The sequence below is a fragment of the Eretmochelys imbricata genome, chromosome 21, assembly GCF_965152235.1.
Source record: "Eretmochelys imbricata isolate rEreImb1 chromosome 21, rEreImb1.hap1, whole genome shotgun sequence".
Taxonomy (NCBI): Eukaryota; Metazoa; Chordata; order Testudines; family Cheloniidae; genus Eretmochelys; species Eretmochelys imbricata.
In genome coordinates, this window is record NC_135592.1 from 6,075,111 (window position 1) to 6,357,858 (window position 282,748).

General features: G+C 43.4%; 3 protein-coding genes across 6 annotated transcripts; 2 read left to right on the forward strand and 1 right to left on the reverse strand.

Moving 5' to 3' along the window:
- Nucleotides 1–3,912: 3,912 nt before the first annotated feature.
- Nucleotides 3,913–211,252, reverse strand: SRGAP2 (SLIT-ROBO Rho GTPase activating protein 2). 4 transcript variants are annotated; one of them, XM_077839100.1, is made up of 23 exons: nucleotides 211,207–211,252; nucleotides 207,138–207,668; nucleotides 125,318–125,510; nucleotides 105,058–105,220; nucleotides 81,684–81,746; nucleotides 70,324–70,539; nucleotides 69,354–69,482; nucleotides 64,088–64,312; nucleotides 61,130–61,231; nucleotides 58,782–58,979; nucleotides 48,592–48,676; nucleotides 45,887–45,914; nucleotides 43,278–43,308; nucleotides 38,996–39,056; nucleotides 36,257–36,334; nucleotides 34,111–34,245; nucleotides 32,487–32,592; nucleotides 28,439–28,663; nucleotides 24,166–24,245; nucleotides 18,641–18,821; nucleotides 17,034–17,180; nucleotides 13,204–13,531; nucleotides 3,913–9,883 (listed from the first exon to the last, which is right to left on the reverse strand). In XM_077839100.1, the coding sequence occupies exons 2-23, from the start codon at nucleotides 207,202–207,204 to the stop codon at nucleotides 9,500–9,502; spliced, it is 3,225 nt and encodes a 1,074-aa protein (XP_077695226.1). In that variant the 5' UTR covers nucleotides 207,205–207,668; nucleotides 211,207–211,252; the 3' UTR covers nucleotides 3,913–9,499. The 4 variants fall into 4 exon arrangements, with proteins under 4 accessions (XP_077695226.1, XP_077695229.1, XP_077695228.1 ...); XM_077839104.1 differs by lacking the exon at nucleotides 13,204–13,531 and having other exon boundaries at nucleotides 9,745–9,883; XM_077839103.1 differs by lacking the exons at nucleotides 105,058–105,220; nucleotides 125,318–125,510; nucleotides 207,138–207,668; nucleotides 211,207–211,252 and adding an exon at nucleotides 101,558–101,603.
- Nucleotides 211,253–211,554: 302 nt separating this feature from the next.
- Nucleotides 211,555–223,401, forward strand: FAM72A (family with sequence similarity 72 member A). The gene is made up of 5 exons (XM_077839450.1): nucleotides 211,555–211,608; nucleotides 212,085–212,302; nucleotides 218,301–218,378; nucleotides 219,757–219,881; nucleotides 220,918–223,401. The coding sequence occupies exons 2-5, from the start codon at nucleotides 212,151–212,153 to the stop codon at nucleotides 221,010–221,012; spliced, it is 450 nt and encodes a 149-aa protein (XP_077695576.1). The 5' UTR covers nucleotides 211,555–211,608; nucleotides 212,085–212,150; the 3' UTR covers nucleotides 221,013–223,401.
- Nucleotides 223,402–269,921: 46,520 nt separating this feature from the next.
- On the forward strand, nucleotides 269,922–275,258 carry AVPR1B (arginine vasopressin receptor 1B). The gene is made up of 2 exons (XM_077839354.1): nucleotides 269,922–270,831; nucleotides 274,951–275,258. The coding sequence occupies exons 1-2, from the start codon at nucleotides 269,922–269,924 to the stop codon at nucleotides 275,256–275,258; spliced, it is 1,218 nt and encodes a 405-aa protein (XP_077695480.1).
- The last annotated feature ends 7,490 nt before the right edge of the window (nucleotides 275,259–282,748 follow it).

The window sequence follows — 282,748 nt, forward strand, 5'->3', positions numbered from 1 at the left end:
AAACATGCAAATGTTAGCAGCCTGGGTGTCCATTAACAAATAAAATTCTTCCCTGTGCTTGAGCTCAAGGCCAGCAGAGCTAGGAAACAGCCCCTGGAGGGAGACAAGTTTGGAAAGACTTGTGATATCCAGGTTTGAAATTCACCAGCTTTTGGGAAACAAGAAATCTTGGAGGCTCTGAATCAACCTTTTCCACAGCGGATTCACTGCAGTTTACTCTGCATGTTGTTCTGATTTAGGCACTCAGATTCCATGCTGATGGTTAACCTCCAAAAACCTGTTAGAAGAACCTTGTACTGTTCTCTAGGAGCAGATATCAGACCTCTCAACATGTGATCCTATTCCCATAGTATTTGAATGCCCCCCAAACCTTAATTAAATGTAAAGTCAAAGCCCTGTGAGCTGTGGAAATAGGGATGGAGAGTTGAGGTACAGTCAGCTAGAATGACCTGCCCAAAGATCACACTGAATCCATTGTAGAGCTGGGAACTGAACCCAGAGCTTGCAATTCTAAGTCCGTCACCTTAACCACAAGAGCACTCTTCCTCTGTAGACTACCCTAAATGGGGCTCTGGTGAAACATTTGTCCTGAGAACCAAGAAGCTTCAGCACATTGGCTGACAATACATGAAAATACACTAGGACCCAACTTGGGGTGAGGTGCTGAGCACCTTTAGAGCCCAGTGGCCTGCAGGGGACCGGACTAGATGGCCTCTCGAGGTCCCTTCCAGTCCTACAATACCATCTTGCAAGATGAGGCCCTTGGTTTTGTTGGTTTTAGGCATGCCAAGGGCACTCAGCAGGGGGCGGAGCAATAGATTCTGGACAGGAAGTCAGTTTAGAACAGGGGTTCTCAAACTGGGGATCGTGACCCCCTCAGGGGGTTATGAGGTGATTATGTGGGGGGGGTTGCGAGCTGTCAGCCTTCACCCCCAAAGCCCACTTCACCTCCAGCATTTATAATAGTGTTAAATATAAAAAAAATGTGGTTTTCATTTATTGGGGGTGGGGAACGTCACACTCAGTGGCTTGCTGTATGAAAGGGGTCACCAATACAAAAGTTTGAGAATCACTGGTTTAGAAACAGGGAGGGCATGCCCAGAAGAGCCTAAGGCAATATTCAGACTTTTTACTCTTATTTCAAATGGAATCCATTAAAAAAAATAAAACCCACACAGTAGGAGTGTGAATACCTACAGGGCTATAAACATCATTAAGTATATAGCAATACAATCAATTGCTCGGGGTCTTTTCAGTCATGCTTTATATCGAAACAACCCACTGGGGTGTATATAGCCCTGCATAAACTTGTCTTAAAAATAAATAGTTTTACATTACAAAGAACCCACTTAGAAGAAAAGACAAAACACTCCCTTATGCTCCTTTCCCAGCCTCTCCCTGCTGTGAGTGTCCGGCTGGCCTTCTTGCCTCCTTCCAGGTATGTCAGTCAATAGGGGAAAAACACAGCCACAGGCAGAGCTTTTGAAAGCTGCCAGTGCTGGGCCAGGACACTGGACTATCACTACATACAGCAGACCTTTCGAGTGGGCCGGATCCAAAACCCAGTGAAGTCAATAGATTTCCTGGTGAAGTCAATGGAGTTGGCATCATGCTGCTACTGAAATGGATCAGAAAGCTCTGACTTGCTTCAGTGCAATTCAGTGACTTTCACTCTTTGCAGTCAAGCTTCCTCGTGCTTGCAGTGAAGTGTCACTCCACTGTGATTAGTTTCTACCATGTGGAACACCTTGGAATGCTGCAGTTGGGAGGGTGGGAAGAGAAGCTACCAACTCCTTGGGTGGGTCTATGGAGTTTGGGAAGGGGGCAGGAGGGGAACCTGGCTCCCAGTCTTAGCCACAGCTTCTCCCCTCACTGGGAGAGGAGCTAGCCCACTCTTGCAGCGAGAAGTGGAGCTGATCTTTCTACAATTGTTCCCACTGGAACGACGACCTTCTAGAGGAACCCAAGGCTGCTGGCACCTCCTGCACCTGCAGCTGATGAAAAGGGACTATGCTCCTAGGTGGAAGGAAGGTTCTTTGCTTAGATCCTCTATAAGTATCACACAACTCTCCCTGTAGGTCCAGATATTCAAATGCTCAGCACCCACACCAGCTCAATTCCCATTTAGGCAGCTAAACTAGGGAGAGATTTTCTCAAGGGCTCAGCACACAGTGGCTCTGAGTGTCATACCTCCAAGCGATTTTGTAAGTCTGACAAAGCAACTGAAATGCACCCCACATACTTGGCCATCTTGAAACATCTGGCCATTTATTCTTGGTGCCTAAATAGGAACCCAGATCTTTTGGAAATCTGGCCCATGGTGACATATTTCTTTTTAAAGGGAGCCGTGGTGGAGTTCAAGGTCGTATAGATCAAGATCAAGAACAGGCTGCAACTATATAGGTCCATAATGTGAGTAACTGGACAGAAAACAGGAACTGGGAGGTGGCTCTTAACAGGACACAGACGTCTCTTGGAAATGTACAGAACTGCAAAGCTGAGCACCTGTGGCACTTTGCCAGGAGCCTGAAGGTCATGCATTGTTTGCATGTTCATTTGCACCTTTTTTTTTTTTTTAATCAAAATTACTCTGCCCTGAAATATCTGCCTCTACCTGACAGATGAAAAGGAACAGCTCATTGGCATTCACCAGCAATTTTAAGGAGAAATCATGGTTCCATTAAAATCCCTGAGACCAGAATCTGGTGGTTAATCACTTCCGCCCTATCACATGGGAAAAAGGCATCCACAGACTACACCACTGGCTACTGCTGGTCTGCAATGCAAGAAACCACTGCCCCATACTGCACATATGAAAGCAGCAGGCCCTACGCACAAGCAGCATGGGAGATCTTACAAGAACAATAAAATGCCACTATGAGGATTGCTATGCAGACAGCAGAAATAGCAGCACTGTATTCCTACCCTCCCTGTGCCCTGCCCCCCGCAGTAATGTGCCCCACCCCCCATCCCCCGCAGTAATGTCTCCCAGGCATTTGCTCTCCTGTCCGTTCCTGTTGAGTGATTACACTGACAGCAGTATCACTGCAGGCTTCTTGTGGCACAAAGCATAATCCAGAGACATGCACACAGCATTCCCAACACTCCCAGAGACTTTCCTCTTCTAGACAGCCATCTGCCTCATGCAGAATGACTGCCACACACTTCAATTCCTTCCCAGTTGGCTGGACTAGGAACTGAATTACAGCTGCACATTGAGGACTGATGCCTGCAGTCAGTGGCCTGCTGAGCAGACTTATTGCTGCCCACGTTTGAGACGTGGTTCACACGCAGCCTGCCAGCGGACTAGATAGCAGCGGATTCGGTAGCTCCTCAACACATCGTGTTAAAGTGTAATTCAGACTCCACTCCAGAGAAGGATGTTCTCTACTAGTCCGTACGTAGGGAGGGGGGATTGGACAAGAGCGTGCTTATCTTGTGAGCATCTTATAATGGGTGCAAGGAAGAAAAGACCATGGGCTGGATTTTCCGATGCTTCCAGCTGCATTTGTGAGGCAATGTGAATGGACAGAGCACTGAACTGCGAATCAACAATTTTGGGTTCTGCAACCATTTCTGCTGATCACTTGGGGCAAGTCATTCCACCTGCCTGTGCTTTCATATTACCCAACTGCAAAAATGTGCACGGTGCTGCTTACTCACCCCGGTAGTAAGAGATCCATGGATGGGAAGAATTCCTACTGAAGCTTTGTGAACTTTCCTCAGCTACTTAATTTCGCCAGTCTTCTCTTACACTGATTTTGAATCTAACGAAAACTCCAAATCTTCCACAAGTCAGTACAGCGCTCCTGGCTAGCCCCACCGCCCCACCCCACATGGTCTCATCCTTGCCAGCAGCCCCTCTCTCTCCAACTTATACTCACACCCATCATTTATGGTCTGTAGGTCAGCTTTTCCACCATACCCAAAACATTTATTTCTCCAAAACTACTGCTAATAACGACGGATACATTGTTTCCTCCAGTACGGCTTTACCAATTCCAACACATGTACTCCCCTAATACTGTACAAGACTGTACCAAAAGGGGAAGAAGATGTACCTCCATATTGTACATAATTGTATATACAAAGTACAATTTTACACAGTTTTTTCAAAAGTAAATATGTACACCATATATATATTGGTGTAGAAGACATGAAACAATGGAAATTGCCTTAACAAGAACATTTCATCCCAACCCATTAAACAGCGGCTGTTAATAAAAAAACAAAGAACAATGCACTGTACAAACCCTACCCACCTTTGTGAGATTGAGATTTTTTTTAAAAAAGATTGCTGGATTGCAATCAAACTTTCTTACATACAGTAGAATCAAGACATCACTGGTATTGTTTAAATTTGTAAGAGACAGTTTCATCCATTGCCCTATTTTGGCTACGTTTCTCATAGCTGGTCTTTTAAAGAACCTGTTGCTTACAAGTATTGCTCCAGCAGTTTGGCATGTTCCGAGCCCAGTTCCAGGGAACTCAGTTTATGTAGATTATAGCACTCTGCCTCTAGAGAAAGGCTGGTGAAGTTCACTTATTACAGAGCTGCTAAAATAAAGGGTCCATCTAATTTCCATTGCAAACTGCTGAATGTTTACCCTGCACTGAGGCTTGGACTATCCAGTATTTGCACAGAAGGGACTCTTCCTCTTGTTAATCCATTTTTGGAAAACTGGAAATCCTTTTGCCCTGAACAATGTTACTGGAGGTACAGCATGAGAAACTCCAAATTTTCCAGTTTTAAAAACAGTTGTTTTGGCTCCCGCTAGATCAATTGAAATGCAATCTTAGATCGAAGCTTTGGAAAAAATCCATTCATCTCCTTCTTGGTATTTGTACGGGAACAGGCGGAGGTGAATGTTTGAAAAGCAGCTACTGCACACCCAGTAATTTGTGCGTTTCACAGCAGACTATTTATAATGGTTCCCTTGAGCCTTTGTGTGGGCACAAGAGGGTGGGTCAAGTATCATTTCCCAGTACAAGTGGTTGCACATAGAAAGAGATGATGTGGGAGAGAAAATACCTTGAGAGATGATCTGTCAGGCTGAAACCAAAGTGGAATTACACTCACCACCAAGTGCTTATTGCCTCCTCTTGCCCAGACATAGGAAGCATTCAGCACAGAATGAGCTTTAACTCCTAACGTTTAAGAATTGTTTCCTTTTGTGAAGTCCTGTCTCTTTTACTGGTTCACTAAAGACACCCATGAATTACCTGTCTCCTGGTAACTAATGATACATACATGGGATGTCCAGCCAATACCAGATGATTTCACAGAAAGGTTTTTTTAAAAAAACAAAACAAAACATTATGTTAAAACTAGTTTCCGTTCTGAACGCTCCCCGCAGCCTGTTTCTGGGTTTTTATTTTCATTTTAGTTTCACAGTTTTCCTAGCTGGTGGCACATGGCCCAAGGAGGACATATTTGTGTTTTGGAACAAGTCCCTATGGTGTCAGGGCTCGATCCTACAAAGTGCTGAGTCCATAAGACCCCAATCCAACAAATCAACAAGCACATTCTCAACTTCAAAGAGACTATTCACACGCTTAAAGTTAAGCGCATGCTTATTGGTTTCCTGGACTGGGGCCAGAGTGTTCATCATTTGCCGAGATCTATTGAACCAACTGTCTAAATAGATATTTATCCATCCCCAGCTACTTTATTAGAGCATTATACCCTCCTGGGGAAATAATCTACCTTAAAAAAGCCACAATATGTGTTTCACTAATTGACAGAGCCAGTTCAGTCGATCAGGTAGACACATATATACAGAATTTGTGACTTGTTTGCTCTAGGGAAGCATACTTCTGCTGAAAAATTCAAGCGAGCTCTCACACACCCACCCTTATGTCCCAAAGCCCACTCCATGTTCAATTAAGTGTTGAAGTTCTGACCAACACACACAAAAGAAACAGAGTGAAGACTAAAACTCCACCTTTAACCCATCTCTTTGTCCAATATTGCAGAGCTCTCCCTGATGTGGGGAATGTATCTTAGTGATAAAATTTACCCAATACCGAGGTATAACAAGATGCGGAGGCTCAAGGGATAGAATTTCCTGTCTGAACTGTCAAGTGTTATGATTTTGAGTTTGTCAGACTTTGTAATCTGAACACAGAAATGTGTAAGAACGCACTTACATTAAAAAAGACCATATGAGGTATTCTTCACAGGAAGCCTGAAGACACTCTACTTTTAAACAGGCATCAAAATATATTCAGGAGAATTCTTGCACTGTCACAGTGTACTGTAATTATCTAATGGTTTTCTTTGCAATCAAACATCCAGTACAGATAAAGTGAACATTTTTTGGTCATGTCTCATTGTTTTGACACAGACTAATTTTATAGAGCTCATGTTACCAGAGAGAGGCAGAAATTTAGCAATCATTAAAGCACATTGCTTAACACCCAACTGGGGATGGGAAAAATACCAGGTTGGTGCTGCGGAGACTACTGACCCATCACCTGAAACCGTGTTTTATTTTTAAAAGTTTTGCTTTGGATTATTCTAATCCATCATTTGATAAGTGACAGATTTATGTTCTTACAGAGTATTACCAAGCAGACATACATTATTCCAGTTATCAACGCTTCTTTTCTTTAAAGGGATATACCATTAATCTGACACACACACGTAACTGCATCTCTCTGAAGATCTAATATTTCTTCTGTGAAATAACATAGAAACCTCCCCACCCAACACACAGTGTCCTGTTTCTCCTCGCCATGTTGATCTCTTCAGTAGGATGCCCAGTGGACATGTTCCAGGCACGGTCTTTTCCAGTTTCCCCTCTCTCAACAAATGGTAGTCACGCTTTGTGGCAGACTCCTCCTGCCCCACAGAGTTCACAGCATGAAGCAGAAAAACCACTTATGACTTGTTTATGTGTTTCATGCTGGTTAGATAGGCCCAGACAACATGGAAGAGAAAAGATGCCCTTCAGACTGCCATGTTGCTAGGTGTACGTTTTCAGTGTAAGTCACGGTGCATACTGAAATTCCAGTTGATTTGCACAGGATATTGTTGATCATTATAAGTTCTTATTCCTCTTGTCAGTAGGATCTTCCCAGTGTTGTGGTTGTGAGAGATTGGCATAGTAATTCCATACGCAGACAATGGCTGTTCGAGTAACCTGAAGTTTGTTTGTTTTTTTTAAACCTTATTTCCACTCATTTTGCGAGCCTTGAAGACATGAGATCTTGTCCTAAGATGCCTTGTATGGCTGGATGTCATCCCTTGCTAACATGAATGCAATGCATAAAATAAACTAAAAAAATAAGGCATTGCAAAGAGTGAGTGAAAGTGAATTTACCAAGAGATCCTGTTCTGTTCATTCCCTGCATAGTGACATGCATTCCCTTTGGCCGGTCATGATCCCCCCAAAATAAAATATTTGCCACAAAGCTTTGTCTGAGTGAAAAATAAATCACTAGCTGCTTTTTAAAATTATTAGTTTCCAAAAAGAGACAGATTCGTTGGTGTTAGGAGTCCACCTGAACCTGAGAGCAAATGAGCTGGTCACAGAGTTGGGTTTCATTCCCTTTGATATGGACAGGTTAAGATCTGACAGAAGTAACACACACAGTGCAGTGTTTCCAAAAAGATAAGGGTTGTTAAAGGTTAATTAAGGAAATAAACAATTAAAATGGTCCCAACAAATCTTTTTCAGGGGTTTCTTTCTCCTGTAGTCCATGAACTTCTCATGTCTCCATAATTTAAGTCACAGAGAAAATCAGTCCTTTTTACACAAGCACTCATACAAAAAATTCTTCTCTTTCAAAGAGATTGAAAAACAGGGTCTATCCAAGTAACCTCCTTTAAAAGGAATTAGAAGTGGATGTTTAAGGCCAACTCGTTCTTAGAGATGCAACATAGCTTGTTTTTATTACAATGCTCGTTAAAAATCACAATCTGCATTAAACCACAAAGTTCAGGTGTGATTCAGGCCCACAAAAATCAAAGGACACTCAACTAGAGTGGGGAGAGTCACCTTCCTTATGTCGTTCTTGCTTGAGTAACTACGAGAACAGAAACGGTAGGACTAGTCAGACTCCAGCAATATTTGGGCATGATGGGCGAGGTAAGGATGGAAAGTCAGTTGCAAGATCCCTTGGTCTGGTGGGGCTGTGAGACCCATGACCTTAACACAGCATGTGCCTTTATGTCCCCCCCCGCCCTTTTTAATTCATTAAATATATGCTAGCATTCCGGAAAATATATTGCCATGTAAGTACAGAAGAGTCCATATAGCCTGCTAGCAGCTGAAGCAGTTACAGTCTGTCACACACATATATACTAAGAAGTCACTAATTTGTCAGCAGAATCGCTTGGAGACATGATGATTTATCGTAGAAATATGTATTCAAGCAATTTATGAGCTGGACAGTGTACTGCCAATCACCCATAGAGCATGTTCCCACCACTCTCCTTATGCCAAGGTCCTCCACAATAGTTCATAGTCATGAGAGCCATAGAACGAAGTGTTTACTAATCAAAAACAGGGCCAAGCTGCGAAGACTTTCAGAATCCAGCTTTAGGGATGTTCAGAACTGGGGTTTCGGTTTCAGCCCATCTCAACTTATGATCAGGTTAGGAAATGCCACTCTTGTGAGAGCACAGCAGCTGGTTTTCAGAAGGTAACTCGTTTTTACATTCCACCTTCCAAGTTCCCACTGAACAGCACACAGTGCATTATAGTCCAACGCCCTGAAAGTTTCATTTTAAAAGAACAAACCTGCTTTTAAATACGGGAGCACCAAAACAATTGCACGGTGGCCATACTCAGCAATTATATTTTTTTCCCTCCTAAAACTCAGAAATAGATTTGCTTTATTTAAATCTGCACCAACACACAACACGGAACTCATGTTCCAGAGCTGAGTATTTGTCATGACAACTTTCAGTCAAGGGGAGAGTCTGACATGGCTAAGAGCTAAGACTGCTGAAAGAGAAAGGATGTAATGGAAATCGAGACAGACCCTTCACAGCAGTGGCACCAGCTGGAAATGTAATAATGCACAAGAATCAGGCATGTCCAAGCTCCACATAACTAGTGGTACCAAAACATGCAGTAGACTAAAATCTATTGGATTGTTTCCCTGTGGTAATTGAATATATATAAGTCATTACACCAGTATCCAAAACACGGCACCACTGAGTACTTCTCTCAGTGGCCAAACACGAACAAGGCATCAACTATAAACTGAGAATCAATTCATCAGTCCTTTGTGTTGGCCTCACCACTTTCACAGTGACCTGATGTTCTATTTTCTGTCTGTATTTCATAAGCAAGGTACGCTGATGTGGTGTGCATGTGGCGAGGCTTAACTACCCACATCTTCGCTCCCAGGGAGCATTCCTGGCAGTCACAACTTACAAACTAACCTTCAGCAGAAGTCCGAAACTAGTTAAATAGGAATTTTCACGTCTTTAATATAGTCCCCTCATTTGAAACAACAGAATTATATCCACAGTGGGGCTTCTCGTTCAGACAGTACAGGACTTGTCAGTAGGCTGTTGAGATGCAGAAGCAGCAACACCGGGGCTCGTGGCATTTGTTTTGGGGAAAACTGCAGGCTTCGGCCTCGTGGCTGGAGGTTTAACCTGGGCGGCCATTTTGACGGACTTCCCCGGCCTGAAGGCACATGGGATGTCACCAGCAGAGCTGGCGCTCCGCTGGAATGCGGGTTCGGAGTCCTTAAGAATCTGAGTATGCAGAGGGCTGGAAGGTTCTGAGGTGGGTGCCACAACAGGGGAGGTTTTCAAAGGCTCCAGGGTGTCGAGGACAACATCTGGTGTGTGCTTTACGCTGCTTTGCCTTTCCAACTCCCGCAGTTCATTCAGAGCAGTGTTCATGGTAGCTTCTATGTCCTGCAAAGATTTAAAAAAGACTGAAATGATCGCAGGGGCTAGATACACATTAACAAGCACACAGTTCTGTAGGAGTCAATTGCAGAGACAGTTCATTTTTCTTCAGCTCCAGGCGTCAGCAAATCAGCAGCAGCTAAGGGTTAATAGACTTTAATTACCATAAAGCAAAACCAGTGTTAGACTGTTCATGCTAGGACTATTGACTGTGTATTTAGCTGCACGTATAGAAAACAGTTAGTGATATAACATTAACCAGCAGTAGGGAAACTAATCAAGTAATTTTTTTCAAGGCTAGTTTTATGCTTTATTATTCCTGAATTCTCTTATGTTTTCACTAGGCCATCAAAGACACACACAAAATCCCTCCTAGGCTGAACTACAGAGAAAAAAACCTGCAGTTTCAATTGATATGGATCTATTCTTGTCTTTCTTTTTTTGATAAACAGAAGGATAATCCTCCAATGGTACTGTGGAGAGTAACTCCTTGAAAGGATGAAATCATGCTTTTCACTGCTTCCTACATCTTTTAAGGGTGATAGCATCCTACGATGCTGGAGTTTGCATGGGTTACCTATCCATCTCATTGGATCTGCACATATGCAAGGGCTAGTATCCCCCATGAAGACATTGCACGGGACCTGTAAATCATACTGAGCTTTTAAAATCCATAAAAGATATTGGAGACATTTGTAAAATACAAGTTGTCAGCATTTCCTTTCCAGCTTACATAATAGTGTAGGTAGTAACCAGGAGGTATAGAGAACTTTGTGAGACCGATAAGTCAGTGGGTTTTAGTCTCAGCTATATTGAGACCTACAAGTTTGCTAAGACCTCAGCTATGGGTTGGAGTCCATTGAGTCTGTCCATGAACAGAATTCATGGGAGTGTAGAATGGTTTAGCTTTTCCAGGACTCAGTTTAGCTACAACTTTTTAGCTTCCTTGGTAGCTTTTTTAGGTGCAGGGGGAGGTAGATCAGTCAAGGAGTGGTAGAGAGAACCAGAGACGGTGGCTTGACACCTCCAACCATATACCAAGACCAAACAGGTTTAAGCAACACACAACTATGGAAGATATGTAAAAATGTAAGATTATTATTAGTGTCTGAACTGACATGATGTGGCATGAAAGGGAGCACTCAATGCAGCCAATTTTTAAAAACTTTTGTTTCCACTAGAGAATTATAAATTACTGGACTTGATATTGTGGCAAGAAGAGACTGAAGAGAAAAAAAGTGACAGTTTAATTGAAAGACAAAGATTGATTTGTGTCATCCAAACCTCACAAGAAAAAAAATGTCAAGACAATGAGATCTGTACATTACCATCTCACGGAACAGAGCAGGCCGAAGAACTACAAGGACAAAATATAGCCCTCTCACCCCCCCCGCCCCTCCCCCCAAAAAAACAAAAAAAACAAAAACCAGAGGATGTAATAGATATTCACTTGGATTCTGGGCAAAAGGCCCATGTTTACATTACAATAATCCAATATCAAGTATAAAATATCTACCACCACTGATTTGCCTGTAAAAAGGTGTTTTATTCATTTTCATCTACCCACGCCTTTTGGGGTGCTTTTGAAATCAAGTCACTTTTTGTTCCAGAAGACTGTAGAAACTGGCCTTCTTGTGTATCTCAGAGTTGACTTTGTAACCTGAAAGCCAAGTGTTCCTTAGCTTTAGATCGATCCACCACACACTGAAAACAGCTGGCAAGGGCAAGCATTTGTAGATATATCGACAGTTTGGAATAAGGGGCAAGGGGAGATCCTCCAGTGAGTAGGAGGAAGTCAGCTAGAGCCTGTAATACCTACCCATTTATCTGCATTGCTCTCACTCCTTGCAATCTAGGTTCTACTTCAAGCATCTGGGTGTTTTAGATTTGCTCTGTGATGTGTTCTGGCACTGGTCAGTTCTGGACAGTGCAAGCTGAGATTTCATTGTGAATTTCTGATTATTTTTTCTATTGACATAGGTCATTACTGTCCCAAAGATGCAAGAGATGGAGAGATTTTGTGCATAGAGATGAGGATTTTATGAGAAAAGTGCTCATGTCAAAGGTAAGATGGAGGGAGATACAAAATAGTAGGGGGGTTTAAAGATGAATAACAAAGCCCCTTTTCCCTCTATGCTGAGCAGAAAAACAGAACAGGGGAGATTTCCCTCTCCTTGTCATGTATGCTGACTTGGTCTCAAATACAGAACACCATCTCTGCAGGGTTAAGCAACAGCTGTGTATACACTGGTTAGACACCCGACCACATTCCTTAAACACCTGTCTAAAGAAATCAAAACTTCAAGACTATTTTATTTGAAGGTGGCTTTTTACCACACATTGAAACCTACAAGTACCAGAATACAGCACTATGAAAATAGAAGAATGGGGCAAGTCTGCTTTTATTTTGATTACACTACTACATATGCCTCTAACATCTAACCACAGTCCAACAAGCTTGTTCAACTGGTGAAAGGGTTTAAAATTGACACTGAATACCCTGCTTTTCTCATGTCCTGGAATTTGGTTTCTTTAGTATTTTGCTGACAGCTTTGGAATCAGACACACCCAAACCTTTGAAACTGTAGAATAATAAATGTGCAGAAGTTTCTATTTAGTAAAGGATTTATCCATTTATCTTTACTCATGTGAGCAGTCTCACGGACTTACCCGACATACGTTTACAGGATTAGATTCTAGACACGTAGAGGGTTAATATTTCATTAATCCAATGCAAAGGATACAAGCTGTAAAACTAAGCCACAATTCGAATTTGAAACATTTGATTGTAACAGGCAGCCAAAGAGACGGGTATCACAAATTCTTGCTTCCTTGCCCCACCAATTATAAATAAATATACCAATAAATATCCTACAACCCGTGTCTCAGCTGCAGAGACAGTAAGAAAAGCTGCAACACAAATAGATGATGGCTCAAAAATGCAGAAAGCCAAACTCTGAATTGTGCATATCTGCGACCTCCCCACTTCTTTGTACTGCCCACACGAGCCCAGTGCATCTGTTGTGCAGTAACCGCTATGAGAAATTTAGGGAAATAACTAGGTGGGTGGATACACACATTGCTTAGCAGAGGAGTGAGTGACAAGCACAGGGAATTCAGCATCTGTCTATGAACCCGTGAAGTGCTTACAAGTGCCAAGGGTTGGAACACACAATCCTCTCCCCAAGCCTGAAGGATAGAGGCACCACACTAAGGAGTGGTTTACTCAGGAGGAGTTGGGTAAGGTTTAAAATCATGACACGCTTCCCTTACAAATACAAAAGAGAAACTTCACTGAACCCTTTATGCCAAGCAATCCCCTTTACCTGCGCAATGACCTCAGGATCCATGGGCCGATGGTTATTGAAACTCTTTGACCTGCCTGCAGTCACAGTTTTACGGATCTGTGGGCTGTCTATCCTGTTCTTCAGAGATGAGTGCCGGCTGATAGAATTGAGGCTGCCATGGCCGCTGATGGAGCATTTATCTGGTACCTCCTTGGGGAGACTCTGGCTCATAATGGGCTGAGATGAGGGTCTAGAACTAGCTGTGGCTCCTGGGGAGGCTGGTTCCACCAGTGAACTAGCCAGTCCGTGGCTGTCGCTTTGACGGAACGCTCTTCTGATGCTGCCTGACTCTGGTCTCTTTCGTTGCCTTCCAACACAGAAGCAAAACAAGTCAGTACAAGCAGGTGTCGGGGATGGGCCATACCTCAATATAGATGTCCTGAGACAACACAGAGGACAATGGAAAGAGATCTAAAGGTGGCCTGGTTGTCACTATCACTCACACAAATCACTACTACAACACTTGTCATTAAAACAAAAGTGTGACTCAAATCCAACCCTTGGGGACATTTTGGTAGATAATGTTTGTGTTTTTGTGTGTTTACATATACATTGTTAGATGTTAACAATGTAATCAAACAGTTCCTGTCTATGCCGTATTCTGTTAATTCAGAGATCAGAAGGACCTCCAAACATTTAAATGAACTGTAAACATAGTGATATCACTGGATTCGTCTCTCTTTGAAATGTACAGCAAATCACCAGAAATGGGGGAAAAACAGGCAGTTGCTTTATGTTAATTCATGTAGCTAACTACCCATGATGATTAGGAAACAGGTCTACTTCAAAGTCTTCATGATTGCCTATTGTTCGCCTAAGGACTCCGACCTGTCAAGGGAAGGCCTGGAACTGTATAAAAACCCCTTGGGTCCTGATCCTTTTTATCTCAGATCTGCTTGATGCTTCATGCAGGGGAAGCCTAAATCCTAAGGCTGAGATCCCCAGACCTGCCTGGATCACCCTGAATATGAACATTGGACTATAACCTATGGACTATTTCTGAAAGAATTCTTTGCAACTACAAAGCTCATCATCTCTACTATGTATCTGATCTCAGAAACTGTACTCATGTCTGTATGTGTACTGACCTTTTAACCAATACTCACTCTCTTCTTTTTAAATAAATTTTAGTGTAGTTAATAAGGATTGGCTGTAAGCATGTATTTGGGTAAGATCTGGAATATTCATTAACCCGCGAGGTAATGTGTCCGATCCTTTGGGATTAGTAGAACTTTTTCATATGATTAAAATTTTCAGTAATCCTCTCCATATTTGACTTGGGTGTCTGGGTGGAGGCCTAAGGCTGGGTTACTTTAAGGGGACTGTTGTTGGCTTCTGGGTAACCGGTGAGGTATTACAGAAGCTGTTTTGTGCTGGTCTGGTAAATCTAATTATTGGAATATCCGTTAGCTTTGGGGATTGTCTGCCCCATCCTTTGCAGTTCACCCTAACTGAAGTAACTCCAGTGGGGCTCCTGCTCACACATGGTTATGAAACAAAGATTTTGCACTTTTAACTAAAATAATTCTGTGTCATCAGCTCGTTTGGCTGCCTGTTTTCATGATATTAGAACAGCAGAGCTAGTATTTTTGGCTGAGCTGCCGGGTAGAAAGTCTAATCCAACTCTGGGCCAGAGGCAAGACGACATTTACACCAAGTATAGCTGGTGACCTTTCAGTGTGCTAAGCTAATAATAGTCATTTCCGGTTTCTAGTAAATGTATCTTCTCTATACTGAACAAGACCATGGTGGCTTAATTATATAGCGCTCCAGGTGTGTAGGGTGCTGCGAAATAGGTTAACTGGTAAAAACAACTATCCCCACCCAGTAGCATGCAGTCTGAAAGAATAACTCCAAGCAAATGATGTATGGTCCTCGTAGCAGGAGTATGTGATGCAAGAGAGAGGAACCTTTAAAAGAGGATCAACTTATATATAGCACAGGCCCTGTGAGTAACTGCTAGAAAGTTCTAGTTCCAGCTGGATTTTGGCATCAGAAAAATAAATTCAGTGGGCGGCACAACCGCAACAGGGAAACCATCTGATCTATTTTGTCCAGATCTGCACAGATCAGAATATTCATTTCTAAAGAAAACACAATGTGAGTATTACGCTGCTAAATATCACACCTTCCCTGGTAAAAGGAAAACATGAACTCAATCTAACCAAGCCCTAGGAGCTCTCCTCTTTGGGGCAGCGTTCATGACAGATGGTGAGCCTCCAGAATGATCTGCTCATTATACAAATCCTTCCATAACTGGTACAGTTCTGTAGTTTAATGGCTCACTGAACATATAAAAATGTCAGCCCCTAAGCTGGTGCACAGTGATATAGCTTCAATGATATCAAGAGCGCTGGATTAACTCACATTAGTTGAGGATCTGGCCCATTATTTAATACCAACAGTGGCAAACTTAAAATTATTATTTTCTATCTTTGCCCTAGAGTCCCTGTTAGGCTAATTAAAGGTTAATATTTTCATTCAGTTCTAAAATGTTACAATCATCAGTACTAGTAGCTTTAAGGCACAGATTTATTGCAGAGAAAGACACTTCGGTAACACAGCATGCTATTTTATAATAACGGGAGAATCTGAAAGATTTGGGGGAGAACTTTGCCTTAAAAATAAATAAATATAAAAAGTGAGACACTTCATCTCATTCCAGTTTCATTTTTCAGATTTTCATCAACGCAGCCTCAGGCTACTTTCATCATTTTTCATTGAACAGGCAAAATTGGAAGTGAGGACAGCTGTTATTTCAGTAGCACTGTACATACATAGTAACTTCCTTTGGGTAAAAAGTGCGAGATAAATGAGATCATTATGGATGGCACGGAGGCGGTTGAACAGAGGATCTCTCTTTCATTTGTGTTTTGTAGCACCCAAAACTGTGCTCAATGTCTTACAAGGTACATTTTTCAAAAAAGACATGATCCCTGTCCTAAGGAGCAAATAATCTAAAATTTAAAGAAGAGGTACCAAATGATAAGAACAGACAATGGGGTTGGAATAGGAGAAAGGGGGTTACAAAACAAGTCAGGTGATGACGACTAAGATCTTCTGGGTAGGATGGGGCCATCCTCCTACTATGGAGAACAGTTCCCGTCTGGAGCTTTTCTGGTCTAACGCTTCACTTCTTGACTCCTTTTCCTGTTTACACGGTATTGGAAGTGCCCCTAATTCTTCATTTCTTTTATTCGAAGGCATAGGTTCATACGTCTTGAAGCTCTAATGCTTTTTCTCTCTTCAAACTTCTCTTGACAGAGTCTTTCCATTGTATCCTCAGTCTTCCATGTCCTTTCCCTGCCATGCTTCCTTTGCGGAGTCATTCTTCTCCTGTTTTCATCTCATGTGCGCTCTCCAGCCTGTTTATCTTTTTCCTAATTTCCTCCATGTATTATCTGTCTACCCTCTGCGTGCCTACTGATCTTCTCAGTATATTATTTTCTACTACCTTCATACTCTAGCATAAACAAATAATCAACAGCAATGCAAGAATATCATCTTTGTGGATCTGCTACATACACAAACATTTAAACAACTATTTTTTGTACGTACTATTGGATCTCAGATTTTCATCTTTTTAGGGCAGGGGATGATGTGGAACTGAGGTGGGGGAATAGGTGACCGTGGGCCAAGCTAGAGAAAGAGGGAGCTAGAAAGTGAGTGGTGGGGTACGGATAGGTCTAGGGAGGAGGAAACAGAGGAAGTAGTACCACTTATTCCTATGCCTCTCAAGACAGAAATGTCCTACAATGCTCAGCACCAAAATTTCTGTACCAAGTAGAAAAACGCAAGATTGCTCTTACTTGTTGATGTTTGCAAGATAAATATCAGCGACGTGACCCCCACTTGGACAATTGGCACCGGCTCTGGCTGTCACTTTTTCTTCTGGTGGCTCAGAATTGATTTCTATTTCAGACTTGGGGCTGGATCTTTCAGAGGAACCATCCTCACTAAGGAGGAGGAGGAGGGGAAGAAAATCACAAACACACAACCTTAAGTTTTCAGAAGGTTCTATTGTGCCCCCTCCACCCCCTCTTTATCATCACGACATTGTGAGGGAAAAGTTTTGTTTCAAATTATGAAGTCTATTTTTGTGCCTATCTTTGAGAGCCCAGCTGTGCATTGGGATTCCTTAGGCAGGCAATTACTACTTTTAGAGGACAAAGATGCTGAACCTACAAGCTCAGCGCAGGTGGAACCCAGCACATACATTGAGCCCCAGTGACTTCAATGGCATTGCTCCTGCATGGAGCAGCTTGTGGGATCAGGACTACATAATCCCAATACACTGCAGGCCTGAGCATCACAATGTAGATCACTGAGTTTGAAAATTTTTTCCTTGCTCAAATAAAATTTAACTGTACCCAAATCTTCCAGGCATTCAGCAACCCACCCTGGATCACTGTAGAGGTAACGTAAGTGTAGCCAATGATTTTAGTTTATTATCCCTTTATTGTGTGATGTTATGATCACTCAGTATGTTATATTACATATATCACTGTATGTTAGAGTTAATTTGTAGGATTATAAAAGTGTAAGATTGATCAGTGTTTAGAGGAACCAAGTATACTAAGTATTAGACATGAGTATGACGAGCTGAAACGCAAGAACCTGTAGGCTGAGGCCTGCAAGACTTTAGCTTAGCTATTTTAGGCCTTGGAGACAAGAGACGATGACATAAGCGACCGGAAAATAATCCAATCCACTAAGATTATCGGAAAAGAGGTACCAAGTGGTAATATGGTGTAAAATTACCCAGAAGATTAATATTAGATAATAAAAATACTGTGAAGGCTTGTCTCCAACATGTGTCTTAACCACAGGATACAGGTTGTGCGCCAATGCTAATGAGAACAAAGGGAACTTACACAGCCTACAGAAAATTGGGGTCCCTTAAGTATCCATGGGACACAAACCAATAAGAGAAAAGAGGGTTGACTCTTATGGACATGCACAGAATGTAGGTATTGACAAAAATCACATTATAAAAAGGGGATGCCCAGAACGGGAAAATTGAGCTCCCTAGGGGAGACTCCAGGAGGAGCCATCCCTCTACTGATAATCAAGCCATGAGAGACCCATCAGACACTAACCCTGTTGTTAAAGATGTGAGTATGACTATATTTGTAACTTGTGCATAGGTCTGTATAGAATTTCTATATGCTTGAGTAATCATAACTTTAATTGTAACTTTAACAACGCTTGTAAAATCGACTAAACCTTGTACTTGTGAATGTCTGTGTGGTCACTACCCTTGGTCTTTATGTGTTCCTAGAGACTAACTCAAAAACAAGTAGCAGAGATGACTTTCACTCTGTTAAGCTTGAAACTGTAGACACCAGAGCCAAACCCACGGCGGTGTAATACCGCATTACAGAATTCATGTTAAATAAAATAAAAGGCTACATACGTGTCTTGAACAACAATGTACTGATGAGGGATAAGGCCGTCGATGCCATTGTGCCGTCCCTCCCACCAATCATCTGAGGCTCGCTGATACAGGAGGAGAGAAGCCCCTTTTTTAAAGGACAGCTCTCGCGCAGTTCGGCCAATGTAGTCAAACTTTGCTATTGCTTCTATTGGCTCACACTCTAGGAGAGAGAAAGGAAAAGACTATTTAATGAACACTCAGTGTTGGACAAAGAGTCATGAGTTTAAATCCCTCCCTTAAATCTTTCAGCGATGGACATCAGCTACAGAGCAACAATTATGGGACATGACCAATGTTCGCTCTAATTTTTGACAGGCTGTGTGCGCAAAAAATTTCTTTCGTGCAAATTTTTGTTCTTCTGTGCAAATGTGTGTGTGCGCAGGTGTTTTGCCGTGTGCGCAGGGTTTAGGATGGGTGCGTGTGCGCACACGCGCACAGCTTAGAGGCAACAGTGGACATGACCATGTCACCTGGGATAAAGCGTCACCTCACAACAACGGAGAAGGGGGGGGCACAAGCATTCAGATTTTGGCATCCATCTCTTTAAGGCTACGTCTACAGTGGTGTGTAGACAGACCCCGCACACCTCCCTAGCCTGGATATAAATAGCACCGTAGATAGGAAGGCACTGCTTAAGCTCATAGAGCAGACATCCCAGAATCTCAGCGTACGTACCCTACATGGCTCTCTGCATGCTTTAGCAGTGCCTTCCCCATCTACACGGCTATTCTTAATCAAAAAGAAAAGGAGGACTTGTGGCACCTTAGAGACTAACCAATTTATTTGAGCATAAGCTTTTGTGAGCTACAGCTTTCTTTTTGTGAATACAGACTAACACGGCTGTTACTCTGAAACCTATTCTTAATCAGTGTACTGTCCCTGCTGCCTCTCCGGGCTGCCTCTCCCCACCAGAGCCTTTCCCGTGGTATGTAGCTACACATACGCTACATACAACCGCCAGACTGGACAGTGCCAACTGGTCAGGCGTTCTTGGATTGAGTTTATCACATCCACATTTTCCACCCTGAAATGTCTCACTGCATCAAAGAAAAACATGACCAGAAAAGAAAAATCCACAACTCAACTCTAAGATCACAAAAAACAAGAAGCTCTTGGGGCCAAAAGCAATCTAGAATAAATTTCCCCAATGGCAGCTCAAGAACCCTTCTGTGCTGGCAAGCAGGAGTTTTCATAAGCATTTAGGGAATAAAGACTTCTGGATTCAAGCTGCTTCAGAAGTAAGGCCTCTACTCAGAAGAATATTTCTGCTGCCTTGTGCGGCTTGCAGGGACCAGAAGACTACAGATCTTGGCACTGTGGGAGGCTGATCTGTTCAGAGCAACAGCTGGCCTGTCATGAAAGCTAATAAAAATATTAAATGCCTCCATGTTATAATGAGCTCACAAAAAGGCACTCCGCTCCAGAGCGCCACACACCACTGGATTCATCATGCACATTGTTTATCAAGCACAACCCAGGGCCCTCGGAGCTGTACAATACATGGAACAAGACAGCGCTTGCTTGGGGAGCCTACAATCTAAAATAGACAGTCTCATAACGCACAGTGACCACATAGCAACCTGTGGCACTTATACTATGGAGGGGAGGACAGTATAGGTGTCCAGAAAGTCAGCTTGATCCAACTCAAATTGTCTGGATCATTTTAAGATTTACAGTTCTGCTCTTGGCAAATTCTCTTTTGCAGCCAGGATACAAATTACAACTCTAGGCTGGAATCAGGTAACAGAGGGAGCTTGGCTCCCTAATGATCTACAACTTACAAGCATCTTTCAAGGAGCTGGGGGCCAGCTGCCTCATGATGGCAGTTTTGGCTTCTTTTTAAAGCACTACACTTCAGAGATCACATAACTCTTTTCCTGATCCTTCCAGAGCAACAGACCCTGTTCCTGGCGCAAGCCAAGGAAAGACGTGCCATTATTTTGTCTTTAGCCTGCCATTGAGATTAGGGGAGTCTTCTTCATGGCTGCCTTTGGCAGTGCAGTGGCCAGCCAGAGGACCAAAAAACCCCCCAAACAAATATCAAGAAGTAAGCCCTTTAAGTTATTCCTTGGGGAAAGCATGTGCACAGGAATTAGGCCATCGAGGGCTTCCCTGAGCAGGGTCAGCAGTGGCCTGGACATGATTCTCTGAGCAGCATAAATCCTGCAAGGTGAACAGGGGCTGTAGTACCATTGTCTGATCAGTCAACAGCAGAACAAAATTATTACCCACGCTAGAACTGTGATTAGTGTCTGTGGCTGCAGAGCATGGACAGACCGAGGGCTAAGACCAAGCTGGCACAACATTTGCAGGATTTAGCCTTGAATAATGGATTTTCCGAGTACAAAAACAGACGGCAGCGCTTCTACTAAATTATACACTTCAGACAGGTCTACGGACAGCCACAAAGGGTTCCAGTCATCCGACCACACCAGCCTGCAAGGTGTTTGCATCAGTGAAAAATAGCTCACTTGTTTTCAGCTTGGAAAACTTTTTTTTCCCCCCCAGTCCAGATTCCCTTGAGCATGTGGTTATCTGCTTCTGGCCCCCTTCCTTCCTCTTGCTTATTTGGTTCTTGGAACCAGTTCATTCATACCATTTAAAAACGTAAGGTTCATTTTTTTACATTTTATTACAAGCAAAGGGACCAGATTTTGTGTGTGTAAAAATTTCATCTTTGTTTCGTTAACAATTGTTTATTATTCCAAATGAGCAGTGCACTCTGATTTCTTACATTTCCGATTTGCCTTTTAGGACTCTGGATTGTAGCCAGACAAGTGATTTTAGACTCAGATTTCCAGAACTGCTGCCCTACTGGGCTCAAGCTCCAAGGAAAGAACTGGGAATAAAGATCAAATGACTAAGCCAAACACAACTACCACTCCTAGTCTCAAAGTCTGTGCCAGAGAGCAGCAGTTCACTGTCTCTCCACCAATTCATGACTTTGTGAACATGGAAATGCACTTGCACCCTCACCGTATCAATGACCGGCATGTGCCAGTCCCAGCCACCAAGTGTCTGATCACTCTTCCATCGCAATGAACGATAACAGAATGGCAGCTCCAGAAACCACAGCCTTGTTCTTAGATGCTGATTCCCTCCAACTCTCTGCACTATGATCCTGCTTCTGACCTTAGAGATCAGTGGTGAAGTATTTTCCAGGCTCACATGTTTGTCACTAGGCATCTACTAAACAGACCAGACCCCCATGGTATGAGTAGCATGCTGAAGCCAGCTAGGTGGTTGTGTGTTGCGAGTGGCTAGTTGAATGAGTGATGGATAAACTTCTGTCACCTCACATCCAGAAACTGACTCAACCACCAACCGAAGCGTGAAAGGACTTAGTTTGCAAACCCAGCCTACGCTACCAAGCATGCCTCAGATGACAGCCCCCTTGGTCGGGATTGCTTCTCAGCACCACTCCCAGAGCCGAGAAGCTGAGCTCTTTCATCCAAATCAAGTGGCTCTTCAATCTCTTCTCTCAGAGACTGATGGCCAAATTCAGAGAGGGTCTGAGCCCCACTAACCTTCGCTTGTCTTGTCTCAGGTGTTAACCCTGAAGGCACTATTTTGTGCGAAGCAGAGCAGGCCCATGCAGGTGGCTACAAAGAGATCCTGCTCTGCCAGCACCCCTCACCTGGTGCATCTCTGGCCACCCTCTGCCTGCTGGCCTGCCAAGACACCTCTCAAGAGCCTATCTTGGGGGTTTAACTCACCTCCCCGCTGCTACCAAAAGGCACCTTCATTTCCCTCCCAGCTAACAAAACCCTCCTGACCCCTCAGCAGTGACAAAGGCACAGTTCTCCTCCCTTCCAGGCGCCAAACTCCATATACTCGATACAGGTTGTGGGAAGCAGTTCCACGTCAACACTGATCTCACCTTGCATAATGCTTCTCAAGACCAAGCCCCAGTGGCTTTGGGATGGAGCCCAGCTCTAGCACACAACCCATCTCAAATCACCTTGCCCTTTTGCTACACAAACCATTCAACAATAGCATTCAAAAACCAGCCAAGAACATTCACCTATCAGAGCGTACGCAAATAGAATGATAGTCCTGGGTAAACAGGCCTCAGAGTCTGCCTTTCATTCGAGTGATGTCATTCCTTACTGGGTAGGTAAACAGAGGGAAAGGCTTTCCCAAGCTTTCCAAAGGGATTATGACTTTCCAGAGGAACAAGATATTTAAAAGGGACACGAGAGGCACATCATTTTACACCCATATTCTCTGTAATACCCCCAACAAGATGGATTAAAAATCTCTACTGTGTTTTTTCCCTGTTGAAGAACTAGTTTTCCTCCTTGACTGCCACATTTCTAACAGAGATGGCAGACAACATGGCACATCAGTCTTTACTTCCTTGTTAGTGTGCCAGCAACAGTAAGCCAATATGGAAGTGTCCAAGCTATGGGATAGGTTAGCCAGTTAACCACTGGTGCAGAGACAGCAGGGGGAGCACAGGAGAAGGAGCCAATGCTTCTGAGTAGGCTGCTAAAGAACAACTCAAGACGACATGCAATCAAATTGAAAAAAAAAATCACATTTTCATCTGAAGATGGTGCAGCTCCTCTAGTCACAAGCACTTCTCTAGGACAGTAACAACTGGCAGACATTATAACACAATGCATTTCTGGTTCTATTTGGTCAGTTGACTTTGGGCATTGATCACCATTCTGAGTCAGTTTTGCTGCTTCGGGCTGGCAGTTACACTTTGTTATGCACTGGTACTGACTACATACAAGGAGTTCATGTGCATGGTTTTCCCCAAGCCCTAAAAGAGCATTTTCGCCAACAGCGGTGAGAGACTGGAATCGATGAGTTTGGGGCTGTACTGGCTCTTCCTCCCGGGACTCTGCACAAGGCTGGGGAGCATCAGGAGATGGCTGGAAAGGTCAAGCAGAGGCTACTTCGTGGTGTGAGGCTCATAGTTCCTCAGGCCAAGAGAAGGGCAGTGGAGGAGAAGCCCAACAGAAACCAAGAATCAGCAGGGATTCCCTGTCCCTGAGACTGGCTTGCAGGGAGAACGTAGGAGAGGTTTTTTCTTGCTTGTTTTTAAAAAAGCAATTGGAACTTACGAACATGCGGCTGCCTGCCAAGGCCACTGAAAGGGAAGAAGCTTGGCAGACAGCACATGGAGAGGGGAGTGGGAGAGCAGGCACGGACATGTCGACTGTTTGGCTTTCTGCTTAGCTCATGCTTCCCAGCTCAAAGACCCATTTCAGCAACAGGAGAGCAGAAAAGCCTGTGCAGAGCATTTTGGAAGACAGAAGTCTATGCTTGCTGCTGCGGGAAGGCACCTTTGGAAAACAGGTTTTTTTTAAAGTAGTTTTGAAAGGTTCCTGATGAGAGCATGCCTTCCAATTTTTTGGTGGATGTTGCAAACAGCTTTTCTGATTCAATTCCTCAACAGATTATCAGCACTTTGAATTTCAACTGAAGACAGCATTCCCACTCCCAAACAAAAAAAACCCCAACCCCCTGGACAGCTAACATGCATCACGTACCATCATCGCTGGTATGATGCTCAGCTGCTATATCCTGAACTGAATCTTCTGTTGAGGCCGTTTCTCCATGAGGACTTTCACTACAGTGGGAGGAAACACATTCAATGCATTACACTTGAGGAAAGTCATTTTACTATCTACAGAAACAGTCACACTCAACAGAGTAGTTAAGCTCTAGAACAGGCTTCCAAGGGAGATTGTAGGATCCCCATCATTGGAGGTTTTTAAGAACAGGTTGAACGTGTTCTTAAAAACCATCTTTCAAGGATGACCTAGGTGTCTTTGGTCCTGCCTCAGTGCAGGGGGCTGGACTTGATGACTTTGCAAGGTCCCTTCCAGACTTACATTTCTGTCTCTATGAATACTAGGAGCTTCACGCAGTGGTACCAAACCTGGATTCCATTGTGCCAGGCACTCTTTAGAAGTAGACGCACTTACATGCATTGAAAACTAGGTTGTTGAAAAATCAAGCTGACTCTCTACTTCCATGAGCACCTGGAGTAGCTTTTTCAGTTCATGTACACCAGGGAAACCAGAGTTTAGATCTCATAACAGGGCCCTCAGAAGATTTTAGATGTTACATATGGAAAAGGCATAATAAAAGGCTAGTTCATCATCTTTGCCAGTAGAGGATTATTCTCTACACGATATTATCCATTGCTCTCATTAGTTACCCAAGTTACGGAACATCTTATTTGCCCTAGAGGAGATTATTCCACAATTTAATAGGATGCTTCAGATTTTTTTCTTCTGATCAATTTAAAATGTACTTGTCTTAATTTCACCAAATGACTGACTCCCATATCAGATTAACTGGCATAAGTCTATTTACAGATGCCTAAGCACCACTATCTAGTATATGAAATGAGACAGAGCTTGGCAAAGATCACACATGTAAGAAGTGGAAAACAAAGGGGAGAGGAGAGAGAATTCACGCACTCGCCCAAATGACCCTGCCGAGCTGAACTGCCAGTTAGCAATGACTTTCTTTCTTTGCTCTGTTAGTATACCACTAACAATTCCGCATGAGGAACACTCTCCCCTCCCCTATACAGGCATGTACTGTTGAAGGGAAAACCTGCTAGATCTAGAGCAGCGTTTCCCAAATTAGGGCCTCTGCTTGTTCAGGGAAAGCCCCTGGCGGGCTGGGCCGGTTTGTTTACCTGTGGCGGCCAGCACATCCCTCGGCCCACGCCACTTCCTGCAGCCCCCATTGGCCTGGAGCAGCGAACCGCGGCCAGTGGGAGCTGCGATCAGCAGAACCTGTTGACGCGGCAGGTAAACCGGCCCGGCCCGCCAGGGGCTTTCCCTGCACAAGCGGTGTCCCAAGTTTGGGAAACACTGGTCTAGAGCCTTAGCTTGCTCAAGCTGAAATGAAGCAAGAACTGGAGACCCTTTGTAGACAGGTTTATGGCCTCCATGAGCCAGACTGAGCGGACCTTAAATCATCTCAAAAGCAGTTTTTACATCTCTTCAGACGGTCAGAATTTGATCTGTCTTTTTGGCCCTGAAAAAGTTAGAGTAGGAGTTCACTGACGCCTCATACTCTCCTTTTAAGGATCTGTTGGCGAGATCTATCTCCCCATTTAAAAAAAAAGAAAGAAAAAGAAAAAGAGGAGCCTGAACAATCCCAGGGTCTCATTACACTCAATACACACAACAATCACTCTGCTTCCTAGCCCTCTTCAAAGACCATACCTCACGAGGCACTCGTTAACTTTCCCATCCTTTACTAGGCAGGATAAAGGCTCTGCAAAGTTTAATAAAAGAATCTAAAGCCAACAGAAAGCCCCAGGAGGGCTATAGTATTACAGGCTAAAGTTTCACCCAGATCGTGAAGTAATGTAGCATACAAATAGCTCTAATGATCTAAACACTGTGAAAAGAGAAGCAGGATCACATTTCTTCCCTCCCCCGTCATAGGACACTTCCAACCCAAAAAACCCCTGCCCCTGCTGTAAAGAGATCCTTTCTCTCGAACGATCACATGGGTGCTTGGATGCTGTAAGGAGGACTGCTATGCTGCTGGAGTGCTATGTGAATACTGAGGGAGTGTTGGCAATATATATTGCCAGAGGAGTGCAAGTCAAGTTGAGCATCTTTATAAACTGTTCTCCTCATCGATTCTAATGTTCTCATATAAGGTTCCTTGACTCTGACACACACCCCCCCGCCAATTAATTCTGTATATTACGAGGTTGTTCTCATGTGGGGTCAATCTGCTCAGACACACAGACATGTGATAGGTTTTTTAAAGGTGCCCATATCAAGGACCTAAATCTCAACTGCAAACCCAACATTGTGTCCCGCCCTGTCGGCTCCCAGCACAAGTCATTTCAATCCTTCCCAGCAGCTGCCGACTGAAAGTGACGGCCGCAAAGCAAGAGCATGGAAAGGAATGTGCACAGCGCACATCAAGGATGGCTCCTAGCCACGGGAGGCCTCTGCACTAGAGCATCATCATTTGTACGTTACTCGGTGAGGACAAGAGAAGGCAGTGGAGGTTGAGGCTGGGGAAGAGGCAGCGTTCAGGTGCAAATGCACTCAACTCCCTTTGTTTGATGAACAAGCTCAGCCAAGAGGGGATCCAATTTGCCATGTACAAGCTCTACAGCAGAAAGCCCTGTGGGCAATAACTAACAACCACTTAATACCACAGCTAAGACAAGGCTTGAATGGTAACCAGATGATTCTCTGATTAATTTTTTCAAGAATTTTAAATCACGCTGAACTCCACCTCTCCCTGGATTCCCCCGTAAGTAGGAAATGGGGGGGAGGATGCGGGGATGGAGACAGTTAGAAATAAAATAGAGACAAGCAAAGTAAATCAACATAAGTGATGGGAACCTGAAGGACATTTTCATGTATTTTTTAAGGCAGATGAGACTCTGCCTTCCCACCCCCAAAATGCAGTGACCGTCAGCATAGGAGGACATGATTTTGCATGGTCACTTTCTCAGCTGTGGATCCAATGGCATGTCTGAAGCCAGGCACCCTCACGTTTTCCAAAGCAAGTTCTAAGTGAAAAGAGCACTTGGAGCCAGATACTAGAGTAACACAAGTTACAAAACCCCTTCACCATGTACTGTATTTGCAGTAGGGATTGCCCCCTACACATCCCTGTCAAGTTCCATGTACACTTTAACACAATAAACACCACATACAATACATTAATTGTAATAATAATCACGTGCTAAACATTTAACTTTTTCATTCCTTATGACAGCTCCCATCCACCTAGGGGAAACCTCACACATGATGAAAATACAGGTCTCTGAAAGGATTTAAAAGTCAGTCCATACAGCTCAGCCAGCCAGTAAAACCAATGCAAGCCATGAAGAGTAAATCAATCAAAATGCCATTGCAATAGCCCTTTGTTAAAAACAGCCTCTCCACACATCTCATATCTGGTGGTCAGATGGTTGATGAGTTATCCTATCCTGTAATACGGTAGAAAAAAAGTCAACAAGCTCTGCCAATAGAGTGACTTGCTTCTTTTTTTAATATCAATACAAGAAAATCATTTGCCTTCCTGGGGCAAGGGCAGCGAGACAGTTAAACATTCTTCCTGTCAGCAGGAGGTGGGCGAGATCAATTCAACCACTAGGAAAGCAAACACCTCCCTTCCCCCTCCCTCCACAACCTTCCACCCCAGATGACAGGAGCCGCTCTGGCTCAATTGTTTCCAGATGCTGCCTTCTAACAGAATGCAGGGCCAGGCCTCCTGGGGTTTTGGTTGGATGGAAATGGTGATTTTGTATTTCACCCCCCCTCCCCCCCGATCGGTACTGTCCTGAAAACTAGCCCATGTTACAGCTTTCTAGGTTCAACTGCAATCAACCCTGTACCTCAAGCACTGTCACTTAGAACAGGCAGAAAAATGAGGAAAGAACGAACAATATAAGGGACAAACACAATCAAAATAGTGGCTGTGTGTCCTCCTCCAAGGGAGTATGATCATCACAGCTACAAGACTAACTGTGGTCATTTATTCTCCTTCAACAGAATGAAGCACAGGTTTGACATTTGGTTCACTGGCTATTTCCTACAGGGCCTATTTCATGTCAGTCGCTGGCTCCCTGACAGGACAAGAGCAATCTTGTTCTTTCCACCACCCCCCTTTTTTTTTTGAACTCCTTTAAGTTCTGGGACTGGTGTTGGACCCTGGAACTCAACAAAATGCAGTGTGTATGACTACAACACACAATTAGTTAATGAGAACATAACTAAGTGCTGGCCCCCCTCCTCTGCTCCCTAATGGCTCCTACTGTACCAGTAATCCTCAGTGCTTCCACCCCTGCTGTAGACTGGGCCTTCCAGTTCTCTCAGTCCTGGGAAGATGTTCTCGTGTTGGATGATGATGGTTTTGATCAGCTCATTGACATGAGCCTGGCAGGAGACCTGATCGTGGCCTTCAGGCACAGACATCAGTGTGGGCCCAAAGCAGATGGCCAAGTTGTAGGGATCCATCATGTTCTCTTCACTGAATTGAGATAAACTGCAAAAGACAGGGAGAAGAGGATTAGTATGAGCCAACAATACCGACACCTCCTGCTAGGGAACCAACATCTAAATCAAGGGGGCTAGCTTTGGGTGCTCTGCTCTTTAAGCCCCTTCTGCTGGGAACAGAACGTTTTGGGTCAATAAAAGAAAAATAAGGCTGATGTCATTTACTGGGGAGGGAGGAACTCCTCTAGATGCACCTCCGAGGATCTGACAACCTGATCTGACAGGGCTAGCATGAAGACAGATTCCTAGCTGAAATCTGTACTGAAAAAACAGAGAAAACTCTGCTGCTTGCTGATTTCTTTATTCAATTGCTAAGGCATTTTTCCATTTCCTTAACATCCCCCTCAATCAGCACACGCAGTATTGGGAAAGAAAGGAAATGTCAGACTGTTCCTCTTTTCAATAGCTATATTCTTCACGCAGATTGAATATCATTGCCAGGGATTTATTTACATGCGGTCGACTCTCTGCACCCCGCTCCCATAGCAGCTGCTGTGTTAACACCTTACATCCAGTCAGGAGGCCAAGGCAGGCCCGATTGAGCCACTGCTGCTCCACACATCACAGCAAGGGAGCTGGCAACCAAGGAGCCCTTCTGCTTCTTTCCATTTGCACCCTCCTTGAAACCGAGTTTTTTCCAAGCCCAAAGGCTCCCAATAGCACAAGAATAAGCCAATGCTCACTATGGAAGCAGCCACTAGGACTTTTAGTATTAGCTACAGGGAAGTATTGAAGCCCTTTGAAGTTGAAAAGCAAGGCCAGTTGGAGCTAAAAACCTGCAAGGGATGTAAAGGTTTGGGGACTGTGTTGCTTTGAAAGGCTTTGGGGAGCTGACTTCGCAAGCAGAAGCATATCCTGCTTTATGACTGCTGTTTATAATCTCACTGCAGCCCTGCATCCAGTTCCAGAGCAAAACCTGATCTCCTCTGCCGGACTCTGTGCTTGGTAGCGTGAGTTAGGTAGTGTATTCTCCAAACCAAACCCCCTCCCAAAGACCTTGTCAGCTGCTTTTCCTGGAGCCAATCTGTAGGATTTGCCAAGTGCAGCCGGAACACTGAGTGTGCACAGGAACACTTCCTGAACCTGAATAATTTTTAACCCCAAACCTGTAATTTAACCCTTTCAAGGCACCAGTTCATGGTTAAGCACCAAACACAGAGCTAAATTCCAAAACAAGCCCCTTGAAAGACCCTGTTTTCTAGTTCACTTCTTAAAATAATTAAAAGCTATTAAGGCTGGAAGGGAACATTCACTTCAATGACTCCAGAAGTGACATCTGTGGAATGAGCATCCCAAGGCGTAGAAGAATTTCACAGCACTATTGTGGAAAGTTTCTCCTCTTGCACTACAAAGTATCCCTTTCCCATGTCATAGCTTGGATGGAGGAAAAGATTTTGTGAATGTTTTTTGGTTTTCCGCAGTGCAATAACAATTTCTGCAATATATAGGATTGGATTCAACAAATGCCCTGGAACAGTTTAATAAGGGTCTTTCAACTCACTACCCAGTTTTACATAAGAGACTGGGCATCTCTCAGGAGCAGCTGATGTACTAGTGCCTCAAACACAGGTAACAGGACTCAAGTCTCTGAATTATTTAATGTAGATTGTCACATTAGCAGTAAAACCAAAATAATACTATCTTATTTTAATAACCTGCTTGCATCCAGAAGAAGTCTGAAGTGCTTTGCAAATTTACACATGCAGGAATCACTTCACCTCCCCATAGAAATGCAGCCACCTCTGAGACGGAACACATCAGCACAACTGCTCTGAGAAATCTTATTGCCCAAAGCTGTTTATAAGAGCGCACAGCATTTAGGACAGGAAGAAAAATACCATCTCAATGAAAATACATATTTAGCCATGATAGTTAGATGGGATGCAAGGTGAACAAACATTCCACTAAGCTTGTGTCAAGTGAAATGGGCTCCGTAATTATCGCAAGTGGAAACAGTTTCCCTAGAAAATATGATGACTTTACCATCAAACTGGGGCAGCCCTTCAATACTTAGCAGGAAGAGAGTAATCTACTGAAACAACATTTCCATCTCCTACTGCATATTGGGTTACTCTAGAATGTCTCCCATCCAAGTATGACCAGGCCTGGGCCTATTTAGTTTGTAGTACTGAGGATTTCACAACTTTAGGGAGTATGTCTGCAGGCTGAGGTTGCATTTACATCACTTTCAGTTTTGCTATGAAGTCAGCCTTGGGTTTTATTTAGAGTCCTTTGCTTTTCACGTTAGTTTTGGAAGTGCTGCTAATCCAATTCGGAGCCAACACAATTCAACAGGCTACAGTGATTTTTATTTCAGCTCCAGAAGTCAGTGGGAGTTGCATATGCATGTCTAAACAGAGTTTGGTCCTCTGAGTTTTAGGGCTATGCTTTATTTCATGAATAATGTCTGTTGCACTGTTGTGTAAGACTGGTCGTTCAATGGCCACAACATACTTATTAGTTAAAATCAATAAGATTTCTCAAAGCAGTTGTAGAAATATATTTCCCAAGTTCTATACAAACTAAACACACACTATTTCTCCAATGGGAACATGAATCCATTCCAGAAGCCGAATTTTTCTCCATTTTACTGGAGTCACAGTGAGGGCAGAAAGGGCTGCTTTGTCTAGCTAGTTTTAATGCCCTGTGGGAGACAAATGAGAGAAAGGGCAAGAGGTTCCATATCCCTCTAAGTTATTTATAGCTGAAACCTCAAATTGCAGTACAAGGCGTTAAACCCATCATGAGGAAAAGGATGAGACATCCATCCTCCAGGCTGCCAAAATGATGTGATTAAGATGACTGAGCTCTGCAGGGCTGTGCCTCAGAATTCAGCTCTGAAGTATGGAAGGTTGACTCTTCTTGTACTGTCATTGCCCTGATGCGATTGGTCAACCAGACAGGAATCTACAGAACAATGCCAACATATCATCACTGGGACAGTGCCTGGTTTTCGTATAACGTTTCAGGAAACTTTGGGGATTTCTGGAGGGAGGCTGCAAAATTTAGCACCAGATCCAAAAAACTTCTGGGGATGTTCTGATCCAGAATTTTTGTTCAGTCTGTTATAAAGGTGTCGGATGTGAAGTTCAGATTCAGTCTCTGCCAAAGTTTAGGAGTGTACGGATTTTGATTCAGGCCCAAATACTGTGTATATACCACAGAGAATTTAAACATCTCCTCCCAAATTCAGACTCTCTTTTTTGTACTTGCCCCAATGTGAACATGATGAAGGACAATAGCACTGGACCACCCATTTGACGTTATCAGCTTCCATACAGTATATATGCAGGGGTCAAGTACGTGTCTGGATGCAGCATTTCCTCCCCTTAGCATCCTCAAGAGGCCCAAGCATGCAAGGAGAATAAGGCTGGGTTCCCTCTGCCACCAGATGGGGAGTAAGGATCTTATGCATTCTGAGCCCACCTACCCCAACAAGGACAGAGTCTGCAGCAGTTCCAGTTCTTGCTAGCCTGGGACCCAGACCCTGTTCCTTCATGTTGCCCTTCCACTGGCTTACCAGGCTAACTCCAGTAATATGAATTTTCATTTCAAGAACTCTGTTGAGGTTGCTGAAATTTTTTCTAGTCACCATTTGCAATGCTGACAGGCCCAGCACAATAGATACAATAGATAAGTAAGCATGCTGAGAGGCAACAAACTGCTACCGGCAAAGAGACTGCCACTTGTATCCTAAACTGCTGCTCTGGATCAGAAACTGCAGAATGTCAAAGCTCCAGTCCTCTCATGCAATACATTTATACCAACCCCAGCATCGACTGCAGAGCTCTGGTGCTTTCAGGGATACTCACTGACTGAGGAATGCAAAGAGATATCTCATTACAATCAGAGTGGTTTTAGGCAAGCTCAGAAGGACCTTCCGGATGTGTAGTGCTCGTTCTTGTAAGTTATCCATTGCTGAAAGGAGGAAAGAGCACCATGCAGAGTTATTATATCACCATGGCCATACCTGAAGTCACTGAATCTAAACGTTTGCAGCACACGAGGAGGTTCCCTACACTAGGGTGTAAATTATTAAAGATAGGAGCCAAGACACAGTAGCATAGAATCTTGGGGAAGAAAGGGGCTATCTGCTTCCTGTAACGTGTATGATACGTTCTCCAGAAATGCCTTAAAGGAGGATGTAATGTATGCGTAACCTGTTCTGCAAAGCCCTTTATTGCAAAGATACATGGTACATGTAATCTATCTGCCAGTTCCCTGAGTGTGGGTGCACTGAGTGATGTCTGTTTCACTAGATCCAACACAATAGCTCATTCCAATTAGCTACAAAAGGTGGGTGTTGAACAAAAAGTGTTTGGTCTGACTCAGAAAATAGATTAGCATAGCTGAAGGGTGAGCTAAAAGCTCTGCGTGCAGCAGACGACAGAAAAAAAGTGGGCAGCATAAATCCTCAGCCCTGGAAGGATGAAGTTATTTGGGAGCAGATTTCTTTTCATCTGATATGAATTAAGCTTTGTAAAGTCATTTACTGTGAGAAGAAAACCATGAGTTGTTTCGGAAGCAGTTATCTTTGCTCCAGTTCAAAGGCTGCCGCTGATGGATATTCCACTGCCTGGACAATAGATTCATTCTTTCCTGCTGAATGATTTGGCAATAATGGGACCGTTTCAACTTGGTTTCCAACAAAAAAGAAAAAGCTTTGAAATAATCCAAGCTGTTTATACCAGGACTGTGATCGCTCTCACATTATACATTCGGTAGTGAGACTCCATAAGGAATCTTCCTTGTGGTTCAGAAGGGTTATTCAGATTGGTTAAAACACACAGCTGCTTCCCTTCTGGAAATACATGGCATGCGCCAGACAGATGTGCTGCATGTACATACAGAGCATCAACACTGGGGCTAGCAGGAAATCTCTCCTCGAACTGTGGGCTTCCAAGATGGCAGCTGCACGCACATTCTGAGTTGAGGCCTTTAAAGAAGCATTTTGTAAAAACTATTATTTTTAAAAAACTACTTATGAAGCTTTGGCTCTGAAGGTGCTGTGGCCACCATCTCGGAAGCGTGCTGCTCTGGTGCAGATCCTGAGGGATCCACTTCATTCTGTTCTCTGCTTCACTTTCCTAAACAGGCTCTGCTATGAGATTAAGGAGTCCTGCAAAGAGGGAATTGAACCGTCCTCCCTGGATGGTGGCTGGAGCACAGAGCCTAAGAGGGATTAGGAGAAATATTTTGGGAAGGGATGAAAATGGGATGCTCAAAAAACGTTCTCCAGGCTATGATGGAAAATAAAATCAACATTTTTGGTGTAATAAAAGTTTGCTCTTATTACCATAAATTTGATCGGTGGGGGGGGAGAATGGAGAGCAGAGGATGGAGAGACGGGGGCAGGGGGGTTGGTAAAGGGTCATCTGCATTTTTTTTTGCAGGTCTTCTATTTAAATGTAAAACATAATTCGTTCATCTACTTACTGACACAGGCAATCAGATCATGAAAGATTTCCTTTGGGAACAGAGGGTGCTCCAGCCCTCGGAAATAGAGTTTCAGAACTCCCGCTATTGAGTCCATATCATGGTCGTTTTGGTCTCCAGCCAATGGATCCTCCCCTAGTTACAACAAACAAACAACAATAATAATAATAAAAAAGGAGGTACGGAGGAAGAGTAAGAACTTTGGTAGACAGAGGTTCTGGCTGCTCTGCTAGAAGGACATGTCTCAGCCAGAAAGAAGGATCCATTTAATCCAAAGGTTACTCCCTATTCCCCCAAACACTGAGCAGGTAATGGGTGATTGGGAGGCTGTCCACTAAGAACAGCAATCAAGAAAGGTCCTTGGCAGCCATCCTCTGTGGCTAGAGGTGGCTGCATGCCCCCAGTCAGGCAAATAAAGGGGTTGGACTTTCTCATCTGAGCCCAACACATGGAGGAAGAGTCCCTGACCTACGACCACATTGGGGGTGGAATTACTCCTGGAGCTGTGGTAACTTTGGGAGCCTCTTCAGTCCAGGTGTTTTTGGTTGGAGGGAACAGACCCAGCATTTGCTTAACAGGGTTATAGACGATAGGAAGCACATGGCCACAAACTCCTAAGCAGCTCTGTGATTCCCTGTGGGGTTGTTTTGGGGCCTGCACAGCAGGCCAATGCTTGTGCCAATCGCTACCTTTACAAGTCTTAGAAGGAGACATGTTGTGCTGGATTGCTAAGAAAATAAAGTTTCTGGTGCAGTTAATTTGTGACTATCTATACTGTAGTTCGTCTGTTACAAAAAAGAAGACACACACTGACGGAGCTGTTCCCTACGGAAAACTCCCCATCAAATATAATTAGATTTTATGATTGGGCAAACCTCAAATCGAAGCTATATATATCCATTATGTGACTGAAATTACCAAAGCTTGCCTATTACTTTAATAACCACACAGGATAATAAATGGTCCACTATGAACCAGAGCATTATCTTTGATATTAACTGCTACCAAGGGTTCTGGATGAAGTAATAAACTGCACAGACATTATTGTTAACTTAGTCAGTTCTGTATATCATCCTCTTTAGAGAGAGACAAGCAAAATGAAGCTAAAACAAGTAGTGTCATTTATTTTGGGATGGTGATACTGGAATAACTGGCTGTTTCCCCTGAAATGCCTGGCATCTGTCCTTTAAGAAAGGTGGTCTTTCAGTCTGGTGTTGTAAGCCCTCAACCCCACCACACATGCATTTCCTTTGTTCTCCAAGGTATTTCATTCTCAGATAAAAGACAAATGCATTGTAGTCTCAACAACCTCATGGTTAGGCAGAAGATCTCTCTCCTCTCACTGATAGCAATTTGCTGTGCTCCCATATCTGGGATGTGGAGACGTGAACATGAAAACTTGCAAGCGTCACATGAATTGTAATATGAAATGTATGAGGAAGCAGGACCAGCCTTGTGATTTTTCAGAGTCCCAAGCAAGAAGGGGGCCACAAACTGTGAGGACTGACCTGAAAGCTAACTTCTCTCTGATCCCACTGTGGCAGGGAGACCGGGTCAGATGTGACTTGCTGTGTCAGAGGACCCCCAAGGAGTTGCTTGTGCATAAGGCCGATCGTATATGCAAGCTAAAAACCCAACAAAAGCGCTCCAAATAAGAGTGAAATGAAGCCTGAGTTGAAATGGACTCTTACTTGGTGGTGATTAGACTAAATGTAGTCATATTGCTTTACAAGAAATGTCAGGGGCAAGAGATCCCACCCCAGGTATGGAATAGAGTCTATTCACAAGGTGGAGGAAAACAGACTAGGTAGTTAAACCCAAGAAGGAAATGCTCTGCACCTCCGGAGATGTGTGCAGTCATTAAACAATCCGACACAACAGGTGCCAAAATTCTGAGTGATTATTATATGGCGATGTTGCAAGACATGAAGCATAACATATCAAGTGACTTTATATGTTCAAGCTTAGGGAGCACTGAAAAAAAAATTCTCTGCCTGGAGTCATTTATGAAATGTAGAACTGTAAAAAAAAAACAACAACAAAACCATACTACCTAGGGCACAATCAGTTGTGTCCAAAGCACTAAAGGTATTTTAGAATGGTAACACCTGTGGTGATTGTATGAGACAGAACACACCCTCCTTACCTCTCTCAAATGCATTTTTGATATCATTCACCTCAACTTGCGATCCAGACACTCTGAATATGCCTTCATGCTGCAGCCCTGTAAGGCAATAAGAGAAACCCACAATGACAATCAAAGATTTCAACTCAGTTCCACATCTAGCAAAGTAATATTGCAAAATCCATTTGAAAAGATGCGATTTTTATGGGAAAAAGTGTCAGCAAATGTCTGTTTCACCATAAATCACAAACCAACAAAAAATATTTCCTATGATAACTGAAGTTTACAAATAGGCAAAGTAAGAAAACGCTGCTTGAGAACTTAGTTTGTTTTAAGAATATTTACTTGAAATATTTTGGCATGTGATGTTGACAATTTGACTTCTAACAGTTTATAATGCTTTAACTTTTTGAATCTTAATGAGTACGGTCATTAAGACATCATCTGACCCCTACATAATTTCCTGTAATTGTGAAAATTCTGATACAACTTTTAAAAAATGCTTAAAGCTCATCGTTTTATGCAACTGCAAAAATTTTAAATTACACTTAAAAATAAACATTGATATCAGCTGTTGAAATTATTTAAAAAAACAAACATATGAAATTCTGCCCAGCCTAGGCACAATCAGGGTGGGATCCCACCCATCTAGAACATTACAACCATGCCAATAAGCAGGACAGGCCAAATTCATAGATACTAAGGTCAGAAGGGACCATTATGATCATCTAGTCTGACCTCCTGCACAACGCAGGCCACAGAATTTCACCCACCCATTCTCACACCCTTTGGAAAATTTCCTTCTGCAAAAATCTAAGAATACAAGGGATAAAAGAGAACTTAACTCCCCTTCCACATCAGGAAGAAAGTGAAAAATATTCACTTCCCTCCCTCACTAGAAGGAAGGAGCACAAAGTACTCTACAAGCTTAAACTCATATACAACCTACACATGGAAGCCACTCCTTGGGTAGAACACAGCAACTTCTTATTCTTTAACAGCAACATTAGAAAACACTTAGGACAAGAAGTGAAGAACTTATCCAATTGAAATTACAGAATATAACTACCACTAATGTGACTTGGTACTCTAGGGGAGTTTTCAGGGTATTCCAGTAGAGTAGTTAAGCATTAAAACTGATGGGGGCAAGTAGTCGATGGATTCCAATGGATTCCTATAAAATATCTTTGCTGGAACATGAAATATAAGCAGCAAACATTTAAAACCACTGTTCTAACTTCGAAAATAATTCCAGCACAAGGAAAGGGCTGTATCTGTTCACGCCTCTGAACAGGAGCAGCGAGTTTGACTTTTGCAAAGCTCTATGTATGTTTATGTCACTGTATATGTAACTAAAGCTATTTTGGATCATCTGTGGCCAGCTCTTCTTCTCATAGATTATGATACTATTTGAATCCCCAGGCAATGACACTCTTGTGTTATATGGCCCTTAATTATTCCTGGTATCATCAGCACACATCATATTGCACAGTAAAAATATATACCGAAATGCTGCAAACTGAGAATGAAAATGGAATCAATCCACTATCTACAGGGAAATCTTTATTCAAAAGCATCAATTCAGATGTAAGATGTAATAACCATGTTACAGAACTGAACTTTAATGGGTCAAGCAATCAATTCTTTATAATTCTCCTTTGACATGGATTTGTACGAGAGGAGCACGTCTCTAACCCCAAATTGTGCTTTCTTTAGCATACATTTTATTTAGTACTCCAACAGGGAAAAAGTGCGGAGAACCTATACAATAGTTTCCAATGTGCAATCGTGATTAAAACAAAAGGAAAGTACAATTGGACCTATTCTCTGGCTCTGTGTATTGGTTAGATGAAAACAAAGCCTATCACTATACAAGCTTATTGACTAGCAGTTCTTCATGCTATTATTAAATAATGTTTAATTAAAAACACACACAACTTAGAATAAAATGTATGGAAGAGGTTTATCTTAAAATGCTACATTTATCCTTTATCCAAGCAAATAAATCAGCACCTCAGCTCCCCTGAAGGGTCACGTGAATATTGTGGGCAAGAAGAACAGCTCAGAACTCCAGGCAGGGCGGAGTTGCAAGTAGGCAAGACAGATTTTTTTTTTTGGGGGGGGGGGGGGAGGACGTTATATGACAAGAAGAGAGATAAAGGCACAGGAACAACTTGAACACAAAGGCCTGGTAACGTTGCCCCAGTCAGAGGGAAAATCTTCCAACTTCATGTAAGACTGAAGACAAGAAGCTATGGGACCCACGTTGAATGAAACCTAAGGAAACTTGAACACTTCTGCAGTAGCAAAGCGACTCATGGCTGGGAAGGAAGGATACATGTAGGAGGCACTATTTAGTGCTTAGCATTCCCCACTTCAAGTGCCTGCAGCAGCCACTCTGTCTTCCTGTGCTTAGGACAGACAATAGTGCAGCACTACTGACTCTGAGTGGACAGTGGTGAGTTCTTAGTCACGCCTGCTGTAGGATTCCAATACACACGTTCTGCACCAGGCTACTGTAAACATTCACAAGAGACATCCGCACACTGAAGTGGCCATGTGCTTTATTTAAATTAGAGCTGGATGGACTCGGGTTATGAAATTTGGATGTGAACTTTCCTAGAGTTCGGGGCGGGATCCAAATATAGGTTTTCTGGTTCCTCTTTATGAGTTTAAAGACCCTTTAAAAAAAAGTCCTGCCTGACTTATTCTGTCAAGGGGCATTTGAAAAAATGATTAGTTTTTCATCAGTAAACTTACCATGTCTGCTAATGAATCGTATGCAGCTCTCCACCACAAGGGGAATGGCTTGGCTCGAGTCCTGAGCAACCAAGGGAGAAAATTAAAACAAATAGTCAAGCACAGAGCTGACCGAGAAATAAACACAACTCTGAAATCCACAAGCAAAACTTCATGGAGCAATACACCTTCTGCCAGGGATTGGGAAAAGAGCTGTCCACAGGGCCTGAAGCATAGTCTCTGACGAAGGTACTATTTGGTTTGTGAATTATCCTAGAGAAATAACATTGCCTTTTGCAGAGATGGAAACTGCCATCCCAAGCTATACAGGAATAAATAAAATAAAACCAAGGACCACCATTTCTGATCTGGACTCGGTGGAGAAGACAGTTATTGGGGTGCATTAACATCTTTAGGGCACAGCTCCATGCAATGCCTCTGGAAGCACCAATGGAGTGGCTTGCCAGCTTTGCCAAGCTCACTCTTTGAGAAGGCCAGTTGGTACTGCCGTAATGACTAACTCTGCACAACGCCTGTGCTCAACTGGTACACAAGGTGCCAGGGAAGGAACAGGAGAGTAAGGGCTAATCTACTATGCCCTCCCTTCATCCCGTGCAGCGCATGCTCACGCAAAGTTGTGGCCTTCTGGTCTCTCCACAGTCAGCCCTCATGGCTCTGTATTTGTGCATTTTTCGGATTGATTTCCATTTATCCCCAACATGACAAATTTTGGTTTTGCAGAACAAGCTCCTGACATTTTACTGCAAAAACATTTTAGCTGTCACATGCTGACTGACCTTTGGGCTAAGCACTGAGTACTGTAAAAATACAAGTTCACAATGACAGCTTGGAGTGCAGGCTGTTCTTTGGGCCAGGGCCAGAACACAGTAAATGACACTTTCTAGCTTGCCAGTTTCCACCATAAGCAATTCAATGATGAAGTTGTGTAATAGGCGAACAATTTATTGCACTTCTTTAGCCCCTTTCTTCAGAGGATCACAAAATACTTCGCCAACAATTAGACTTCAGCAATATCTGTGAGGGACTGTATTACTGTCCGCATTTTAGGAAAGAGTCAACTAAGGCACAGAGGTTAAGAGACTTAATTCAATTCTTTTTTAAAAAGGTTTAGTGATTTTCCTTTTAGTGGGCTGTAGAATTCCCTTAATTCATAGATTCCAAGACCAGAAGGGACCATTGTGATCATCTAGTCTGACCTCTTGTATAACCCAGGCCAGGGAACTTCCCCAAACTAATTCCCAGAGCAGATCTTTTAGAAAAACATCCAATGTAATTTTGCAATTAACAATTTTTCCTCCTCATTATCTGGATTGCACTAGCTTTCTGCACACTGTAAAAGGGGACCCACTTCACAATACAACAGTGCTTTGAAACACTATGGAAACCTGCAGCTTACTTGATGAATGACAAAGAGTTTACTAATAATCATCCAAATAGCACCACAGATTTTCACAGCTTATTTCAGAGAGGCACCAAATGAACTTTATAGAGAGAAACACATTCTCTGTCCTCAAAGAGATTACAGTTTTTGAACGATGTGCAATTTAAATTGGTAGGTCACACTCAAAAGAACTATTAGAGCCACACGCAAGTGATTGCACGTGGATTTGAGGCACAGAGACATTTGTTTTCCCAAACAGATTAGCTTTTTGTTTAAGTTTTGGAGTCACAGGGTCTAGTATGTCATCTCCAGTCAATTACACAATACATTGTGAGCCCTCAAACACGACTGTGAATGGCTCTCAACAGTCAGACATACAGCTATTTCACTTCCTGTTGAAAGAGTGTTACTAGCGTGTGAACAAAGCAACCATCTCCACAACAGAGTTGTTCAGGGTATGCAGAAGATTCAGCTCTGCATAGGAGAGCCTGCAAAACATGAAATGCAAGTTCTCTACATGTGCAGTTAGAGAATAAAGATTCAGATTTTCATTCAGTTTATATAGCTTTTATTCACAGCAGCTCTTTCCACAAACTCTGCTCTGGGCTCCAGCATCCAGAAAGAGCTAAGACTATACCTTTCATCTAACTGCGGCACAGCAGCCCACACACTAAATTATGATCAAGCCAAAAATCTTGAGATGCAACATGGAAAGTGGGTTTTCAAAAAGCAGCACACTGGATTTTAAACGTAGCTTATAACCACGGCTCAAAATATAGCAGGCGACATTTTGCCTACAATTTCCTAAATAGGAAAGAAAAATGTAAAATACAATCGGCCCTTCCCTTAAACTACGAACATACTAAGACACGCATGGTGCCGGCTATCCTGGTACACAAGGTCTTCTAACAGCAATTGCGACCTACTTTCTGGCTAATGAAAAGTGTCAGCCGACAGATTTTGTAAGCTGTAGCTCAAGAATGAAAAAGGGACCAAAGGAGGAGCAGATGAAATGATGTTTCAAGTCAATTCTTGTCTTTATTCGAGGTGAAATTTTTCCCCCAGCTCCTTCCTATCCCAGGATAACATGATCTAGTTCCATTGTTATTAAAATGGCATAGTTTAAAAGGCAATAAGTGATCCACTATGGACAGAAAAAACATCCTTAGAATTCCTTGGAGTCACTTTTATGAGGAAAGGTATGGCCAGAGTGCAGTTACAACTTTATTTAATAGAGATGTGAGTTAAAAAGAGAATAAAAAGCAGTACAAATAATGTGTGTCAGCAGGAAACCATGGACTATGAACCTTAGTGCAGCAGTCATGCTTATCCTTTACGTAGGCTGCGGCTACTAGCGAGTAATGATGTCACAGACACGCACGTCTGATAGTTCCACCCACAGAAGAGAGTGATACAAGCACACACACCTGTCATGGGTGAAGATAAACTAAAGTAGGATAAATACATTGCCCTATTCTGTCACAAGTTAACAGACAAATTACACTTTTCAACAAGAGTCTATCTCATATGAACCATATAGTTAACACACTTATTGCTCTTCAGAAAGACTACTGTGGGACAGAGTTTAACGATGCCACATGATGAATAGGAAGATGGTAACATGGCTCAAGAAGCAGCGGAGAGTCAAGCAGCTTGGGTTCTATTCCAAGCTCTTCCAGACACTATGTGGCATGGGGGAAAATCACTTACGGTCTGTGACTCAGTTTCCCCATCTGTAAAATGGGGATAATACTGTCCTATGTCCCACTGTGATAATCAACTCATTAATAAAAAGAAAAGGAGTACTTGTGGCACCTTAGAGACTAACCAATTTATTTGAGCATAAGCTTTCGTGAGCTACAGCTCACTTCATCTGATGCATACTGTGGAAAGTGTAGAATATCTTTTTATACACACAAAGCATGAAAAAATACCTCCCCCCACCCCACGCTCCTGCTGGTAATAATAGCTTATCTAAAGTGATCACTCTCCTTACAAGTCACCCCACGCTCCTGCTGGTAATAATAGCTTATCTAAAGTGATCACTCTCCTTACAATGTGTACTTGTAAGGAGAGTGATCACTTTAGATAAGCTATTATTACCAGCAGGAGCGTGGGGTGCGGGGAGGTATTTTTTCATGCTTTGTGTGTATAAAAAGATATTCTACACTTTCCACAGTATGCATCAGATGAAGTGAGCTGTAGCTCACGAAAGCTTATGCTCAAATAAATTGATTAGTCTCTAAGGTGCCACAAGTACTCCTTTTCTTTTTGCGAATACAGACTAACATGGCTGTTACTCTGAAACAACTCATTAATGTTTGCCAAATGCTTTGAGGCCCTCTGATGGAAGGCTCTATAGAAGGGCAAGTACTAGAACAACTGGAAGTTTTGAGCTGATTCAGTATCAGCCTTTAACCAAGATTGTTCAGTAATTGGGAACACCTGAGCTCCAAGTCCTTCCAATATCATTATTTATTGTTGGTTTAGTATGAACAATCCACTCACTGTACAAAACACAAAAAGATCAGTCCTGATTTCCAAGTTGCCATTAATTTTAATAGAAGATGTATGTCAAAACCCGACAGATGGCTTTGAATATCTCATCCAATGCCTGCCTAGAAGTTACAGCCTCAGAATATAGGACTGCATTGAACTTGTATGGAATTCTGGACACCAGATCTTTCTCAAAATATCAAAAAAACATAAAAATGAAGTTTGTGATTGCCCAAAAAGGTGCTGCAAAAGGTTATGGAAGATCCAGGTTTTTACCATTCCAGTTCTTGCATTCCCAGACATTCAAGAAGAACATACAAAAAATTCCTATGCAAGAGACAGACATAAAAATAACCCCCACATCCCCACACACAGAGCCGCATGCTTCAATGAGTTCTTTGTTACCTGCTTCCTTATAGTAGAGCTGCGTCTGCCACTGATCAGAAGCCCACAACGGATCATCGGTGGAAGATGGAGAGGAAAGAACACAGGCAAATGTCAAGGTGACCACTGACAACCAAAATACTTGCTTGAAGGGTATTTCAAAAACTGTACTCATTAGTCTTGGTGGGGAAAGGAGCCAGATATGGAAAACAATTTCAATCATCTACACTCTGTCAGTTCACAGCAACTTTGGAAAGACTAAGTAATTTAATATAAAAGCACTGTAATCCTGAAACTGGAACAGGGGAGCAGATTGCCTTGACAAGCCTGTACTTAACCTCTTCCTTCCAACCATATGGAAATTCAGTATATAAACCCCTTCACTCTAAATCAAGTTGGTTATAATTTTCAGAGAGCACCTCTCCAAAGTAGGTCCATTATACTGGATGATTTAAAGCAGGGGTCTCAAACTTGAATCACCAGGAGAGCCACAGGAGAACTTGTACATTGGCCCGAGGGCCACATCACTCCCCCCCCACCCCCGCTGCCCCCCACTCCACCCCCGCCCCCAGTGCAGGAGCGAGTGCAGGGTATGGCAGGGGGCTCAGGGCAGGGGGTTGGGAAGCAGGAGGGAGAGTGGGGTGTGGTAGGGGGTTGGGGTGCAGGCAGGGGGCTCAGGGCAGGGAGTTGGGGTGTGGGGTGCAGGGGGGGTTGGGGTTCCGGCCCGGTGCCGCTTACCTGGACCAGCTCCAGGGTGGCAGGGGCATGTGCCACGGTGGGCCAGGATAGGCTCCCTGCCTGCCCTGGCTCCGGCCCCGTGCCAGTCCGCTCTGGGAAGCGGTGGGCACCCTGTCCCTGTGGCCCTGGGGCGAAGGGGAGCAGAGAACTCCCTGAGCCGTTCTTGCCTGTGCGTACCTCCCCTGAAGCTCCCAGTGGCCTCACTTCCCCGTTCCCGGCCAATGGAAGCTTCAGGGAAGGTACCCACAGGCAAGGGCAGCTCAGGGAGTTCTCTGCTCCCACTCCCCCCCGGGGCTGCAGGGAAGCTGCGCGGGGCCCTCAGCACCACAATGGTGGCAAATCTGCAGGCTGGATGCAAAGCCCTGAGGGGCCGCATCCGGACTGGGGCTGTAGTTTGCCCACCCCTGGCCTGGAGGTAGGCTGGGGACGTGGTGCGCTGCGGAGGGAAAGGGGGGGCAGTGGTGCGCTGGGGAGGGAAAGGGGGGGGGCACGCAGCACAGGGAGCTTGGCAGGCTGCAGGGAAGAACCCCGTGGGCTGCATGTTTGAGTCCCCTGATTTAAAGCCACAGGGAGAGGGGGAGAAAAAAGTAAACTGGTTTCCCTCTGTGCTGTTAATATAAGTATATTAATGTGTTCTTCATAATAACCTCTGATAAAACATAAAAAATTGACACCAAATTAAACCTTTTCCAAACAACAAGATCACTATTACAAATGGCTTCATAATTACTGTTTATGCAGGCGGATAGTAGTGCCTGATCTGAAGGAGGTCTGAACCTGCTCTGCTAAAAGTCCTTCCTTTTATCTTATTTTTGGGGTTTAGAAATTCTTATGTTTCTGTAAAACTAAATCGGGGAGAAGGATAGAGGAAGCCTAATGGATCATTCAGCCCAGCTGCCTGCCAGGAGAGTTAACTGCTGAATTCTAAGTATGTCAATTTTATTGTGTTTAAGAATCACCATTATAGCGTTCATTTTGCAGAAATGATTTTTTATTTTTTTTTAATCAATGAGCTGTAGTGAGAGAAAGCAAGAGAACAGATTTCATCAGCTGTCACAAGCAGTGAGGTATATTTTAGACTATTGGTGACAATGATTCTGATATTTAAAGTTGTTCACAATGAATAATATTTTATTACAGATGTCAGACTCTAATTAGGACCTGTCAGCTCCGCTTCACTGTGAGGAATGGGGAAAATAGAGTAATGATTTCAGATCTGCAGTAATCACCCTCACTTTGTTAAGAAGCCAGCGCACTGCACAATCCCTGTGGCCAACACAGCCCCAAAAAAACATATTCAGAGACACAGATCTGTTACATTTCACAGAAAGCCCCATCAAAATCATTTCCCCCCACCCCTCATGATGAGAGGCTGAGTTTCATATATTTGGTGACTTCAGTGGCACCGTGATTGATACTTGGCCCCCCAGTTACAGCAAAATATTTATTCTTCATGGCCTCTCTCTCTGTGCTGCAATCCAATTCCATGTCAGGCCAGATGAGGTCAGCAGGGCAAGGAGAAGAAAACGCCTCTATGACCATTCTCTTCTCCCCCACCCTCCTATGAAGCAATCACAAGCACTTCAAGATGCTGCTTGGCTTCTTGTCTTCCGCCCCACCCCCGTGGATAAATCCTGAAGAGTCAAGGGCCCCATCTAGGTTAGAAAAACGAGGTGCGTTTAGCAATGTCGTGTAAGTGAACTCGAACACCATTTAGCCTCTAGAGCAGAAAGGCAACGGTGCTTAAAGATGTGTTGCTGAACAGGAAATTTGCAAACCCCACCTCATCTTCCTAATCTACACAGGTCCCGAGCTAGTGACCGACTCCTTTCGTCAGCTGTCTTTTTGGAAGAGGCTCTCTTTGAAACAATGTTTATTTTAGCCATACCTACCTGGCAAGGGAGCAATCAGTCCTCTGACCTGTTAGGGAGACAAATAAAGCAATATAAAGGCTTGCACCAGGGAACAGAAATGGGAAAACGCTTTTGATGGACATGCAGACCTTAATTTGGAAACGGGGGGAGGAGGGGAAGAGGGAGAACAACAACTTTAAGGAGCAACAATGTGGCTGCTTCCCCCAAGAACTGTTGCTATTAAGATCACTAGAGCCCGTCCCCGTTGGCAAGGCTCCTCGGTGGCTGACCAGGAAATGCAGAAACCAGCTTCAGCTGCCTGAGGACTCTTTCTTTGGAAAGCATTGATCTGAAAATTGGTTCCTGTGCACTCTAATTGTTGACTTCCACTGCCAAAAAAACTAGGCTTCTCAACCTCTCCCTCCTCCGCTCCCCCCAAGGGAGCTGGGGTGGGGGGGGAGAGGAGAGAGAGATTATACTTCATGAAACCACTTAGGAAGATTGAAAACATTCTCTGATTTGTTAGCCCACAGGCTCGAAGTGCTAGCATTTAGCTATTTCAGGAGGCAGAGCTTTAATGATATTTTCCGCAGTCATATTTGCTAAATTGTTCCATTAACTTTCATTCGGTTTGCAATTTGGGGACCAAGCTACCATGGCTGCTGATGAGACAGGCAGCATTTTAAAATAGCACAGTAAGGAAAAAAGGAGACACAGTATTTGGCAAGTACCTTTGATAACCCAACATTCCAGGCCAGACCATCAGGTGGTATAAATCAACATTACAGCTATGCTGATTTACACCAGCTAATGATTTGGCTCTCCTTTCCCCTCCAGGTTTTAATGCCTCCCTGATCCTGGATAGAAGAGAGCAAAGGAAAAGGGCTAATTGTTGATTGCTGAGAATCAATAGAACACTTTGTGATCAGCCACTGTCCCCTCCCTGCGTAAAAGCTCATTTAACCAAAATGGTGCATAATTTATAAACAGGTTATTCAGAACCAGAGTTCCCAACCATCTGTCCCACTGCCATCACGGAATACTCATACATATAAATTACACGGCTGAGGCAACATCAAGGGGCTCTTACGTTACAGTGACAAATGTGGACAGTCAGAGACAATTACTTGTCGAAAGGAAGACCTGCTGGTATTTTTATTACCGGAACTTGTCATCTTTAGATTAAGGTAATTTGCAAGAGGAGTGATAAAACGTAAGCTCAAGGAAAAAAGCAAAAGAAAATAGAAACATGTACTCCCCAGTGTCTGGAGAGATGCAGCTACATGTTGCATTTCAGTGGGCAAAACTTCCTGAAGAGTGGCTGACACAATGCGTGAAAAAGGTTTTAGTATACCCACTCCCAGTTAAGTGACATTTTATAAATGGGGCTGGATGCTGAGCACCCAACTCTGTTCATGCCATTGATTTCCTTGCTTTGGATTGGAGGCATAATGCACCTCAGTTTCCTTTGATCTCACAGATAAAAAACAACACACAAAAAACCTGCTGTTAAGTGGCTCTTTCTCACTGTCTGACATGCACCAGATCCCTTCACAAGCTCAGCTCCAAAGAAGTTCAAGCATTGCAAAGCAACCACAAACAGCAGGGGCCTCTAAATCTAGAGAGATACAACCAACACATTAAACATTCCTCTTGCTCCTGCCTTCCGCCCCTCAGCTTGAGATCAGTTCAAGGGGCAGGCAGGCTAAGAGGAAAGAGGTCATGGTATGCAGGGGTCAGCTATGAACCAGGAATGTGATTAGTCACAGGGGCAGGTTGGGTGTCATTTGGAGATGTTTAGAGACAGAGGAAAAATGCGCCAAGGAAACAGTGTTTCTGATTCCCCTTCCCCCTCTTCCTAGGACAGTTGTAGAGACAAGGGAATCTCAATATCCTTTCCTCACTTCCTGCAGGTTTGGGCTGATTAACATGAAGCTTTTTTGGGGAAGGAGAGAGACCGAGAACATATTTTTATCCTGAAAGCCAATACTTCACAACCTGCACACAGTTTAAATGCTCATCCAGAAGATGACTTGTGCACTATAAACTTTGTGGCCTTCAATTCAGACACCTAGCAAAGAGGAGCAGGCCCTGCTATCATGTAAACATAAGGTTCTATGAGTCAAGCCATTTCAGACTAGATATTGAGACTGCCAATCCATCCCCTCCACAAATGCTGGCAGGGGAGGTTTGCATGGAGACATGGATGCACTGCTTGAGGTGTGTGTTTGGCAGCAGCGATGGGTACATTCAATCTTGACTGCTGGTTCGTGCCAAGTAGATGCGGGGGCAACACATTCTGTCTGCACATTCCACGAGTAAAGGTCATGTTCTGCTGTATTAGTCTGGCTTGGATTGAACCTACAGAGGTGAAAAGCAGCTCATCTACCATGCAAGCAACCTTTCTACCACCCTAATGAGGCAATGCTTCTAAGATCAGCAGTAAACAGTAAATCACAAGGTTTACCTCTATTCAGATTATTAATGTAGGGGGGCCCTGAGTGGGCACATGCTTCATTTAAACAAATAGATGAGGCACATTAGTACCTCATTAAGCATTTGCCTTTCACAATTACTCAAGCACCCATATAGTGCTGCACCAAGCAAGCTGGAAAAATAAATTCATAAAACATGAATATGTCCACTTAGCTCTGGTAATCTAGGACAGTTACGCTCAGTCAGCTGACTAATTCGATAACTACGGATGACTGTCTAATGCAGTGACAAGCGGGTCCCAGACTCACTTTCTCCCAGCGTCTTCTGAAGAAGGTCATGCTTGGCCTGGAGCTTAGTGATCAGGTTCCTGCCTTCCAGGTACTCCTTCATTTTCTGTTAGGGTGAAAGAGAAAAACAAGACCATCAATGGGGTGTTTATTTCTCAGATGACAACCTTTGGTCTGCTGGACTCTGCATACAGTTGTGAACTACAGAGTTTTACTGAACTCTAGAGTGAGAAGGATGAAATAAATCTACAGATGTATATCAGAGTCTCAGCCCCTACCCCAGCAATCTGCCATCTCATTTCTCTTGCCCCAGTCTAGATATGGGCTGACTAGCAACTGAATGCTTGGCATTTCTGAGACATCTAGCTGGCTGTCTTACACCCTGCTCTCCAGACAGAGAGGGACCAAAATGCACTTTCATCACGTCACCGACAACTGAATGAATCTATTTTAACAAACTAAAAAGCTGCTACTGTGCTTATTCTCTCACTTAACCTCTCTCACCCCACTTTACTCCTCAGATACTGCATCTGCCTCTATTCTGGATACACAATAAGGAAAGGAAAAAAACCCAAAGATGACATTTGCTCTGCTCATCGAAAGCTAAAATATCACAGACTATTCTCTATTTGTTTCTCTTGAGCTAGTAAGGTTTCCCCAGCTCTTCAGAAGAGATTCATAAACTATTTCATCCCTTATTCTGGGAAACAATATATTTTTCTTCATTGCTAACATGCTGCAAGTGTACAGAGTGCTGTACAGAAGATCAGTGTCAAGTTTGCAGTTGGAACAGGTTAAGCATTTATAATCTTTTGCTCAAATATTAGTGATGAACGCAACCATCGTATAATACACTACAATGTTTCTAAACAACCAACATTTAAAAAAATGGAACCAATACAAAGTGAGGCTCAAGTGAAGCCAATGTCATAGGATGATGAATTATTCCAACTCTTGTCCTCATCTTACTTCATTTCTATCTACTGTCTTTCACTCTAGCTATGTAGTGTCAGCTTTAGATAAGCTCCTTGAAGTACACAGGGTGTCTTAAAGTGCTACGTGCTCTGTTGGTCTTGTGTGGGTCATAATAATGGGCACGCTATAAATATACTTAAAAGGGTGAGAAGAATCATGGAACAAGATACACTTAATAGTATCAAGGGAAAATAAAACTATTTAGGAGCCCGGAAGCACCAAGTTGTGGGTCTGATGACTGTTAGTTTCTAGAGACAAGTCAGTCACAAAGAAGATTGGCATTTGGGTTTTAATTAGTGGCCAAATATCAGGATGCTGCTCCTGAGTCTGAACAACTGGAGTCGGAATTTCATCAAAACTAAGTCTCTTGGGAGATTCGCAGCATTTATGGCTTTGTTGCGGGCTGGTACATCAACAGTTTTGGTCCTGGATGAAAGCAGGAAGCATGGAAGTGAATGGCAAAATAAATAAAAAATTTAAGTGAATCAAACATTTCAGAATCTTCAAAAGAACCTTGTATCAAAGTTTAGTGCTGACTGGAGATTTCCTCCCAGAATCTGTCCAAATCTATTCCAAGCATAGGCTGCTGCTTGCATTCTAATCATTTCTATAATCTATTCTACAGTCTATTTCTATAATGCTGCTTGCACTCTAATCATTTCTATAATCTATTCAGATCTAGACAATTTCACTCAAGTTTGACAGACATCCAGGTTGGGGCTTTGTCTCTGCGTACCTCATATGAAACAGCCAAATGGTATTGCATTTCATGCTCCAGGGAGTTGGGATGGGGAGAGAAGTCTGATTCTGAAAGGTGCTGAGCTCCCACAACTCTGACAGAAGTCAAGGAGAGCTGAATAGGCTCAAAACATTGCAAGATGTGGCCAACAATGGGTAAATCAAAAGTTTAAAGATCCACAAATAAACTTGCTTCCCCAGAGACTTAAGCTTCTTTCTGAAGTATGGACAAAGAGTAAGACTATGTCATTCTTGCTTTACTTATGCATTCACTATCTCCTGGCATCTTTTGACATCATTATAATGAATGCCCAATAGAATCTGGATTTTCATTGTTATTCAGGCCAAAAGCCAAATGCAGGAGTTTTCCTTTGTCCAATCATTTTATTATAGTATTAATTATGATTATTATTGTGAGGTGGGGCGAGGGGAGTTGGATCACAGGCTTTTTACATTTCAATTTACAGCAAGGAACTAAGCTGTATATTTGAAGAAAAAAATAGAGTGAATTCAAAATTTTCCACCAGGATTACTAGTTTGCTTCCCCCTCCCCTTATCCCACATCTTAAAGAACAACTGTACGTTTTGTTCTGTGAAGAGATACCAGATTGGCAGCCCTACATACTGAACTCCTGTTTTTCCATGGACCAAGTACACAAAGGACAACGGCAAGTCAACGTTTGTTCACACTGGCCTGTCAAGATGCCGTTCCCCTCAGGGAGGGACCACCTCTAGGTGAAAGGGCCATTCAGCCTCCATGACCCCTTTGCTTCTTGGGCGCTAGGCTGAGAGAGACAACAAGAGGGCTAATCCATTGTGCGGGGTGGTTTGCATGTCCACTAGGAGCTGAAATGAAAGCACCTAAGAGCCACAGATTTTTAACTACCATCTTTCCGGGTGAGAGCAGAACCAGTGACATGGCTGTGGTATATTCTCTCCCACTACCAATCCATTAAGCCAGCCATTCCCCCACAGCTGAAGTGACAGTTCTATTCCTTCCAGTTACGCAGAACACTGGAAATGTGTACAAATTTTTTGGCATGTGGACCACAAAGAAAAATCAACAAATCAAGCAGATGTTTTAATGCCATAATATAAAACTGAAGCGTGTAAGGAAGTTTCATCTTTGTTCTTGTGACACAGTGCTTCAGTTACTGTCTCATGGTTTATGAACCACCTTGATGGAACTGCACTATTATATTTCTTGGCTGCAACTCTTGGCATATTGACGAAGAATGTAAAAGGATGCCATTTGTGGGAAGGTACAGATAATATTCAAGAATCACTGACTCCTAATGGCAAAATTGATAAATATCCTCATTAGACACAATTCTGCTTTAACATGCAATTTTCTTCTCGTTATCCTATTTATTATTCAGCTAGGGATATTAAATACCAAGGTGGATAAGCAACACGGATGGTTATTTGCATGAAAATAGGATCTGTGTTTTTCTGAAGTTCTATCTGGTCTTCTGCTTATTCCCTACTTAACGCCAGGCTCTTAAACATCTGATATCAGCAGTCTTCATACCAGCTAATTATGATACTACCATCACGTTACATCATTAAATCAGCAGTACAAGTTCATGACTTTCTAATAGACAAACACTGTTTGCATGAGTATCTCCAGTTACCAAACACACACCGCACAAAACACTGGTCAAAGGGATTGAGAAACTCCTGAAAATCAACAATATAAGAAACCCTCTAACTAATGGATTTTAAGAAACATCTCCCTTGAGACATCAGCATAACTTGAAAAAAAAAGAGACTTAAAAATAATGAGAAATTGAAAACCAAAATGAAGATTCAGTCTGTCTGTAAAGTCAGTGCACCTCACCCTGAGATGAGGAAGAACAAGATGCCAAAGCATTCCTTGGCTAGGCTGTGCAGTGATCAGAGAAACCTTTTGTTGCAGTGGATGTATTGTTTCTTGACTTTAGCAAAGCTTTTGACACGGTCTCCCACAGTATTCTTGTCAGCAAGTTAAGGAAGTATGGGCTGGATGAATGCACTATAGGGTGGGTAGAAAGCTGGCTAGATTGTCGGGCTCAACGGGTAGTGATCAATGGCTCCATGTCTAGTTGGCAGCCGGTGTCAAGTGGAGTGCCCCAGGGGTCAGTCCTGGGGCCGGTTTTGTTCAATATCTTCATAAATGATCTGGAGGATGGTGTGGATTGCACTCTCAGCAAATTTGCGGACGATACTAAACTGGGAGGAGTGGTAGATACGCTGGAGGGCAGGGATAGGATACAGAAGGACCTAGACAAATTGGAGGATTGGGCCAAAAGAAATCTGATGAGGTTCAGTAAGGATAAGTGCAGGGTCCTGCACTTAGGACGGAAGAATCCAATGCACCGCTACAGACTAGGGACCGAATGGCTAGGCAGCAGTTCTGCGGAAAAGGACCTAGGGGTGACAGTGGACGAGAAGCTGGATATGAGTCAGCAGTGTGCCCTTGTTGCCAAGAAGGCCAATGGCATTTTGGGATGTATAAGTAGGGGCATAGCGAGCAGATCGAGGGACGTGATCGTCCCCCTCTATTCGACATTGGTGAGGCCTCATCTGGAGTACTGTGTCCAGTTTTGGGCCCCACACTACAAGAAGGATGTGGATAAATTGGAGAGAGTCCAGCGAAGGGCAACAAAAATGATTAGGGGTCTAGAACACATGACTTATGAGGAGAGGCTGAGGGAGCTGGGATTGTTTAGCCTGCAGAAGAGAAGAATGAGGGGGGATTTGATAGCTGCTTTCAACTACCTGAAAGGGGGTTCCAAAGAGGATGGCTCTAGACTGTTCTCAATGGTAGCAGATGACAGAACGAGGAGTAATGGTCTCAAGTTGCAGTGGGGGAGGTTTAGATTGGATATTAGGAAAAACTTTTTCACTAAGAGGGTGGTGAAACACTGGAATGCGTTGCCTAGGGAGGTGGTGGAATCTCCTTCCTTGGAAGTTTTTAAGGTCAGGCTTGACAAAGCCCTGGCTGGGATGATTTAACTGGGAATTGGTCCTGCTTCGAGCAGGGGGTTGGACTAGATGACCTTCAGGGGTCCCTTCCAACCCTGATATTCTATGATTCTATGACTGGTCATAGGTCAGTGGTTTACTTCCTGCTGTCAGTCAAGATCCCATTAAAACAAATAACCATTTGATAATGAGGTACAAGATTCCCCTCCTGGATCCCATTTGACCATGAATCCTTGGGCCTGAGGGGCTGCACATAGACTCTCAGACTTTAAGGCCAGAAGGGACTATCACAGTCTATGTATTTATACACACACCACATATATCTGAAGTACATGAAATGAGAGGAGATGGACATTTTAAGGTACAGAACAGACCCATGTGTATTTTGGTTCTCCCTCTCCTCTAACAGTGCTGCATCCACCATGGCTTTGTCCTAGTTCTCATTGCACTTGTAATAGATCCATAACCTCTGGCTAAGTTCCTGAAGTCCTCAAATGATGAGTTAAAGACTCAAGTTACAAAGAATCCACCATTTACACTAGTTTAAACCTCAAGTGACCCGTGCCCCATGCTGTGGAGAAGGCTAAAAAAAACCAGTCTCTCTGCCAATGTGCCCGGGGAGAAAATTCCTTCGTGACCCCAAATAAGGCAGTCAGTAGACCTAAGCATTTCGACAAGACCCAACAGCCCGACACCAGAGAAAGAATTCTCCGTAGTAACTCAGAGCCCTCCCCACCTAGTGTCCCATCATTGGCCACTGAGGATATTTGCTACTGCTTATTAGCATTAACCAACTGCAGGATGGAAGACCGGTTCACAGTTAACACCATGCATGATTTCAATGATTATGTATTAGAATTACATGAGAAAAATCCCCTCTCCCCTTCGGGGTGCTCCATTATGCTACAGAACCTTCTCCCAAAATACCATTTTTGTATGCCCTTATTGGAACGTCATATTCACTGGAGACATGCCACAGGGCAGCTCTGGCAGAAATCCAAGAGAGAGGAGGGGAAGGAAGGTGGACCACTCACAGGTAGCAACTGTATTGGATTTGTTTTTTAAATAGCCTTGCAATCTACTCAGAGAGCACCTACCCCAGACTGTTACCTGTGACAGGCCACAAGCTGAAAGACCAGCTTTAAAAACAGCCATACTATCTAAGGCATGCAATCAAAGCAGAGCTGAAGGTGGCCTGTACTTGATGGCTATTTCTGTAAAACCCAAGGTGCCCTGTATGCGACACTGGAGGTACCATCTCATGAAGGAAACAAAGCTCATCTCCTGGCCAGCTGAGGTCATGAAACTAACTTATGAGTAAACGAGGTGGGGTTTAGCTCCAGCCTCATGGCTAAAGCAGAATTTCAACAATGCTACCTGAAAATTTCCCCTTGCAATTTCACACATCACTATTGAGGATAGAAAGTGATGAATGTCACATACTACCCTAAATTTGCATGATGCAATTCTGAACTGCCAAGTTTTATTTCAGAAGTGGCCACACTTCCGAGGAGAGAAAAGAGATTCCTGTCTATAGAGCTTATCAAACACTCAGGGTTCCAGACAAATACCATTATGCGTTTCTCTGACCTTTTTTCTGGTCTCTCAGGCTGTGAGGGGTCTCTGTGAGTTACATTAGGAACACTAAAAAGAAAAGGAGTACTTCTGGCACCTTAAGAACACTGAGCCCAATGCAAAGTTCATCCTATTGCTGCTACAAGGAAAACAATGGTTCCTACTGACTACTGGTATTTCATATCCTCTTCATACTACAATAAATCCAACCTTCCGGAGCCTGCCACCTCCCAGGAGGACACACAAAGTAAAAAGGACGTCCATTTAAAATCAAAACTGCAGGTTTTTCTTGATGAATAATGAAGATCCAGCAGCATTCTGTTTCAAACTTAATACAAACACCAAAAACAAACACCACTAAAGTATTTCTGAATGCCACATTATTTAATTTCTGGCCTGGATTTAATCTAAGTACAATCAGACACAAGAGGACAAAGACAGACGGGCAGTCAATACAATTTCCATATTGCAAAGACCTCAGAAAGGAGGATATGATAACTAGTGACGGTATATGCATTGCAATGGCTGTCTGCCCCACATCCACGCACCTTTAATACCCTCCCCCAACCTGAACCCGTTTAAATTCCTCCAGCAGGAAGCAGCTGTCAGGTGAAATGCATAATAGAGCGAAGTGTCAACTAGAGTACATCTTCCTTTCGAGACTATATGGAAATAGTTTCTGTCCCATATCCTTGCTCCATCTCAAATCTGGGCAGAGCCGTGTTATTTTTTTATTTTTATTTTTTAAAAACAACATCAAAGTGGATGCAATCAGGACAATGAGCGATGTTCCCAGAATGCAATGAGTAAATCAGAGCACCTCACCACTGTGCTAATGGTAGTGATTAAAAGGGAAAGAGTTGTACATTGACAGAAGCAGCATGACATTTCCGTAAAATTAATTATCGATGAAATTATAAATACTCATGTCATGAGATTTGTCAAATTTTATTAAATTCATTTCTGTAGAGCACTTCGAAGAGAGCAAGCGTTGTAGTGTTGCTTAATATTATTTTTAAAACTATTTTAACTATAAAGCCAAAATTATTCCCCATTTTACAGATGGGAATGCCAAGTCATTCTCCTTCCTTCCTTCCTATCCTTTGCAAACTAAATTTAAACTCGTTTTTCTGAATGCAATCCCTCTTACATATTGGACCTACCACCACAGTATATGAATGCTGAAAAGTTCAAAAGCAAACAGCATGGTATGTAAATACTGATTTGGAACCAAGGGTTATGTTGATACTTAAAGTTGTTTCTTGTTATCTTCCAATGAGCTTCTGTGCATGTGTGTGTGTGTGTGTATGTTTACGTGCGTGTGCACACAGACAGACACACAGTGTATGTGTATATATCACATTTGATCTGCAATACAGAAGCGTATGAAATGAGAGGAGATGGTGTCTTTCCTTTACACGGGTCTGTTCTGTACCTTAAAAGGTCTGTGTATTTTGGTTCTCTCTCTCTCTCCTAACAATACTGCATTTACCATGGCTTTGTCCTAGTTCTCATTAATGCTCATCAGCTCATTTCTATGTATAAGGAAACAACTCATCTTTACAGATTCAAAGTCTGGAATTCTTAAGGATATTTATAAGTCGGTCTGATAAAAAAACACAATAATAAAGTATCTCATTTGACTGTTTACAGGGTCCTTCATACATCAGCCTCATTCAGTTCCGAGTTATTTTATCATGGTTGCATATGACATGATAAATAGCACCTTCATTTCTCGGAGACAGCTCTACAATCCTTGTGGGACAACACTGGTCTGGCTACATGGGAGCAGGATATTAACTCTGAGAAATGGAAAAGTCCCGTGTACAGATAAAATCATAGTAAACTAACCCTATGTGCAAGTGCATATTTGCACATACAGCATCTGCTCTCTCTAGAGGGAATACCTGAAATTCAATTTAAGATACAATTTTTCTCGTCCCATAATCACAAGCAGGCTAGTCAATTGCTTCTTAATTGTATCAATTCACCTGCCCACTTTTTGCCAACTTCCAGTTTCATTTTAGAAGAATACTTTTAAATTTAATGCATTATTTTTAAGCATTTTGAGTGCTTGTCTGAGGGATGATAGGTTTATCGGAGAGTTTACTACCAGACAAGACCTGACAAAAACCAGCCTGTCAGCCAATGTAATTTGCACAGAACTTTGCAGTTTTAATAAGCAACACCATTCTCATAAGAGGACTAGGAAAGCTTTAAATATAGCAATTGGCTCTCAAAAGGGGTCAGAGTAATGAATTTTACAAGGTTGGTTTTCATCTGCTTTTTGGAAGAATAGATTTTGACAATATTAAATGATGCAGCAGCTCAACATACGTGATCACAACTCAGGGGAAAAAAAACATGCTGGTCTGAAACGTAGTAAATCTAGAAGGAACTTGGAATTTTTACTCTGAGTGACCTACGTTTTCCCTCAAGACCAAATCTGTGAACATACTTGGGTAGATTCCCTTCACAATTTTAAGCTCTGTCCCTTCAGCTCCACTGTAGGCAGATATGAGAGAGAGACCAGATTTTACCCACCTGGACATATTATAATCCAAACGCTAAATTCTGTTCAGTAGACAAAGTACTTAGATTTAAAAAAAAAAAAAAAGAAAGACATTAAAAACAAATTGTGAAATTTTGCTTTTAAACTAACAAACCCAGCCCTGGCTGCAACAAGAATAAACCAGGAACTTTTTGGAAGACCAACATTAAAAACAGGGATGTACTCCAATTTTCCCTTCTCATGACTCTACAGTAGATCGTTTTATTAGGAACAGTGCCAAGTCCCTGATTATGGATCTAATGCCCTGATCCTGCAACTGCAGCATGCAGGCCTTCCATGACCCTGTGGGCCTCCATTGGGTGCTCTCTGTCCACCTGCTACTGGACTGGAGCCTACAGTACATTGGTTCCCAAACTGGGGGGCATGAAGAAATTCCAAGGGGGGCACGAGGCTGCCCGGCCCTTGAGCTCCCGGCCGGGGGAGGCTCGTCCCCAACCCCTCCCCTTCCTGTCCACCCTCCCCCGCAGCCACGCCGCCACACAAGCAGCACACCTTGTGCCCACCCACCTCCCAGGCTTTCCAATAAGCCAGTCCTGCCGCTCTGAGAGGCCTGGTAAGGGGGCGGGGAGCGGAGGAGTTGGATAAGGGGCAGGAGGTCCCCGGGCGGGTGGCAGTAAGGGGACAGGGAGCGGTTGGATGGGGCAGAGGTTCGGGGGGGGAGGACCATCAGGAGATGGGGTGGGGGTTGGATAGGCGTGGGAGTCCCAGGGGGCCTGTCAGGGGGTGGAGGGGTGGATAGGTGTCGGGGCACTCAGGAGACGAGGAGCGGGGGGGGCTGGATAGGGGGTGGAGGGTCCTGAGAGGGGGTGGTCAGAAGACAAGGGGGGGGATTGGATTATTGTAAAGGAGAGGTGGGGGGCATGAGGGTTTCTCGAAAATTAAAAAGGGGGCATGATGCTGAAAAGTTTGGGAACCACTGCTACAGTATGATGCTGGCATTGAGTAAAGAGTACAGCTGAGCCACAGTGGCATTTTCTGTATTAGTACCCAGTAAAACAAAGTTATACTGGGGGAAGGCACAAGTATAGCTAAACTCGTTACGCTTGTGATATCAAATTTAAAAATTAAAATACTGTCCCTTTAAGTTCTTTCAAACTAAGACTAACCCAGGGCTCTCTGTTCCATTTTAATTTCCTCTATGACATGTAATCCTGGTAATTAGCAGATCTCTTAGTTTCAGGAAGAGCTATCAAACATTTCTAAGAAGTGGATTCAAATGGCTTCCTCTAAAAATTAAAGTTGTCCCTGGAGATTAAACAGGAAAACTCAGGAGAACAAGAACACAGTCATGGGTGTCTATAAGGGGGCAATGAATGCAGCAGCAGCTCAAATGTTCCTGATAGCTTCTTGTCATCGTGAACACCTTGCAAGTCAGATCCCTTACCGTGAAGTAGAACTGCTCGGTCTCCTGCTGATTGGCCCGTCTCTTGGCAATGCTTGGCTTGCTCATGAAAGTTTCAGAGACTGTGGATTTGACAGATTCCATGGAGTTGCTGTACTGGAAGCAGTCAGAGACATCAAAGTCCTCAATTGTGACTATGTCTTGGATTGTCTGCAGTGTGGCTTCCATAGTTTTCTTCACCTGCCTCAGCAAAAGGACAAAAAGGCGTTAAAATAAAAATAAATAAAAGATGAGAAGCAGCAGGTGAAAAAACAGGGGATTAGTGTCCCAGAACATTTTATTAATAAACTGTTATGACTGCCTTTGAGTCCTATGGGCCGTAACCACAGTACAAGCTCTGCTAATTAACAGAGCACAGTCCACGTAAACAACCGGCTAGCAGCAAAATAAATCTGCACTGCTGTATGCTGTACAAACCATGCAGTAAGGAAAGTATTATTCCAGTGTCCTAGAGCGGGGGAAAGAGGGGAATCTACCCAAATAGCAAAGTGACATGTTGGGAGGGAAATGGTGCAATGCTCATAATCATTTTATTCCCGACACTAAATCTACCGGGCTTCAAAACAAAAACACTGCATTAAAATAAGACCTCCCTGCAATTTGCTAAGTCTATTACTGAAGGTGTCTTCCTTGCTTGGGGCTATCAAGGGACCGCACAAACAGGATGATAAATTCCAGGGGGGTTAGAGGTGTGCACTGGATGCCTGGGGAGCCCCTCAGAATAATGCCATTCATTTAATCCTTTCAGGTCAAGAGACTGCGAAGGATACTAGACCTTGATGGGATGAACGCTTGGGGTTAGTAAGGGAGGGAAGGAGAAGGGAAGAGGCGGAGCATCTCTCTGTGCCGATACGATTTAAAGGCTGCTTTCCCCCTCTCTCCTTTTCCAAAGAGATCCACCTTATCTTCAAAAACCCAGTGTTTGATTCACCCCGCCTTGCACTTTGCACTGTCATCTACATCTGTGCACAGTGAGCAAACAGACCTCAGGCTGTGAAGGAGTAGGTGCCAACGTGTAGCCACCCATCTTGGCAAGAGCCAAATTGCTATTTACAACAGGTACCAAAACCCACCCTTCTGCACAGGCACAACAAATTTAACCAATTCACTGCAAACACCCCGCAGTAAGGACTGAAAGAATCTCACTCTGCCTCCGTTTTTTCATACAAACCCTTTTCCCATCTGCAGGCATTTAAGCATCATTGTCTGAAATAACCGACAATGGAAGGAGAAAAGATATACTTCATGTAGAGAATCCGACATTAAGGTATGTGACTTATTGATCACAAGCACTGCAACCTGATGTGTGTGTTCTTCCACAGTGAAATCATCTTAGTAACATTACTTAATCCCTGTCCACCCCTCGCCATCTGTACCCAAATGGAACAGGAGATGGACCTGAATATCAGAAAGTAATACCTGACTACAGTTTCTAGTTTTTTTAAGTAACTGAAAATAGTTATTTCAAGTATCAGCATTTCTCTTTCTTAAGAGGATAGTATCAATATTACACACAAAAATCTAATATCTGCCATGTAAACAATTTATTCTCTAGTATTTTATTGTTTAGATTGCAACCTTAAAATAATACAAATTAAAAAACCCACTAATGCATAAGTACAGATGTGCAATCGTATTTGTCCGTTTTTAATCTATGCACAGATTTGAAACACATTTGTAAAGGCTTCTGTGGCCAGACAAACAAACAAGGGATTGAGACTTGAAAAACAAAAACCAATGTGTCTATATTTGTAGAAAAGAGCTAAAACATTCTCCAGTATAGACTAGCATCTCTTTTGTTTCACAGGGGAGAAATATTCCAGTACCTGCCAGCAATTAGTAAAACTAGGCTGAATACAAAGCAACATGTTGAACAGTAGCTGTAAGTAATAAATTTGTAGTATTGGTTGGTTTTATAAACCATGAGAAGAAAGAACTGTATTAAATCAGATTCTATTGTTTATATGAGAGCTAAACACTCAAGTGAAACAAAAATTAGGACTTGCCTGAGGTTTATTATTTTTAAGACAAGAGAGATCATTGATCTTTGCTTCCTGAGAGGTGGCCACGCCTAGCGATTCAGATTGGGAAAAAGGATAACACTGGATTTGTCTAAGAAATTTCTGCCCCATGCAAAGCTGCTGGGAAGGAAAGTCAGGGGTACAGACTAAGACCCCGAAGCTTCCACATCTGCCCTCCTTCCACATCTTCCTACACAGGTCAGCGCAAACAGGCTTATTGAGATGGGGTATTCCCTTGTCCCTGGGCTGTGTGAAGATTCTAATACTGCAAAGGCTGCAAGCGTTTTTTTGGTCTGTTTGTTAGCTCACCTCTTCGTTTTCAATCTTGAGCGTAGATAATCTAGACTGCAGCTGCTGGCATCTCTGCACCAACTCACTCTGGACTGGCTGCTGGGCACACAGCTGTGACACCTGCAAAAAAGAAGCCCCCTTGATAGAGTCACAGTGCATTCAATACCCAAGAAAATCATAATTATTGTGTTAGGGTATTAAACAAACAAACCAATGACAGTGATAGTTTTAGTGCTTGAGAAGTCTCTGAACTTAAGCCAAAACAAATCAAAGCTAAGCCCCATGTTTTACTGAATTACAACCCCCTGCCCCTAAAGTCAAACAAAATAGAAGAGGAAAAAAAAGACAAGGAAGAATTGAGTAAGAGAAACAAGAGTCACTTTCAATGAGTTAATCCTGAAACATCTGACTTGCACTAGAGACCACAGGCAGAACAGAACCCAATGACTTCAATGTGATTTAATGACCTCAATGTGATTTATGTCATTTTATGGCAGGGAAACATTTGGTCTAACAAGTCAAGTACTTTGTGAAGGGAAAAAGCAAGCTTGGCTTGTCCACTTGGGCTATCTATTATTCCCCATGGCTACAGGAAGGATTACACCTGTTTGCTATGTGACAGCAAGGCAAGCACCTTTTTACATACTAAACACTGGGCTCTCAGTACTGGTGAGAATGCTCACGTTTCGCAGCACACAGTAGCTGTGCTCTGTGGTAAGAACAAACTGCCAATATCATGGCAGAAAGCTACAATCTGTTAAGGCTCAAGTTGCCAACCAAGCTACACACATGTATAAAAAGTAAATCTCATGCATACAAGAACCACCCCAACAATCCTAGGAGAGCAATACAAACCTTCCTACAGACATAACACAGACACAGTCAAGTCTTATGACTAGGGATATGTTGAGGGGGATGAAGATGTGGGACCGAGTTGGATGGGTGGGGAGCAGTCCTTTTTGCTATCCTAAAGACACTAATCTGTGTATGAGTATGGGATAAAAAGGCCACTTTCCAACTCAGGGTTTTCACATGTTCCCTGCTGTCCATTCCATCACTTAAGAAGAAAGACAGCCGTAAGCTGCGTCTGAATGTCTAGGAATGAAAGAGCACGCTGGCCATCAGGGAGCACCTCTCTAGCCTTTCCTCATGTTTGCTAGGATAATGTAGACATCCAGCCAACTGACCTAAGTCCCATTCAGATTTGTGAGCTGGCTTCAGTCTGGCTCCTAAACATGGCTCCCAGATACACAGACACAATGGATAAAGCTGTCAAGCAATACATTTTCGTTTCCAAAAATGAAAATCCTTTGACTACCTTGTGTCACCATAAAATGTGTGAAGCACCACAAACCACTTGTGCTCCAGGACTACACAGTCAAATGCCTCATAAAACTGCATATTAAATTGCTTGTCTTTCTGTTTTAATTCAGGCAGTGGCAGGGCTCTAGGAATCAGTTTAGATAGCAAAGGTTAATTTCTCCGAATACTGGCTTCTTTCTGCAGTGTAGATTTTCTTCCAGTTAGCTCCTCTAATAAAAAGAGGCTATATATAAATGTACAGTATTCCTCCACTGGAGTGTTAGCAAGCAAGAGCTCTGCAATTCAGTCTTAGGAATGGGGTGTCAGAGGGGAGAGAAAGTGATCGAGTTGATATTTCAAGTTGATCTCTCTGCCCTCTCTTGTTGCACCCTCCACAAATCTATGCAACTGGAAAGCACCAATTTACTCATCAGGGCTTGACTATGCTAGGCCGCAGCTCTAGGTGGACACAGGATGCTGGCATGGCACATGAAATGAGTGCCAACAAATGGAAGTGAAGTTTTATCATAGGGCAAGACTGGGGGTAAGGTGGATTCAGAAAGTGCTTCAAGTGATGTTCACTGGACAGAAGTTATTTAGGATGTCCCTATTACAAAACACAAGAGACAAGAACAGAAAGTACTGCTCCTTTTAAAAGAGTTAGCGCTTCTGACTTTTGCATAGGATGCTCTGGCACCACTCTCTCTAATACATGATAGCTGATCTGATGACTTTGGTGGGAGCTATATGCTGTGGCAGATTTAGGACTGATCTGAAAAAAACAAACCCCACAACCTAAAACAAACTCATTCACCTGGCGAGCAGAGGCTGGGTGATGTCTGGAGACAACATGCCTTGTTTGACCTATGCTGCCCGTATCTTTTAACCCATGCTACCTATCCACCAGATCAGCAAGGACTCTGACTCAGAACAGTGGTGTGTCTGTGCAAACAGCTGAGGGCAATGTGGCTGCAGAAGCAGAGCTAGGCTCTGTATGGGATGATTAAATCCTTCAGATGTTTCTTCAGTCTTCTAATTTGAGTGTCCTTGTCTCAGCAGTCTCCTTGACACGCTTGGTAAATTTTACCAAGTCTGGATACGCAGAAAATGCATGAATGGAAAGGGAACAATGGTGTTGCTCCATCTTTAGGACCACAGCTATTTGGGTGTTTTCATCTTCAGTTGGTTTCTTACTCAAAATGAGTCAATTGCAGTCTACAGAAATCTATGCCACAGCTTATATTTTCCTACTGCATCCCTTTTCCAAGGCCTCCCCCTCAACTCCCAGGTGGGAATCAAACAGGTGGCCTTTTTGAAAAGGCTGCCGTAAGTGCAGTCTATGGATAGCTGAAGAAGCTGCTTATGGAAGTCGCATTGTCCCCATCTCATCCTGTGTAGCAGTTTTCCCTCCCATCTACATATAGGACTCCACAGAGAGGTTGCAGTCCTTGTCACTTACCTACCTAGCCAACACTGTCCTGTAAAAATACAGTCTCAAGGCCATTCTTCCACACTTGAACTCCAGCCCAGTGACCCACCCACAGTACACATTCCTGAGCTCCAAACAGCAGGGAAGTTGTGGTTGACTATAGATCTAATCCTTTCAATGTAACTCAGCAGGATAGAGATTTCTGTGCATGTTTACAGAGCTGGAGCAGAGGCAGATAAACTGACCATGTCACCCATGTGGGGCTGAAACTCAAACTTCATGGGTGGGCAGAAGACGTTGTTGTACATCTCCATGAGGCGTTGCTTGTCACAGTTGGCATCCAAGTTCTCCACTGCATTCTCAATGGCATCCAGGCCCTCGTGCTTTGACTGTTCCAAGTTCAGCTCTGCAGACAGGAATGTCCTGAGAGCTCTGTTGAGGCTGGCATGGTATCCCAGGTCACAGCACTGCTGGAAAACAGACACCATGCCATGTGAATAAAAAGGCTAAAACTAAATGGTCCCTGGGTAGGGACAAGCATAGCAGATAGCAAATCATGGGTACTAAGTGGTACTCTTATGATGGACACTTATCTCACACCCAAAGCAGAGGTCTTGACCACTGATACACAATGGATCGTGAGATCTCTGAGAAAGAGGAGGGCTGTTAAACACAAGATAGTCAATAAATTCCAACTCGGGTATTACAAACTGCCTCCCTAACATCCCCCTACAGTTTCAACTGGATACATTAGCCCTCATCGACTCTCCTAAATTGTGATGGAGTGTCGCTGTGTGCTGTTAAGAAATGGAGGATTTCAATAGTGGATTCATATATATCCCTTACCTAGGTCACAGAGCCAAGTGGCTGCTACTGGAAGCAGTCTGAAATCCTTGGACAAAAGGCACTCTATGCAAGTATTCTAACCCTACTGAGCACTATTTTTCACATTGATCTTGGAGGAGCGATAGGCTGGTGTCAGCTGAGCATCCAGACAACTGATCAGGACACACATTACAACTGCTACTTTCAGGGGCTCATCTTAATATGCTTTCCACAGAGGTATTCCTAACAGTACCAGGAAGCCCAGTTTTCACAGATAGAGTATGTCCAAATTTTGCATTTAGCTGCTCAAATCAATACCTGGGCAAATAAGAGGGTAACACCACATCTAAGTGCCACCTGGCTCAGAGGACCAATTCGTCGCATTTCTGGCCATCATAAGCTTACCCTGGGTAACTATGAGACAAAGGCCAAATGACTTCTGCTGTGCTAGAAGGGGAACAGTGCCCCTCAAAATGCATGGCTGGGATGGTTTCATTGCTACGGTGAGACAAAGTGAACAAAAACTTCAGATTAAAAAAGTCATAGTCAAGCATTTACTGGATATTACTAACATTAGCATGACATCACTGAAAGCCAATCAGGCAGCCTCATCTGCACCCAGCTTCCACAGCCAACTCCTAATATTTCAAAAGGAAGAGACTCTCTTTCCATTACTTGATCAGAAAGCCTGAATTTTACAGATATCTAATAAATAGAGCTAGAGAAATGTCCATCTTCCAGGAACCGCAAGCGAGATTAAATATGCGAGGATAATATCCAAAAAGCAAGAGCCCATCTGCTTGATTGCTATGCTGCTCTGTAAGCAAAAAATCACAGCATCTCCTCCTCCTCCATCATTTGGGTCTCATCATTGTCCTATTGTAAGTAAATGCCTTCAAAAAGAGAAAAAGACACCCAGACCCTGCCCCTCCCCTGCTTTTTACAAGACTTCTGCCACAGAATGCTACTACATGCCCGGGTATTGTGCCAATGGACTGTAGCAGGTGTGGAGCTCTTGTAAAGGAACAGCAGTCGCTGGCTTAACTGGAGACAGAATTAAAGGACATTAAATTCAATCAGGAAGAACAAAAACCCCAAGAACGAAAACAAAAGCTGGTGGATGGAGAATTTGCACGTGCAGGGGAACACTCTCTGGTAAAGAGCCATTCAAGCTATTGCTGCTCTTCAGGCACATTAAAATTCCATGTCCCGTGCAGCAAAATTTGAGAGATGTCAGATTCAGTTGGACCAACAGTCCCATGAGGAGGATCTGCTCAGACTGTTTACAGAGACTGATGCTCATTTTGCTTAAAATGTGGGTCAATCTACCGCAGAACCTAGACACGCTGACAAGTTCATCTCCAGTGTTGGTGCCCGTTTTTCAAATTACACCGAGGTACATATGCATTTAAGAGGAGGGCTGAGCTTATGTCAAAAGGATTCATTCATGACATTGGAGAGTGAAATAAGGTTTAATATTTCATAGCCCACCTCCAGGAGAAACCAGGAAGATTAGATTAAGACAGCAACTTCTTTCAGCTTTTCTTTACAGAAGCTAGTGGCAGAGAACATTTTCAGCCCTCTCTGTCACTAACATTTTAAAGCGTCCAGCATATCATATTTATAAGTGTGTCAGTCTCACTGGCCTTTTCTGGGTTATATAAATGTTTGATGGAAGCATTCTCCAAGGAAATCAATTTTTTATAAGAATTTAATGATAGCTCATCCAAATTCATTTCTCAGCACAACAGCTGATTAACCCTTTGCCAGCAAGTAGCCTTTAAACAAACCCAGAATACAAAGTCGAGGAAAATAACTCTCAAGATCAGCTTCTCCATTAGTGTAATAATTTCATTAACATAAGGATCTGCCTCAGTCACCAGAGTCGGGAAACAGAATCACTGACCAATGTCTGGGACAACACACTCTTCTTAACTCACCACTATTTCCATTGAGGATATTGTAGGTGTTTCAGGGTTGGTTTTCAAATCCTGTGTGTATTTAAATTAGACCCTCAATTACACCTCAACAGGGCTTAAACCTACCAATGGCAAAGTGTCTTATTAACAGTTGCAGTTTACAAAAAGTCATTGTTAGACTGGGAGTACTTAGCTCTATTTCCAGCTTTGTCACTGATTCACTGCATGAACCATCAAGTCCCTTCACCTGTGTGACTGTTTCCCTCTCTGAAAAAATGGAGCTGATAGTGCTTAGCCAGTCCTTGTAATGCATTTGGGGGGATCTACAGATAAATGCTCTATACGCACTTAAGTATGCACTTTGCACAGTTAATCAAGCGGCTAAAGGGTTAACTATGTCACTGTGCATGAACATGGCCTGAGCTGTAGCCATGTGACCTACTATGTTTATCAAGGAATGGTAAAAAAATTAAGCACTGCTGAAACTTTTGTTCCTCCTGGCATCTGCGTATAGTCTGGAGACAGCTGTGCCAGCAGAGCAGCCAGAGCACTTTTAGTGAGACAAATCCTGCCGGCTAAACTCCTAGAAACTCCTTGGGATCTCCTTGGTGGTTAAAGAAGAGATAAGGATTTATCAAGGAAATGTAAGTGGGTTCTGTGTGATTTTTCAAGACACATACCTCATTGGAAGCATATTAAGAACTGGCAGTTTGTTGGCCGAGTGCTTTACAGAAATTTGTTATGAACTAGAACTGGAAGTTTCAAAAGCAATTTAAGAGAATTAGGTCTTCAAATCCCATTGGACTTCAATGGGAACTGGGTGTCCAACTCCCTTAACCTCCTTTAGAACATCTAGGCTGTAGAAGAAACACCCAGCAAGTAGTAATTTTCTATAAAGCCAAGAAGCTGTAATAAAATTCCAAGTCCATTTTTTTTTTCTAATGTGTCAGGTACAATCCTCTAAAAAGACAGGGGTTATAGCAGAAATGCTGGATGTCCCACAGATACAACAGCATTGCCATGATGCATCACACAGCGGGACAGCCCTCCTTTTAATAGTTACAGTTGCACCTCCAAATAAAACATTTTAAAAGGTCTTTGTATAGAGAGTCTTGATCTGCAGAGGAAAGAGCAGTAAGAATCTCAAATACTTGAACCTTGCAGCAGTGAGCATGGCTCATCTGACTTTACAACTGGCTGAATAATCACCAGTGGAGAGTGATCAGAGATGAGAAATTAATTCTCTTGTTCAAACCCCCACCTCATCCCCTGCACCCACCCACTTAGCTTCCTCCGAACAACTTCCCCCAGGGCTCAGCAAAGATGATTTTAACCTCAATTACAGCGAAATATTATGGTTGCCATCGAGAAATGGAACCAAGTGGGATCCAACAGCAATCAATGACTTGATGAGCAGAACTAATTCAATGCAGCTCATGCCGGGGGGTGGGGGTGGGGATGGGAGGAGCACTCACATGCTAGAGGAAAACATCACTCAACACTAGCTCTGAAAGATTGGGACCAGGTCTACACTACATAACTACATCACTCAGGGGTGTGAAAAATCCACACCCCTGAGCAAAGTAGTTAGATCAACCTAACCTTCCCCCGTATAGACAGCACTGACAGCTACCGCCTCACCACGAGGAAGATTAATTACACCGATGGGAGCAGCTCTCCCGTTGGTGTAAGAGCATCTTTGCTGCAGCTGCACCACTGTCGTGCCATACGGGAAGACAAGCCCTGGATCATCTCAGACTCCCGAAGTGGCTTTTGTGAGTTTCCAGCAAGCGTGAATGTTAAGGTAGAGATGATAAAAGTAGCTGTTATTTATTCAGTTTATACCTTTAATAAAACTAATTTAGCGCTGAGAGAAACACGCTAAATTGCCACTCCTGGAGACTGAGGTCTCCTATTGAGCGGCAGAACGTGTACCGCATAGGCAGTTGCAGGGTATGTACCCATACATGCTGCTTTACGATCATCTGCCCCAACCCTAAGCTTGACAGGACTCTTCTAGGGAAGAGGAGAGTTCTCTTTCCATAGACAATTTCATTCTTCACCCCTTTGCTGAGACTACCATTGAGCGAGGGGTGGGAATTAGCAGGACTATTGGCAACACATACACCTTGCCACTGGGAACTGGTCCAACACAAATCTGTAGACCTGGGTGGATTTGAATCAGCGGGAGGTCCTGGCTACAGGAGAATGGCTCCCTACATATCTCAGTGAACGTTCTATAAAGCGACACCATAAACTTGAAAGTTAGACAATTTCAAAAAAATGAGTTAAAAGCAGTTTTGGGAGCTACGTCTGCCTTTGAGTCCTTCTGCCAATTGTTTTATGGTTTTACAAACACATTTTCCTTTTTTAGAAAAACCTGTCTCTTTCAATTATAATCTTGGGGATTTGCTTAAAACAGTATGTATAAAATCTGAAACAGATGAAGCATTCCCTCTCTTTATAAAGATTCCTATACTCTGTGTCTACTGTACAAACTTCCCTTCTTTTTAACACTCCCTCTGCCAAGCAACTGTTGAAGAAAAGCCTCCCTAACCGCTTCACTACCGACTATTGTACCTGGTACATTTCCCCAGCGTACAGTGATCAGAGCCTGCTCTGCACTTCAGGCAGACAACATTGCAGGCCATCATTGCAGAGGGGCTACAAAGGATGCTAGCACAAAAGGGGTTAAAGAAGGAGATGCATACAGTGGGGTTAATGAGAACGACATTCAATACAGGCACCCAAGTCGCAGCACACTTACATCAATGAGATCAGACAGGTCGTGGATATAATACTTGAACACAGACGCATTGGTGGCTTCCAAAGCCAGCAGATACTCATTTCTCGCCTTAATGGCCTTCAGTTTATTTTCAGTATATTTTGCTTGACGCTGAAAAGAAATGGAAGAGTTGATTTAAAAAAAGAAAAGGAAAGAAAAAAAGTTCTTGGTGGCAGAACAAACTGTGCCCTCAGAACAATTACACCTCTCATCTCAATGCTCACTTTTCTTTGTTTGGGAACTAATTTCATCTAACAAGATTCCAAGGCTTAATTTAGATCAACACAGAGTGTTAATCAGACAACCCTGAATTTAGGGCTTTACCTGCAAACAACCCACAAACGAAGAGGGAGTGGAGGGGGTGAAGTCTTAGATGGTTTTACAAGGTTGTAAGGTGACGTAAAAAACAAGATGTCATTTCAGTCCACCTCCAGACCTGCAAGTCCTCTGGGCTACTTAATTTGATTGCTAGTGTATGTGGATCTGCTTAAGGAAAGAGCGAAGGATTAACATCACCCGCGTTTGCTTGTGTGCCTCCAGACACCATGGGCCAGACCCTCAGCTGCTGCAACATCCGCTGCTAATGATCTGGCCCCACATTTTACTACCCCATTGACATTGAAGAGAAAGCAATAATCTGCCCAATAGCAATTTTAAGGAAGATATTCCTTACCTTCTAGCCTCACCTCTCTCCAAGTGAAGAGGCTTGGGCTCTGCAGCATCTATGCATAATGAAGATAATTACAAAATATGGCTGCTGTGCTATCCAGCCAAGTTAATGACAATGCTAACCTTTGCATTTCCTAACACTGCATCCTTAACCCTGCATTGTAACATAGTGTTTTGAATTTAAGTATCGCTAACAGGAAACTTCTCAGCAGTCACTCTGGTCAATAACTACAAAGCTCTCCTCCTGACACCATTTATTTCCTCAGTGCCACTGCTCATTTACCTTCTCCTTCATTTTCTCAATTTTCTTGACTGAGCTCCGTCGGACATGTTTCTCTTCAAACCTAACGTTGGAAGTTGAGTCAGGGGAGCGTGGTGTCTGTTTGTCCTCTTGCTTCACCGACTTCCCAATCTGTTTCTCTTCCTGTTTTTCTGCCTCTTTCAGCTTGCTCTGAGCGCTGATGCTGTCAGCATTGTACATGTGGTAAGTCTTCATCACCTGCAAGAGACATCATTGAGCAGTCACATAGCAGCATGGCTTTGTATGCTCTGAGAAGGATGAGCTTGTTGTGCCCAAAGACAAACACACTAGATGCTCACAGATTTTACATACACCTTCTCAACATGGAATTTTACCTCTGTTTCAGCCTCCAATATACCTGCACTAATGAAACTGGAAAAAGAGCTGCACCAGTGCAAACCTTTGCCTATAGCTATCTACACCAGGTTTCTGCACACCAGTGGCTGGCCACTGACTGCTGAAACTGGGACAAATCCCCAGTATAGACTAGGCCCTAGGTGCTTAGAGAGTTTATTCACTGGGGGTGGGTGGGGAAATCAAACAGTGCTTTTATCTTTAAAACAAATGGATGTCATCCTACAGATCACAAACATTACTTCAAGATGGCCAAAGTACCCTTCAAAATAAAAGGCAAAAAGTAGAAGGTAAAAGTTCCTTACTGAAACTGGTTTCAAAACAGCTACCCATTATCGCTAAAAGAAATACGCTTCCTTGTCCGACAATCATGGCTCTATAGATCACAATATTTTATTTCATGCAAGCCACCACATTATATCTCAGAAAGAGTATTTTGTCAGTGAGCAGTTGATGGGTAATAGTTTCTGGTAGAAAGAAAACGCAAACTGGGCAAGTTGTAATGATGACAAAAACATCCTACCACAGAACAGGGACAAAGTATGTGTATGTATGAAACTGGGGTTCTCAGAGTATTTCTGCAGTCAAACTGGGTTATTATTCAGCTCTGATTTGGATTGCTTTTTCCATAATGTCTCACTAAGATCCTTTTAGTGGAAGCCAATGGACTAACCTGGGGTGGGACGACCACACAACCTATTTCCCTAAATTAGTTGCACAGTAAGTTCTGGTCATCCGCTTGGTTCTCGAAAGTTTTGAGCTATAGCCTCAAAACTAAATGAAATCGGTCACTGGGGATTCACAAATCTCATGCAGCCCTGTGTAAATCAGTGGCTTGCTCCCACTGGCCGTTGCCTGTCACTTCTCTGGATCAGCCGGAGATCCATATTTAATCCCAATTTGAGGTTTTTTTTTTTTAAAATACCAAAAAACTAATAAGGACCAGCTGATTCCCTTAACATAACTGAGGAGGGCTGTACCACATTGGATAATCATCATATACATGTATTTTCCTTGAAGTGTTCACTCCCATAGTGTTTGAGGCCCACAATCAGTACCTTTGTACTCTCTGCTGAGTGACAAACAGCACAACACTGCTTGCTGAGGTCCTTTTTGAGGGATCCAGTAGGAAAGGATGGTGCGAGAACACAATGGGCTCTAGGGAGAGATGCACTGTCAGGTTCAGAGGGGAAAGTGCTTTAAGTGAACAGCTGCATTTTAAGGAGAGTAGTGTAAAGAGAAACATTTGTATAAAATATTACTGATAAAAAGGTCATTCTAAACTCTAGCTACTCAAACTCAAATTCCAGGTTTTATACATTATTCCAAGTACATCTGAAGATGCAGAGGAGAGACACACAAGCCTCTGATTTGATGCTTTGCCAGTGCCACACTGGCATGTTATCATTTGGATAGTGGGATATGAATAGGCATCTTTGTAATGTAATTAGAGGCGCCTTTATTCATATTTCATACAGAAGCTCAATTGGCCTGGAGGCTTCTAGTCTTGGAAAATAATTTGTACTGATGTTCTTTAGCAATGACAAAAAGGAAGAACATGGTGCTACAGGCTTTTAGAGCACCTTAGTCTTTGTGGTCCTCTTGTAGTTAAAATTAGGATTATGCATCAATGGGACCTTCATCCCTCAAAAGGTTTCCAAGTGAGATACAAGGTCTGTGCACGTGAAGTCCTGATGGGCAAACCTCAGTCAGTTCAGATACATATCTGAAACCTCTTAGATCCACAACCTTAGCTTTTGCAAGTCTCCTAAGGAGAGTGTCTTTTGAGAGAGTTGGAACCTAGAAGTGCACAATGAATATGGAAACTAAGAAGATGGGGAGGAGACCACAACATATTTTAGTTTCAGAGAACACCGAGATCTAGTTTTGTGTAAACCAGGAGAAGAGAAGAAAAAGGACATGACATCTGAACTGATTTATCCATCCTCAATTAGGGTGAAAATAGGTACTGATAGTAATAGGCTGATAAGTGGCCAGTAAAGGTTATCCGAGTACAGCGCCCAATATTGCAGTCCTGACTTCAGCCCAATTCCCTTTGGAAGCCATTTGGTTTTAAGATGCAAACCATTATGCCCATTTCACCTTAGTCTGAACTTTAACAATTTCACTTTAAATGAGATGTAGGCTCTATCCTCACTCAAAGATCAGTGAAGCTTCTCAGTTACCGAGAGAAGTTAAACTTAAACACTGAAGAGCATGTGAACAGTGTCAGTATTAAGAAAGACCTTCTGAATAATTTACAGACAGACTTTCAACTACAACATATGCCTAGACTAGAAAGCAGGTATTTATAGCAGCTGTAAACTGCACAGAAGTTTGTTTTCCTCTATCACTGGAAAGGGAGCTGGCAGGGAGCAAGAAAAATTAATAAAAACCCAATTTTAATGAAATCCTGCTGACAATGCCTCGGTGCCTGCTCCATCTTTGGCAATGGGGTCAGTGCTGACTCACTATAGCCAGCTAGGGTCAACACCACAGCCAAAGAACAGATTAATATTACAGCAGGACCAGGACATAAAAATCAAGGGAACAAATTTAAATGAAATAGATTCCCGAAAGCATATGCCAGAGATTCACAGGGTTTTTTCCACTTCATGTTTGCATTGTGAATTTGCTTCATGGTATTGAAAATGAAGAATTTTTAAATTAAGCATCAATCGTCTTACTGACTAGTCTTAAAGGTAACAATATATTTACAAAACGTGTGAAAGATTCAGAAACTTTTAAGTGGGAAGTCAAAAGACTGGTAAAATATTTAGTTTAGCAAAATCTGCACCAGGAAATTAAAAAGCAGAATCAAGTAAATGGGGATCAATTGTCTCGGATAGTAAATTCCTAAGGCTGGTGTACAAGATCTTAGACTGAGGACGCAATTGCTACATCATCCACTTTCCCAACTCGTATGGCTGCTAATCTGCAGGTAACCAGACCGGGATGGCATGTATCAGGCAGACTGAAAGGACGTGAATTTTCAGAGCTCTGATTGCTGCAGATCAGCAGGATCTCTGAGCACAATATTGCTGGTGACAATCTGCTAACCCTGAAGTTACTTAATATTTCATCTGTAATAGGCAAGACCACTAATCTCACAGGATACAACCATAAACTACAGACTCAAATATTCAGGTGAGGCACTGGTTTCATATAGTAACTTAAGCCCCATATTTGTCAGTGCTGCACCTGAACTGTGACATTTGGCCACAAAATTAATGGGATAAACAGTGATATGGCTGAACTTAAAACTAGACTGAACATAAAACTCTCCTCATTTGCTCTGAGAGAGAATCAACTGGTCTCATTAGATGTTTTAAGTTTATATAAAACATTTCAGGCCTGATTAATTTAGCACCCACAAGTGCTGCTTATGTCAATGGACTCAAAGAATTCATTTGCACAAGGTTGCACGAAATCTGTGAATCCCAATGAATGATTCATTTAGTTTCGAGACTGTTGCTCATCACTTCTGCAAACTGGGCAGTTGATCAGAAACTTCCTTACAGCCAGTTTAGACAAGCTGTTTTTTCAAGGTTAGTCCACTGATTCTCATAAAAGTTACTTAATAAGGGCAGTTACACTAGAGAAAAGGCAATTGCAATAGAACTGAATACTACACCATTTTGAATGAATGATTTATAGAATCCTGTTCTCTCTCTCACTCCTCCCCCGCCCCCCCCAAGTATTTGCCATCTCTAATTTCCATGAATAGATGAAACCTAAAGGAAACGGGGCAGTGAGTTTGTTCTGATTTATTGAAATTGGCAGTGATTGCTGTCCAGTAGGCAGACAGTATCAAGAGTAGTTCATATGCAAAGGCATTTCTGGAAGTCCAAACTACAACTGCTCTCTCTTGCCCCATCAGTCAACATCCTAAACCAGATTCAGCCCTAGTACAAATGGGCACAACCTCACTTGAGTCAATAGAGCAGTATCAGATGTGCATCTGGAGCTAAGAAGTTAACCTTCTCGTTCACTCATTTTGCTAGCGGCATGTTATTTTGTGGCAGAAACAACAAGAAACTTGAATGGCTGGTAATTAAGTTTGATCCACTTAGAAAGAGAGCTACTTTATAATATGGTTGGGGTGGGGATTGCTCTTTGTAATTTGAAAAGAAGCTTCAGCAAAGAGATGATCTGAAATTTTAAAAAGAATGAATGAATTTCCCGTCTCTGCTAGGGCTGCAAAGGTTATTCATGCGCTAATAAAATGTTTATCATTGGGGTGCTTAGGGAAAACTGACAAAGGATTTTTCTAATGGTGAGTGCTTTAAGGTAACTTCCTTCAATACCTGGCTCAATGGACTTGTGAGAAACTGGCGTCCTGAACATGCATATACTGGAACGTAAGTTTCTTGGGTCATCATCTTATCATCTGAAGTGCTGTGTACACTTAGTGCAATTTAAGTTAATCAAAATACTTGGAGACAAGCGTCTGAAGACAGGTACGTCTTCTGCTGTAGGAGCCTTTACCCATACATAATATAGGAGAGAGAAAAACACAAATGAAGCCTAGATTGAGCCAGCAAATGAGAGGCGATTCCTATGGCCGGCAAACCAGACGACGTGACCTGATTTCATAATTTATAGAGCCACGTTTATTCTTAGCGTAACTCCGCTGCCATCAACAAGAAAAGCCTGCAAATATCCCTGCTGCACAAAGCAATGCTGGACATCTAACACCATTTAAGACTATGTCACGCAACCACTGTTAGAAAAATCTGCATGGAATGCCTACGAATTCTACCACACTGCTACTCAACCGTCATGGCTTGGAGTTGCCTTTAAGCAATATAAAATGTCTTCCCCAGGGTTAAACTTGCTGATTCAGTGATAGTAACTGCTCCCAACCAAGAGCAGGGGTGAGATAAACCAAAAACACTCACTCTACTGCATGGCAACGCAGAGCGAAACCACTAAGTTATCAGGCCAGTATAATATCAAAATTGCCATGCATCAGCAGCTGTGTTTCTGTGGCACAGTACTAAAAATGCCATTCTAACTGTTCCAGCACCAAGAGCTCTGGCATGTGCTGAATTCTCTTTTTTCTTCCCTTCCTTAATTCTACTGCTTTCTCAAAGATTAGCCCAAATATTTGGCTTTAACACTCCAATGCTGAACTCCTTCCTTTGGGGTTTTGCTGGTATATGTAATTTCAGAGAAACACCCCTCCCTACTGTAATGTTAGCTGTTAATACCCAAGCTCCACCCGAGGGTCAATGTGTTCTGACTTTCAAACACATTCCTGAAGGGTCTTTTCAGGAGAAGAGGGGTAAGGGAAAGAATTTACACCACAACGTTATCAGTAACCCAGATCATTAGGCAAAAAACCAAGGTGTTCCGTGCAACAACCCCTCAGAAAAAATGTTTGCAAGGCATGTTTCTAAAATAGAAGCAATTCACCAACAGATGATGAAAGGACAGATTTAATCAACAGCCAACATATTTCATTCAGCTGCACGAGAAGGAAAGCCCCAGAACAGCATGTGAGCTTTATGAACATATTTCTTCTCCTTCCCCAGGCAATGCCTCTTCCTTTGAGTTTGTGCTGGATACACTGCAGAACGGAAAGGACAGATGGTGGCTGTCTTCCTGGTGTCACTTATTTTTCTGGAACACAGGAGGACCACATGTACCTGGTGGCCCGTTCCACTGAATTTGCATGGCTTTTTTCTACACCAAGGTTATTTTTCTTCAAGTCAGCCACATACAATCACTGTGCCTGTCTGACACACGCACAAGATGCCCTGAAGTATTTAAGAGGGTATTTTGGGTTCTTTTAAATGTTGTGTTATCCCTCATTTTCCCTCCTTTTGAAATGCCTCTGCACATGGTAGCAGGCACAAATTAAGGCAGGAACTTTGGGAACTGGGACCAGCAATCAGAATGACCTCAATGCAGCACTGAATCATCGAGAAATGGCGAAACTGCTGGAAAAAGGACCTGGATGGACAAGTTAACAAATGGAGTTTGATGGGGGGGGGGGGGGGAAGAATGATGGAGAGGAGAGAAAGAGGACCAGCAAACCTCAGTCTGTAGCACAATGAAAACAATTTTCTTTAAGATACTGTTTCAATAGTACCTCAAACCCATCAGGGTGAAAATTATATAAAGATGGAATGGGGGAGAAATGCTGGAGAAATTGTGGTTAATGAGAAGATTTTATGTATATGGGGTGGAGAAGTCCAGTCATTGAAGAGTACTGGGATGTAATTTTAACCGAATATCACACATTATTGGATATTTGTTACCAAATGATCCTTAGGTAAAACCTCCTAGGGCTTCCGAGAGGAAACGGTCAGATGAGGGGGAAAAAAAGGTTAATCTCATCTGCTAGTAGCTGCTCTGATACTGATAACCTCTGTTTAACCCCAGATAAATGGTTAAAAAACGTGAGGTGGTTGTTACGGAAAAAGTGATTCACCACTTACATACCCAGCGAACGAGACGAAGGACAAATAGGTACTTATATAGTCGGTTATCCTCTATTTAATACTTCACTTACCTTTACCGGCAAAAACCCAGAACACCTGTCCATTCTTTTTCTGGACTATCAACATTTGACAGACACGGCTGATCTGTTAAATGTGTAATCAGAGAATTCACGAATTTTAATAAAACCACTAGAAATGACACGGCCTGGGTAGTGTGAAGATGCTACTCTGTAACCTGTTAGAGAGATCCAGTAATTACATTGCTGTATAATCAATGAATGCATCCGATGAAGTGAGCTGCAGCTCATGAAAGCTTATGCTCTAATAAATTGGTTAGTCTCTAAGGTGCCACAAGTCCTCCTTTTCTTTTTGCGGATACAGACGAACATGGCTGCTACACTGAAACCTGTCATTGCTGTATAATGTTTCTTTAAAGAAAAGCTCACTGTTGTGATAATTGTATTGTCTCTGATATTTACATGGCTAGGATTTGTAAACCTGCTATAACTTCCTAAATAAAGAGAGTTTAAAACAACAAAATGAAAAATGGGAAACTATCGAGGCAGAACGGGGCTCTCGATGGGAAATGTCAAGGTGTTAGGAAGAAAATGTCTGCACTGTGAGAGAAAAGCGAAGATTCTGGTATTGGGATGAAAATCTGTGATAAGACTTTCCAAAGTTGCCAGGGAGCCTCATTTAATACTTACCCCCCTATGATGGGGTGTCTATCCCATACAAAGCCTGCAGAGGTAAAAAGGGACAACTACCCCTGTGTCAGGCTGCACGTGGGAGAGTCAGGGCTTATACGGCCCAACACCTGATGAAGCCCAGCTTCGGGAGGAGCTGGGCTCGGCATGAAGGAAGAAAGTTGGTGGTAAGAGAAGGCTGAAGGGAAGAACTCTACTGTCACTCCCTAGAGAGGAGGGGAGTTGGTAATAGGTTAGGAGGAGTTCAGGGCAGGAGTAAGCCCTGAGATCCTGCCTTGGAATGCAGACTCTGGCAAGAACGCGACAGGGGATGAAACAGCTACAAGGAGCACAGGAAGCTCCAAGAGTAAAACAGAGGAGGGCCTGAAGGTAAGGAAGAGAGGCAGGAAAGAACCCGGGGAAACAGCAATAAGACTGGAGCTTGAGCAGACGATGGTTGCTGGGCATAGGATCCCTGGGCTGAGTAATGGAAGGACCCAGGTTCCCCTACTAGCAGCTGGGCAAGTGGCACAAACTGGGTAGCGGATCAGAAGACTGCTGGAGTGTCCAGTGGGACTTTGATTCCCCCAGAAGGGGAGGACTCCAGTGACTTGGCCGGATGGAACACCCCGAGTGATGAAGAGGGAGTAACCTGACTCCAGAGAGATACAGTACGAGACCCTGGGCCAAGAAACCCAAGGAGGGGGCGTCAGATTGGTTGGGAGCTAATCCCCAGGTTGGCCACAGCTTTGAGTTGTGAACTGTGTGACACCACCCCTGCCTAATAGCAGCCAGTACTTGACTGTACTGGGATGCCTCCAACCAAGCAAGGCCTAAGAGAAGAGCCATCCCATGCGGACTTTAAATGGATTCTCCCAAGGGCATTCCAATTTCAAAGTTAGTATTCATAAAAAAGGAAGACATTTGGAGTTTCTGAAAATGCTCCACTTCTTAGGATTGCTTCGGTTTTCCCCTGGACTCTTGGAGGAGTCTGGCTGTGAGCAGACATTGCACAGTATTATCAACTTTGACCACTATCCAGTTTTGGATTCCAACAAATTGAGTCATCTGAGTTTCACGTCCCAGAACAAATTATTTAACTGCTTCGCTCAAAGGACATTTCTGTGTTTAAATCCACAAATCTTATCTCCTTGCCCTGACTTTTTGCATTGAATCACACCAAATCCCAATTACAAACAACTATAGCTACCAAGGAGGGAACAATACCCATGGTCAGCTTTTAATGGCAAGATCACGGTCAGCACTGAAATACTTCGCCAGAACAGCAGTTACCCATCAGCCACCATCTGACCTGCATTGCTGGATGTTCTACCAGTAGTACTTTTATCCAGTATTTTTAAACCATCCCCAACCCTACAGTTTTCTCCTCAACTACTCTTTACTTGAAAAAGAATTCAATACTTGGATCCTGTGACAACAAGAAACACTCCGATTTCTACTTCTAGGACAAGATGAGCAGTACACTTGACCTTCTGTGGTAACATACGTTCAAAAAAGAGCCACAGCAGTGAGTCTCAGAGGCCCGGTCAGACTAGGGCTCGTGCTACAGTGCTAAATAGTGCAGTGTAGGTGTTTCCACTTGGGCTGGTGCTCTGAAACCCACCCCCACCCGGCTTTCAGATCCAAACTCCAGCCTGAGTGGGAATGTCTGCATTGCTATTTTTAGCACCGTAGTACAAGCCTGAGTCCATAGCCCTGAGCTCTGAGAGTCACTGCTGTGGCTTCCCCCCCAAAGCGTACAGAAGAACCTCAGAGTTACGAACACCTCGGGAATCAAAGTTGCTCGAAACTCTGAACAAAACGTTATGGTTGTTCTTTGAGAAGTTCACAACTGAACATTGACTTAATACAGCTTTGAAACTTTACTATGCGGAAGAAAAATGCTGGTTTTACCCATCCTAATTTCAATGAAACAAGCACAGAAACAGTTTCCTTACCTTGTCAAATCTTTTTTTCAAAAACTTTCCCCCATTATTGTTTTAGTAGTTTACATTTAACAGTACAGCACTGTATTTGCTTCCCCCCGCCCGCTTCTGGTCTCTGCTCCTGCCTGATTGCATACTTCCGGTTCCAAATGAGGTGTGTGGCTGACCCATCAGTTCGTAACTCTGAGGTTCTACTGTATATGTACCCTAACTGATGTACCACAACCTTTTGGCAGGGCTCAATTGTTATCCCAAGGCTAAGGAAAGGGCTGCCCTAATTTACAGCACTATAGGTTGGCAGAAGTCTGTGTGTTGGAGGTGGAGAAAGGGAACGGAGGTGGACACAGAACCAGATTTTGCAGACTGGTTCCACATCATCATGAATGCTAAAAAAATACAGGCAACACTTCCTGAAAGCTGAATATGGTGTTGGTTGGCAACAGAAGCAGCTTACCCACATGGCTCTGCCAAAACATCTCATTTGAAAACCTCAGCCTCCCTGCTGCGCCAGTCATAGTCCTCGCCTAAACGGATGCTGAGAAACAGCCCAAAGGCTGCATGTTGTGAAGTGGACAACTATTTCCTGGTCAAGAGGAATGGGTTAGTGGTACAGTGTCCACGTCATTGCAAAGCTTCTCCTCCAGCCTTTATCACCAAAGTGCAGATTTGGGGACATCACTGGAGTATGCTGGGATGAGAAGCATATTTTATAATAAATAATTACAGAAGGAAAGTATGTTAAGCAGCTGTGAGACAATGCTATGGTGAGGAAGGGGATGCCTGTTTATGGCCTTTTGAATTATGAGTTATCCTGCTTTTAATTTTTTATGCAGCAGCCAGAGAATAGGATGAGTGCTATATAAATATATGGTACACCCAAAATTAGGATCCCTATTCTCCTGGGCTAGCTAATTGTAGCACACAAAATGTGTGTTTTTTTAAAATTAATAGGGTAAAACATCTTAGGGTACTGAGAATTATCTAGTTTTCTGGGACGAAGGAAGTCAGACTTCGCTTACTGTCAAGGTTACTATGCTTTGTACTAGAGAAGTCAGATAACCTACAGTTGCATTTAGAGATTACCTGCATATTTTTGATACTTTTTTACGATACTATAAAAATATAGGAGAAAAATTTGTGGGGGAGGTTTTGTTAAAAATAAGTGCATAAAAATCTTGTGCATGGAGACACCTCATTCCAGGTACTCAAACAGAAGCAAAACATATTTACAACAGACTGTTTCGTCCTCAGGAAAAAAGGCTACAACTCAGCTGTCTCAGAGTTTCATCCCTGGAGAGGGGGTCCTGTACAGAGCTTTGTCTGAAACCAAATGCTGAGTCTAATAGTAATATTAGGCATATTCAGGAATTCAAATCCCCTTCCACCCCAACCCACGGCTGACAAACCTTGCTGAAATCAGGATCCAGAAAACAAACCAAATATGAAAATCTACAATAAATCCTCAAGTAGGGGGAAAGGTAGAGTTGCACGGTGAAGTCTGATCTGTCACATTAGGCACTACATCCCAGTTTGGAGAGAATGGGGCCAGTTGTGTTGGGTTTGCTGTAGAAATTAAAAGAGTGCAACCACAGTACTGAAACATGTGCACAGCCAAAAATGTATCTCAAAACATGACACTTTCCATAATTCCTGTGCAACATTCTTTGGCAACAACAGAACAGACAGAGATACAGCCTGAGGATAAAGATGGAATGAAAATAAAATTAATGTTACAGTATAGATTGGTGAACACACGAGGCTTCAAATCACTTAGATCATAAACATGCATCAGCCCTAGGGGGTTAGTCTCCTTTACAACAGCTTTAACAGCAGGAAGGCAGGCAGGCAGAAGCCAAACACTTCTTTCCTTATGCATGAAAAGAACTCATGAAGGAAGTCTGATTTACCGTGTATAGCTCATTCAGGACCTTCATCAAGTCTTCCTGGAGCTGCAATCCGACTTCTTTACTCTACAACAAACGAGAACCGGAGAGCCATTAGGGACAGTTGGAGAACATGAACATGCCACACACACTGTTAATAATCTAGACCCAGTTAGGCACCATTTAACCCCTCAGCTCAGACACAATTACAGTCAAATTACACAAACAGTTTTAATACCATGAAATGTCATGCATACAGTCAGGGAAACAACATGAAACAGAAAGAAGGGATGTTTTAGTTGAATGCTCATTTTTCAATGGCTCTCTCAGCTACCACAAAGCGAAGCCCCACTCGGAGAGACAAATAATGCCAGGCTGGGAACGCTTACGCTGTGTGGTGTCAATGAGCACTTCGGTGACTGCCAGAGGAGTCAACAGTCGGGCGTGTACCCCCTAAGTCTCCATAAAGACTCATGTCCAGTTAAAGACCAAGCGTGTTAACTTCTTAACAAAACCCAGCTCTATAAGCTGGGAAAGCAGCAGCCTATAGCTGTATCTGAAGTTCACAGTCCTGTGTGATAGCCCTTGCTCTCTCACACACACTTACTTCAGTGCCCTATTCTCCTCCTTGCTATCCTTAAAGTTCCATAGGTCACACAGTGCAGCATCAGTAGTTGGTGCCAATACCGAGAATGTCAATTATATACTAAATGGGGGAACTCAGAAGGGATTTGACAAGTATTTACAGGTCGGAGAGACACATCAAGGTGCCAAACCTCCTTTTAACTCACTGGCTGACTCTTTGAGACAATGGGTACCTGCACCTGGACACAAGGTGGAAATGGCTCTCTGGAAAGGGAGGATCTTGCGTGGGGGATGAGCATTCTTGGAGATGAACCCCAATTGGGGAGGGAGGGAAGGAGGTCTGTCTGTCTACATGCCTTTTGTGAATAAAACCAAACCTAGGAAAGTGGTTATGTTTTGACTGGCCACAGCTTGCAGCCACTGCATGCGGAAGCATGTACAAAGCCCACTTACTTAGACATTTATTTTTGAATGCAGTGGTAATGCCAAGATATAAAAAAGGAAACCCCACCCACTCTATCAACTCTGCAGTCAACTCCCCCAATTCCCACCTCAAATTATAAAGCCAGACATGGGATTTACTCTGGCAGACAACACCATCGGCTATTTTTAAACGGCAAGTACTACAATACAATTTTAACTGTATCAGCACACATCACTCCCTAGCAAGGGGCAGTTGGTACGAGTGAGGTGCTCCGTTGTAGCCCAGGCAATACAACTCACGAAAAATAAATGGAAGCTGCACCGAGGCCTGATTAGTTGTCAAGGTTCCAACTAGCCAGCAGCCAAGTGACAATTTAAAAAAGAGAGTTGGGTATTTTGATTCCTTGGCAGGTGACATCAGGCAGGTATTCCTGGCTTGTGCTTGGATGAAGCTGCCATACAGAAGTGCTGCACTGTCAAACTCTCGGCTGTAGCTAAACACTGGAATACAGGAACGAACAAAGAGCATGAGCATCTCAACTTCATTTAAAAGGGCATTTCATCCCCCTGCCTTCCAATTGTCAACCTTCACAACTCACCTAGGTAAGAGATCAAAGCTTACTCTTCACCCACTGCTACCGCCAAGGCAGCGACCAAATGCTTAGTGTTTGGTTACCTGGGTTTTTAAAGATAGTGTTGCAATTATATCAGAATCCAGGGTAACCGGGCAGGCTACGTGGCTACCAAAAATAGCCTATGCTATTGCGATCATTACAGAGTGGCAAATGTCCAGTTTTCAAATGGTGCCTACATACGATAGTAATTTTGCACGTTTGTGTGAGCAGACCTGTACACTTCAAAATCTTGCACTCAGCAGGCTGGAGCCTCGTCTCTGTATTATACGCTTTCAAATGAACCACCTACATATATTCACGTCACTAAAAGAGGATACGTGGGCACGTTAAGTCTTCTTGCACTAGACATTTGTGCACATGCTAACAGACTGCATCTGCTCCCTTTGAGTTCAAAGGAAACTTTCCCCTCAACTTCAATACAAACAGGATTGGAGTCTAAAACAGGTGGTCAAGAAGTGGCAATTTATTCCCGCTGCAACCCGAAAAGCTTGAATGAGAAACTGAGGCCTTTAGATATACCAAAAAGCACATTCGACAAGCGTATAGTCAGACTGCTTAAAATTTTCTGGATTCTCCGTGTGTTTATGCATGTACCCTCCCAACCCATACATCATCCCTGCCTCGTGCATCCACTGAAAAGCATATCTTCCTCTTCCCTCCACTCACTGGCTCTCCAATAGCCTGAGCAACTTTTTCTACAGCAAGAGCGTGCGAGAGCAACAGAAAGCTCTGTTATACAACTGGCTGGAATATTTGCACAAGCGTACACTTGACATAACTCAGCCCACGGCACTTGAAAGAATGAAGCCAGTACAACTACAATTCAGCCCAGACAGATGTTTCCTTTCTTGCTGCTGACGACTCGGAGAAGAAATGTCTCATCCATTATCCCTGTTTATTTGAACAGGCTGCTGAAGCAATTTTGACTTACTGCTTTAAGTCCAGCTCCCTGTGGAGTACAGGACTGTTTGATAACCAATGTGAAATTTTATGCTGTTTAAAATACAAGGGGCCTTCGGAAACTCCAAGTGACGCTGGCACAGAGGCAGTTAATCGTAACAGGCATCTGAGACCATCGTGCTTTCCAAAAAGGTACTGGAACTGTGACGTTCTGATCCAGAGTGCCCTTACATGCGGTTCTTAAAAAAACAAAACAAAACAAACCAAACATGTAGTCAACTGTCATTAGTCCCCACGCACCACAATATAAGAAAGCTGTGGATTTCAAGGGGGAAATTTCCTCCAATGAAAACCTAACCAGAGGACAATTTGCCATATGAAACCTAGTAACACCCTAGTAACACCCCTCTGATAAAGCAATTAATTCCTGGCAATCCTATGAACTGCATTCCAAAGAAGGGGGAGGAGTAAAGGCAAAGAACCAACAGAGCTGCCTTTGTATGTTATCAGACAAAATATCTCTTTTCTTTAAACTTAATGGAAAAGAATGAGTCATCATTCTAAACAGCTCAGGACACTGAAGGGAAGAAAATAATTTGCTGTGGGCAAAGTCTTTTTATTTTAATTTTTGACATTATCCTTCTATTTGTTGCCTGAAATGGTCTAGATTAGGAGCTTAACAGTAGCCCTGTTACTTATAACCCAGCCAAACCAAAAAGACTTTCCCAGCAGGATTTTAACCTGCAAAGGATCATCAGTAGTTGTTGTCCCTTTAGGCCACGCATCCTTTCAGGCTGCTGCGGTGGTCTCCTGGGGACCAGCGTTCTTGCAGAGCTGTGCTCCTCTAACATATCAGTATTAAAAGCAGCAGCAATCTCTGAAATGCAGTTTTAGCACTCCGAGCCTAATCCTTAACACTTTAATTCTTCCATCTGTAATGTAAAAGCTGTGATCATTCAGAGACACACGAGGGGAGCTAAGCCACACTGAACCCTTTCGCTTCCAAGGGTTTTAAAATGAAGCACATCCAGATCGTATTTTGTGGAGGCAGGAGTAAATGGAGTAAGAGGACAATGCCTCTATCTCTCCACTACCACCATACTCTCATTCAAAAGCCAGCCATGCCCACAGTACATGCAACTAATAATTGATTCTGCTTTTATTTTAATTAACAGGTGATTCAATCTATTTCAACATGTGGCAAGAGGTAATTTCATCCAGATTTTTTTCCCATTCACTAGGTTTTAAAGCAGCACCATTCATGTCTCTACAGATAAAATTGTACCAGCCTTTTTAATACAGAATCCAATTTTCTAGGGGGTTTATATCTCAGCTGCAGTTCGGCATACAAAAGTTGGAAGCCTCGGAGCAATTTTCACATTTCCCACCACCAGTTAAAGGAGCAGCCTGTTTGGCCATATTTAGGTTAGGGGATAGGGAGGAAGACACTCATGGCTTTACTTGCATTTTTACACAAAGGCCACGCTTCAAGGAGGACTTGAAATCGTTTTAAAAACCATCACTAGACTGTAAGCTCTCTCGAGCAGGGAGCTCATCTATAACTGCTTCTACACAGTGCTGTAATCTCTCTTTTATAGGACATTAAAATACAGAGCGTCTTTTTCCTATAACAGGTTTCAGAGTAGCAGCCGTCTGTAGTCGCAAAAAGAAAAGGAGGACTTGTGGCACCTTAGAGACTAACCAATTTATTTGAGCATAAGCTTTCGTGAGCTACAGTTCACTTCATTGGACAAAAGCTTATGCTCAAATAAATTTGGTAGTCTCTAAGGTGCCACAAGTACTCCTTTTCTTTTTTCCTATGAAAACGCCAAGAACATTAAGTTATGAAGGTTTGGAAATGCGTCACTCAACATTTCTTAGGGAGAACACACACAGTTCTCTCCCACCCCACCACCTTTAAAATAGGGTAGTAAAATGTTAAGTGTTATAAACAAAAACACACTGAGCACTGACCTCACACTTCCTTTCTTCTGAATGTTTCAACATGAACTGGACCTCCTCCCCCCAGACCTCCACTCAATGAGACTCCTACCCAGTTGCTACATTCACACAGTCTTGGGGATCAGAAACAGGGTTCTTAGGTTTACTAATTCCCTTATTCCTCTCCTTGAATGTACACGTCTGATAGCTTCATGAGTGGACTTCTCATGTTCCTTGCATGGGAGCTATTAGATTCAAGCTGTAACAGGTGTGGGTCTGTGGAACTTCATTACTGGTCTGACTGACCCTACATGCTCCACAAGATTCAACAAAAAAGTTTATCATATTCACAGAGGTCAAGCAGCTCACACAAGTTCAACATTTTTATAGTGAAAACTCCGAAGTTTACCCACTACCTTATTTTTAATTGCTCCCCTTCTCCCCCCACCCCCCGCACAAAAGTATACACTTACCTGGACCTCGATTTCGTGGTCAAAACATATAGCCCAAATTACTCGGACTGATACTGATTTACAGGCAAAGAGGGAGGAGAACATGTCGTCTAACGGTACATCATTCTGCTGTATCTTCTATTTTAACACTGCAAGGAGCATACAATGTTTCTGAAATTGGGCACATACTTGGTCACTGAGATCACACACAGATTATGTGCCAAGTTAAGGGAAGTTTTAGGTATTAAAAAAATGACGAAGTACTTGGACACAGTCTTTTGCTGTAGATACTACAGTGATTAATACCATATGAAAATCCTAGAGGGAGACTTTTTCTGAAAAAGAAGCAGGTTTAGGAGGCCATCTACTGTGTCAAACTTCTCCTCTTGCTTCAGATCTAACTATTATTATTATTTTGTTCCATTCCTTCATTTTGACATATGTAAACTTTTAAACGTTCTCACTATGACCCCTGTGACCTAATCTGTGTCTTGGCATATAATGTACTTACGTGAAAATAATTTACATTATTCACTTGTGAGTCTAATAAAAATATTCTTAAACCAAAACAAGCAGAGCCGTCTGAAAGCTGAGTTCAGATGGTTTGGATTTTCATGTGTTCCAGTCTCACCACACCAACCCCATCCCTGGGTGGCCAGATGGACTGCTAAGAAAATACACTTTCAGCTAGAGCCATGACAAAAGACAAGTATTCTACTTTAAGTGGTAGCCTTTAAAGTGAAAGGGGAAAAAAAGAAAGAAGGATCAATGATTTGCAGTCCCCAAGGCACTGTGCAATAATATTCCCCACATTCCTTCAAATCACTAGGAGCCAAGGAAAGCTAGAGATGCTGCCATCTCTGCAGCTACAGGCTCGTAAGGATTTTATGACTGCCTTCTTCTTAATGACAGGTTTCAGAGTAACAGCCGTGTTAGTCTGTATTTGCAAAAAGAAAAGGAGTACTTGTGGCACCTTAGAGACTAACCAATTTATTTGAGCATGAGCTTTCGTGAGCATATGCATCCGATGAAGTGAGCTGTAACTCACGAAAGCTCATGCTCAAATTGGTTAGTCTCTAAGGTGCCACAAGTCCTCCTTTTCTTCTTCTTAATGTTAAGGATTATTAGTGAAACCGAATGGCTGGTTCTGTTCTAAGTGCCCCAAACACTGATCTTTTCACACTGGAAGAGCTTTACCACCAGTGTGTTGGTTAAATTGCCTTAACTGGCCCAGCCATCTTCCTTTCACCCAATTCTTTTCTTATTGTTTATTTATTTATTTATTGAAGAAAACTGCTCATTCATTGGACGAATTGTTGAAGCAACTAATTAAGAAGAGGCAGAAGCCACCAAGGATATGTCTGGAGTACAGCTAGGAGTGAGGGTCAGGCAGACGGACTTGCACTAGCAGGGTTCAAGCTAGTGTGATAAATTAGCAATGTGGATCTTCCAGATCGGGCTGGAGCTCTGGCTCTCAAACAGAGGATCGGGGGGGCTTGAGAGCCCAAGCTCCACCTGAGCCGGAACATCCTGGGGATGCAAGTTCAGGGTGAAGGAGAAGAGGGTAGAAGAAACAGAAGAGCAAACAAAATTCTAGCCCTGCAAATGAGCTCTGAAGGAAGAAACAGCACACTTAACGGGATTGGAGCAAGTAGCATGGAAATGAAGATAAGAAAAATCAGTGTTGTGAAAACAAGAATCATTTCAGGAATTGTGCAATGTGGCAATCCCAATGTAATGCTATTCTCAGTACAATTTCCACTGCATAAGGCTGAGGGAATGGAGTTGAAAGAGTCGACCTAGAAGCTGGCCGTACTTGTGAAGCGGAGAGGGGAAAAACAATGTATTGCAGGAAATAGAGCAGTCACAGCACGGCAAGGACAAAAGGAAATGCCTCAGGCAATGGCAAAAATTGCTGAGTGAATGCTTTAAAAGAGGAGGGACCTGAAGCAGAGAGAGAACATTACTGGCATTCTAGGGTCTAGCCACTGGGAGTGCTTCTAGATCAGACACCACTGATCCAAACCTCACCACATTAACAGACTGATGACACCAGCTGAGAAGCTTTGCTAATTCAAGGCACCTCCTGAACATGATGCAGGGATATGGATGGAAAGACCGGTGAGAGGAGTTCTCAGTCTCTCCAGTTGTTGATATCTTCAGGCATCACCACTAAGCAGGCAGAAACCCGGTTATGAGATCCCCTTCCTCCGCCCAGCCCCGCCCCCAAAGAGAAAAGAAAAAAAAGGAAGAGCCAGGTGTTACAGAACATGGTATTGGCAATTCAGTATCAGGTGCTCTTCCTTCCCAGCACGGAGGCAGTGCTCCAGCGTAACGTTAGGGAGTGCTGTAGTACTGGAGGCGCCTTCTTTCAGATGAGACTTAGCGCTGACCACTTGTGGTTATTAAAAGATCCCATGGCACTCTTCAGAGGGACAGAGGCAGTTGTCAAACGTCCAACCTGGGTAATTAGAGGGAAAGTTTAGGGAGGCAGGATGCATTTCCAGTTGGCTAGCTTTTCACTTCCCATGTGCTATTAAACAGCTGCCATTTGCCTTCCCAGAGCTGGCGCCCTCTCAATGGTGGGTGAATTGATTGTTAGTTTTATAGGGTCTTGGGAGCCTTTGGGATGAGAGGCTGCGCATGCATGTACAGTACTAATATATGGTACAAAGTGCAGGGAATATACATATGCGCAAATATAAGCGTAGAGCTCACTGTGGAGAGAATCTCTGTGATGCTGAATATTAGCAGAGTGGGCAGAAACAAATCTCTTGTAACCAACAGAGGTAATGTTTACCTCAACAGTGAAGTCACGACAGGAGTCCAACAATAATGCACCTGGGCTGTATCTTGGTGGCCCAAAATGGACACAGTCAAGAATATGATTCACATATCTGAAGGGCAGAAGAGACCATAAAAGCATCTAGTCTGATCCTCCTATCAAACACTAGCGATAGAATTTCTCCCAGTTACCCCAATATTGAGCACATAACAGGAAACAGAGGCATGCCTTCGGCCTTGGATGTTTGAGTTCACAGGTTATGAGGTGATGCTGTTGCCATTGCTGATCAATGAACATTTACTTTCTTGATGGAAAGAAAGCAGACAGCTGAAGGAAGAAGGAATTTAACATCCAATTAGCCAAGGACAAAGCAATGCCTGCAGTAGAAAGCAAAGCATAAGAGAATTTCTAACACGATATCCCATTGTGCAGCAGACTTATGATCATCAGAGCCATCAAGCTGAAAATCCATACTTATACCTCAAAGAAAAGAGTCAGATGTGCAGGGGTCAAAAATATTTATGACTACCGTGTATGAGATGGGGATAGGACGGAAAGGTTTCAAGTTAAATCCATGTTTGCTTTATCCAGATGCTTGCCGTTTTAAAAGCCTGAAGTTGTAACCAATCTTATAGGAAGCCTTAACTAAAATTTAAGCAGAACTTAGAAACTCATTAGGATATTTAGGCCCAACTGTAATAATAGCTCCAACAAGAGTGCCCATGTCACCCTCTAATTAGCTTAGTGACATTTCAGGTAGATTCTGTGTTTTTCCACATTCAAATCTTAATTCAGAAGAAACAATGAGTTCTGTCTTCTTGACCTGGGAGGTCACCTATTTCAGTGAACTGCATTTACATTCTTCCTGGAAAAGGGCATTATATGAAAAGTACACCGAACACTCGGGGACTGGGGAAGTGGGAAGAAGGGGTGCCAAGCACAATGGGTTCAGCTGTATTGCTGTAAAGATATGCATTGCTGAGAGGATGTGAAGGAAAAAGGGACTGGGCACAAAAAAGCCACCCCCACACTTTGTATTTGAGAAATGATGACCAGCACCCACCAGAAAAAAAAATAATTTCAGCAAAATTAGAAGAGCGACTGTCATCAGCTTTCTTGACTTGCAACATAGGTATTTTCCTTTCAAGCTGCCCATCCCAAACATCCTTTTCAGTCCAGGACAAGTAAGCCAAGAGAGTTGCCACAAGTGCGCACGCACTCTCACACACACACGCGCATACACACAATCTTTTGTTACAAGGGGCTGTGTCTGAACCACGGGCAAACCTGTAGGGCGATGCCACATGTAACTGGAACATTAATTCTCAGAATGCTGCACCAGCTTCAACGCTCTTTGTTCCATCTCCTAGCCCCCATCTAATTTAATCAAGACATTTTTGGGATCTACATCATGCTTACTTGACCGTTCTGCATTCCACTGAACATTACAACCTGAGCTTCAAAATATTTAGGGTGGTGGTAAATAAGTGTTAAAGAAGACTGTCAACATTTTATGCCCTGAATGTAACATACCTTTTCAACATGGCTACAATCGGACAGCAAGACAGAGTCTCTTGGATTCAAAATAACCATCCTATGAAGTCCATGCTTTTGGGTTTATGTGGGTTTATGTGGAAGGTGCTCAGGTACAACAGTGATGGGTGGACATAAACACGAAGACAGATGATTCTACTCCACTGCCTGAAATCACAGCAGTCAGTGGCAGAGCTAAGACTAGAACCTGAGTCCGCAGTCTCTAAAACCTGGTCCTTAATTAAGGAGGAGAAAGATGGTCTCGTAAAGTGAAAAATAGACAAGGGTAGTATTAAAAAACTGCAGAAACCAAGCACTTAATTTCAGGAAAATACTTAAAAATGGAGAGTGAAAACTAAACCAAAAACAGCTTGGTGATAGCTTTTCAGTTATCATTAAGGCTAAGATTTTGTAATTGCTATTTTTAAGTAAAAGTCACAGACAAGTCATGGGCAATGAACAAAAGTTCACAGAAGCTGTGACCTGTGTGTGACTTTTGCTGCAGCAGCTCCATGATTTCCCCTGCCACCATGATGGCTGGGAGCTGTGGGGTTCCCACTTTGCCCATGGCCACTAGAAGCTGCAGGATGACCATATTTCCCCAAAGAGAAAATGGGACACCCCCAGCCGCTTGCCCAAGGCATCCTCCTCCCCCTTTCCCCATGCAAGGTCACCTGTCACTGGAATACTGAGGAGGGCCTCCTCAGGAGTCTGTTACTTGTCACTGGAACCTTGCAGCCCCCTGCGTTGCTGAAACCCTGCCAGGGACCCACTTGCTGCCAGCTCCAGAGTCCAGCAGCCCCCGGGACTGAAGCAGAGAATGTCATGAAGGTCTCTGGAAGTCACAGATTCTGTGGCATCCATGACCTCCGTGACATAAACATAGCCTTAGTTATCATTAAAGCTCCAGAAGTCTAACAGCAATGTTCTTGGACTTCCAAGACCTTGCCTAGACAAAGTTGTGAAGGTGGGATGTTAACTAACACTATTTAAAAAGTCTAATGCAGACAAGGCACGCCTGGTAAAAATTGTGCAGAAGTGCCTAGGTGACTTGGGCACTTTTCAATGCTTTACTCACTGCCTGTAACACATTATACTTGTCAAGTTAGAGCCTAGGCATGGGGGGGAGTAACCTGAGCCTAAGTTTTTAGGTTAGAGCTAAGAACTTACCAATGTACATTGCCAAAGAGCCACAGTAATACATCAGCAGCCCCCCATCAGCTCCCAGCGGCCTCCCACCCACCAGCAGCCCTGCCGATTAGCACCTCCCGATCAGCTCTTCTGTGGCATGCAGGCGGCTTGGGGGGTGGGAAGGGAGCGAGGGCACTGTAGGGTGAGGGGAAGGGGTGGCGTGTGGGCAGGGTCTGTGGCAGAGCCGGGGGTGGAGCAGTGGGCCCCCCCCGGCACATTGGAAAGTTGGTGTCTGTAGCTCCAGGCCCGGAGTTGGTGCCTGGACAAGGAGCCGCGTGTTAACTTCTGAAGATCCGCATGTGGCTCCGGAGCCCCAGGTTGGCCACCCCGGCCTAGGCTATTTTGTCACTTGTCATTTAGGGGTCTCTTTCTGACAGGTCTGCTCTTCGGAAATGCTGCATGTATTCGATCTATAGACTGCCTGTGCTTGTTTTATATAACTCCATTCGTCACCATTTTTATGTATGGTTTGTTTACTTATTATCGCATGGCCCCATATAACAAGATCTCCTAAGGTTTTTTCCTGCTGTTCCTGTTGTTGCATTAGTAACCTCTCTGGCTTAGAGCCTACAGAAAATCACGGACATCAAGCTTCTTGATAAAATATATGCCCCACATGATGGGGGTAACCAAACTAATGGTACATAACTTCACAGTGGTCCAATATAATTGCATCATTCGTGCAATAGTTCATTCTTTACCTACATAGGGTCCTTTACTGACGCAGGGGTCTCCACACGTGCGGCACTAGTGATTGATACATTCTTCATTTGACTGTTATGTTAGCAAGGAGGAATTTATCCTATTTGGTGAAAACAACAGGCTGTGAAAAAGCCATTCGCAACCGTAATGGGTTGCGGCAATGCCATATCATAACATCGCAACTTCCACTCTTTGGATCATAAACTTCGTTTCCCAATAGCTCCTATTTGCTCCTTTTTTGCTGTCTTCAGCAGTGGGCTATCGAGTCTCAGGCTTCGGGTCCCCAACCCCCAATAAATTAAACAATTTCATGGCTGAGATCACTTGCTCTTTGCCGAGATCACAAGCCTCGCCAGGAGCCTGTGAAGTCCTTTGAAATATTTGAAGTAATGTCCTGTAATCCTGTTTATGCAATCTCCTTGCAGCATACGATAGCTTTGGCCTACCTACTCTCCTCGATGTCCTTTCTCAAATTGCTATGAGAAATCTCTCTTGACGTGGCTGACTAGAGGCATCACAGCTGGATGACTGACCCGGAGGCTAAGAGATGCTGTCAGCTAGTCTCTAGCTGACCTGAATCCAAGCTGATGTACAAAGGTTAGATAACGAGAGGCATATTGTTATAGTAAGAGACAACACAGGCTTCATGTATGAATACAGGGAAAGAAAGAAAATGTCACATAGTCATAGACTCATTTTGCACTCACTGAAAAGGGCCGACTGCAGCACATTCACTGCCCCTGCCACAGACAGGAACGGCATTTGCAGCCTGAAACAGAGCTAACAGAAATATTTTAACTATAGCCTTGAGCTCTACAGTGCTTCACTCGGGGCAATGGACTCTGACCATGTCGTTATATTTTACTTGGTATGGAGCACGAACAGCATGTCAGTAATCACTCTGTTTAGAGAAAACATTTTAATCTCTCTTGCCCAGAAGTGAAGATGTACTGCTCACTTTGATAATGCCAACACATACAAATAATTTCCATCAGTGCCTCTCCTTCAATGCAGTTTCTTCCAAGAAAAATAAGTGGGGTAGGAAACTTGCCCCCCACGGGGGGCGGGGGGGAGGGAGGGAGGGATGTGAACGTGGAAGGAGATATTTAACTCCACTAATGAGAGATAAATGACTGTTCAGAACTGATGTCATTTCAGAACAGAACTTTGCCCTTGGAAATATGGGGAGAGGGTTAAACAATTCAATAATCACATACTGCTCCATCAGAAATTACTCTCATGGGTATGAACCGTTACAATTAGGACAGTAAGATTTCTCCACTACAGTTTGTCCTCTCTCATTTGACAAACATGGTTATTACCACACCACTTGTGTATTTATGGTAACAAAGCAACAGGATTTATTTTCCTGCCGGTTCCGTTCAGCAGTACCATTAGTAACAGAAGTAACGTGGAAGAGCGTAAGGCAGAAGGTGATTCCGTGGCATGTAGTAGTGAACATGCAATTGATATATTCCCCCCCCTCCACACACACCCCTGAGTGACAGTTTCACTATCTGTATCTATAAATAAAAGAGTTGGATTGAAGGGAGTGGAGACCTAGCTTCAGAAGGATTTGATGGTTTGCATATTAATCTTAAATTAAATAATAAATCAAGCCAAGTATCTGCAAATGCTAAATTTTAAAAATATTTATGATTTGTTTCCCAGTGGCTCCCACAAGATCTTAGGGACAAAACTGTAATGTATGTCAGGTCTTGGGCAAGTGCCCCTTTAAGAAAATTAATGGTGTAGTACTGCTTCACAGATTACCAGAATTCTGACCAATTCTCATTGTGGATTGTCATTTCACATCAAATACAGTGCACCACATGAACGAAGCCCCTTTCATGAGCAAATCACTCAAGCACTACAGGTAAAGTGAGTCCAAGACTCACTTATCAGGCTGTGTTTTCCCACACACTCTAGTGTTCCATACACTTCTTCCTCCGGCCTCCTGAATATGGGCCTGGAACTGGACTGAATGTCATTAGACAAGGAATCCCATATTCCCAAAACAAGATTTGCAGGAAGCCGGGACATCTAACAGTCTATAATTGGGGCTGGATTGCCTACTGGTATCTTGGTATAAGCCTAGCTGAAAGACTTAAACCACACAAGGATGGTGATAGTTAAATCCTGTGTGCATCTCAAATTGGTTTCCTGCATAATGGTGTGGGATGCAGCTGAACAATCTATTGATAGGGCCATTGTCTGCTATGATGAAGCTTTTCTAACAAGAATGGAAGTCAACTTAAAAGCAAAATCATAGCTGAAGTGTGGTCTCTTAAAAGCAATGCTGGATAAAGGAACAGAACAACAGGAGAGTACATAACACAAGTTCTGAAAATGTTATTCTAGAGAATAGTCCAGAGAATCCTGCAGGCAGAATTATTGCTAGGTGGTGTCAAACTAGAATAATGATCCAAGAGATTACAGTTGAAATTATTTGTACTGCAGTACATAGGAACCCCCAGTCATTTTTCAGGATCTCATTGTGGTCAGTGCTATACAAACAGAACAAGATGGTGGTACCCACCCCAAAGATCTTATGATCTACATGTAAGACCAGAAACCACAGGTGGATGCAGGTGGGGAAGCATAAGGAAACAATGAGAATATTGGTCAGAATGATAGACAGTGGTCTCAGTACACCAGCAGCCCAACTGTTAAGGTTTTTTCTAAGCATCATGGCAAATGAGTTAAGGAAATAATTGGAGGAAAATGACGTAGCCTTGCAGACGTTTACGGGGAGCTACTTGCAAGTGTGAGGGGCAGCACAGGAAAAAGCGAGTAAGGACTTGTTTGAAAATTTAAAATAAGAGGGCCATGAAGGATGCTATCATTGGCGGACGTCAATATCTCGATCACATATGAGAGGTGACAGTTACACTGGGGATCGGCTGTGAAGGACCTTGGAAATGAAGACAGGTTGCTCAAGTGTGATGCAGTGGAAAGGGCAGCAGTGATATTGTTGTATTTTATGCTTTCACTGTAAAATACTGGTGTATTATTTTAAAAGGGTAATTTGGCCTCTACATAAGCATCAGGAAATAAGATCATGGGAAGAGGCAGAGATTGTATCCTGCAAGCCTCTAGTGAAGGAAGTGGTTGCTGAAGAAGGCAGCAGACTAGATTAACTTGGCTTCCTCACTGAGATACATTCCCAACACTTATTTAACATTTTGCTTCCACCTCTGCTGATAACTTACCCGATCATCCATTTGAGTGTGAAGCAAATTATGGCACCAAGAAACAGCTACACAAACACTCAATAACTTGACGTTTTTGTTACAGAAAGGCAGTCAGCTGGAAGTACTCGAGAAAAATATGTCCAGAGACTGGATAAAAACTAAGACTTCTGTATTCTATAAAAAAGGGGTTTTCCTTAAACACAAGAGATGAGTTTGCTTCGAGGGAAGACACATCAAACAAGCAGCAGAGAACTAGGGATTAAAGAGACCAAACGGAAAAGGTTTCTTCTCAAAAGTGCATGTATAAATAATATCAAGGGACCCCACTAAAGAGAGTCATCAATGGGGGGAGAGAATCTGATAACCATACCAGAAATATAAAGCTTACACCATGCAGAGAAATCAAGGTTCCATGTAAAAACCAAGGGTCAGATAGGGGATAAAGAGAATGGGGCGGGGGAAGAGAACCAACTCAAATGGAAAAGAGCGTAAAATTCTTTTAAAAAGGCCATGCTCAACAAGGATAAGCATGGAGTAATCAAAGGAGTGCCTCCTACAAAGATCGAGGGAATCAAAGAGAGTCTGCACAAGAATGGAACCTAACATCAAAGCCATACATTCTCCCAAGACAGGCAGTGAAGATCAGAATGGAAATGCAGGCTTGCACAGACTCGCGTATCCAAGCCCTATGGTATCTAAACACAGGGCTACGTCGTTAATTATGGGAAGAATAGAAACAATTTAACTCGCTCCCTAGAGGCACCAATTTGTTGCTATTATGGCCAAATAGGATCTAGAATTTCCACTCGGTTTGGTTTATTCAGAGAATGGTCAGCTATTCTCTTATAGATCCTGTTATTTTTCTTATAAAAATTGCACATACAGCTTTGAGATGGATGCTACCACCCTTACTCAAGCAAGCAGCTCCAAGAAAGTTGGCGGGGGTGGGTGGGTGGGGGTGTGTGTCAGATTCCTACTAAAGTCAATGGGACTAAGTCACATGAATAATGGCTGCAGGGTCAGGCGCCTTTCTATTTACAACATAAAATTTTCCCTCAACACAAAATAGTCTCTGGCTGCATTTTTCAGCTTGTGGTCTTTTTCTTGCTTGCTCTCTCTTTTTTTTAAATATGGAGACATACCTATCTCATAGAACTGGAAGGGTCATCGACTCCAGGCCCCTGCCTTCACATCAGGACCAAGCACCGTCTCTTATTTTTGCCCCAGATCCCTAAATGGCCCCCTCAAGGATTCAACTCAAAACCTTGGGTTTAGCAAGCCAATGCTCAAACCACTGAGCTATAGTGTGGACTACAGGTTTGAGTTGCAGAGCACACTAACATGCTGCACTTCAACTGCCCTGTGTAGACCCTGCTACTGCAAACCATAAGGTAACCTGGTGCATCTTACCATAGGCTTGTTTAAAATGGGACCAAGTTAACAAACTATGTACCTTTTAAGCACCAGAGGGGTAGCCGTGTTAGCCTGGATCTGTAAAAGCGGCAAAGAGTCCTGTGGCACCTTATAGACTAACAGACGTATTGGAGCATAAGCTTTCATGGGTGAATACCCACTTCGTCGGATGCATGTCTTCACCCACGAAAGCCTATGCTCCAATACGTCTGCTAGTCTGTAAGGTACCACAGGACTCCTTGCCGCTATGTACCTTTTAGTTTACGCTAGCAGGGCCTACATGGGGCAGTTACAGCGCAACACTTCCGTACATGCCGCAACTCTCACCCAGCAGTCCACACAGCAGGACCATGCAGAGAAGCCCTACGATAAAAGGGCACTGAAGCAGGGCAATGTTCAGTGAATCTCTCCAAAATACACAGCAGAGGACCAAAATGCACCATGCGGACGTAGAACGGTATGGTTAAACCACTCAATGCATTACACATTTAAAAAGACAGACCCTCAGCTTTTCTAAGTTGGCGTCGCTCCATTGAAATCAATATTACACCAGCTGTGCATCTGGCCCTTATTGATTTCCTTACTGCAGGAAATCAAGAGCCCCTGAAAAATCTGAATTTGCTGAGCTACTTTTGTTTTCATGTATGCAGCATAGCTGTAGCTGTGTTGCTCCCAGGATATTAGAGATACAAAGTGGGTGAGGAAGTATTTTATTAGACCAACTTTTTCAGGTGAGAGAGAAGCTTTCAAGCTACACAGAGTGCTCTCACACACAAATTGTCCAATTTTGTTTTCCCGTCAATTAAAAAAAACGAAAACAAAGGAGAGATACTGAAGGTTTTCCCTTCCCTCTCCATTTCATCAACCTGTCAATTCAACAGTGGAATCCTCAATGAGCCTTTTCCACCAGGCTCTCTTCAGTCTTTCTTGCTACTCTCCACCCAAGCTGGGACTTTCGCAAACTCCCTACACCTGGCTATTTGCCCTGTCTTTCCCTTATTCTTTCTGCTATTCGCTCTCCAAGGTCTCATGCCTTGTGGAGGAAAAGCCCAAGTATCACTCAGCGGTCTCCATCATCGGACTGGCTGGGCTGCAAGTGTGGAGGCTAAGTATGGAAACCTGGAGCACTTTCAAGCTTGCTGCCCAAAAGAGGCTGCACTGGAGCGACCTGAGCAGAGTATATCTGGCCAACTCTTCCTCTAGAAGTGCTCCGATTTTACAATCTTTTTTCAAAGCAAGAGAAATTTTGCTTCCTTTGGTTTTTAAATCCTTTGCTTTCCTTGTTTTTTGCTGGTTGCATCCAAGTGTCCAAGACCACCACTGCACACAGACGCGACACTCTGGTACTCAGTGTTTAAACAAACAGGACTGGCAGTGAGAAACCCGAGCAATACATTGCATGTCTGACACCACTCGAATGTTGGCTTTGGCAGTAAATCTGACTCCCCTTATCAGCAGAGATACCTTTGAAGTGGCTGGCAACTCTCCATCTAGTTCTCCAACAAATAAGGCCCTTCACATCATATCAGAGCCCTGAAAAGGGATCTCTTCATTTTAAGATATGGAGAGAAAAGCCTCATTACCTAGAGCCAGACCACACAGTCCTCCTATGGCACAGCAAAGCCCAACACTGCAGGCTAAAAACAGCAGCGTCTGAAAAGCTACATGCAACTGAAGTATAATCACTACTGGAATTTCAAAAATTAATTGATATTAAAGAAAAACATGCCAGCATTTAGTATCAGAGGGGTAGCCGTGTTAGTCTGTATCCACAAAAACAATGACCTTAAAGACTAACAGATTTATTTGGGCATAAGCTGTCGTGGGTAAAAAAAACCCCACTTCTTCAGATGCAAGGAGTGAAAATTACAGATGCAGGCATAAATATACTGATACATGAAGAGAAGGGAGTTACTTTACAAGTGGAGAACCAGTGTTAACAAGGGCAATTCAGACAGGGTGGATGTGGTCCACTCTCAATAACTGATGAGGAGAAGGCAATACCAAGAGATGGAAAATTGCTTTTGTAGTGAGTCAGCGAGTCCCTGTTCAAGCCCAAATTAATGGTGTTAAATTTGCAAATGAATTGTAGCTCTGCAGTTTCTCTTTGAAGTCTGTTTTTGAATTTTTTTTTGTTGAAGGATAGCTACTTTTAAATCTGTTATTGAACGTCCAGGGAGATTGAAGTGTTCTCCTACTGGCTTTTGTAGGTTACCAGTCCTGATGTCTGATTTGTGTCCATTTATTCTTTTACGTAGAGACTGTCCGGTTTGACCAATGTACATGGCAGAGGGGCATTGCTGGCACATATCACATTAGTAGATGTGCAGGTGAATGAGCCCCTGATGGTGTGGTTGGGTCCTCTGATGGTGTTGCTCAAGTAGATATGGGGACAGAAGTCAACAGGGTTTGACAGCTAGCAATGCTACATCCTTCTTATAACACCTTCCTTTTGTAACAGAGGAGTCTGAGTGCAACACAGCAGGATTTGTCTCAGCTTGCAGATTTTCTGCCATAGGGTTATAACACCTACTTCTAGCCGTTGGAGACAAAATCCACATTTCCAAAAATGTCACAGCTACTCTATTCCATAGCAAGACTGGACTCTTCTATATGGGATCCATTGCTGCTCCAGGGTTCACAAACAGCCATGACAGTATGACTTTTTTCCTTCTATTGCTGGGCCAGCTGTTGTGATAGTTTGTCTCTACCATGGACCTTATCACAGCCATCCAAGCCTCTGTAGCCTCAAGGCTAGATGACTACAGCAGGCTCTACTTTCTCTATGGCCTGTTTGTTTCTGGGTACAACCCAAAGTGCTGGTTGTAAGTTATAAAGCCCTGAATCAGAGACTGTCACCCAAATTCTTATCTAAACCCTAATTGTAATGTCATGGCTCCAAATTCCATTACCTCTATCTTAAGCAGATTAGGACAACCCATAACACATCCCTCTCTACATTCCACTGCAGGAGTTACAACCTACTGGGTCATTCCTGGGCATAAATCTCCCCACAGCTAGCCACAGGCCAAACATTTGCTACCATTAAATGAATTCTTTCTTTCAAAAGAAAGAAAAATGGGTATTTTCCATATGATTTTCCTGGAGGAAACATGCAAAAATTCATGTTTTCACATGCTCAAGTTTCAGAAGAGACTACATCACGTGTGCACAAACAGCAGCAAGACGTGAGTGCACAAAATGAAGTTTACAAATTTGGTATGGCTCTCAGTCTATATTTCTCTCTCTCTCACACACACACACAGTTCATAGGTAGGGAGGACTAACTCCATCTGCAGCATTTCTAAATCATTTCTTACTTCAAGAGAAGAATCATCGTTTCTCCTATAGGAAAGCGCCTTTGTCCAGCTGACAAGGTTTCATAGACATAAGCAAGGCTGCAGGTGCTGGCAACCTTGCATAGCCATAGTTCTGAAGACATCTCTTTCCCCTGGGTGGAGAAAGCCAACAGCCCTTGTAAAACAGAACATGCTTTAATGAACGTCAGGGTCCTTCCACAGGTTTTTTTTATATGCAAGACAAAGTACATGGACTGGATGGCATTTGAAGTGATGAGAATGACTTAAATTTTTCTATGATCTTCAGTTATGATCAAGTGGTAAACACCTCTGCTTCCACCACAGATTCACTGTGTTACTGTGTGACTTGAGCCACAAATGAAAGGGCAGCCACGTCCCAAATGAGGTGAGAGACTGGCAGTATTGTCCCAATGGATACATTTTCCAATACAAACCGTAAAATAAAAGTCCTTGCAATAAACCAAGCTAATAGCGTCTGTAATTAAAAAGCTCCCTTCAAAAAGGCAGATTTCACTGGGTGAGGAGGGGGGTGAGGTGGGGGGGCCTCTCATTAGCTTATCTCCCCTGCACCGCCTCGATAAAGAAGTTCTGTTTTAAGACTGCTAAAATGAGGCTGATTTTCTTGCTGTCGCATTCTGCTGTTATTACCGCCACTTCCACTACATCAAAAGTGTGAAGAAGAAATCTCAATTTAAATGGAAGAGGAAAAAAGTCTTCCCTGAGTTTCTCATCAGTATGGATACAAGCCTGGTGCAGTGTGTTACCGTTTCCAAATTCTGTGTAACGGTAGCTGGCTCCCAAAGAGAATCTGCCCCGCCACACACCTTGTACTGAGCCACTTCCTGGCAATTGCCTTCTTATCAGCCCCTTCTTCAGAGAGAAAACCTGATAACAGTTTGCAAATATGTTAAGAGCTATTAAAGAGAGGATGATGATCAATTATTCACCATATCCACTGAAGGTAGGGCAACTAATAATGGGCTTAATCTGTTGTAAGGGAGATTTAGGTTAGATATGAGGGGAAAAAACCTCTAACTATTAGAATACTTAAATTCTGGCATAAGCTTCCGAGGAAGGCTGTGGAATCCCTGTCACTGGAGATTTTTAAGACTAGGTAGACACACCAGTCAGTGATGCTCTTGGTTTACTTGATCCTGCCGTGGCACAAGGAGCTGAACTGCAGGACGGCTCAAGGTCCCTTCCTTCCAGTCCTACTCTTCTACGATTCCCTTTCGATGGATGGGGGACACTAGCTAATAACGAGCCACCATTCAGTTCATGCACAATTCTGGAAGATAGGCACATCACTGAAGAGCCCAGTAATCACAGCAGAGGATTGAACGTCACTTTGAAGAACACCTTTATATGCACCAATATACGGAATGTGCAACTACGTAGGGATCCAGACAGCATCCCATCTAAAAATGTTTTAGAGCCATAAATGCACTCAGTACCTTTCTGTGCCTCCAAAGGCCTAGAAACTAGAGAGAGCGTGGTCTGGAGGAATGGACCACGTGGCCGAGAGTAAAGAAAGCCTCCTGGCTCTGACAGTGACTTGCTGTGTGACTCTGCCTAAGACACTTCACCCATTTGTCTGTTTCCCCACCTGTCAAAAGGGCTTACTATTACTTGCCTGTCTACTGAAAAGGTTTATTCTGAAGATTAATTTGTTGTTTGTGCAGCTCTTGGAACACATACTGCATTATATACACATGTTAAGTACTATTAGTTATACAAAATGTAATATCTTAAAACCCATGAGAGTGCAGCTGAACTCCATGACTCTGCATTTAACTGTTGAACAGAGAAGAGATTCTACAACCCACTTAACAAATCTGCTTGAATACTTCTATTTCCAGCATTTATCAGCAGTTGTGCTAGTTCACACTTGACAGATTGATTGTGGCTCAGGAAGCTGAACCGCTCCAATGAAGAGTGCAATATCCAGTGGTTCTGAGTTCAGTCTGATCTTTTCCATTTAACGTTTGCCATTTTGCTCAGGAGTGAGGTTCCCTGGATAGGGCTGGAATGCCAGTTTCCTTTCTAGCAACAGAGCGTAAACACAACAGGTTCCGTCAAATACCTGCTCTAGCATTAAGCCAAATTGTGAAGTTGGGGTTTCTGACATGGAGGGGCTCCCATCTTCACAAGACTGAGAAGCTTCCACTCAGTCTGAGAAACAAGCCAAGTTTTGTTTTTTGTTTTAATATACACACAAAATAAAAATCAAATCCTACTGATCTAACTAAAACAGAACAGGGTAAGAACATGTTTGCATAGGGGAGGAAAGGGCTGAAACTGAGAATGTCAGTTTCTAGATAAACCAGAGAGTTTATCAGCTTCCCTGGGACTTCCTCAGCCTTGCATTTTCTCAGCCACTCTGTTCCTGCAGAACTCCTGTTAAAACCTGAAGAGGAGTGATTACTTATCCTATGGAAGGATTAGCGGAACTGGCATTCAATAATCCCAAGTAAGTATCTAATCAACTAATTTAATTACCAAAAAGTTTTAAAAGGTCAAAAAAAGGTCTTGCTGTGACATTACTTGAAAATCAATCAATGATTCCACCTCTACTTTGGAGGCACCTGATGAACACAGAAACCTTAAAAAAGTCCAAGAAAACGTGAGCCTGAAGTATGTCATTCATAGTCTTGAATTTTCTGCATCAGACGACGTTCTCCTATATATTGCTGCAATAGCATTAACGCTCAGTAAACAGACTCAAAAGGAGCATACCACTTGCTGCCATTTCCATGCCATCACAAATCAGCTGCCACCCTACCTAAAAAGCCTCCATAATACAGCAACTAAGACTGCTTCCAAACATGGGAATGCAAGATTACCCTATCCCAAAAAATGCATTTGAAGGGACAACATTTTACATACAATAGCAAAATGCTGTGCATTTTATAGTAGTCTAAACCTTGCTACACTGCATGGAGTCTCTTCACTGGTTAAAAGCACATATGGATGCTCAGAGTGACAGAACACATTCTCTTAAGACATTTCAAGCGGCTGTCAAGACCACAGTGAAAAGCTGATGAAGGCCCCAATTACTGTCAAGATTTCACCTAAATAGATTTACATTTTAAAGTCACATACACACAACTTGTGTCACTGATTGTAGCATAAGACCAATTAGGACCACAAAGCAAAAAACAGATATGTAAATGTCAGCCAGGAAGTATTGTCAAAACTGTCCTCATCTGTATCCCTACAAGTAGTGTTACTGCACAGGATGAGTGCCTGTGTAATTATTCTTTAGCTAGCCACAATAAACTTTGCAGCCCTTTCTTCCCACTTTGTTAGAATGGAAAGAACTCTTAAGAATCAAGACACACCCACGAGACAGAAAACGCTTTAAACCTGCACTGGTTTTAGGAAGTTAACCAGCCAGATGGTGCAACCATCAAAAAATCTCAAAAGAGACAGTGCATTGTTGTTTAAAGATGTTTTCCCAAATCTTCCACATAATGTTTCATCAACTGGACACCTATAAATTCCTAACAGACAAGCCACTCACTCCCACTGTCCAAACTGATTTCCAAATGCTCGAGAGAAGTCATGCCTAAAAAAATGCTTTTTTCTCTGCCGTTTTTCCTCTGGTTTTCAAAAGGACAGTTAGGTATCTAATTTTCAAAATGGTTTTCTTCATCATTTGGCAAAATGAAAATCCAAAATAGGTTTAACAGAACTCTCTCCTTTGCAGACACAGGTTTATTATTGGAAGGCTGTAATACGAGTGTTGGCAGCTTATTCTTGTTATTGAAGTTAAGAGATTAGTTTTAAAGCAGGGTATATGTAATTCTTCATGCGTGTTTTAAGTCGGTAAAAAGGAGAGTCATGCCCTATTTTGGATCTATGAACCTTAGTCAGGGCCTCAGGCCACACACTAAGACCTTCATTGACCTGTACCTCTGTCCACATGGCAATTTTGTGCTCAGCGAACTGGTGTGCTGCAGATTCACACTGTGACTTGTTATATACTAACCTACTGTGTAGACAAGTCCATTAAGTATAAGGTCAGAGGAGACCAGCAGATCATCTAGCCTGACCTCCAGCATATCACAAGCCACTAAACTGCACTCCATTACCCTTGTACTGAGACCAATCACCAGACTAAACTAAATAACTGACAGATTCCTTTTACGAGAATCCTCAAGCCACAACGATCACAGGAGGTCAGAGTACAATTGTGTACGATGAAAATAGATTTGAGAGCTGCAGACAGGATAGCAAACCAGCTAGTCACAGCAGAAAAGACACCTGAAGTTTTGTTTTCTACAGGGTCAAAGGAAACGTGGGTGCTGCAGTATGCTGTTACCTTCTTGAAGAGTCGCCCAGAGTCTTCGCTGACTTGGACAAACCGAGGGATGATATTGTTCAGGTAGATGTCACTCAGGGTCGTGTGGTCCCTGCTCTCTCGCTTCACCTGGTTTAAGAGGAGATTCCAACAGTTGACTGGAGACAGGACATTCTGATCCTTCCTGTAGGGAATGCAAAATGGAAACAATGGGCGGGACAGGACTTTAGGTCAAGCAGGCTGAAATCATTCAGTTGAACAGATATCCTGTAGGTTCCACACCAGAAGTGTGGCTACTGTAACATACCATATGTAGCTCCCAAGAATTGTGTCTTCTAAAAGGTGTGTGTGAATTTTGATACCCGTAACAGGGAGAGAGAGCGCTACAGACTAAGGGACTGTGCAAGCTTTATCCATAGACACGTTTCTGGTCTACAGTGTAAGCAGATTTCAAATACCCAGTGCTTTAGGCACCATCCACATTGGCATCAGAGTAATGCTACCTACTGCACAAAGTTTACACAAAGCTGCTAGTAGCCAGCAGCCAGATTCAAGCAGCACATCCTCTGACAAATGTGGGTAGAGAGAGTTTTCTTATACACATTCAACAGGTGTGTTCCTCTTCAGCAGCGCTTACCCAGGTCTAACATGCTTCTCACCCAAAGAGAGTAAGTCCTCTGCCCATGATGGTCAGGTGACCTGTACAAGAACCCTAGCAGCAACAATAATGTTTCAAGTGTTCAGTAAACTAGCATAGGTCTGTCCCTAGCATGAACATAGAAAAAAAGCCACAGAATATAATGACGCTTTTGCACTAGTAAACTTTCATTTTAATAAAAAAACGTGTTCTGGACCGATTCTGTATTGAGGAAGTCTAAAGCCTCTCATAGTACTGTAACAAAGCCAAGCTGGTTGCACAGAACAGTGAATGATTATTGCTTACCTTACCCTAATTCAACAAAGAATTCAGCACCTCCCAGGTCACTGCCCTCACCTGGACAAATCATCTTCTGACTGAATCTTTATTTCCAGAAGCAGAGAGCAGAACATGTTATGCCTGGTTTACAGTGATTCGGAGATACAGCACATGCTGCTTCTTTGATCGCCTCCTTCCCATCCCTCACACACGTGTTTGCTCTGTCCTACAGCCCACTCCAATTTCTGGAACTACTAACTAGAGAGCAAATCGTATATTCTTCAATTTCAGCATGAGGAACTGCATTTCAAGTGTTTTTTTTCCCCACTATTTGTAGCTGAATCTTCAGCAAAGTTACACTCCTCCCCCACTCTTTCTCCCTAAAGTGTCTAAACTTAAGGATCTCCTCTAAGCCAATACACTGAAATACAAGACCCCCCAAAACCCTGAAACATATTTTCTTAACCCATCTCTCCCCATGAGAATTTGGATAGTGTTAAAATAAAGCTGATTTACCCTATGTTGTATGACTTTTTATTTTGGTAAATGAAATGGTTTGTAGTATGAATTCAATATTTATACGTATTTTACAAGATATTAACTTAATGTACAACCAAGCCCTGGTCTACACTACGAGTTTAGGTCGAATTTAGCAGTATTAGATCAATTTAACCCTGCACCCATCCACACAATGAAGCCATTGTTGTCGACTTAATGGGCTCTTAAAAACGATTTCTGTACTCCTCCCCGATGAGGGGATTAGCGCTTCAACAGACATCGCCGGGTCGAATTTGGGTTAGTGTGGACGCAATTCGACAGTATTGGCCTCTGGGAGCTATCCCACTGTGCTCCATTGTGACCGCTCTGGACAGCACTCAACTCTGATGCGCTGGCCAGGTATACAGGAAAAGCCCCACGAACTTTTGAATTTCATTTCCTGTTTGGCCAGCGTGGCAAGCTGATCAGCACAGGTGACCATGCAGATCTCATCAGCAGAGGTGACTACAGAGTCCCAGAATCGCAGAAGAGCTCCAGCATGGACCAAACGGGAAGTACTGGATCTGACTGCTGTATGGGGAGACAAATCCATGCTATCAGAACTCCATTCCAAAAGATGAAAAGCCAAAGTATTTGAAAAAAAATGTCCACGGGCATGAAGGACAGAGGCTATCACAGGGACCCACACAGTGCCGTGTGAAACTTAAGGAGCTCAGGCAAGCCTATCAAAAAACTCAAGAGGCAAATGCCCACTCGGGGTCAGAGCCCCAGACATGCCTCTTCTATGATGAGCTGCATGAAATTCTAGGGGTCGCCCCTACAACTACCCCACACCTGTACGTGGACTCCTGCAAGGGAGTCTCACGCAACTGGGATGAGGATTTTGGGGATGAGGACGATGAGGTTGAAGATAGCGTAAGCAGAGAAACCATTCTCCGACAGCCAGGAACTGTTCATCACCCTGGTGACTGTACCCTCCCAACCCAGGCTCCCAGACCTTGAAGGTGGAGAAGGCACCTCTGCTGAATGTACCTTTGTAAATAAAATACACTGTTTAAAAGCAAGCATGTTTAATTACAAATTTGCCCTGAAGACTTGAGATGCATTTGTGGCCAGTACAGCTACTGGAAAAAGTCTGTTAATGTGTCTGGGAATGGAGCGGAAATCCTCCAGGGACATCTCAATGAAGCTGTCCTGGAGGTACTCCCAAAGCCTTTGCAGAAGGTTTCTGTGGAGGGCAGCCTTACTGTGTCCTCCATGGTAGGACGCTACCACAGCAGGCCAGTAGCACGTAGTCTAGAATCACTGCATAAGAAAGCATAGCAGTGTGTGGTCAGGGTGTTTGCTGGCATTCAAGCAACATCCGTTCTTTATCTCTGTGTGTTATCCTCAGGAGAGTGATATAATTCATGGTCACCTGGTTGAAATAGGGGAATTTTATGAAGAGAACATTCAGAGGTGGCCATTCCTGCTGGGCTGTTTGCCTGTGGCGGAAAAGAAATCATCCCCACTGTTAGCCATGCAGTGGGGGGCAGGGGTGAAGCAATCATCCCAGAGAATTGGCGGGGGGGGGGGGGGAGCGGGGGTTAGTTGGGTTTGTGCTGCACCTTAAACCAAAAACATCAGTCCCTCCTTTTAAATGGCCCATGTGTTTTTTTTCCTCCCGCAGCTGTAAATGTCTCAACACTGTGACTAGCATCTCCGTCCCAGAGGCTAGCGCAGATAAAGATGGAAAAAAAACACTCACAATGAAATGTTCTGAGCTCATGCAGTCCACCCGAACTGAAAGAGCCCAGCAGAATGCGTGGAGGCAGACAACGGCAGAGTCCAGGAAAGCAAAAAATGAACGCGAGGACAGGAGGGACGCGCGAGAGGACAGATGGTGGGAACAACAGGAGGGGTGGTGAAATCAAGAGGAAAGGTGGTGGGATCAAGAGGAGAGGAGGCAGGATACAATGCTGAGCCTACTGGAGAATGAAACTGATATGTTCTGGCGTATGGTTGAGATGCAGGAAAGGCACAGACCACCACTGCAGCCCCTGTGTAACCAACCGCCCTCCTCCCCAAGTTCCATAGCCTCCTCACCCAGATGCCCAAGAATGCGGGGGGGTGGCTCCAGGCACCCAACCACATCACCCCAGAGGACTGCCCAAGCAACAGAAGGCTGGCATTCAATAAGTTTTGAAGTGCAGTGTGGCCTTGTCCTTCCCTCCTCCCCCACCCCTCCCAGACTACCTTGGCAGTTATCCCCCTATTTGTATGATGAATTAATAAAGAATGCATCAATTTGAAACAATGACTTTATTGCCTCTGCAAGCGGTGATCGAAGCGGGGAGGGGAGGGCGGTTGGCTTACAGGGAAGTAGAGTGAACCAAGGAGGCAGGTTTTCATCAGGGAGAAACACATAGAACTGTCGTACAGTAGCCTGGTCAGCCATGAAAGTGGTTTTCAAAGCTTCTCTGATACACAGCGCGCCCTGCTGTGCTCTTCTAACCACCCTGGTGTCTGGCTGCGCGTAATCAGTGGCCAGGTGATTTGCCTCAACTTCCCACCCCGCCATAAACATCTCACCCTTACTCTCACAGAGACTGTGGAACACACAGCAAGCAGTAACAACAATGGGAATATTGGTTTCACTGAGGTCCAACCGAGTCAGTAAAGTGCGCCAGCGTGCTTTTAAACGTCCATCGCCCCACCACAGTTAGGGAATCCCATTGCAGTAAACTATCCACTAGGACCTGCACATTTCCAGAGTCACTACCCTTGATATCAGCAGTTCAGTGATTGAGTTGGCTACTTGCATCACAGCAGCCCCCACAGTAGATTTGCCCACTCCAAATTGATTCCTGACTGACTGGTATCTGTCTGGCATTGCAAGCTTCCAGAGGGCTATCGCCACTTGCTTGTGAACTGTGAGGGCTGCTCTCATCTTGGTATTGTTGCACTTCAGGGCAGGGGAAGCAAGTCACAAAGTTCCATGAAAGTGCCCTTATGCATGCGAAAGTTTCACAGCCACTGGGAATCATCCCAGACCTGCACCACTGTGCGGTCCCACCAGTCTATGCTTGTTTCCCAGGCCCAGAATCGGCGCTCTATGGCATGAGCCTGCCCCACTGCCACCGGGATGGCTAAATTGCCGGGGCCCGTGCTTTGAGAGTAGTCTGTGTCCATGTCCTCATCACTCTCGTCACCGCGCTGCCATCGCCTCCTCACCTGCTTTTGCAAGTTCTGGTTCTGCATATACTGCAAGATGAGCGAGATGTTTACAATGCTCATAACTGCCGCGGTGATCTGAGCAGGCTCCATGCTTGCCATGGTATGGCGTCTGCAGGACAGCAGAGTTGCAGGGGCAGCAGTGGTTGGATGGCCAGTTTTGCAGCCCTACTGCACCATCTGCTGCCAGGACACAACAGCTGAGCTGTCTGCATGCTTGCTGAGGTCTGGTGAGACAAGAGCAGCCGAGCAGAGTTGCAGCGGAAGCGGGCCACCAGGTGAGCAGAGTGGCAGCAGAAGTGGTGGATTATGACGATCATATAGATGACCTGCGAGGTGGATTCATAGCATCAGGAGAGCAGAGTGACAGCAGAAGCGGTTGTTCAATGACGACCGTTTGCAGACCTATTGCACTGTCTGCCGAAAGCAGTATGGCGCCCGCATGGAAAAAGGGCGTAAAACGATTGTCTGCCGTTGCTTTCACAGAGGGAGGGGCAACTGGCTACATGTACCCAAAACCACCTGCGACAATGTTTTTGCCCCATCAGTCATTGGGAGCTTAACTCAGAATTCCAATGGGCGGTTGCAGGAACTGCGGGATAGCTACCCACAGTGCAACACTCCGATCGTTGACACTACCCTCAGTACTTTGGACGCACTCCATCAATTTATTGCGCTTAGTGGGGACACACAATTGACTGTATAAAATCGCTTTCTAAAAATAAACTTCTATAAATTCGACCTAATTTTGCAGTGTAGACATACCCCAAGGCTTTATCAAGAGTCAGATAACTACCTTGACTTATACATAATTAAATCAGTGTGGTTGCATGTGGACATAAGTCAGGAGAGAATCTGGTTTAAAAAAAGTCACTTGGCTGTTTTCTTGCAAAGCGCATTAATAGCCTCAAAGACTAACTTTATCCACTGTGCAAATACTTATATTTAAGTGAAGATTCAGTATGGCATCTGCTTTTAAAGATTCTGTTTTACTACATATGTCATTTTATAAAGCATTACTTTAGGGGTTTTTTTTTTTGTTTGTTTTATTTCCAATCAATAACCCACTGGGAGAGAGAAGGTACAGCCACTATATGCATTTCTGAGATACTGTTATACATACTTCCATTGCATTTAAGCCTACTGTGACCAATAGAGTAAACACACCTCCACAATTTATCAGGGGGCTGCATGATCCCACCTTGGAATTTTCTATTTTCTTTTTTCATGTTCTACGGCTGACTTTCGCGCCTTGCTCAATAAAGAATGAGAGTACAAAAAAAGACTAATTTTTAGTGGCAACACAACAAAATGAGGACAACATCCTTGCCTCACTGCAGAGACAATAGAAGTGACAAGTTGCATCATTTAAGTAAAAGGTTTTAAGAACCATTTCAGAATGCAAGCCAAGAGCTAAGCAGTGATTTTCTACAGTACCTGATGGATTCCGCAGCACTGTTTTGGGTTGGTGGAGACTAGGCTGGTTAGCTTGGCTGGAATACTTAATTTCCCTTAAATCTGTTTATCATTTGTTTACATGTGTTCTTTTTTCCTATGTTGTGTAATTCTTGGAAGAGACAATTTAAAATATTCTAAAAAGCCAGGCTATGGCAAGAATGTGTCAAACAGTGGCGAAATTGCCTGAAAAGCTCATCTCTACTAAAACAAAGAAAAATCCATATCAAGTTTTTCTTTCCAACATGTCAAAATTAAACTGATCTTCAGGCAGAAAACTAGAAAGGCATTTGATAGGACTGTGTGTGTTAAAGATCACAGAAAAGTTTGGCAAAAGAGCCAATCTCACTGGTTCACTGACAGGCTGTTCTAGAAGTACAGCAGTATGGTTTGGAATGCATTTGTCAAATTATCCTTCTTTGTGTGATCAAGAGGCACTACAGGGTCTGTTCTGATTGAGAAGAAAAGCCTTCAGATTTCACACTCCACAGTTTCTCTAACATAGAAACAGCTACACCACCCTCACCCAGGCCTTTGAACAAAATCTGAAAGTGTTCAAAGTCTGAAAGTGTGTGTGTGTGGGGGGGGGGGGAGATAAGAGTGACATGAGCATAATTGAATAGGGGTTTATAATGAAATAATGCACTCATGTTTAAAAGCAAGATTAAACATTCACAAAGAATTAAAATTACTACCAAATATCACCAATTGTTGGGTGCTTATTGTTGGTAATCCTCCTAGGGGTTCCTAGTGGAAACAGTCACATAAAAGAAAATGAATAGTTCATCTGTCATCTGCTAGTAGCTCTTCAGCTACCGGAAATCTCACATTGGAAAAAGAAAAATCGCCCAATCACTGAGGAATGGTAAAAAACATATGGGAGATTGTGGTGATAGAAAAACTAACACACCAGTTACATATCTAGCAAAATAGACAAAGGACAGATAGATACATGGATATTTGGTGACCTTTTATTCAATACTCAGACAAATCGCATTCGCCTGCAAAAACCAGCACAAATTTTTCTGAATATAAATATTTTATAGACATACCTGGTCTGTTAAACATGTGCATATGGAGATCCTGGTAAAGTGATTTTTATTAGATCAAGATGAGCTTTGGCTTTACACCAGAGATGCAAGAGTTGTCAAGCAGTAACTGAAGTAAAATTAGATCAGACTTCATCTCTCTGCAAGACTAAGATTCAGTCCCCACAAACACAGTGCATATCCTTCATTAGATGGATAGCAACCTCCCCACAGCAAAAAGATTTCTTGCTGGTGTTCCTAAGACATGCAGAAAGAAACCAGCCAGAGACTCCAGCCAGTGGGAGGAAAAGCAGCCAAAGCAGGGACCTCTGAACATTGAGAGCTTGCTACAATTTTGATCTGGGACTTTCTCTAGCCTGTGCTGATGGCCTGTTTGCTCCAATCCTCTCCCTCCGATTCTTCACTTCAGTTTCACTCCACAACTGCCCCTTTTATCCTCCCCTCCCCTGCCCAGCTGCCCTGTCCCCCTCACTCCCATTTAGTTTATCCACACACAAAAAACAATCCCAAATTGAACAAAAACCCTGCAAACATGGAAATAACTTGATGCTTCCCCTACCCTGTCAATTTAGATTGTATGTTTGTCAGATCAGGAAAAAAAATCTACTGTTCTGTTTGTACAGTGCCTGGAATAATGGGGCTCCAATAACAATCAGTCCTTAAGCACTACTGTAACAAACATGATTAATACTAAAACAAGCCTCCGTAGGCTTCCATTGTGCTACCCATAGTAGCAAGGTTTGGCTCGACAACACAAAGTAGTTAAGTTTTAAACAGAAGAATAGTTTCAAAGCAGCTGATCTGGATGTTTGTTTCTTACCCTTAAAAACATACCACAGGAAATGACTGAAGCTTGTGATCTGGATTGTTTCAAGGTCTGGAGTGTAAGGAAGGGGGCTGGAGATATTCTGGGCTATTGATTCTGGGCTCCTGCTGCTTTGATTTAAAAAAAAAATCAAGGGCGAGAGCAGAGATTATTTTATTGAGGAGTATTCGGCTTTGTAGTTTTTGTACTACACGGTACATACTGCTGGCAGACAAAAGCAGATAGAATCATCACAATGCGGTGCTGAAGAAAGTTGCAACTGCTAGGTATTAACCTATATAAAATTAGCGCTTCCTACTGTACTGCCCCAGATAACCTGAAATCTGCATTTGTTGTGTGGTTAATCATTGTTTGGTTTGTTAATAAACCGAGGAATTAATTGGTAACAGAAGCTTGTCTATATGGACTATGTGTGAATACGCTGCCATCTATCCTTCCAGGACACACAAGGAGTAGTTCTGCATCCTGCCCTTTCCCATTCCAGCCTCAGATAAAAGCTTTCACCACAAGAGAAAAGCTTAATGCCATATTTTACTAAGCTAAAAAACCCTTTCTCTAAAGGTGGCCCTGGGTCTGGTAAAACGTACTTTCAACTTTCATGGGACAAGAGACGCTATCTCTAGTCCATAACTCAATGAACGAAAGGATTGCAAGCAGACTAATGAAAAGTTAGGGTTAAAATTGCTGTAAAAGCCACATATTCCATAAGTCAACTTGTGAAAGAGCTTGTGCGGACAGCTTCACACACAGAAACTAGAAGTCAAATTAATTGCAAGGATTTGTAAGATCACCATTAAGTGACAACAATACTTTCTATATCTATCTATACCGTGTCTTCCTGATAAAGATCTCAAAACTTGATTAATATCCCTCTTTAAAAGATGGGGAAGCTGAGGCTGACAAAGATAAAACCACTCACTTAAGGTAGTGGAAGGGCCAGGAATAAAACCCATATTTTAATGACTTGCAGTTTCCTGCTCTAACCACTAGAAACCCTGTCTAATTCCTGAGGAGGATCTGCAAAAAGAAAAGGAGTACTTGTGGCACCTTAGAGATTAACAAATTTATTTGAACAACCGCTCACGAAAGCTTATGCTCAAATAAATTTGTTAGTCTCTAAGGTGCCACAAGTACTCCTTTTCTTTTTGCGGATACAGACTAACACGGCTGCTACTCTGAAACCTGAAGAGGATCTGTTGCTTCTTTTCCAGTTCACTTCTTCACTCTTCTCACATAGGCCAGTTCAGGGCTGCCAACCCTCCCCGCTCAGCCAGCACAGCTACCGTTGCGTAAAGCCTGCTAGCCAGCCTGCACATTGGGTCTCCTCACCCACTAGAAACGTTTCTTCCTTCCCACTTCCATCACCCCAGTTTTCCTACTATCGCTCACACTCACCTACCACAGTGGCCATCCTACCAACTACTGAACAGTTTGGAACAAAGGGATAAATGATCAGTAGCTCGATTTTACAACTGATCTAAAATATGGTATTTCTAAGAACAAAGAGCATGGAGAACTGCGGAGGCAAAACTGTCACCTATTGAATCACTAGCACCTGGTTGTTCCCTGAATGTCTCCTATTCACATACTAACCCAGTCTCAAGGTGCGCTTAGTTTGCGAGAGCTGTCAAAGTACGTAGCTGCAGACAAAAATCTATGCAGGAGGCCAGAGTGCAGCATGATAGATGTGCTTTGTTTTTTAAATAAAACAAGGCACAGACTTTGGCCATCATAAGAGATTAAAAAGTTAAATGGACAATTCCCAGCTGTCCAAACTGCTGCACTGTAACCCCTGAAGCTATTCTAAGAAGGTGCATAGCAGAAATACCAAGGGCCCATGAAAGTTTGGCGACTAAAACTGCTCGTGTCTAATGGCGCCAGACAGCATGTTGACACTGCATGGGGTCACACATGAAAGGCAGTCTTGCAGGAAAAAATCATCTCAAACACCACAGGATTCTAATTGGAATTGTCACCTTCAAGTCTGTGCAGAAGTGCCACACCCGAATCTCAGCTTCTAATAGCCACCACACAGCAATGCCCCAACTGATTTTTTTTTTTTTAATTCCTTTCATTTCTGTCTGTGGGCTCCGCTAACCCCTTCAGTACCTCGTTAAGGTAGTACCATCTTGCATTTATACAAGTCTATTACCTCTCACTCCAACCTCTTTACAAATAAACGTGATTCATTATTTGGTTGGCAGTGACAATGTGCTCGGCACGAGTAAAAGAGAAAAGGTAAAGGCAATCCCTACACCGAAGAGATTACAATCAAGAGGAGACAGACAGGAAAGACAGGATGCATTGGAAAATGCAGAGGGAAAGATAAATGAAGGGTGAGGTGGTGGTTTGTTTTTTTTATTTTATGTGCTCCCTGATAATAAAAGCTATACACACATGCAAATTACTTCAGCCACCTCTGAACTGCAGCCGTCTCTGGGGTAGAATGTGGCAGCTGTTTTCACAGCATACAGCAAAGCAACACAACACAACCGTTCCTGAAGACGGGAAGTTAAAAATACAATTTCTAGCCATAACCACAGGCAGAATTGCAGCTATTCTTGCTCACTGCAGTTCTCAGAGGGGCTGGCATATTTTATTCTGTTTCTGATTTCAGGTCACCCACGAAGGAGATGGAAGTGTAAAAGTTGGATGGACTCCCAGCCAGTCCTCTAGGTTTGACAGCATTGCTTCAATGGGTGATCTGTTTGAATTAATTTAAACTAGACATAAGCCCAAACTGCAAAGTTTGGATCTGAACTTCGCCCAAAGTTTAGAGGATGCTGATTCACATGGAGGATGCTGATTCAGCCCAGATCCAAACTCTCCCAAAAGTCAGATCCAGGGCTTGAAACAAACCTCTCTCCTTGTTTAAAGCCTGTGCTACGACAATGGTAGATCTAGGGAGCTGATTTAGGTGAGCCTTAGCTGGACTGGATCTCAGCATTTGTGGGGAGAAACAGGGGGAGAGGGAGGCTGTGCACAGATTAAAAAAACCTTACCAAAGTAATGGTTTCTTAAGGCACGTGGATTTTTTTCTAGCGCTGTCTTTGTAAAGTCCTGCAATTTTCACTAAAGTTTTTTGTCTGTCACCAGAGCAGAGCTAAAGACTAGTAACTTAAAGGACTTTGGATTAAATTGCCCATCCACATGACATCTGTCCAAGGATATTGTGGACCAACAGACCGTTTGGCCCTTCTACTGAAATCATGCGCAAGGGACAGGTGCTGTTCATGAAGTGAGGTGATGCTCCAAGGTATTCCCCAGCCCAGCCCTGGAGCAGAAAATAGCCTTCTCTTAAAGGAGGTGCTAAACTACAGGGCTATGTCTGAGTGAGGAAACAAAGGGGAGGTCAGGGAACAACATCCAAGGGAGAATGAACTTGGCACCAGGGAACAGCTTTGCAATCAATATAAGCCTCTGAAAGATTTAGCGTTTAAATGAACACTGCCCTGGGATTTCACCTCTGGGAGTGCAGAACTTCTCCAACTGCTCTTCAACTTTATTAGTAAGCAAATTTTCTGTTGTCATGATAGAAATAGGGGCTCAAGAGGGACAGTGCTGAAAACAAACAGTGGCTTGGACTTTATACATCATAAAAAGCAAAAAAAGAACAAGCTCAAATTTTTTAAAACATATTTTACTTGTCACCTTAAAAAGATAGCCTTAAATATAGGCTTCACTAACAGGTCATGTGGCCTCATTAGCCACTGAGTCCTTGTCTACACTAGACTTGATTTCCTAAATGTTTGTACCATTGCTAATACTGGTACAATCATTGAATCTTGGCCAGCAGTAGGATTCCTAGTGCAGGCAAGGCATTGCCAGCATTTCCCCCTTAAGACCAGGCGTTTTGAATGCCTCCTTGAAGGAAAAGTCTTTTCTGTAAGTGGAAATGTTTCAGTCTCCAGCACCCATCGCTGAGTAGAACTCTGCTCATCCAAGGTTTTCCTTTGTTAATCAAGAGAAAACGACTTGGAAACCTTTGTTTTGGAACCTCCTCCTTTTCCACAGTTGTACAGCATTTGCAAACAGACAGAAAGGAAGAAATTAAAGAAAACAATAGGTCACGTGAAATCCCAAACATTCACAGCTTCCCTTTAATTTAGATTGGTACTCAGTATTAAAAGGGACTTTTGTTTTCTGTGGGAGTGGAGATGGAGAATAATATTTCATCCCTGAGAGGCTGGCGACACAAGAACCAAGTGCTTCATGCATATCACATGGAACTACAGAGCCTGCTGAAGACAAAACATTTCCAAGGAATGGAAGTTACTTTGGACCATGGGTCAGTGTAACGAAGTGTAGTCTTGGACCAGTGCCAGAACCATAGTACTGATGGACTGAAGGATCAGGGACTTTTTTAAAGTCTGATATCATATACAATTCAGGCTAGAAATTGTATTCTCCCCCCTCCCCCCCCCCAGGGGAATATGGGAATCAGCTATCCAGTTGTATATATAGCATGCTTATAGACCTAGTAAGTGATAGATTTTTCAAGTCACAGCATCATGATTACGATCTTACTAATTCCCCATCTCATATCCATTCCAACATTACGTAGCAGCTATCATCTCTTGAATCATGAGATCTAAAACTAATGCTCGACCATCTTCAGACCTTAGAACTTCGTTTACATGGTATTCAGCGTTACTCACACTTCTGCATAGTGGCTGCTAAAATCATGGTGTCGAAGGCAGAGGTGAGAAACAAGGTAGTGTGACAGGGTCGGGCTGGATGGCTACAGGAGAGTAATAGAGGCAGATATATTAGCCCCAGGTTAAGTCGGTCCCTTTTCCCTGGGTAAGGTAACAGGGAAGGTTCTGGAACAATCAAGAACCTTCTGGAGACAATTAAGACAGGCTGATTAGAACACCTGCAGCCAATCAAGCAGCTGCTAGAATCAATTAAGGAAGGCTAATCAGGGCACCTGGGTTTTAAAAAGGAGCTCACTTCAGTTTGTGGTGCACAGGTAAGGAGCTGGGAGCAAGAGGCGCTAGGAGCTGAGACTGAGACCGCATACTGTTGGAGGACTGAGGAGTACAAGCATTATCAGACACCAGGAGGAAGGTCCTATGGTGAGGATAAAAAAGGTGTTGGGAGGAGGCCATGGGGAAGTAACCCAGGGAGTTGCACAGCTGCTCCAGGAGGCACTCTAGTCAGCTGCATTCCACAGGGCCCTGGGCTGGAACCTGGAATAGAGGGCGGGCCTGGGTTCCCCCCAAACCTCCCAACTCCTGGTCAGACACAGGAGGAGTCTACCTGGACTGTGGGTTCACGAAAACGGCCAAACTGAGGGCTGCCATGAAGCTCCAAGGCGAGCAAATCCGCCAGTAACTGCAAGACCCACCAAGGTAGAGGAGGAATTTTATCACAGTAGACATTAGAATTATGACATTTTGAAGTCTAGTTTATGACCTATCAGGGCTAGAAACTGACAAAAGCTGAATTTCTACCAGGAAAATTGGGTTCCATAGTTCTTCACATGTGCAGCTGCACTGGTGGTCACAATGATAGAAGATTTAGTCTAGACAAACCTCCTGAAGCATGACTGCATCATCTAGCCCTACACAGGGCAAGGACAGATGATACAGTGGTGAAATACCATCTGCAAACTCCCTGTGTCTACACAAGTCTCCACTGGTGGAGAATGATGTGTCTTAACTTTCCAAGTGCAGACAAGACTGCTGAGTAGGTCAGTGCAACCAGGGTGAGCAATCAAAAAGATGTGATTCCCAATTTCCAAAGGAAAACATTTAAAAGGACAAAATATCACTATGTTTATTATTTAATAAAATCCATTTTGGTTTGACGCTATTTAATAGTGTATTCATCAGACAAAATGTTACCAAATCCACCCGAAAACCTGCATTCTCCTCCCCTTAAAATTAGTAACTTCTGAAGACCTAAAATTATGTTTCTCTGTAAACTGCTGATTCAAATCAATATCTTAAGAAAGCCTTCCTGACACTGCTCATGCTCGTTGTAAATTCAAAGAATTTCGAGCACTGACATATACCCTTGCTTTCCAACCCGCCTTCCAAAGATTCCAGTTATGAACATCTGCTGTTTACAAATGCTCAGCCTGAAGACTGCCAGACTTATTCTGCATCCTCTGCTTCAATGCATAGGCTGCCAGAAAGTCATCTGAATTTCATGCTGGCATGTCCTGGCCATTCCTCTATTCTGCAGTTGACAGTTGATACTCGGCATCCTACTTCCCAAGATTATCCTGGTTCTCTAAAGCTATTTTATAATCCTCTCTTAAAATAGTCTGCAGTCTTATATTTGCTTAGTCTTTTTTTTTTTTTAATTTCTTCCTTTAAGAAAATCACGGAACATTTGCAATGCTATTTATATCTTCTTCATGGTATTTGCTACTGTGGATGAACGGGCAGATCAAATCACAGAAGATCCAGAATTTTGATTGTTAGACTGAAAGGTGTGGGCTGAGGGTCTGAGAACTCCTACGGTGGTTGGATGAACCCTCAGTAGCTGGTAGAAGCTACACTCAGTGTTTTGTCATGCTTCTTTTAAGGAACCTCAAGACTGAAGATCAGTCACGGCAACATCTGCTGCAATGCATGCATCTAGCAAGGGGTACTAAAAAAGTGCTCACCAAATAAGTACCTCCGATAGAAATATTCTCACTATTCAGTCTTCTCTACCTGAAAGTTCCCTTTAAAAAAAAAAAAAAGGTCGAAGTTGATAGCTCCAGAAGATATGGCCTAGTGGTTAAAAGCAAGTGAAATCCAAGTTCTCATTCTGTCATCAACTCATGCGCTATCTTGGTTAAGTCAATCTGTGCCTCGGTTTCCCAAGCTGTAAAATGGGGACAGCAGTCACCCACCTTGGTAAACCACTCAGATGCTCCAGTGAAGGTGGTTATATAATATTGTGCAAACACATACACAACCCGTTTCAATCCACCACTATCTATTCATAGCTATTGTCGGCAGCCAGTAATCTAGGTTTCAAAATATCCCTAAAAGGAAGAGTGTAGCTGCCGCAAACCCAAGCTCTTGATGAGGCCATGCCTAACAAAAATAAACCCAATACAAAAACACAACACAACACACACAAGTCTGCACCTCACAGTGCCCATGTCTACTGCTCTGTTTTCATACAGCAGAGAGAGTGGTGGCCAAATCATTTCAATTTCAAGGCTGAAACTTGGGGCCTGCTGCTCTTAACAGCATTCCATTACATGAACCCATGTACAGTAACTTGGCAATTACATGGTAGCTTTTGATTATGAAAGTTCATGCAAATTATAGGGTAACTGCCTGACAAATTTCCTCCTCTAGAAGTTTGTTAGGCCATCTAAAAATTGCCAGTGACAACTGCAAGTGACATGGTAACCTGCCATAGAACAACATGGCATCTTGTGACATAATTACCATGTTATATGAAGGAACGTGTTATTATTGTGTATATTTAGGTTTCTGGCCTCTCAATTACAGAGTTGCCACATGGTTGTGTGTTCTGGAAAGTCATTTTGCAATACCATGGAAATCCACCGGGACAGAAGTCTGACAGTTGGATTTGCTCAGATAGTCTTTTAGGAAGGTTTAGGTTTGAACAGGACTTGAAACATCTGTAAAAAAAAACTTTTGGCTTAATTCCATCTCCACAGTTTAGAAGAGAATAGTGTTTGTGACAGTTAATTATGCTTTCAACTCAACCACAACTAGCAAGGCTGTAACCACAAAGCAGTCACTCAAACGGCTGAATCACAATAACATTCCATTAAATATTAACTACAGGTGTATTCAGTGCTTGAAACAAGGTGAAAGGGGCCTTCTCGGAGGGAAGATGACAACATCTGTCTCTCATGAACAACACTCATTCAAGCTTCTGCCTCATTTAGATTTACCATTTTTCTAAATTTGTCCAACAGGACAGACTCCTCCCCCATAACATAAGGACATTTATATCACATATTGCTATTGAATGATGTGCAATGTAACATGGCAGTGCTGCAACAAAATATGGCTACATGGAGACATTTCACTCTTGACCCTGGAAGCACTGCTTGTACAAAGCAAGACTACACAGACAACTAAGATGATGGCACAAATATCAGAATTCAGTCCATTCAAAACACCGCTGGTAAAGCTGCATCTTCTTTGCCGCTCTGATTGATTCTCTACATTCAAATTCTTGAATGGATTTCCCCTTGCCGACTCCACTGGCCTCATGTTTCTGCCCTCCCTTCAAGGCCCACTCCTGTTATTGTTGTTTCTTTTAAGTCTCCATATCAATTCCTTTGTGAGCCTGTCAGCTTTCTAGTGTCTTCCTTGGTAGCCTTCTTCCATTCTCATTTTCACATCTTCTTCCATGCTGCCCTATACATCCAGAGCAGCCTCCTCCTCCCAATGCATCAGGAATGCTTCTTCAAAATACTTCTGTGAAGCCCTTCAAAAATAATTTCTTTAACATTTCTGTATCATGTTAAACTTATTCCCTTATCTGAAAAACGATGGGCGTGTCATCCATTTAGTCTACATCTAATTAAGACTATAAGGTTTGGGCAGGAAGTACATCTCAAGCTTTTAAAGATCCAAGCATCCTCCTGGGCCTCAAAAGACTAACAGTTGGTAAGTGGCTAACCTAAACCCATATTGCCCTCCCTCTTAACCATATACAAGGACTAGGACACCACGTGGCCAGTAGTTACAGCAAAGGATTGGGATTCAAGTCCCGGCTGCTAATCCACACAGAGCCAAATGAGTCACTATGGTATGTGACCTCAGAGAAGTCATTTCAGTTCACTGTGCCTCACCCAGCAAACCTAAGGAATAGTGTAAAAATGCCAGGCCCCACTGAAAGCCATAAGTTGCATCTGTACATAACTTTATGCAAAAACAAAATTGGTTAATTTTAAAGTGAGTTGATTTGAAGAGAAAGATGCTGTGTCTGAGGAGAGACTTGAGGCTTTTTTCTCGCCATGTTATTTCCTGACCCTACCATCATCGAAAATCCGAGCTCCTTGCTTTCCTTCACATTGCACAATTCTAACTAGGACATCCCACAGCAAGAGACCATGCTTTCAATACTAACTTCTTTCCTGATTCTGCTGTGCACTGTTGACTAGTTTGAGTGTGACTGCAGTTCAGTGGTAGGTTAAGCTATTACAGTACGTCTAGGTCTAAATCATGTAGACCGTAAAATAGATAAAGCTAACGTGTGAGCTTTGCAAGGACCAGGAATGACTGCAGGATTTAGTCTCTGGAGTTCCAAGTACTTTGGGATGCTACCCCAGTATGAGGTACTCTAGCCACGCCCCATCCCATCCAACCATCTACTAGCCTTGAACATGGTACCTTTGTGCATTAACCAGCTAAGTGACCGAGCCTGCAGGATCAATAATTTGCTTACTTCCTTAGGTAGTATTTTGAAGTATTGCTTGCATTAACATCGACAAGATGTAATGATGGCCAACCAAACTATACAGGGAACTACCTAGAACAGGTTGTTTCAAAACCATTTTCACTGTTTTGGCCAGAAAACCATCCATATCTAGATTATCCTCACTGGAGGACTAAAGGGGAAAAATAACCCAAAATCTGATGAAATTTTTGCCCTGAAGACTGCTAAATACGGGTTCCAACAAACTACCAGAGAGAGCACAAGTTCCAAAAAGCCAGAAGGCTTCCGCCTGAAAATGCTCTGCTCCGGCCTGGAAAAGTCAGTGTGAGAGAAGGAATGACCAACAGGATTCCTATAGCCAGCCTTAAGCATGGCTACAGGATGTGACGTGAAAAGCTAAACTAAAGGTTTCTGAGAACACCTTGAATTGCAGCTGGAAGAGGATGGGCCCTCAATACAAAAACATGTGAAGATGTTATGTGCTAATAATGGCCTGTCCAACTCAGATTGGCTGCTTTCTGCACTAGCTGGGGCGTTTTAATCCTTCTGTCACGAGGCAAAATGGCTCTTTATTTTTGAAGTGTTATTAGAAATATAAAATTAGGCTCTTTAAGTAAAGATCACATACATTGAACCCACCTTCTGCAATACTTTGCCTAATACCTTTGAATAACAAACAGTGCAGCATCATTTAGGACCCTGCTGGATTTTTATCAATCACTCCCATATTAAAGAGCCAATCAAAGACTCAAACAAGAGGATAGCAATGTACACCCTTCCAACATTAGATTGTTAATGCAAGAACATTTCCTTTGGGAGGCTTTATACCATCATTTAATATAAATTTATCTTCTCAAATTTCATTGGCAAAACAAGAACAGTCCAATCAGGACGTAGCAGAATTAATTACCATTCAAGAAATGACTTTAGCCCATTTTTAGTGGTGTCTGCAGAGAGCACACGGTTTTCAGTTCCACAGAAGTTTTTACTGCTGCTGGAAAGAAGGACAGCAAAAATCTTCAAGGCACAATTATGGTTCTATAAATACATAGAAGAATTCTCTGGCAACCTCTGTTTAATAGCTCTGCTTAGAGGTCAGACTTTGTGGGTGATATAATGCAGTGTGTCTTTTAATGAGGATGTTTGCATTAAATATCAGTTTGGCCGAGAACAAAAGGTGAGTTACATCTAAACTGTATTAAAAAAAGGAAGTCAAAGGGTGATTATTTAATGGCTTCCAGAGAAAGCTTTCTAGTATAAAAAGGAAAAATGCTCTCCCCCCACCTCCTCCCAGCACCAACAAGGTGTGTCCCCAAATACAGCAATTAAAAAAGCCCAATAGAAAGATATAATGCTGTGATCCAACCTTGGCTAGAATTTAAACCAACTCTATTTTGGGGGGGAAGCAGATCCAGATGGATCCCTTCAGCAAAAAAAAAAAAAAAAAGGCTCATCTGTCCAAAACTGAAGTGATTCATATCCCAAGGCTCCTTCTGCCTGTAGTTGCCACCACAGCTGCTGTCTTGACAACAAAACATGACAAGCTTTGTGCATGTTGGGATATCAGCTGCAGCAGCACCATGCAAGAAAGCCAGGATAAGGGACTCCCTTGTTCTGATGATCTGGCCACAAGATGGTCTCCAAATTTGAAGCTGCTCTGCATTCTCTGCATTGTATTAGCTTGTGTGCACACTCCCACCAGCATTCCAGCACTGTGCATATATATACACACTCTAGCCTAAGTAATAGTTAATAAGATGAACAGACACTCTTGTCCGAGGGCAGAAAGGAAAATATCAGCGGGTTGTCACATCAAACGAAGTTCAGCACATGCTGGGTAATCCCACTCAAGCATCAAACTCATCACAACACGGGGGGGGAGGGAGAAGAGGTAGCAGCCAACAAAACATTCAGGGCACCAGAAAGTGATGTTTTAATTAAGTGGGAATAGTACAAACCCTGATCTAAAAACAGAAGCTGCACTAGAGAAGCAACTAAAATCATCTGGTCAGAACTGTATTGGATTGTCCTGTTTTACACGTTGTCTCCAACTACCAACTCTCCAGGTAGGGACTCACTTGTTTGGGGCACTTCTTCCATCATGTAACACCCTACACACCCAATGAATATATATAAATGAATAATCTTCTCTGGTTTCCTCCCACTTCATGGTGTCATCATCATGGTAGAATCAATGAAGCCAAAAGTCTTTTACAGACTGACCTGAATCATATGAAAGATCTATTGGAGAATCATACTTTTATCTGACAGATCTTCTAGCTGAATGATTTTTTAACTTGCCATTACCTTAGTATCTAGTTACCATACACACAAATTTGGATCTCCTCCCTCCATCTAAATGTACCATGAACTCCACCTCACCACCATTTATGCTACTTTCTTCCTGAGGCCAGGATCAAAAGTGATGGCATTACAGAAGTAAGGGTTTTCTTAGGAGTATACTAACCATCCCCTCCCCCCCACTCCCCAGAACTGAGGAGTTTTACTTAATGGATTTTTAACTAAAAAGAGATATATAGCAAACACAATAAATCCATAATATTAGAAAAAAGTATTCCCTTAATAGCCAAGATAAAAGCCAAACACATCTAGAGAAGAGCTCAGATTCTGCCCTCCACTTTACACGTGTGTCAGCTCCCTCGTTAAGTTATTCTCTGTTTACCACAATACGCCATTCCATTCCCCCTCGGAGTTACACTCCACCAGCAACAGTTGTGCTAATCCAGCTAACACCACATAAAAGGGAAACTACTTTTTTCAAACACACACCTGGGTCACTTGGGAGAAAAAGTATTTTCCTTTTAAGTTCCTAACAAAGGGACATGGTGCCCCATTCCCTCCCCTCCCACCCCCAACATGCTATATGTCCGCTCTCTCCTCCCACCCCCACACCCATGCCCAGCCTCCAGAAGAAACTTTGCACAACTCTACTTGAATTGCTGGTCTTTAGTGCTCCTTGTTTTAGCCAGGAACCTCTCAGCCAACTTCTCCAAGTTCCTTGAATAATCCATCTCAATCTCTGCCTTCTTGCGAAAGAAATCCTGCAAGTCCTGAAGTAGCTGGACCCGAAGCTCGCACTGTTGGTCGAGGCATTTCAGCTGCTCAATGAGTTGCGTGCGAATCTCTGAGCAAGGAGAGAACAAAATGAAATACCAAGTGTTAAACAGAAGCCCAACAAAGGAAAACCAAAATGATAGAAGTTACCTAATAAACGAAGGTTAAAATAGCTCTCCCTCCCCACCAAGAGATCACCAAAAGCACCTAATTAACTGTATCCACAGTTAGAAAATGGTTACAATTACCTTTAGGTGACTACAATCTCTCCCCTTCCCCTGTACCTCAAAAATCACTCCACAAAGTCTCTTGATCAAACTCCTTCACGGACTATTCCTGAGGAAAACCAAAGGAGCTGTGTGCGTTTTGGGTATTCCCAAAAGACACCAATTTGGGGTTATTCAGTTAAGTGCAGTTAATGTGCAACCTCCATTATTAACACAGCACCACCAAACTGATAACACCCTTGTTTGGAGAAGCCAGACAGCATTTCCACTTGGACAAAGCCTCCAAAAGTAACACTTTTTCTTCTAAAAAAGGATCTCTCCGAGTGATGTGTGTGTACATGTGTGCCATCCATAAGCATTTTCAGGTACAAGTGTTTTTTAATGCTGTTTATGAAGCAGAATTATTAGCAGCAATACCCGTTTGCATTTATATGGCATATTTCATCTAAGATTTTCAAGGCATTTTACAAATGTGAAATCAGCCCCTGAAGCCTTTGGAGATGGGTTGTTAATCTCATTTTCCTGATGGAGAAAAGGACACACAGAATGGTTAATGAGTAGCCCACATTCACACAGTGAATCAACGTGAAGCAGAGATGTCAGAGTCCCCTGCTTTAAAAAAATATATATATCAGAATTGGCGGTTACTGAGTTACTAGGAGAATATTTAGCTTCCAACTCTAGCAATTAACACAAGAAAAATAATAAAATATGTACTTTCATCTGAGGATCTCTGGGCGCTCAAACATTAATTAGAGCTGCCTATCATCACTGGTGATTTGCTGCTGCTTCTTCCTAAGTGTTGAAAAAACATGTTGTTCCAGGACTGAATTTAAACAGCAGTGTAACTTAACAAATGAAGTACTTAACATTCAGGTCTTCTTCTACATGCACAGCTTTGTTTATGCCTGTGGATTGCATGGATGCAAAGCTTTAGGATAATGGTCTTATTTGCGGTTGTGGTTGGAAAGTACTTATTCCTAGAATGATCCATTTGAAAAACGTAACAAACACTGAAGAAAACTAACAAGACCATTTTTCATGGCAGTACATACTGACATTAATAAACTTAAACATTAGAGCAACCAGCTTTGCTTGCCTCCTTGAGCACATCTGTCCTCTTGTCACTGACAAATATACCAGGATCCAGCTCTGACCAATTTACCCTGCCAATGCACCACAAAGACCAGCAGGGCAGTGTGAAAAAGAAACAGTTCCATGGAGTTCAGTGACAACTCTCAACCAAAGTGATCATGCACCTTTAATTGGGGGGTGGGATAGAGGGAGAAAGGGGGAGCAGTGGTAAGGGATTTTGTTTCAGGTTGTTGGTCCCCCCCCCCAAAAATCAGGATATTAGTTAATTTTTTCTTCAAGTTATGTGATAACTTAAGGCTCTCAAATTTGAGTTGACTTTTGTAAGAGAGTTTAAATTGGAAGCCTTGCTTTCCCGACAGTATACCATCCAAGGCAGTTCGGAACATACAGTTCAAGGGGAAGTTAAAGCGTGTGATTCCCCATAGCTCCCCCTCCCGCCCAGCTGCCCTAACTGCTACATGAGGGCAAACCTGGTCAACTCTAACTTTTTTCTGGTTGGAGAACTCATGCATCTTGAATCCCTCTGTCAGGGAAAATAAAAATTACATGCAAATATGCAAGCTTATAGTCGTGTGCATTTATTTGCCGTCAAAACACTGAGCCACATTCATTCCTTCAGGCAGAGGGAAGTGTCAATTACACCTCCTTCTCCTAGTGTGGCCTGCTACAAAACACAGGGTGGGGTTCACACTCTGGGAAAGGTACCACTGCCATCTGTTCTCTAGTCAGGGTTAGATTCCATTTCCATCAGGGCTCCATAGAAGCCAAGCCAGGGGACACTACAATGGACAGGCACACAGTGTTCTTTTAAGTGCACACTGATCATGATCCATGGGCTTCTTGAAAAGGGCCAGTGAAACCATTCATGTTGCCAACTGTGGAGTACCCTACATAGGCAATGTTAAGAAAAACAAAAACACATCCTACATGTTATATGTCTTGCAAATTTGTGATACCCTGCTGCACATTCATTTCCACATGATAGTAATATTTCAGGATTTACAGGGGTTGGAGGAAGCAAAACACTTAACACAAAATTTACTAGCAATTATTTAATGGTTGATACTCAGTCTACACTATATTTCTTCCCCATTCCACTTTCTCCCCATTTACAAAAGCAGTAATGGATTTGCAAGGCTTTGTAGGCGTGATGAGCTTATTAACGTGCTATGCAAATAGACCTCTTTTCCATCTATGGCTTTGTCGGTAAGACTGATACAGGAATGAAGGTGAGCCAGCTATACAACAGACTGAGGAGCAGACAGAGCATTCCATAAGGAATGTGCCGTAATTCAGTGTTTCCTTGGTGTAATGAATCAGTCTCCGCACCACTTAACCTGGTACTCATTTGGAAGTCTGCCATTCTGACACAGAACATCCTGCAAAGCCAACCCCATTAACGAATTTCTCCTCCTTCCACCCCCACCCCCCTCAAGTAAAACTGATTGTCACATACAGCCAGGTGGTGTTGCTATGTGGTAACTAAGGAAAGACTCCCATTGATTTCAGTGAACTTTGCCTCAAGCTCTAAAGCTTTAACAGGGTAAAAAAACTGTAGCTAGCACACACATAGGTAACAGAGGCACCTGCGAAGTAGATTCCAATCTGTGCCCCAGTAAAAATGGCACACGCATCATGCATGCAGCAAGTCAGTGGCATGCAACGGGTCGTTAACAATTTCTACTACAGAAGTATGACCACTCACATCCCTATTAGAAAGTGGAGTAGAAAGTTGTGGGTTTGTTTTTGGCTTTTTTTTTTTTTTTTTAATAAGAGGAGTTCTATTACCAGGGTGCGGGGGAGGAGCACAACCATGCCGAGAACTATCTAGAACAGGGTGTCTCAAACTTCATTGCACTGTGACCCCCCTTCTGACAACAAAAATTACTACGTGTCCCCAGGAAGGGGGACCAAAGCCTGAGGCCTGCCACCCAGAACCGAAGCCAAAGCCTGAGCTCCGCTGCCCAGGGCTGAGGCCCTTGGGATTTGGCTTCAGCCCTTGGCAGTGGGGTTCAGACTTTGGCTTCAGCCCCAGGCTCCACCAAGTTTAACGCCAGCCCTGGTAACCCCATTAAAATAGGGTCACGACCCATTTTGGGGTCCCAACCCACAGTTTGAGAACCACTAATCTAGAATCTTGCCCTTTTTCAATGCCCCAATTTTAGAGGGCCCTATCAAATAGATTTTGAAGTTAGTTAATTAACTGATCTATTGCTTGTAGATGCTCCCTCCAAATGCTTGGAAAGGAAAATACCTCTTTCTTCCTATTTTGTAATATCTTGTTTTTTACATTTGGCAAATTGGTTATGATTTTCACCCTATGGTTCCAAAAATAGCAGTTAAAAATTAAAATGGCATATTCTGTTTGCTCCATTATTTATGTACCAGGGTCCTCTGGACTGTAGCCCAGCTCCTGACAGGTCTGCTAGTGAACCATTGCTCCAGAGACTCAAGGGAGCACGGACAGTGGCTCGATTTTCCCCTCAAATTTTGTAATAGTGGAGGAAGAAAAATATGTTTCTCTGGAATGTTTCCAGTCCCACGAGCAGGGCCAATTAGACAGGCAGAACTGCAAGGTCTCCATGCGTGGATGAAACATGGTGTTTGAAGGAGGAATTTAGGTTTTTTAGGAACTGGAGGACCTTTTTGGGAAAGGAAGAGTCTAGAGAGGAAGCTTCACCAAAACCAAAATGTAGAAAGACTGCTAGAATGTAAGGGCTGGGGAAAGATGACAGGTGCGGAGGAGCACACAGTTCAGACAGACACATCCTTTATGGAGGGATTTATTAAAGGGGATACTCTATATTCTAGCAAAGAGGAGATGATAGAAGTTGATAAAGTACAAGTAGGAACTGAAGAAAGGAAAGAAAAGGGAAGAAAGAGTCCCATTAAATTACACCACATGAAGGCAGACAGCCAAATATTGACAAATCTGATAAGTGCCTGTGTATAAACAACAGAGCAGGTCACACTGGTGGGAAGTGGCATTATACATGAAAGAAAGCAAAGTCAAATATAGTAAAAACCTTAAATGAATCAGACAATACCACAGAAGCTCTATGGATAGAAATTCCAAGCATTAATAAGGGTATAGCAGCGGGAATATAATACCAAGCACCTGACAGGTCCTAGACTCTGACTGAAATGCTCAGAGAGATTAAAGAAGCTACAAAAACAGAAGACCCAATAATGATGGATAAGGCTATGATTTAGAAATGGGTCTTTTTAGTAGAAGTCATGGACAGGTCACGGGTAATAAACAAAAATGCACGGTCCGTGACCTGTCCATGATTTTTTTACTAAAAACACCAGTGACCAAACCTTGGGAAGGGGCCCCTGCTGGGGGGAGAGGGCTCCGTGACTTCTGCGACCTCCATGACAGACGCTGAGCCCTAATAATGGGGGATTTCAACTAGTTCACTACTGACTGGGTACATGTCACCTTAGGATGGGATGCAGAGAAAGAAGTTTAATACATCATTAATGACTGCTTCTTGGAGCAGCTAGTTATGGAACGCACAAGGGGAGAGGCAGTTCTTCATTCAGTCTTAAGTGGTGCACAGGATTAGGTTTAAGAGGTGAACATAGCTGAACTACTCAGTCATAGCAACCGTAATGGAATTAAATTTAACATCTTTGGAGGGGGAATAATTCTCAAGCAGCCCACCACAGCTGCATTTAACTTCAACAAAAGGCAACTGCACAAAAATGAGGAAGTTAGTTAAATGGAAACTAAAAGGAGCAGTCAGTCACCCAAGGAAAATGCCTGCAAGCTGCATGGAATCTTTTTAAAAATACTATAATAGAGGCTCAAACGATATGCTTACCCCAAATAAAAAAAATACTAAGAGGACCCAAAAAATGCCACAGTGGTTAGACAGAGTAAAAGAGGCAGTGAGAGACAGAGACATCCTTTAACAATTGAAGGTGAAATCCTATTGAGGAAGACAGAAAGGAACACAAGCATGAGGACACAGGTCATCTAGTGGATACAGTGTACGTAGACTTTCAGAAAGCCTTTGACAAGGTCCCTCACCAAAAGTTCTAAAGGAAAGTAGGCAGGCCTGGAATGAGAGGGATTGTTCCCTCATGGATCAATAACTGGTTAAAAGATAAGAAACAAAAGGGTAGGAATAAAGGTTAAGTTTTCACAGTGGAGAGAGATAAATAGCAGGGTTTCCCCAAACACCTGTACAATACCACTGCTGTTCAACATATTCATAAAGGATCTGAGAAGCGTGGTATAACACCAAAGTGGCAAAGTTGGCAGATGATACAAAGTTACTCAAGACAGTTAAATCCATAAGTGACTAGGAAGAGTTACAAAGGGATCTCACAAAACTGGGTCACTGTGCAACAAAACGGCAGACAGAATGGTATTGATAAACCCAAAGCAATGCACATTAGAAAACAATCCCAACTACACATACACAACGGTGAGGTCTAAATTAGCTGTTACCACTCAAAGACCTTGGCCATCGTGGATAGTTCTCAAACATCCGCTCACTGTGATGGAGTCAGTCAGTCAAAAAGCTAACAATGTGAGGAACCTTTAGGAAAGGGATAGATAATAGGACAGAAAATATAATGCCACTATATAAATCCATGGTATGCCTACACCTTGAATACTGCGTGCAGTTCTAGTTGTCCCATCTCAAAAAAGACGTTAGAACTGAAAAAAAAATACAGAAAACGGCAACAAAAATTATTAGGGATATGGAACAGCTTCCATATGAGGAGAGATTAGAAAGACTACAACTGTTCAGCTCAGAAAAGACAACCCAAGGGGATAAGATAGAGGTCTATAAAATCATTGTGTGGAGAGTGTGAATAGGGGAGTGTTATTTATCCCTTCAGGTAACGCAGGAAACAGGGGTCACCCAAAGAATTTAACAGGCACCAGGTTTAAAACAAACATAAGGAAGCACTTCTTTACATACACACAGTCAACCTGTGGAACTCGTTGCCAGGGGATGTTGTGAAGACCAAAAGTATTACTAGGCTCAAAAAAGAATTAGTTAAGTTCATGGAGGATAGGTCCATCAATGGCTATTAGCCAAAATGGTCAGAAATGCAATGCCATGATCTGGGCGTCCCTAAGCCTTCAACTACCAGATGCTAGGACTGGACAGCAGGGGATGGATCCCTCAGTAATTGCCCCATTCTGTTCATTCCCTCTGAAGCATCTGACACTGGCCACTGTCAGAAAACGAGATACTAGGCTAGATGGACCATTGGTCTGACCCAGTATGGCAATTGTTGTGTTATTATGTTCTTAAATATGCCTCCTGCTGTATAGCAAAAGGTGTAAAACAATGCACAGGGCAGCCTTCTTGTTTCCCTCTAAGACAAGGGCAGGCAAACTTTTTGGCCTGAGGGCCGCATCTGGTTTCAGAAATTGTACGGAGGGCCAGTTAGGGGAGGCTGTGCCTCCCCAAATAGCCAGGCATGGCCTGGCCCCTGCCCCCACCCAACCCCTCCCTCTGCTTCTCGCCCCCGACGGGCCCCCCAGGACTCCTGCCTCATCCAACCTCCCCTTCTCCCTGAGCACCCCTGGAACCCCTGCTCCCATTCAACCTCCCTGTTCCCTGCCCCCTGATTGCCTTGACCCCTATCCACACCCCCGGCCCCTGACCACCCCTGCCCTCTATCCAACCCTCCTCCCCCACTCCCTGCCTCCTTACCGTGCTGCCTGGAGCACTGGTGGCTGGCGGCACGGCTGCACCAGGAGAGCAGCCATGCATTGCGCAGCACCAAGCGTGGGGTCAGGCTGGGCTCTGCAGCTGTGCTGCCCCAGGAGCTTGCAGCTCCGAGCATTGCTCCAGCAGCGCAGTGAGCTGAGGCTGCAGAGGAGGGGTCGGGGTGAGCCTCCCGGGCCAGGAGCTCAGGGCCTGGGCAGAACGGTCCTGCGGGCCATAGTTTGCCCACCTCTGCTCTAAGATTAGCTCATGTAGCCACATGATAGCTAGTTTCCTCCATTAAACACTCTCAGCTGAATTACCGTCCCACACTCGGAGAGGCTATGATGGTCATTTGTCACAAAAGCTTATTTTATATTGTATCCATCAGATGAACAGATCAAAGTGGATTCAGGGTTTTCCCTTAAACCGATATGGAAGCGAAGTGCACAGCTCAGATTCAGCAACCACTTGCCTCATATCTACTTGCACATTTAGAGCTTGATTATCTGCATTAGGTTATCTTGAGGGGGAAGTCAGCTACTCCACTGGCACATGCAAGTGCAATCGCTGGTATTGGAAGCAAAACTCAGGATGTGTCAAGGCAAGGTTGGGATTGGGGTGGAGTGGAAGACAAAGATATAGCTAAGAGCAGTAATGCAGTTGCTACATTCCCTGCATTAGTTATTTCTTCCCACTCTTGATACCTTATGATTGATTGCTTAGGAAAGTAGCTGTAAGGCAAACTCAACAATTCTGCACCAATAATGTTCTTGTTTTAACTGCTCAGGAAATCACTTCCATAGCAAGTAGGAAAACCAAAACCAAGCACACACCAAAGCTCAGTTCAATGACTGCCTGATTCTGCCAGGCTTTTTAACTGGTTCACAAGCATCCTGAACTTGCATTGACCTCAGTACTTCACAGCACTGGGACCTGCATGAGGGACAAAGAACTAAGACGCAGGAAGACTACAGAGGAAGAAAAGTCATGAACTTCAGTGTATGGGTCATTTGCAGAAAATTCAGCCCCCTATCCTGCTCTGTGGTGAGTGACCTCAACTCCCAAAGCCTTCAGTGGGAATGGAGGACACTCAGTGCTTTGCAGACTCAGGCCTTTTGATAGGCTCAACTTTTCATGGTTTGGTTCTGGACACAGGATTGAAATCCAAACACGTTCAAATTCCAGGACTGTTTACACTGGGGGATGTGACGGGTGGCATGGGCACCCTCTTGACTTTCGAAGTTGACTGCAAAAAAGAACATTGCTCTCTCTCTGAAGAAGCTGGGTGCCAAATCAAAGAGAAAAACTAAAAAAACAAGAGGTCTTATAAGTCTTAAAGAGACTCGCACTGTCATTTAAAATCCAATGGTAAGTTAATTGAGCAAATGCTTCTCAAACTGCCTCACATGCACCTAGCCTGCTAAACACCAAGACTAATTGTAACCTTTCCGTTTAGCAAAATATGCTGCGTCAGGACTTTTTCTTGTAAATACATGCACTGTTTCTGTGAGAGGAAAAGTAACAGCTGATTGGGCTGTATGCACTGGGGAACAATAGGCTATTGAACACAAATGCACCCAGTCTGCGAGGTTGAGCTGAAGCAAGGCAACCTTGATCAGTTGTTTTATTTTTTAACCAGTACTTTGCTCTGGCCACAAATAAAATAAATTCAAGAATGCCGGAATTTCCTGAGACTCACTCAGCTTTCTAGGATATGAAACATCTATTTCTTATCCCACCGCTTAAACATGCCTGAGGATTTTTTTCCAGACCTACTGTCAGAACATAGCAACGCAACATGTGCTGTCAACTATGGGTTACTATATTACACTGGAGCTTTTGTGACATTACAGTCGCAACACACAGATTTTTTTTTATTTCAGTTCATTGGTTTGGCATCCCTTAAGTTACACACCCCAAATACACATCTTTTTAAAAAATGCTTCATTCCTTTCCTATTTTAAAAATTAAAGCCCCAAGTAACCATTTGCTAATACCACTATTTGCTGCAAACCAAGTCACAGAATCAGTATCATCCAGAATCGGTTTTCATACGGACACTATTTTAAGGTCACACAGATGTTTAATCTCACCTCATCCATCACTGTGTGTTCTCAAACTTGGACAGTTTCCAGCTCCTATTACTACACTGCTGGGTTTTCAAGTTAGTAGCAGAGTGGCTTCTGTGGTCTTTACCCATCTCGGTCTCTCCCAGCCTTTACATGATACCACGCTCTTTCTTGCTTTGGAGAGTATAAGGCAACCCCCCACTCCCCCAAAGAATGATTGCATTAAATATGGAAACCCTCAGCCTATCCTCAGCCAAAGCAAATATTGCCCTGATTCTTGTACCTGTTTTCCCCAACACTTCAATAGGACCAGCTCTTTAAGGAGCTGCAATTTCAATGACCCCTTCTGTTGAGTTGGTCACTGCCGGGAAGTAATTACTTTTATTTGTCTGGCATTAAAGCTACAGAGGGCATTAGATCCACATAATAAATTGTTGCCATTCCACATTCAGCTGTTTCCAAAGGTGAAGCAGCTTTAACCCCACTTTATAGATGGGGAACCTGGGGCCCAGGGAGGGGAAGAGACCTTCTCAGCGTCATGCAGAGTCAGTGGCAGAACCAGGACTTAGACCCCAAGTCTTCCTATTCCAAATACAGTGCCTTACGCCAATACTGGAACAAGCTACCTCCTTCCCACAAACACAGCGTAGCCAATAAATACATACCCCAAAGTCTCCCAAGGTAAGAGAAGGAGGAAAAAAGAAAGGTTCCAGCTATTTACAATTCGATTAAATAGTAACAAGAGGAAAACAGTATGCCTTGTAAATCACTTCCAACATCATGTTATAAAGATCCTTAATTATAAAGGGCAGGGATGAAGAATAAAATATAAAATCTAGACAGCTGCATAATTTTTCATCCCTTTCCTAGCCATCTTCAGTACTTCAACCTCAGCATTTGTAAGTAGCTTCAAGGACAGACCTTAACTGCCATCTGGCTTGTCCTCTAATTTGTGAATTAAGTTAGGTAGCGAGGGAAAGCGTTGACACTGTACATTATGTTTTATTCATAAATTTATCATTTAGTAGATTCCATCTAACTACATAGCTTCCCCTCCCACCTTTTCTTGTTAATTCCCCACTGAATCCCATGTACAGATGCAGGCTGAACGAAAGGAAAACATGGAAAAGCAGCTGCTAAAAAGCAATTGCTAACTGCGCGTTGCCATTTTCCTATACAAGGTAAAACCGGCTGCAAGTTTTTTTCATTTTGAAGAATAAAGGTAAAAGTTCAGCAATTCCTTCCTCAACTCTTAAGTCAGACATGTGAGTCAGAAATCATGTAGGACTGCCAGATTCCCTCAGTCCACTTAAAGTGCCATTCAGACTGGGGGAAAACTGACCTGTGTAATATGTACCATTTTCAAAAGCAAACCAATTTACTATATCCAGGTATTATTACGTAGATGAGCCAGACAACTCTCCTTCCCTCTATACAATTAGCATTCTACTGTGCATACAATGTCCATGTCCCAGCCTGCTGTGCAAGACACTGTTACTGGTCCATAACCATTCACAATCATGGTCATTCAGGTACAAACTCACCCGCCTTGGCTTTTTTCGGATTCCTTGGGTCAATCATTTGGGAGGCACATTTTAATTACCATACAATTATTTTCATGTTTTACTTCTGAAGAACCCTTAAAAATTAGGGCTTCAACCGCTTGTGCTAACTGAAGTACAGAACTGTTAGCCCTGATGGCCTGACGATCCGCAGCTCTGGAAATAAAAGGAGTACTTGTGGCACCTTAGAGACTAACAAATTTATCTGAGCATAAACTTTCATGAGCTACAGCTCACCTCATTGGATGCATTCAGTGGAAAATACAGTGGGGAGATTTATATACACAGAGAACAGGAAACAATGCGTGTTATCATACACACTGTAAGGAGAGTGATCACTTAAGATGAGCTAATACCAGCAGGAGAGCGGGGGAAAGGGGGAGGGAAGAAAACCTTTTGTAGTGACAATCAAGATGGGCCATTTCCAGCAGCTGACGAGAACATCTGAGGAACAGTGGGGGAGGGGGAGTGGTGGAAATAAAGATGGGGAAAGAGAGTTTTACTTTGTGTAATGACCCATCCACTCCCAGTCTCTATTCAAGCCTAAGGTAATTGTATCCAGTTTGCAAATTAATTCCAATTCAGCAGCGTCTCACTGGAGTCTGTTTCTGAAGTCTTTTTGTTGTAATATTGAGACTTTTAGGTCTGTAATCGAGTGACCAGAGAGATCGAAGTGTTCTCCGACTGGTTTATGAATGTTATAATTCTTGACATCTGATTTGTGTCCATTGTTCTTTTACGTAGAGACTGTCCAGTTTGACCACATATATAAGGCAAAGGGGCATTGCTGGCACATGATGGCATATATCACATTGGTAGATGTGCAGGTGAACGAGCCTCTGATCATGTGGCTGATGTGATTAGGCCCTATGATGGTGTCCCCTGAATAGATATGTGGACACAGTTGGCAACAGGCTTTGTTGCAAGGATAGGTTCCTGGGTTAGTGGTTCTGTTGTGTGGTTGCTGGTGAGTATTCGCTTCAGGTTGGGGGGCTGTTTGTAAGCAAGGACTGGCCTGTCTCCCAAGATCTGTGAGAGAGATGGGTTGTCCTTCAGGATAGGTTGTAGATCCTTGATGATGCATTGGAGAGGTTTTAGTTGCGGGCTGAAGGTGACGGCTAGTGGCGTTCTGTTATTTTCTTTGTTGGGCCTGTCCTGTAGTAGGTGACTTCTGGGTACTCTTCTGGCTCTGTCAATCTGTTTCTTCACTTCAGCAGGTGGGTACTGTAGTTGTAAGAATGCTTGATAGAGATCTTGTAGGTGTTTGAGGGGTTGGAGCAAATGTGATTTTATCATAGAGCTTGGCTGTAGATGATGGATCGTGTGGTGTGATCTGGGTGAAAGCTGGAGGCATGCAGATAGGAATAGCGGTCAGTAGGTTTCCGGTATAGAGTGGTGTTTATGTGACCATCGCTTATTAACACCGTAGTGTCCAGGAAGTGGATCTCTTGTGTGGATTGGTCCAGGCTGAGGTTGATGGTGGGATGGAAATTGTTGAAATCATGGTGGAATTCCTCAGGGGCTTCTTTTCCATGGGTCCAGATGATGAAGATGTCATCAATATAGCGCAAGTAGAGTAGGGGCATGAGGAGACGAGAGACTGGGAGTGGATGGGTCATTACACAAAGTAAAACTATTTCCCCATGTTTATTTCCCCCCCGCCCCCCGCACTGTTCCTCAGATATTCTTGTGAATTGCTGGAAATGGCCCACATTGATTATCACTATAAAAGGTTCTCTTGCCCCCCACCCCGCTCTCCTGCTGGTATTAGCTCATCTTAAGTGATCACTCTCCTTACAGTGTGTATGATAACATGCATTGTTTCCTGTTCTCTGTGTATATAAATCTCCCCACTGTATTTTCCACTGAATGCTTCCGATGAAGTGAGCTGTAGCTCATGAAAGCTTATGCTCAAATAAATTGGTTAGTCTCTAAGGTGCCACAAGTACTCCTTTTCTTTTTGCAGATGCAGACTAACATGGCTGCTACTCTGAGCTCTGGAAACAACATCTTGTTCCCAGAAGTTCCTCCCACTGGAGAAGTTATTTTCTCCTTCCCCTCACAAACACAAAGTACTGACGGCCCCAGCCTTACCATGAGTGTAGCGATCCCTGCATACGGGAGAGTGCAGTTTTCAAGACTAGCATTTAAACGAGGAAGCCTCTGATGTGTTAATGGAAGAGACACTATGACTAGAGTCAATGTAAACTACACACCCAATACCCATCTATCAAAATATTAAAACAGTCCAACAACAGAACAAGTCAGAGGCAAAAGGGCAAAAGTGAAGCCTGTATTAAACTGCATCCATTTGAGTGAGCTCAGCACAAGCCTTGAAAGCCGGAGCATTGTAACAGTGGGGTTTGGAGTGCTGCTTTATCACTAGTTGTCATTTAATAGCTTGAGATTGTCACAAAGTACAGGAATATGAACAGTCATTCCGCTTAACCAATCAATATAGAATCTCACATACACACTCCATTACCTTTTGTGCTATGTATCTATAGCTATGATGGCTTCCCTGTAAATATTTTACTCCCCAGAAATACTGGGGAACATAGCTGAGATAAAAGAAGCCTGCAGAGGGATAAATTAGCCCTCAATTTATACCACACAAACAAATGGACAAAGACATACAGTAGCAGTTCTCAAGAATTTTATATTGTGGACCTCTTCTTTTAATCAAGATCCTGCAGTGGAGGACTCCACATTCCACCCTACCACAACAGTGCTGGAATATATACAAGTAATATTAGGTCAGTGGTCATGAGACAACTTGAAATCAAGTCCCTGAATATGATAGATACACAGCTGCTTATTACATCCCTCACTCCCCTCATTTTCTCTGGGGCTTTACATTCATCTTTCCTTTTGTACCTGCAGATCATTGCTCTGAGCTGTCCAAGGCACTCTGCTTTCATCCTCTTGTGCATTTACAGATTTGACCCTATTTAAATTTGCACCAAGGAGACTACCAGCGGAGATGTATATGAAGCAGCCACACAGGGTGCAGAAAAGAGCCTAAGTCTAGTTGGTGGAACCTTAAAGGGGAATGGGGTAGCAGGGGGAAGAGAGGCAGGGGAGTCCTGGCCTGCAATAAGCTTCCCTTTATGAAACCTGATAGATGCTTCACCAGTGTTAATGAAGCAGATTCAGGGACAAGTTGGAAGTGCTCCATAGACTAAAGTTCAAGAACCACATGCAAATCCACATTAAAGCGATTGTCTTGTATCTCAAGGGATGAGGCAGAAAATACAAGCGCTCTGTATTACCGGCCAGCTGCAATCATTCCACCCTCCTAAGAAAGCTTTCACTGCTTTTTTGCCCAGTTATCTCAGCAAGCTAAGGAAAAATGAAATACCTTTACACTGACTGTTGTGCAGGAATAGAATTGCTGAAGTCCTCTTGGCTCCACTTTTCATCTCTTACTCACACCTCTTATCTTCACGATTTTTAATCAGCTTAACTCCTGCTCAGCAGACAACTTGGCAGCTGGTTTGACCATTCCCTTTGTAAGCAGAATGACTTACTATCTCACACTTCAGGTTTTGTTTTTACCTCATTCAAAACATCTGCTTCCCCATAGCTGCTTCTGCTGGCCACAAGTTATACAAAAGCGTTATTTTTTGTAAGTACATATTCATATAGATACTGTGTCTAAGTGGAAAGTTACAGAATTTCCCCTCCCCACTCCACCAATTGGAACAGCTATTAAAATCATTCTCCCACTGATCATAGGTTAAGAGGGAACTTGATGACACAAGAGAAACAGTGATGTATGGCACTTCACAGAGTTGGGAAATTTCTTGGGGAAATTCAGCTGCTTAGCAAGCAGAGAGAGCACATCATCATATGATATCAGCATGACTTTAAAAGCCACACTAAAAGCATCAGGGACCACCAGAGTTCACCTTTGTGATATGAATGACCATTGAGGCATGCCTCAAAGAAACTCAGTGAGATGTGTCTCTTGGGCAGAAGATATTTCCAAACCATTTTAACGCAGACACCCTTGCTCTTCTATAGCACCTTGTCCCAGAGCATATAAAATTACTCTAACAATCTACTGTGGATCTTAGAATCAGCATTATCTCCGTTTGGGGAGTGTAGAAACTGAGGCAGAGCGCTCAAGTGACTTGCTCAGTATCAAACAGTAAGCTAGCAACAGAGAACTGTGTTTAGAACCAGGAATCTTGGCTCCCAGTCACCTTCTCTATTCCGCACCATGCTTCTACGCAGATAAAAAGGGCACTCTCTCTCCGTATGAGGAGTTTCTTCATAAGTATGCTTGCACTGGATAGCAGAGAGTGTGAATCACACAGACATAATTCAGTATTCCAGGAGGAGAAACAAGAAACCAGTGCTGCTTTTCACTGTTCAGTTACCTCAGCCATGTAACAGCATGGAAGTCTTTCCACAACATTCCCATCCCTGTCCCAGATGCCAAGCTATTTAAAATTATGACACACCCGGGAAAGGATTAGGATGGCAACAAAACAAAAGCAGCATCCCCAACACCTACCCAGATTTTAAAAAGTCTCTCACCCCCACATGGATTGGTTTTAACCAGAGCTGAGTGATGCTCAGAAAACTTATTAATGTTAAAAAAAAATTACGTAATACACAGGTTAAGAAAAGAGTGGCTGTACATCTGGGTACAGTGCTCAGATTATCCACAAATACAAAGTGTGTTTAAAAACTCATAAAATACCTATAGCATATAATCTGAAATAATCCAAATGTAGATAAATTTAACGATACAGTTTATGTATTAGAATCCAATTACTTGGGTACATCACTCATGTAAAGTTATACCGTTGGTTGTAGAAAACAACTATAGGAATGAGTGTAGATTGTCCCTCCGTAAGCGAGCATTTAGGATGGGCTGTCCCTTAGTAGATATAATCCATCAGAGAAGTGTTTAGTTTCCCCTTGCCTGAAACGTTCCTCATGACTCCTTTGCGAGGATTGGTCCTCCTCACATAAATTAAAGACCAGCAGAAACACACTAAGGCCGGGGTGGCCAACCTGGGGCTCCGGAGCCCCCTGCGGCTCTTCAGAAGTTAACACGCGGCTCCTTGTCCAGGCACCGACTCCGGGCCTGGAGCTACAGGCACCAACTTTCCAATGTGCCGGGCGAGGGGGGGGGCTCACTGGTCAACCGCCGGCTCTGCCACAGGCCCTGCTCCCCACTCCACCCCTTCCCGCCCCCTCCCCTGAGCCTGCCGTGCCCTCACTCCTCCAGCATCGGAGCCTCCTGCATACCACCAAACAGCTGATCAGGAGGTGAAGGGAGGGAGGGGGAGGGGCTTCCGGTGGGTGGGAGGGCGGGCTGCTGATGTTTTACTGGGGCTCTTTGGCAATGTACAACGGTAAATTCTGGCTCCTTCTCAGGCTCAGGTTGGCCACCCCTCCACTAAAGTCAAAGCAAAGGACAAAACTGGGAAAGGTGATGAGGGGGTCACCAAATTGAAGAGCTTCAAATACAGACCAGTCACCCATTAAGCGAGTGCATGGGAAGCAGCTACATAAATCAACTTGAAAACAAGTCAACAAGCTTTAAATTACAAATACGGCTTTGCCAGGATCCTCTCTTTCAAGTGACTCAGCAGCAGGACAAAGACAAAGGGCTGCAAAATGAACACGCTGCCACATTATACAGTAGACTTGACTGAAATAGTAATTTTAGATCCTAGGCCTTGTCTGTGATCAGTTTCTTAAAACAGAAACTGTCATCTCCTGAAAGGTATAATTAACTTGTGTTCTAAATGTCAGAGTAAGACTTGCAATAATGCAGACATGTGGTTATCCATTTAAACCTTCCAAGAGGTGAAGGTTAAGGCTAAGACTGCTGTTTAAATTCAAAAATTGACTCCAGTTTCAGATTTGAAACCTATACCAAAAATCCACAGGCAGAAGTAAAAACAAAAAGCGACATGAAGCTAAAAATAACAAAGAAAAAAAATGATTTTTGATTGGGCCTTTACCAGTCGTGACACTAGTTGATGGGGGTGGGGGGAAAGAAGGAGGGGGAAGAGATAGGGAAGGATTTAAGGAAGTCGGCAGAAAAGGATGAAGAATTTTGAAAATATAGAAGAAATGGTGCAATATGGGAAAAAACAATGAAACCAAACACACACACACACACACACCCCGCAAAAATTAAAAGGCGAATCTAACTTTAGAGTCAAATATCGGAGTAAAGAAAAATTGGCTGGTCCCTTTGGATTTGTTAAGTCTGTTAGGTTCAACTGCTAGGCCACTGCTGGATTTCAATGTTATGGAAATTGTACCTTCAAAAACTGTATTTCCACTCCGTTTCTAGCAAGTTATTTAGATGCAACCCTGATACTGCTACTGATTCCCTGAAGCCCATGGATTTCATGTGTTTTGTAGAGGCTGTGTTTTTCCTGGTTTATGGGTAAAAGGGAGGAACTCACCAGCCCTATCATCTTCCAGCCACCCTTGCCAACAGGCCAAATTAAAACCAGCCTTTAGTCCTTGGAGAGCCAGAGTTCAAGCTGGCTACCATTGGTTTGGGCATCAGGCAGAAAGGCATCATGTTCAGAGATCTAGCCTCTTGAATAGAGAGGTGAGCTATATACAAACATCAGTAGCTAGCCCCAAGAAAAGGAAATAAGCAGAACACACACATACAACAAAACGAACGAGGAGTACTAGTGGCACCTTAGAGACTAAAATTTGAGCATCAGCTTTCGTGGGCTAAAACCTACTTCATCGGATGCATACAGTCTCAGTCTGTAAATTCAAATGCCACCAGGTGATTAAATGGCTTGGAAAATTTTGCAGTTTTGCCCGAGTCACAAAAATCAGAATTCCATTGCACAAAACACATTAGTGGAACATTGTCGACTAACAGCAGCACCACATGTCCCTTAGAGAGTCTAGGGCCTAGGCCACTGAGGTGGAATCAGGAAAAGGAGAGGAAGTCATAGGAATAGTAGTGAGGAGATCTACCTTCTCGTTCAAAGACTGCAGTACACAGTGTGGGACCTTGAAAGAGGCACTTCACCTCTCCATGCCTCAGCTTCCCTAATCCGAAAAATGGGGATACTACTAGTTCCCTATCTCACCGAAGTAGGTAGTATTAATATTTGCAGGGGTGGAGGGGGCAAGGTACTTGGATAAAAGTTGGTTATAGAATTATAGACACTTGCAGCAGTTTTTCCTCCTAAACTGGCTTGTTTTAAACTACATTGAGGTCATGGATGACCACATGAAGTTGAGTAGTAGTGAAGTGTAACGGGAGCATAAAGGACTTTCTGTACGAGTAGGGTTTAGGACGGGGTTTCAGATGCAATATTCAGTGAAATAGTGAGTACTGGTTTTTTGCACGTACCTCAGTTTATGCTGAGTCATGAATTTATTGAGTCTCAGATCTTGTATGATATATAGCACTACAAGGGCATTATTTTAAAAAGAAAAAAAATGAAGAATTGAAACTAGAAGATTCCTGCTGTAAGTGCAGTTTTGTAATACACCAAATCAGATCTAATGGTTTGAAAAGTTCTTCCAACCAATGGCCTCAATGAACCTTGCACACATTTATGAGTTGTCCCTCAATATGCATATGAAAAGCAAACCATTGTCATCTGTATTTCACAGACTGGGAGAATGAAGACAATGGGTTTGCACACAATGCAAGGCCCCACATCAGCAAAACACTTAAATACGTGCTTGAAGTTAAGCAACTCAAGGTGCTGGCAAAGAATCATCAACCCCTATGCACATCAAGCACTATGTAGAGTGCAATGAAAGGCTAATTTGGACTGCGTCACTGATGAGGTACCACAACATTTTAAAAGGTTTCCCAATCTGTAAATAAATAAATGTTTTGTGATACGAAGTGTAATGAAAGAACTGTGGTCACCTTTTAAAAACATCTAAAAAGAAACCTTTGCTTACACTCCAGACCTTTTTATTGCTAAAAATAAGTTAGTATGTTTCCAGTATTGTAGTATCTTCCCGGAGTGGGAGGAGGAGGGCGTGATACGCTTCATAAAAAAAAGCAAGCTGCAGATAGTTACAAGGGGAAAAAAGTAAATAATCTTCCACTAGAGGAATTCTATATCGTTTCCAACAATTGTAGAACAGCATTCTAGGACTTGGAGCAGGTTATCTGTTCTTCCTTTTCAGTAGAGATAATACTGAATTATATTTGCTAAGATGCCTTTTATTTTCTGCCTCTACAAAATATTCTGTTACCAGTGTTAGAAGGCAATCTGAGCTTTGTAGATTTAAGTGATGGAGCACAGAATAGTTGTTTAGATTTTCAAGTACTGTTCTATGGGGCTCACACAGTGAAATATTTCAAGGATACTAAACATGCTTGCTTACCCCCCCCACCACATACTACACTATTCTATATATCTGATTTTACTATTCAAATTAATGTCTTATAGAAACAGTTAAAGAAAATATGCAATAGGAATCTCCCAGGCTTGGTACTGTAATATACATAGTAAAATCTCAAGGACAAAAGAAACTAAATTTCAGTATCAATTAAAAATTGTGACATGCATTTAGGTAACTAACTGGATCAAAACGTCACTGACACATGAACCACTAGTATGCATGAGACCAATAACACGTAGCAGTTCAAACCTTCAGTGCACAAGCAATATGCATGTTCTCTGCTGAACGCATCCCAGGATGTATTCTTGCACATCTAAAATAGCTGTGCTTTTTGGAAGGTCAAGCACGTTGTACATTATGCAGTTGGAAGTTAGACATTTTCAGATAACTTTTCGATACCTACTTGAGCTCCTTCCTACCTATCGTTCTGAGCTGTTAAGCCACTGCCAGTACAGATGAGCAAACGAGGCAGGTAAACTTTTTAAATTTACGAGGAGCCATTCTGCCCCAATTGCCCATTTTCTCTGAAGCTAGACTGGGACTGCTTGAGGCAGGTATCGTCTCTCTGAAGTCCTAGAATTATATTTATTATCCACCAGACATCTTCAGTGACCATTGGAAATGGTCCTCCTGTGATAGGAATTTGGAGAGGTGGGAACTTTTCTTTCAAGATTGGTGGGCAAATTATGAAGGAGAAAAAATGGCATTTAATACAACTAGAAGCTTGAGGAAGTTCCCTAAGTGTTCCCAACCGCAAGTAGTATAAAAGCAAACAACTGGTCAATTCTGAGCTGCGTTACAATAAAAAGAGGATTTGAAACATGCACTGAACATGTTGAGCTAGCCTACACCCTGACTCTCATGAGGCCTATGAGGCATAAGACATCACCAGAATCTAAGTTTCTGTACAAATGTTCCCCTAAGGGTGGGAGAAACTTTCCACTGGATGTTGCACAACACATCTCTGTGCAAAGAAGAAATTTAAAAAAAAAAAAAAAGCTTAGTTCCTCCTGGACAGAGCCACACAATGTTCTGGCAGGCCACTCCCTATAAGACTGCAGTGAAGTATAACAATCTCTCTCCCATTAACATGGTTTCTGAAACCAATCTTTTCATTACCATTCAACCTTCCAGCTTGAATTCCTGCTAGTATCATCCAGTAAGACTAGAAAATAAATTAACTTTGATGTCTGAGTATTCATCAGTTGGGCAATAAATACATTTAGCTTGTCTGATGTTTTAGGGAACAACTGTGCTTCAGCAAATGTTCTTAAAGCGAGTGAGGTTTTTTAATAGCAACTAGACAGCGCTATTGAAAGAGCCCCAGTTAAATGCTTACACAATTGTCCACGGAAACCAAAATAACGGGATGAGAATTCAGTACCTCCCCATCTTTGGGAGAGGGGAAAAGAGAGAGGAGTATGTGGAGGCAGTGTTCTAGTCCTTCCAGTAGGGGCACTGGGAGCCAGGTGACAAAAGGTTCTAATCCCGATTTTCACTAACTCGTTGCAAGACCTAAGAAAAATCCATCTACCTTGGTATTATTTAAGCACTATGCTTCACCTATCTGTGCCTTAATTTTTTCATATGTAAAATTAAGGTAACACCCATCTTCAGAAAGCACTAAGATTCTGATGAAAGGCACTATACATCATTGCAGATTATCACTGTCACTTCATTTTCATATAGGTAGAATCCAGAATAACTTCACAGATGTATTAGACATTATGGACAGGTCAGGTAGGTTATCAAGTCATTTAGTGCAATAAATAATATTGCCTAATTCTTATATAGCACAAAGTTGTTTTTTACATTAATTAAGGGAAAAAATTTATGAAAGCTACTAGAAACGTGTCTAGAAAGCAGTAGCTACTGGAGATTTTGCCGCTATTTTGCCCCATTACATGGAAAACGTATTACAAATACCAAGCATGTCAGGAGAAGGAAGAATATCCCTCATTAGAATTCTGGGGGCAACAGCTACCAGAACTCAAGGATAAAATCACTACACGGTTAAATCCAGGACTTTCAAGTCCAAAATTTAGCACCACCTCAACAAATGGAACAGATTACTTTCAAGTGATAAACATTAGGAGATTAATTAAATTTGAATATTTGGCTAAAAGGAGGAAAGACTGAAATGCAAAAGTAATCCGATGAAGTGAGCTGTAGCTCACGAAAGCTTATGCTCAAATAAATTGGTTAGTCTCTAAGGTGCCAAAAGTACTCCTTTTCTTTTTGCGAATACAGACTAACACGGCTGTTACTCTGAAATGTAAAACTGGAGACAAATCTCAAATTTCTGCACTAGCCTCTAAACTGAAAATGTAAATAAGGCCCTTGCTGTTATAACCAAGATATTCTCAGCTCACGAGAAAGCACAAACCGTTCACGTTCTAGCCTACAGAAATCGTCATACAGGATTTCAATCCATGAGAGGATGCTTTGGCAGGCAAAGGCCCATAAAAATAATTGAAAGAACTGGTTTATCTGTGGCTACGTACAATCCATATGTCTAGGCAGTTAAGGTTTAAATGCCAGACAGCCTTATACAGGCAGAGCTCCACTATTGATTTCTCAATCGAAGATGGCTTTATTGTTTATATACCCAAGAGAAAAATTAATAAAGTGATTTGGATTAACCAGACCTCCAAGGCTTTGATGGCCATGGAGAGCTCTTCTGCTCATTTAAGATGCTTTCACTAGAGGTTCTCTGGGGAAGCTGCCTATTGTGACCAGCCTTCCTGTGTTACCTCCTGCCAAGTGCAAAATTACATAAAATGGCCCCAGCATTTTAAGTTCTGTCATTAACAGGCCAAAAGCAACATCTGAGCATTCCAGTCAGAGGATTCTTTACCCTCCTACAAGCACACACAGATATTAGAAAATTAAGTGACTGGCAAGGATGTCTTTCCATAAAGACTATGCAATAGTGTGTGCAAACATGAAAGGCAACTCTCCTACAGGAGAAGACAGTCAAGGCACAATATAAAACCACTACCAGTCATTTTCTGAAGGTAAATCAAAAGAAGATACCACCACCAAAGCAGATTCCTCATGAAATTGGCAGCAACTTTCCCATTCCCTTCAACAGGAGCAGGGAGCATTTGGAAGCTAAGGAGGGCTTTTGTCTGCCCCTCACCTTGATAGGAATACAGCAACATGTGCATGTTTTGACTCATCAGAACATGGGTAAATCTCATGAGCACACAAGAAACCTGGGCACCTACCTGTTCACAAAACCCCTATTTGTTGAGTGCTGATGCTCATGTTTTGTACACCACCAAATACATCAAGACAAGTATCAGGGGTAGCCGTGTTAGTCTGGATCTGTAAAAGCGGCAAAGAGTCCTGTGGCACCTTACAGACGAACAGACGTATTGGAGCATAAGCTTTCGTGGGTGAATACCCACTTCTTCAGATGCATGCAAGCAAGAATCAGGCTAGGGATAACGAGGTTAGTTCAATCAGGGAGGATGAAGCCCTCTTCCAGCAGCTGAGGTGTGAACACCAAGGGAGGAGAAACAGCTTTTGTAGTTGGCTAGCCATTCACAGTCTTTGTTTAATCCTGAGCGGATGGTGTCACAGTAAAAGGAAAAATGGACACAAATCAGCGATTAGGAATGGCAATATACAAAAACCTGTAAGCGAACACTTCAGCCTCCCTGGACACACAACAGCAGATTCCAAGGTAGCCATCCTGCAGCAAAAAAAAAAACAAAAAAAAAAAAAAAAAACTTCAGGACCAGCCTTCAAAGAGAAACTGCTGAGCTTCAATGCATCTGATGAAGTGAGCTGTAGCTCACGAAAGCTTATACGCAAATAAATTTTAGTCTCTAAGGTGACACAAGTACTCCTTTTCTTTTTGCGGATACAGACTAACAGCTGCTACTCTGAAACCTGCTGAGCTTCAGTTCATTTGCAAACTTGACACCATCAGCTCAGGATTAAACTAAGACTCTGAATGGCTAGCCAACTACAAAAGCAGTTTCTCCTCCCTTGGTGTTCACACCTCAGCTGCTAGAAGAGGGCCTCATCCTCCCTGATTGAACTAATCTCATTATCCCTAGCCTGATTCTTGCTTGCACATTTATACCTCCCTCTAGAAATTTCCACTACATGCATCTGAAGAAGTGGGTATTTACCCACAAAAGCTTATGCTCCAATACGTCTCTTAGTCTCTAAGGTGCCACTCGACTCTTTGCTGCTTTTACATCAAGACAGTTTGCCTTACAAACTAGAAAGCAGGTGAAGACTGACAAAACACAGAGTCCTGGAAGGTAGAGGGGTCATTTTAGGTATTACAAACATTCTGAGCCTGATCATTGTTTTTTGTTTTTCCTCGCTCCCTCTCTCTCTCTCTCACACACACACACACACCCCCACCCACACACACCCACCCCCACCCACTTTGTTTTTATTTCATTTATGGACATTACAGAAAAAGCAAGTCTTTAGGAAGGACATTGAGTAGGCCAACGACAACAGCAGTGGAAGGTCCCAGCAATCTGGGATTAAGAAATTGTTCCCTTCATCGGAGGCAACATGGAATAAGACACAGACCAGAAGAGGCTGGTCTTGGGATCTAGGAACAGGTGGAATACAGCAAATGACAATACGATATGTATGTCAAGATGGAGTGATGTTGAGTCTTGAAAGCGAGGATAGATGTTTTTATTTAATACTGTGGGCAAGGGGAAGCAAGCAGAGCCACTTGGGATATCAAGGTTTGATCACTGGAAGACCAAGATAATTTGCATGATACTTACATTGCTCCCTTCCAATCCATCCAATACATATTAGGGATTGTGCCTACAAGCTTTCATAGTAAGGGCTCCTCTATCCTCCACAGAATCAAGTTACAGCCAACTGAAGCCACCTTATTTCCGAGTGAGGGCATAAACCTGCTGAGTAAACTTGCTTTAATTTACACATATTGACTTTACACCTTCCGTTAACTGAACTTTGTCCCTTGTAGATGTACCCTAAGCGGCGATCAGAACACAGAGGTGGGGTGCAAGTGAGACTCAGACTGTCAGTTTACATGAGCCACTGTTTGTTTAGTTCATTTTGTTATTTTTTTTGTTTGGGGGGTTCTTTTTAAGTGGCAGGCTTGAGAGACTGAGCAGCTTGCATTGGCTCTCAACCTTTCCAGAATATTGTACCCCTTTCGGGAGTCTGATTTTTCTTGCATACCAAGTTTCACCTCACTTAAAAACTAGTTGCTTATAAAAATACAAAAAAGTGTCACAGCACACTATTACTGAAAAATGGCTTATTTTCTCATTTTTACCATATGATAAAATAAATCAGCTGGAATGTAAATACCATACTTACATTTCAGTATACAGTATATAGAGCAGTATAAACAAGTCAGTGTCTGTATGAAATTCTGGTTTGTCCTGACTTTGCTAGTGCTTTTTATGTAGCCTGCTGTAAAACTAGGCAAATATCCAGGTAAGTTGATGTACACCCTGGAAGGCCTCTATGTACCCCAGGTTGAAAACCATTGGAGGACTGGCTTTTCACCTCCAGGTCAGTGAGTCAAATCCAGCCCCAACCAACAGTGCAATTGCTATCCCATAGCTTACAAGAAAGGATTCTGGGCTCAGCCTACTGCCACATCAGGAGCAACACCCATATTTGTAGAACCCAGCAGCAGGAGCTGCCTGACATGCAGGGAACTCCACAGGATTCTGACTCACTGGCAGGGAAGGTGGCACTGATGTTGCTTGTGTTAAACCCTTTCCTAAGGATAAAAGGCTTCAGTTTCCAGGGGTGTCTATCTGGCCCCTTTCATTAGCATTATGTTTACTTAAAAGGAGAAAAATAAATAGGACACCAGAGGGATGTGTGTCAAGATTAAAAGGGAGAAGATTCCACTCTGTGACAACGCTAATCTGTTTCCTTGAGTAGGCAATAAAGGTGCTTAGCCATCTGACTGTCTCTTAACTTAGTTGGGCACATACAATAAGACAGCAGTGAGGCTCATTAAAAACTCCCACCAAAAGGCATCCTGATCTGAAGACTAAGTTGAACAGCAGCTGCAAGGGGAGGCGGACAGGTCAGTACCAATGCCCCCCCCCCCCCCAACACACACAACCATCTCTCCCTCAGAATTTGACATTTATATTTCAGATTTGTGGTTTAAAATACTAAGCACTGGTCCAGAACTTTGTTTACCACAGTTAAAAAAATTCATCCTCAACTCCCTGTCAGCAGTATTATACTCATTTAGATGGGAAAACTGAGGCACAGAGGTTAAGCAGCTTGCACAAGGCCATACAGCAAATCAGCAGCAGAACTGGGAATAAAATGCAGGAGTTTTATCCCCTCCTCTGTTCAATGAGCCACAATATCGCCTTTGAGGAAAAATTTCAAACGAGTCCAGAGTAAACGTATGATTTATACCCAGTAGCATCTATATCACACGAGGTGCTTTGCAAGCAACCAAGGCAGTGTAACCCCTTGTTTAGAGATCTCCCAGGCTAAAAGGAAACAGACCTGGGAAGGGGAAGGAAGTAAGCACACAGTTGTGTTAAATACAGGTCAAGAAAATGACATACAAGTTACTCTTCAAATATGTCAGCTAACAAGTTTATCGTAGGACTCTAGATAGATATCTACGTCCCTCCAGGAGACCCATATGGAAGACGGAGAGCATTGTAGATGTGCTCAGGAAGACTGTTTCATGCATGAATGCACAAAATCATTTGGGGGCAACGATCCATTTAGTTTTTTCTTTAGTTTTTTTCCCCAAGATAGCTTTTCCTTAGCACTTGAAGAAAAATACAGAAAATTCACATCAATGTAATCATCTCAATTTCCATACCAATATAGAAAATCCTGTGCTAGACTGCAGATAGTTCAACAGAGTTATTGGTGTGCTTGAACAGACACTTTATTTCTCTGTACTTTGCAAGATACACGCTAATGCATCACCATGTTTTACCTCCAACCATATTCCAGCTACACTCCCCAGAGTGTATGGCATATGTAGGCTTGGCAGAATTGTGTTAGTAATTTCAACAGATAATATCAAGGTTTAATTAAGCATTTTCTTCTATTTTTATCCATTTAAATTGCCACAAATTCAGACAACTAGGTGGTATCAGACAAAGGGGGGGGGGCGGGGGAGTGTCACAATAATTTAATGAGACAGACAGACTCAGGAAGTTAAAGCTTTATAACTATTAAAACACAAGTTGTCAATGCCATCTGTTAAAATATACCAAGTAAATATCCTTTAATGAAACTAAGCACATAAGGAACATTTTTCTTACTTTGTCTTTCTCTACATTTTTATTATTATTGATGGAAATATTTTTTCAACTTTGTGCGCCTGGTGAAAGTGATGGTTTACCGACCAAAACCGAATCTTTCCAAGGCTAGGCATAGGTACAGGACAGAGTTCATGACTACAAAATGGAAGCATAGGTTTGAACGTTCTTCCCACCGCCCAACTATATTTTGAAAACCAAGGCTCAACAATATTCTAAAATGAAAGGATTTAGAATATAATTAGACTAGACTTGTAAGAAAAATGGCCCATCCTGAAAAATTCTACAGCCATACTACCTTGTGCTGTGCTCTTCTCAAATCTCACAGGCTATGTAGCATCAAGCTAGGTCACTCCTTTAATGGGAGACTTCCATACAACAGCCATGTTCTCCTGGAAACCGTGTTGATAATTCAGCAAGTGTGATTCTCCTCCCATCCCTCCCTGAGTCAGTAACGTACCAATACTACAGAACAGTGCATCTTCTGAAGATATGTAAAGCACTTCATTAACCATCACCACATGTGAACAATCCAATGCAATTTGGGCAACATTAGTTTGTCTCCAAGGTGCCACAAGTCCTCCTTTTCTTTTTGCAGATTACAGACCAACATTAACATTCTTAATTCCAGAGGAAAAAGAGAGTAGCCCCAAACCAAAGCTCATTCAATACATACCCTGAAAAGAATTAGAATCAATGAGGCTGACCACAACATAGCAAACTAAGAGAATGCATTTCAGAAACTGCAGTCTTCTCATTTCTTGAAGAGCTGGACAAGGGAGGAAAGGGGAACTGAGTTCGGCCCTCACAGATCTTCTAGTTTAATGGATGTGACAGAGGCCTGGTTGAAAGGAGAATGTTGTACTGCAATATTTCGTGCCACTACATGAAGGAAATGAAATTGATGTATGCAGGCAGAGGCTGGCACATGTTTCCAAAAGAAACATCTGCTCGTTCCCGTACAAGAAATCTGTCTGGAGGGAACAGTAAAGCAGGTCTGAAAAAGACAGAAGCACTCTTATGAAGCCATTGCCCCATTGCATTTCCTAGCAATAGAATACAGCCTTTGCACTGATTTCAAGGAACGTACTAGCTCAATATACTAGGATGTTTGCAGAAGACCTCTTACTCTCCATGGCCCTGTCATTGAGATCTGCAAGTACGCTCTACAAAGAGGTGTTAAGGCAAGCAAATTTTAAGAAAACCAGTGACTAGCAAAAACCAGCCACCTGAAGTCTCACCACAAAGATGCAGCCTCTAAAAGAGTCGTAGAGAGCAGACATTTCTACAGTTTGCAGCTGCCTCTATCATGAGCTGCGTAAGAGAGGCTCAAAAAGGAAACCCTCATATGCATCCATCTGTGTGGTATTTAGGGACTATACTGAATGGCAGGTTAGGTTTCAGTTTAAGCAACAGCAAAGAACAGCAAGTGGTCTGGTTACCTGCATTTTGTTCAGACCCCACTCCGACCAAGAACTATACAGTTATCTTATTACAATCAATGTAACCTTAAAGACGGTAACTTATTTTTAACACCTTTGCTTCTTATGGAAGAGTTTCATATCTCAAACTTAAACTTTTCAGTATAATTTATGTACACACACAATGAAGCAGTGCTACCAAGTGTTAAATCAGGACTTCTGAATTCCATTCCCCCACAGACAAGTCATTCAATCTGTGCCTTAGATTCCACATTCATGAGATTGGGTATAAAGGTCATAACACAAGGACTCTGTAAAGCTTAAAGTGTCTGTAAAATTGAGAACCACGAATGGTATGCTTTAAGTGCAAAATATTCATCTGGTGTTCATTAGAACACAATCGCACCTTTGTCACCAATGTCTTAGGGTGAGATTCTCACAAGAGCTTAATGAATTCAATGAGCTGTGGGCACCTATTTAAAATCCCAGACTTGCATCTTGTTTTCATTCTCCCCCCGCACCCACCCCCCCCCTTTTTTTTTTTTTTTTTTGCAGTGGGGTGGGGAGGGAGGCACTTCCCTGACTTTGGCTGCTTTCATCAGTTTCTGACATGGTCGCTTTTCCCATTTTGCAAAAAGTTTCATCTTCCCAGCTGAATGCTACTCCTTTGTGACCACAGCCCTACCTTTGAAAGGCCACTGTGCCTTCTGCACTCCCACCGTGCAGCGTACAGGAACCATTTAATACCAATAGCTCCGGCCATGGTTTTACATATTTATTTATTCCAACTGAGCAGAAAGTAAAGGCTCCATCTGTTAGTGATGTTAGAAATAGAAGTGAAAAGGCTCCTTATTTCTTCCTTCTAAAAAAATAGAAATGCTTTGGCTGCACTATGCCAAATATTGCGAGGATTTTATTTGCATGATGGAACAGCATTAAACTGAATTGAATTATTCATGAAATCTATGTAATGTGATCGTTATTTTTGGAGTTCAGCATATGTGTGCTCACCACCTCAACTCATTTTAGAATTTCCAACTTAGGCTCACAGCAAGGCACTCTCCTGGACACATCATTAAACTGGTGATGGGCGTGATGTTCGGGTCAACTTGTCTTCAGTGCTACATATTTCTTCGGGACAGTGATAGTCCTTATTTTAAACCTCCTGCCTTTTCGGGCTTAATTGTGAACCCCCTTCACACCCATGCATGGCAGCATGGGGGCACAAGCCATCCTCCTATTCCCTTCTGGGGGCTACTCACACACATTGTGGTAGAAGCATGCAGGGGAGTAGCCTCTGTGGACTACTATTCCCCCACCTCTGAGTGGGGAAGGGGTGGCATTGGCTCTGCTGCCCACCTTCATGGCACTCCATGGTGCAGATGACCCAGCACATTGGGTCAAGGAATCTCCCAAGACAGGTATAGGATTAGTCCAGATTACTCCCTCCCAGAACAAGTGGAGTTACAAGGTACCCAATTGAGACTTTCAGAGTCACAAACTGCTTCCTGTTCTGTTCTTGAGACAGCACAATGAACCACTGCCCCTTGTAGCAAAGCATAAACAAGCCTTTCGTGTGCTTTTAGAATGACCAGAACATCCAGAAGAAAAGCCAAGGGACACAACTATTCCCACACATTGACTTTCCCTATCTTTAACCTATCATCCTCTTCTACTCAGCTATTGAGCACGTGCCACATGTTAAGGCAACACTATGCCCCTGCACTACTAAAGTCTTAGATCTGAAAAAAAGCAGCATGTTTCTATTTGCAAAAAATAAAATTATGCTTTTTTCAGGTACCTGAAGTGCATCAATTATTCTTTTTGGAACGTGCCAAATTTTAAAAACTCAGATACTGAATACTTGTTTCCACGAGGGCTACGAACCATAATCCTCCTCCTAAAAAGGTGCAAAAGAGACAAAAATTGGAGCACTAACAGGACACATTGTAAACATGACAGCTAAATTATTTTGCCTGTGTTACATCTCCTTCCCAATTCTTCATTTCTTTTGTCCATTAAGTGAGAAGAATTGGGGCAGGGGACTGGGACTGTCATATTTATCATGTAGCACCCACCATAAAACAAGGTCTATACATGATATTGACAGTTGGGCATTAAATATGGCTGAGTAAGACCAACTGCTACACTTTAGTGATAGCTTCTTCTCCTTTCCCCTTCCATCCTACTTTCCTCTAACTTGTGGAACGCCAAGAAGAAACCGCTCAAACACTGTGCATTGCTTGGGACTGCTGGTCCCTATCAGTGTTTAGCCAGCAACTAGGAACTGTGCTGACTGCAGGAGACCTGTACAGAAGAAACAATATACTCATGCAGGGTCGAGACCCAGCATGAAATGCAGAGTTCAAGCCCCCTCACCTCCATGCAGAGGAAGGAACAGTAGGACACTAATGAGGCTGCCAGGATGAAAAGAAAATTTCAGTCATTATGTGCTATTTTCTCCTGGTATACCAATAATTTGATTTAGTCTGAATGAGACTGCAAAGTTGATTAGTCTCCTCTTATGTTCATGACTTCCAAGCTAAAGTATCAGGCTTTGGTACAACACGTGCACTCCTAATGGCCTTGAACAAAGGTTTTCAGTGTTAACCATTTGGTATTTTCCCTTGCCCTTGTGGAGTTATTTATGTAGCTCTAAATATCCTTTAATCCTGACCCTCCCCTCCCACTCCATTTTAATTCCATCATCCCCTGTCACGATCATAAATTCTAATGAAGGGCTTGGTGTGAATGGACTGTGCCTCTGAGGGGAAGTTGCTCCTTAATCAGTGTGGAGATTTGAGGGACATGTAACACACATCTTCCATGCAAACACTTCGCAAATCTCTTCCGCAGGATACCAAATATTATCCATGTTTCAACAACAACTAAATTAGTTTATCGGATAGAGGACAAGAATGATAGCCAGCATTCCTGGATGCAATTCCCAACGGTCTCTGAACCACTATTGGACCTTAACTAAAGTAACTAAATCCCTCCTCCCTCGTGCCAAATTTTCCCATATATCATGGAAAAGCCAAATATATACTGAGGAGCTTAAAGTTTGGAAAGCGCCCAGATACGCCTGGATGAGAAGTGCCACTGGAGGATTCTCCAACTGTTGAAGGATCATCAATAGTCCGTCCATCTGTGCGTGTGTTTGTGTGTGCGTCGGGGGGGGGGGGGAAGGGGGGAGGAGGAGGAGAGCTGATTCGGAGAGAGTCACGACCTGCAATCATACCTGAGCTCTGCATTCCAACGTAGCTCACATAATCATACCCAAGTAACCACTGCTTACAACTGCTCCAAGCGTTTTCAGAAGAAGTTCCTCTCCTCCTGCTCTACAGCCAAAACCTTGGAGGAAGCATCCTCACTTATATGAAGGAAAGAATCTCTTGTCTGAAGAGTCACCAGCAGCACAGTCAGGATGCTGTTTATTCATGGGAATGCTAACACATTGCATTATTAGCTACTGAACTATTTTACCCGCTTGTCAGAAACTCAAAAGCTTGGCTTTCCATATGCAATTTTTGTTCTTAGTAGGCCAGTTAAAAAATGCCCTGTCTTCAGGACCCTGGAAGAAGACATACATAAAAACTGCCTAGGTATTCTACTAATTTATCCCAGACAGTAAGTAAACTCAAGATCGGTTGGCTAAACCTATAACACTGGTGGTAGCTAGAGAAATTTTCCTTCCCATCTCCTATTACTACTGAACTTGCCAAACATCTGATTCAGACAACACACATGCTTTATAGTCTGCCTATGTGCAGTTTTGCCCCCCATTCACCACTGGTGTTTTTACTGAAGTGGTGTATTTTTTTTTTTAATTGAAATTGAACGTAATGGTTAATGTTTAAAACCTTCTCACTCCCTTATTCAAATGAAGGCTTTTTGAACATGTCTGTGTTTGAGTACTACTTACAAACATCTAAGATTAGCTCCCTGGACTGTTCAAATTGCCTAGAAATCATAGGAAGGCATACACTGATATTTTGCTAGAATTGAGTTTGTTGGGGAAACACAGTGAGTATGTCAAGAAGTGCTGAGTGACCACTCGTGTTTGATCTTATGTTTTAAACCAACGTACTGGAGTTTCACCTCACTGCTACTCAATATTACTTTTACAAGACATTCTAAATAGAATGCACTGTACTTCAACTGACAACTTTCAAAATACTGTTGGGTGGATAACAATTTACTCGGCTCAACAAACTGACCTACGTGCCTCCCCAGACAACTAAGAACCCCAGTATTGGTACAGAATTCCTGCTGACTCTTTAGTCGTCACTCAACACTTCCCAAAGGTGAAGATGTTCGTAAGGGCTTGATACAGTGATATGCTCAGCACCCTCAAATCCCACTAGCTTCAAAAGGCAGGGAGGGCACCCAGCACCTCCCAGGAGGTACACAGCACCTAGAAAGATTAGGCGTTCTGTTGAACATCCTAGGTTTAGCAGCATTAAAATAATTTTTCAGCTCAATAGCAATGCTCTAAGAAAAGCTGCACTGGAAGGGTGTGTGTGTTTTAGTTCCTCAGTGAGGAGAAAAATCCCTTGGTGAATTGTCTCATTTAGTCAGCGATATAAACAGAATGATTAATGTTAGTTTCTGATCTAATTTCACCTCAGGATTTCTTTAACTGACACATTAACATGCATAAATGATCAAAAAGTACACGAAGCAAGACAAAAATGTCAACATTTCTAATTAAAAGCTTGACAGAAAGAATATTTAGAAATCATTTCTAATACATTCCCAAGTTCTTTAGTTGTCATAAGCAACTAATGAAAAAATATAGGGCATGTGTTTTTCATCCCATCTGAGATTTTAAAACCTGCTGTACCTTTTGGTTGATATTTACACAACCTGAATACAGCTGGGCCATCTCCTATAAACACTCTAGAGCCAGATGAGGCTTTTTTTTAATCTGGTAGCTGCACCACGGCTGCACACTAACCCTGAGCCAGCAGTATCACTCCAGGTGAGTTGCCATGGCAACTAACACCTTTCTCCAGGCTGTCAATATGTTCCCCCCAAAGTCTAAACTCCCTTGATTTACTTTTGCAGTTAGAAACCACACAGGCATCATCAAATCTAGAGGCCCATAAAAGCCTGTAAATAAGCTTTTCTAGAAATTTAAGGTGGGATTTGATCTTGCCCGACTACTTTAGACTGCATCAAGGAGAGACCTACCTGCTGGGTCATAAATAACCCAAAGATACTCAGCAGCTGGCTTGGACTATTTCTGGCTAGCGTGATGGTTTGTACATGCTTCATTCTTACAACCCCCAAGGACATTTATGGGTTTCCTCCACATTTGTCCACAATCCCCTTCCCCCAGTATATCTGATGAAAGTGTCAAACAAAAGGAGAAGTAGGGAGAAAGCCTTTAAAGCCTGAAAAAGTTTCAAGAGAAGGAGAGAAGCCATTACATTTTGGCAAGCTCATCTCTAAGGCCAAGGTCTCGTGTAGGAGACCTGCTGAGGATTGTGCACACTATAAATGTACAATAAAGAGCATGTGAAACAGACGAAAAATTCAGCTGCGACAGTTCTATTTGCTCATTTTACAGCTAATTATAGAACCAAGTAATGAAATTTTGTTTTGGTCTTCTTAGATTTAACTGATCAAAGCAGGCACTGTCTCCAAAGAGTGTGTGAAGTATCTAGCAGTTAGGTCTTGAGCAGGGCCTAACGCTTCAGTATGAATATTTAACAGAAATCCTTCCCCCCTCCTCCCTTTAAACACTTCTGTACATCTGTCCTTCAAGTTCAGTTCAACTTACAGTGCAGTTTTTCTGTTAATCATAGTTTGCACTTCTAGTCATTAAATATCCATCTTCTACTTGAAGGGCCTTTTTAAAAAACCTATTATAAAAATAGATTTTAAGTAAGCCCTTGATACTGAAGACTGTTTTCTTCCAAAGCTGTATTCCTCCGTACTGCATGCATAGCAATGTGCTATTGGAGGGTTGCTCAAATGTAGCAGCACTGAATGCACAAAGCCTTTGGTTTGATCACCAACAGAATGATTTAAACTTTATAATCACATAACATTGGGAAGGAAAATGTTAAATATTAGGTTTCTCTTTAAAACACGAGTTCTGAGAAATTGCATGTATGAGAGAAGGGCAGAGATCTACTGCCAAAATACTAGGAACTGAAGAAGTGAGAACATTGGCAGTTATCCCAATGCTAGACACATTTCTCTAACCAAGCATTTGCATTATCACAAATGAATCATGATTACATGGACACTCATATGGAAGGGTAGGGATGGAAGAGAAAGAACTAAGGAAGACTCTATTCATATTCCTACATACGAACTTAATTCTGTTATTTGTATAATGGACTTTTATTGAGTGGTGAGCGTTTGGCCAAAGTATTTAGCGTTAACCACCACCATCTCAAGGTTGAGCTCTGAATGAACGTCAATATTGAATCCCTTCCTTCCATGGCTCCAATGTACAACAAAAAGAAGGATGAATAAAAAAACCACAATGGATAGCATATCTGTTTGGGCCATGCACAGGGTTTTACTGTTCTTGTGTGCTTGACAGCATCACAACCAACATGAATAGAATTAAACCCTACATTTAATTCTAACCTTACAGTTCTCTCACACAAACAAGACTATTCCATAGCAGGAGTTGTTACACTGCACACAAATGCAGCCAAGAGCAACCTGACATATAGGAAGAAGTCAATAACTTAGATGTTGAGAGATGAGAAATATTTCAAATTACTCACTCAACCTAAAATATAACAATACAATGAAAAAATCACTCTGTTCTTGCAAGTAGCTCAAGGCTTCTTCATTTGAGACATCAATAGTAACTAGATGATTAAAAAACAAACTTAGAGCTCAATTGCTGAAATCTTGCAGCTCATTTATGGTAGCTCACGTATGAAAAAAGAAAAGCACTACTTGTGGCACCTTAGAGACTAACAAATTTGTCTGAGCATAAGCTTTTGTGAGCTACAGCTCACTTCATCGGATGAAGCTGTAGCTCACGAAAGCTTATGCTCAAACAAATCTGTTAGTCTCTAAGGTGCCACAAGTACTCCTTTTCTTTTTGTGAATACAGACTAACAGGACAGGTTTCAGAGTAGCAGCCAAGTATGAAAGGTGCTATTGAAAACAAAATTCTAATCCAATGTCCAAGTAGTAAGAAGACTACAGACAGCAGTTACAAACTCTGCAATCAAATCTCCACAACAGCACAACTCAGGAACACATTTACTGAGAAAGGAAAGACTGTCTATGTATGTCTACACTACCCGCCAGACTATCTACGTATGTCTACACTACCTGCCGGATCGGCGGACAGCAATCGATCCAGCAGGGATTGATTTATCGTGTCTCGTCTAGATGTGATAAATCGATCCCCAAGCACTCTCCCGTGGACTCCTGTACTCCACTGCCACGAGAGGCGCAGGCAAAGTTGATGGGGGAGCAGCAGCAGTCAACTCACCGTAGTGAAGACACCGCGGTGAGTACGTCTTAAGTACGTCCACTTCAGCTACGTTATTCACGTAGCTGAAGTTGCATAACTTAGACCGATCCCCCCTACCCTAGTATAGACCAGGGCTAAGACACTAGGATCATCGCTCTACTTTTGAAGAATCCCAAAAGGTTCTTTCAATTAAAGCAGAAGAGGAAAAAAAAACCTCTTGGTTCAATGTTGCATTTCAAGGGCTACATTCAATTATGAAAACCCAAGAGAGGCCAGAATCCCCAAGAAAAAGCATTTGTTAACAATCTGGATAAGACAACAAAGAAAGATATAAGCCTTCAGAAACACCAGAAGCTATGGCTTTTCCCCATGACTAATAAAGATTGTCACCATTATACAAATTCACATTAGGACTTTGAAGTACTTCAACATCTATTAAGGTCAAAAAGTTGTTTCCCCCAATCTAACTCGATGCCAGACCAAATTCAGCACCTTCTGTAGGAATAAAGTGAACAGCTTTCAGATAGGAAACTCGAGCCCCACAGAGACAAGGATACACACTCACTCCAACCCCCCTCCCTCCATCGCTCACTCTCCTTCACCCTCACTCACTTTCACTGGGCTGGGGCAGGGTGCAGGAGAGGGTGCGGGCTCCGGCTGGGGATGCAGGCTCTGGGCTGGGGCCAGAAATAAGGGGTTCAGGATGTGGGAGCAGGCGCAGTGCTGGGGCAGGGGGTTGGGGAGTGGGAGGGGGTGTGGGGTCCAGCTGGGGGCTCTGGGGTGGGGACAGGGATGAGGGGTTTGGAGTGTGGGAGGGGGCTCAGGGCTGGGGCAGGGGGTTCAGGGTCCAGGCAGGTGGCAATTACCTCAGACGGCTCCAGGTCTGCAGCACAGTGGGGCTAAGGCAGGCTCCCTGCAGCTCCCAGAAACAGCTGGCACATCCAGCTCTTAGGTGCAGGGGTGGCCAGGCAGCTCTGCATGGTGCACGCTGCCGGCCCCCTGCAGCTCCCATTGGCTGTGGCTCCCCACCAATGGGAGCTGTGGCAGTGGTGCTCAAGACAGAAGCAGCATGCAGAGCTTCCCTGATCGCCACTGCACCTAGGGGCCACAGGGAGCCTGCCTTAGCCCTGCCGACCGGACTTTTAACAGGCATGTCAGCGGTGCTCACCGGAGCCGCCCGGGTCCCTTTTCGATTGGGCGTTCCAGTCAAACGCCGGACACCTGGCAATCCTATCTAGAATGTGACAAATTTACTTTCACTATTTGAAGCTGCAGCAGTCTGCCAAACTGAACCATTCAAAAAGCACCATCCAGTACGAGCCAGCATCAACAAGGAAGCCAGAAGTGTGGTGTTTAACTTGTACTTCTCTACCAAGCCTTGTTGGTAGGAGCGTTTACATTGTTCATTTATCAGTAACTACAACCTGCTAACTATTTCTTATATCTCTACACTGCCCACTTTTAAGTGCTTCAGCATTTTAGTGAGCTGTCATTGCCGACTTCCTGCAAAGGCACAGTATTATCCATTTCAGGAAAGCTTACGGAACACACAATCCCCCCATGGAACACCATTCTGAACCAGAAAAGGGATAGACTGTTGTTTATGAGCTTTTATAGTGCAATCTCAGCTAAACTAATATTCCACAACCCTGCAGCATCTGTGGTTCACCATGTGATTAAAATGCAGAAGATATTCTGATTTTTACAATTTTACCAAGCACTTTTGCCTCCAAGAGACACTGAAGTTAATTTAATACAAAACGTTGCCTCAAGAAAAACAAGACAGTGGGCACTGCCTTAAAGGGACACTATCAACTGTAAACATTTTAAGGGGAAAAATTTTAAAACGGTGTGTTAAGCTACTTAAATTACCTGAAGAAAAGATTTGGAATCCATTTACTAGTTACTATTTATGCCCTTTGTTTAGCTTTGCATAGGTCAGTCATGTCAGTTTTTCTTTACACACAGTTTTACACACAGGTAATTGGTTCTTTATAATCATAACTTTGTAGCATTAACTTGCTTAATCAACTCGTACAACTGAACCTAAACACAACAGAAGAATATTCATTTAAAAACAACTATTTTCACTGAAATCCAAACAAGTTACAAAGCAACATTTCTACTGTCCTTAACTTTTTTTATGTATTAAAAAGACGATTTACACAAAATATTAATTTTAGGAAAATTTAAGTTGTCCGTGTGCTTTAAATGCTCTAGGATACTACAGCACACTTCTAATATGATATACAAATTTTGAGTCTGAAACCACAGACATCACCCCCCACCACCACCACCACCACCCATTAATCTGGGAATATTCATTTCTGCAGGCACATTAAACGTAAACACATTCCCCTGCAAAATTGCTTCCTCCATGTAAACGTAAAGAAAATAAAGCATACTTTATTTTAAATACAACTGCAACTGAAGCCTTAGAAATGATAAGTTTCAGAGTAGCAGCCATGTTAGTCTGTATCCGCAAAAAGAAAAGGAGGACTTGTGGCACCTTAGAGACTAACAAACTTATTTGAGCATAAGCTTTCGTGAGCTACAGCTCACTTCATCGGATGCATTCAGTGGAGAATACAGTGGGGAGATTTATATACACAGAACAATGGGTGTTAGTGAAGATAATGATAAGTTAGTGAAGATAGTGCAGGGTCAGCACCATCAGTAACTTTGGCAGCCTTAGAGCAGACGGAGCTTCATCCACAGCTGTTGCCAGTATTTTAAGCCCTTTGTCGGATAGGCCTGTTGCTTTGTGAAGCATTAGAGAACTCTGTGCTTAAAACACAGCAGCAGCTGCCCACCACACTGGAGCTTTCAGTGTTCCAATGGCTATACATTTTCCCTAATATTTTCTTAGTGCAGACAGGTCGAAGGCAGACACATTTACAGGTTATTGGTCACTTATTTCCATTTACACAGGTAACCATATGCCAAAAGAAATTCAAAGTGCCTCGTTCATCACACAAACATGTTTTTAAAAAAGGTAAAGATTATGTAAAACTGCCATGTACTATGGTCAAAAATAGGATGTTCCCACAGGAAGAATACATAATTACTGTGCCATTGCCAACAATATATATTGCCCCAAAAAAGGTAATTCCTCCTCACCTCTACAGGAAATAAAATGTGATCATGAAGTGTTTGACTTTATTCTCTTGAAACTACTATTTCTCCTTTAGCAACGAACCAAGGCATTTCTACTTTTCACCTTCCAAAGGATGGAAGAGCTCATCTTAAGGCAGTGGCTCTGAATTTTAGGGCAGACTTGGAAGGGTTTTTAACATTCTTTCTACTGAAACTCCCACCATAACAATGCAACCATACAACAGCAGCAAACCCTTGGTTTTACATGGAACCCATGTTACTGCTACTTTATCAGTCAGTTCTTGATTTTCACAGCAGTAAACAGAACCTTTTGAAAACATGCAGCTCATCCAGCAAGTCAGAAATATCACAGTAACTGAGGAAAGCGAAGAATTCAGCCTGGGCCTGATCTGGCACTCACTGAAGTCAAATGGCAAAACTCATGAACATTAATGATAGCAGGATCTGGTCTACAGTACTAGGAAGTCATAGACTAATTGAGCAACACAATGTGCAACCATGTCAAAATAAAGCACAATACTTTACAATATGACTTGTACCGAGACCATCCGGGAAAAAAAATGCAGACATTCTTCAAGTGGTTAAAAAATATAAATATTGACGCAAACTGCCAGACAACCAAATTGCACAGAATGATCCATCCAATGTGCTGGAGATTCAAAGGGTTTCTGGCAAAGTAGAGAGGGGATAGGAAATTTGTATCCCTTTGGGATCTACTTATAAATAATCTTTATAGGTTTCAACATTTTTCAAATTCATAACCCATACACATGTAATGTGTACAGGGTTAGATAGAGCACATGGTCCTATGATTTCTTACAAAGCAACAAATGAGCAGTTCTATCCCCCTATGAAGAACTGTCTGTGTGTATGTGAACATAACTTAAGTTATCCATTTAGTTCCACATGACAGTGTCTCTGTAAAGCATCTGGGTAGACTTTTCTGGCCCTCATCAGCTTCTTTTCCCAACTAAATAGGCAGATTTGCCATGCTAAATAGTCACACCACAAATTTCCCCCACAAGTCCAGCAAAACCAGCTACAAGCACAAGTACAATTTAGGCACAGGGTTTTTCGTTTGCTCCTCAATTCCTCCTTCAAAATCAGCGATTCTGTTAGTTACCTAAAAAGAAAAGGAGTACTTGTGAACTTGAGAACTTAGCTCACGAAAGCTTATGCTCAAATAAATTGGTCAGTCTCTAAGGTGCCACAAGTACTCCTTTTCTTTTTGCGAATACAGACTAACACGGCTGCTATTCTGAAACCTGTTAGTTACCTAGCCATCTCCAGCTAAGCATCTTATTTGGACCGCGTCACCTTTCACCCGTCCTACCGAAATAAGCCATTTCTCCATACCAACTGAACATATGTTGGAAAAGAGGTCTCTGAACAGACAGACAGCCCTTCCAAAAGCTGAATTGACCACTGCAGATACTTTGTTGCAGTTTCAAAATTATGGAGTTGATTTAATAGCGATTTCCCAGTCCATTCCACGCTTACCTTTCTTATTCAAAGAAGTCATTTTTCATCCAAGCAAGAACAGATAAAGTCAGTCACACCCCTATAAAAGCAGAAGTCTTCTGGCAGCGTCACCAACGCAGGCCTTGGACAAGCCATGTCACATCTCTGCACTTCTGTTTCCTCTTCTATAAACTGGGGATAATACCCACTTTCATCAAAGCACTCAGACACGCACATGTGCTACAAAAATGCATATCACAGCAAGGGCATAAAATTGGGTTCAATAGCTATTGAGTACAGTCCATTGACATGCCTTGAGAGAGATCAGGGATTACAAGTAAGTTAACCAGCATGGAAGTACTCAGCAAACAAGTAGGTTCGCAAGGAATGTTGCAAATATTTATCTAATAGGCTTTAAACTCCTAGATCAAGTGCCTACAACTATAATATTGGGGGCGGGGGGAACCCAGGAAGGGCAGAGTATATATCCTATTCTGCTCAGATTCTTATTCCATGCATATTATGGTGTTATCTCAACACCACTTTGAATGACTGGAGCTTAGCAAACAAAGCTCTAATGAAGTTTAACCAATATTGCTGAGGTCATAGGAACCTATTGCCCCTACTCTTCTCAAGCTAGTTCTACTAAAGAGGAGCGCTATTACAGAGGTTAGAGAAGCATCCAACACTTTCCGGGGGGAAATCTTGAGATTCATTTGGGGGTGAGGAAGGAAGGAAAGTTATCAGATTTAATTTACAGAGTATCACAGCACTGCAGAGGCCCTTGCAGCCTTCAAGCCAAGCGTACAATGGCAAGAGATTTGACGGATGACAAAGACACTGACTTCCACTGTAGGACCAAAAGCCTGGAACTTGTCATTGTCCTGCTGTATGACATTTGCAATAAAAGGAAATCAATACTGGTTTCCCTGACCTTACAGATTCCCTCATTCTTCCTCTTGTATGTGTACAGGCAGGCAACTCAAAAAGCATGGTGAGAAAAATCCCCCATAGTTCATTCCACTTGTGTTCAGTACAGCTGCTGTTGTTATATTTGGCTGTCACAAAGTACTGCTGAAAGATACTTATTCTGACCTTGCTGGACTTGGGAATTGTCCCAAGTTAATGAGATAAGCATACACTGTAAATTACCCCAGTACTCCTGGTAATAACAACCTGCACCTAAGCCAGTAAAACTGAAAATCCTCTTCCAGGATAGAATACCCAGTCATCACACATTAATAGTCATGCTCTTATCTAGAGGGTAACAGTTTGTATTAACTGAAGACTCCAGACCCGAACAAAGTCAAAAGACAAGACACCTAACAACTTCATGGGGAACCTAAAATGTGATTCAGTCCCCAAAATCAGAATTCATGTACAGCCTGTAAGACATATGCTGCAGCACTAAAAACACGGCAAACGTGAAGAAATCTATTTGTCCTGGGCCAGAGTAGAAACAGTTGCAGGTTTATATAATTTTTAACTGGACAGCATCCTCAGAACAGGCTGCACAATGCGTAAAACCATATTGGACTACGAGAACAGAAGTAAACTGCCCTATGTTTGGAGACAGCATCTAGCAGTACATGAGAACAGAGTCTTACACCTAAGCCAAGCCTCAATGTGAGGACTGGTGGTATCAGCCGTTTCCAAATGTAATTGCTACAGACCCCAGTCCTGTCCTCAATGGAATCAGAAGCATACTAGGTCTTTGGTAGTAACAACTGTGTTTAAAAATGTTATCAGAGAAACTACGTCTCCCCCTGCATTCTTTAGGCAGGATTTCAGCTGTCCATCTCCCCAGTCAAACTGGTAAAGCAAGTCTTCACCAGTGTTAAGTCTTAGACTGGCCACTTTTTAAACATCTCTGTTCAAGGGGCTTCGGAATTGAATATAATGGAAATTTTGAAGTACAGCCCAACAATTAAGTCTCATCTTTGGTCCTTTCAGAGCTATTAGCCTGAGGGAGGAGGATCAGGATCCCAATTTTTGACAAATGGTCATTTTTCTACCTGAGCTGGCAATCTGATGTCCTGGGTGCGTTACAAAAGCCCATATTAAACATAGCTGCACTGTAGGTAGCACACTTATGAGCCAGCTGTATCGTTAGTTCAGTACACACCCACGTTCCCCACGTGATGGTTCCACACCAACATTTGTTTTGCTTTTTCACTCCTTACTGGGGTAGTGCCCAGCCAAGCAACATTGCAGCAAAAGAAGGGAAGGCCCTTCACAACAGCTACAAGACAGAACTTTGTTTCAGGTAACTGATAAGTTAATCAATTCTCAATTTTATATTCGATTGTTTTTCTACCATACATTGTGAAATGGGATTAATACAAGTTACTTTCCTGAAGCAGTTTCAGTTCCCTCTTCACAAACCGTTTCTGACATAGCTCTGAAGAGGAGGAAGGACAAAGCTCTTCCATGAAGAATAAATTTAGAGCCCAAGTCTCAGAAGCGCTCACTGATTTTGGGTGCCTCCGGTTTTGGTGGCCCAATTTAGGACACCATGAACGTGATTTTCAGAGGTGCTGAACAACCAAATTCCAGCCCAAGCCCAATGGGAATTGTAGGGACCTCTGAAAGAAAGAAAAAAAAAAAAAAAACAGAAAAAACCACCAAGCAAAGCAAAACCACACACACACACACACACAGACACAGACACACCACTCAGCATGTCTCACTCAAACAGGCTTCAGAGTAGCAGCCGTATTAGTCTGTATGCGCAAAAAGAAAAGGAGTACTGTGATTAAGTGAGCTGTAGCTCGTGAAAGCTTATGCTCAAATAAATTTGTTAGTCTCTACGGCGCCACAAGTCCTCCTTTTCTTTTCACTCAAATAAGGAACTCCAAAAACAGAGGTTTCCAAAATCTCTGGACAACTGAAAAATTTTACTTTCTTGTTTTCGGATGAGCTGGCTCTTCATTAAGACTATGTGAGATGATAAGGCAGCCTTTAAAAGTAGGCTGTATACTGGTATTTGAAACCAGGCCCCTTCCATTTCAGCATCTATATATGGATTTAGGAGCCCTAGGTCTGAAAATTTTGGCTACTAACTCTAAAATGAAAACGATTAGCAGGCCAGCTAAGTCTGAAGTTAACAGAAAAGAACAGTTTTCTGCATGGAATAGGTGAGAGTAAGAATGTGTGTTTTGATCCATGAAGTATCAGAAAGTAGTCAATTTCATTCTGCTTTCTTGGAGGTGCTGATGGGCACAGGGGGGAGTTGTGTGAGAGTTCCTGTCTTTCCACACCCCATCTAACATATGCAAATTAAAATTAATCTCATAGTATAAACAAACCAGTCACAGAAGACTGCTTTTGTTTCCCAATTAAGGGGATGATAACCAGAAATACTGAGCAACAGCAATTCCCATCCAAGTCGGTGTGAGTTTTACTTGACTAAAAACAGCACAATTTGGCCCTGTAAAAGTACTACATATTTAGAACACTTTGTATACCAATGTTTCAGCATAAGGTACAGTTCCCACATAAATATTACACATCCTGCCGAGTACAGATGTTGCACATATAGAAAACACTGGCCCCACTTCCTAACACAAGAAGAAGATGGGACATATAAACTAAACACGTCAACATGTTATATGTATACACAAAATATTTAGCTTTTGGACCAGGCATCTTAGCCTCTCTTCTTTTAAGACACTTTAATAAATCATTCCAGCGTGTGTGATAACTCAAACAGATGAGCATCACAAGACGGTTCAGCTGGAACGTAACACATCTAAGATCTCCTTCACCATAACCCTGTCACCATCAGATGGTGCCAAAAAATTAAGCTACCAGAAAGAATTCAACCCTAGCCACTGAGCAAATGCTGGCACACCTGGATTATTTCATGGGGGCCCTTTAACAGTTATGGAATCCAAAAATAATAAGTTTTAAACCACATGAAAAAGGAGCTCAGTTGGGGAAAGTTAGCTGGTCAACTGAAGCAGTGACATCAGCCATCTGGTTGGTTTATAGAATGGGCTTGTACACACACACACACACACACTTACACTTTAAGGCAGGTTAGACATTTAAACAATGAGTGCTGAAGCCTGGAATTTTAACTGAGGTTATCAGATCAAAAATGTTTGGCTTTTTATACCCATCCAAGCCCCACCCACTCCAGTCATAAATTCTACCACACTGCAATGTTTGAAAATCACCCAGTACCGCTCTGCTAGAGCACTTACTGTTTCTGGATTCAGCATTATACACAAACGGTGTCTGGAGAGAGATGAAGGCCTGGGAAGCAGAATTGAGCCCCTCTGCCATCAGCGTCACCTTTTTGCATACATTGTCTCACTTGCTATCCTTTTGTGTATCATCACTTCAATTGCCTTTTTAGGTTTCTCCTTCTGATGTCTGTTCTCTCCCTTCCCACCACTGAGGACAGATTCCGAGATAACGCACTACTTGGAAAGAAGTCAACTGTGGGCCTTTATCCTTTGGCTTAAACATTTACTCAAATCCTTCTGCAGTTAAGCAAAATCAAGTTTTATTTCTGAATTTCATCAGTCCTGCCATACAGCGACCCAGGAGCTGTCTAGACAGACAAAGCAAGAGAGTGGTGGTTATGCAGTTTAGCAGACCCTCTGTTGGAAGGGGCTCTGGTACCTGCACGGACTGTGAATAAAGTTACAACAATAAGCAGGCTTCCTTTGGCTTTATAAGCAAGGCACTGGTAGCAGCTTCCACAATCCCAGAAAGCAATATTCTACTTTGCATTCCAGGGAGTGCCTCCTCTAGATCAATTATGAAGGCTTCGCTGAAACGGGGTCAACAGGCAGAGGTAGAAGAACAGACCTCAGCATGAGGAGAGGGCCATCTGCCAGAAGCTCATGTGCTCCCTCAGCAAGGTGAGATGAAACATCCTCCATGCGCTCAGCCCTGAAAAAGAGTTTTCCTACTATAAACACATCAGATGTGAAAGTAAACTCTTGTTACTTGTTCACTCACAGCTCACACTCCACTGCTGCAAGACAATTGGGATTGTTTATTAGGTACCAGGTACTTAATTTTAACAAACCTGAAATGCTTTGCTAAAGGAAGTGCAAGGTCTGGAGCTACTTAAACAGTAGGAGGTACTTAACCCCAGAGCATAAGTGAAATGTGCCATTTTCACAGGACATCAGGCTGAATGTGTCTTTTATTGACTTCATCATTCCTAGAGTTAGGAAGGAAAGTAAAAATTTAATATGTACACCTGCTACTATTCTTTCTTTCTGTTGGGTTTCTGGGGTCAGAGGGAGGAGAACTGGAAGAGGCATCTAGCACAGCAGGTTGCTGTGAGAAATACGATGTAACTGCTCTTCTGCACCTTCAGTTGAGCTACCATATTCTGCTAAAAACTGCAAAAACTTTTTTTTTACATCATATTTGTTGGATCTCCAGAGCTGATGAGTTTTTAGAAGTGTTGGGCCCTTGTAATTGGGCACTATCTTACGTAGTTATATTTTTGCTTCTTGTAAATTAATTCAATTCAATTGAATGACCATTTGTTCTCCCAGCTGGGAGAACAAACATCCCCACTCTCCTGTATCATCATCATCCATACAGTTGTTTCGTCAGAAAACTCTAATAGTGTCTGGTCTTGTTAAAAGAGAGCTAAATGAATGCTAAAGAGGAAAACAGTAATCCCTTCCTTCTCACCTCTTCCCGAAGCACCTCCTTTATTTTCCCCAAGAGACGCAGAGAAATGACAAAATGTGGAATAGTGCAATGATGTAGGAAAGCTTTGCCTATATAAGAAATTATCCTTTCCCTTGAAGTTAGTCTTTTGACCCCATATCTACAGCTTTTGTATGCATATGAAATGTTTGAGAAGGAGTTTAACATCAGCATGCTCCGTCCCTATCAGGGAATATGTTATTTTAATATGATCACAGTAGTCAACATGCATTATGAAGGATATTCTACTGACTGCTCGGGTTGACCAGTTGATTATTCTATGAAGATTAGTTCAAATGTCATTACTTGGCTTACAAACAGCTTTAAAAAGAAAATGGTCAGTTAAGGACTTCAGTGCTTCTAAAAGTGAGACAACCATCTAAACGCAAGCAGTCAAATGTATTCCTGACTTCAGTCTAGTTGCAAGAGATAGGAATTCCACTCAGTGAACACAAATCTCAATTCCCACAGAGAGCAAGCAATATTGTGTAGTTTGCAGCACCGTTACATTTAAAACCATCACAAGCCTTCTTTTCAAAACGGACATTTATTCCAACAAAACAGGAACATATCAAGTAAGTGAATAAGGAAGGCCATGGCTTGAGCTTATCCACTTTCACATTCTCTAAATCTTTACACAACTATCATGAAAATGTACCACTCCAGACACAAAAATCTACTCACCCACCATCTACCATAATAAGGGGAAAATCCTTAATGATACATTACTATCCCATTTATAAAATTACCACTGCCAAAACGTAGAATTTTACAAGATTGCTTTAAATAGCCACTTTGCAGCCCCTGCCCTTCGAAAGCCTCACTGCATTCTAGTAAAGAAAAATAAGAGCAGGTCCCAAATAATTGGTATAGTCAAATGAGAGCCTGCAAAGGCCTTTAACTCTCAGAATTAAAAACACCACCCACACACAATGGCTCAAATGTGAGCCAGTGTCTACAGCTTTTCATTCCGGCTATTGTGATCTAAGAATAGAACTGCAGAGTCCACATAATCCAGCAGTCTCCACTGCATTGTGTTCTCTCACTATCCATGTTACAATCTGAGGGTTATTTAAAGTGTGAAACAAGCAAGTCTCTCTTTGAATGTCAGCCTAAACACGGGAAGCCAAGCCTACTTTGAAATTACTGGACCCTGCCCACTAATGCAGTAGTTCAAGTATTTAAATAGCAGATCCAAGTCTGAAGTGGCAAGTTTGGTATCAGAAGTGCTCCTGTGAAGACCCAACAGTGCCAGTGTGGGGACCTCCAATCCAGTTCTCGCCAACCAGGAGCTGGTTGCTGCTGAACACAACTGATAGCAATTTTCAATCCGATTAAGTTTGCACAGAATGTACGCAATCAGTAGAGGCAAAGAAAACGAGAACTAAACTGAATGAAGGACACTGTGCAGTGAATGTTTCTTATTATAAAGGTAGCTGTACCCAAAAACAGTTCAAGCAAACATTTTAGACTACTACTAATCTGTTGCATGAGTACAGTGCCTTTCATCAGGGTGCTGTAAGTATTAAAGCCCCACAGTACTGCTGATGTAGTTGAGTACTATCCTCATACAGATGAGGAAAAACTGACAGAGATTAAATACCATGCCAAAAGTCACACAGCCTATCAGCAGCAAGAATAGCAATCAGAAATCCTGATCCCCAGTCCTGTGCTCTAGCAACTAGACAACACTGCATTCCTTTTATTGAGCTACTGTGACATTCCCCTGGTGTTAGCTGGACCGGTGATCTGCTAGGTCACTCCAATCCTCGACTCTGGGAGCCAGCCTTACCCTGCTTCGCTGTGATAACCCCCACTCCTGGGCTGTTCACACACAGCCCCTGGCATGTGAGCTGCTCTCAGCGCATGAGTGAGCACTTTTGGCCAGCCGCTGCTTGGATTGTGCAACTGAATGACACTAGCCAATATCTCCGGTCACAGACACAACCCTAGGAACCTCTATCTTGCAGTGTCCAGTGATGCCCACTGGACGCTGCAAGCTTATGAGTTCGTCAATTTAACAAAGAAATTGGTATGTACTAGGCTTGTTATCCCAAGGGGAGTCTTTGACACTTCAAACCGAATGCACTGCTTCAGGTAGAACAAATTTATTAACTACAAAAGATAGATTTTAAGTGATTATAAGTCAAAGCACAACAAGTCAGATTTGGTCAAATGAAATAGAAGCAAAACGCTTTCTATGCTGATCTTAATATTTTCAGTGATCTTATGAACTTAGATGCTTCTCACCACAGGCTTGCCGGTTGCCCTTCAGCCAGGCTCTCACCTTTGATCAGCTCTTCAGTCACTTGGTGGTGGTGTCTGTAGATGAAGGTGGAAGAGAGAGGAAGAGCATGGCAAATGTCTCTCCCCATTATGTTTTTTTCCTTCCCTCCTTGCTTTGCCCCCTCCCTTCACCGTCAGGTGAGCATTACCTCATCGTCGTGCCAAACTGACCAAGCGAAGGGGCATGACTCACTGGAGAGTCCAATAGATCCTTTATTGCTGCCTAGGCCAGTGTCCTTTGTCCCATACATGCCCTGATGAGTTGTGAACTGCCCCTCTGTTCCTCAGGAGTTTTGCCTGGTCTTGTTTTAAGCCGTAAGGACACTTTTCAGCCTAATAACTATATACACAGGAAATTACAACCTGTAACATCACTATAACAACAATGCTCAGTGCATCATGAGCCTTTCAAAAACACCCAACGTGACACGCCTTGCATTGGATACCACACCATCGTATTATAAGGATGAACATAGGGGTGCAGGGTGCTCCCCCGAGATACAGTGCGTCACAGCTACACAGTGCGCAGCATCAAGACTGAACAAACTAAGACAGAACAAATCCAGCAGATGCAGGGGGGGGGGTGAAAGTTATTTCCCAGTTGACATGGCACAAGCCTCTTCTCACTATACCATAATTGCCCATAAAACGGGAACATAGCGCTTGCCAAACAGTACAACGTGCGCGTCACAACCCATTACCATTATCAAGAACTTGATAACTGACCGCAAGCAGAAATTCGCAGGCTTGCAATAGGATAACATTTACAGGAACCTTCTGTTCAGACATCTGTCATGGACACAGACAGACAGTGATCTTCAACGAAAAACACATTCATCTCCATGCCACACAAACCCACTCTTTAAAATCATTAAGTAAACTTTAGTGCATCTGCAAAACGCAATGGTGACAGCTCTGAGGAAGAATTCCGTTTTATCCATATGGTATGTGCAGCCACTATGCAACTCTCCTCCTCTCACTGCCTTACCAATAGGCTTCTAGTTTGACCAGGAGGGACCACTTCTAAGGGTGAAAGCAATTCATTCTCTCCACAGCCCATTCAGTCCCTGGCCTCTGCTGAAGCTACCAAAAAGGGAACCAACTAGTGCCAAGAGCTCTGTGTGTGTGCGCACACCGAAACTCATCTCAAATAGGAGGGTTTGGGAGCAACCAGATGGCTACCAACATGGAATGGACTGGAACCAGGACTTAGGGAAAGTGAAGTTCTATTTACCATCTGGTGTACCGAGCTTGATTGTCACACATTCAAAGTTACTTCCATTTACTCCTGATTTACAGCTAGGTACATATGAACAGTATGTATTGAGAAAAAGCAGTTATAGAGGAAACCATTAGTAATAAAATAAACTGTCAACATACGACCGAGCAGCAAAATGGATATTAAACTCTCTGAATTGCCCTCTTACAAAAACCAAGTCCTCTAAACCTCTGACCTCAATTTTGGATATTTCAGTCACTAGAAAGAAATTTAAACTCATCTCAGTACAAAGTAATATAGACATGTTAAGATAAATGCTAGAAATGACAGCAATTGAAGAGTTTAAAAGCCATTTAGCTTTGTACAGTTGAGTTCAGGTCCTGACGCTGTAACTTTAGTCATGTCCCTGCCATTTTCAAGCCCTCTCTGAAAAGCTGACTGCTGTTACAACTATCAAAAGGGTAATAATATGGTCAGTAATTCCCTCAACTCTCCCCATCTCCCTTCACAGAAAAACCTGTGACCTTCAACTTAAGGATAATGTTGAATTCTACACACACACTTCAAGTGTAGTGGCATGGAAGATTAAATATTCGCATAGCAAACACATGGCTCTTTGTTAGAAGCCATCAAATGCCATATTTTGTGCCAACTCAGTCCAAAGGCACTGCCTGCAATGAAATCAAAAGCTAAAGGTGTTCACCACAATGCTGGATTTTAATGTGGAATTCTCAACACTAGAGTCTGTTATCAGATTTGCTTGAGACCCCTTTGCATGGAGTAAAAGCAGGATGAAAGCCATTATAGCCTAAACCATTAAAAACAAAAAGAAGTCACAGGACCCTTTTTAAAGGATGTAAACAGACTAATTACCCCCAGAGGAATGAGGTTTGACATGGAAAGGAGGACCAGCTCCCTCAGTCTGTAGCACAATAAAAGAAAATATCTTTAAGATACTGTTTCAGTGGTACCACAAACATGTCGGGTTAAATACTCTTCTATACATATATGAATTGACTAGGGATAAATGTTGGAGAAGTTGTGGTTACAGAATAGATTTTATGCATATATGGTGGACATATCTGGTCATTACAGAGTATTGGGATGGAATCCATACAAAATATCACCAGTTGATTCATCTCTGTTACTAAAGGAACGTTTGGTAATCCTCCTGGGGCTTCCACACAGAAATGGTCACACAGAAGGACATGAAAAATTTACCTGTCATCTGCTAGTAGCTGCTGAACTATTGGTACCTTCTCATTGGAAAGAAGAAAAATAGCACCATCATAGAGGAATGGTTAAAAAAACTGGATGGTGTGTTTATGGAAAAATTAACACACCAGTTATGCACCTAGCAAAATAGACTGACAGATTCTCAGATATTTAGTTACTGTTTATTCAATACTTAGAAGTTCATTCACCTGCCAAAAGATCCCGCAAAAAAACCCAAAGATAGCTGTCCAATTTTTATTTATTTATTTTTTTAATATTAACATTTGGTAGACATGCCTGGTTTGTTAATTATATAGAGAGAGAGATTTCAGTCCATTTTATAAAATCATGAGAAATAACATGGGTGTTGTGACGATATACTCTAATTTGATAACATGGTGTTAGAAAAAGAAATCTATTATATTGTTGTATGTTGCTTAAAACCAGGGTAGATAAAAAAAGATTTTAAAGAAACCTGATTTTTTTGATGTAAATCTGATTTTTTTTGATAAAGCACTTTGAGCTATAATGTATCTTAATTAAAATTGTCTAGATAGGTTTTTTCCTCCAAAGATATCATCATGGAATAGGGATTATAAATTCTAATTCCATAGTATGGGACAATATATTCATGTAATGCTGAAGAAAAGTTTTGTAAATGAGTTCCAATAGTTCATGATTAGGAACCGAATCTTATGGGGTTCCAGGGGCTTCCATATAGACTAATTAAGTTAATCTTTCTATCTACGCAATGGAACTCAGTGCTCAGTCTAGAAGAAACCATCAGAGATTATTAGTTTTCTCAAACTGTGGATTTTTGTCTCTAGAACTAACATGCTTGTTAACAGCAAAAATGTTTTTAAATATATAGAGTTGAGAAATAACAGACCTCAGCCTTATTGTCCCTCTGCAAATTTGTATACACAGAGTCAATCCCTTCTCTCTCTCTCTCAAAGTGCAAAGTTTCAAAACGTTCAATGAATAGAAGGTTTCAGAGTAGCAACCGTGTTAGTCTGTATTAACAAAAAGAAAAGGAGTACTTGTGGCACCTTAAGAGACGAACAAATTTATTTGAGCATTAAGACTGTTGGGGGCGGAATAGATCTGGACAAGGAGAAGAAGTCTGGAGATAAATATGAGAAGGCAATAGAAACAAAAGAGATACTGTTTGAGCAGCATATTCCAGAAGTCTTGAGGTCTGAGTGTAGCCTTCATTGATTTGAGATCTACCATACCATTCTCTCACTAGAAGGGAAAACCTGTAATGGCAGCAGGCCATAAAAGAGACCCAGTTTGGGAATAAGAACCATTCAAGAAATAAGTTTGCTGATGATTTAAAGAAAATCACACCAGCAAACTGGTGGAAATCACTTAAGCACTTGGATTCAGAGACTGTTGAAGTGATAATCACACTTAACAGAAGTAGCTTCTTCTGCCGGTGTAAAAAGAACATTTTCTTTCTTTGGACTAATTCATTCCAAACTGAGAAATCGTTTGGGACCTGAAAAAACAGGAAAGCTGGTTTTTCTTTTTCAGATTATGAACAAGCAGGAGAATGAAGGTGAAGATGACTGAGTTAGCAGCAGAAGCCAATATTTTAAGTTTCTCGTGTTGACCTGGCTGACCTAGTTGATTTAAATTTTTGTATTTTAAAAAAAACTTCATTTAACTATTTTAGTTAACAATTTTAAACAAAAACTAACCTGATTTTAAAAACACTTGAATATTTAACTGAATTAAAAAATTCATGTGCTTGTTTTGTTAAAATATTATGAGTTTGCTGTTGAAAAAAACTCCAGAATACATAACATTGTTGTTTTAGTTAAATAAAACAATTTAAGTGTCCGTCTGGTGATGTTCTCCTCCTAACATAGCATGGCAAGAAAATCCTTCAAATATTAATGATTAACCCATTGCACTGGAGATCGTTCACCTCCAAATCACTTCATAAATATCTGCTTCAATTATCTTTGGTAAATGAAATAACCAAAAAACCATTCATTTTCTGATATAGCTGTAAAACTGATCTGAAAAGTTTTCAAAATAAATCACTGCTTAAAAATGTATAGTGTGTACCTTCTAAAAATGAAACCTACATCTGTCTGAGTTGTGAAGAATATGTATTAAAGTTACAACCACCAACAAGAATGCACTTTTATGTAGAAATCCATGATTAAATCGAGTCTTCCCGACTAGTGATTTAAATCAAATCCACCCTGCTTTAAACCTTGTAATGATTGGGGCTTTTTCCCCCTGATATTTACATGGCAAGGATTTGTAAACTTGTTAATACTTTCTAAGCAAACAAATAGTTCAAAACACAAAATTACATAACCCTTTTAAAAAAAATGTCCAGTGTAGCAAAAGTAGTTGAGCATGCTACAAGTTTGAGGACACAGATTACAGCCTGGAAAGCTTTACTTTCTACAATGAGATTCACGTACACCCGCGCTTGTCTACACAGCAACTTAGTCATGGAAAGCCACTGTGAAACAGCAATGTGTTGAAGCACACTATGGAACTTTTAGTGCTTGGTAGCAGGTCCACACAGTCCGTGTGCGGCGCACTGTAGATTGACACCCCGGCTTTCTGCAAACTAAATCTCTGTTTAAGCAGGCCCCTTCCCTATTTTCATCTTACCTCGGAACTCTGAAGTACGAGAAGAGTGGAACTATTCTCCCACAAACAACAGTTTTCTCCATCACAAGAAAGCAGGCTAACAGGTCAGGTACTTAGTCGAAAGGGTGGGATTCCAAATGAACAAACAGTGAAGGATGCTAATTTAGGCGTTCATGTCACATTGACTTTCAATAGGACTTAACCTTTTTGGCTGAAAATCTCCCTCTCTAACACCAGACTGGGAACACATCATATAAGTTTGGTTACTTCCAACTTCCTTTCATGGCATACTCTGTTGCATGCTACTTCTAACATAAATGATTATAAAAAGAGTATTTGATACAAGTATGCCTACAGTTATGCATCTCTGAAATTAATGTGGTATAAACCATAAACTAGAAGTTAAGAGCAAACAAAATTATATGACTGACATCTTCAAATTCCAAAGTGCAAGAGCAAAGAAGAAATAGAAGGGAAAGAGAAAAGAAAGAATTAGTTCTTTATAAACAAAAAAGATATACTGTATCCATTAAGTGATCAAGACAGCAAGGATCTGAGTCATGGAAAGAATAATTTAAGATTAAATAACTTTCATTTATATTACATATTACATAGTGAAGAATCATTTCACTCATCATTCAAGTGCCGTCACCTTGGGTTGAGACAGAAAAAGGAAGTTTGGTGAAAGCAGTAGGTTGGCTACTGAAGTTAAGCATGTTTATTGCATCCATTTATGCTCGATAGAATCGATCAGGAGAAGACACCATAATTTGGGCCAGTTACAGAGAACTCTGTCCCATGCCAACATTGCACCGTCAGTATGGTAACGATGGAGCAATCATTATAGAATGGAATGGACTGCACGGCAGCCAACACAAGCTCCAATTATCTGCTTCTATTTGTGTCTTTGAAAGTCCTCTTTCCTTGCTCTGAACTAGTGAGATGAGTTAAAGGTCCCAAGTAACAGATTACATGGTCTCTATCCTGCCACAACTGCTCTACAATTACTAGGGACTGGCATTGTACTAGAGGCCCAGACCAAATGGAAGCGTCTCATATTGATAAGCTTCCTGCCCCAAAGACGTGGAGTCTGTAATGCTGATGTGCCTAGACGGTCAGCCAATGATAGAAAGTCTCACTGCTGTAGTGCTCACCTGTATCAAGAGACGAGTCAGTCAGTCACATCAAGCGCGAAGAAAAACATACAAAAAGAGCTCATGAGTGCGGGCTGGTGGATTTAGAAACCAGAAGACAGCAGCTTAAAGAATGGGAAAATATGGACTCCACTATCACCATGAGTTCTGCTATTTTATTCGAACTAACTACGTTATTGGTCAATTTGCCACTCAGTCCAGCTAGCAATAAAAAGGTATCTCCACGGTCATTGTTGTTTAGAGATGGGGGAGCGCCCCACTAGAGAGAGATATAGATACACAGAAATTTGAATACAAGCAATTTAGGTGTTTTAGTCACTTCTGTTTGAAATACAATACTCCAGCCACATTCTGCTGCTTAAAAGCTATATATTGTTTACATCTTAGTAAGAACTATCTAACCTCAAACCAAGTTAAGGCATGTAGAAAATTAAGTCTGAGCAGCTATGCACCAGTGAAGTTCATGAGTCTGCATTGATTATCTGTAATGCAAGTTTTGGCAGCTCTAAGGATACTTCTCTCCCCCCCTCCAAAGAGCACACACAATTGCCTTTGGATTGCTTCCCTTCTCTTCTCCAGACGGCAAAGAAAATAAGAAAGCATTAAAGTATCTGCCTAGATGAACAGCATTTGGGAGCAACAACAGCATTTGACAAGAGTGGGCTCGATACCAACCGCACCCCACCCCTTCACCCTTGGATCTACAGCTTGCCAATATAAACATGTGCCAGAAAGCAAAAGATGACTCTTAGCACATTCCATAGAAAATAAGGAGAGAAGAAAAAGTCCGCAATACAGGGACTATATAGAGACCCAACTCTTCTGTTCATTCTGGCATCAATATAACCCTTGTTCACACATATCTAGAGCAGGACATCAAGGGCAGTTTAACAAGTGCACTGAAACAAATACAAGCACTTTAAGTAAATAAAAGGACGTGGTATAAATCCTGAAGTAGCATGCCCTCATTTGGCAGTTCTTGCTTATTCTACCAGCAATGAGGGACTGTTTGAATTAGGGAAAAGTTATGGAATTTAAGTGGAAAGCACCACAAAGCTCCAGCACCTCTGTGAGAGCCTCTAACATAACCTTCCACTCCAAAGGGAGAGGAGAGGGTCTATCATCTCATTTACTCCCATTTGCAAAAGAGGCTTTTTGAATAAGCTTTCAGACTTCAAAAGGTCAATGAGTCCCTGACCCCAGGCAAACAGACTTTTCCAATTTGTGAATTGCCATTAACAGGGCACAACCAAGACATTTTCTGATCCAAATTTAGGTTTGGTTAAAAAAAACCCACAAAAAACCAAGTCAAATCACTTACTATACCTAAGAGTAGTAGACTTTCCTTTACTTCTCTCCCCCACGCCAACTCCCATAGAATAAAGAAGGGACATAGATTTAACGCTTTCCTGAAGCTGACTGAAACCCAGCCACTGAAACATTGCTCTAGTGTGGGAGGGTTTGATATACAAGCTGATTAGATAATAAACAGAAGTGAAACTGACTAGTTACGTTCACTATTCACACTTCAAGAAATATAAGGAAGTGGTAAGATTTTAGGTTCTGATGTAAGAAATTAAGTGCAACAGAAGAAAGGGTTTTTTTTTTTTTTTTTTTTTTTTTTTTTTTACACACACAAAAGTTTAACCTCTCCCTTTGAACAGAGCGCTTTACGACACTTAGCCACCTTTCCAATGACTACACTGATGAAAAAAGGATGTCACACACCAGGCACACTTATGGGATTCACGTACGTACATATATTTTGAACTTATGCATGATCTACAAAAGCACCATCAAAATAGGAGTGAAAGACTGTGCAATGAAGTTTCTCTATTTTCAGTGGTTCTATCTTCTTGGCACATTACGGATTTAAAGTCTAGGTCTGTCAAGCTGATATATTTTGCCAGCACTAAGTCTTAAGCTTTATCTTCCTAAAAATAAAGCTTTAAGAAAACCTTGCAGATTCATTCCCACTGGTGCAAATATAGGTACTGTACAAGAATAGGTTATAATTCTGTGCACACTGGTGACACTTAAAGAAACCTTATTAGTTATCTGCTAGTATATTTGCATTGGATTTTGTGAGGAGGGGGGTGGGGTAGGTAGGAGAGACAATTGCCATGACATATTTGGGCCTGTCTATGCTAGAATTTCAACTTCCCTCGGCACTCAGTGTCTAACACAACTTCCCCCAACCTCATGCAGTAATTGTAAATACAGGCAGGATTTCATTTCTGTATTCCTCCTCCTCCAATCACTTTCCGCACCCCACTGTTTGTTGCCATCACATGTTGAGTCTCACCTAAAATCTTGAAACTAAGCTAGAGCTGGTTGAAAAATGCTAAGTATATTTTACAAAAAAGTTTCAAAGGTTTGATTTTTTTGTACTCCCCCTCCTCTCAGGAGCAAAAATGTGGGAAGAGGGGCAAACCGCTTTCATGCCATTTTTCATGGATTAAATTTTGACTATTAAAAAAATTCTGCCAACTTTTTTTTTTAATAAGACCATATTTGACAAGGAATTAAAAAGGTTGGAATAAAAAGTTTCATTCATCTCTACTGTAAGCTCTGAGGCAGGAACCATGTGTGGAATCCTGGACTCATTCAAATCAATGGGAGTTTTGATACTGACTTGAGCAAAGCCTGAGTTTCACACAGTGACTTAACTTTGTCTGTCTGTAAGGAACCTGAACACACATTGGCCACAGTACAAACAGCAATGATGCCTGAGACAGCGTATGTTCTCTGCACTGGCCCCTTAACGGGGTTTGGCATGATCCTCGCTACTAGCTATATTGTGATCAAACATGGTTAAGGAAAACCCTGGGCCAGAGGAGTGCCGAGAAGGCAGGGTAAGAGCACTGGATTTGATATGAGAAGTTGAACAACTCAACTTCTAGTGCAGACATGTCCCATGAAAGCTCATCAAGAAGGAAATAAAAACCACTAAAATTAACTTCAAATATTTAGAAAGCAGTACCCAAATGTGAACAAGTTTTAACTTGTTCAGGCAATTTTATATAAGCAATGTTCATCTCAACACATTACACCCTACCCCCCACTTCTACTTTTGTCCAACTTGCACTGGCCAGCATTTGGCTATTTGACTCTCATTCCATTCATAACAATGCTGGAATTTGCCATTTTGTAACAAAAGCAACAGTATGACCCTCTTCCCAGCACAAGTAACCTCTCTTAGAAACAAAAGGCATGTCTTTCCTAAGCCTGCCCTTCTTACCACCAGATTTTAAAGCCCAATTAAAAAGCTCTTTCACTTGTGCACGATGTACAACTAAATCTCTTAAACCTCGCTAGTGACCATTCCCAATTTGTCGTGGCCCCTTAAACTTTTTACCTGTGTTTGTTTATCAGTCTATTTAGAACACAACACCATCAGATTCTGCAATTCTTTTTTCAGAAAGAATCTAGTTTGGTAATTGGAAGCATATTGAAAATGTACAGAGTGCCTCCCAACTAACACGGATCTGGAAGGGTCCCTTTACACATTCAAACGCGAAGTAAGAGGAAGCACCATGATACCAGTAAAAAGGTTAACTTGATGTACTTTTTAGTCACTGCAAGAATACCTTAAAGAATGAAGAATGAACTAAGTTCTTTGACAGAAAAAAGAATGCATTTTTAAAAGGGAAAAAAGCCAAATGCCTATTATAAAATTACACATGCTTATATCCCATAGCAACTAAGATCGCCCAACTTCGAAGTGGCCTGGAGAAATGGTCTATAGTGTTTAGAATAGACAGGAAGTTCCAAAGCCACATTACTCTAAAGGGGATCTGAAAAGGGGAGGAAAATTGCACATATCCGCCTTTTGCTTCTTTACAATATATGAAAGCAGCCTACAAGATTCCATCCCCCAATAGAAATATCAGATCTTGACTTCCCTGTATTTGCTGGAAGACCATGGCAGAGTCCTTTAACGGAAACAGAGCCCACAAGTGTGCTAAGTCTGTATAAACTTATAAGAAAGCGTAGTCCCAGCCCAAGGCCATTTAATATCTTTAAAAAAAAATAAGGAACAGACACCAGGATGGAATACAATATACAAGCAGACTGGCTATGGTGATCATAAGCACATATTTTTAGCTTCTTGTAAGTTTTTCGCCCTAAGACAAGCAACATATGGATGGAGAAGAGGGATCAAAATATGTACAGTTTTTATTATATGTACGTACCTGTTTTAGGTGTTTGATCCATGTATTTAAAAAAAAACAAACAAATGAACAGTCTAGCCACTGTTGGCAGATTTATTATGGCATCTTGGAAAAACTGAGTCTTGGGAAGGAAGGTCGGTCCAGGGATTGGGACACTAGTCTATAAGAACTGGGGTCAAGCCCTTGCTCTACTACTGACTCCCTGTGTGACCTTGGGCAAGCCACTTAGCCTCTCCCTGCCTCCGTTTCCCATTTTACAGATAGCAATTAACAGTAATTCTCTACCTCACAGGGGTACTGAGAGGATCAATACATTACATTGTGAGGCACCCACTGTCACTATTACTATAGTAATTTAATTATTAAGAGAGCTGAAGGAGAGGATATTTGCCTTCTAGATCAGTTCAGTTCCATGCTTAAAGGGATTGCAGAGATGAAAGCATAGACATATGTGAGAGGCTGAAAAAAGTGGGCATCACAAATTAAGTAGGGAGCATGGGATGATGCAGTGACAGGACAAGTGCAGGTAAGCAAGACGGGGGAGCGCTGATGGGAGCTGTGTCCTTTTACAATTTACACATGGAATTAAGACAGGTTCTTGAACACACCTGGAATACACTCAGATTTATTTCAAGTAGTATGATCAGATCTCCTGTAAAGCTGGAATGCAAGTATAGATGTGTGTACGTACACAGAAACGGGTTGCCATTTCACAGACTGGCACATTGTTGTCTACAGGATTCAATTATATGACCCCTCAATATAATGAGTGTAAATATAGAAGCAAGAAGTGGAGAAACAACAATTAATTGCTTTTCTGTTTGGAATAGCTTTGACTTGCTAAGGCCTGTAGCAAAGCTTCTCTCAAACTAACCACTCAAGAATCATTAACAATGCAGGAGGATCAAGGTGAACCCCAAGGCCAACTGCAAAACAAGTAGGGACACTGAAGTAGTTTCCAGGATCTCATTCCAATAAATTGCAAACCCTGACAGTGCTGACTGGAAGATGTACTAAGTCTCCTGAAAATATTAATGCAACAAGGTACCATCTCCTTGCACAGGTTTTTAAAGCAATTAATTCCCACACGCCCTAACAGTGAGCGTAATTCACCACTGGAACAATTTACCAAGCGTCATGGTGGATTCTCCATCACCATCAATTTTTAAATCAAAACTGGATATTTTTCAAGTGCACTTGATAACTTAGTTCATACCAGCAGAGTCCACACAGACCAGCTAGGTTCCATCCACACTGCAAAAACACACACACAACACAACAACAAAGAACAAAAACAAAAGACTGTAGCAGCAAGTCTCAGATCTTGAATCTACAGACTTGAGCTCACTAGATGTTCTGGCTCAGGCTGGAGCTCAGACTGTAAAGCCAACGGAAGGTGGGTGCGCTTCAGAGCTCTAACTCGCACAAGCCAGACCGTCTACACTGCTATTATTAAAATAATGGTTCTAAAGATCTGACCCCTCACAGAAGCACAGCTGACCATATGTAGACTCTGACAATACAAAGATGGGCTGACTTTTTAATAGTTGCAGCTGATTAAATTGCCCACCTGTCATAAATATAAAGGGAAGGGTAAACCCCTTTGAAATCCCTCCTGGCCAGGGGAAAGCTCCTCTCACCTGTAAAGGGTTAAGAAGCTAAAGGTAACCTCGCTGGCACCTGACCAAAATGACCAATGAGGAGACAAGATACTTTCAAAAGCTGGGAGGAGGGAGAGAAACAAAGGGTCTGTGGGTCTGTCTGTATGCTGGTTTCTGCAGGGGATAGACCAGGAATGCAGTCTTAGAACTTTTAGTAAGTAATCTAGCTAGGTATGTGTTAGATTATGATTTCTTTAAATGGCTGAGAAAAGAATTGTGCTGAATAGAATAACTATTTCTGTCTGTGTATCTTTTTTGTAACTTAAGGTTTTGCCTAGAGGGGTTCTCTATGTTTTTGAATCTAATTACCCTGTAAGATATCTACCATCCTGATTTTACAGGGGGGATTTCTTTATTTCTATTTACTTCTATTTTTGTTAAAAGTCTTCTTGTAAGAAACTGAATGCTTTTTCATTGTTCTCAGATCCAAGGGTTTGGGTCTGTGGTCACCTATGCAAATTGGTGAGGCTTTTTACCAAACCTTGTCCAGGAAGTGGGGTGCAAGGTTTTGGGAAGTATTTTGGGGGGAACAACGCGTCCAAACAGCTCTTCCCCAGTAACCAGTATTAGTTTAGTGGTGGTAGCGGCCAATCCAAGGACGACGGGTGGAGTATTTTGTATCTTGGGGAAGTTTTGACCTAAGCTGGTAAAGATAAGCTTAGGAGGTTTTTCATGCAGGTCCCCACATCTGTAGCCTAGAGTTCAGAGTGGGGGAGGAACCTTGACACCACCAAATATGTCAAAGTATGACAATGAAGTGTACCATGCATCAAAAAAAGCAATTTTAAGAGCCATAGTATTCAGTGGAGTTACACGGAGAACAATGGCAAAGACGCCATGATGATTAACTGTATCATAGGCAGTTGGAAGATCAACGAACACCACTCCTATATTCAATCCTCTTTCACATGCATCTTCAATGTGTTCAGTCAGATTCAGAAGCTGTCTGGTACATGACCAACCTGGGCAGAAGCCAGCCTGTACATTGAGAAGAAGTGAATCAATAACTGGTGTGAGGCAATGTAGTAATACGCACTCAATTTTAAAGTATCACGCGCACGAGCGAGATGGGTCAAAAGCTCTGTGGATCAGAGGGTTCTTTGCCAGGCTTCAAGAGACCCATTACCTCTGCTTGTTGCCAGATTTTTGATATCTGGAGCTGAATAAGACAGATAATTTAACATACTTAGGAGCCACTTTGTGTGCGTGTGGGCAAGAGTTTTTGCTCTCCTCGGTTCAGATGTCATCTAGGCCTGTTGCTTCCCCGGTTTTTAGGGTGCTGATGCTGGCATCCAGTTCCTCCATGGAGAAAGGCATTAGGTGGTCTGAATCACTGTGTGCATCCAGAGATGTTTGCCAAGTGACTATTGGTTGGTAACAGCAGACAATGCAGTCTCGTACGGGCAGGTTAGAAGTTAAAAGAGGTGTCTGGTTGCTTGTAAATGGGCAGCAGGGAGATGCGGTCAAGCTCAACAGTGAGATGCTCAATATTATTCTATCCCATTTTGTAGGTGGATGCAATCCTGATGCCTGGCTTAACTAATATGGCATACTGGCAGTACGGTCTCTCAACAGCCAACATCATTCCTGGTACCCTGGCTCATTTATCCTGTGATTCTCGATGAATCTTCTGTAAACAGAGAACATGGCACCAGTGTTTTGCGCAAATATCAGCAATCATCTCCAGTTTAGGAGCTGCCTGTCCTTCAACTTTCATGGACAGAACAGTCAGTGCCGGTCCCAAGATGGATCCTGGATGTCCAGATTTAGACACATGTTCTTGTCATTGACATCCTCCTTTGTTTTGCAGTACTGCAGTAATAATAAGTATGAAATTAGTAATAGTAAGTATTTAGCAGCATTCGCAACCTTTAAGGCTGAAAGCTGCTACCATGTGAATGCTCTTGCTGTGGTCAGATTAGATGATTGCAGTGGGCCCTCCCTCCCAACCACAGACTATTAATCTAATCCTGCCTACTGTGATCCAGAGACCCATTGGTGCCAACTGACAGAGGGAACAAGGGGTGCACAGAGTTTTTAAGGGGTCACGAAGGGTGACATACAAGGTCTCTACCGAGAGCCAGTAGCCCACCGGTCGTCATGATGATTGTGAAAATGTACACATGGATAATATTTAAGGAGTTATGTATCTGTACTAAAAGTTATGTTCTTGGGGTCTTGGAGCTAAGGTAAGTCACCAAGAAGGGATATAAAAAGCTCAGACATGCTCCTTTCAGAGAGGACGTAGCAGACACCTCTCTCTGTTTGGCCATTTGGGTACAGGGAGCGTCACCACGTGTATGTGCATACGGCGCCACGGGCAAAAGAGGAGATTCAAAAAAATAAATCTACAAGAGAAGACATTTATATGAACAAACAGCAGTGGCATGTCCTGTTTATGACTACAGACAAAGGATTGTTCTGGTGTATCTGGGAGTGCTAAGAGACGCACTGGATCCTTCACCTGGCTGCAAAGCGCTGCAAGGGTTTTGGGTGAGCAGCACTCTAGAAGACAAGAGAGTATCTCATTAATTAAGTAAGGGTTCTAGAATGCACGATGTATTATTGTATATGTAAATAATTTGTTTTTAATACTTCTATTAACTACTTGAATCTCTGTGCTTTGTTACATAAACTTATACCTGATTTCACTATAAATATATGTAAGCGCTGTATGTTGGAGTGGTAATCAGGGTTGGAACGGGTTAGCTGGGGAGCACTGTTGCTTTGGAAGCCACGAATCTGTGAATACGGGGAGTGTCCAGTGGATCAGGGGCTGGACACTCGAGTGAGGAGCCTGGAGGGGTCAAAGGTTCAGGTGTTTCAATCGCTAACCTGTAGAGTAACAGTGAGGCCTGCAAGCTTTAGAGTTATTACATGGGGGGTCACAAGCTGTCAGCCTCCACCCCAAACCCTGCTTTGCCTCCAGCATTTATAATGGTGTTAAACATATAAACAAGTGTTTTTAATTTACAGGGGGGGGAGGTTGCACTCAGAGGCTTGCTATGTGAAAGGGGTCACCAGTACAATAGTTTGAGAACCACTGTGCTAAGAGCAGATGCCTCATAACCCTACTCCTCCAAGTGTCACACCTTCCCCCTTCTACAGGAGTTGTAATGCAAAAGGCTGCAGGAACTGGTGTGATTTGACCACTGCTACATGCAGGGTGGAGGGCTCATCACCTTATGACAGAGCTTAGTTTGAAGGAAGAGCAAGGGAGACAGAGGATGTAACCAAGGATCTGTAACTGTAAAGGTCCTCTCTTTAAGCTCATCCCCTGCAGGGGTTGGTGGGGGAGGAACACAGACTGTAGCAAAGAGGCTACAGCACCCCAGAGCTGGAGTAGCAGATGTGGAGCTTCTCCCCTGTGGCTTGCATGAAAGTAGAGGGAAGGGGAGGTCTGTCCACCCAGCCCAACTATAGGACAAAAGTGTAATGGATTAGGTCAGTTAGCATGAAGGGAAGCAAAACAAAATGGAAGGACGACACATTTTAAAAAAAAAAAACACATTCCATTTTTAACATTTTTTATTATGCAATATGTTTACAGTCAGATTCCTTACTATGACAGCATGCCAAATCTCACTTGAGCCTCTCCGGCCAGTAACATAATTGAAAAAAAAAGTTACTTACTGTAGTTGGGTTCCTGATCTCAATCTACAGCACAGAAGGAAGTGAGAATGCAACTCAAGTGTAAAAGGAGGGGATTTAAAAGTTATATGGTGATAAAGCTTAAAAATTAATTAAGAAAAGGTTTAGTTCAATAGCTCTTTAGAGTATTTAAAAACCAGGCAATTTCTGTGTGCTACCTCAACTCCACCCCCCACCTCCCCCAAGCATCTAAAGGCTCCATAAAGGGAGATTTTAAAAGGCTGCTCTTCAAACGTTTGCAGAAAAACCACCTGGTATTGCAGAAATAGCAGCATACGTGTGCTACATACATGGAGGCCAACAGCTTTTAATATCATTACTGTCAAATTAGCAGAATGTAGAGTGAGGTTTCTTGAGTTTTCACACAGTAAGAATGCACTGAGAAGCCCACTGAGCTAGAAGCAAAAAGGGTGGAAAGCTGTTTTCCCCATACACCAGGCCACCCTTTGTCTGTTCACAGAGCTGCGGTTATTTTCACTCGGGTTGTCAATAAGAGAAAGCAATTCTGTAAGCACCATTTAACCTTCTCATAAGAAACAACACAGGTCAGGCTGGTTAAATGCTGAATCATTTACAAGATCTGACTCTTCCTAAAGGCAGATGTAGCAACCCCAGTACACTCTTTGTATTTCATACCTAGACTACATTTCACATAAATGATCACTTAGAAATGCTTCTCCTCTCTCTAAAAACGGGGAGAGAGATTTTTCCACACCAGTCAGTATACAAACGTATTTTCAGAAAGGACAACAGCAAGGCCTCTGGCAGGAAGAAAGATTCAGAGTTATTAAACTGAAGGTAGTGGCAGTACCACTACCAGTCTTGCTCAAAAAATCCCACCACTGTCGTTGAATGCCTCAGCCGTGTTTGGAAGAGACTGGGGTATGGATGTGGGCTGGCTTGCCAGAAGCTCAATCCTGAGACTTGATGCTCACAAATTAGGAGAAGCCACCAGATTTGTAGAGAATTACAACTGCCCCTTCAGCTGAGAGTGCAAGCCTGTAATTTTTTATTGGCCTTCACAATTAGAGAGCTTTGCTGCACACCAAAGTGCCGTTGGACAATCACACAGCAGCGGCAAAAAACTCACCATACTACAACCATGAATGTGGGGTGTTTTCAACCCTTACTGAAAATGTGGACTGTGCTACTGTAACCCACGCTTTGTCACCTTAACTATTACACCTTGAAATCAACCTAGAAAAACGTGAGGATAAATCCAGCAGTTTGCAGTTAATAAAAACTTACCTTGCTGGGAGCGGAGAACACCAATAGTCTCGGATCTAATCATCTGGTTTCAGAATGGAGTATGAAGTGTTAGTTTTGACCTACAATGCCCCAAAAGACCAGCTCCCTCCTTGCTGTACTGTCACAGCCGTTGTGGCCAGAGGCACTCAAGCTGGTATAGCTTTCTTAGAATAGGAAAGGGAGCTGCTTGTTGTACATTCTCCAGGAAGTGCCCTCTATTTTGGAATTGGAGTCCCTCCCTGAAATTGACCATATCTGTTGACCTTTAGAGCATGCTGCAAAGACCAACTTTTAACCAAAGCTTCCGGGAAGGAAGGGATAAAAACTAGCCCTTAGAAGTGAGTTGAGTTCTGTTGGGTTGTTTGATTTGGTATTTTCTGGTTAGTTATTTTCTTCTAATTTTGGGGTGAGGGGGAAATGATGCTTTCAAACTTCACTGGCTCTAAGTCAAAATAAATATGAAGGTGGAACTCATGTGAAAATGTGTTTGGAGTAAAAGACCTTGGCCACAACAGAAAGGTCTTTCTTCCATTGATGCATGAAGTGATTTACATAATTAACTCCCACTAGCAGGGATAATGGGAGTTACATATGTATCGATCGGAGACCACACCAACTCCAGAGGCACTATAGCCAATTTCGAACAGGTAAAAGTGGAGGAGTCTACTGGGATTCAACAGCACAATGAGGAAGATTCATACCAAGCAGGAAATGTTATCAGGGTAAGGGGCAGGAAATGAGCTCAACACTAAATTCTTTGGAGTGACGAATACAATCTGCTTCCCAGCTGCAGAGTTTAAAGTTTTGTCCTGGGACCTGTTGCATCAGGAATGCAGCCTCCAAGTCTCAGGCAACAAGTATCAGGTTCCCTTCATTTTTTCCTATTGCTCTGAAGTGTACATTATCTACAGCAAAAAAAATAAATAAAATAAAATAAAAAATTGTGATTTGTGTTGCAAGGTCACAATCTATTCAGACAAAGCAGACGTCTATGGTAGTGCAATCGCCAACTCCAACTGCAGCATTAGCATAAACGTAACCTCTTAAAACCTCACCATGCTTCATAGGCTATGTCTACACTACGAGCCGGGGGAGCGAGTCCTTTGCTCATTTATACACATTCTCCGTGACCGAAGTGTAAATAGCACTGTAGCTGCAGTAGCAAGGGTAGCAACAGAGGCACAGTCCAGCTGTGCTTAGCACATACCCACAACTTTCAGGCAGGTTTTGCACTCAGTGCAGCTCAGCCACGCCTGCTCTGCTGCGACTCCAACTATTGAAACAACAGTGCTATTTATATTCCAGCCACCGTAAATGTGTGTAACCAAGCAGCAGAATTACACCCCTAGCCTGTAGTGTATACATAGCCGTAAAGAGTGTCTTGACCACACCGTTAACCTGGGCTCTTACCCACATTTTAGCTCCATTTCCACCCTCCCCCACACACACCAAACCTCCAACTCACATGTAGAAGTGCTTAAAGCATGAACTAGGTTACATGGGTAGAGGTTAGAACCCAGGCTCCACTTTAACTCTCACTCCAAGCCACCCACTTTCTACTGAGAAAAGGCAAAACTCATTTGAGTGGCGAGAGTCCTCCAATGCCCTTCCCAAAACTGCCCTGGAAGGCAGACAAGTTCTCCTACAATTGATCATAAACTAAACCTAGAATATCGCAGCCCGAACTATGGGGTACACCCACAGACATGCACAGGCAACACAAACAGTAAGCACAAGTGTGGGGATGCTTGCACCTAGGCTAGGCTAACCCAAGTTAACTGTGCTGTGAAGACATATTAGCAGAGTGCATCTTTGATAGGAAAATTACCACCTGTTTCTCAAGAATGGTTCCAATCACGACATTTGGGCCCTGCCTATGCTTTTTACCATGTGCTCAAAGTAGGTTATATAATGGCATTGTAACTCTCTGCACTGGCGCTTAAAACCATTGATAGCAAAGAGTGCAGATGCATCATTGCTGGAACAAAAAACCAACACATACAAGTTTGTCTAGTTTAGACAAGGTCTTAAGGCTTGTCCACATGCAAAGATAAAACAGTTTAAATTAAACAGGTTTAACATCACACTGTTAGTAAAACCATTTGTAGACTAGGCCTTAGCGAGACAAAGCCTTTGGCAGCATCTGTTTGCACATTCTCAGTTCATCCTCAAATTCTTCACTTCTGTTCCACAACTAATGGGAGTCATAGGAGGCATTTCTGGAACCCAGACCACTGCACACGCACACACACAAAAATGAAGACAAGCATTTCAAGGCCAGTAGGAAACACCAGAAAGCACGTTTTCTTTCAAACCAAGTTAAGTTTCCATTGGATCATTACTGTATCATGTGACCTTAGTAAGGCTGTAACTGTTCCTCCCTCTCTGCAGTGGTGAAGATTCTCCCCCCTGCTCCAGATGCAGTTTTCAGTTCTTTACTTTAGAAGTCTTGTTCTTATTTCAGTATCTTCCCATAGTGCTCTGCAGACCATCCTACTGAGACATCACATGCATGCCAGTGTAAGTAGCCTACTAAGCAGACAGACAGGAAGCAGGCAGACTTTTTTAAAAAGGCTAATTGTGGTGAAGCAGACCCCTTTGTGTCAGTTGGGGATGGGGGTGGGAAAGGGACATCAGAGATTCAACACCTCATCAAGGAAAGCGTGGTGAGGAAAAAAGAGTCAAACAGCCCTTCCAAAGTAGTTTACAAAAGAAACCAAATGGTATCCAAGGGGCCAAAAGCTGTTTTTGATAATGTTCAGAAAGTTAAACATATTGTGATTTGTCATCATCCATGGACAAATCCACTGGGCATTTTAACAGAATATGGAAAACATTTTGTAATACAATAAGCAACCTACCTGAAGAAATAGAAAAAGCCAAAAAAAAACCGCAACACACATCCAACGAAAGCACAAAGATGAAAGCAAGTTATTAATTACAACTTTCAAAAAACTTACATAAGTACCAAGTCAAAGTTGACAGAAGCACAAGTATTGATCAATCCATACATTAACTAGCTTATCCTGTTCAAATTCTTGCAATTCATAGAAAACATGCTTATTAGTCAAGCTGAAACTACATTTGACAGGTCATTTTTTCTGGTTATAATCAAGAGTCTGGCTGCATGTATCATTGGAGTAACATCTTGGAGGACACTGAAATATTAACTCTACAAATCAAACCAAACTAAAAACTCAAACTCAAGATCAACATCAATGGCCAAACATCTCCTCATTGAGTTAATATTCTCTTTTCAATCCAAGCCACCTTCAAGAGAGCAAGAGGGTCTCACTGCTTTATGGCTCACAACTTCATGGCTCTGAACTCAGACATCCCCTCAGGAACCACTGACAAAGTACAACTAAATACCATAATGACAGGTTTCAGAGTAGCAGCCGTGTTAGTCTGTTTTCGCAAAAAGAAAAGAAGTACTTGTGGCACCTTAGAGACTAACAAATTTATTTGAGCATAAGCTTTCGTGACCTACAGGTCACTTGCATCCGGTGAAGCTTATGCTCAAATACATTTGTTAGTCTCTAAGGTGCCACAAGTACTCCTTTTGTAAATACCATAAATCACTGGTTGCACCGAACTATGATCAAGAGTCTATCACTTTAAAGCAGTGAACATAAGGGCATCACTAAACCGAACTCAAGAGAAAGGTGGGTTGGAACATCCCCAGCTCCAAATTGATAGCAGTCACCCTGGGTTTTGGATAAAGCATGGCAGTGACTATTCTCTGGGCAGTTTCATTTTGTTGTTTCTTGACTGAAGTTTCCATGAGGATTATCTGGAATGATGAAAAGCACTTTGGGAGTAGCAGCTGTCTCACCATACTTGTGGTTGCCAAAAAAGAATTGGGGATATTGCACTTCACCTACAGAATTGGGTAGATGAGCAAGAATTCCAAGATACCAGTTGGCTGCATAGCAGCCTACCACTGACTTACATGTGGTTACCACATAGTTACTGTTTAGATCAGTGGTTCTCGACCTGCAGCCCACTAAGCACACAGCTGCAGCGCATGCGATATCCTCAGAGCCATACAGATTGTGTGGATGTGGCGCACATGAAAGAGCACTGCATGTGTGGCCCACAATGGTAAACAGATTGAGAACCGCTAGTTTAGATTAAAGAACTGCATCTGGTAGTTTACTGATGTGTCTCCAACCTACGATCCAATCCTGATCTCAGTCTAGAGAACTATTTTAAGTGGAATCAGTGCTAGTTCAACAGGCCAGGGGACTGGAGCCCTCTTATCCACAGGAACAGTTATGGCACATGGGTGAAGCTTGCAGGCGCCAGGTATCCTTGGCAGCAGGCCCATGCCTCTGGAATTTACTCCCTACAGAAATATGTTTAAGCATTAACTCAGATACTTTTAGAGAGAGTGTAAATTCTGCTGCAATGAATCGAGGTCCATTGTAGGTCACTAGTTGTTCTGGAATACCCAAGAGAACAAAAACGTGCACTTCAGTTTATCTGACATGTTATGTCTTTCAAGTACATTGTTTTGTGGTAAGATGCACCTCTCTCCCCCAGAACTTCCCATTTTCATTAAACACTACCAGGGAAGCTTTGCTCATTTAAGGTTTTTTATTTTACAAGCACCTAGATACAACAGTGATGGGCACCCTATAGAAGCTTCTACTTATAAAGAGATAATGGTAGTAATAGGCAGCAGCACAGAGAGCAACAATAAAAGCTTCCTCATAGCTGTCCTGCAAATTATGATTCTCTATGACCTGGATAGATCACTTCTAGGAGTCAAAGAGCTTCATTGAATTTTTGGCCTCTGCTGAGATTGGAAACAAGGAGGTGGATCAATTAGCCCCTAAAATACAATTATGTACGCCAGAAACTTAGACCTACTACCTAATTTCATACAGGTCACTGAACAGCCACAGGCTAACTGCCCTGAAGACCTTGTCTACACTAGTTATTTTCTCCCCTAAGATGTCCCACTGATGCTGTCAATGGTGCACCTCCACTAGAGGTAGTGCCAGAAGAGGCCAGGCATCAATTTCTTTTTTTAAAGAAAAATTATTACTGTGTCCTCCGGACCTACCCTGAGCCAAACTAAATAATCCTGGGGTTAAAACACTTACTCACTAGCAACTTGGCTGCATTAGCACTGTTTCTACCACTAGTGCAAGACTTTTTGGGAGAAAGAAACTCCCTTCAGTCACCATCAGTGACCACCGAGATCCAAACTGAAAACAGAGATGAAAGGCTCTTTATCCCATATTAGCCTCCTAAAGCCACACAGTTCATGCCCTTTACTCTAGGAGTCCATGATGGAGTAATTGGCAGATTAGCAGATACTTCTACTTCCTATGCTACAAGCTCACCATTACACGTGTGTCCAGATACCGCATGTGGAAAACTGCATCCATATAAAGAAGCCATAGCATGCAACCGGCAATAGAATTCTTAAGTACATTTATCAGTACTGAGAAAGCTTGAGATTGTTCTCTCCTCAGCAACCTTTTATATATTCCTTCAGAACACGTGGCCATTTTAAAGTAAAGGAAAAAATTAAAATAAACCGGAAGATCAGCTTGAAGGTCAAACCAACCAAGGTCTCAGATCATTGTTATCATTATAGAAACACTAGTTACTGCCTGGTTTATAAAAGAACACCTCCACACATGCATGCATTTTGAAAATGAATACTCATGATTAATTGTTAGAGAGATACCTGTATTAACTTAAAATCCAATGGCAAGTAAGCAGATTAATTTACCCTCTCAAGGAAAACGCTGCCATTTTCATTGCCCTTATAAAACATGTCAATGCCACAGAAATATTTTGATTGATTGAGCTTTACCTCTTTGGAGCAAAACATACAAAAAATCAAATACAAAAACCAAGATCTCCTTACTCGGGGCCACACAGTTTGGGGCAACTAAGTCAGCTACAACTTTGGTAGAAACTGAGCTACTTTTCTCAAAAATGCAGAAGAGAATGGTGTAGATGGGGAATTAGCTACCCGAAGAAAGTCAAAGATGAATTTCCAGGCTACAATTTCTAGCATTTTTAAGTACAAACAAATTGTAAGCTCTCACCATCTGTAATTCATAAAGCTCTGCTATTTATAATTTGCATGAAAATACTTGTCCAAATGTAGACAGAAAAACACTATTTTAGATTTAAGAGAATGGAAGCCAAGATGCTGCTATTGAAAGTTATCAGAATAAGAAAAAAAATAAGACTCAAAATTAATAGCGCTGTCTAAATTTCATCACTGCACATTTACTCCTGTAGATCAAATCCTCTCTTGGTTTAGAGTTAATCTGCTTATTTGGTTACCTTCTTAGAGTCAAGATGCCAGGAGCTGCTTATGTGCCACCATTTCTACCATGATAAGCAAATCTGCAGCCTCACCTTTGTCTAAGTTTATTTTATAGAAATAAATGGGATCCCAAAATCATTTTAACAGCTTGTTAAAGATTTCAGTATTTCAGTACTTCAGCAGTCTCTGAATAAAGTCTGGAATGACTGCCACACAGCAGAAGCTATTCCTATTCCCCAAAGTAGACACGAGTCAGCCAAGCATCTACCGTTCAACAGCCATGGCTTGTGATTTTTTTTTTAATTTAAATTAAAAGTACCTAAGGATGAGTGAGAGTTGCCTGGGTTATTCTTTCAATTGACAGCATTGGCAAGTAAATTTAAGATTTTATTTTTGTAAGCTTTTAAACTCAGAGGTTTTGTTATGTATATAAGCTATAAAAATGTGGGCTGGAAGGCCAGAGTGCACCAATATTGCAGTTAATATGAAGTTGAGCCACAGGACTGCCAGCTCTTATCCAAGTGCAGTAAGAAAAACCTGGTATAGTCGGAGCTCTAGCTTAGTAGGTTCCAAACTTTCTGCCTAGGCAACCTGTCACCTGTATTTCGTCTTCTTCTGCAACCCACCCAAGGTCTAAACTACTTGGGGAGCGGGACACCATCCATTTCCTCTGACACCACCTCCTCATCCCACCAAGGGTGCACAGACCAACAGGGCCTCCTCCATCCTGGCCCTGCAACTCTAATCCTGGCCCAGTGCAAAGGGGAGGCTCTGTGATGGTAGTAGGGAATGCTGGCAAGTAAGCCCACCCTGGACTCAACCCACAACAGCAGTTCATGTCCTGCTGGCTGGGCCCGGTGGCTCCCCAGGCATTACAACAGCCAGGCCAAACCTGAGTGGCACTCAGACCTGGTTTCCTCAAGATGAGCCTTCTTCCCCTCTCAAGACATTCTGTGTGCACAAACTTTCACACAGCAACTTGATTTGAGCTAGCCTGCCTTTATGAATGCCCCCATCACTTTTGGATACTGTTCCGATACACAGAACAGAATGCACCAATTCCTGCCCTCTGCTGTGCTTAAAACACATCCACCCACATCTGAGGAGAAGAAAAAAAAAAAAAAGACAGCAAATCAATGCCTTCTGTGTTGTAGATGGGACTCATTAAGCAGCTCAAAACTTTTAAGACTACTTCCCCCAACATGCCACACGGCTTTACTCTTCACTCTCTCCTCCCCCACATGTATAGACCACAATAAGATCAAGGGCTCTCCAGAATAAAAACTTCTGCTTTGACTGATCTCAAAAACAGTAGCAAGGAAATTTTCTACTAAAATGTGGGCCTAGTCCAAGATTGAAGGGTTCCCCTTCCTACATACAATTTAAGTAAGGCTCAATTTCACACACAACCCAAAATCCAGCATGCTGGACGAAGCGGCAATACAAACATGCTTTTCTACTGAAAGCCTTGCACACAGCCCAATCTTAATTTCAGGTTTATTCTTGTTAACAGCCCCATTTCTCCTGCTTTTGGGACACAGCCATTGGATGGCTTCCCCCACATTTTATCAGTGTCCTGGAGGAGAGAGGCAAGCAAAAGCCACCACCCTCAAAACAATGATAGAGGTTTTACTGCTTGTGTTTTACAACCAAGACTTACAGCATTATTCCATGGAACGTACTGGAGCACACAGAAATGTACACATTGGATTCAATGGTGCTGGAAGTATCCAGTTCAGGATAATTCCCCTCCCCCAAACCACATTTACATATATATTTGCTTCCACTCCAAGTGCTTAGGAATGACAAGTTGTAGGCTTATTTTTCCCCAAGCTTAAATTCTTACCGAGCTGCCAATCGCTAATTCTTATCTAGACTTGTCAAAAACTGCACAGTACTATTATAACATCATGCCCACGCTGACTCCAGAGTACAAGCTGCACTCCCAAATAATGCCTGTTCTTGTAAACATATGATCGTTTTATATTTAGACTTGCAAAATAAGTAGTGTATTTTAATTCCAAATCCTTGCTTCAACTGATTCAAGAAATGATTAACTCTCACACTAGTGATTCAAGGCAGCACTTCTGGGTCACAAGCCCTAGAGCGTAACAGCAACGAAGTAAATATTTACGTTGATGGTGAGAAGTAACTGCCCTCATCTGTAAAATGAAGGTAATACTCATACCATCAGAAGTGCTAACACAACGTGTAGAAGGTATTATTACAAAATTCAAAGCATTCATCTAACCACCCGACCACTACAATCCAAGATAGCTCTATCACAACTAACAGTTGGGTGGCGATTGGAACCAAAATCCCAAAGCTAATTGGAATGTATAAAAGCTGAAATTGACATTAATATGTAACTATCACTGTGAGACACTAAAGCCTGGGAGGACAAGCCCAGTGGAAGGGACACAGAGGTTTTGCACAAAGCCATCAATGAAGAACTGATCTTCCAGTGATGAATGATACATGCTCCCCACGCTGACACCTCAATAGATAATCCAAGGCGGCCAGAAGAACAATGTTTCAATGTAACTAGGTAGGTGAATGCAGTTGCCTAAATTTCTCCCGCTATGTTACTATTTAACTACAAAAAGAAGGGGGTGTGAAGAAGCAGAGACATGAGGTTAAGTAAACTGAAAGTTGAAGAATTTTAAAATTCATCTGGTTCTCATGGGGTCACCAGAACAAGGAATAAAATCTGGAATAAATGCATTTGCTAAATTCAGAACTAGTGGGGGGCAGGAAGAAGAGAATGTGCAGAAGCATCCTAAATGCTTTGTTATTTCATGACTGAAGTTGGTCATTAAGTGCTGGCTTTTCACAGTCTTGATTCCCTAGCCCATAGCACACTGGGTTGCAATGAATGTCTGCATGGTGGAGGGGTGAGTAGGGCTTGATTCTCCTTTTATTCCTGATTTACATCAGTCCGACTAAGTCCACAGAGTAGTCCCAAAGATAAGACTGGCATAAGCAATGGGAAATCCTGATCCAAAAATGAGTAATACAGAAGACTAAAGCTGTTGTGTTTAAAAATGAGTCCAATCCACAGGTCCAATTTCTACGAACATCAGGGTATGATTGCATCTAGACCATCTCTAGTTGCTACACATTACAAACAGTTATGGCAAGGATACGTTGCAGGAATTAATGCAAGCTGTCAATTGGATTCTTCCTTGGGTCATGACCTAGCTCCAAAATTTGCCATCCATTATATGACCGGGGTGGGGGGGGGGGGGGGGAAATACAAGAAAATGCCTTGGTACATATAGCTCATGACAGCACAAAAATGTACCTGTTTGAAACCATTACAAAGAAATTTAATCTATATTTTTGACTGTGTTCCATATTCTAAGATTTTAGAAAATCCTGATTACAAAGATATTGAAACATCTGTAATGCATCAGGTACCAGCTTCTAGTTCCCATGTTGTTTCCTGGTCACCTGCCCATTGATTGATACATTTTTAGAGAATAAAAATTTGGCTTCTAATGGACAGATGGCACATTAAAATAATCCCACTCAACTAGAGCTCGGGATCCACATTTCCCAGCTGCTTCCTCCAAGGATATATATAAAGTTCAGAAAATGTCAATTTAAGAAGATTATTTTCAGCAAAAGTTGATCATTTCTCCATCATGAGCAAGAAGAACAAAGCCTCTTAAGTTAGCAGAAACGAATAGTGAAGAGTTCAGACATCCCATTTCAGAAATTCCTCATATTCCTTATGTTTGAGACACACTACACAGTTTTGCTAAGTATGAAAAGGAACACTGTTTAGCTATTTGAATTGTCAACTCTAACGATAAATCCATGCACAAGAGATAGATAATTAACCAATTATGAAGCACTTTACCCTTTTCCTAAATTTTGCTTTCCAACCTTCATCCTTCCAATAAGCATACTTGCCTGGGGGTGGGGAGGGGGAAAGCAAGATAGAGGGATAATTACAAACATCCACAGAATTCTGGGTTTAAGTTTTTCCCTCTTTAGAATTTAAATAAAAAGGGGAAGGGGTGGAATTAGCCAATATATGGTCTTAAAGCAAATGCCAGAAATGGAAGAAAACAAGGGGATTTTTTTTTTTAAATCCAGTTGCTTAACTTGATTAAATTAAGAGGCATAAAGATGGATAGGGGTCTACCAGAAGAGAAATCATTTGTGAATGAGGCGGAAAGTAAAAGCATGGTGAGGCACTCCCAGTTGCATAAACACTAGCTGACTGAGGACAACAGGCTCATAAGTAGGCGTGGATGGATTTGCTTGTTACCCATGTCAGTAAGTGTCAATTTCACCATATGCAGACCAACTGATGAAAAACATATTTCCATTGATAACAGAAGTGTACCGACAGACAAAGAAAGGTAAATGCTGCTTGAGAAAGTATTAGTTTCATTAAGGATGTTTACTTTGTATATCTTGTACATGATGTTGATAATTTGTGTTAATGGTAAACTTTAACTATTCGAATCTCAACATCTACTATCCAATAATCATTGTCTGACCCCCATTCTAATCTGACACCCACAGCCCCCAAAAGTGAAAATTTAAGAATAAAAACAACAAATGCTTAAAAATAAGAATCAGTATTATCCACTGAAATTTTTTAAAAGTGAGTTCTGCCACATCTACTTATACAAGCTCAAGCAGAAGTTATAATGACATTTCTCTTGCCTTCTAAAAAAACTGATACCCATTAGGGACTGAAATCTTTTGATCAGCTTCAGATTTTAGCCTTGGAACATCTGATGAATTTAGAGAAGACTAGACACACACACACACAGTTTTTTTTTTTTTGGGGGGGGGGGGGTGAAGTAGGAAATAGCTGTATTCTCCTTTCCCCCTCCTCATTAATAATCCATTAGTAGGGGAGCTCACATAAGAGGAGAACAAAAACTAAAATCATATTTGTAACATTACACCAATCTCCCAATAGGGTTTCCCCCCCCCCATCTGGGATCTCACATTTTAGTTGGCACTTTCTGAACAGATTCAAAGCTCAGAGGATTATTACTATCAAAAACTGCAGGAAAATAGATTACTTCTAAAGCAATTCCATACCAGAAGTTTGAAGTAACTCATTGCCACGAACAAATGGAATCACTTATGCACGCAGAGGAATGATTAACTGTAAAACCCTTAAAAGGTAGTTTTACATTTTTAAATGTAAATAACAACACAATATACACAAACTGGAAATTTTAAGGTATTCCACTCAATCCTGTCAAAGTGAATAATTGAAAACTTTATTCCATTATTTACATAGTTTACTGAGCAGCCATTGCCAAACAAATATCCAAAGGCCCAGTTGCAACTCCCAAATGCATGCGTATATGTACGTACAGGTAGACGGAAACAAAACAAAATTAAATCAAAATAAAGAGATTTGCAAGTTCTGAAGAGATCTATCAAGAAATTCCAGACAATGCTGAAAACTGCTACCTCCAATCCAAGATGGATAAAATAAACCTATCGGATCTCAGTGGGATATTAAAAGATGGCTCTGCAAGTAACTCTATTCTGTAGAATTACTGATACCGTGTATAAAACAAGATCTCATATTTTCAGGATGGATCTTTCAAAAAAAGTCAGTCTATTAACCAGATGGTGAATTAAGGTTAAAGAAGATACCTGGAGTTACCATCAGCAGCATATTATAATTGCTTATTGCTCCCCCTTTCATAGGATAACAATTTTCTCGTGGGTCCCATCTCACCGAGACCCTTTTAAGGTAGCACAGTAGATCCCATGAAAGGAAGGGTTATGGGGCTCAAGGGACCTTACAAAAATTAAGTATTGCTTACAGTTGGTCACCTCAACTCACAGATGAGTCACCTGCTGATTTCAAACAGTGGTGAAAGCAAAAGGAAAATATCAGGTCAAGAAAACCACTTGGAATTCTACCTAACAGGGAGAAAGAGGATGTATGTGAAAGTTGGTAGAGTTGCTTTGGAAAGATTAGTAAAGCAGGTTTTACAGCAGATTGAAATTGAGAGCATGTGGGGGAGATGTTTAACTATAGGACCATCAGCCAAACATCTTCCGTTAGTTTTGTTTAGATCTGTTTACTCAGTTGATTGCATGACCATGTAGACATGTGTTCTCCTCCAGTCATGCATTAACTAGGATTATGGGGACAAAATAGAAGTAAGTACACGGAACTGTATCAGTGATTTGATTTTCACATCAGGGAAGTTTTTGGTTTTTTTTTTTTTTCTTTTTTTTTAAAAACATGTGACTTTTCCCCGAGAGAAAGAAAATGGCTGTGGTACCCTTGCTGTGATAAGAACTCCAGTATTAGATCTCTGTAGCCCCAACCATTTGAGCTATTTACTGCAGCTTTCCACAAACTGATTAAATAAAATGCTTTCTGGGGATTAAAGGGGGAAGGAGAGAGAAAATAGAGCATTGGCCTTTCTTCCCTCCCTCGAAGTCTACACTCCAACATTTATGCTAAAAATGATCATGGGGGTCTCTGTCAGACCCAGAAGTGCAGTAGCCCAAGTTAGACGTGGAAAGCAGTCTGCATGACATACCCGTCGGCTATAACCAAAGCAGTGGTGAAAGGATTAAAACAATCCAGACAAGAAGAGGAGATTGCACTATTAAAGGGTCCATACAGGAGCCATGGAATCTCACTTGCCAACTCTGTAGATCTCAATCTTCATAAACACATAATGGAGAAACAGGGTCCTCCACCCCCCCCCCCCCCACTCTCTCAAACTCCACCCCAGTTCTCAGGAGAATTTCAACTCACTATTTAAACAATAACGTCTTCCAAGACAACATCCATTCTCCATCACACTTATTCAAGAAGATTGCCTTGAAGTTCTCTCTTCTCCCATCCACCCATAATGCAAAATATTCTGAAGCTCATGAAAGCATTGTGACTGACAGAACAGTTGAAATCAAAGGCACAAGACAATTCATGTGTGTGTGAATATCTGATGTTAATGCTATTATCTTCACTTACCTATAGTCTGTTTACTATCGCATTACATTATTACCCTAGCCTAGATCAAAAGTGTATGTTAGTGAGAATTTACTTGATATGTAAGCTTCATGAAAACTAATACAAGATTGTTTGGATTGCTGCAACTAAATGCATTGTGTATACTTCTCTAATTGGATTGCCCATCAAGTGGGACTGGGGCCTTGGAACTATAAAATGAAGAAGCATTTTAACTTCAAAGCATGGGTCATGGTGTTCTACAACGGGAAATCCAGACTCAGTCTGCATTTAGTCAACAGACAAAAAGCCGATGCTGTGACAGAAACACTTGCCAGACTGCTTTTTCGGGAAGATAGCTATAAAAACAGATCCAGAGAACAATCACATATCTGAGCCATTTGGACACTTTCAGGGAGCATTCCAGATGTAAGACAGAGATCCCCGAAGTTATTTTGGGTGACCCTGAGAGATCTGTGGAAAACTAGCAGATTACTACTTCTTTCCTATCACTTTGGACTTAAAAACTTAGACTCACCTGTTCAGGTTATTTTACTTCCTTGAACTTTTCAGTAACTCTCACTTGTTTTTCTTAGTGAATAAATCTTTAATTTGTTTACTAGAGAAACTGGCTGACAGCATTTTTTTTTTTTTTGGGTATGGGATAGAGTATCCATTGACGTAGGGTAAGTGACCGATCCCTTGGGATTGGGAGTAACCTAATGTGAGGTGATTTTTGGTTTTAATAGCCTTTCATCACAAAGTCAAGTTTGCTTGCATATCAAAATGCATTGGAAAGCCTAAGGGGACTGTTTGTGGCTGTGGGAGGGCACCTTTGTTACTGGCTTGGTAAAATTTAATTATAGAATATACCACCTGTTTGTAGTGTCTGCCCTGTTTTCTGACAGTCTGACCTGAGCCTGGCACTCTCAGTCGTGAGCTATTCTAGACAGCGTGACAAGCACAATCAACCTATCAAATTCTGTCAGTTTTATGTCCCATCTATGTTTCAAATAGGGGAAATTAAACCACTAACGTTGATTTGGAAAGCCACATTCTCTACAGCTCAGTGGGATACCATTAGACAGCTCTACATATCTACCAAGATCTGAACATCCACACACCGAAGAGATATTACATTAGCACCCACAGACCAAATTCAGGTTCACAGTCCTATTGTGCTAGATGCTAGATTAAAACAAATGGAAGATGACATGGCCCTTTCTCCAAGCAGCTTACAAAGTGAAGATCAAAGAAGAGATAATACTGCTAGGATCCAGGAAGGAAGCTACAAGTCAAAATTGACTTGGAGATAGCACAATAGCCACTTGCGGGCTGGGAAGTCAGGTCAGTCAGTCTGAAGAGAAAAATCACCAATGGGTACAGTTGCCCCCCAAAAGGGACATGATCATGACTGCTGTACCAAGGGAACAAACATGTAAACGTCAAAATTAATTCTGAACAATGAATTGCCACCAACTAATGACATTGTGTTCCAACACATTCGAAATCTGATGATCTCGTTCACTCAGTACCTCACAACCATAGGGCTGTAATTATGACCTTATTCATAACCAATAATAAGGGTGTCAGTTGGTGAACAACAAAAGACAACTCCAAATAAATAATAATTTTTCAAACCAAATTTAGGGATAATTAGCAACTTTTAGGTTAGAGAACATGCACACAAGGTCATTGTTTGTGGATTAAGGATTTTAAGTGATGTCTCAAAACACAGCTGCCTTACATCATCCCAGTGTGGAATGCAGCTAAAAATGTGTTAAGCTTTCAAATGCCAACAAAGATAGAGGAATTTTGTTATATCTGAGCAAGACAGTTAATACCTTGCAATTTATATAGCATCCAAGTGTGACAAACATGATTCATTTCAACTACCACTGCTGCAGCCACCTCAGGGTTGAAATACCTTTAGCAACACTAATTAACCGAAGGAGAGTAAAATAAGAAGATCAACATCCAAATGTAACTACAGGGGCAATTTAGAGGCAGCATGTAATGAACCAGATTTGGAAATTGACCAAAGACACCACAATTAACATGATACTGTTTGCTACACTAGGACAATGGTATTTTTAATCACAAAATGGTCAGAATTTTGGATTTTAGCCTCAAACAGTTCAGTGCCCCCTATCACTGTGCTGGAGCACTGGTTCTAGAGAGACAATGCCATTTCCTGAACCAGCAACAGTACCTCCTCCTACTCCTTGGCATTTTCTTACAGAGCTTCCATTCCAATATTGACCACAGCTGATTCTATTTCAGGTGCAAGAGCTGATGAGATCACAGCCAAAGAGTATATGATGGCAGGCTTGTAAATAAATCTTCAGAATAATAATAATAAAAGCAGCTTATTACTCTAAACCCTTCTCAGACCCATCATTCAACAGAACTGAGCTACAATATTCAAGAGCTCTAGGTTAAGGAAGTGCCTTGTGCATTGTTTCAGAAAGCTGGAGGAGGGAACCCTCCCCCGACCCGTTTTGAAACAAGAGGCAGTATGGGGGGGGGGGGGCCCACATCTTCCTGCATATTTTAATTTATTGAGTTTTAAGCACCACCTACATCTCACTTCCAGCCATCAGAGTAGAGGACTAAGTCTATCTTTTTGAAGCAGCACCTCCAGCTGGCTCTTGACATTCCACTAGACTAACTAGTTTGTCAAGTTAACATTATGTTTCACTAAATAAGAGATAGAGGGGAAATGTATATATTATTTATAAAAATATATGTACACCTTGCAGTTCTTTTGCCTCCCATCCAGGGATCTCAAAGCATTAAAGCACTAATGAATTAAGCTTCACACACCCCTTTGAGGAGCAGCTCACACTTCACTATTTTACACAGACTCTTTTACCAAGAGACTTGCACCAGGTAACACAAATCTGTAACTATATCCAGAACCCCAAGGCCATCTCCCCCCGACTCCCCCCCACACACACACACACAATGTACCAAACAAGTTTTAGACAACAAGCTAAATGCAGTTTATTTCCCCACCAGCAACAATCTGCCAAGTCACAAGCACACAAGTATATTTTCCACAAAAATTATTTTTAACACTTTTATGCTTGTAAAGTTTTCAACACTAGCATTTCACCACCCTCTTTATCACCAAGGGCATATAATGTCCTGACCAAGCCTTAAGCCCATTTGCACCAACACCCCGCTCTCCTTTGGAATATAATATATAAATAAAAGTTATTGTCATTGCAAATGCCAATTACATTCAGAACAGCAGTCCAAATATGCACAGTAAACGTAGGGTGTTAAAGTCAGGGCTGTATGAAGAAACACACCATGTGAAATTATTGAGTGGAAGCCTGAATATTATAGCTTTTTGGCACAGACAGCTATGAAGAGTTGATGTGAACAAGGTTCACAATACTGGCAAGTGATACACTTTTTTCTGCTTCTATTGAGGTTTTTTAAAGATTCCCTAAGGGAAAAAGAAATTGAAAAGCTATTCACTGCCTATCACATTTCAAACCTAACCATATTTTAAAGCATCCAGAAAAAGAAACCCATCTCTGTAAACTCAAGGATTTTCATACAGAAAAAATTCCTTTCATTAGGTTGCATTAAAGTAACATGGCCATACCCAGGAGTCCACCCTTACTAGGAAAAAAAAAATTACTGCAAATCCCTTACAAGATCACACTGCAAATTCTTCTCCCAGTCCCCACCCAAATATCTAGTGCAAATGCCTGCATTACTGAGTCAAAACTATAACAATACAGACGGATGTAAAATTATTCCTACCTTTGACCTGAGTATCATATTCAGCTATGATCTCCTTATCCTTTTTGAATTTAGCTGGCGACGTCATGTTTTTCCTTTCCAAAAAGATTTATCTCAGAACAGATCCACCAGAATGCAACAAATAAATGCAATTTTGTTTCTCCCAAAGAAATGCCTTGGTTTCTTGTCCTTCCCCCCTCACAACAAAAAGATCAGTCCATGGGAAGAGGGTGTGAGACGGAGTGCGGCAGCCGAAACATGCAGATGTTAGGAAATCAGCGGGTGGAAAAGGCAGTTTTGTTTCCCTGCACCAAAACCTTTATCAGCAACAGCAGCAAGCTTCAGCCGAGAGATCATGTAGCCCCCAAAGGCTTTTCCCGATTATTAACATTAATAGCACAGTCAGGGAGTGGAAGTCCTTCCGCACAACATGTTGTGTGTGGGTTTGGTTTGCCCTTTTTTTTTTTTAAATAGGCTCAAAGATGATGCACATAAAATCCCAAACGGGAGCAGAAACGAAGGATCAGATGTTTTCTTCTTTGGTTTTGTTGCCTGTAAATAGAAAAATATTTTTAAAAAAATTACACTGAGTTACAAGATGCAAGGAGAAAATTTGTGATTTCTGCTGTAGTACTGCAAATTCCTCTTTAAACTGCAGCATATTACTACATATGTGCATCACCCAGGTAAGCAAGATAAAATGCATGCATCATAGCAAGTACCCCCACCCCCAAAAAAATCTCATTGGGAGAGCTCAGTCCCCAGAGAAAAAGGGGTGGGAGTGAAAGGAAACTAGCCTGCACAAAAATCACTTCTCTAAATGAGCAAAACAGGGAGAAAGAGAGGTACTGGAGAAGCAGCAACATGATACACTGAAAAATTAGACTCAAATCCCTAAATTACACGAACTGCAGGAGCTCAAAAATGAATCCACAAACCATTTTGTAAACAAGATTAATCCCCTTTGCCACAGCTAAAACAGCAGCCTGTGATTCAACAGACGTGGCAGCTTTTTTTATTATACATTATTGTTATGATTACCACTGTTTGGTTCTCCCCCCCCAGTCCAGAAATATAGGTATCTCCTCTAGACATCAAAGCAGATTTGGAGCCAGGGGAAATGCAGCCCAGCATGTGCAAGGCAGATGCAAATCTCCCAGCAGGGGGAAGTCAGGGCACAATTGGGGGGGGCGGGTTAGAAGTTATTCTGGGTAACAAATGTAAAAAATCAGGGAAATGTGCATTTTTTAAAAACCAACAATTGGATCCACATCCAGAGGAACAACGTGGCTAGCAGAGACAGGAAACGGGAAAGGGTTACAGACTAGGGTAAGAGCATTTAAATGGAAACAAACAAACAAACAGAAAGAGTGTAGCTGGCTGCCCCCCTTAGTTACGGAGGGAGTGGAAGATATTCCAAGCTGCTCTATGCCATTACTATCCACCCAGCTGGAAAGAGACTGCGCAAATACACATATTTAAAGCACTCCCAAAAATACACGGAGAAGCCACCGGAGCTCCCCCCCAATGCTGACTGCAAAACCCTCTAGCACCTCGGGATCCTGGCTGCTGTAAATTCCATCGTATAAAGGAGAGGGCCACTTGGCCCCCAAACCCTATTTGCTTTTCATTTCTGGAATGACGGGCCCAGCCCTGTATTCCCTTTCCTGCTGCTGATCGAAGCAGGGAGAAGAGATGGGGGTAGTGGGAAGAGTATTATGGGTTTCAAAGAGAATATTAAAGTCTGAGGAAAAGGGGAGATGAGCTCTGGGAATGAAGTGGGGGGAGAAGATGAGCTCCTAGAATGGGGAAGATGGGGGAAAATCAATCCTGGAGTGTGGGGTGAGGAAGGTTTGGGAGCTATACGGGGGCGGGGGCGGGGATGTAGGCATGGGGGAATAATTGCTCCCTAAGTATTATGGACTGAAGGGGGAATTTTATGGGCTGGAAACTCTATCGTAAGAGAAGGGCTGTGCCACGAGGGGGGTTACACAATTAGGGAGGACTATGCCGGGGGTTACAATTGGAGGGAAACGGGGCTATGCCGCAGGGGAGTTACAATGGTGGGGGGGCAAAGGGGCTATATCGCGGGGGGGGGGGTTGCAACTGGGGAGCGGCTGTGCCGGGGGTTACAGTTGGAGGGAAAGGGAAGCTATGCCTGGGGGGAAGGGTTTACAATTAGCGGAGAAGGGGGCTACGCCGCGGGGGGGGTTACAATTAGCGAAGCAGGGGGGCGATGCCGCGGGGGGGGGTTTACGGTTGGAGGGGAGAAGGGGGCCTATGCCGGGGGGGTGCAATTAGCAGAGAAAGGGGCTATGCCGGGGGGGCGGTTACAGTTGGAGGGGAGGGGGTATGCCGGGGGGTTACAATTAGCGAAGCAGGGGGGCGATGCCGCGGGGGGGTTACAGCTGGAGGGGAGAAGGGGGGCTACGCCGGGGGGCGGGGTTGCAATTAGCGAAGAAGTGGGGCCAGGCCGCGGGGGGGTTACAGTTAGCGGGGAGAAGAGGGGCTACGCCGGGGGGGGGGCGGGGTTGCAGTTAGCGGGGAGAAGAGGGGCTACGCCGGGGGGGGGGGCGGGGTTGCAGTTAGCGGGGAGAAGAGGGGCTACGCCGGGGGGGGGGGCGGGGTTGCAGTTAGCGGGGAGAAGAGGGGCTACGCCGGGGGGGGGGGCGGGGTTGCAGTTAGCGGGGAGAAGGGGGGCTACGCCGGGGGGGGTTGCAATTAGCGAAGAAGTGGGGCCAGGCCGCGGGGGGGTTACAGTTGGAGGGGAGAAGGGGGGCTACGCCGGGGGGGGGCGGGGTTGCAGTTGGAGGGGAGAAGGGGGGCTACGCCGGGGGGGGGGCGGGGTTGCAGTTGGAGGGGAGAAGGGGGGCTACGCCGGGGGGGGGGGCGGGGTTGCAGTTAGCGGGGAGAAGAGGGGCTACGCCGGGGGGGGGGGCGGGGTTGCAGTTGGCGGGGAGAAGAGGGGCTACGCCGGGGGGGGTGCGGGGTTGCAGTTAGCGGGGAGAAGAGGGGCTACGCCGGGGGGGGGGGCGGGGTTGCAGTTAGCGGGGAGAAGAGGGGCTACGCCGGGGGGGGGGGCGGGGTTGCAGTTAGCGTGGAGAAGAGGGGCTACGCCGGGGGGGGGGGGCGGGGTTGCAGTTAGCGGGGAGAAGAGGGGCTACGCCGGGGGGGGGGGGCGGGGTTGCAGTTAGCGGGGAGAAGAGGGGCTACGCCGGGGGGGGGGGCGGGGTTGCAGTTAGCGGGGAGAAGAGGGGCTACGCCGGGGGGGGGGGCGGGGTTGCAGTTAGCGGGGAGAAGAGGGGCTACGCCGGGGGGGGGGGCGGGGTTGCAGTTAGCGGGGAGAAGAGGGGCTACGCCGGGGGGGGGGGCGGGGTTGCAGTTAGCGGGGAGAAGAGGGGCTACGCCGGGGGGGGGGGCGGGGTTGCAGTTAGCGGGGAGAAGAGGGGCTACGCCGGGGGGGGGGGCGGGGTTGCAGTTAGCGGGGAGAAGAGGGGCTACGCCGGGGGGGGGGGCGGGGTTGCAGTTAGCGGGGAGAAGAGGGGCTACGCCGGGGGGGGGGGGCGGGGTTGCAGTTAGCGGGGAGAAGAGGGGCTACGCCGGGGGGGGGGGCGGGGTTGCAGTTAGCGGGGAGAAGAGGGGCTACGCCGGGGGGGGGGCGGGGTTGCAGTTAGCGGGGAGAAGAGGGGCTACGCCGGGGGGGGGGCGGGGTTGCAGTTAGCGAAGAAGTGGGGCCAGGCCGCGGGGGGGTTACAGTTGGAGGGGAGAAGGGGGGCTACGCCGGGGGGGGCGGGGTTGCAGTTAGCGGGGAGAAGGGGGGCTACGCCGGGGGGGGGCGGGGTTGCAGTTAGCGAAGAAGGGGGGCTATGGTGCTCTGCCTGCGAGAAGGGGCGGCGGGGGTGCTCTGGACGAGCCAGGAGAACGACCGGCTAGGGGGAGCAATGGGCTTGCGGCGGCAGCCGCTGCCGGCCACCGCGGGCTGGGGACTATGCGGGTCTCCCGGGGGGCTGGAGTATTATGGGCTGGGGCGCGCCCATGGTAGGGCGGAGGTCTGCGCGACACACGCCTCGGCCCCAGGCGGAGCTCGTACCTGCAGCGCGGCGCAGCCAGGTCCCCTCCTCCATGAGCCGAGGCGCTCCAGCTACGGCTCCCGCGGTCAGTTTCCTCCGCAGCGCGAGCTCGCCCACCCCGCCCCTTCGTCTGCCTCCCCCAATCAGCAGCTGGGAAGATTCAGAGTGACACTCCTCCTAACCAATAGCAGCGTTCTACTGTTTTCTCCGCCCCGCCTCTGGCTCACGACTCCTCCAGTTAGGAACGGAAGGGGCGGGGCCCTCGCGGCTCTGAGAGGCGGATCCCCCCAATCGGGCTCGAGGGGAGCGTTGGCTCTCTTCCAATGGGAAGCGAGGACAGGGATTCAAACGGAGTGTGACAGTTCTGAAGACAGAGGCTCGCTGGGGCCAGCCCGTTGGGGTCTAACGGCAGCAGGGCTGACGTAGGTGGCTCAGCCGGCCCGGGGCAAAGAGAAACGGGTCGGCCTCTGGGAGGGGCAGTAAGCAGGAGCTGTGGGGGTGGGGTAGCAGGGTGAGAGGGGGAGCCCAGGACCCCCGCTGGTGGGGGGAAAGGAGGAGGGGGGAGGAAGACAAGGCCCCCAGTAGAGGGGGGGGGGAGAAGGAAGGGGAGAGCATAAGGCCCCCACTGGTAGGCAGGAGGGGGAGTACAGGGCCTGCAAGGGGGCGGGGGGTGTTGGAGCCTGGAGGGGGCAGCAGGGTGGGAAAGGGGAGTCCATCTCCAGGGCAAGGGAGGGGTGCAGGTATAGGGCTGTACCCTGAGGGAGGGGGCAGTGGGTGTGGGAAGAGCAGCTGAGGGGGCACAGTCCCTGGGGCAAGGAGCCTGAGAGGGGGAGCTGAAGAAGGGGGCGGGGGGGCGCTAGGTGCAGCTAAGGGGGTCTGATGGTCAGTCTGCCCTCAGAGAGGCAAGGAGCACCTTCACCGCCCTCTGGGAAGAGGGGACGGACCCTTTTGGGCCAGAGCCATCATGTCCACGAGTGGCTGCACCTTCAAGGACAGGTGTGTGTCCCTGCTGTGCTGCAGATTCTGCCAGCAGGTGCTGAGCTCGCGGGGGATGAAGGCTGTGCTGCTGGCCAACACAGAGATTGACCTCTACTCCACCGACATCCCACCCACCAGGTAAGTCCTCTTCCTTTGCCACCTGCAGGCATCTCAACAGTGGACTAATGTCACAGTAGCCCCCAAAGACCTTAATCAGTAGGAATCCCCCCTTGTGTTAGATACCAGGCAAATCAATAAGAAGGCCCAGTTCCTACTCCCCAGATCTCAATCTACTCCTTATAATTGTGTAGGGCAGGTAGGCAAGCAAGTATTAGTATTTCCATTTTACTGCAACAGGAACTGAGGAACAGTCCAAACACAGAATGGTATAGTACTTTAAAAAATACATATATACAAGCTGTAAATAATAAACAAGACTCATTTTTTCTCAGCTTTAAAATGTGCAGTTTTCTTGGTGTTTGGCTCTAAATATGGTCCTGTGACAATCACTGTAGGGTTGTATTTAACAGCCTTCTGGAAAGTAACTAGCCTTTAAACAGAAGTGAAAGTGACTTGAAAGTGTCAGTTTCACTCCTGTTTCAAGTCAGTATCTAGTTTATTTTTGTTTGTAGTAGGGTAACCCTCCAGGCAGGTGCAGTATAAACTCTGGGGGCCTTGCCCCAGACTAGTGGGATGTTTCCAACACATAAATGACCTATTCCAAGCTTGGTGAACCGCAAATAAGTAAGTAGTGTAAATGATAGAAAAATCTGGATTACTTTCTACAGTTGTTGTTCAAGAGTTAGTAACAAAGTAAGAATATACAGTAAAATTATTTTAAACCTAACCCATGTCCCTTAAGTGATTTGCCACAAGATGTCAGAAAGTGTTAGTATTAGATCGAGAAATGCATCTCAGCCCTGATCCTATTCTGCTACTCTACCCTTAAGGCCACACACTCTCCCCCCTAGTAACTGTGATCAGTGGTTCTGAACCAGCGGGTATGTCAACTCATCTAGATATTTGCCTGGTTTTACAGAAGGCAACATAAAAAGCACTAGCAAGGTCAGTACAAACTAAAATTTCGTATGGACAATGACTTGTTTATATTGCTCTATATACTATACACTGAAATGTAAGTACAATATTTATATTCCAATTGATTTCATAATTCTATGGTAAAAATGAAAAAGTAAGCAATTTTTCAGTAATAGTGTGCTTTGTCACTTTTGTATTTTTATGTCTGATTCTGTGAGCAACTAGTTTTAAGTGAGGTGAAACTTGGTGGTACACAAGACAAATCAGACTCCTAAAACGGGTACAGTAGTCGGGAAAGGTTTAGAGCCACTGATTTAGATGATGGATAATAAGATTGTTCATTGGCATATCTTGAACGTACATCCAGCCTGACAAAAATAAATGTGGGTTTTTCAGTGTAAAAACGTCACTACGATCAAATACAGCTACTTTCTCTGTTTCAGTCAAATTTGTTTATTTTATGGATACAAACATGTTTTTGCTCTTAATGGTGCAGGAACCAATGTCAATCAAGGAAAGCAAGCTGTATTCTGTTTGGCCTCATAGATCAACAGAATTGTTGAGTACATTAACTGGTGAAGATGAAAGAAGCGAAAAGAACCCAATTTGGCTTTCATAGTTAAGCAAGGACAAGAATTAAAGAAGAAGAAGAAAAAAAATCTTTCTTGTTAATTGATCAAATGTAAGCTGGAGTCAGAGGATGAGTAACTATGGGAAAGCAATATTTACATATTAAATAGTAAATTAAATATTCAGAATGTAAATTACAAAGTGTTAATCTGTAAGCATGAGTTAAAAGGAGCTAAACTAAGATGGGCTAAAATTTAATTTAAAAAAACAACAAAGGTTCATTTTTTTAAACACATTCTAATCACTAAGCCATTGTTCTGTGGTCTCATTTGAGATTTACAATAGACACCTCGTTCCTCGCACAGATGTTCTAAACTGGTGTAAAATGTCTTTCATACAATGCTAGTTGTCAAATGTGAGTTAAAGCGATCTGTGTGGTTACAAATGTAATCCACAGTTTTAGTGTACAATAAAAACATATTTTCTACAAAAATGAGTTTATGAAAGTCAGTAAACCACGTTTCAGTATGAAGTTAAAATAGCGATCTGTGTTTTAGTGACTCAGGAAATGATTTCTTGGTATGTGATTTCCTGATACTGTAATAATTGATTTGATGGCAAATGATGGTTGGTCAGGGCTGAGTGGTTAGAGTTGGAGCTAATGTATTGAGGATCTAAATTATAAGAATAAATCAAAATAGGAAACATGCAGATTCTTAAGTAAACTTATATCTCTGCATACAGGGCAGAAGGTCAACTCTCAGGACTGTTTTGTTCCACCCATTAACAGAATGAATGGAAGCACTCATGTTGGACATGGAGCACTCAACCCGGTACATACCAAGTTATGTAAACAAATTGCCCCTTTTCTCACAAAGTCTGTACCTACATTACCATTGATGCCGTTCTAACAGTGGAAATACTAGTGTAAACCAGCTGTTGGCATTCTACCTAGCATCTCATCTAACATAGCTTAAAGCAGGGTCTGCACAACACTACAGTTGAAATGCCAGTGGCTGCCTACACTAGTGCTCCAACTGGTGGGAAAACTAGGAAGGATCGCCAAGTCAAAGAGAGTTGTAAAATAGGAAAGATCAGTTTGCTTTGAAAATATTATTTTGTTTCCATTTACAAAAACAGAACCAATTAAAAATGACAGGAGTTGACAAAGCTTATCTACCTAAGATCTACCATAGAAACCCTATTACAGAAGAGTATTTGACAATATTAGTTTGCTCTTAACAGCTTTTCTACAGAGGAGCTCAAAAGACATTAAAAACAGACAGCCTCACAGAAGATGGGTTGAGGCAACACCTGATTTAGGTAATACTATCCTACTTTCCAGAAGAAGAAACTGACACACAGATGTTAAGTCTGACAATGGCCTTATCTGCACTAGGAAATTGACCCAATGCTAAAGCTGGCTATGTCCATAGTAAGGAACTATAGAAGAAGTTATCCACCAGAGCTACCACAATTGTAGCTGGGAGTCCTGATGTAGACAAAGTGCTACCAGCCTCTACCATCACCAGCTTTGAAGGTATGTCTACACAGCAAAAGCTAGCATGGGCTAGTCTGTCCAAGCTAACTTGAATCCAGCTAGCATGGGTAATAATAGAAGTGCAGCCAGCACAGCACAGGCTTCACAGTGTGCTACCGAGCTAAGTCTGCACTACAAAAGACACACTGAAAGTGTACCTCAAGAAAACTGATGTAGACATCACAAACTGGGAAAAGCAAGCCACCAACCGACCCCCGTAGCACCACATCCTCCATCAAGCAATAGGTCGCTTTGAGGAGAAGTGCCTTGCTCTCAAACCTGAAAAGAGAAAGAAGGAAGGAAAAAAGAAAGAACTTTCTCCCAGCAGGCAGTTGGCCTGCCAGGAAATGTCTGTACCTATTGCGGCGGATCTGTGATTCCAGGATTGGACTCCTGAGTCATCTCAGGACCCATATGTAAATCCGTAGTAGAGATCATCCTTGAATCAAGGGGTCGCCGATGATGATGTTCATGATGCATCCCAGACTTGCACTACCCACACAGAAGCCTGACTGTGGTGTCTTCGCTATTATTGTTTCCTGGGTTAGCTGGATTCAAGATACCCGTGCACAGCATTTTCTTTGTTAGACAGCTTAAGTGAGAGTGGTAAAAATGCTGGACACTTGTTGCAACCCAACCACTACTGAAAGCCCTTCTGTAAAGAACACTGGTTCCCTACAGACAAAGATGTAGGGTGTCTGCAACGAGCATAGTGAAAGGGTACTGAAAATGGTTTAACTGCAAGTGCACAGACAGAACTAAATCAAATCACCTACCATTTCTGAAACTGTGTTGAACATAGTTTGAACCTGTTCACCCTTGCAGTTAAACTACGTCTTGCTCCAGGTCAGCAGTACGTATTGCCTATGACACCCATTGTAAACAGGCAAGTTTCTTTATGTAGATATAGATAGTGAGTTGCTAACTGAACCCAATGGTAACGGAGTTCAATCCCTGTATAAAAAGACTAATTATCACCTCTAAGTACTAGTGAGAGGCCCAGTTCCCTTGTGGTCTAGTTAAAATGGTTAGCTCTGGACTGACTGACTGCTTGGAACTGGGACAACAACAAAGCAGCTCTTGAGCCTTGCTGATGTTTACCTCTGTGGGCCAGTTCATTGAGTTGCATAAAACCAAACCACACTCATAGTCTGAAACAATTCAGAAGAAGTTAGCCATCATCCTCAGGTAAAGTAGGAAAAATTAAATATATAGAGCAAAGCCATTAAAGGGACTTTGTCAGCTAGCTTGTAACTTTATTTTCTGCCAGTGTGTAATATTTTTAGAAGCTTAAAGAGGTAAATAAGCCTACTCTAAAATTAAGTTTCAATTACTGTCATGGATTTTTAAAACAGAATCTGATGGGCACTTCCCACCAGATCACACTAATTTCAGGTGCTCAGATTTGGTCTAAAGCACTCAATTATGCTTCATTTTTAATTACTCTCCTAAGAGGAATCTACCTGACCGCAGATTCTGCTGGGATTATAGTGTGCACATATAGGGGAGTTGCAGATCCCATCAACCACTTATGAACCTCAGCTGCTAAAAGTTTCATGGGTGATCCTTTAAGTCTCTGTATAGTAGTAAATGCCCATACTATAGGCCTGAGGAGAAACCCTCATTGGCCATCAAAAAGATTGTAGAATTAAAAAGGATATTGCTACATGTATAACCTGGTGAAGTGGAGTGTGCCTCAGGACAGTGCGTGGATTGGTCTCACAGTGGACAAACTTCAAGTATGGAGAAAAAGCACTTAGTGGAATAAGATCTTCAAAAAAAATTAGCACTATTTTGTTTTATAGCACCGATGACTAACTCAGTGCAACAGAGTATAGCTAACAGAGTATAGAATTGCTTGGGATAGTGTCATCTTGAGATTCTTGTGAGCAATGCCTTTTGGTCATTGACTTGACTTGATAAAAATGACCATCACATTGGGTGCTTTTATTCCTTTCTATGTAGCAACCAGTTCCAGGAAGTAATCCAGTTTTGGTTTATTGGTGTGATAACTGGAGATATGCAATTAAGTGACTAGGCAGTAGCGTAATGTTCAGCATCGTTCGTATTATTCCTCACGTGGTTTGTGATGAGTTTAACTTTGATGCTCTTCAAGGTTGTGTTGAAAGAATCTTTATTCTACCCCCCTCTGCCTCTTTTGCTATTTAATGGTGCCCTCAAATACCTGCTTTACACTAATGGTCCGCTATTCTTCCTCTTACTCTGTGAAGTGAAGAGAGTCAGCTATGTGAATATTTGAAGTACATTCACTTAGCATTGGGATTCAGCTGAAATCTGTGTTGAGCAGATGACCCTAGACCATTGAGTATTATGGTACGCTACTGGACAGCTAGAGGTGAGCTGTTGAGGAAGCATTGTAAGAGGCAGGGAGCACTATCTCTCAGCTCACAAATTTGACATCTGCCTGCTTTCCTGGCCTTAGTGTAAGAATAGGGATTGTATAATCAAAAGCTGAGACTTTTTTTAATTGCTGCTGGGATTGACCTGCGGTTCCTTCAATAGCATTTTGTACTCTTAAGCTGGAATTTAGGTATGCAGTCCTAAGTTCGACAACCAGCATCCTTGGCCAGCAAAAGTATTATGTAGCGGATATCCCTCTCAGTCCTTGAGCTGTATGAACCACTGCCACCTCCGCTCAACAGGGGAAGGGTGGTCCCAACAGAATCTTCTTTAGAACCCAAGCAACCAAATATACTAAAGCAGTGCTCCTGGTGGAGGGTAGCAGGTTCCTGAAAGCTAGCATGTGTGCACTGTGATGCTGGCTGAGGGTTTGCTGGTGGAATATATAGGAATCTTTTCTATCTTGATACTAGTTTGCTTGGTGATTGTGAATGGAAATAGAAAAGTAAGAACTTCAAACACCTAACACTGGTTTGTTGGAATTCTAGCTTACCGCAAGAGCAAGTGGCTGTGTGAAGTTATGTTAAATGTCTAAACTATTCCTGTGACGAATTTTTTCCCCTCCAGTACGGTTGACTTCATTGGAAGCTGCTATTTCACTGACATCTGCAAATGCAAACTGAAGAACGTTGCATGTTTAAAATGGTAAGTAATATCATTTCAATGTGACTCGTAATCATACAAGCACCTGCTCCACAATGCATGTGCTGCAGCAACAACATTGCAACCTCTCATTACTGGCCACTAAAGTTGTCACAAATGAAATGAATTTGATAGAACATTGCTCAGTGGAAACTTGGCCCCGCTACCTTTGGACATGACTGTTAGTCTGTCACTGTAGAAGTCCCTAGCAGAAATGCACAGAAGAATGTGTATCAAGACTAAGGTGGGGTTCTATAGGAAACTTGCATAACACTGACTGACTCCAGAGAGACTGCTTCAGTATTGATTTGAGATAGCTGTGTGAATAAAGTCACAAAGAAATGCAGTTACTCATATCTTCCACTTTACTAAAACAGATACAGTAGAGAACTCCTATTTTATGAACTAATTGGGGATTCAGGAGTTCATAAAATTGAACATCTCAGTTACAGTAGGTTTGTATAAGAGGCTCATAAAATTGAGGTTCTGCTGTAACAGAACATGCTGTTGGCAGACCTACTCTTCACTAGCGGATGGAAAAAATTAACATGAAAGTTCCTGGAGCTTGTTGTTTGTTTTTATTAATGCCCGATACTTAAAATACAGTTCCTTTTTTTTTGAAAAAAAAAGCTAAACTGCTCAAAAGGATCACTTGTCTACTTTATGCCTAAAATTTCAGTTTGCTCAGATCTGAGCTTGGATGGGAAAGTTCTTGGACTAAAAATAAGGTGGGTTTTTTTTGAGACTTGGCTAGCAAGGAATTCTGGTTTGTCTAGATGCTGAAATAGAAAGCACACACTTTCTTCTGGGTGTGCTACTGGGAGTGAAAGGAATCTACTATAGGTAAATTAATTAGGCTATAATCTGTTCCTACTCAAACCCTTAATTTCCATTTATTTCAGTGGAGCAGAATCAGGCTCATATATACGCCAACCTAATTACTTAGCTTTTATCAGGTCCTATTGTACCATCAGTTTTAAGGAGAACTCTCCATTGATTTCACAGGGGAGTTCTATTTTAAAAATGAACAATCAGATTCCATGATAGATACAACAAATTTCACTGACTTAAGATAAAAGTACACTCAGGTAACAGACAGAATTTGGTTCTCTGCAATAAGACAAGACTCCCTGTATAAGAAACATAAATCTTGTGCAACTCCACACACACACTCTTTCTCTAAGTAAATATATTCAGACACTTTCTGTACCATTGTTTAAAAACTCACCATTAATTTTCCCCAGATAAGAACATTATATACCAATTTGCCTGCTAAAGTGGTTAGATCCTATTTAACATTAAGCTGAGTTGGTTCTTCATTGCAAACTGGCTTTCATCCACGAACTTACATGATCATTATTTTGTTTGTTTGCTGTTCTAGTGGCAATGTTGTAGGTTACCATGTGATTGCTCCATGCAAACCTTGCCTGCTGTCCTGTAACAATGGACATTTCTGGATGTTTCACAGCCAAGCAGTCTTTGGTATGAACAGACTAGACTCATCTGGTAAGGAACTCTTTATTCTGAACAGGGAAGTTCTATTTAACTCACAGGAGAGTTAACTGGCAACTCCCCCCCACCCCAATAGCAAGGTGTCTCAAAGCATATGCAGTTTACTTAAGGTATATAGCAAGTCTATACTGAGTTGCCTTTCCAGCAGAGAGGCTTGTGAGGAAGGAATGCTCTATGAGGAAACTGTTCATGTCACCTGGAGCTTAAAGTATCTAACATGCTATATTAGGCTACCTCAACTTTGTGTGGCTTTATTTAAAAAAAAAAAGTCACTGGGCTGTAAGATTAATTGGTCAGAAAATTTACTCTAACCTCTTGCTGATGGGAATCAGGATTGTCTGAGGCAATATTGTTATGCAAACTGCACAAATACAAGTGGTGTAAACGCAGAGCCACAGGATACTATTTATAGTAGTGTGTGTAGCTTCACTGTGCTATTAAGCAACCTCCACTGGCTGGTCATTCTGAGCTGAGCTGTGTTGTCACTGTGACCCTGGATAACTTTCTCTGTTGATCCCCATTACCTTAGGCTGAGGTTACAACCAATACTAGCTCTTACTATTCAGTTTGCTTGAGCTCCTTTTAAACAACTACTTGGCACACAAACTAGAAGTATCTAGCAATATCAGTCCTTCTGGGTCCTTCCTAAAGTATGTGGCCTTTTACTAGATCATCTATGTTTCTGTTTCTCCTACACAAGATTAGTTAGTTTAAACACTTTTACAGTGTCATCTGTGCCTCAAACCAACACAATTAATGTAACCCAGCCATAAGGGGATTTACCAATAGCTACATGATTATTTCATATTACTCTTCATACAGGACTTGCTACTATCGTGCAGTTCAAAAGGATATTTCTAGAGATCCTTTTTGAATAAAAATAGAAAATAACCTACAGCTGGGCAATGTTGTCTTAGTTCATCTAATAGGTTTTGCAAGAGCCATTCATTTTGTGGCAATGAATTCAGTTCTTAGTCTAACTCAAACGGGGTCAGAATACAAATTAAGTTATTTACAATCCTTCTTCCAGGTGTGAATTTACTGCTTTGGGGCAACTTACCAGATTTGGAGGAAAGCACTGATGAAGACATGTCTGGCATCTCTGAGGAGGAGTATATCAGATAAATATTATCAGTAGTGTGCATCACAGTGTATTCCCTCATTACCTTGTATTGCAGCTTTCTTCCTACTGTCTTAATGTACAAACTCAAGCAATACAGTAAACAGGAAGGCTGGCAAACCGTTTTCCAAAAAGGGTAGAAGCTGTCTTAGTCCAATGTAACATACCTTATAAGAATCCCTCTCAGCTTTAAAATGCGCCTATCTGAAAAATGAATGGCATACAGATGGCCACTGCCTCTGGTTTTAGGCCTATTTTGTTCTTATAGTTCTAAGTCTTAACAGCTGCAGGTAAGGAAAACACAGGCTTTGACACTTCAAGTGCCAGCTGCTGCCTCTTTTTCCTTCCTAAATAACAGCTCGGTTGTGGATCAAAAGTCTTGGCATCACTGAAAGGAATTTAATTTTTACCTCGAGTGTAGTGCTATTGAGGAATAGTTACTCTGGGTGAGCTGTGACATTACGAAGAGAATTCTATGGGCTTCAGTTAAGCCTCCTTCTGGACTCTGCCTTTTCTCTCTTCCCATTCCACCCATAGCCAGGAAGGCAGTATGTGCACAATCTCCTTTGAGGCCACAATCAATGCTGTTGAAAGAGTGGGCCAGCAGGGATTGCTGAAACTGTACAGCTGTCTGTCTTCATCCTGCTTTGGAGTTGTTTGCTTGTGAAACCACTAGGGAGATGAGCGCTGGAATGCTCCTGAACCTGGGTTTCTCGCCTGAGTTTTTTCACAGCGTAATAAGTACTCGGTTCTGCTAAACGAAACTGCATAAGAAATTTATAGAGTGACTTTTGCTGCCAGCAAACAGAATGGCTGACAAATAGTAAATAATGAAGTATGCTGGGAACTGGCACACTTCCCTGCTTTAAATGGAAATGGATCACATTCAATGAAATATTAGCATAACTATTCTTAATTAATGTTACACAAGTTAGGGAAACTCCTCTTTCTCTGTAGAAGTCTCCCTATTGTGGTGAAAAACTGAAAGAGGGAGAAAAGGCATAGTTTCCAAGCAAAATAATCTGTAATTATGTTTGTATATTTCGTCAGTATTAAATGAGATGAGCAGTAAGTATGATGCTGGAGTAGCATGTGACAAGTTTAGGGTCAGATTCAATAAAATCTCTGTCTGGCTTCTGTGCTGCTGGAAGGTGGGTAATCCCCGCAGAGTCGGTAGTAGAAGGTGGCATGGTGCCTTTTGGAAAGGAGGCAGCCAGACATAGTGTGGAGTGAAATCTGGCTTCAAGAGTACTGTTCTGCTTGCAGCTACAAAGTAACTGCTTCAGCAAGTTTACATTCTCAAATGAAAAGTTTTCTTGTTCCTAAGGATAGGAGGGTCTAAGAGAATAACTTTGTAAAGAAAAAACATCTGAACAACAACTTTTAAAAAGGTAAACATTTACTTCAGAACACAAATATTCTATTTAATGGGAAGATTTCTGAAGTGACTTATTTTACATTTATGTAAACAGGGCTCTAGCTAGATAGTGCTTTATATGCCAATTACAGACTTTCAGAGCTTTTCAGAAATGCCTAAGTGACTTACCAGAAATATCATCAATAGTGGAGCATAAGAACAGCCATACTGGGTCAGACAATGGTCCATCTAGCCAATATCCTGTCTTCCGCCAGTAGCCGATGCCAGTTGCTTCAAAGGGAATGAACAGAACAGGCAGTCAGAGTGATCCATCCCCTGTCGTGCACTCACAGCTTCTTGGAAAGTCAAGGAGACTTGTGCTCCTGCAGCACTTGGTAAAACCCTACCCATAGTCCCTAAGCTGAAGAACCAACAGAGTAAGTCTGCAGATCTGCACTGAGCTCCATGTGGGTAGACTCCTCTTCATTTATTTGGGCTCTGTGAGCATCAGGACAGTGCTTATTGTGCAAAACCTCTTAGGTTCTGATCCTACAAAGGACTGCCTTGGAAATCTGTGTGTTAAATGAGTTTTTTATCTCAAACAGGCACCCTGCTCCCTGTAACAAGCCCCTAACACAAAGCTCATTGATGTTTTGCAGAAGCCAAAGCATTTCATTCATAAACCACATGTATACTTGGTACATCTGGTTAGCTGAAGATACTTGAAAGATGCATTTATAAAATACAAAAGTGAAGTAGTGCATGATAAGGTAGGGTGGATTTCCTGAATCGTACTGAAAGCAACTCCAAGATTGATATCAAGATTAACATTTTGTATATTCTCCATTAGGCTCTGAAAAGATGCAGTGAAGGCAGACTCTTTTGTTTTAGTACTTTACTGTATTTATTCTCAACTGGTGTTACTCCCTCTTCTTCTGTGTTGGCTAAAGTGTGTATTTGCTGTTTTTCTGTATTTGGATGTCTGTTATGACTGTGTGCTGTCTACACGTGCATCAAATAAAAGTTGATTTATAACACATTCTCCTGGGGGATATATTAAGTGCACATTATGTAGCTGGGGGATTGTCTAACTTAAGAATACATCTGTAGTGATTAGGTAACAAAAATAACGAAACCATACATTATAGGTTTCAGCGTAGCAGCCGTGTTAGTCTGTATCCGCAAAAAGAAAAGGAGTACTTGTGGCACCTTAGAGACTAACCAATTTATTTGAGCATAAGCTTTCGTGAGCTACAGCTCCCTTCATCAGCTGCATGTCATTATAGCCATGATAACACATTATAGCTAACTCAGCTCATTTGAAATCTTCCCTACTATATACGGACAATAATGGCCCAATTTTTAGAGAAACTGAGCACCCATTGTTCCAGTTAAAGTCAAAGTGAGCTACCAGCTGCTTAGCACCTTGTCTCTCTGACCAAGGGAAGTTAGTCCAATAAAAAAATATGTCTCTCTAATATCCTGGGACCGACACTGCTACAACACTACTGCATACTTCAACGGTTAGACCCTCCACAGGACTCATAAGATTGGGCATACTGGGTCAGACCAAAGGTCCATCCAGCTCAGTATCCTCTCTACTGACAGTGGCCAATGCCAGGTGCCCCGGAGGGAGTGAACCGAACAGGTAATGATCAAGTGATCTCTCTCCTGTCATCCATCTCCACCCTCTGACAAACAGAGGCTAGGGACATCATTCCTTACTCATCCTGGCTAATAGCCATTAATGGACTTAACCTCCATGAATTTATCCAGTTCTCTTTTAAACCCTGTTATAGTCCTAGCCTTCACAACCTCTTCAGGCAAAGAGTTCCACAGGTTGACTCTGCACTGAGTGAAGAAAAACTTCCTTTTATTTGTTTTAAACCTGCTACCCATTAATTTCATTTGGTGGCCTCTAGTTCTTCTATTATGGGAACAAGTAAATAACTTTTCCTTATTCACTTTCTCCACACCACTCATGATTTTAAATACCTCTATCATATCCCCCCTTAGTCTCCTCTTTTCCAAGCTGAAAAGTCCTAGCCTCGTTAATCACTCCTCATATGGGACCCGTTCCAAACCCCTAATCATTTTAGTTGCCCTTTTCTGAACCTTTTCTAATGCCAGTATATCTTTTGAGATGAGGGGACCACATCTGTACGCAGTATTCAAGATGTGGGCACACCATGGATTTATATAAGGGCAAGAAGATATTCTCCGTCTTATTCGCTGTTCCTTTTTTAATGATTCCTAACATCCCGTTTGCTTTTTTGACTGCCGCTGCACACTGGGTGGTCGTCTTCAGAGAACTATCCATGATGACTCCAAGATCTTTTTCCTGATTAATTGTAGCTAAATTAGCCCCCATCATATTGTATGTATAGTTGGGGTTATTTTTTCCAATGTGCATTACTTTACATTTAGCCACATTAAATTTCATTTGCCATTTTGTTGCCCAGTCACTTCATTTTGTGAGATCTTTTTGAAGTTCTTCACAGTCTGTTTTGGTCTTCACTATCTTGAGTAGTTTCGTATCATCTGCAAACTTTGCCACCTCGCTCATTCACAGCAGTGCAGATGGGACACATCACAAAGTACATAGATGTAGGATCAGGGTCACAGATTTGGTTTGGATGAAAAGGTATTTCAAACCTGAATTTAAAAAACCCCTACTATTAAGCAGCTTTCTTCAGGACCTTGTGCAATAGTGCTGCTGTCAGTGGTGATGCATTTTCTTTCCTGTGATGCATAATTCAGCATTGATTTCTAGCTAATGGGGGAGGAAGGGAGGGGAAAAAGAAATCACAGACAGACAGTGATAAATTGCAAGGTTTTTTAAGGGGAAAGGCAAACAAAGAAAGAACACATTTAAATATTCTTCATTATTCCCAGATACAAATGTAAGATTATGATTAGGCATTAATTTATATCACCATTCATGTCAAAGTGCTTCATAAATGACATTCAGATAGGAAACCTTTTGCCATTGAAATGCAGCCAGCTCTAGGATAGAAGGCAGCTGCCAAGCAAACAGCATGCTGCCAGGTCACCTGGGCAAACCCCATCCTATAATGAACGTTGGCATGTGATCTTCGTCCACATGGACCATGGCCCTTGATTATTGCGGGTCAAAGATCCCACGCTCTGTTTATAGCCTGGAATGCAGCTTATTTACTTTGGAGACAGAGAGGCTGAGTCACCCCTGCTAGGATAGGAACCTGTGGTTCTAGATATCTCAGAGAGGGCTATTATGCCATGCAGCTCCAGCAGCCATCGTGGTTACTAGAGTAGAGGTGCCAAGTTTTGCTTTGTTGGCCCCCTCATACATGCCATGCTTAAGACGTTCACTTATAAACGCAGTGACATAATACCTGTAGTCATGTATTATAAACTGTTTTATTTTTGCACACGTAATTGTTTCTCCGTGTTTTATAAAGTCTAAGATATGTGGACCCCTAAAAGCATACCCTCAGGAAGAGCACATGTAACCCACACACTGTCTGGGTGTGGTGTGCTGTCCCATCTAGTGGCATCAAGACCACTTAGAGAAAGAGATTAATGAGTCTGCTTTACAGCCTTAGCTAAAAGGCCTCTGGCTTTTAGCTCATGCAGTAGAGACTCATGCATTTAGCTCCAGAAGTCCCAGGTCCGATCCCGCCTGCCGACGACTGGCGTCTGTTGGTGTTACACACACACACACACACAGACGGCAAACAAACAGCCTATCATTTGTTTTGGGATAGCACCTAGATGCCCAACTCAGACAGAGACCTCTTGTGTTAGAAACACATAGTGAGAGACCATCCTTGGGCCAAAGAGCTTCTGATCAAAATAGGCTAAAGGGTGCAAGAGAAAACAGAGGCACGGAGAGTGACTTGGCCCAGGGTGTACAGCTGGTCAGAGATGTAGCCTGAGTCATACCTGAATGAGTCTGAGGAGGAAAATCCTTAGCCCCAAGTCTACAGTAAGCAACCTAGGACTGCTGTGGCTGCTTCGGCAGGGTATAGAGAGGTGACTGTAGACCTCATCCCCAACATGCATGTGTTGGCTAGGGAACATGGCCAGCTCATGGATTCAGACACCAAGAACTGGTCCACCGCCCATTTGTGAAGCATCCTTGTACTTCCACTGCCTTCTTGATGTTTCTTCAGCCTTAGTATAGATCCTGAAAGAGATCCAGTGGATATAGCCAATACCCCAAATGAAGATAGGGAGCCCACTGGAGAGCGATTGTCCTACATATGCATGGAAACATGGCATTCAAGAGATCAAGAGACTTGTTCCCCACAGCATGTAGTATGCCAGGGATATCATAGGGGAGCAGCAATAAGCAGCATAAACTGGCTTAGCCATCTTGCATACAAAACTAATTCCAGATGCTTGAATTTTGGATGATCCAATATAATATGAAAAAAAATGAAAAAGCAGCAGTATTTTGACAACAGCGACTAGCTAGGGGGCATCACAGCTGCTTTGCTGTCTATGATGTCTCTTGTCAGACTTCACGCCCAATGCAGGCTGAACAAACTGGCCTGCACTCTATATTGATTTCCTGTTAGAAAGCATGTCTCACATTTTGGACAACAGTAGGGGAGGAGAGAGGAGGTCCAGGTCTGAACTCTCCAAAAAAATCTCTGGTGCTTCAGTTTCCATGTCATCTGTGGTTCTTCGCAATACTGACAGCTTGACATCTCCGGTAACATCACGCGAGGGAAATTAGCTCTGTACGTCTGTTACCAACTTCCATCTGTGTGTCAGCGTACGCTGGAATTTGTGCACAAGGTTGTGAAGCAACATTGATACAAAGAGACTGTGATGCAGTCAGAGAAATGCGAAAGATAATTCCCCAAAGAAGTGCTTATTAAAATACCACTGAACGTCGCTCAGATACAGCTGCAACTGCACCACAATTAGTTCCTGCTGTGCTATAGCGGAAGCTTATTATCGTGAGATGGATCCTAGCATATGTCCTCTTCCAGTATACAACATTTGCCCTGATTCGGGGGAAATTCATCTGGGCATTCAGGGTGGGATTTTTCCAAATCAACTAAGTGAGTCAGGTGCACAAGAGCCATTGAAAGTGAATGGATTTGTGCTCACGTCACTTAGGCATTTGAAAATCCCCCTCACAGTCACTCAAGTCACCGCGAAAATGGGCTTAGTTTTGCCCCTTTTTGCTGTTTGGCCAAATCACAGAGCCAACTCCATACTCCAAGGATTTGCAAGTGTGACAGAGGTCAGGACTGAAGAGTATTGGCAGAGAAGGGGTGGAGGAAGCTTGCACGGCCTCTGCCTTCACTTTACTTAAGCTTCTGCCATCGGCACCTCACTTTTATGAGAAACATATTTGTCCTTACATTACAAAAGTACGGGGCCAAGTCCAGCCCTAAAACGACTGGCATTTAACTAAGGATGAGTCTGTCCCGTCGTGCTCACAGAACATACCCAGATGGCTTTTTCAAGCTGAAGCTGGCAGTGCGGGAAGCACAACAAGATGGTATGGAATCATTATTCATGCATGACAGAGGAGAACAGTTTAAAGCAAGCTGCTCTGAATGTGAGGAGAGTCTGTCTTCATTGTGAGCATTTTATATAGGCTTTGGCCTGAATTAGAACGTAGACTGGGACTGCAAGCCCAGAAATGTTTGGAGACTTGCATGTTATTGGAACTGTGTAATTAAAAATAGAACTAAGAACCCACCTTAAAGTGTTGTGCATTCCAAAAAAGTTACAATGGGTTGGTAGGTTGGCAAATACAAAATGTAGGTCCCAGTCTCCTTTCATTGACAGCTTTATACCACTGCAGACAAGCAAGCCCAACTGAGTTACTCCCAATTTATTCCTATGTGAATGGGAGGAGGATTAGGCTCATATACTCCAGTTTGTTAAAGAATAAACCAATTGCCTACGGAAGACAAGTGTTATCAATCCAGGAGGACAAAGCTGCACTAGCAGCCTCCTATGGAAGCTAGTGAAAGGGAATTGTGCAACCATAGCATTACTTGGTTAGGAAAGCAGATCGGAAGACAAAGGGTGACCTTTAAGAGGTGATGATGGTGCAGGTTATCAACAATTCTGACCTGGCATAAACTCAGACATAAGTCAATACCTAAAATGCTTGGCCTTTTCTACACTGAAAGGGGACATTCGCTCCTCTACAGAGGGCCAGCAAAACACTCAAATAGGTGCAAAAGGCTTGTGCTGGAACCTCAGCACAGGGGGTGACTTTCCCCCTGAAAATAGTAGCAGGGCATCATCAAACTGATTTTTTGTTTGTCCACAATTCATGTAATTTAGATACAATGTCTATTTCGCTTAGTTGCTACAGAAATGCAATATTCATAGGCACCAAGAAGATTTTATGAAATGGAAGGTGCCTGCAATCTCTTCCAACCATTGTATGGAATAAAAACGGGGCCAGCTTCAGAAGCATCTGGTGCTGACCACTGTCAAAGGCAGGATACCAAATTAGATGCACAGCTGCTCTGATCTGGTATAAATCTGCCAGGAGTAATATATGGAATTAAACAGCTCTTTACCTGCCATTCATTGCTGAGGAAAGATGCCTGTCTGAAACAGGTCTGCACTTGCAGTCTGCAATTGCTATTTCCAACAGCTGCCAACAGGAAGCCAAGTTTCATGTGATTTTTTTTAAAAAAGAATGAAAATACATACCACACATTGCTCAGTGCTTTGAGATCTATGGAGGAGTGTTACGTAGCTAAGTATTATGAAAACAAAGGTTAAGTTGTGCGAATAGTACAAGCTGAAGTCCCAAAGAGCAAGAAGTAGAAGGGTCACGTGGTTCAGTGAGAGGGGAGGGTCTCAGACCCAAGGCTTCAGCTCAAGAGGGAGCAACAACCCTGCTATTTTTAGCCCCACAGCCAGAGCCCCACAAGCCTCAGTCAATTGACCTGGGCTCAGAGACTCGGTGCCATGACTTTTTCTTTGCAGTGTAGACATACGCTTACCCCTTTGTGCCTTAATTCACGCGCCCTTTAGAAGGAGGAGGAGATACCCTATCTGACTGGTCAAATTAGCTATTGATAAGGCACTTGAACTATAACTATACAGCAATCTCAAAGTTTTACCGTGTGTATTCCCATCTAAATGGCGGTCTCAGCACCAATTCATTCCTAAAGCATTAAACCCCTCCTAGGTAACTGACAGTGAGGCAGGTGCACAGTAGCTCAGGTTACAGTTCATCATTTACACATTAAGGGTGGCAACAATGAGTTACAGGCAATCTCCAATGGATTACAAATGCTTGATCCTGAGGATCTAAAATTAAATCGCTGTGAGCACTGCCTGACGTCACCCCTCTAACCAGGGCTTCAGGAGCCCCAGAGAAAGGCTGGGGGCCAACAGTAAGATCAAAGGACTTGGCAACAAGAGTATCTTGGATTCTGCCAGCACTTGGATAAGGACAGTGCCACCTGTCCTAAGTCATTGAGCCTTCTCTAGCTACAGCAGGCACATTCAAAGCTTCGGCACGGATTTCTTTGGCACTCTCGCCACAGTGTGATATGCCAGACCCTGGCAGCAGACAAAGCTCCTACCCTTCCCCCTCACGGTGCCATAGCATTGTATTTCAATGGTGGCATTTATTTCTATATTACTACTAGTGAAAGGTGCTAGATGGACAGCCCTGGAGGAAACCAAAGTCCTCCTGTTGTCCATAGCATGGGCAGAAGCAGCTCCAGCTTCCACTCATCCTGCCCTGATGACATGCCCAAACCATGATCTGGGAGGGAGAGGAGTTCCATCTTCGTGACCCATGTAATCCCTGATGATCTCTGCAGAGAACCTCAGTGAAGCGGGTTTGTGGGGGAATGGGTGTGTTGCGGCGGGCAGGAATCAATTGTGATATGGCACTTCCGTAGTAGGAAGTGCACAAACTCCTCTAAACCAGGGGTTCTCAAACTGGGGGTCGGGACCCCTCAGGGGGTCGTGAGGTTATTACATGGGGGGGGGGTTGCATGTTGTCAGCCTCCACCCCAAACCTCACTTAGCATCCAGCATTTATAATGGTGTTAAATATATTTTAAAAATGATTTTAATTTATAAGGTGGGGGTCGCACTTAGAGGCTTGTTATGTGAAAGGGGTCACCAGTACAAAAGTTTGAGAACTACTGCTCTAAAAAGTCTCTCACTGACCAAACTGACTTTCAGTCACTACTTCAGAAGTGACCTACAGGCAACAGGCTCCATCTAGAAACCCTTGGCCAAGGAAGCTACATTTTGAGAGGGCAGGAGGCTAGCGATAGCATTGACTTTGCTGCCATGGAACAAAACCTGGACCCATTCCCAAGCCTTAGCTGCCTGTTCATGGAGTTGCTGGATCAGCAGTCCCCGCAGAGGAGGCAGACTCCACCCCAAGGAAAGACAGACAAGCTTCGCGTAGCCCTTGGAGGATAAATGACGGTCACTTCATCCAGGATAGGAAGATACTGGATTAGAACCACTGGTTTGCTTTGGTGTGGTAATAGAGAGCAGAGCTACCAGTAACTGCAATGTTGATGTCACGCTGCACGTCCTGCAACATTACACTGGCACGACATCCAGAGGTGTACTTCCCCGGGGGAGGGGGAGGTTATTGCACAATCCGATCTGGCTCTGGGTCAGGATGTTTTTCTCAATATTCAGCCTAATTTTGTTCCTTTGAGTCATCCCTCCCAGCATGGATGGGCTTGGAAGGTTCTTCACTTCACTGAGTTGTGAAGGCCACCCTTCCCCCCAACTTGCTGGCATTCTCAGCAGCGAGGTCAAGAGTTGATCGATCCATGAAGCCTTCCCTTCCTTCCCCACCACTAAAGGTAATGTCTGCAGAACAAGGTTGAAGCACATGAATGGGGTGAAGTGGGGGAGGGGAAGCGTGTACTGCCACCGCACGCATGCCCACCTGCCATGGATAGCTAGAGAACTTCAGTCTCTGGATCTCAGTTCCATAGCTGTCATCAGCGCACAAAGGAAAAGCATAAGAGACATTAGCATTGTGCTCAATGAAAAGACACACACTGTGATAACAGAAGATCTGACTCAATCTATAAATTCAGCCAACCTAAAGAGTAAAAGGCTCCTCTGCAGAACACACACGTTCTATTCTCAGATGACAGTGTGAAATAAAGACCATTGGGGGGGCAGGAGGAACAAGAGATAAATATTGATGCCAAAAGCGAGGGGCGCTGATATTTTTAAAGCATTCATCTTCGGTTATAAGCAGCTTCTCTTAGATTCTAACATATGCGGTATCCTTGGGAACCAAGGAATAGATCAGAAATCAGATGTGTCAACATTTATCAAACCTTCCGACTAACCAAACCCCACCAGTTCGTATAGGAACAGAGAATCTGCCATGCAGGGTCGAGGGCCAGCTCTGCATTCACTAGTGTGTGTGTGTGTGTGTGTAGAGACCACCACTGAATTGAAAGGAAATTTTGCCTAAGGAATGCAGCCTATGTTATTGGTCTCTGTCTGAGGTCCTTCCTGGATCACTGGCCTATATCCGCAGCTTCAGAGGAAGATGAACAAAAGAAACCCAAAAGAAAACACACATTATATAGGTATAGCTAATGCGGCCATCACCATGGTGCCTTGGCATCAGGCACCAGGCCAGTTACGGAAATAACCCTTCCTGTCCCCTTTCCTTTCACAGTTTGAAGCATGTGATTAAATTATCCTTACTTTACTCCTGGCAGAAAACCAAAAACCAATAAAAATCCTCCAGCTTACACTATAAAGCAATGATAGAACTAGAAACAGCTCAAGAAAAAGGCAAAGTTACCACATGACCAACTTCCCACCCCCAGGGGAAAAATTCAGACATTTCCAACAAAACCAGCCTCTCTCCAAACAGGGGAGGTTTCCCCACCTGGAGCCACAATATAGCTGCTCAAAGAGTTCTGTCTACACACGATCAAGGGAACATCCCATTAGCCACTCTCATGGTGAAGACCCCTGCACTGTCTGCAAGAGATCTGTCTAGGCACTGCTTGCCTAATCTTGCTTGCCCAGTGAGGTTGCGATTGTGACCGGTGATGGCATCACACGTACTTTGGTCACTGGTGGCAGACATGGTCACCAGCCCCAAGAATATGAGGCAGTGTCTCCAATGTTAGCATCTGGAATAATGGATTTAAAACCATGACACTCTCTGTTCCACACAATAGCATTGCATGTGCTCCCAGATAGACGAAAACAATGCTACCAGCCTGTGCCTGGGTGAGAATAGTAACACAGCCTGTTTATTATTGTTTGTGTGATGGAAGCCCAACGAGGTCCAGCCGAGATCAGGCACTGTACATATACTTGCAGGAAGAGACACTGCCTGCCCCTAAGAGTTCACAGTCTCCACAGACAGAGGATGGGAAGCAGGATAGAGGCACAGGGACTTGCCCAAGGTCACACAGCTCAGTGGCAGAGCTGGACCAGAACCTATATCCCAGCCCAGCACCCACTGTAGCATATTGCCTCTCCCGGTTTACAGCTTCGGCTTATAAGACGGGCCTGTTACAAAATCCCCAGGCACATGCACGATTTCAAAACTGTAATGGACATAACAAGGCATGAGTTAAAAGACATGAATCCTAGGAAATAAACTGACTACCTCCCCCACAGTCGCATGCCTGCTGGCAAACACCTAAGAAAAGCCTGTACCTTGCCCTGAAAGTCAACAGATTCTAGTTCTGTTTGTCCAGCATGGAAATCTCACTATTGATGAGACGAGATGATGTAATAAGTTCCTTGTTCTGAAAAAAACACTGTACTGATCATGCAAGAACCATTTGCCTTCAAACAGACTCTAATGCTCCAGTGTGTCATAGATCCTATACTGCTAGTAGTCCACGTAGTCTCCTTGCTCATGTGGCAGGACCCACGCTTTTGAACCAGAAGGATCAGAGTTCTAGCCCCACTGTGGCCAGCAGGTACTGAAGGGATGTGGCGTGCAGCACAGTAGCAATTGGGAAATTGCTCTGGGACTATGGATTTGTGAAAAGATTTAAAATTACTCCAGCGATGGGTGTCTTATAAAAGACATTAGAAAAGAGACAACATGCATGCCTCATTTGCACACATCCTGGTGAGTGTACATGCTGAGCCTGGCAATCGCCCAGACGTATCTAGACATTTTTAAGGTACCGGCTACTGTGCTATCCCAGTGCCAAACGGGCAACACCCTGTGGGTTTGCCAGAGTACTGTGAGATGCATTCCACAAACAGGGGAGATGAGAACAGCTCAGTCAATCAAACCATAGCACTGAAAGGCCCATCTGCCACTTGTGATGGCGAAGCCAAAGCAACAGTGGGAGAGAAAACACGCCACGTCCCTGTGCCTGACCCAAACGTCCTCACAGCCCACAGAAGCCATTTCCAGAGTCTGACATCCTAACCGGGCCATGCCAGGGCGGGAGCAACAGACCGAAGGGTAATTCCCTTGTCACTTGTGGTGGAAACCGGAGAAGCCTCCCTGGCAGCAAAGGAGCTGGAATGGCTTTTTCCTGCCATGGAGCAGCGACATCAGGCTACTTCAGCCTGACTGAACATCATTTTACCTTTCAATATCTCGGTCATTTGTCAGGGTTAACAACAGATTTCACATGCTCAACCAGAAGTTGTACAGTAAACCACCGTCAGTCCAGCCCTGCCTCCTAAAACCACCTCTTACTCTGCCTGCCTCTGCGGCTTCGTGGCCCAGGAAATTTACCACCCTCTCTCGTTCAGCTCCCAGCCTGGAACTGAAGCTGTATTGCCACCTGCTGTACAATGAGAATTGGCTCGGGGGCAGCGGCAGAGGTTGGGGCCAGTGACAACAGATCCCATCAAAATATTTTTTCATAGTTTTAAAATATAAATTCCCCACTCCCTCGCTTCTGTTTGTAATAAGCCTTGGGGTCTTAAAAGTGATTCCTTTCCCTTCCAGGAAACACTTCTCCCATCCCCTTGCACACACATTCCTTTGTTATCCGAGGGTTATTCTTCAGTGATGGGGACAGGTACTGGGTTGGTACTGTAGGGTTTATTTATTTAGGATCTAATCCCAAGCCCACTGAATTCAATGGAGAAAGACGCCCACTGACTTATTAAGAGGCTGACCCATAGCCCATTTAAATTTGTTTTTTTAAATCTCAAAATCACCAAATACTGAGAATATGGGCTTTGTAAAGAGATCAAGGTAACATTTAACTCAAGGTCTCTTACTTACATGCTTCTAAATACATTCTCTCATTCATTCCTGTGCCGCTTTACCCCAACTCTCAGACTCTTTTCAATCCCTTTCATGCACTTAACACCCCCCGACACATGCGCACACACACAGGTCCTTGCCCTATTTTCCTCAGCTATAAGCCCACACTCTGCGCTATGTGTAATCTACCATGTGGACACCACCTTCATCAGCACTGGTATGGTACTGAATCCTTTCTACCCATCGTAGGCTTCTTCTAATGGTGGAATCTATTATTTATATTCCAGTAGTACCCAGAGGCCCCAGTCAGAATCAGGGCCCCATTGTGGCAGATGCTGGACAAACACACAATAAAAGCCATCCACTGCTCCAAAGAGTTTGCAGTCTATACTTGGGGCATGATGTGATGTTCATGGGGTTGGGTGAATTGTACCACTTTGTTGTTCTGGTTACATCCCTCAAAACAGACCCTTTGGTCACACCATCCCTATACATTTCCTCGGACACAACAGAAAGTCAACCATACCAACCGCTGTGGGTTAAAATAGTATTCCAATAAACTAATGAGTTGACAGAAAATGCCAACATCTAATAATAATACCAAAGATGATTAGGGAAAGGCACAGTGTTTACGAGGGCAGTAACAATATATTCCCTTCCTACAGCATCATTCACCCCCAAAGGATTCCAAAGCACTGTACAATTTACAGATCACACCACTGAAATGCAGCCACCTCTGGGGTAGGAGGCTGGCAATCATCTCACACATTCTACAATAGCAGACAGAGGGCAAGTCTGAGACCAGGACAACTCCCTGCCCCCACTCTTATGGAAAAATGCCATGGGGTTGTTAGCACCCACTCAGACTAGAAAGAGTTCAGTGGGATTTTAGCTGGCCACGCTATCAGAAAGCAAGATTCCCCTTCAATTCCAGCCCCTTGCTCGAGACACGAGGCTTGAATAAATGGAGGGGAGAAGCAGGTCCCCAAAATCAAATCTTACCTAATGTCAGGTATATGGTTAAAACTCCTGGAGAGCTGTGGCTGTTGGAAACTGTGGGTGGTTACAGGATACCCCCATCACTCTGCACAGATGCTGGCTGCGTGCCCTATAGAAGGGAGGTGCTAGACAGGAACATCAAACTAGGTATCCTCTGAACATAGGGGTATCTAAGGTGATAAGCATGGGGACAGGGAGTGAGATGCTCTCAGGGCCTTCTAGTTGTGCAAGTACTCAAAAAATAAGGAGTAAGCTGAGCACCGGCAAACTCAGGGCCCAGGGCACAGCACAGACTCCTGCACTGAGGGTGCTGAGGCATTCCCTGTTTACTTAACGGACTCATGGTGCAGATAGCAGGAGTGTGGAATAAAGGTTCCTACCACACGACAGGGGTCGGTCTGCATGGACTTCAAAAGGGTGGCTGAGGATTCTGGGGAGGAGCTGATTCAGGGCTGTTTGAAGAGCTCGGGTGGCCTAGAGTAAGGCCAGCAGATGGCAGCAAAATAAATGGTTAGACTAGTGTAATGTTAGGTAATCCCATGCACTTCCATAATTCACTCTTCATTAAGAGCCTCTGTTATGGCATGAGAGCTGGCAATTAGAAACATTAATGCAGATTTATAAGCCATGTCAATGACTCCCACCTCTGTTGTTTTGTGAAACCACGTTCCCTTCCCCGTCAATTATATGCCAGGTGATCACTTAATTTTTTATTTGAGAGATTCCATGAAATAAGAAGGCTATTCGAGTGGAAGGAAGACACTTGCGGCCAGGTTTTCACCCAGGCTGAGCACCCAGCAGCTCCCATTGAAAACAGAGAAGTTCTCCCCTCATACTCCTGGAGAACAGCTGTGCTCACGGGTGCAAAGATCTTTTGAAAATCTTGCCATGCAATAGCAATCAAGAGCTCTTGGGATGCATGACAATTCTCACTCACATACTGAAGACTGTCTTAACTCCTTTAAAAAGGTATGTTTTTGAGATCTCTAGGCACTACTATAATACAAACGATTACTAGTACTGTACTTATTTTCATGGTCACTTCTCGCCACTAGAGGACAGTGCCGTATTAGGGAGCTTTCTACAAGATGCCATATCATGGCCCGGCCCTGGCAGATCCTGATATAGGCTTAATTTTGTCTAAACCCATTAGGTTCTATTTCCATTTAACTGAGACTGACTTGAAGTGATCATTTGTAACACCCTTTTAATACGGTACAGTCCTCAAAGCATCATCCCTAAACTGAATCTGACACAGTGAACAGACTCACTGCCAATGTAAACAGCAGTCAGTGACCTTATAGCTTAGAACAGAAGAATGGGATGGGAAGGGGCAGAGGATACATCCAGCAGTTTCTGATTCCAAGGGATTCCTTCTTTCATATATTCCATCCAGCTATGTGCTCAAAGGGCCAGATCCTGCCCAATGAAGTGGGAGTTTTCAGTGGGAGCAGGATCAGGACCTACTGCTCAATGTGAACTTTATGATCAGTGATATCTTACAAACTGACATGGACCTTTGTGTCTCAGCCCCCTAGCTCATGTAGGCACGGCCTAGTTAATGCACCCCTTTTTAGTTTTATTTCATTAACATCACTGCAGGCATTCAGTTTTTCAGGGCTGCCTTTCATATTGTGTTTGGGAGAAAACATTTAACAGCCACACGGAAAGGGGGTTCCAATCCAGCCATAGGATCCGTTAGTCATGCTGCATTTCTTCGCCACTGCATTAGACTGTAAACTCTTTGGGACGGAGGTTCTGGGTCGAATTCTCTGCTGATGTAAATTGGTGCATCACCACTCAAGTCAACAGAGCTCCAGCAATTTGCATCCACAGAGAACCTGGACCTCTGTTCTTTGGCACCTTTAAGCTACTGTGCAGAGGCATGTACACTTAAAGCCAAGCCACATATACACATAGAAGATTGCCATGGCTATCATTTCAAACACAAAGATGATTGCAGCTGGTTGTTCTTCTTCCATCTCTCAGTATCCAACAAAAGCCAGAGGGCACAGCAAAAGGAGCACCATGATTAAAAATTTTTTTAAAAAAAATCAGTAATTAGAATTAGGGTCTGGCAATCTGCTTTGCTGAAACTAGACATGGACTTGAATCTTCACCAAGAATTCCAAGTGAACCACTCCTGATGTCTTGCTCAGTGCTTCACCGCTTCTGCTGCCATACTTCTCCCAGAAACACATGCAACAAAAATGAAGGGGGAAAAAGTTCACTGAACTCTTCCCAGCCTCAGAAAAGGTTCATTTCAAGCTTTTGGTAGAATTTTGGCCTGGTTAATGCTGGAGAACAATAGCTTTTCAAATCTTTTTGGAGCTGCCATTTTAACTTTTGGTGAAGGACAAACTTGTCAGAGCAATAAACAGCTAAGAAGTCCCCAAAGTTGTATTATTTTCTGTTCACCAGCCAAATAAGGGTAACTGCTGGAGACCATTATGTTCCCTGGCTTGACTTTCAATAAGCAAGCCTCTTCCCTCTTAATTTGCTTGGAAGTTCAATGAATATTTAGTGCCACTCTGGGGGAAAACAAAGCATCAAGAAATGAATGGATACTGCAGGATCATTTAATCCCAATTACTAGGCTCTCTTCTTACCTGGCGCTGTAGAGGAAAGTCAAGAGAGAAAGAAAAACAGCTGTCCAGGAGATGGCCAGGAAGAAGGTTATTTTACCAGATAATTGGGAGTAATAAATTTTGGGGGCACTCTGATCAGGGGTTTTGTCCAGGCTTATTTCCACTTTTCAACAACATAAAACATAAGATGTGGGCGACTCCTTTGGGAAATATAAAAAAATGTGTCCTCCAAATAATAAAAATGATTTATAAATCTCATCTTCCCATTGAACAGTGTCTAATTTAGTGTAGGAAATTTAGCCTAGTAGCTAGAGCAGGGAATGGGGACTCAGGACTCCTGGTTCTATTCCTGCTTCTGCCACAAAATGATTTGGGGCAAGATGCTTAGGGCCAGATATTCAAAGGTATTTAAGTGCATGACAATGACGACAGGTGCCTAACTCCCACTCTGTGCTTCCCTCCCCATTTGTAAAATAGAGGCAACACCTTCCTGAAAGGTTGAACTGATTCACCGTAAACACTATGAAATGTGAAAGGGCCTGTGGAGTGAAGAACGTTGTTATTATTCAGGATGAGATATTGCTGAAGGCGGTGACTTGGGTTATCGACCAGACATGCACCATTTAATGCTTGTGCCAGTCAGCTGAGTCATGCACCCGGCAAGGAGACGGTATCATATTTAAAGAGATACAACCTCTTCTGGCCCCTTGGTAGTGGCTCAACCATTAGACAGTAGGGAGCTTGCTTCTGATACCTCCTGATGAACAGTGAGAAGAGTGGCCCAGAGCTGCTTCAGAACTCCAGCTGGACAGCAGCTCCATGGAAGGAGCTGTCTCCCAGTATCTGTTGGTGAGCTAGGGGAATTAGCCAGGCCTCGCTGCATGTCTGTTATGTGATCGTTGAGGGGTGTTTGGGTCAGAATGCAGTATTAAGTCTGGGGGCAATCAAACCTGATTATCCCGGCTGGGTAACCAAAGGGCAAGAGAACTACATCAAATGTTCCTGGGGCAAGGGATCACCCTCAAGAAACCCACAGCTGCTGGCACAGTTGGGTAGCGGGGCCTGGACAAACCAGAAACAGAGGCAGAATGGTGCTCCTGCTTCCTGTTGGGAATCCTCCAAGGTGGGAGTTTGAGGTAGTCTGATTTGTTAAGATTTCAGAAGGAAGCCCTATATAACTGAACCCAGCTCTCCTTGCTGCCAGAAACATCCAGCAGAACGGCTACGAATAGCTCACAATGGACTTGTGACCCGCATGAATACTCGATACTTGTTCACTGATTGTTCTCCGCTCACTTAGCACAAGAGCTCATTAGTGCCTCAGCCCCGGGGATTACTGCTCCCCAGGGCAATTAACATCATGGAGGTTGCGTTTCCAGTGGGGCTCTGCATTCTGACACCAAAGTAGCATGAATTTTGAAATCCAGAGCAGTCATTTGTCAAGGGATCTGCGACTGAGTTGCTCATTACAGAACGCAAAAAGAAAAGGAGGACTTGTGGCACCTTAAAGACTAACAAATTTGTTAGTCTCTAAAGGTGCCACAAGTCCTCCTTTTCTTTTTGCGAATACAGACTAACACGGCTGCCGCTCTGAAACCTGCCATTACAGAACCTCACCCAAGAACAACAGACATGAACTCCTATCTCACCTTTTAGCCACGCACCTCAGATCAGTTGTTAGCCAGTTAATTCCAAGACTTAAGTATTACTTCACCTGTTTCAGAGGTAAGTGATCTAACTTTTCATCCCAAGGCACTTCAAAAGACTATATAAATAAAAGTCACATCACCCATCACTGAAAGGGCAGCAACCCCTGGTGTGAGACCTAGCAGCTGCATAACAGCACATAGCAACACAATACAACAGCTTAGGACAGAGGGTGAAGTTATCTTACAAAAAAATGTAGGGGAAATTGAATGAAATTCTGCTTCCCTACTTTACCCAAATTGGGATTTAGCCAGGGCACCAGGATAATACACCCTGCTATTACATAAAATTCCATGGGATTTTTAGTGACCAGAGATGTACTTTCATTTTATTATGCACATGAAAGTCAATCTCCTGATATCATGCTAGTGATATTGGTTCACCACTGATTCAGGTGCAGGGAAGGGAAGACTACCACTCAATCACCAAAAAGAAAAGGAGTACTTGTGGCACCTTAGAGACTAACCAATTTATTTGAGCATGAGCTTTCGTGAGCTACAGCTCACTTCATCGGATGCATACCGTGGAAACTGCAGAAGACATTATATACACACAGAGACCATGAAACAATACCTCCTCCCGCCCCACTGTCCTGCTGGTAATAGCTTATCTAAAGTGATCATCAAGTTGGGCCATTTCCAGCACAAATCCAGGTTTTCTCACCCTCCGCCCCCCCCCCCCCCCCCACAAACTCACTCTCCTGCTGGTAATAGCCCATCCAAAGTGACCACTCTCTTCACAATGTGTGGAGTGGCTAAGTCATTATGCAAGGTAGCCTATTTCCCCTTGTTTTTTCCTACCCCCCCCCCCCAGACATTCTGGTTAAACTTGGATTTAAACTTGGAGAGTGGTCAGTTTGGATGAGCTATTGCCAGCAGGAGAGTGAGTTTGTGTGTGTGGTTTTCGGAAAAGGGGGGGAGTGGGGTGAGATAACCTGGATTTGTGCAGGAAATGGCCCACCTTGATTATCATACACATTGTGAAGAGAGTGGTCACTTTGGATGGGCTATTACCAGCAGGAGAGTGAGTTTGTGTGTGTATGGGGGTGGGGGGGTGAGAAAACCTGGATTTGTGCTGGAAATGGCCCACCTTGATTATCATGCACATTGTAGGGAGAGTGGTCACTTTTGATAAGCTATTACCAGCAGGAGAGTGAGTGTGTGGTTTTTGGAGGGGGGTGAGGGAGTGAGAGAACCTGGATTTGTGCTGGAAATGACCCACCTTGATTATCATACACATTGTGAAGAGAGTGGTCACTTTGGATGGGCTATTACCAGCAGGAGAGTGAGTTTGTGTGTGGGGGGGCGGAGGGTGAGAAAACCTGGATTTGTGCTGGAAATGGCCCAACTTGATGATCACTTTAGATAAGCTATTACCAGCAGGACAGTGGGGCGGGAGGAGGTATTGTTTCATGGTCTCTGTGTGTATATAATGTCTTCTGCAGTTTCCACGGTATGCATCCGATGAAGTGAGCTGTAGCTCACGAAAGCTCATGCTCAAATAAATTGGTTAGTCTCTAAGGTGCCACAAGTACTCCTCTTCTTTTTGCAAAGACAGACTAACATGGCTGTTACTCTGAAACCACTCAATCACCAATACCTTCAGGTACAGAGAGGTGTTCCTTGCAGGAGGTCTCCCATCCTAAAATGGATTTTGCTATATGCTGCTTAGCTTGGGGAATCGTGGCATGTGGGGGGCAGGCTACAATTTTACAAAAATCATTCACATACAAAGACTTAAAATAAATAGGGTTCAATCATCGTAGTCAATGAAAAGTTCTGAAAAATCCACTGTCACTGTACAGCAAGCATGACCAAAATGCACCCCAGATATGGCCCACGGAGATCTGCGAGACTGCCCACAGCCCTCCCTCACCTTAAACAAACCAACCAGTCAATCAAAGGAATAAGAAAAGGAGTACTTGTGGCACCTTAGAGACTAACCAATTTATTTGAGCATAAGCTTTCGTGAGCTACAGCTCACTTCATCGGATGCTATGTGCCACAAGTACTCCTTTTCTTTTTGCGAATACAGACTAACACGGCTGTTACTCTGAAACCTGTCAGTACAGATGAGAAGTACTACATAAGCTTCATTACCACCCCCATTAGCAGCCAATTAGCTTTATGTTTCACCCATTAACAACCAATTCAACTTAATAACAACAGGTATTATTAAAAGGAAACAAACCAAGTGGATGGAAGTGAAGTAGCTTTTGTTAAGAGGGATCAGAGTTGACTTAGGTCATAGGCTAGTGATCAAGGCTTTCATATTTCCACCCCCGCTAAGTTTGGCCCTCAGTCAAGTTACAAACTCTGCTGCAATTTTTGTTTTTGTTTTTAATCTCAAAATGAAGTTGTCGGAGTAAAAAAAAAAAAAAAAGTTGAATTAAATCTCTTTTCAGGAACATGAATCTCTCTGAAACCTAATAACCACCTCCCAGCACTCTCCCTTCCTACAATTACAGTGAGTTCACATCAAAGCCTCACCTCCCTGCTACTGAAGTAAACGGGCTGGGGGGGGGGGGAGGGGGGATATTGCTTGAGATGGAGACTCACTCCGGTGTAAAATTAATTAGTTTTAGGGAAGAAGACAGGATATTGCTCTCATGTCAGCAGGTTGGGATATTAGCTGAACTGAACTGTGTGAAACTTCAGGGACTCTCTGCAACTTCTCAAATAATCCCTGGCTTGTTTGTTTCAGTCAGTATATATTTTGGAGGATTGCTTTCAACTCTTGGCGTGTATTTCGATCTTAAACAAATTTGAACGACAGAAGCAGGAGAACAGGAGAGGCCAACGCATTCTGTAGGCTGCTCCCTGCAATGTCATATGGCTCATTGTCTGAGGAAGTTAGTACCTATCCTAACATGGAACAAAAGACCAAGCAAGGCCCCAATCTTACAAAGATTTACACACATGCTTAACTTCATGCACTGTGAGTGGTCCCATTGTAGTCAATGTGACTGCTCACATAGATTCATGGATTCCATGGCCAGAAGTGATCATCTAGTCCAGTGGCTCTCAACCTTTCCAGACTACTGTACCCCTTTCAGAAGTCTGATTTGTCTTGCATACCCCCAAATTTCACCTCACTTAAAAACTACTTGCTTACAAAAATATACAAAAGTGGCACAGCACACTATTACCAAAAAATTGCTGACTCTCTCATTTTACCATATAATTATAAAATCAATTTGAATATACATATTGTACTTACATTTCAGTGTATAGTACACAGAGCCGTATAAACGAGTCGTTGTCTGCATGAAATCTTAGTTAGTGGGGACTTCGCTAGTGCTTTTCATGTAGCCTCTTGTAAAATTAGGAAATATCTCAATGAGTTGATGTACCCCCTAGAAAACCTCTGAGTAACCCTAGGGGTACACATCTCCCTGGTCGAGAACCATTGATCTTGTCTGACCCCCTATGTAACCCAGGCCATAGAACTTCCTCAAAATCATTCCCAGAGTATATCATTTAGAAAAAAACACCAACCTAAATGTAGAAATTGTCAGTGACTGAGAATCCACCATGACGCTTGGTCAATTGCATGGGTGCTGACTCCATGGGTGTTCCAGCTGGTGTTTAGCCCCCCCCTCCCCCTGGCAGCCAAGCTCCCCCCAACAGCTGTTCTGCGGCGAACAGGAGAGGCTGGGAGGGAGGAGGAGGACTGGGGACGGGGCATGCTGGGGCAGGGATGGGTCTTGGAGAAAGGGGTGGAGCGGGGGCGGGCCTGGAGCAGAGGGGGCGGGGTTGAGAGGAATTCAGCGCCTATAGTCAATTGTTCCAATGGTTAATTACCTTCACAGTTAGAAATTTACACCATGTAAATTAGCAAAATTAAAACATGCTTAAGTATGGGGGGCGGGGAGGGATAGCTCAGTGGTTTGAGCATTGGCCTGCTAAACCCAGGGTTGTGAGTTCAATCCCTGAGGGGGCCATGTAGGGATCGGGGCAAAAATTGGGGATTGGTCCTGCTTTGAGCAGGGGGTTGGACTAGATGACCTCCTGAGGTCCCTTCCAACCCTGATATTCTAGGATTTGGAGGATCAGGACCCTTATTCTATCCATTGTAACATGCTTGTAAAGTGTGTCACGGACAGTCCCCTCAACCTCATCCTTTGTGAGACAGCCACCATAGTCACTTGCTACTGCAGGCAGCTACCAGACCAAAGACTAGCTCTGAAGTCCCCTCAAAAACTGGTAGAAATGCCATAGGATGCAAGCCAGATCCCTTTCCATGGGCTTTGGGTCAGGCCCTTAGCTCAGGAGCCAAAGGTTGGTGCTGCAGAGCTGATAGTCCCAGGCTCAAACCCTGTTGATATTTCCAATGCAGTGTCTCGATACCTGTCCCTCTTAAGGGGCTTTGTTCCAACTCCAGTGAGGCACTAACATTTAAACAGCAAAGGCTAAGTAAAAACCCAACCATGCCCCTATGAACAGCAGTGAATTCTGAGAGTATCAAAATTGCCCAGGAAGGGAATTGGCCTCTGGCTAATCACCAGTAATATCACTAATCACAGGTTACGTCAGGGAGCGATGTTTTTACCCCCTCATCTCTGGTTTCCTTCCAGGCATAATCCCAGCAAGATTAGTTTATGGAGGACATAAAATTAAATTTATTTGTAAATCCTATCAACAAAGCTAACAAGCCAGGGGACCCTGGGTCCCTGAGGCAGAAGGGATGGGCTCAGTTCTCCTTGTTTTGTTTGGATGAATGCGAAAGGGCTTAAGAGCAACTTTCATGTTTCCTTCTGATATGGCAGTTAGCTGTAAATCTCCCCCCTCATTGAAACTGCGCCAGCTCTCACCTCCCTGCCCAAGGTGAGCTGCTTGAATTAAACCTCTGGATGGAATCAGATACCTCAATATTGGTATGAATGGCATATGAGGCAGCCTGGAGTTTCTACACAGCACATGGCTAGCCGCTCAGCTCCTCATTTAAGGACTGATCTTGCACTTGCTGAAATCAATGGAAGAGCTCTTCAGTAGGAGCAGGATCACAACCAGGCTCTCCATGCCCGTTAAGGATCATCTAAGAAATCCAAGCAGATCCTACACAGGTTTTGATGGACCAGAACCAGAACCGTGGTTGCAAATCCCCACCCTTGTCTGGATACAACAGAGACATAGTTGAGCAGTTGAGGTTTTGAGAATTTTGTTTTTGGGGGGAATGGGGCGGGGGAGAAAGCAAAACTAAGTACAGACCTCTCTGGATTCTTCCACTTCCCATTGCGGCAGCTAAAATGAAAACATCTGACTGTACAAAACCACCAGAGCTTGGAGATAGAAGAGACCAGATCATCATGTTGCTGCTTGCCGCAGTGACTCCCACACTCCCATGCTCACAGGGGACACTTTGTTCTGAACAAAAAGATCCTCTGGTGCTTGACCTGCACGTAGATTTCATTCATTTTCTGGAAGATCCATGCTGAGTGAGATAGGGAGGCCAATGCAGAAACTGCTGATTTCAGTCTATGGTTTCCTTACCAGCAGGGTCTTACTACAAACTGCAATTGGCTTGAATGATGAAATGATCATCCATTACAGCCAAGAACACCAGGCTGCAAATCACTTACACTGAGAGTGATCAAGGATGCATGTGGGAGTTTCCAAAATGTCATTATATCCTGACACATGGGGCGATGATGCCCATTTACAAGGACACAACATGCCCTAAAAGTCACTCAAATCTATTTTGCAAACACATATGGAAGCAGCTTTTAAAAGTGCCTTGGTAATTGGGACTGTATATGCAGGAAAGATCCATATCTGCGTGTAAAATATTGTTCAAAGTTACCAGATACCCAAACCAATTACACCATGGTTCAGAACAAAACAGTTACCAAGTTCAATTTCCTAAATCCAAGACATGCCTGGAAAACACTGCTCTCTCTGTCTCCGGGACTTCCCTTTTCTTTTACATCTTCTTGGATGTACCCCCAAGTCCTTTTTTTTTCAGTTCGTTGGCAAGGAGAGGGGAGAATTACTTCCATCCCAAGCTGTTCGAATTCCTCACCACAAATCACTGCGATTGCTCAATACTCTGATTTTATGAGCACCTTAGACAAATCAGTTTTATGAATCAAAGCAATTAAGCATCCTAAACTACAGCAGTGGTCTCTGTTCTGATTCATGAGGTCACAGGGAGATCCCAAAGCACTTTACAAAAGAGATGCATTATCCCCACTCATGGAATTTCAGTGGGATTTGGATACCTCATTCCTCGAAAATTGCAGCCAGAAAGTTTAAGTGAAGTACCCAAGGCCACAGAGAGAATCAATGGGAGAGCCACACACAGACAGAAGTCCCCCAACACTAGCCATTAGATCATACTGACTTATTTTAACATATGGTAATTCATGGATTTAGATAGCGAAGGAATACTCATGTGGACTATAATGTATTATCTAAGGTTAGATGAGCCAGCCTGGAGAGTAGAATAACTGAACTGACCCTTCTATTGGAAGTGGCGTTGATCCTGAATTCTGAACCACTTTGGTTGACTCTCCCCCACTCCTGAGTTTTGAACCCCCTGCAGGTCACTGGTTCTGACCAGGACTGGAGAGAGAAGGACAAGAATCCTTCAAGGAAAGCTATTCTTGTGGTGTTGCCAAGCTGGGAGAAGCAGGAAGCACTAGAAATCTCATGATGTAATCCATCCCCATGAAGATTTAGCCTGGTTTCCAGTGGGTTTGGAGAAGACCCTGGATACCTGGGTGTTTTCTGCACCAAACTGCCAGGAGTCACCCATCTCTAGACACCGCAGTAAGTGTGCCCAATCCCTGCTAACCACTTACAGTGAGAGCCAGCCCTGCTGCTACGGAGTGTGTGTGTGGCCAAGAAGCCACCCTGGTGGGACAGGGCAGGATGGCTCAGATAGAGTAGGAGGAAATGCATCCCTGGGTGCCTTTTGCTTCTACAGCTGCGTCTGCCCTAGAGGCCTCACCATAGCTTGCAGACCACACTATCTTGGAGCTAGGATGCACCATCCAAGGACAGACTTTCCATGGTGGGAATCCCACCCTGCAACCGCACTACCCCACTCTCCCAGCCTGGGGCCGGATTTGCCTGTAACTTGTGACAGAGCGCACAGCACACCATGTGTTCTACGGCGGGCAATACCCTTGATCCCTACCTGCGTCCATTCAGAGGGCTGGCAGATCCCTTCCCGCAAAGCCTGCTACAGCTCGGCGTCTCAGACTGTTTTCAGGGTGCTGAGCAGCAGACAATCTGAACCTCCACGCGTCTGGGTCATTGCATGGGGGAGACCCACTGCCACTTACTGAGAAGGCCGACAAAGCTCCTGCTGGCTGCTGCCTCTTCCACAACAGCTTGTTGTTCCTCATCACCAGGACATGAAAAGAGGAACCCCCCAGCGCCGCTCAGTGCCCGCTCCTGCGGCATCACATGGACGGTACCGATGCCTAGCAACAATTCTTGCCTGACTATGGGACCCTGCCCATCCATCTCCCTGGACCAGCCAGTATGCCACAAGGCACAAATGTGGCATATCCCAGTTTCTCCTTGCAGGGATCTCATGGTGGGAGAGGACTGAAGGCGTTAGCAGCTCTCTCTCAGGTTCCAGTCCTGCTCCCGCTGAAGTGAACGAGACGCAGGAACACATCCGAGCTCGTGTTCGGTACAGGACAAAGGAGAGCAGATGGGGCATAAGGCCCTGGTTAAGGATTAGCAGCTATTATCCTCACATTACTTTCCCCAACAGGATGCTGCCTGGGTGTTAACGGAGCCGCTATAGAAAAGGTTTTGCCACTTACTTGTGAGCACTCAGTAGCCCAAGGGGGTTGAAGAGGCTAAAGAGGCGGGTGCCTGTCGGATGCCGGTTGCAATCCAGCCCTGCAGCAGCAACGGCAGCTCTGCAGCCTGTGTACATTAAGTTTGGTGGCCTGAGTCCAGCTCCTAGTAGGGCAGGTGAGAAGCCGCCCTCACAACAGCTCCTTCCGTCCAATCCCCCTGGCTGGTATTCACAGGGGAAGGATGCGCCTAGAGGTTGCTCCCTCTGAGTCACAGCCAAGTCTGGCCAGACCTTATCTTGCTTGCAAGGCTGAATGTTGTGCAGTAGCTAGGGTGACCAAATGTGCCAATTTCATAGGGATAGTCCGGATATTCAGGGATTTTTCTTATATGGGCACCTAATACCCCCCACGCTCTGTCCTGACTTTTCATACTTGCTGTCTGATCACCCTAGCGGTAGCGAAGATTCCTAAATCACTCTGGTGCTTAGTTCTTACAGTAGCTTGTGTGGTAAAGGTATAGCAATTGCCTAAGGTAAACAACAGCTGCAACAGGGAGTAATTGTAGGAAATGATCTGCCTTGCCTTATGTCTCCTTGTACTTGGAAGATATCCTATGGCCACAGCCTTCCATCTAATCAGGCAAACGGCAAGGCTCTCTGCTCTAAAATTAAGGGCCATCGTGAAGGGAGGAGATGGCCCAGTGGGCCCCGTGTATCCTGAGAGATTTTCACACATTGAGAGGAAGACACACTTCGTGTGAGAGGAAGATAAAATTATTCCACTAACGTCGGTGGTCTATTAAAGCTCTTGAATCAAACCATTTGAATCAAGCCTGCAATAATGCTCTCTACTTGGGTTTATTTTGTCTCCTTGCCCACGTCAGGTACGCTGAAAGGGAACAACAAGGGATGAGAGGTTATTTGACCAGGCTAAGTGAAATCGCACTTTTCATTAAACAGCCTTGGACTATTGTAGAAAAGCCACCCCCCCCCCCCCGCATGTACACAAGCCAGATCTAAATTCAGCCACAATCTTGCTGCTGTCTAGGTCTCTCTTGTGCAGCCGACTAGAAATACTGCAGCACTTCATCTAAAATGGAGGTTGTTAGTGCATTAAAGAAGACAATAGTGAATCAGTTCCAAGACTCTCTCTCTCCCCAAGTTATTTATTTTGATATTAAATCCCATCCATTTTACTCCAAAAGTTCTTCTCCAAAGAACTGGTGAAGGCATGTTGTTGTTCCTTAGATGACAGCCATTAACAGGTTGCCAATGAGGGAACAGAAACAATAACATGTGACCAATTGCACCCCACAAATTCCTTAAGTAAATGATTTCCAGCCTGTTCACTACAGTTATTCATTAAAATAGTTGTTAGATGCCTGCCCAGTGCATCACCCAAAAGCCAGCCTTCTCTGAGGGGGGGAGATCCTTTCTGGTGTATTTTATTTAAGCCACCCTATCACATACTGCAGCCACGTTTTATGATATATACAATGTTACCAACCGTGGCTCATGGTATTTGGAGTTTTTCCTGAAATTCACAGGACTTCAGGACCTGGGCCTATGTGAGAAACTCAGATTTCAATCGAAAAGGTTTCTAGCCCTCCCAGTTGCAGAAAAAAGCTCAAAAATCTGATTTAAGGGGTAACCTCAAGGCTCAGAAACCAAGAGGCAAAGAAGAACCCAAAATCAATTTTTTTTCAGTCCTATGATTTAAGCCAGTCTCATTGTCATCACCTGTATTCCAGTAGCGCCTCCGGGAGCCAGTCATGGACCAGAACCCCGTTGTGCTAGGTACTGTACAAACTCATGGGGGAAAAAAAAGAGATAGATTGTAAGGTCTTTGGGGCAGGGACGAAGTATAAAACAAGAGACAGCTGGCGGGAAGAGACAGAGGACAGAAACACCACCAATAAGATCATATTGGGGGCAGCATGACGGGCAGCGGCCTCCGGCCACCAGCAGCCTGACCCTTCTCAAGTCTCATGACTTTTTGGGAACCCAGGGTTGACCAGACTGTACACGGAACAGAAAATATTCAATTGCAAAGCCTTGAATCTGCAGCCATTGACGATTGTGCCGATCAGTGCAAGCAACGCCTCTCATTATTCATTTTCTTTTAAAAGGGGGGGTAATTGTGGGGACTGCCTCTAAAGCACCACAGTCCTGATTGATGGCAAATGCTGCCATGGCTGTCAGAGCCCACTGCCTTGCACTGAAGAAGGGCAATCAATCCGAGGGAGAGCGAGCGGACAGAGCAGCCCTGGAGCTCATGGGAGGTTTCATTTTGTTCCCCCTTGACATTTCCAATTAAAAACAGATTTAAAATTTGCATGTTCCTCTCACCCAGCAGGAGAAGGAAAACAAACAGTCCCACCTCCCAGAAGCAGGCATAAGATTGCCTGTTGCAGGAGCCAGGAACCCAGTACTGCATGCAGTACAAGAATGCAGGTGCTAGAATGTGACGCATCCCGTATGGGGTTATGCCTTAGCCTGCAGTGAGCTCCAAGGAGGCAACCAACCCCTGCACACCCCCAGTGCTCTCAGGGGGGCTATGCACGGTTCCGTCCCTATGCTTCCGATTTCAGGACTGGAGCTCAAGAATTGTTTATGCTGGTTTAACACAAGTTTCCTGGCTAGAACGTCCAACCCTTGTTATCCGTATTGCAGTACCACCGTGGAGCCCTAGTCATGGAGCAGGACCCCACTGTGTCAAGTACAAACAGAACAAAAAGATGGTCCCCGCTCAGAGAACTTACTTCATTCCCCCTCAATACATGTCAAACTGGCCCAAAGCTGCTGCCTCAGTCTTATTGCTAGGGCCACTGACTTTCTCCATCGTCTGCTGAGTTTAAGACGATACTAGCTGTCCATCCAGCTGCTAATGCTTTTCACGCCAGAGCTAGCCCAGCACATATTTCTCGCTACACCCCAGCAGGAAGAGACAAGAACAAAATGATTTCTTTCCAGTCTTGGAGTGTAATTTTTTTTTTTTTATTGATTGTTAAATTGTAAATGCTCTGGATGTGGCTGGTTTTAAATCCTAATGGTTGTAGCAAAGCAAGCGAGGCAAAGGGGAGAAAATGAGCTGTTTCATGGATACCAAAACCTCCCAGCATCACGGATGATGCAAGGAAGAGGCAGTGTAAATAACAGCAAGAGCCTAAGGTTGATAGACAAGTCATTTTCTATTTTCCAGATGCCAGTCTGTTCAATTTTTCCTCTGGCCGTTGCTCTATTATGCAAAAACTTTTCAAAATATCTGCATCAAACTAAGGGCTGCCGTAGAACACCGAGAGAAGAGAAAAATGCGACAGAGCTATTAGGCTGTAATAATGTCCTGGTGTCAGGTTTATTTTATTCCCCAGGGAAGTGCCTCAGTACTATTTATGTGACCACGGACAGTTTTACAACCCCTCTTACTGCTGGTTCAGCAGGAATACAAACAGGCTGAAGTCACAACTGTAATTCAGCTCCTTGTTTTTCCTCCTCTGTCACTTCCTCTTTTGCCATGGGCCACATCACCCTCTGTCCCATCACGCAGGCTTCCAGAACATCCGACCCACTTTTGTCCTCCCCTCGCCTCCAGGTTGACACCAGCTCCTGCAGCTTCTTCCTCTGCCACAACACAGAGCAAACCCGAGCCTCTTTTGCAGCACACTTCTCCACCTCCAGCCTCAGATACTACCACAGCTGCCCTGATATGTGTAACGCCCCCTTTCCATATCTCTAAAGCGCTGCTGTTCCCTTGCTCAGCCAGAAACCATTACTCCCTTTGAACCTCTCCGCCCACTCCCCTTTTCCTACTTCCTTATCACAGAGATAAGCCTCTTGTCTTTGCTCCACAAGTCTGCTCCAACCTCCAGGCCTCATCTCCTCTCTTGTAGTCTCAACCTCTCCATGACAACAAAGCCTCAAGGCCCTGTTCATTTCCTTCTCCAGCTCCCTCTTCCTACCTTCCTGCATGCTGCACCGTACAAATGGGATGAGCTACAAGTTCCAGAGCACTAGGCCCTCGCCCATTTAAATACCTCCGTAAGACAATTCTTCCAGGAAGTCCACTAACACCAGCTCACGTCAGACACCTTCTTCAGCCCGATATTCCACTGCAGGAGAGGAGCTGATTTGATCTGCCTTAAAAAAAGAACCTTGTTAACTCTCTCCTCTGGCTTTCACTTCTCATCTGGTCTTCTAGGCTGTGGAACGCTAAGGCAGGGACTGTCCTTAATGTGTGTCTTACACAGACAGCACCAAGCATGTTGCTCATGTTCAGCAGACAATATTCCACAAGAAGTGCTCAGATAGCACTGTGGCTAGAAGTGGAAATTCTAGGCAGAGAGTGGCTGTTAGAGCATTGGCCTGCTAAACCCAGGGTTGTGAGTTCAATCCTTGAGGGGGCCCTTTGGGATCTGGGGAAAAAACTGGGGATTGGTCCTGCTTTGAGCAGGGGGTTGGACTAGATGACCTCCTGAGGTCCCTTCCAACCCTGGTATTCTATGATTCTAAGAGGACGGCTATTCAGGAGAACTGGATTTCAGATTGAAGCTGGGGAAACAGGGACACAGATGGGCACAGGTCAGCATCGTAGCACTGAACATCCTCAAGCATTGGGGTCCTTGATTCAGACCAGGTCTCTCTCTAAGAGACTGGTTAAGACTTCAAGAGAAAAGGCAGATCGATAACCGGGGGAGCTGAGTGGTAAACTGAGATCCTGGGCTTGATTCTTTGTTTTCCTGAACCATGTGACTTCATTTACACTACAGCAAAGTGGGGTGTGGCAAGTCCCTGATCCAAATTGTGCCAATTTACACACACACTTTGTACTGGTGCAAGTGACAACCCCAGATTCAGCGCATATCCTCCTTGATGCTTAAGTGTTAGTGTAACTCTAGAATTCCAAAGTATTTGTCTTCAACCTTCTGCTAATGAGCCTGACTAACCTGTGCTAAGCGAGAGGGGTTTGCTGGTTCTTTAAATGGCTGCTCTCTGTCATTCGTCTAGGGTTTACGGGGAGTTTGAAGAAGCTGTACGCTCAAAATAACATCCCTGTGTACAATGTAGGGCTGTCAAGTGATTAAAAATATTAATTGCTATTAATTGCACTGTTAAACAACAGAAGAATACCATTTAGTTAAATATTTTTGGATGTTGTCTACATTTTCAAATATATTGATTTCAGTTACAACACAGAATACAGTGTACAGTGCTCACTTTATATTATAAATATTTGTGCTGTAAAAAACAAAAAGCAACAGTATTTTTCAATTCACCTCATATAAGTTCTGTAATGCAATCTCTTTGTCATGGAAGTTGAACTTACAAATGTAGAATTATGTACAAAAAATAACTGCATTCAAAAATAAAACAATGTAAAACTTTAAAGCCTACAAGTCCACTCAGTTCTACTTCTTGTTCAGCCAGTCTCTCAGACAAAAGTTTGGTTACATTTGCAAGAGATAATGCTGCCCGCTTCTTGTCTACAATGTCACCTGAAAATGAGAACAGGCGTTCTCATGGCACTGCTCTAGCTGACATAGCAAGATATTTATGTGCCAGATGTGCTAAAGATTCATATGTCCCTTCATACTTCAACTACCATTCCAGAGGACATGTGTCCATGATGATGAGGGGTTCTGCTCGATAACCGTCCAAAGCAGTGTGGACTGACGCATGTTCATTTTCATTATCTAAGTCAGATGCCACCAGCAGAAGGTTGATTTTCTTTTTTGGTGGTTGAGGTTCTGTAGTTTCCACATCGGACTGTTGCTCTTTTAAGACTTCTGAAAGCATGCTTCACCCCTCATCCCTCTCAGATTTTGGAAAGCACTTCAGATTCTTAAACCTTGGGTCGAATGCCGTAGCCGTCTTTAGAAATCTCACATTGGTAACTTCTTTGCGTTTTTTCAAATCTAAAGTGAAAGTGTTCTTAAAACGAACAACATGTGCTGGGTCATCATCCAAGACTGCTAGAACATTAAATATCTGGCAGAATGCAGGTACAACAGAGAAGGAAACATACAATTCTCCCCCAAGGAGTTCAGTCACAACTTTAATTAACACATTTTTTTTTTTTTTAAAGAGTGTCATCAGCACGGAAGCACGTTCTCTGGAATGGTGGCTGAAGCATGAAGGGGCATACGGAATGTTTAGCAGATCTGGCACATAAATACCTTGCAATGCCGGCTACAAAAGTGCCATGCGAACACCTGTTCTCAGTTTCAGGTGACATAAATAAGAAGCCAGCAGCATTATCTCCCGTAAAAGTAAAGAAACTTGTTTCTCTTAGCGATCGGCTGAACAAGAAATAGGACTAAGCTCCCAGAGCGCAACTGCCCAAGCAGAAAAAGGATGGCCGAAATGCTGCCCCAAGCACGTGCTTGCTTTGCTGGTGCCTAGAGCCCGTCCTGCTCAGCCTTCAGGCTCTCTTTAGAAATGTATCTGCTTCTGACATAGATGTGGCAGAAAAGGTTCTCGTGTGAAAGGGACATACAAGTACTGTTCAGGCCAAACAATGAACAACAATGGCAGCTGCGCATCAAATCCCAGGTCTACATCTCACCCTTTTAGCTTCCAATAAGGAAAGGAAGTATCTGAGACAGGCTTTTTGTTGCTCTTGAGAGGCAGCTGTCTCAGCTGGGTGCCTCCCTTGACTTCATAATTTCATCCCATCATAGAAAGCAAATGAAAAGTCGGAGACAAAAGTGATCTGATTTCTTACAGTATTCCTGGTGTATCAGTAAGCACTGGAATGTATGTTCCTGGAAGCATGAGGCACTGCAGAGAGACCAGGGAGGGGGAATATGCCATACTCTTGTACGTGACAGGACCAGACGCACAGAGGACTTACATTGCCAATTTGTGGGCTGGCTTCATAATAAAGTAGTTACCAGGCAGATAGATGCAGTTCCTGGGGTATCAGAATTCTGTGCATATGATCTAAAATATAGTTAGCTACAGGCAAGCAAATCTAGGATTTTTCAAAGGGGCCTCCGGTTGTCAGACATCCAAAATCTCCCCCTCAAGTCTCCCCCCAGATCATCATCTGATGCCTGTCTGAACCAAGTTGTGTGGCCTAGATCTAGTTCTTATTTAAGCATCAACAGGAGACAACACCACAGCTGGCAATCTTTAAAGATGCCACAGATGGAACGACAACTCCTCGCTCAAGGGGAGTCGGGATGCGGAAAGCTTACACAGCATTGCTGAAATTGCTCTGGGGAACAAATACTCCATGCTGCTGACTTCCCCCATCATTCCTGCGCAGCATTCACACACAACCAACAGTTTGTCAATGGCACATGAGGTGAAAAATCAAGCCAGCAAGTACAGCACCTTTGCCATTTGTCACCTAATCCTGCCCATGACTTAATGATTTTATCCCAAAAGCCTAAAATAGTTGAAGAGAGCAGGGGAGATGCAAAGGGAAAGCTGCAGCTGAACGGGCATTCAGTACAGGTTCCTTGCTAAGCTAGAATAGATATTGTACAGTTGGCTGGCAAATTAATAGATCATTCCAGATTCACTCCAGGGACCCTGGCCAATTTCATTATATCTATCTTTTCTCGGCACATCATATGCTCTGTAAGTAAAACAAATAAGCTGCAGTTGCGACTGGCAGATGGAAGAATAGCACAGAAACAAATTGGCTATCATGTAGCCGGCCTGGCTAGATCAGCATAACAACCATTTGTTAATGGCAGAGTGAATCATCGGAGCAAGTCAGTGTTGCTCTGGGGGGACTTGCAGGGGGAGGGAAGGTACAGTTGGACATTCACTAGCATGCCAATAAATGTCAGCTGAGATTTTCCAAGAGCAGCTGGTGATTTTGGGTGCCCAACCTGACGTACCCCAAAGGACCCCCAATTTTCAGAGAACAGATGCTCAGCATTTTCTGAATAAACTAACCAATCAACCGACCACAGCTCTGGTTAAGGTGCCTTAAGTTGGGCATCCAAAAATCACGGCTATTGTTCCTTTGGTGTTTTGACCCCATGATCACACCAATATTTGATAGCATTTCTCCCCGTACAAGTGTAGGGAATATTTCCAAGTTCTCTGCCAACAATGGGAGTCTTTTCATGGACTTTAAGGGGCTTTGGATCCGGTCCTTCAAGCATACGCTTTGCAGGTGTATTTTAAGCTCTGATGTTTGAACGTGTGGTCCTATTCAGCGTTGCCAGCTCTTGTGATTTCATCATGAGACTTGTGATACTTGCTGTTTTTATAAAAGCCCCAACTCCTGGAGACCTGTGATAACAAGAGAATCTCATATTTCATTTAAAAAAATACCACAAAACAAAAATATCTGCAAGTTTCTAGGCCTCGTGGTTGTGGAGGAAAACTGGAAAGTGAAAGCCACACCCACATGCAGCCAAGCCACGCCCACATGGAGCCAAGCCACAAGAAGACAAATATAAAGCCCACCAAGATGTATTATTTTCTAATTCTCATGATTAAGCCCAATCTCATGGTTTTGAATCATGATTTTTAGATTGCTTGGGATTGGCAATACCACGGGTGAAATCCACCCCAGTCAAGAGGGCCAGCCCAGGGCCTGAGCAGCACTTATTATCAAGACTTAAGTGATACTCAGGCATCCTGCACAGGTGTGAATTTCACCCTTAAGATCTTAGGAGAAAGGGTTCCAATACTGCAAGTCACACCTTCATAAGCAGATTCACATGGACTTCTCATTATACTTGGAGTCACTTGGCATATCTAGTGGTATCCCTAAGGGCAGGTCTACACTATGGCAGGGATCGACGCTCTGAGCTCGATCCACCGGCGGTTGATTTAGCGGGTCTCGTAAAGACCCACCAAATCGACTGCAGTTCACTCTCCAGTTGACCCCCATACTCTACCCTCGACGAGAAGAGTAAGGTAAATCGACGGGAGATTTTTTTTCCCCGTTGACCCTCCATGGTGTAGACCCTGCAGTAACTCGACCTAAGGTATGTCGACTCCAGCTACGTTATTCACGTAGCTGGAGTGGGGTAGCGTAGGTCGACTTACCGCGGTACTGTAGACACAGCCGGAGATGTCTCTCTTTGATGTATTTGCTATATCTTTAACATTTGCTTATGCACCTATATATGCTCTTTAAAATAAAGCAATACCACCATTTTAATTAATTAGAGAAGAACAAGACACACAACTGCCATAAAATTCTAGGACTTAATACAGCAGCTTTTGTAACTGAGGATAATTATAAGCCAAAGGTGGCAGTTTATCATAATTGCAGGGACCCTGGTAACGCTGTCCAGTAACAGAGAGGAGAATGATAATGGCCATAGTAACGTTGTTGCTAATAGCTGTGCCAGAGTAGGCATCTCGATTTAGGAGACGTTCGGAATTCTGCTCATTGCGTGTGGTCTTGAGTTGGAGCGTGGCTCACAAGTCCTTGGCCTGGGTTTGATTCTCCATGACACCCACATCGAAGGGGATCTCATTAAAATTCTGTAATTGATCACTATCCTACAAAGAGATTATTTTGCCTGCTACTGAACATATTACATGGGTGCTCTCCTGAAAGCACTTTATGAACATTAAGCTTCACAAACTCATCCTCTCGCCATGTGGTAGCAGGAAAGCATTCGTCGCACTTGAAACTGAATCAGGAGATCAGCAACGTGACTTTTCAAAGGTGGCAAAGTCATTACATGCCGTGAAATCTCAGCATCTTCCTGGCTCAAGTTCCATAGGGAGCGGGCATTAGTACTCACGAATTCCTGGCTCTCAATTCTGTGCTCAGACCCTCTTTCCATGGGTCTGATTCAATGCCCACTGCAGTCAATCAAAATACTCTTATTGACCTTAATAGAAATTGGAGCAGTCCCTATGGGCTCAGTCCTGCTCTCATTTAAGTCAATGGCAAAACTCTCATTGACTCAGATAGTCAAGGACCAAGGGTAAAGACATACATACGATGGGGTACAAGAGAATGTGCTTTGTGCTATCCACTGAAGTGTGATATCACCACATACAGGCTGAATAGCAGTGTTATATAAAAAAAAAAGCCATGAAAATCAAACTGGAAAAAAATTAAGATATTAAACCTGTTATGCTAGCCATGAAACAAAGCCGTCAATTCTTCTGCCAAATGTATTGTAAACTAAGGGTCATAAGAGATCCCAAACTCTGTATTTTGCAGGGGAAAGGACAGGATGTAAATTGGTAATAAAAACACATATTATACTTAATGATTTATTGACAACAAAGGTCAGAAAATTAGCTGTTCTAATAGGGTATTACCATGACAAGCCATACGTTAAGAGCTTAGAAATCCCATTATACGGATGTGTGTATCATTGTCAGACCTATGGAGAAAAGACATGGTCTTTGCAATTACAATTTGTGTTTCCCTAACAGCTTTGGTATGAACTCATTTTTGGTACATGATTCAACACAATAATCTGATGTGCAAAGGGCTAGGTGCAACAAGAAGAAGAGATACTATTTGTTTCTCTGGGCAGTAGGACTTTTTAAGCCTCCTGGTGCAAATATTTCTGAAAGCCTGTTTACGCTAAGTCCATCCTGAATGTGAGAAGACAGCATCAATGGGGACACAACTCAGCTGGAAACGGAATACACCCCAGTACCACCAGAATACAGAGTGCCCAAGGGTCAAACGAATTGGGCCTCCAAGATGGACAGGATTGTCAGCGCACAAGAGGTCTGGGAAATAGATTGAGTGTAGGCAGAGAGCTATATTATAGATTTATTTAGTTTACTGATGCTTATAATTGACACCAATGTAGAAAGGCTAATTATGCACTGCGCAGTTGTTCCCTGATTTATAGAACACCTTTTTACAGACACCAAGCTGCTTTACAACCTACACCCACCACTAAATTGGAGCACACAATAGCTTTTATAACAGCACTGTCAACAGGGCACAGCTGGCTTAGGTGAAGGACAAATATTGCATGCAGCTGAAACTGCAGGAGGAATGTAGAGGAGTAGAAGATGGACAGAACCCATAGGAGACTTTGCTAGGACACCGAAGCAAAGGCCCAGCCCTACCCAACTCTTGCAACAGTGCCATGGGATCTTTAATAACCCCAGTAGTTTTAGATCTAACCTTAAAGACTGCATCCTCCACACTACTCTGAGACGGCAGCTAAATGAGAGGAGCACCCACTACGGGGGCTAACCAACAACCCTTCCTGAATGTCTCCCATCTAAGTATTGACCTAGCCTAATGGTGCTTAACTGCGGAGATCGGCTATCTCACAACCCAAGGTGTTACAGCTGTGGGCTTCCCTTGGGAGCTGGAGATACTGCCCTACACACACTCTCTTCTCTGCCTAAAGGGATCATTTAGCAACGGACGTCAGAGTAGAAAAGTGACACCTCACCATCAGGTTATGCAGGTGCGTTATTGCATTAGCTCGTAAGACTCAGGATTTGGACACTGCAGTTGGTGACAATGTGCAGTGAAACTTTATGCCAAGTGATTTCAGACAGGAAAGGTAATCGGAAGTGCTGTTGTGCTAACAGCAGATGCCAGTTCACCTTGAAGCCCATGGGGTCAGATCCTTAGTGCTGCTAAATAGATTAAATCCATTAACTACACTCATTTGAGCTCAGAGCATCCAGCTCTTTTTAAAATTGTGTTTGCTGAACTGCCTGGAGGGGAGAAGATTGGACTATGCAGGATGCATCTGCTTATGGGGGCTTGGTAAGTCAACAAGAACACTACTCACCGGTCAGCCTCTTCCAGGTAATCACCTCTGTGTTGCACTGTCTAGATGGCCAGAGCCACGTGGCTATCACTCATCCTAAACAGGATTAGCAATGCCGTTGTACTAAAAACAAAGGGAAAAGTCTGCCTCAGCCTCCAGAGCATTTTTGTATGAAATCACCCCATTCATTTCTCCCTCACCTCCCTTCTCTGGACTAGCAAAGAGATGGAGGGCTTCACCAAAAACCAGCACTGTTCTCTTTCCCCTATAAAACTTCTAGCTCTCACTGCTCATCAATTCAGCCCACTCAGAAGGAGCTCAGGGGAGTGGCTTAATTAGCCATGCCAGGCCAGCCCTGCTCCCTTGACAATCCTAACTATGGGCCTTCCTGTTAACCCTCTGCCTGCCAATTGCAGCATGCCATCTACCTACCTCATCCCATGGCTGTTTCCTATTTCAGGGAGTTGTGTAAAGAGCACAGCTTGGAGAGTGACAAGGGAGCTAATAAAGTAACAACCCTAGCAATAAGCAGGACCAGAATGCCACAACTGGAAAAAAATTGCTGGGTTAACTAAGAGTGGGGAGAAGGATACAAAAGAGCAGTGCACTTGGCAAGTCATTCTTTCTATTTCCTTTGCTATTAGAAATATATTGTAGCAAATCCAAATACTCCTAGTGCTTCATGGTGGTCACTATGCTGCACGGTGGTCACCTAGAACTTTGTGGTGATAGCAGGAACAGAACTCAGATCCTCCAGTGCCAAAAGAATGAGCCGCTGATCACGTGTGCTAAAGGAGAATCTCTTTTAGCTGCTTTCATTACAGAGCCAATGACACACAGTTGAGCCGTTCTGCCTCTGTCCACTAGAGAGCGGTAGTTAAGTATTCCATAATTATACTGTAAAGAGCACGGAGGGTCTCAGATGAAAGCTGCTATAGATATCTCAGGTATTAATGAATAATGACAAAGGAATACGAGCAGGAAAGGGACCAAGCTCTCATTGAAAAACAGCTTTGAAAACACTAGCCAATGTGGCAAATAAAAAGACAAGAAACAAGCAATGAGTACATGTGTTTATGTTTTAAGTTCGATCTGTTTTAAAGATTTCCCTGAAGTCAATGTCGCTCTTTAATTACTTCTTTTGATTTCTTCCTTCTGAGGATAATTTGTCTACTGTGGATTAGCATCATTCCTTTGCAAATATCTTTAGAAACACATTCTTTGCTCAGCTATCCTGGTGTAAATGCAGAGTAAGAGCATCAGCTTTGAAAGAACTGCTCCAGGTTTAAACTCATATAAGTGAGATCAAAATCTGGCCCTGAAACTATTTAGATGCATCCTTCTCTCTCTCCAGGATCTTCCCTTCCACCTCTACCTTCCATTGGTTTTTCATTGGTGCGTCCTCTGCTACACTTTTAAAAAAAAAATCTGGTAGAAAATCAGTTGTCTGATCCTAAACCGTAAAAACCTGCATTAATCCCTGTAATATCTCCCTCTCTCGAACAACTCCAGAACCTCAGATAGGCATTTTATAGGGATGTGCCATTTCTGTCCATAGGGTCACTCCTGAATATAAATAACCTTTAATGAAATACCAACTGTGCTCCTTGTGCCCTTTAGAGGCGAACTGCAAAATTGCAAACCTTCATTAAGAAAATAATTGGACTCTTACAGGCAAAACCGTTGCAACATCACAAATACCCTGAGTCATAGCAGTCAAACCACCTGCAGGTTACAAATCCTAGATCAAGAACAACAATTTACATCACTGGCCGGGCTTTGTTTTTCCCTGCAAGGAATGGCAGCAGAATAGTTTATTGAGGAGTATATTCAGTTTTTATTCACACAAAACTGAAATAATTGGCCAGTGGAAAAAGAAAACATCCGCATTGTAAACTACAGGGCAACAGATATATACCCCCCCCCCCCACCACCACCACCACACACTTCTACATATACACACACTAAATGGTCTGCAGCGTGAGAAGTAAACACCGCTGACTTTGATTTGATACTTTAATAAAACTGCATAGTGTAATTGCGTGAACTGCAGTTAACGGTCTCAGCATTTTCTTCTTGGGTTTTCAGTGTAGCTCTCAGAAAAGTAAAGGACCATAAGCCCTTGTTTCTGACAGGCATAGTGGAAGCAGTTGTTGCTCAAACTTCTGAACTCAAAGCTCCGCTAACACATTTTCAAACTGAGCTGCGACAACCCCTGCAGTTCTGGCTCTGAACCAATAATTCTGACAAATCACAGTGTATAAAAATTAGAACTGACCTTCAAAAGAGAAAAAAAACAAAAACAAAACAAAACCCTCTTCCCTGGATCTGAAAAAAATCCAGTGAGTTTCTTCAGAACGAGCCGTGCACCACAGTTACAAATCCCACTGTCCCAGAGTGCTAGGGTTCTCTTCTCTTCCTTATACCATGCCCATCACTGTGGTATCTGAACCTGTTGTGATCATGGAGATACAAATTCTACCTGTACCAATCTTTCCAGGACTGAGATAACAACAAATCATAATGTATTTTACATGACCTTCTTGAAGCCCCTTTTTGAGATCAGGACATATCAAGAAACAGCCCCTGCCCCAAAGAACTTACAACCTAAACAGGTTTCAGAGTAACAGCCGTGTTAGTCTGTATTCACAAAAAGAAAAGGAGTACTTGTGGCACCTTAGAGACTAACCAATTTATTTGAGCATGAGCTTTCGTGAGCTACAGCTCACTTCATCGGATGCGTACCGTGGAAACTGCAGCAGACATTATATACACACAGAGATCATGAAACAATACCTCCTCCCACCCCACTGTCCTGCTGGTAATAGCTTATCTAAAGTGATCATCAAGTTGGGCCATTTCCAGCACAAATCCAGGTTTTCTCACCCTCCACCCCCCACACACAAACTCACTCTCCTGCTGGTAATAGCCCATCCAAAGTGACAACTCTCTTCACAATGTGCATGATAATCAAGGTGGGCCATTTCCTGCACAAATCCAGGTTCTCTCACCCCCTCACCCCCCTCCAAAAACCACACACACAAACTCACTCTCCTGCTGGTAATAGCTCATCCAAAGTGACCACTCTCCCTACAATGTGCATGATAATCAAGGTGGGCCATTTCCAGCACAAATCCAGGTTTTCTCACCCCCCCCCCCCCACCCCCACACACACACACACTCACTCTCCTGCTGGTAATAGCTCATCCAAAGTGACCACTCTCCCTACAATGTGCATGGTAATCAAGGTGGGCCATGTCCAGCACAAATCCAGGTTTTCTCACCCCCCCCCCACCCCCATACACACACAAACTCACTCTCCTGCTGGTAATAGCTCATCCAAAGTGACCACTCTCCCTACAATGTGCATGGTAATCAAGGTGGGCCATGTCCAGCACAAATCCAGGCTTTCTCACCCCCTCACCCCCATACACACACAAACTCACTCTCCTGCTGGTAATAGCTCATCCAAAGTGACCACTCTCCCTACAATGTGCATGGTAATCAAGGTGGGCCATGTCCAGCACAAATCCAGGCTTTCTCACCCCCCCGCCTTTTATTTTTCCCGGGGACACACACACATACACAAACTCACTCTCCTGCTGGCAATAGCTCATCCAAACTGACCACTCTCCAAGTTTAAATCCAAGTTTAACCAGAACATCTGGGGGGGGGGAGGGTAGGAAAAAACAAGGGGAAATAGGCTACCTTGCATAATGACTTAGCCACTCCCAGTCTCTATTTAAGCCTAAATTAATAGTATCCAATTTGCAAATGAATTCCAATTCAGCAGTTTCTCGCTGGAGTCTGGATTTGAAGTTTTTTTGTTTTAAGATAGTGACCTTCATGTCTGTGATTGCGTGACCAGAGAGATTGAAGTGTTCTCCGACTGGTTTATGAATGTTATAATTCTTGACATCTGATTTGTGTCCATTTATTCTTTTACGTAGAGACTGTCCAGTTTGACCAATGTACATGGCAGAGGGGCATTGCTGGCACATGATGGCATATATCACATTGGTGGATGTGCAGGTGAACGAGCCTCTGATAGCGTGGCTGATGTTATTAGGCCCTGTGATGGTGTCCCCTGAATAGATATGTGGGCACAGTTGGCAACGGGCTTTGTTGCAAGGATAAGTTCCTGGGTTAGTGGTTCTGTTGTGTGGTATGTGGTTGTTGGTGAGTATTTGCTTCAGGTTGCAGGGCTGTCTGTAGGCAAGGACTGGTCTGTCTCCCAAGATTTGTGACAGTGTAGGGTCATCCTTTAGGATAGATTGTAGATCCTTAATAATGCGTTGGAGGGGTTTTAGTTGGGGGCTGAAGGTGACGGCTATTGGCGTTCTGTTATTTTCTTTGTTAGGCCTGTCCTGTAGTAGGTGACTTCTGGGAACTCTTCTGGCTCTATCAATCTGTTTCTTCACTTCCGTAGGTGGCTATTGTAATTGTAAGAAAGCTTGACAGAGATCTTGTAGGTGTTTGTCTCTGTCTGAGGGGTTGGAGCAAATGCGGTTGTATCGCAGAGCTTGGCTGTAGACGATGGATCGTGTGGTGTGGTCAGGGTGAAAGCTGGAGGCGTATAGGTAGGAATAGCGGTCAGTAGGTTTCCGGTATAGGGTGGTGTTTATGTGACCATTGTTTATTAGCACTGTAGTGTCCAGGAAGTGGATCTCTTGTGTGGACTGGACCAGGCTGAGGTTGATGGTGGGATGGAAGTTGTTGAAATCATGGTGGAATTCCTCAAGGGCTTCTTTTCCATGGGTCCAGATGATGAAGATGTCATCAATATAGCGCAAGTAGAGTAGGGGCTTTAGGGGATGAGAGCTGAGGAAGCGTTGTTCTAAATCAGCCATAAAAATGTTGGCATACTGTGGGGCCATGCGGGTACCCATAGCAGTGCCGCTGATCTGAAGGTATACGTTGTCCCCAAATGTAAAATAGCTATGGGTAAGGACAAAGTCACAAAGTTCAGCCACCAGGTTAGCCGTGACATTATCGGGGATAGTGTTCCTGATGGCTTGTAGTCCATCTTTGTGTGGAATGTTGGTGTAGAGGGCTTCTGCATCCATAGTGGCCAGGATGGTGTTATCAGGAAGATCACCGATGGATTGTAGTTTCCTCAGGAAGTCAGTGGTGTCTTGAAGGTAGCTGGGAGTGCTGGTAGCATAGGGCCTGAGGAGGGAGTCTACATAGCCAGACAATCCTGCTGTCAGGGTGCCAATGCCTGAGATGATGGGGCACCCAGGATTTCCAGGTTTATGGATCTTGGGTAGTAGATAGAATATCCCAGGTCGGGGTTCCAGTGGTGTGTCTGTGCGGATTTGATCTTGTGCTTTTTCAGGGAGTTTCTTGAGAAAATGCTGTAGTTTCTTTTGGTAACTCTCAGTGGGATCAGAGGGTAATGGCTTGTAGAAAGTGGTGTTGGAGAGCTGCCGAGCAGCCTCTTGTTCATATTCCGACCTATTCATGATAACTACAGCACCTCCTTTGTCAGCCTTTTTGATTATGATGTCAGAGTTGTTTCTGAGGCTGTGGATGGCATTGTGTTCTGCACGGCTGAGGTTATGGGGCAAGTGATGCTGCTTTTCCACAATTTCAGCCCGTGCATGTCGGCGGAAGCACTCTATGTAGAAGTCCAGTCTGCTGTCTCAACCTTCAGGAGGAGTCCACCTGGAATCCTTCTTTTTGTAGTGTTGGTAGGGAGGTCTCTGTGGATTAGTATGTTGTTCAGAGGTGTGTTGGAAATATTCCTTGAGTTGGCAACATCGAAAATAGGATTCTAGGTCACCACAGAACTGTATCATGTTCGTGGGGTTGGAGGGGGCAGAAGGAGAGGCCCCGAGATAGGACAGCTGCTTCTGCTGGGCTAAGAGTATAGTTGGATAGGTTAACAATATTGCTGGGTGGGTTGAGGGAACCATTGCTGTGGCCCCTTGTGGCATGTAGTAGTTTAGAAAGTTTAGTGTCCTTTTTCTTTTGTAGAGAAGCAAAGTGTGTGTTGTAAATGGCTTGTCTAGTTTTAGTAAAGTCCAGCCATGAGGAAGTTTGTGTGGAAGGTTGTTTTTTTATGTGAGTATCCATTTTTGAGAGCTCATTCTTTATCTTTCCCTGTTTGCTGTAGAGGATGTTGATCAGGCGGTTCCCAGAAGTCACCTACTACAGGACAGGCCCAACAAAGAAAATAACAGAACGCCAATAGCCGTCACCTTCAGCCCCCAACTAAAACCCTCCAACGCATTATTAAGGATCTACAACCTATCCTGAAGGATGACCCAACACTCTCACAAATCTTGGGAGACAGGCCAGTCCTTGCCTACAGACAGCCCCCCAACCTGAAGCAAATACTCACCAGCAACCACATACCACACAACAGAACCACTAACCCAGGAACCTATCCTTGCAACAAAGCCCTTTGCCAACTGTGCCCACATATCTATTCAGGGGACACCATCACAGGGCCTAATAACATCAGCCACACTATCAGAGGCTCATTCACCTGCACATCCACCAATGTGATATATGCCATCATGTGCCAGCAATGCCCCTCTGCCATGTACATTGGTCAAACTGGACAGTCTCTACGTAAAAGAATAAATGGACACAAATCAGATGTCAAGAATTATAACATTCATAAACCAGTCGGAAAACACTTCAATCTCTCTGGTCACGCGATTACAGACATGAAAGTTGCGATATCACAACAAAAAAAACTTCAAAACCAGACTCCAGTGAAAAACTGCTGAATTGGAATTCATTTGCAAATTGGATACAATTAACTTAGGCTTGAATAGAGACTGGGAGTGGCTACGTCATTATGCAAGGTAACCTATTTCCCCTTGTTTTCTCCTACCCCCCTCCCACCCCGCCTCCTCAGACGTTCTTGTTAAACCCTGGATTTGTGCTGGAAATGGCCCACCTTGATTATCATACACATTGTAAGGAGAGTGGTCACTTTAGATAAGCTATTACCAACAGGAGAGTGGGTTTGTGTTGTGGGGGGGAGAAAAAACCTGGATTTGTGCTGGAAATGGCCTAACTTGATTATCATACACATTGTAAGGAGAATGATCACTTTAGATAAGCTATTACCAGCAGGAGAGTGGGGTGGAGGGAGGTATTTTTTCATGTTTGTGTGTATAAAAAGATCTTCTACACTTTCCACAGTATGCATCCGATGAAGTGAGCTGTAGCTCACGAAAGCTTATGCTCAAATAAATTGGTTAGTCTCTAAGGTGCCACAAGTCCTCCTTTTCTTTTTACAACCTAAACAGTTAAGACAGAAAAAAGGTGCGAAGGAATGAAGGATTACTATCCCCATTTTACAGACAGTGAACTGCGTACTAACACTGAAAGGAATCCTTTTCCACCACAGCAGGATTTTGTAAATTTCAATTCCCTGCTTATCCTCAAGAATGGAGCCCAGCGAGGCCCAGCGACATAAATAATTGCCCACACAACTGCACAAAGCAGGGGGGAGCAGGCTGTCTCATTTTAGGCCTATCTACTCTTTGAGATTATGTCTACACTAGGATTTTGTTATTACTAAAATTTCCCGTCCCCGGTTCATCTCCACCAATTACAGCAGTGGTTAGCTCCCGGGGAGAGAGGACTGTAGGGAACGGCCAACGTTTTAAGTGCCATGTCATCTGTCCCTGCTCAGAGCAGGTCTGCACAAAGAAGGAAGATTCTGTTCGGGCTCCTAGTAAGAGAGAAACACAGTTGGGAAGTAAGAAAATCAGGGCAGCAGGCAGAAAAGAGGGAGAGAAATAGTTTTTGAAAGAAAAAGAGGGAAAGGGATCTTAAGAATAAAGAAGTGAAAATCCAGGGGAGAGAATATTATGGGGCAAAGGGGCGTTAAACCCCAAAGCTGAGGAAAATCCTCTTAATTATCCCTTCTAAATAATATAAAGCACACATACAGATAAGGCTCTGCTGTCAGAGCATTCTCCAGCAGAGAATTGCTGCCCACTTTACAAGCATTCATGAATTAAAACTTCACAACACTCCCAAGAGGCAGGACATATTATTATCCCCATTGTACAGAAGGAGGAAGTGACTGGCCCAAAGCCACATTTTGAAGAGCTGGGCACAGAAACCAAATCTCCTGACACCCAGCCTCAGGGTTTAGCCACAAGACCACAATTCGCCTCCTGCAGGAAAGAAACACACAGTCTACTTCTTACAGGAGGTAAGTACTCCATCATCTGTGTTTTTGGCACTGTAATTTCTGAGGCACTTGTCTGCTGACAGAATCTACTGCATTTCTAATTGAGTCATCTATTGCATTTCTCTTGGCTCAAACTATATGTAACGCACTTTGCCTACTGATGGAAATTATTAATGTGTTCGCATCCCTTTCCCCTCCCATGAATTTTCATGAGGCTTTTTTAACTGCACAGCACAAACCCTAAATCAATGACAAGGGAGACTGGACAGTCATCCCAGACTGAAACTGCTCTGCAGACGGATTCCCAGAAGATATGTTCTTCTTTGCTGGCTGTGTTGAAGCTGCTGGCAGACCCTCCCGCTAGCAGTCCAGAGATTGGCTCCTAGGTTGTTCTGAACTAGCCACAGTGGAGCAGTCAGTTTTCTGCTCCCTATCCGACGGGGGATGGCTGTCTGATAACTGAAATTGCAGTGTTCGGGCTAGGAAGACTAACCAGGCTTGTTAGGATATCAAATATTTGACCAGTTTCACAAAATTCTTGTAATGGAGATAAGTATCCTTATTCCATTATACAGATGGAGGGACAGAGGTGGGGAGGTCATGCAGTGAGTCACAGCAGAGTTGGGTCACTTAGGGCATTGAAGTCAATAAGAATCTTTCCACTGACTTTAACGGGAATTGGATCAGGCCCTTACTTTGTACTTTTGTGCTTCCGCCTCTGTAAAGTATATTGATACCGGAGATTAAAATCAGTGCCTTAGCTGTGAAAGTCTTGGGAAGTAGATGGCACCTCACCCAGTGCACTAAATGCCCTAACAACAACTATGTGGGTGAATGAGACAATCACTACACTCTCCAATAAAGTCACACAGAAAAATGATAGGACAAAACACCTTATCACCTGTGGCCGATCACTTTTCACAAAGGGTCACTCCCAAGCTGACCTCTCAGTCCTCATCCTCCAAGGAAATTGGCACAACACATTCAAAAGATGAGCCTGGAGTTTAAATTCATAACTTCGCTGGATACTCAGAATCAGAACTCAGTAAAGACACTGGATTTATGGCTCATTACAACAAGCGGTAACACACTGACCCTCCTTTGCCCGACAACTGCAGAGTTGTCAAGTGCCCACTTTACCTTGAATGCTCTCTTGCAATGTGCTAACTCTTTATGCTTAATCTGTTCCACCTTGTATATAGTTGTGACTCTCTGAGTATCTTTTCCAGGTCTGAAAAAGAGCTTTGTGTAAACCCCAAAGCTCGTCTCTCTCCCCAACAGAAGTTGGTCCAATAAAAGATATTACCTCCCCCACCTTGTCTCTCTCAAATCTTGGAAGAGGTGGGGTGGGAAGGTTTGGGAGCTGCGGAAAGAGGGGAATATGGCTCTGTGGTATGATTGGCAGGTGATACTGCAAACCACTGAAAGAGGGTGAGAGAAGGGACAGAAACGTTCCCTACCTGGGAGGCTGCTGAACATTTAAAGCATTGGAACAGACAATTTAAGGATGGGGGAGTATTTCTGGGGTCCCCCTCCCCCTTCCTACAAATAAATCACTGGTGGTGAAAACAGGTGTGGTGTTGGAAGCCCTGGAAATCTCAGCTTCGTAGGAAAGTCAGAGAGAGCGGGGATATTCAGCAGAAGAGATGCAAGGCATCTTCTTTTATTCCCCAAGGGAGGAAATTGCCAGCCACCTGTGTGTGCTGCTTCTCTGACTCCAGCCAGCCGCAGCTCAGCAACAGGGTGGCAGCGGAATGGAGCAGGAGAGGGCAGCAGCTCCCAGGCTATAAAACTCAGACCCAAGCCAGATGCCGTTCACACATCGCAGGCTGCATGCAGAAGACACTACAGCACCTAAACCAAGACCTGACATTTTAACACTGGAAACCTGCCTTCTTTAAATCTACCCTTTGGATGAAAAATCCAATAGATGGAGCATCTCTAAGGTGCTTATTTATTTTTATTGCATTTTTTAAAAACAAGAAAGAAAGGGGTTTTTTTTCTGAAACTTAACGGCAGGGGAGAAGGGGGGAAGGAGGGGATTTGGGAGCTGACCAGCCCAGGTTGAAAGGAGATTTGGAGCTGGCTAGCACAAGAGGGAGAAGAGGGATTTAGGTGCTCTCCAGGGAGATATTGCATCAAATTACTCCAGAAGAAGGTTTGAAATTGACCTGCCTAACAGGAGAGGAGATTTGCCATCAGCTAGTTCAGGACTTGTCTGAAATCAGGGAGAGAGAGAAAGAAAGAACTCACTCAGGTTTGGGGAATGCAATAGGGGAAATGCCCAGCTCCAGGGTCTGGGGATGAAGAAATGGAGCAGCTCCAGCTCAGCTCGCTAGAGGGATTCATCTTAAACACACCTCTTTGAAGAAGAAGTTTGGTGGCTCCCCGGTTGTCTCCAGCGCCAGCAGCTCTCTTCCCCCGCTTGCCAGCCGGCCACCTCCTCCTGCATCCAGCTCTCCCAGCAATGGAGCCGGGTTGGGAGAGGAACAGCACTCCCTGCAGCGACCCTGGGGACGTCCTGACCCAGGCAGGGGATCTCAACTGGACTCTCTTCCACACCCGAGATGAGGAGCTAGCCCGGGCCGAGATCGGGGTGCTGGCCACCATCCTGGCAGTTGCCACCGTGGGCAACCTGGGGGTGCTCCTGGCCATGTACCGGCTGAGGAAGAAGATGAGCAGGATGCACCTCTTCATCCTGCACTTGGGACTGACCGACCTGGGGGTGGCGCTTTTCCAGGTGCTGCCCCAGATGATCTGGGAGGTGACCTACCGCTTCCTGGGGCCCGACCTGCTCTGCAGGGCCGTCAAGTACCTGCAGGTGCTGAGCATGTTCGCCTCCACCTACATGCTCATCATGATGACCCTGGACCGCTACATCGCCGTGTGCCATCCTCTGTGCACCCTGCAGCAGCCAGGCAGGCAGGCCTACCTGATGATTGGGGCCACCTGGGTGCTCAGTGGCCTCCTCAGCCTGCCCCAGGTCTTCATCTTCTCATTGCGGGAGGTGCACCAGGGCTCCGGGGTGCTGGACTGCTGGGCTGACTTCAGGTACCCCTGGGGCGCCCGGGCCTACATCACCTGGACCACGCTGTGTGTCTTTGTCCTGCCCGTGGGCATCCTCACCGCCTGCTACGGCCTCATCTGCCACGAGATCTGCAAGAACCTCCGGGGCAAGATGCAGAGCGGGACAGAGACGGGAGCGGGGTGCCCCTGCGGCCAGGCCTCCCGGGTGAGCAGCGTACGCACCATCTCCAGGGCCAAGATCCGCACGGTGAAGATGACCTTTGTCATCGTGCTGGCCTACATCGCCTGCTGGGCGCCCTTCTTCAGTGTGCAGATGTGGTCAGTGTGGGACGAGAACGCCCCCAATGACGGTGAGTGATGGGGGGGCAGGGGGAGAGACGGGGTGCAGAGCAGGGGAGCCTCACACAGTTTGCCAGCCACAGCCACCTCCAGGCCAGGGTGTGTAGATGGGCATCCAGGGCAGCCACTGGCTTCTAAAGAGTGACCCCTGGCCCCAACACAAACACACACATGCAGAATACAATATATACACCCTCAGAACACACAACAGGCACAGCACACACAGACTGCACACAAAAACAGAACACAGAGAATGCATATATACATTCAGAATACAATACACACACACTCACGCAGAACACACAAAGAATACGCACAGCACAAGAAACACTCACATACTCAATCCTCCAATATGCAAAAAAAATTGTTGACACACACCTGATAAACAGACAAAGAGATAATCACAAACCAAGAGAGAGATTATTGACACACACAAACACACAGAGTCACAAAGATATACTCACATATTCACTCACAAAGCTATATATACACACTCTCTTCCATATACAGACACATTCATTCAACAAAGATACAAACACATAGTCACAGCCACATAGACTGGACAGCACACTTCTTATGCAAAATAAACCAGATGAGTGTCTGTCTCTCTCTCTCACACAGTAATTTATTACACTGATGCTTTAATAATCATTCATCTCCATTTAGCTTAGAAGGAGCAGTGTGCAGGCGTGTGTTGTGTGTCTCTGAGCACACACAGACACCTGGAATAGTGCTTCTCAACCATTTTCAGTCTGTGACCCAAAAAGTGGCTGGGAAATTGTCCCACTATTCACTGTGGTGCTGATTATTTCCCAGCTGATCAGAGACGCACTTCTAACAAACCATTCTTTGTAATCAATTAAAATGCCGGTTTTTTATATCTTGTGGAGTTTAAAATGTTACCAATGTCCCATCGCAAAACGCATTTAACAGAATCCCAGTGCAAAGTGCTAACATGTTATCCCTGATGCAAAATCTGTTGGCAATACTTTGCGTTCTCGGTTCTTGCTTCAGAGCTTTGCCACACTTAGGATCGACTAGTTCTTCAGACATAAGCCGGTTTTCTGTGTTGCTTCATCACAGTCATTGTAACGGGTGACATTTCACAACGATATATAGAGGCAAAAGACAGCAGCATTTTTAGGAGGAGATTGTCAGAAGCATGTATTTATTTAATGTAAAATAATAAAGATTCCGATCCGAGACTCTAGATACCCTAACATAATCAATCATACAACAAATACAATTAAATTAAGTCCAGGGAAAGCCAATGGGACTTGTGCTCCTAAATCCTCTAGGTGCTTTTGCAGATCTCCCCCTTACTGCCTCACACCTTAAACAGTATCTGGATATTCAGTAAGGGTGAAATGCAGACCCTGGGCAAAGGGCCAGCACAAAACTCATAACCTAACTCTAAAGGCTGAAGAGGGACTTAAGTAGTGTCTAAGCCTTGTGCTGGCTTTCTGCACAGGGTGAATTTCACCCTTAAGGCATAGAGCCACAGCAGTCACAGTGTCTGAAATTCAGTTCCCATTGAGCAGTCCGTCCAAACTCCAGTCACCATCTGTATCTATTTAATGTTCAGAGAAATAGAATTAACAACTGCTTCACTGGAAGGAGTTCTCACCTACTCATACTGATTTAAGTCTTTAATTTCAGGTTTCAGAGCAGCAGCCGTGTTAGTCTGTATTCGCAAAAAGAAAAGGAGGACTTGTGGCACCTTAGAGACTAACCAATTTATTTGAGCATAAGCTTTCGTGAGCTACACGATGAAGTGAGCTGTAGCTCACGAAAGCTCATGCTCAAATAAATTTGTTAGTCTCTAAGGTGCCACAAGTCCTCCTTTTCTTTTTTTCTTTAATTTCAGGCACTGGAGCAGGAGAAGACAGGAACTTGATTTGTAATCTTCCTACATGCCTAACAACAACATTGCCGTTCACAGGGTCCATGAGGATTTCAGCTTCTAAATGAAAGTCTTTACAACATTCAAATGAGATTATTTACATTGTTTTCTATTCTACCCTCTTCATCCCAAATTATGTTTTCTCATAGTTTGTCTTATCATTTGAATCAGATCCCTGTAGTGATAAATGAATCTTATTGAATGTATCAACACTCAGTCAGGTATGCTGGATTACACAACCACTCAGGGTCAGCAAACAGTGGATCAGATGCTGATCTTTCCTACAATGTCATAAATCCAGAATAACTCCATTGGAAGTTAACGGCATTATTTCAGATTTAGTCTGGTGTATCCGGAATTTATCCGGTCCAGTTTTTGCACTATGTTCCCTTCAAGAAATAAAACCATCCTGGCCCAGATTCTCATGTACGCCAAAGTCCCTTTACTCCGCTCTGGCAGGGGAGTAAAGATAATCCATGCCCACATTAAGGCTCCTAACACTGCTAGAGCAGTGTAAAAGGGACCTTAATGTAAATGAGTCAGATCCTTTGAGTTCAAGCTGCTGGTTTAAAACTTTTAATTAGAATAGCTCCTGTACATGGATATAGAAAAGCAGCTAATGGGTGACTTTAGATAAACCTAGGTGGAAAAGAAGTGGCTGGTGCTCAGCTCCTATCTCCTCCCAAAGCCTGTGGAAAAATCTTTGACTCAGGGCCCTTGAGCTGATAAAATATACCGGTGTCACAGCAGCTGATAAGTTGCACTTTAGTCAGTTTTCTCTGTGCCGCAAGAGCCTTTCTGTGTATGCTGCAGCAAGCTCCCTCTATAAACTTGATCCAAAGCCCACTGAAGTCAGTGGGAGCTTTACTGCTCACTTCATGGGTCTTGGAAAGCTTTGGTCCTAGCAACATGGTCACTCCCCAGGCCTTGACAATAGCTGCTTGCACCATCAGTCTGGACAGAATAACACTGTTCCCACTGAGCTCCAGACACCCTTACACACGCTGGGTGGCACTTGACTCACTGAGTGGTCCATTGACTTCAACGGAACCCGTTTGAGGAGTGGAATATGTTTCATGCGTAAGGGTGCTGGAATCTGGCCCTGCATGTTATTTTCTTGTTAAACAAATAATGGAGAAGGCTTAGCATTTGCTCACCCGTCGGGTTTGTAGAGAAAAGTCTGCAGATCCAAATCACTGCTGTTATTAGAAATCCAGCCAAGGCCAGGAGTTCTGCTCCTTCAGCAGCATGCACAGACTCCTCAAAATGCAGTGCAAACATCTTGGCCCTGTGCAATCCCAAATGAGTGGAAAAGATGCACGTCAGGAGCTGCTCCATTGTTTCGACATGTAACAAGGCTAGGGGAGAGTGTGTCCACTGTTTTCAGTGACCTCCATACTGGACAGCAGGATAAAGCGTCTCATCTATTTGCTGGGGCTGTGTAGCCCCAGCCGTTCTTTAACAGACAGCGTAGGGTGGCTTTCAGGCTTTTGTCGACACAGTTGCAGACTTTTGAAAAGGTGTCTTCTGATTGCTGAGATCAGATCACTTCCTCTGAAAGTGTGCGGTGAGGCTCCCGGGAGGTGTGTTTGCAGGTGTCTGTGACGACTGTTTAAATGTAGGAGGTCATAAGCCACTCTACGGTTACATAACACACACAATGGCTTTGGGAAATTGTTTCAGCCAGTAAATGGAAAGCCAGGCACCAGCTAGCCCTTATCATACATCCCGTCTCAATATTTACAGGCTCCTGTTGGTTCCACCCGCACATCTCTTCCCTCTTGTGGCATGGGAATGGAGCTTTCTTTGCACTCACTTAGGCACTCAAACAGGATGGACATGCCACATGCTGCCAGATCACACCCCACATGTAGGTTGACTTACAGCCTCAACCCGCAAAGGTGCAGGCTATCCCCACAGAGTCCTGGTTGGGGCACTGTAATGTGCATGGATATTGTTATTATTTGTTTGCCAGTGACACCTGCCCAGCTGAGCTTAGAGCCCCACTGTGCAGGGTGCTGTACAAACACACTGTCCCTGTCCCCTAGAGCTGATCTTTTAAATAGATGAAACGGACAAAGAGGGGAAAGGACGTGATTTGCACAACAGATCAGAAGCAGGAATAGAACCTACCTCGCAGGCCAATGCCTTGTCCGCTGGACCATGCTGCCTCTTCGCCAGTGCACCGCTGGAGAATTCATAGGTGTTTGTCCCATGTTCTTTGCAGAGTCCACCAACGTGGCATTCACCATCACCGTGCTGCTGGCCAGCCTCAGCAGCTGCTGCAACCCCTGGATTTACATGTTCTTCAGCGGGCACCTCCTGCACGACATGCTGTGGTACGTCTCCTGCTGCAGGAGCCTCCGGCCTGGCCTCAAGAGGCGAGTCTCCAACGGGAGCCTCTGCAGCAGGAAAACCACCATCCTGACTCAGAGCCACCGAACCGCCACCGCTGGGATCCGGCTGCAGCAGGGGACCTTGAAAGATTTCGGCCAGTCCTACGAGGACACGGTGACGGAGGCGGGTGTGCTCTAGAACCACTGCTTGCGCCAGCTGCCATTGTGGGATGCACGCCCCTGCTTGCATACTCCTCGCTGTTTGCCTGTCACTCCAAACTTGGAATGGATGTGGGACTAGAGAACATGCACGATGCCTCCTGGGGTGCGGGGGGGGGGGGGGAAAGGAAAGTCTCTTTGCATCGGGCAGAATTTTATTCTGCTGGAACTTGTGCATTTAACCAGGCAAGCACCACGGTGTCCCTCTTGTCCTTATATGCTTTGCTACTGTGCAGAAGCAGCGTCTCTTTCACTCTCTTTCCCATGCACAAAGGAAATCAGGTCTGGTCCCCCTTCCACCTGCCCCTGAAACACCAGGAGAAGCGGTCTAGTGAAAAGATATGGTCAATGCGCCTCTTAAATAATAGGGCTTCCCCCTCCCCACCTTCACGGCTGTCCTACCTAGAAGTGGATATAGTGGAAACAAGCATCACTGAAGCTTTTACTCAGTCCTCACTGACGCAAAGCTTCCACTGAAGTCTTGGGTCTGATTCTCACACCGGTGTCTGGCAGGAGTCAGCCCACTGATGTTAATGGGCTTCCACCCGTGGACAGTGAGAGGCGAATCAGGCCTATAGACTACAACGGACGCTTTGTCTGAGTAAAGCAGGATTTGGTGCATTGCTATGAAGGGTCCCTTACACTGAGCTGTACAAACCAGCCCCCTGCCCTGAGGGCATGGCAGTCCAATGCTGGGGGGCCGCAGTTCACAGGGCCGGCTCTAGGTTTTTTGCCGCTCCAAGCTCAGGTGGGGCTGGGGCTCGCAGGCGGCGCTGGAAGTAGAGGGAATCATGTCACCTTCTCCCAGCGCCTGCAGGGGCTTTCCCCCCTCCCCTGCCCAGCCTCGCAGAGAAGCACCAAGATAAGGGGTGGCACAAGGCGGCACAGCCCCGGCTCCCCGGCAGGACTCTCCCTCTCCTCCCCAGGTAGCAGCTGGGCCCTGGCAGCTCAGCATCCCGGGGCTGGGGCTTCCCCTTCCCACTGTGGCCGGGGGCGCTGCACCCTCGCCCCGTCTAAGTAGCGCAGCTCCAAGAGTGCAACTGCCCCCCAAAAAAGGATGTCCGGAATGCTGCCCCTGGAAACGTGCCACCCCGAGCACATCCTTGCTTTGCAGGTGCCTAGAGCCAGTCCTGGCAGTTCAGAGCCACATAGGTGGGCCCTTATGCCTGCTCAGATCTGATCACAGGATCAATTAAAGGCAAAGAGTCTATTCTTGTGCCATTCAATTCAGTGGCCAGACTCCCCTTGGCTATAATAGGAGCAGGAGCAGGCTCTCAGGGCGAAGCCCTGCTGTCATTTACACCACTGTCAATCCAGAGTAACTCCCCGGGTGTCCATGGGATGGTTCCACGTTCCTTTTAAATAAGATGTCAATTGAAGTTCCTGTAAAGTGGCCGGCGCTATTAGCAAGAGGCAGCTCAGCTAAGCCTGCCTGAAAGTTCATTAAAAATAATTACGCAGCCTATGAACATGGTTCGCCCGGAGAGAAGAAAATTCAGCTCCTGCAGGTCAAAATGTACCTTTTGCAGTGTGTTAGCGGCCCATTCTATTAATAGCTGTGAGCGACGCTGCCCCCTGCTGCAGTGCAGGTGTAAAGAGTTCCCTCTGCAGGCTAACTCCATTGAGGTCACTGGAGTTTTATTAATTACCGTCACACCCAGGAACCCCAGCCATGGAGCAGGACCCCTTTGTGCTAGGCGCTGTACAAACACAGAACAAGGAGACAGGCCCTGCCCCACAGCACTTACAATCTACTGCTGTAAAAAAACATTGTAAGCGAGCAGAGAGTCAGGCAAAGCGTTTAGGAGCCTGATTCACTGTTACTTTGCCCCTTGTGCAGCCATTTACACCCACATAAAGGGTGTGTAAAATGGTGCCAGATCAGAATGGTGGCATTTCACACTGACATTGCACTGGCATGAATGACAGCACAAGGGACGAGATAATAGAGAATCAGGCCTGTTGAGTTCTCTCCCTGCGTGTGCTCTTCTGGTGAGTTTGTTCTTTGTATGTAATTGATGGCTGCGGAGCTTTATTGCCTGGCACCTAACTTTGCTGGAACCCCGGATGTCTGTGTCAGGGGTCTGCAATGTGCAGGGCTGTATGTGTGCCATCTACTGACGGGTTGTTTTAGGGCAGATCCCGTCGATAGCGCTCCTTGCTTTTCTTTTGTACCGCTCCACAAGCTTGAAGCAAATGGCAGTTTTTCTGTGGTCAAGTTGCTGATGCCCAGATCTTAGGTAATCTTCATTATCCCTATTAATTCTGTAGACCCGTTTCTCCTGGTCTTTAGCAACATTAGGCACCTGTCAGGCATGGTGTAGATAATACTTAGTCCTGTCTTGAGTGCAGGGGACTGGATTAGAAGACCTCTCGAGGTTATGATTCTATTATTCTATTTCTCAGACTCCCAAAAAACTCAGCCCAACCCAACCAAACAAACCACCAACAATCCATTATGTCTTTTCCAAGAGGGGACAACTCAGAATGACAGGGTCATGAAAACAACGTTCTATTTCCTGTGACGCAAGGTTACCTGATGCACGTGATGCCTGTATGTGGCCACAAGTTATGACATAGTCTCAGCTGGCCTGAGAAATTACCATCACTGGGTTTGCAGTGTTATTGTCGCCATATTGGTCCCAGGATATCAGAAACGGTGGATGGGGTAAAATCTTCTGTTGGTGAAAAAGACAAGCTGTCAAACTCCACAGAGCTCTTCTTTGGGATCCCTTGGTGGGAAAGCACTGGTCCTCCCTGCAGAAAGAAAGGGTTCCCTCTTTCCACCCTGCAAAGGTTAGATTTGTTTTGAGGTGCAGCTTCCCTTAGTGCTTAGAGTAAACCTGCCTTGTAGAGACCTTTGTCCGAGCTCAGTAGTTCACATGCTCATCCTGCTCCTTTGGTGGGTAACTTCCCAAAGGAACTTTGCTGCTGTAGGAAGCACCAGTCGTGGTTCCCTAGGTGGGCCTCTTTCCTCTGAGTCTGCAGAAGCCCCAGCACCATCTGCCACAGAGGATGCTGTCCTGTTAGAGATGGAGACTTTCCTGTTCTGGGGTCCTAAACACTTGTGATCCTTAAAGGGCTAGGTGGATGAGTCCTGGCTAAAGTCCAACTAATCTAGACAGATCCGGCCTCCCTAAATGCATTGTGCCATTTCAGATGGATTCAGCATTCTTTTTTCTTGGCATCAGCTGTTGTGTGGTGGTGCTGTGTGCTATTAAACAGCTGCTGCATTTCATCTCAGAGGTGGCTGCATCCCAGTGGCCGATGAAGAGGAAACTGTATTATGCATAGGTTGTACATCAGTTAGTTAAGCTTGCAAAGGGCTTGAAATGGCCCATGCAAAGTTTCTGGAGTGCTCTGGGGTGCTACGGTGGGGACTTTCAAAAGGTCAGAAGGACAGTTCAGTGGTTAACGTACTTGCCTAGGACTACCTGGGTTCTCTGCCACAGGCTTCCTGTGTGACCTTCGGCAAGTCATTCAGGATCAGACTCTCAAAAGGTACCTAGGCACTCAACTCCCATTGATTTCAATGAGAGTTAGAGGCCTTAGCCTCTCTGTAAAAAAATAGGGGACAATACCACTTCCTACTGTACAGGGGCATTGTGAGGCTACATACATTAAAGACTGGGAAGCATGCCAATAGTACAGTCCTAGCGCCATATACGTACCTTAGATAGGTATCCCACACCCACAGAGTTAGGCACATCATTCTCTTAGGCTCTGTTGAAAACTCCAGCCTCCATATATACATCAGATTACATTACACTTCTGCGCTGACCTCTCCCTGAGTTGCCTTTACCTCAGATCATGACTCTCCCTTTTTGCCAGCTCTTCTAGAAAGAAAACCAACAAATCAATCTCTCTTTTTGACATCTACCCTTTTAATTCTGTAGCCCCATTTCTCCTTAGCCTTAACATCCTTTCCCACAGTCTAAAAACTGATCTGTCATGTCTTTTCCTACAGGGGACAACTCAGAACAACAAGATCATGAAGACTAAAAGACAAAAAAAAAATCTTTGAACTCACAAATTGATAAGTCTCAAAACCCTTCATTTAAAAAAAAATAAATCCCAAGTTTTACTCTGTTTGAAATGTATTGTCGCTGCTGGCAGTTCCTTTGCTCTGACTGCAACTGCTGCCAGCTGCAAGGATAGATAGTGCACATCCTTGTCAGAAATAGAACGCTACTTTATCACAAAGAGACCCGCGTCTTCAAAAGCTTTTGTTCTTTTGCTTTATTTCTTGCCAAATTCTGAGCAGCACAGAATAAAAAAGATGGCAACCTGCCACATTTTCAGCAGTTACTTGCTAATCAATAGGTTTTCCATGAGCATTTGGTATTTATTCCTTACGTGTTACTCAAGGCATCGGTGTTACACAGCAGACAAAGCTCCAGCCAGCTTACTATATGTGTGGCATTATTTAGTCCTCCACTCAGCAGAGCATTTAACTCCATCCACATTCACCAAAGCACATGTGTCTCTTCTGAAGTTAAGCGTGTGCTTAAGGGCTTTGCTAATAGGATGCTAGCACCTTCTTAAAGTTAAGGCTCTGCTTAACTGCTCTGCTGAATCAGGCTCTTCCTGCAGAGCATTACCCGGGGAAAAGCATGTTGCTCCTTCCGGGTAAATCTAGCCTCCCAGCCCTGGTGGACAGACTCAGGCTGTGGGGCGCACGTGAGCACTCAGTGTAGAGCTGTGTAGAGACAGAGCTTGAAAGGTGTGGCTCAGGCTTTTCTGGGTCTTTAATAAAAGTGTAAAAGAATTGGTAATGGTGTGTTTGCCATGATACTAAGAAGACTGAACATATCAGACCCAAAATCTTGTTTGAAATGGTTTAGTGCAGGGCAGTAACTGGATTATATCAATACTGCTGGGCCACCTAAATTAATACAAGGTCCTGCTTCAAACTACCAACCACCATCAGCTCAAGCCCTCACTCAGAATTTCAGAGATCACTAAATACCTCCCCTGGGAGCCTTTAACAGGTAATACATCCCCACTCAAAAGCACTGAGTCTGTGAATGAAACAAGGGAAACTTCACTGGGGGGAAAGACAACACAGCATCAATCCGGGAAAACACAACAACAATATATAACTCAACACTCTCCCACAGTGACCTTGGCAGGAACCTACTAACCCCACCTGCTGGTGTAAATGCCCTACAGGCCAATAGCCTTTGCTATGTCCCTTCCCCGTCTGTTAAACTCCACTCACAGTTTGGAGTCAGTGAGGTGGGTCACAGTTTCAGAGTCTCAAGGGTACTTGAGCAGGGTTGTTTCCAGCCCCCTGGAAAATGCTACCTGGTTCTTCTGTAAGGCTCCACTACCTAACCCAGATGTAATGACTTCAGCTTTAGTTAGTGGCTGGGTCTGAGTGGCCTCACCAGAGTTCTCCAAGCTGTGCAGAAGTCCTCTCTGCATTGCACCCCACAGACAAGCTAGCAGTGTCTCTTGTCTTACCATAAAGTCTTCTCAACAACACATGATCCCCAGGAAAGGAAAATCAAGAGGACACAGGATCTTCAAACAAAGTCCTTGAAACAAATTAAGAACCGCTTTCACCTGGATCTTCTTTTAAGCCAGTTCCATTACCTAACCAGTTCTGAATTTGCTGCTCCCAAACTGGAGGAATTCTTGCTAGATCTTCAAAAGAAGATCTCTGTAGTTACAATTCCGCCTATTCACCAATAAATGGGGGCAGAGATTTCCTCCCCCTCTGGAGCTTCTCTTCAGTTGGAGTTCTGGGTAAATCGCTCATACAAATACAGCAGCTCTCTGGTTGTCCTGCTCCCTATTCGCCAACAGATGGGAGTATAATGCTTCTTACCCTCTCCAGCTTCAGGCCACAGGGTTTACACAGACTTCAAATTATCCTTGCTTATTGATTTCCCGCTTACTCCCTGCATTCCGTGTGCACTCAGCATTCCTATGAGCTTCTCTGGTGTATATCGTTATGAAACTGATCCCTTAGTTTCCTGGGCACTGGACCTTTACATTTCTAAGCATGCTGCTTGCCTGCAGGAACCGAGCTGTTTGCTTCTCAGAGCTGCTGCAGCCTGTTACAGCCAAGAGACCTACATGCCGTGCTCTCTGCTGAGGCCTTTACTTAGTGTTCTTTCTTGTTGCTTTTTTTCCTTCCTCTAAAACAAAAGCCACTTTAAGCTGAGAGCCAGATCCCCTGCTGGTGTAAATCAGCCTAGTACCATTGAAGTTAACGGAATTATCCCAAATTTCCACCAACAGAGGATCTGGTCCCAGAAGCCTATGGCTGTTCTTGGATTCCAGAAAAACATAAGCGATCTGCTTCTCTGTGACACAAAGGCTGCTTTGTATCACTCTGTCAGCGTGAAGAGGCTTTAAAGTGAGCATGAATTTACACACCCCGCAAGACCCCTTTCCTCTGCCTGAACAGTACTCGTACAGCCACCCCCATACGTTCCAAGAGCACGAGTCCGCTCCCCCAAAATCACGAGATGCTTTTAAAGGATGGAACCTTTTTCTTTGCTTTCTGGTTTCTGCACCTTTAGGTCGCACTTGGTTCACATTTTCAAGCATTCCTCCACAACCACGAGGGCTAGACATTTACTTTTTAAAACAAAAATGTGGCCTAGCAGCGACAAGAGCGCTGGTTGGGCATTCAAGAGACTGGGGGTCTAAGTTTGGACCTTAGACTAGTTTGGCTGGGTGACCATGGGCAAGTCGCTTCCTGTCCCTGTGCCCCAGCTTCCCCATCTGTAAAATGAGGACAACGAATGATACTAATGTCCTTTATAAAGCACTTTGAGATTTACTGATGAAAAGTGCTAGGTATTAATACAAGTCTCATAAAACACCAGGGTTCCAGCAGCTGGGGCTTTAAGAAAATCACTAAAAATTGTGAGATTTGTGATAAAAATCACAAGAGTTGGCAAAACTGAAGACCAAGTCTTTTGGGTGCTAAAGCAATAAGGATCACTCTAGTGAGTACACAGCCACGGCTCCTTTACAGTCGTTAGCTCAGATAGGATGGTTATATGATTTGAGCGGGGAATAAATGGCAAGTGCAGATGGATCTTGAACAAAACATCTCCTTTCATATAAAGCAATAGGATGGAGGAGCAGAGCTCCTATATGCACGTAGCTGTGCAGATGCTTCTAAAAGCCACTGATTTCAGAAGTCTCTCACGTTCTTTATCTGTTTCTAATCTGACTTGACAGAAAAAAGACCTGAGTGGCTTTGAATCAAAATCCAATTCACATTGCTGCTGTAGACAGCATCATGGCCAGTTCTCACTGCGTTCCTAGCTAATGGTACAGCTCCCATGGACTTGTACGGGACCAGGAGGAGGACTTGGGAAATCACTACAAAATCAACCCACTGGTTTGTGCAGCAGGTAAACTAATATAAGCTGCTTGCTGGCAGCCTTGCTCAGTCCCTGGAGAGCACAGAGACGCTGCTGCAGATACAAGTTCCCTTTGATGAAG

Excerpts from the sequence above, each read along its gene's own strand:
- FAM72A (XM_077839450.1), top strand. The coding sequence starts at position 212,151 with ATGTCCACGAGTGGCTGCACCTTCAAGGACAGGTGTGTGTCCCTGCTG. Across the intron at positions 212,303-218,300 it reads ACCGACATCCCACCCACCAG|TACGGTTGACTTCATTGGAA; the intron begins GTAAGTCCTCTT and ends TTTCCCCTCCAG. Across the intron at positions 218,379-219,756 it reads AACGTTGCATGTTTAAAATG|TGGCAATGTTGTAGGTTACC; the intron begins GTAAGTAATATC and ends TTGCTGTTCTAG.
- SRGAP2 (XM_077839100.1), bottom strand. The coding sequence starts at position 207,204 with ATGACGTCGCCAGCTAAATTCAAAAAGGATAAGGAGATCATAGCTGAA. Across the intron at positions 125,511-207,137 it reads ATATGATACTCAGGTCAAAG|AGATTCGCACGCAACTCATT; the intron begins GTAGGAATAATT and ends CTCCTTGCTCAG. Across the intron at positions 32,593-34,110 it reads TGATCTGATTGCCTGTGTCA|CAATGGATAACTTACAAGAA; the intron begins GTAAGTAGATGA and ends TCCTCCTTTCAG.
- AVPR1B (XM_077839354.1), top strand. The coding sequence starts at position 269,922 with ATGGAGCCGGGTTGGGAGAGGAACAGCACTCCCTGCAGCGACCCTGGG. Across the intron at positions 270,832-274,950 it reads CGAGAACGCCCCCAATGACG|AGTCCACCAACGTGGCATTC; the intron begins GTGAGTGATGGG and ends TGTTCTTTGCAG.